Genomic DNA, 283,378 nt, shown 5'->3' on the forward strand with positions numbered 1-283,378 from the left:
AGAAAATTCGTGTAAAGCTCTTCTCTCTTCAGTAACTCTTAAACCATTGACAGGTGATTTGGGGACTGGAAGGTACTGAACCCAGATCTGAGATAGCAGAACTGCCTATGACCTGAAACTGATAGTGGTTTGAGCTAATGCTGATTGAAAAATTGATATATTACTGTATTGGCTGCAGGGCTGGTAACATCTGGCGGAAGAAGGGATAGGCAGCATGGCAATAATAATAATTGTTATAGCCCCTCCAACAACCTTCTTGGTTTCAATTCTTGGAGTCTGAACTAATTTTGATCCCGTCAGTTTGTCCCAATTCCTCAGTGAGTTTTTTCTATGACTGTTAAAGAGGGATATGTTTCACTTACTTAGCCTCAGACTGGCTTTTGGATCTGCCTAGAATTTAAGACTGAAGCTTCTCAAGATGGAGACCGTAGTAAGCTCCAAACAGCAAATTAATGAAATGGATAGTTAGGAGGTTCAATTTATGATACTGAGTCACAGCCTCTCAGTCCTGACAAATTCTGATTGTTGCAATCATCAGCTTTAGTGACATAAAGTTCCCTCACCCCCACCCCTTGCCTTACTGTTATAGAAACCAATAGTTTTTCACATGAGAGTCCTATTTTGCAGAGATTGACAGTTGTGATTGTTTTGAAGCACAGAACTAAAGACATAATCAAAAGATTTTTAATGCATATTTATTTATCTATTTTTAGGGAAAAGAGTCCCAATGCTACAGTTCAACCTGGACCATGTAGAAATGGCTATTAGGTTGGGAGAAGGAAGAGAGGAAACACTTAAGGTACTTTAATAAATTAACATTAGTCTTGTTAGTAACAATTGCTGTTCTCCCTAGATAAGGAGTCTGGACCAAGAAGAGGGTGGACTATATTAGCGTGCATCAGAATGAAGTAGCCAATATACCTGGAGCCCTAAGACAAAAATATGATGCAGTTTAATTCATTAAGAACTATACTTCCCTGACTGAGGGACTGTGAAAAAGAAATGACAGAGGAATTAATTAGGAAATGGCAGATGTTAGAAAACAAAATGTTTCCTTAAAGAGGAAGTGGAATTTGTTAATGAAGTGTTAACCTCAGCTGCCACTTCCATAAGACAAAGCATGTCAGGTGGGAAAGCAGCCAGCCGCAGCACGGGATGGAGAGCAGGCTGGGAGCAAGGCTCTCCTCCCTCCTGCTGCGGTGGCAAAGAGCGCCTTGAAGCCATGGTGTAAGCCAACGAACAGGCCCAAAAGGAAAAAAAAGCTCCTCAAAACTGGAGGATGGCCAGATAGTTATTTTAAATGGAAAATAGCTTCTCCACCTCAAAATATAATTCTAGTCCACCAAACCACTTTGTTCATTCAGAGGGTGTTTGGCTGCACAGCATCCTAACGTGGGTCCAATCCGCTTTGCCTGCTTCGGTCTGTTCGCCAAACAGGGCAGGTCCCTGACGTTTGTTACTGTATGTTCAGATTTGTTTGGATGCATGTTGGGAACAATATACGTGGGGCCTGGATGACATTTGTCCAGAGCATTAGAGACACACACATTTATATGTAAAAACACACATATCTGTAAGGAAATCTGTCAGATTTCTTGCCTTATATTACTCCTGCACTTTGCAGACCGAACTTCCAGTGCTCTTTCCTCAAAGTGCTCTATACCCAGGCATCCCGCCCTCACTCCATGGCCCTGTGTAGTTTCAGCACTGTATTGTAGTACAGTGAGTGAAAACACAGGTGCTGGGAGCAGAACGTGTGCTCTTTTTTGGGGGCAGACTATCATCTTGCTTTTGAGTTACTGTGCCCAGGTAACAATATTCCTAGTCACTGTGTCAGATCTCTTGGCAATGAATATATTTAAATAATAAATAATCATAAAAGACACTCTTATTCCCTTAATCCTATATCCTTAATTCCTAGATGGAATCTGAAGGATAAGGAAGAGCAATAAAGACTGTTGTCATCGTCATTTTTGGGAGGGGTAAAATAAATTTCATAATTTCCTGTTCTAACATCATCAGTAGAAAAAACAGAAATCTTGCAGTTAAGTTGAGAGGCAGCAGGGATAACACTGTTGAAGAAGTCCGGATGTATCAAAGTGCTTTCTGGATTATTTACAGATATTTCTGACTTAAACAAAATAAAAATGGATTAACATAGACTTTATCAGCACCATTTTCATGCAGCTAAATTGTCTCTAGACAGCACTGATGCAAGTGGGATTTGAAGGCTCTGCTGCCTTCAAGAAACAGGCTTCATTTGGAGCCTGTATATTTTTAAAGGTAAGTAAATTCAAATAAGTGTTAATTCCTGTATGTGCAATTACAGTCAGATTGTCAGAAAATCAAACTGTGACCTTCAATATCTCTCTTTTACCAACTAGCTCAGTGGGATTTTCTCAGGCTTAGGCAGATTGTTTATGTCTGGGATGGATAAGAAAGTGTCGATATCGTGTAGTAAAGTGGCAGTGATGCTCCTTTTAAGAGTCCCTGCCAAGCCCATGAAAGGAAGTTACACAAAGAAATTGGCACACCACTGCTCATACCATGCACTTCCCCATGGCACACATTTTATAGCTAAAAAAGGAGCCTGTAGTAGAAAGTTTCTTTCTAGTTTTGCGGTGATGTAATTAAAGGCTTGAAAGCCATCTTCGGAGAGAAGAACGCGTGTTTGCGTCACTCTCCGAACTACAGCTCCAGCTGGTGGCAGCAGAAACTCCTCATAGCATACGAGAATTTGACATGTGGCTCCAGCTGTTTGTTTTTGGCATATTGTAATCACTCTTAATCTGCATTGTTTGGGCTATGAGGGAACTGTTTTGCCTTTCTCCTTTTGCCCCAGAATCAAATAACACCAGAACAATCACCAAGGAAGGCAAAAAAAAAAACCCCAAAAACTTCTCTGAGGGCTGTGACAACCTGAAGCCAGAACTGAGTCAACAGAAAAAGACAATTCATCCACAATCCATAACTTCTTTCAGCATCAGAAAAAAATGATGCCAATAAGAACATCCTATTGGCAAAGAGCCAGAGAAGTGAGGTGACACTATTCATTCAAGAGGTCTTGGGAAATCCTGCCACTTTCAAACCACCTTTTGACAGAGTCAGTTGTGGCACTGAATTAAGAAGATAACGCCAGTTTTTTAAAAGATGGAGATGTACATGAAGCAATGAAAAATTATGCTTTAAGAAAATATATCCAAAGCTGGATTCTGGTATGATTTTTGTGTTTTGAGTTCCTTGCAAAAAATAGAACCTGAACATGTGTATTATACCACTGTACTCCATTATGGCTCCTCTTTAATCCCAGTTACTTCTTAGTACCAGTTGTAACATTGTATTCAGTTTATTGTAGTTTCCATTTTGGAAATCAGGGCTTAATATTTCAGCTGCTTCTAATTTGACCACACTGAAACTTGGCTTTACTATTTACTCAAACTCATTTCCCAAGGAATCCAATAAGCTATGTTTTTTGAAATGCAATAAAAGTTGCAAACCTCTGTTGATTTCAGATATATTTTCCAAAGTATTATATCCAACACAGCTTGGTTTTGAGAAAATAGAAATGTGCAGGCAAACTACCCTTGGTCCTTGTCTATTCTGAATTAATAACAGCTAATACACCAATGTTGGAGTTGAAGTCCAAAACCAAAGAAAGCTGATGAATATTCGCTAGGACTTTTACTGCTATGCTTTTTGCCAGTGAAGCACAAAACAGCACTTGGGATGAGAAGTAGAATGTGCTAATGTGTGAGAAAGGTAAAACGGTGGGGGCTCTCCAGCCGTAACTAGTAGGAATTTTTCATGATTTTCAAGGATTTCATGGTAGGGAACAGCTTAGGCTTCAAGAAGAACTGAAATAGCTGTTTGGGGGCAGAAGGCAAGAGCTGTAGTCACAGTAGGGAGAAGGATCTGATAGAAATCCATCCTGCTATGTCTGTGGTGGCTTATTTTAAGCTTAGACTTGCTTCTGTTCAGTCCCTTATTTCTGTATTGTTAAGGATGGGGGTCTTGCTTTTGAAATACTTACACTGAGATAATGCTGATAATCATTTTCATGCTGTGTCACATGACATTGTGAAAATGGAGGCATAAGAGCGCTGATATTTGACCCACCAGGGTCAGTGGGACTATTTTCTAAGCTAGACCTAGTCCTCAAATGAGAGAATTCATAGTACCAAAATGTCTGACTTTACTTATTTAACCTGTCCTTAAAAAAACCTCCAAAACTAGATGCTCTGAAGCCTCTGAGGCCATCGGTTCTCCAGAAGGGGAAAGACTTTCTAAAGAAATTAGAACTAAGCTTTCTTTGTCACTGTAGCATGTAAAAGACTTAATGCAAATTCTGCGTATCTCTGCCAAACAGTCTGAGTATAAACCATTTCTCACCTATTGGCATGGTATCCATTTGAGCAAAATTTTTTAGTAGTCTATGGTTTTACAAAATTCATTCACGCTTAAGAACCACTTATGAGAGTCACTAATGTCTCATGAATGGAAGAATGGCAGAAAGATACCTGAAAACAGTGGAGAAGTATACAAAAGCCTGGGTGGAGTAGAGTGGGTTTCAGTTTGGAAGCCTGGGTGGAGAAGAGTGGGTTTCAATCTGGAAATGGAGCAATTATCTTTGGCTGTTATTTGTAACCAGTATCCATACTCAGAATTATTCTATATGTCCAAGCAGAACTGCAAGGCACATTATGGAAACATATAGTTGGGGCAAATTCCATTTTGATGGGCAATATTCTGAATGCTTTACTACCAGGGAACACAATAAGTAGCCTTTCAAGAGCAGACTAAGTGTTTGGGGTTTAGAGGGGAGTTTCTCTGTTGAAAATGGGGTAGTGTTAACAAGTAATTATTTGCTACCATAATATTACCAAAGAGGATGGTTAGGTCCACCGCCAACAGTTCTGACTTTACTTATTTAACCTGTCCTTAAAAAAACCTCCAAAACTAGATGCTCTGAGGCCTCTGAGGCCATCGGTTCTCCAGAAGGGGAAAGACTTTCTAATTCAGTTAATTGCAATCTGTTAATGGGACCCTGTTATTCTTGTCGTTTTCCATAGGCCACGAAGAACAGTTATTCCCTCTTTCTTTGCAGACACTTTTTAGATGCAGAAGACTTCATTAAATAAGAGCGAGATGTATTTGATGTCAGAAAAGAGTTTACCTATCTCTGAGGTACTTTTGCCAGCTCAAGGAACCTGACTGAAGAAAAGGACACGGTGGCAACACTCCAGCCTCCAGTGAGCAGCTTAATAATTGACTGAGCAGAATAGCAAATACAATCACTTTCAACACTTGCCACTAAAAGGTTTTGTCTCTTGACTAAATGAAAATATTCTTAGAATAACTTTGACCATTCCTGTGTCACATGCATGTATAATTGCTTAATGTTATTTGTGTATAGCGATCACTGGTGTTGCTTCATGTAATGTGGAACGTTTCTTAGTAAGGCAGATCGTTCTGGGACATCGGTCTGGTTATTTTCCTAAGGTCTTCCTATGCTAGCTGATTTCTGTAGCTCAGGTGGGTCGTACAGTATGCACTTGATATGTTCGCTGTTTTTATTTACTTAGACCACAGATGTGACTAATTCAGGGAGCAGGGTTCAGATCTCTCAACTATGAAGCACCTAAAAATGTATGTGCAACTTAGCCAGGCCTTTGTTGGCACCAGCCCCATCCCAGACTATTAGCAGCCTTTCAGCAAAGTATTTGTTGGAGCGCTGATTAAAGTACAAGAGCTGGATCCCCTCCCTGTCTGGCATGGCTTGAAGTTAAGACATTTGAGTCCCAGTCAGATGACTGGGACTATAGGTGCAGCGTCTATTTACGTATCTTGTATTATATATCTATGTTTTAATATGTGTGTGTGTGTGTGTGTGTGTGTGCGCGCGAGCGCAGGTGCATAGTCTCTAAAACAGCATGCTAGAGTGTTCATTAAGATCAACAGGGCTCTCTCAGTAACTATTTTTGAACTTTTTTGCTTCTAATACTTCAGAATATTTTAAATATTTTGAAATATTCAATAGCTGGGGGGAGTGGTGGAAATCTGTAGTCACAAGGCTAACAAAGCTATTGGAAGAGGGAAGATTTTTTGGTACAAAATTCCTGTCAGAGAGTAGGAAGTCAGGTTAGTCAGTCTACATGTAACTTCTCTAGAATATTTGGTTTAGGGGAAGGAAGGCAGGAGGGAAGGAAAGGAGGAAGGAGGGAAGAAAGGAAGGAGGGAAGGGAGGAAGGAAGGAAGGGCTTTTTCCCACTGACTTTTCTGGAACCTTTGGCATATTCTGCAAATGCTGAGCCGACTGTCACAAGTATGGCATAATCACCTATCCAAGAGCATTTAAACAGCGTATTTTCTGAGTGTGATCAGGACTTATAGGCAGTTTTGGATGTATCTAGAATAAAATGATTTCACTGGTTGGAGCTGTCCTTCATGAAAATGGGCTTAGGGGAAAAGTCTAAATTCTGAGTGCAGGAACCTAAATCTTTTGATGGCAGTTTCAGTGGAATCAATGATGCTAGCGCTTCATTTGCAATATTTTTCTCAGGAGCACACAGTAAGTCTATGGCAGGGCCATGACCTGAACCTAGGTCTGTTGAGTCCATGGAGTCCAGTGTCTTAACCACAGGTTCTTGCTTAACTTTTCATAGATACTTCTACGACTTTTAATGCTGTTGTGCTACTAGGTCATAGTTGGGCGTCTGAGAGACTTTAGGAAAGATCTTGATGGGGTGAGTTAAAACTTGATTTGACTGTTTAAGAGCAACACTAACTGTTTGGTATTCAGTTGTACCTCACTATCTTAACCTTACTGGGGCCTTAAAAGAAGAAGACATCCCAAAGGTTTTAAAATGAATCAGACTTTTCTTTTATTGCAAAAATAGAAGCCTCTCACAAAGCCAGAGTGTCCCAAACACTCAGTTCTACCCCAAAGAAATGGCAGGTAAAACGCTTTCGGGTAACACTTAAAACAAGAAAGGGCTAAAGACCGACACAATTTCAATGCCGCCAGCTCAGCCTGGATCTTGCCAGGCACCTCCTGATCTGAGGGCTGGAGCCCCCTTCAGTGCTATGTCTTCCTCTACCTTCTGCAATAGAAAATTTTGTCAGAGCAAGGTTTAACTTTTGTGTTGTTCCCTCAAATATTGCCCTCAGTGCAATGTCCGCAGTTCTTGTGGATGCCATAAGATAATGACAGCAGCACCTGCTTGTTGACGGTGTCTGTGGCTGATGTGGGTGTTGTGCGGGACAGCACCAAGCATCTCCACTCCAATCTGTTGCTAGTCATTAATGCCTGTGAAATGGGAGCCGTCAAGAGCGAAATCTTGGTTTCCACAGAACTCCAGCAGCTGTTCCTTTTGATTTCAGTAAGGTCAAGATTTCATTCAGATCTTCAGTCAACGTTTCTTTGATAAAAAGATTTTCTACATACTCTATTGGTGAATTATTTACATCAAGTTTTAGCTTATATACAGCACACAATGCAAAAGGACAATTAGTTTGCATTCAGAAATACACATTTCCTAGTATAGAAAATCATCAGGGTTTTTTATGGCATAAAAATACATCAAGCAGTAAATGTTAAAGTAGATAGGAATTCCCTGGCTTATATGAAAACAAAGGGATAATTAATTAAAATTGTGTTTTCGTTTATATCAGTCGTAAATAATGAATTTGTGGCTTATTGACTGTCCCTCAGAATACCAACACAGAAGGTCTTTCTGCATTTTCAAGCATTTTCAATTTCGTGGACCATGTATTTTGAGCATAATCCAATACAACTTCCTTATATAAAACTTTCCTGTCATGAACACAGAGCAATATTTTATCTAGATATGAAACTCAAAAAAAAATTACAGAAAACCTCATATGCATAAGGAATTCATTTAAAATGTATGCAGGTTTTTTATGTGTTTGGATTCCTGAAGGTCTATTGCTAATTTACAAAGATTGTATGTGATAAGCACAAAATAAGTTTAATATTTTGTTTTCCTGATTGCATTCATTTATTTTGCGTAAGTGCATTGTTAGCAACTGATGTACCATTCTGTGCTTGAGATTTTTAATGCTCATGTAGTGTAATGTAAGTGAACTTTGTGTCTGAAGAGCAAGGACGTTTGTTTGCAGTACTCTTGTATAAAGAAGAACTGTTACACCGTTAATCCTACCTGGCCCATAGCTAGAAAGGGGAAACATTCTCCTCCTTTTCTGACTTTTTTCCTAAACCTGGCTAGTCACGACAGACACTTCATCACGTAGGTAACAATGGTGTAGATGATGGTGCATCTGTTCTGACCCGTTACCCTTCCACATCCCTAATTCTGACTTCCCAAAGAGTCTTTCAGCAGGGACAAATTTTGCATGAGAAGAACAAAATGCAAAATCCCTCCTTTCAGAAATGAAGGCTGAATTATGGACAGTATCTACTTTTTGTGTTGAAAATACTCATAATTCTTGTGAACGCTAAGAATTGTTGCCAGCTCAAAGCTACAGCATATGCCAGAATGGCACCTCCCTTCAGTTGCTGGCTAGCCAACTGTGAGAATGATGGCTACGTCCTTGGGAGTCAAATAGTTGCAAGAGCTCATAAAATAAAGAGCCTGTAGTATAATATAATTCAATAAGTAAAACTTTTATTCAGCTATGTCCTGTTCATTTGTCGTGGGCCTGAACTTGACAGACCTGTCACACAATAATTTGCAACAAACAAGATGTGCGCTCACACAGCTCATGGAGCTACACTCATCACATGCATTTACTCTCTGTTCTCCCCTGTGGAAGTCTATACAGGTGATAGTTTCTCTAAAACCAGAGATATGATAACCTTTTTCTTATTTTGCAGATTCTTTAAATTGTACAGAACTTTCACGGCCAGGCCCTTCTCAGAAGGAACGTTAATCATGATATTTACTCAGGTAGTGCTTATTAGCTAAAAATATACACATGTGCGCACACACACACCCCCACCCAGACACTGGGAGAAAGTCATCCTCTTGCAGTGGTTCATGAGAAGAGTGGCACATCTCCTTCCTCTCAGAAGCATGTGCTAGTGCATGTGCACTGAGATACGTTGACCTTGTATGTTCAAAACTGAAGTAATAACTGGGAGATAAAGGAGGATATTACAATCCAAAAAAAATACCACTTTGTAGGTTTTTCTATATAGACAGCATGACCTGGGGAGGATCTTTTTTTTTCTTTTTCTTTTGATATTCCAGCAGTTGTTACTTGCCAAGCGCTCAGTGTAAAACGACTGTTAGTCTCTATCTATAAATATAACATTAAAAATACATATATTAATAGTCATATAATTTGTGAAGTCTGTCAAATACATATAACACACATAGGCATGCTGCAAATGGGGATCACAGATATTTCACTACAAAAAAACAGAGAAATACGGAAAATAGCATCTTATTACCTTAAACAGTCTATATGTAGAATAATGCTGATGAATTTTGATCTTTTATGTTAAATGTTCAGCTGAAACTATATTTTACCAAGTGTTCTCAATGTTGCTAGGTATTTAGATTATCTCTAAATTAAGCAGAGAGAAATCCTGCCCTTAGGTACATCACTGAAGTCAGTGGGAGTTACTGCTGTATAACGCAGGGTTTTGTGAACTAAGAGGTTTTTGATACCAGGGAACTGTCTGATCTCAGGTCAGTGTTTTTCACAGTAATAGTTCTTATGCTGGTGACATAAATGAGGTTACCTGTAGGAGATCAGATCTAAAGCTGGAAAAAAAATTATTTCTGCTCCACTCTCTATTAGCCCCTTTCATCAGCTCCGTGCTGCTGTACCAGGCAGGGGAATGCAGTGTAACAAATTTCTCTCGGCCCCGTTATTCCCGCTGTGAATCTGTCTGGTGCAGGAGCGGGCAGACGGTGACCCTGATGACCTGCACTCAGCACAGGGGCCCCAGAAAATGCCCTGGGAAAATGCTATATGCTTTAGCATATAGCCAAGGCTATAAACTTCCTCTGCCCCGCAGTGTCTCCCGCTCATGATTTAAGCTGGGTGCATTTTGGCCGGACTATGGGTCACTCTCCATCTGAACAAGAGTTCTTTCATATATAATTTTTATAAGATCATAGTAAATGCATATGCATACTACCTAGAATTTTCAGAAGATCTTTGGCTTTTTGTGCCTTCTATCTAATGTTCAGCTTCTCAAGAGGTTCCAGATGTTGTTCTTTTAGGTGGCAAACACCTGTTACATTCAACAGAATGGGGAATGTTATTCTATTTCTAAAGATAACTGATCTGTGTACTCAAAATTTTATCCCTAATTTAGTTTTAACTATTTATGTCCCTTTTACATATTTTTTTAAACAACACGAGCCAAATGTCTCAATTTCATGAACTGGTTTGGACTAAAATACACACTTTCCAGTCTGAAACGTGGCAAGTACATTCTGAATCAAGAACAAGTCACTGGAAGGTGCAAACCGTAAAGGACAAATGTTCCTCAAGAAAATGCATAGGATGTACAGATTGGAGAGCAAATACTTCTTGTAGGGGCATTGCTGTGGTGGAGAGAAATGATGAGGGCAGAGGAGGGAAGAAGGAGCTGCATGCTCTTGAAAGTGTTTATGCAAACTAAGAGCACCAGAGATTAGTAATGGAGAGGTTACATCTAGTCACATTGCTAAATTTAACACGTCATGGCACTGCAACCGGCTGCACTTACTTAAAGTTATATTTACTTGCAGTGAGAGAAAGGGAACCAGATTCTTAAAATTCTTGTAGCTATCTGATACCCTTTAAAATGGACTTTTTTTTCTTTTAAAGATTGGCTTGAGAGAGCTTGCGATTGGATTACGAAGAAAATCTCAAATGTTGATTCTCTGCTCATAGGTGACATATAATGAGAATTAAAGACCTTCCCTGCCCCACAGTGCCCACCTCAGCTGTCATGAAATCATAGAAAAAAAGTCTTGACAGGAGCTTTGCAGGTCATCTGTATGGTCCCCCTGCAGATAGGCAGAAATCATCCCTAACACTAATCTTGAAGCTAGGGAGATTCATAGCTCTATCCTTACTGTTGACATGAGGGTTCATAACTGTTATTTCCATCTGTGAAGAGGGTTGCCATACATTTTGGGGGGATTTTCTTGGACTAAATCGTTCCAGTTCTTCCACTCCTTTTCATTACAAATCATGTATTCTAGACGTTGGACTGGTCTCACTGCTGTGCTTTGTCCCCCTCTTTTGAGAGGAAGAGCAGTCAACCTGAATTAAGTACCCCAGCCAAGGACTTAACCGTTGCCACAAGGAGCTGCAGGAGTCTCACGTACAACACTGTAGTTACACAGCTTACCCTGATGATTTTTTTTTTTCTGCAGCAATGTGACATTTTCAATAATGATAAACTTCTCATCACTTAATTTAAATAATTAAATCTATAAACAGCTGGTCTTTTTTAGGCTGAGGGGAACGTACTGATCTTTATTTTAAACTCTGAGAAATACTTTTTTTATTTTCTCAGTGACGGTCTGAGTACTCAACGGGAGGGGCACTTAAATGTGGATTTGGGATTCATCCGGAAGTACCTGCAAATTATGGTGCTGCACAGGAACATCTGGAATGCTTTTAAATTAATCCTTAAAGGTACCTTAATTACCACCTCTGCTAAAGAACTAGAGTTGTCAAAAAAGCATAACTCTGGGCCAATACTTAACCTCAGGGTTGTCCAGGAACTTAAATTTCTCTAGATAATTGACTAAGGAGCTGATCATGTGCCTCCTCGGGGGATGATTTTTTAGCCTGAGGTCTGACTTTCTCTTGCTGAGGGTCTCTGTCATTTGCTGTGTAGGACACATGCCTTCATTTTGCCAAGTCCCTCTCAAATGGGTATTGCGTTCCTGAGACAACAGCAGTGGCACACTGCAACAGCCCACCTGTCCCTGGAACTCAAAATTCCCAGTTTGCCATTAGCATTAGCTACAAAATTGATTTTAGTGTGGCTAGCAGTGGTTGCAGAGAGCACACACAGTTTGGCTGAGGGTCCCTGTGTAACGGTCTGCTGTGCAATCCTCCTTGCTGCCGAAGGGCAGACAGAGCACGGTCATACGCTGGGTAGAACCTCATTGGCTTGTGATCAATTACTATTTCCGTGCAAATAAGTTTAAGGTTACAAATGCTCCTATTATTGAGCAATAATCAAAAATATAATCAAAATAATCAAAAATAATGTATGCTTAGCTTCATGAAGACACATCTGACATTTAGAATTAAAGCACTAGAAATGCAGATACCTTCATATTGTTAGTATTTAGGCTTTGTATCTTTGAAAAAATCGTCTGGATTTTGTTTGTTAAGATTGGCAAGAGATGGAGGAGGCTTCGGGAAAAGGAGATAGAAATTCACCACATTTGCGTGGTTGGTTTTATCCCAAAACAAAGTTATGCTGCTATATTATAAACACAAGAGCATTTTGTAATGGAAACGCTGGCAGACTTTGAATTAAGATAGCATTATTGCTAAGAATTTTAATATGGAGAAAATTGTCTGTTCTACCTTTGTTGCTGTTTTATTTCAGCTAAAACATATTTATTAAGTAAATCAAATGAAAAAGTAAGGCTTAATTTCAGCACCCCATGCCACAACAAGTCTTTTCTTCTGTGCTGAATTTCTGTACTTCATAAAGATGAACAACCAGAGCCTTTCTGATAAATTTAGTTGTTCAAACAAAGCAACACAAACCCTTCTGCCAGAACTAGTGTTCACTAAACTGCGTTTTCATGTGTTGGGTTTGGTGTAGATACTACAGAGTTGATTGATTAAAGTAAGGTTTGTTTCCTTTGAAAATACTCCTTGAATCCATGGATCCAAGTGTCAGTTTCCTTCCTGCCTTTTGGTACAGTGATGCCTGAATTGTGCATTTGTAAGGAACAGAAACAAAGAAGCTGCTGTTCTTGTGATATGGGTTAGAGACAACGTTCTCTAATGCCAAGACATTGTAATTATTCAGGTCAGATCAGCATTCTCAGTAATGCTGTCATTAGTGTATGGTGCTATTTATAAAGCACAGAAGTTAAATTTACCTCATGTGTGCAATGACAACTTTTCAAACCATCTTGATATGAAGAAAAATAGCATTTTCCATTGGAAAAATATTTTGATTAGAAATTACCAACAAGCTGTAAAAATGCAGCCTTTTCTGCAAAGCCCCAGGACAATGCTAGCAGTGAATTCAGCATGTGAATTTTTTAGTGGCTGTGTATCATTATCACGTCACTGAAATCAAAGCTGCCACAAAGACTGCCATAACCATGCACTGTTTCTGTCACATGAAGCTAAAACCAAGATCCCCAAACCAAGCTCCTAAACTTAGCATTTCAGAACGTTCTCCTGAACAGATTAAAAAAAAAAATTAGCAAATGAAGAAAGCAACCACTATAATGGCAAAGCATATCAATTTTGTACATCCACATGAACATAATAGACTGTAAAACAACCTATACTTATATGTACATGATGATTATTAAACATTCTGTATTATGCACACTTCTTTTACAATCAGCTCATTTGTGTCTTTAGAAATTAAGCTCTTCTGGAGCTCTCCTGGGAAGCACAGCGTGCCTCAAAATTATTCAGAAATACAACATTCATAGTAAAGCTGCCTTGTTGTCTTTAGCTACTAAATCGTCCATTTCCCATTGTTCACTGGCAAAAATAGAAATAGCAGTATGCAAAATACTGTTGTCTGAAAAAATAACTGCCTTCGTATTCCTTGAAGTCTGAAAAATAGACATGTGGCTTGAATGAGTACACAGGACTGTGTTTTCTTGTAAATATTCCACTAGGTTGATCATGCTATGAATTGCACCGTCAGTGGGCAGTTAGTTCTTGTTCCCCTGCTCTGCTCTCTTGTTCGATTGTCGCAGCATTGGCAACTCACTCTCTAAAATGGGGAGAAAGCGTCAGTGATGTGCAGCAGCGAGGTATGTGCCTCTGCAGCACAAACGGAGCAAACGCCTTCATCGTGGGGCATTGCCTTGTGTACCTGCAGAGGGAATTCAGTCCCCTCTGCTAACGCTGGGTTACACCTTTCCCTCATGAGCTCATTCCTCAAAGAGACTTTTCTGGTTAGATGATGACTCATGTAGGTGGATATGTACAGCAGACCTCCATTTAAAATTTACTGATGACCAGTAAAGCTTAAGGTTTAACTGTGTCAGTGAAGGAAAAACTAAGCCTAGCTGAATACAGCATTTAAAGTTGGTTCCAAATCACTAAGGATGAAACTGTCTCCAGCTTTCAAGGTCTACACTGAACTGCATTGCAGAAGTTGTTCCTAAACACTGAACAGAGTTGTCCAACACAGGTTAACACCAATTTAAGTCAACATTTAAGTCAGTAGCCTGATAATTTTAATGGGATCTGAAGGTTTATGGTAGGATTTATTTTAGCACTTTATGCTGTGGAATATAAAATCTGCCCTTCAGCCCTTCTTCAGCAGAGCATAACCAGCAGGATCATGGCCTCTATTTTTAATCTTTAAAGTTTAAATTTAGCTCAAGCATTTTATTTCAGATTTTCTTTTCTTTTTTGCTATTTGACAAGATCTGAATTTAAGAATATTCTGACTACTTGGACTTTAAGTACGTTATGCAATGCTAAGAAGAAACATTATTGTGAATGGAATCTCAGTGGGTAAGTGAAGGAAAGAGAGAAAAGTTTACAGCTGTGAAAAAATTCCCACATTAGTTGAATTGCAGCTTAAGAGAAAAGTATCCTATTCCTTCCTTCTCCTCTTATTCCTCTTATATAGGCTGGCATTTTAACAACTCCAAGATGAGGGCTGCTACCTAGGCATTTGAGATGATCAAGTGCCAAAACTGGCCCTTGCAACTGCTTTCTCTCACTATATTTCCCTGTTTGGGCTGGGGTTGAAGCGTCAAATGTAAGTGGATTAGTAGGGAAAACAGAGGGGGATGGATAACTTTCCAGCTTCCTTCAAAGGTAAAGGCTGTGATGCATACCTTGACATTGTCAGCATTTGAAATAACCCATGCTTGTCTAAATCAAAGGCGAAAGAGTGGGAGATCAGTAGGAAAGGTCTTTCAAAGAGATGCAGGAAAGAATGACATTACACTCATTGAAAGTTTTAGGAACAAAACTCTAGCAGTGACAGGTATTCAAAACCTCCTGGAACTGGCCATTCTGCTTGCAGATTCTTACCATTTAGCTTTATGTGGGTCATTCATCTACTCCTTTAGTGATCTGCAGAACTTGTGCAGGGCCAGTACTATAACTTCTAACTGCAAATCAGCTTCTCCCTGGCCCTATTTCTGGCTCGGTAATCATACAGAGACTAATGATGCTTTGAATGTGTGATAAAAGGTGCTTATTACTGACAAGACTGTACATTCATCATGTTTTCCTGATGACAGACTCACACATGACGTTGTTACCTTCAGCTACCAGGGAGTCACAGCAGCAACCGGGTTCTAAAAATACATGTTTCTTGTGCTGTGACATTAGTTCCTTATTTCTTTCTTGGGATTATTTACTGCCATGGCTATAATTTTATCAGAGGCAAGCACTCATCTAGCATTCACCTCAGAATGCCTATGAGAGAAAATCATCATTTCCAAACAAATTTCACTGTTTATTTGGAGTGAAAGAATTGTGCATAAATGATGAAGTTTCTGGGCAGAGTAATACAGTGATAGCTTTTTCTCTTAAGGAATTATCAAATGTTAAATAAAAGCTATTTTGAGATGTCTTCAGGACTTTTGTGAGGCAGTTTAAAGAATTAGTATGTTTCTGTAATGATGACTGAGAATTTGTTATGCAACTACTAATTTACCTTCATTTGTTTTATGCAGCTGCTAAGGGGATGGTACTATTTTGGGTATCCTTTCCAAATCATCAAGATTTGGATACTTTAGAATGATCGCTTTTTGTCTTAAAAAGTGCAAAAATTTTTAAGAGGGCATCAGGTTTGTCAAAAAGGGAAAAGGAAAGGATTCCAAGCTGGTTATGGCTTGTTAGAGTTGACGGTTCAAAATCTAGGGTTGAAAAAAGGTACCTAAAGCAAAAAGTGCAAAAAGTTTGCAAATGTCATGTACTGGTTCTTTCTTTTCTATTTTCTATGGGCCACCTGACACTGTTATTACTGTCGTATAGTCACTTCATATAGCGGGTACCAGGAAGTGTGAAAATTACGTAGCCTGGTGAGCAGTTCCATGTTGAGCCCCTGCTGCAGCTGGTCAGATGGATTGCTGTTCCCACCTCTGCATCAGACTCTCTCTACGCCGTCCCTGGCAAAGGCTGATGTGATTTGAATATAATGTGTCTTGTCATCTGGTCATGCCCTCTCCCGCGATGGTCTGGATTTCCACACTCCACCCTTCTCCCCACTTCGTTCACAAGCAGAATGCGAAACAATGAGTTTGCGGTAATTGCTGCTGAGCTAGGCAGATGTCTCTCCAGATTTTAATGCAACAAGTTCAGAGTCATCTATGTATCTTCCATTTAACTGTTCGTTGTTGGAATCATGATGGTACAAGTAAACAGGGACCTCTGTGATTGATGTTGCGGTGTAGGAGGTAGATCGTGTGGAACAGTGCTCTCGGCGCCTTTGTCCCCACTGGGTTTTATACTGTGCCCATTGTCTTTTCAAAGCTCCTTGTACCTGTTAAAGAAATGCATAGTTAGGGTGAGGCATAACTGTAACTCCTAAAACTGCAGTTAAGCCAGTTCTGTTTGCTGCAGTGACACCTGGCCTATGCTTTGCTAAGCCATTGGTTGTAAGCTCCAGGACCAAACCTATCAGGTTCAATCTCTCTCTCCCTTCCCCTTTCCCCCAGCTCTTGAAGCAGGAGTAGCGCAGTTATTCAGCTCTCCACCCTAGGTCCCTTCCTGTCTAAACTATGGCAGCAATCAGATTTTTTGCAGTTGTTGATGCATGCAAAGAGAGGGTATATATAGGGAGATAGCTATTCCTATAAGAGGTAAATGTGGGATAGATTACTGTACAGGAATGCAGTAGGATGCTGCTGTGGAAGAGGGAGAAGGAGGGAGGGATGGGGATTAAAACTCAACTGATGCTGCAGTTGGAGTCTTGCCCCTGGAATGACACATTATGAACCTCTGCCTTCAAGAAACTTAACCTTGACTAAAACTAGCCATGAATGGCAGAATATAAGTACACTTTCTGAGCTTGCCAAGGCTACTTTTGTACAGAGAAAGGGTTGGAGGATTAGTACAGATGAACAGGGATTGTGTTCTGGTAATTTATGAACAGGTTTTGGTAGTTCTGTGCTGGCAAAAAGTTAGCCTTGGTCATAGCCTTCTGCATAGCAAAGAATTTCAACCTTTGGACATTCATCTTCTGGGAAAAAGTCTTTTATTTAACATTTACATTAAGCATGATGTTTTATATGAAGCTAGGATATGAATCAAGCTATTGAGAAGTGCCAGGGAATAACAGCCCCTTCTCAAGTTGCACATTCAGGTGTCCTGGAACCTGCTAGCTCCTTCCCAAAAGAAGTGCTGAGACATGAGCCGGGGGTGGGCAAACCCTGGCTCTACTCCTTCAGTTTAACTATGCTAATCAAGTAAATGTAAGAACATTTGCCAAATGAATAGCTTGCCAAAATAATCTGCTGTAAATTATTTCCTCCAGAGGAAGGGAGAAGCAGGTGAGGCACTGGGACTTGCAGGAGTGTCCTGGAGTTACAGGACTCCTGCTGAGGCGGATGTTGTGTTTTTGCTTAGAGAGTTTGCTCAGCAGCCACTCTCTTAAGTTTTGTGCAGAACGGTATCTTTGATTCGCGTAGAAGAATTTGAACGGCTTTAATATTTCTCATGTCTCCACAATTCTAATCACTCTATTAATATGTATATAATAAAATGCTATCCACTCACCACCCACAGCTGCCTGCAAGAAAGCTGTTTCATGTCACATAAGGACAAGGCTTCATAAGGTATTGCTATAAATCTGAGACGCTTACTGAGTGTGCAGTGGGGCTATGCAGCATGCCAAGAATGAATATTTTAGTTGCTTCAGCTTTATATTTTCAAGCCAAGGAGCAAGCCAAGGTATGAGGACTGATGCTATAAATCCTTACTCATGCAAGTAGTGGCACTGACTTCAGTATGACTGCTCTTTTGAGTAGACAGTCATTTGCCAGTCTAGTCATTTAAAACCCACTGAAAATTACATCCATGCTCAATTTCCAATTCTGGCTGTTTTTTGCTATCTTTTCTCATGACAATGTAGTTTGAATTCTTTTCATCTAGAGAAATGTATTGCTATTCACCTTTTCTTAACAGATAAAGAAAAGAAATCAAATGGCTGATTATAGGTTAATTAGATAGAAAGCACAGAAAAGGCATATAGTTACAATGGAGCTTTAATGAACAGGGCTATGTACAAAGCTTCCTATGATAATACTGAGATTCAAAGTGAAATTGCTGCATGTGGGGATGTTTCATATCACACCATTGCCAAAATTTATTAGTGAGAAAGAATTACTGAACGAAGGAATGACAGCTATAGTACATTATAGGGAAGCATTATGCATAAGGCAAATTCTATATGGATTTTAGTCACTTAAAAATTGGCTTTTGACATGGTAGTGTTCCACACGAATATTGTAGCTTCGTCATCCTAAAATCTATAGGGAGGGATTGGAATAAGCAATCTTCACGAGGATTAAGTCAGAGAATTTCCCCCAATACCATTCTGGGGCAGCAGTTCAGGAACCTATTGGACCTGACAGAACGAGGGTAACGCAGAAATCTGATGTCTGCATACTGGCTCTGCCTGCCAGGAGCCAGTGTTCACACGCTGCAACAGTGGTCTATGAGTGTCTCTAACCAGGAGCACCTTTGGCCATTGCTGTCCCTAAGGCTCGTATTGAGTGTGTTTGCATTTCACAGGAATTCATCCTTTCAGATTAATCTCAGAGTCTTTAGTAAAGATGGTAAGAAGATGTTCTTGTAGCCTTCCTGTTCCCCTCCCAGTCCACTCTTTCTCTACACCCTGCATAGACCCCCAGGTCTTAGCGAAGGCTTCGGTTGCTCTCAAGTGGGGAGAGCGGTCACTGTGGAGGCAATGAGCCCCAGAGGAGCTCTCTGCTCTCAGCCGAGCTGTGGTCTGACGGGCCATCGGGCAACCGTAGGTTTGGCGATAACATGGGCAACTGAAGAGGGGAGAATGGGCATATGGTGGAGCTGTGTAAAAGCTGCAGTGAGAAGCTCATGGCTCTGTTCTCAGATGGGAGTGACATACATTGTTTGAGAGAGAACAGGCATATCCCTTCCGGTTCAGCCCACGATTAGAAGTGCAGATAGTCAGGTTTAAAAGGCTCCATGGATTGTGAGAGCACGAGGTTAAAGCAACTGTTTTTCTTCTCCGCTGAGCTGCTGGTCTTTACAAGAATCTGACCACAAAAGGGTAATGGATAATACAAGCTGCTGACGCTGAGTAAAACAATGTGTTAATCTATATTTCTGTGCTAACTCCAAGGTCCTCAGATGATCATAATTCATAAAACTGTTAATGTGTGTGTTTTAAATGTGTAAGCAGCATTACTGGAAATCACATGCAAAACCAGAATGTATTAACAGCAAAAGATACCGGGAGGGGCCGGGCAGTGGCTGCCATGCTGTTCTCTGGGATGGCAGATGGAAGAAAATAAAGCTTAAAGAAAAGAAGAGCCTAAGTTTGTTTACTCTGCTCTTCAAGACTTTAAAGTGTTTTCTGTTCTCTGTTATACTCTCATGCCTCTTTGGCACACGAGACATACGGCTGTTTTTTTCCAAACAGACTTTCCATTTTGTTGGCCAGCTTTCTAGTCTAGAAGCAGTCTCAGGACTGGAAATATGGTCTGGTGAGCAGACTATTGCAGAGACCTTGTATCATCTGTGCAATGCTGTTTGTATTGGGCAGAGAAACTACAGTGCTACTTGACTCTGAGATTTTATATGAACATGCCTGGGAAGATCTATCATTTAAAGAGTCCTAAAAAGGCCATTGTTTATATGTCTTTCTACACTAATGCAGACATTGTTAGAGCTTCTTATTCAGTATTTTGACATTTCTTTCTGTAGATGGGTTTGTTGTTGCACTGAAGTGAGGTAGGTGAGGTAGTTTGCTGCGAACACCAATGTAAAACACTGTCAGGTGGTACTGAGTTTAGCATTGTTTGTTCTGGATAAACTTCATGTGTTTCAGCCTTGAAGCTAAATATTCCAGTAATAAAAAGTACATCACTGAACATGAAGCCTCCTGTGTTACGAAAACTAATCTTCTTGCCCCACACTGCATTTCCCCATGCTCAATGCCCCGGCAATGGATGGAAACAGCAGCTGGCACAATTTGCCACCATGACTGAAGACCGGACTGTGGCTTTGATCTATGTCCATTCATACTACATTCAGCAAAGCTCCTAGGGGAAATTAGCTTAATTCTCTTGGGCAGCCAAAGATCAGTACATAATGGGTGGATGGACACAGCCCCTTTCTCTCCCTTCAGGAGTTCCTACTGTCATCTTGGTGTTAGCATGTTTCTACTACCCTTTAGGTTTGGTGCCTTATATAGCTGCCACTTGTACATCTGCAAGAATAAATGACACTTTGAAGAAAGGGGTCATAATCCTTTCATTTACTTTTCTAGCACAGCCATCAAAGCTACTCTAGTACATAGAAAGTTATTATGCTTGTCATTTATTGGTAAAATGCTGATGCAAGTACCACCAGACTGTCGTGAGTCCATATGATAGAGGTGTCATCTTGGGTTTCTGTCCACCTTAATGGGAAGTTCTAAAAAAGCTTCCCTTATTGTCTGGTGAATATAATTTCCTATAATGAAATAATGAGAGGGTTTCTAAGCAGCTCTGTCACTGGCTGCTAGACAATCTGCATGTCTGCAGCAGATAAAAAATTTTGGAAGCTGGGGTTATGTTGAAAATCAGCCAAGCACCAACAAAAATTGCACTCAGCATGACTAGGAAATCTGAATCCCCGCAGCTGTTTGTTCCTAGTGCTTAACACCGATGAACATTTCTGATCAGTCATGCTATGAGGGACTCATTAATCATTCATGCAGTTTGTAGCTACCTGGTGGTATTCAAGGCATCCATGTGATTCCTTATGGGAATGCAGCAGAGAACTGGAAGACACATTTCAATATCAGATTCATTTTTTTACCTCATTTTGCGCCCTATCCTTTACAGATGTGTGTCTGTGATAGCCAGGACTGTAAACACAGTGGGCCTCTAAGGTGATGCCACATTGACAATTCAAGTATCAAAGGCAGATGTCCAGGTCAGTGTCTTTCACAGGGGAGGAACTCTCTCCTGTGGGCTGCCAGATGTGTTAGAGAGACTTTCAGAGGTGAGTAGGTGCTGACGACTATTGCTGTTATTCAGGGTATGCAGTTAGACCGTGCGTCTTCAGTCTGTATATGGAGCCACTAGCTGCTATTGCAACTTTCTATCAGCAGCTCCATCTGATGTAGAAGTCCACAAAGTGTAGAGTGCCTCTGAGACTGGACATCTGAGAATCATATATGAATATGATCTATTTCCTTAAGCCTTCTGAATTCTAAATTAAGTGTAATCCAATACTTAAGGAATAAAATAAAGTTGTGTATTATTTTAGACTCAGTTTCATTTCTGGAATGTGGCTTTTGTTTTTCTGCCTAGCACACTATAGGTTAGTTAAAAAATCAGGTTCATTCATACCCTGGCATCTGGTTTTCAGTTAGTTGTTACATGTGGTCAGCCATGATGTTGACACCATTACTGGGTACCTTGAAATTTATATTAGTGGAGTTGTAAGGATGGATTCGTTTTTCTGACACCGCAGCACTGACAACAGTGCTTCAGAATTTGGGCTATCTACAGAACCACATCTAAAAAACAAGCAGCCTTTAAGAAGTTTTATGTTTTCTGTGTATATTTTACTGCCTTTTTTCACTTTTAGCATTGCTCCAGCCTTTAATGTAGGCACAGATCCATATGTTCTCATCATAGCTGGAGAATTACAAAAGAATTGATCTTTTACCCTGAAGTTGTAAAATACTAAACAAATATGCTTTGCAAAAACTAAACTATAACATTTTTCACATGATGCTAAGGGAACAAAGAGGGAAGAAGGCAATGTTCAGGACTAGGATTTTGGGGCAACACATTATTTAGAGAGAAGTAGTGACATGCAGAAACACTGCTATGCAGTTATTTCTATGGAGAGAAAATGTTTCAAAAATTTCCTGGCTGGTTTCTTCTTTCCGCATGCCAATTCTTCCCTACCAGGAAGAATCAGAACCCTTTACTCTCCATATTTCATGGGTATGGAGGTTGGACTGTGCCAGTAAGTGATGAGTAAGGCAGAAGGAGAAGCGTGGCAGCCTGCAGATCCTGGGGACAGAAATGTGGTATGAATAGAGAGTTGTAGATCTCTGGAATCTTGCTTAATTGGAGCCGTCTCAGGAACCAGAGAGTGAACTACTGTAGTGTGATACTTAAGGATATCATTTCATTTCAGGTTTTGGGGTCACTAAGTGCTCATGGTTTGCTATTCTCTTTTAAGTCCCCTGAGAAGCCATGGTACAGAATTACCGTGGGAGGCATCTAATCTTTTGTAGTATTGCATTCCTCTGTACATTTACTCAGTGAGCAAGCCAGAAGCAAATGTGTAACGATGTGGTGCCAGAATTTAATGCACTGTGTCCTCCTGAAAGATGGCAGATCTGTAAGTAGAACCTTATGAACAAGATAACTCACTTCAAGCCACTACAAAAAAATCAGTGTGCTCACATCATTACTGGGAACTTGCTACTTGCTGATAATATGCAGGGATAAATACAAACATGAATATCTCTTTAGGGTGACACACTGAGTGTTAGCATCACAAACCTTGCTCTATTAAAGGAAGATATGTATCGAATTCATTGGCACTGGACTGAAAATTAACTTTTTAAAGTACTTTCTAGCTTTTCTAAGATATGCAGCGTTTCATTTTGCTGCAGTCAAATACTCCTGATGTACTGAAAAACAATTTTCCTGCTAACCATCTTCAGAAAACGGCTTGCTGTAAGAACGTAAATGGCTCTTGACATGCTTTAACCAGCTATTTTTATTAGATCACAAAAAAGTAGTGAAGTAGACCTAAAACAAGTTGTAGGCATATAAAATATTGATCCAGCTGTAAGAGAATGGGAGCCATCTTTCATTCAAGGGCTTTTATTTCTCAATTACTACTTGAGAAACCCTGACCTTAAAAAGGCCAATGCTAATCCTCGAAGGAGTGAAAGTAATTGCACTCCTTCAGGCTTCTATAATCTGACAGCACTACTAGCGACGTCCTCTCTTTCAGCTCTCCGGGGTTGAACCCAGCATACTGATTCTCCAGGCTGCCCCCCTCTCGAAGAGCCCTACTACTTCTTTCAGGATACTGCAGTCATTTCAGGTCATTCATCCAGCTATTCTGGGGCTAGAGGTGAAATTAAATAGTAGGAAAAGGAGATGAAGTAGAATGTTTTTCTCCTTTACCTTGACCTCTCTTTTGGATGAAATCACAGAGGGTAGGGGTGAGAACCTCTTGTTGGTATCTCACTTGGTGTGATATGCTTTGTAAGAGTAACACTCCTGATTTACCCCCTCAGAGAAGTTCAGGTCAGGCTCTGTATGGAGCTTTGAAAAATGCACGGTACTGCTTGCATATATAGCCTAAAAAAATGACTTTGTGCTGTTTTGACATTTGTAGCTGGACAGGCTTCTTTTCTGTATTAATGAACAGCAAAGTGACTATTTATCAAAAATCTGAATTTGCTGTATTTCACAGGCTTACCTCACCATTGAAGAAGCAGAATATAGTTGCAACAAGCAAGCCCTAAGAGGAAGAAAAATAAAAGAGTTTTAGAGTGCGTCATTGTTATTGTACTGTTTGGAAGTTTAGACTTGAGAGATATAAGAAAAAAAATTAGTCCACTTCCTCCCCATCTCAGTTATTTCTTCTAACCTCCCCCATGTTCACAGCTACATTATTGTACTGATTTCTATCTTTTCACTGTGTTTAACACTTTCTTTTGTATTACCAGCATTTCTTAATCATCTGTCTTGGCTGTAAAGCTGTTTCTATCCAAGAGAGCTACAGAAAGGAAATTAAGAGATATTTAAGGTAGATATCTTATAGTGGAATACCCCACTGCAACGGATTTTGCTGAAGAGAGGGAAGAGGAATAGAAGCACAGATGATGCCACTCATTTGTCAGGGTGCAGTTACCCAGTTAAAGGTAGCCAAGGATAATCAAATGCCTCAGAAAGGCTTTGAATTGAAGTGTACGTTAGCATAAGAGAACTTGCATGGAGTGCAGTGGGATGGATGAAGTGGATGTGAAAAGCGGTATTATTAATTGAAAAAGGAAAAAAGTAATAACCGAGAAAGGAGGGAGGAAAGAAAAAGAGAGACTGCAGATCATACCTTGGTCCTAAACTGCTTAAAATTAATTTAAATAGTGCAGCAGTGCTTGAGATAACATTTCACTACATTTGCAAGATTAAATAGGGCCAAGCCAGGAACATGAGGCGAGGAAGTAGGAAGTACAAAATTAATAAGACAGAAATTCTGCTACATAAAGCCTGCCATTCAGAGTCATGTAATTAAACTTGTCCGTGTTCTAAATAGTACTAGCTCTTATTAAAATAACATTACATAACAACACTAGGAGCCAAATGCACTCATTTAAAATTACTTAAAATATTTATAATAAGCCAAACTTATGGCAGTTTGTGAAACTGAGGGAAAAACTGCAATACAATAGCTTGCATTCCCAAGGGCTGCTCTGAAGACTGTTACAGCTGTGTCTTTTCTATAAATCCTCATTCAACCAATTACAAATTAAATTATAACTAACACTTTGTAAAACAGATCTTGGACTCTTAGTGTATATTTTGGGCCACAAACTTACGGTAAGTGATAATTATTTTTTACCAGATGCTTATATATTAGAGACACATAGAGGCTGCTTTGAAGACGTGCTAACCACCTGAATGTCAGTAATTACTTTACTCCCCAAAATTTTCTTTTATGCAAATAAGTAATTTGACATGATTTCAAATATGAACATGGAAAAGCATGTGTGAGGAGGAGGAACTATAGACAGGATGAGAAAAAGAAGGCTTCTTTTTGTATTTTGGAATAAAACGTGAATATTCTCAGAAAACTCAAATCTCATTTCACAATATGCAATAATTCATCCACAAGTCCTGTTCTGAGAAACATCACAAAGTTCCCCAAAACCTTATGCCTCTAAAGCAAGACTTTGACAGACCAGAGACACCTACATCCAAATTTATGCAAGGGAAGAAAATGTTGCACATGACTGTGGCCTATATTGCTTATGCTTTAGCACTGTGTGCTGCTGTGTACTGCATCAATTTGCACAGAGCTTTGCAAAACATCTGCTGTTGAACCGTATGGTACACAGTCACATTAGGGGTTTCACCTTTTTGCTAAAATATAAGTGTTTATAACGACAACGGTCAGCCACGATGGGAAATGAGATGGACCTTGGTCTCCTCTGGGATTAGAGCCTGCCAATGGGTGATCCACATGAGGCATGACAGACATAAAAGACACCAGACAGAGAGAAAGAAGTAGAGGAACTTTTTAAATAAATCTATTCTTTAATTGGAGAATTTAGCAGAATTTGAGAACTGGAGTTCACATTAAGGCAGAATTTGAACCTGAACAATTGAAGTTCCTGTATGTATTTACTGTCCTCTGTTACATCCTGCAGTTGCTCTACTTCTTTCTTTTGTTGCAGCGTGTTGTTCCCTTAGTGAGTGTTTTTTCCAGACAACTTCTGATAACAATGCTGAAGAGGAAGACATGGTGATGCCCCATCTCTCTTTTGTTACACTCCTGATTTGCAGTGAGTTGAGAACAGATCAGGTTCCTCACTCTTTTGAGGCTACGCATGTTGTATGTCTCTGCTGGCTGCAGAAATTATTTTCTCCAGTTTGCCCCACACACATATCCCTGCTCTTCTCCCAACAGTCATAGCCCCCTGGGATCTGCCATCCGAAATTTGTGATCATTCCTGAACTCATTTTACAGTGAGTCGGAAATTTCCATCTCCATGTGATGCTGGAGGTCTCTAGCAGACTCCTCACACAAGTGAAGACAGTCCTCCTATGTGAACTTGAGCAAACAGGGGACAATTTACATGCTATCCTTTTTATTTCTTGCCTATTACACTTCCAACATTAAATGCTACTCCACTATTTTCCTTCTTTTCTCTTTCCTAAATTAACATGAAATGTCCCAGTTTTACTCCTGACTCTATCTCAGAACATATCTATTATGTCAACAGAATAAAATTCTTTTTGTAGATGATGACAACGACTCCGTTCATCTACAAGTAGGGAAGAGTTTTCCTCTTTTAAAGTTAAACCTTATACATTTATGTACATTTGCACTTTTTATATATTAACCCTCTATGTAAGATGGACAAGCAGGAAACATAGTGAAGAAACTAGCTCAAAACCCAAGTATGTCCCCTGAAAGGCTGAAAAAATAAGAGGGGAAAACAAAGACATGGAAAAACTGTGGTATAAAGTGTTGTATATTGAATGTGTCCCCCTTGCAGCCATAAGGAGAGTAACAGGCTGACAGGCCGTGCCCACTGCTCCTCAACAAATGTGGGGGCTGGCACTGCATCCCTGGGACCCCTGCTCATGTTGCCGTGGGGCTCCCATTTCTGCGGCTCCACGGGGGCGGGTCAATGGCACAACCCTGAGCATAAATTCCTTGCACAAATGTTTTCTTCTCCTTTTGCCTCCTGGCAGGACTATAGTAATATATTAGAAAAGATAAATTGAGAAAAAAAGATGTGTGAGGGTGCTTTCTGCCTTCTTATGTGCCCAGGGATCATGCAGCCAGTTCACCTTGGTTGCAGAGACTTCTCCTTTGCAAAAGTCAAAGTAGGCTCATTTTTAATCTTCTTTCTGAGTGTCACTCAAGCACTTGCTCTTCCTTGGGTTGACCGAATCTGAGGACCTATGTTGAAATGACAAGTGACCAGAATAAAATTTATTCTGCTTTCCTGGGAAATTGTTTTCACTGTCATTCGCATGAATTTGGGCCAGTTACCTTTGAAATTAAAATGCTTTGTTTAGCAGTAAAATCAGTGAGAGGTCCTCTGGAATGAGGTTGGAGGTAAATTTTTTATCTCAGCCTCCGCGGTACGTCAGTATGTCTGTGCATTTAGGGTCCCTACCTCATGTTCTACAACAAAATCCTTTATCCAAAGAGCTCACAATCAAACACAAAACCCAAATGAGTGTGGAGGGAACACTAAGGACTGTAACCATGCGGAGAGTATGAGCTAACCTTTTTAAAATTGTGATGAGGACTCATGGCAGATAGATAGGAGTTTTCTGAGGATATGTTTGAAGAACCATGAGTACCTGATGTAGCAGTTACCAGTTTACAGGTAGCCAACCATGGGATCTGCCAGCCTTTTGTGGAAATACAGAAGTGATGTTCACACAAGTAGTGAACACTTAGGTTGAGATCAAGAGAACAAATGCAGCAAAGATTTGTCAGATTAAAATTGCATATAAACTGCTTGTTGTTTTTAATTAGAGTAAATGCTAAAGTGGTTCTACATCTTGCCTGAATTTTAGCTCACGTCTCAAGGCATCCGGATGGTTATCTTGATTGAGAGTTGCCATCTCACTGGGTTACGTAAAGTATATGTATCACTACACAGTGTGAAGCTCTGGCACTGCCAGATCCTTCACATCTGTTCATCTCTGTGATGTCTTTATCATAACATCCAACATGCTTTCAATCGCAGTCCGAAAATGCTGCTACATGAAGAACAGGGTTACAGTCCTTAGTGTTCCCTCCACATTGTGCTTTATATGTAAAATTCTGCCCGTAGTTCAGAGTAGTATGTGGGTACCCTCAGCTACAAAGCTTCAGAGCTACATCAGTAGCCGATATTAGCTTTGTCTTTTCTGAGCTAGAGGGCTCGAGAGGCAGCTGATTTTACAATGGATGTATTAAAACATGTGAGAAACCGAATCTGGAGTAATTATTTCATGGTGGCCTACAGGTTAATTCTTATACTTTTTTTACATAAGTCTTCCTTTTTTCCTTCAATTGCTGCTGTTTTTTTGCATAGGGTGCAATTGTTGTTGAGGATGGTATCTCGAGGTCAATTATGTCTCTCTGCCACTGTGTGGAGTTGTTAAACTAACCTGTGATATGTTGTCAGGCTGATAGTAGGATAACAATGGCTGTGGGACTGAAGGCAGAGATGATGAATACATTTATTTTGAGATTAAAGCCTTTAATGGCTGCTTCTGGAATTCTTTATTTTATTTCTGGAACTTTGTGAAGACCAGATAAACATGGCTCTCTACTGAATCATGCCTTAGGGACTGTCCAGAGGACTTCATGCATCTTATTGACCCGATAGTGTGTTTTTCCCTGCATTTAAATGCCAGTACTGGCCCACAGACATCCTTTGCTTGACAGGTATTTGAATTGGTTTTCACTTTCTTATCCGATGTCTGTCTTGAAAAGATGTTCCAATAATTTGCTCAGTTAAAAAAAATTATTTTTAAATCTAACAATTTAAGAACAATTAACATCAAAAAGGTTTCCCAAGGCAGATACTGCAAATTTAGGTGGGTTTCTGATACCTCATTTGGCTTTTTTCTATCTCATGACTCCATAAAAGCAGTAGGGATCCTATATATGCGTCTTTCTGTTATGACTGAGCACTTGTATGGCCTTAGTCTCTGCCCTAGTTATACACTCTGCTGCCCTTTAGGCTTCAGTGGGATGCTGCATTCATGACTGACGGTAGCAGCTGAGGGCAGAGATAATTGTACAGATGGCCATAATATAAAAATACAGTTTCTGATTGAGACTGCAGAAGGCTTTGGTCCATTAAAAATAACTAAAGATGGCCGAGGTGCTTCCATGTCCAGAAAAATGTAAGAAATTATTCAGGGAAGCACGTCCATTCTCCACAGGAACTTTTCAGCAAAGAAAGAGCTTTCAGAAAAACAATGCTGTGTTGCTGATCATCTTCATCCACAGCACTTTCATACAGCACCACTGAGGTAAATGATTGTGTGACAAAGCATTTGCTCGTGTTAGGTTAAAAAAAAAGCAAAGTGAAGAACATGTCTGTGTAGTTTCTACTGCTGCTGAAACAGGGAGATTGTCAAGAGAGGGCTGAAGATGGCAGCTCACCTGTTGCAAAATGATGGAGACATCTCATCACCAAAAGCTCATGCTTTTGCATCTTCTCCATCTCCCTGCTGGAGGTTTCATTACTGTCATTTTATACAGCAATTTTTCATACAAAAATGGCACTTTATAACATCCAGCTTTCAGAAAACTTTTTCCCCAATTTTCATTGGCTCATAATACTAGAAAGTTTTAAAATTAGTAATAATGCAAAGAAAAAGAGAACAGGAAATGAAAGAAAGACTTATGTTGTCAAAAGCAGTACTATGTCCTTAACTTTATGCAGCAGGAGAACAAGTTTTTGTCTAGGCTGGCATCAAGGAGCATATTTATTTCCCTTTAAATAAAGAAACAGATTGAATGTAAAATGGATTGAAGTATCTCGATATTGTAAGAGGTTGCCTTTAACTGGGCTAATTTTTTCTGCATAAAGCTGCACAAGGACTATTAGCTGACGTTAAAAGTACAACTTTGAGGCAGGGCAGGTATATAAATTTCTCAAACCCATGCCTAAAAAAGACAAAATAACTTTTATACGAATCAGGCTCTTGTGAGCTGGATCTTCCTGCTCAGCAGGGCACAGGTGCTGCAGTCCTGAGGGTATTTCTTGGAGGCTGCTAAGTGACACGGGATTAATCTTATTTGAGGAGAAAGAAACCTTTGATTGTGCTCCATTTTATATAAAAGATATTTTTATTTGCTAAGGGCAACAAGGCCCATATGCTGAAGAGCATTATTAGTTCTTCTTAGGGGCAGACTCGCACATTTAAGATCTTAGTCAGCAACGATTTGAGAACGTGAATAATTTCCAATGCATGCACGTTGCTGTTGATTCAGGGGCCATTTCTCCACCGCACCAAGCAGACCTCTGTGGCTATACCTTCTCTGGCTTGGGGTGCCATACCATGCTGGGTGGTGTGATGCTGTCTCCAAATGCACTGTGCTGGAGAGCAAAGTCAGCGAGAGGGGGAAGCTGGTGGAACGAGCTTGGGAGTGGGTGCGGGAGTTGGGGGCTCCTTGGAGAGCATCTGGTGGGGGAAGGCTGTATGTGGGACTAACATACATATCCTGGAGCTAATGCATTTCCTTAACATTTCTTTCTTATGAAGCCTCTGTTATCACTCAGCGTCAGAGATAGGGAAGGGGGACACCCAGGTGTGCTTGCCAGCGACAGCTCCTCAGACAGGAGCTCAGCCCCCTTTTCTTTCCACCTGCCTGGGATCCCTCAAACCGGATGTGGGTACCAGCCTGAGGGGACCTGCAGCATCCACCCCGCAGGCTCAGGACCTCGCAGGGGGGCTGCTGTGCTCTGCTCTGGAGGTATGAGGTGCAGGCAAGCCCCTTGGGGGTGTGAGGCACGAGCCACGTCCGTGCCGCCCTCTCTCACCACGGAGAGCCAGTAGGCTCCTCAATATTGTTATATTCTTGTTATACACAAGAAACAGGGCTGCTGCTGCTCCATTCCTTCACAGGAGGCAACCTATTTGTACCACTTTGTTTTTGCAGGGCAGCACAGTAGGATTTTTCAGGCTTTTAAGTGAATCTGATGGATATGTTGTTATGTGAGAGGTGTGCAAGGAGCCAGTGCGTCCCAAGCTGTAATGTTTTACACCCTGAGCAGAAGCACATCTTTCACAAGCTTTCAGTATCATCTAATGGGCTTTTGAAAGTCAGGTTCTCTAGAGAAAAATCTGCAAATCACTCGCTGTTTTGTAATGCAAATGTTTGCTTTATGGTGCCCACTTTAGGCCCGCTGCCTGTTTAATTAGCTAGCTGCATGTTCATCAATCCACTGAATGCATCTCACTTTGTGCATAAGTTATTCCATTTAAGGACGGAAATATCTTTCTTTTGCCTGATGTAATCTTCATTTCAGCACAGTCTGAGACTGAAGAACTCATCCTGGTTATGGTGAGGGGAGTTATAAATCTCTACTTCTACAGATTACACCAGGGGCTCCTGGGTAGGGTGGAAAAAATATATGCATTCATATTAGGAGCTCAAAAGTCAGTCTTCAATTTTTGTAACTTATTATAGATCCACTCTACAGATCTGTTAAGAGGAATCAGCTCTATGTAGCATAAACAACACAACCTGACAAAGCGAGGCAAGTGGGAATTCCTCGTATAGCCATATTTGAAAAAATCCTTCTGCTTGAAATGGTGAACACTGAGGGTAATATTGCAAACAGGGCAGAACAATTCAAAATCAGACTGGCTTCTGCTACGTGAAATCGCTTTTGGCAGAGGAAGCTTAGCAGGTAACATCTCATCGCATTTTTTTTTCAGCTGGGAACACCACAATAAAGGAAATACTATTGCAGTTTCATCGGGGAACAAATTGTCTCTCATTCATTGTCTTCAATCATCTGATTATTACAATAGACTGCAGTGCTAGTTTGTACCTTTCCTGTATACGTGGAAGAGGTAACTAATATATCAAATCATTGTGGTCACTTAAAGCAGGGATGCACTGTTGAAAAACTGCCTCTCTTTCTGTTCCAGAAAAAAAATCATTGTTTAATCAGTTTAGAGATGAATGGAGAATGTGCTACATCAACCACATGAAGAAATATCATAATTACATAGATAATGTCTCTTGTATATTCCTGCCACTGGATGCAGAGATTAACAGACTGCTGCTAGTTTATGGAGAGGCAGGCTGCACTATAGTTTATGAGGGTGAAATAGCTAGGGGAGGAATATAGCCATTACACAAGCTAATACAGTATCTGCTAATTACATAATCACTCCTAGAAGAAAATGAGCACCAGAGGAAGAATTATATAGCTGGCTATTTTAAATATGCATACAAGCAATGCTTGGGAAGGGAATAAGAAAGTTTATTTTAGAATACAGTTTAAAAATTCTGCTTTAAGTAGAAAAGGAGGAGTCACCATTAGTTACAGTCAGTGGGTTAACTGCATAGCTCTCATGAAAGATCAGTTTTTACATGCTGTCAGGTAGCACACTAAGATTACTTTCCTGAGGTTTTAAGAGCTCCTCTGTCGGGTCAGAAGCTTGGTCTGCACTAGAGCAACGCAGCTACAGCTCTGTGTCACCACTCTTGCTGGGACAGCTCTGGGTGGTGCCATCGTATCCACGCTGGTGTCCCCAGCACTGGTACTGCTGCCAAAATGGACTACGAAGAATGGGCCATTAGGCATTTGGTGTCACTAAGCCTGGGACAGACTCCCGTTTCGAGGACTGAGAGAAGAGTAGAAGGAGCCCACAGAAGACAAAACTTTGTCTTCTTAGATCCCTCCCTTCTCTAATCCCATCCCTTGTTGCAGCTGAGTTTCATGATACTTCCCTTCCATGGCTGGTTCCCTTTTGGCAACAGCTTAGCTACTTTCTCTTGCATAACTAGGATTGCTAATTAACGTTCTTTTTGTGGGTCTCTGACAACCTTGCAGGAACTGGAAGATGCTTTTAGAGTACAATGACTATCTTAACACTCTGTCTTATCCGAGCTTGCTAAAACTGTAAGCAACTTGACACCAGAGAAGTATGTTTGGAGACAATCCTCGAGAACAACCTTGAGACTCCTGAAGTGACAACACAGTGGTCCAGGTAGCAATAGAAGAAACAAACTGTCGTTACTTTAAGAACTGTAAAATAAAGATGGCATAAAGTGCAAAAATAGACAGGCCTCTTACTTCAATTATTCTATGCATGCAGCAGAATACACAGCCACATTTTTGGAGGGGTAAGGGGGATTTTTAATGCAGCAGAAAGTATAACCTAAGATGACAGGATGAATAGCTTTCGTTAGTATTATTTATCACTCAGCTTAAGGAAAGAAGCATCACTGATTTTTTATAGTTATTCACTTACTTACTATATTAAAACAGTTTCTGCATTTACCTTCTGCATAAAAGGAACCAAGAAGTGGGTCACTATGCCTGTGTATGTTGTCTGCTACTCGCAATTGCATTTGAAATCTGCCCTTCCTAGTAAATATGAGACTGGATATATTACAGCCAGTAAACCAGATAACCAAGCATTTAAAATCATTTAGTGTTAAAAAAAAAGAGGAAAACCAAAACAGATCTATTGAATAATGCTGCATTTTCAAAGTATTTATAAAATCAAAATATTAGCGCTATATTTTAATTTAAACGGCATAATGCTGGAATTTTAACTCTTAAATGAAGTTTCACTGTCTTCATTGGACTTTCCCTCCACACAACCGTTTTCATGCACAACTAATTTTTATATTAACCTCATGGCAACAGTTTCAGTCAATCTGAATGCACTGGCAAGCATAGTGCTTTGAACATTATTTAAAACCCTCACTGATCTCAAATTTCTCCATTTAATTTAGAAATAGTGCTATCTGATCATCTTTGCTGCCTTTTTCATGGTTTCCTCTATCTTGTGATTGTTCTTTATGCAACAATACTATTTTTGCAGGGGAAGAAAATCCAATAACGTAAAAGTGGTTAGGAAAGAAACACAAAATCACAATCAATCACACTCATTTTCATGGCAAAACAGTTGGCAACAACTTCTTTGGCTAAATTAACCTAACAGCAAATACCTCACCTAAGTCTAAGTAGTTATTATATAACATACCTGGTAATGCATTAATATATGCATGATGTAATCATATATTTCTCCGGCAAGACGGTTTTCTGGTCTCCAGGGAATAATAACAAACTGTATTCCTAGTAAAGGCACCAGGATTAAAGTGGCTCTGACAGCTTTCATATACATGTTAGACTCAGCACGGTGGGTATCTCTTAGCTTTGTCACCAAAACTCGGACAATGTTAAGCAAAAAGAAAAAATTGACCTGCAAAAGCAAAGAGCTTATTGGCAAAGCATTCAAATTAAGCAGGCATTCAAAGTATAAATACAGCGCATGCAAATGACAGTAAAATATAACTTTCTAGCTTCACTGGAACTCATAATGGGCAGCTCCTTGATAGTCTGGCCTTGGAAATTAATCTTGAACGTCTTAAGAGAGTAGGTGTTAAGCACCTCTACACGTGTCCCCTAGGACCTGCCTGAACAGATGTGTCAGACAGGTTGGGCTCCCTTCTAGAAAACACTGAGTATTTTGACACTGCTGTGGTCAAATTTAGGACTTCCAGGGCACAATTCACCTCATGTCTATGCAAAAGTCTAATACAATGCAGACGAATTGCTCCCAGGACTGACTGTCTCTCTCTCCGGACTCCAAAGGTGGCTTAGCTATCTCGCTTCGTTCTGCACTGAAGTCTACAGCTAGGTGAGAAAAATCCCCCACCATGTCCCTGGGCATATGGGACATATGAGGGCATCTGCATTCTCCAAAGAATGTGCTCTGGCCTACATAGGCCAATATTTCAGGTTTGTGACTGCACAAAGGGGCAAGTGTACTCTTAAGAAAAATCTAGGCTTACCCTTACCTACACCAGACCATATAAACCTCATGGTATATTATCCACTGGTTAAAGCTAAAATTGCTGGCTCAAGGCAGAAAGGCTGAACTTTTCATAAAGTTTTGACTCTTTTGGTCAGGTATTCTGACTAGCTCAGTATCTTATTTCCTGCCTTGCTTCTGGAAATCTGATTTCAGATGCAGGTGCCCAGCATATGAAAACCTGCTCTTGCTGTGGCTTCACAGATGGAGGTCCTTGCAGGATGTGCTGGGAGCCTGGGCCAGGAACAAGCTGGGTGGATGCATAATGAAAATGGGTCCAGTGGGTACCAGGTGTGTATTATAGATATCACAGACTCTCTCTTACTCCAGTGTACTCAGATCATTCTTTTCCACTCTGTTTCAATAATATATGCACATATGCTTGTGAACTTCAAAGGGCTCCTTTCATATAATGTCTTAAAATAAATATTCTCATATTGCATACGTTACATAGCTATTTTAGTAGGCTATATTCCATAAATACACGAGAAACTTCATCTGGGCCTTTCAGAACAATAAATCATGAATCAGTAAGCTTTAACAGACCATTTCATAAATTCTTTGCCACTGAGAAATCTTTCAAATGTTTTACATTTGTGCTCTAATTTAAAAAAAGGAATAATAAATAACTTCAGAGATCCCATTCAGCATTAAATCTAAAACTTGTTCTCCATCCTCCTCTGACTTCACTTGCTCAGGTTAACCTTCAGTTTTAGAATTTCTTGAAATATTTGTGAAAGGTGGAAAAAAGACTTCGCAAAGGTAAAAACCTTCAGCTCTTCTGAGTCTCTCTATCACTGTGAGATTCTTACGGCAAATCATGTAGGTGGTTCTGCAAAAATTGCCATTTTCACAAGAAAAATCTGACTGGAAATGGCACAAAAGCAAGCCAGAAATTCTAAAGCCTTATTTTAAAAAGTTAAAGATTATTCTTTTTTTCCATAAAGAACAGACTTTGGTTTCTTTGTGACTACGATGTACAAACTTGCCATGTGGTGATAAAAATAAAGGTTAAATGACCACCCCTAGAAGCTGGCATTGTGACAGCAGAAGCAATCCACATTGAACTAATAAACCCATAATAAATGTAATTCTCAAAGAATGGCAGACTCTGAACATGGGGAGAGGTGTCTGCTTCTTGGTACTGCTGACATGCAAGATTGCTTCTGAAGAAAGGATAGAAAGATTTTTTCAGACTTTTCAGATACACTTGCGTGGAGGGTTGTTTCTTTATTTAGAGACATCGCAAGTGTTCCTCGCCCCACCATTTGACCTCCCAGGTAATTACTACAGGTATATCTGTGCAAGCTAGTGGAAGCTAGAAAGCTGAAAGTACATCTTGGGTGACACATTGAGATGGGCTTGGGGCTTTGCCTGGTTAAAAACCTTCTGCACATTTCAGGAAGGTCAGCTCTACTGCACCAAACAGGGCACCACTTGCATGTAACATGCTGCATATACACGTTAGCAAGTTATGTCTTGTCCTGTGTTGCTCCTGCTCCTGCTCTGAGTCCAGTCTCATTCCTGGCCTAGTTTAATTCACTACCTTTGGACCACGTCAGTGTAGAGACCAGTAAAACTAGTGCTGACCAGCTGGCTTGCATTTGCTCACAATCTGTCATTTAATGCTGTATGTTTGTCACAAATAAGTTACCATGGAGTAGAGCGACAGCTGTGATTTTCAAAAGCAGTTGGAGATTCTGTTTGCCTCAAGATCTCACTCTTTATTGGGAGGTCCCTTTACAGGGCTGATTTTTGAAAAGTATTGAGAATCTGTTCTCTTAACATGTATGTCCTTCGCAATGGGGAAAATCACCAGCTACTTTTCAGTTTCTGCCACGATACTTAAAATACAGAAACTTTTATTCTATGCAGGTTACCAGCATTTCTAAAACAATTATTAAACCGTTGATAGAAAATAATATTCTTACCAATAAAGCGGCCATTACAGGTCCATGAACAATATAGAGCAAGTGAGTGTCAACGCTCATCCAGCAGCTAGAAGGGAAATACACCATTAAAAATATACCACTAATTCAAATGAATTGTGTTACATAGTTAAATAAAGCTTAATTCCTTAAAAAAATGACATACTACTCACTTGTCATTGAAGTATTTGGCTCTTGCAAAGGCATGAATAGATGCTGGCACTAAAGGGAACCCTGAAACAATTAAAGACATAATTAGGTCTCAGTATCCTTTTGGCACGAATTTCGTGTGGCACACACACAAACAACCCCCTTTCTCTTTAGAACATATATCACAGCTTTCATGAAAAAGTGATAATCCCATTTCACTCAGGGTCATAGCATTACCTCGACTGTGAGATACAAGAGGGAACAACGCCTAAGCCAGGTTGATGGGAGAAGTGAAACACACATGCAATGCTCCCACATGGCACAATGCACAAGCAGCTGCTGGACGTCCCTGGTCCGATGCGGATCATGCAGAGAAGGGATGTGAGCAGGTGTGTGGGAAGGAGGCAGAGAGCCTTCAGTTCTGCATGGAGCAGTCTCTCAGGAAACCAGGGATACTTGTTAAAAACATGTAAATCACCACTGAGCATGACAGAGGCAAATTAACTTGTACACCATATCATGGAGCATAACAACAGAGCAAAGAGTTGCTCTTTCTCAGCCTATGGCAAGAGAAAATGTGTGGAGTCAGTCATTGCATGGGAATGGGATTTAGGATGTCTGCTCCCTGTGAATCCTACCAGTCCCTAGCGCCTGTGCAGGCAGGTGGCCTGCCCATGTGCGTTGGTCCCAGTGTCGGGGAGCTGCGGGTGCTCTGCCACGACGTCTCCTGCCGTGGCTATGAGTCCCACCCGGCACGCAGTGGGAGGTCCATGTCCTGACGCAGGGCTGTAGGCAGCCCTGGGCCAAAGACTTGGGCACATGCCATCCTGTACCCCTTCCAGCATGGGAGGCAATAACAGCGTCTGGAGGAACAGCCTGAAGTCCTTGATTAAATCGACCCTAGGAGCCTGGCCCCTCCAAACCTTGAGTTGCTTCTGCCATGCTGTTCTTCCACCCTGACATTAAGAATGGCAGTCAGGCCCACTTCTGCCCCTCTTCTTTCTGCTTGCTTGTGCATTGTCTCCCTTTTCAATAGGCTAGAAATCTGGAATAAAGGTGTCTGTCCTAAAATACACCAATCTGTACAACCCTGTATGTACTAAGAGCTGGCCAGCGGGTAGATGCTATACTGCCTAGTCTGCCCTTTGCAGAGTACTCTGTGGATGCATTTGGTGTAGCTGCTGTCTGTTCCCTATAAACCATGCATGTTTGATCTGAACTGTGGATATTTTAGAGCTATAAATAAAAATGTGTGAAACTGTCCTGATGATCCTGTGATTAGTCATAGAGGGAGGAATGTGGCTCCCTATTTTCTTGGGTGGTGGCGATTTCATAAATACTTTTAGAAGAGACAGAGAATTCTTAGCCAAATTCTCAGGAATTCTTACCTCAGAGCACAGGCCAGCTAATGCTAGAGTGAGAATAAGGTCATGAAAGTATGTAAATAGAGCACTTCTGTCGCCAGGTATCGTTATGCAATAGCTTCTTACTCCGATGCCAAAAGAAGTTCTTTCTATAATTTACCTTGGAATGACAATGCAGCTGTGGGAGAGTACACAGATTGCTTTATCCCTTATATATTGTTGGTAAAATGAGTTCTTGGCTTCTGGCTGCAGAATGCCTTTTTAGGGTGATGATGCATGGCAGAAAAACAAAAAGCTTACAGCAGAAAGGAAGGAGCTTCCAGTCTCGGGGGGAGCTTATGGGACTGACAGCTTGAGAAAATCCTTTTGATTTGGAAATGGGGCAAGTCTGAGCCAGTTTTGTTGACAGATAACATAGATGGAAATGTTATTTTTAAGGAGCCATTCTGTAAAAGCAAAATGTTTTCATCTGAAAGCCCTGGCCTGTAGCATTGAAGTAGAATGCTCCACATGATGAAGGGATTTTTTTTTCTTCTGTTAAATGCATTAGCCTAGACTGTTTGGCTCAACAGATTCACATGCATATCCTAAAAACGCGACGGAAAGTTTTCATTAGTCAGTTACAGGGCAAGAAGCTCATGACTGTCTAGAGCTCAGATTTCCAGCAGTGTGCCAGTCTGTGTGGCTGGATGTTGATCTTCCCTTGCGAAGGACCAAAAGGTGGCAGCAATGAGAAGTAGAGCACCAAAAAGGCCTCCTGGGTCTCAGTTGCCTCCTGGGGCAAAACTCCCAGAAAAGGGTTGTGAAGAAGGGAGTTCATGGCTCAGCTCCACCTTTTCCAGAGCAGGGTGATTTAGATACTGCCTGGAGGAGAGGGACAGCTGTACCATCCTTGGAAACAAAGCAGATGTTGCAGCCGCACTGCTCACTAAAGAGGCAGCACACACCTTCAGGCATAACATATAACACACCAGTCGTCCCACCTGCACAGTGGGGGCACAAGCCATGCAGAAAAGGTTTCACCCTAGCCATCAAAGGAACAGGTAAGACATAGCCCTTTAGGTCATGTCAGATCCTCTAGGGCACAAACTGGCAATTATGCTTAACTGCATTTCCTCTGGAGGACACTCTTCTTTCAGCACTGTCCCAATAAATGATTCCCTTTTGAATTATATGTGGATGCAACTGCTTGAAGCAGCTGGACTGCATGGACCGTAACTGGATGCAAACATTTGATACTATTTTATTGCCCCACATGAGGGGGATTGTTTAAGCCATGGAAACAATAACTATTGGAAAAGGACATCCCTAGCAGCAGTTGCCAGAGAAGGTGTCACCTGAAGATATCAGGCTTGAAGTACATCTGTTCATCCATGTCAGTTTATATTCAACCATCTGAATCTTCTGGGGAAGTGTTTGATATTTTGCTTACATTGTTATTTTTATTATAAAGCTATTTTTAAAATGCTATTAGTGATTTTTCCAAATAAAATAATCCAGGTATTCTTGCAGCGGGATTAGCCATAAAAATGAATAATGATTATATTCGTGTTGTGTTGTACATTTACCTTGACCCTTTCAATAGTAATTCAGAGCACAGCCTGCTCCGGGTACTCTGAGTTGCCCTTTGGAGAAATACATCTCTCTCCACTGATTAATACAGCCAGTTGTCTAAAGTTAGACCATGTGACTTCCACTTCTGGAATCAGTGGAATTACACTAATTTATCCTAACTGAAGAGATAGCCAGACAGTCCTAGTTAGATCATATTGCTAATAATGATTTCTACCTCAGAAGGTGTTAATGACTACTTTTTTTGTTGAAGGTATCCGTTAATCAGGCTGCAGATGTCTTAGTCAAAGATTTGTGTCCATTTTTATTAACCTTTTCCCTGCCAAGATATCGTCAGCTTCTTCCCACAGCCACTACCCTATTTACTTTTTAGGTAGTGCTGCAGATACTGATCAGGATCTCATCAGACATCTTCACTGAATTATCTACCATAATGCTAGTGCTCTTCTCAGCAATAATACGGCTACCTCATAAGTTTTCACTGCAGGCTAGCTGTACCAGTTGCATTCGACTGCACGGCCTAAATTGAATGTTGTCTGAAAGATCCATGTTTATGACCATTTTTCCCAAGATAATTGCATAGGGGATGCCACAAATTCAGAATGGCTTATGCTAGGAGACATGAAAATGGCAAAAGTTTTACCCAGAAAGAAATATTCAAAATGACCCTTAAGGTAGAGCTTCCATTTCAAAAGGAGGGCCTGATCGCACTCTGCGTATTCAACTATGGAAACTGGGATTCCACAGTTTCTTGCCCCAGAGAGGACTCAGCTATTTGGATTGACAGAGGAACCCCAGAGCTCAATTTAGGATTCCTTAGCAAGGTTTTCTTCATCTAAGAGCTTATGAAACACTTTTAATTCTAGGAGCATGGCAGGTCCCTCTCTTTTCAGGAAAGATGCTATTCTCATACAAAAAATCAAGATGGTATTCTCATAATAAAGGAGCTAAGTTTCAGATAAATGCAAGTGAACGCCCCTAAGTGCAATGGACAAGAGATAAAGAGCCACCACTTGCTGCTTCGCTGCATCAGTAGGTTTTAAGATGTTGGGATGGGCTCACCAGGAACTGGAATGAGGCCGGAAACTCATGTCATGATGTCTAACTGGAAAAAAGCTACGGTTAGTAATGACTTTCTGTTAACACTGATGCGGATTGGATTTCCAATGGTGACTTAAATGTGAAAGGGTCTGCACCTCACTATAGTATATTGGTTGTATTTATTTGGTTGGCTTTCTATCGGGCCAGACAATTCAAAGGTTAAATATCTGTTGTTGCTACTACTACTTAAAAGGCAAAGTCTCCCTTAGTGGAAAGAGTAGAGACCTGCATATTTGGAAATAAAGGCCCAGACTGAGTCAAGGGTAGTATGCATTGGGAGTATATAGCGTTTGTATTCATAGTGCATGTGTTTGTAACTTCTCTCAAGGAATATTATTGAGATTTGCATCACTGACACCTATATGTTTCACTGCAATGCTTTAGAGATCACTGTTGTTAGACAAGCTCAGCCCTTAGAGCCACAGCAGAGCAGAGTTACTCCTGTGTAGGTAGAATGGTATCTTCTTCTTTAAAATAATATCTGCTAAAGTATATTTGATAGAGTTCCAGAAGGGCTCTGGTTCCTCTTTTTGTGTGTTGTGTTTTTTCACTTTGGGAGGCATAGATACTGATTTTCCTCCTCTTCATTCCAGAATAAATACACTTTTATAGGTACTGTGATGGATCAGTATTTTTGCAAATAACATGACAAAAATAGAAAAGTTTTGTTCAGATGAAAGATGTTTTTGGATAGAAATCTATTTCTCTCCTGAAGTTTTGCTTCAGCAAACTTAAATATTTCTTTCAGCAAATCCCAAGATCTAGCAAATAATGGATACTAACTCCTGCTGATTTTTATGAGTTTCTGGTCCTATCCAAATGAATGCAGTCAAATCTAGGACTCAAATAACTCAACCTTAGGCTATGAACTAGTAGTATAAATACAACAATTTAGGAGTGTAAATGCTAGAAGAATTCAGATGCTGGAAAGAAATGACCAAATTGCTACAAATTATAACATACGTACCCCAGCCCAAAAGGTAATACCAGTGCAAACGCTGCTCTTCAGCAAATACGGCCACCACAATTAAAGTGTGAAGATAAATGCCTTCGCAGAGCATCCAGAAGTAGTTGCAACCCAACATGTACTGGTGAAAGAATTGCAGCACTTTGCAGCTTACCTGTTAGACACACGAGACAGTGTTATGCACTTGACATGAATTTTTCATCTAAGCAGGCAGACACATGCTAATGCTAGGCTGTAAAAAAATAAAGTGAAATAAAAGTTCCCAGCTCTTGCTGGGTTTGTTCAGCACATATCAGTGACGGAGATTTTAAACTTTAATAAATGAGATTAATGGAACAAACAAACCTCACAAATTACTTAAAAAATATATAACAGCGCTCTAAAAAGTACTATGTAAAAAAAATCCACTTTAAAAATTGACAATTTGATAGATTTTAGAAATGAAGCAAGGAATTTGTTCTTCAAGTGCAAGAAAGGCTGCAAAAAAGAGAGTAACTCAGAACTCCAGTCTAGATGTTTTCATTTACTTTTAATTATAGTTTTCTAAGGTTTGCTCTGCTCTCCCATCTGAGTCAGAGTCATTCACTCTTTAAACTGCAGCCAGCTCAGAGCTTGCTCCTTAGAGAAGGAGAAGTGCTGCTGGCAGCAGAGATTTTTTTGGTAAGGGATCAGGGATACTGGCTTGGCCTCTTTGCAAGAATACAGCTTTACTTTATTTTGTTCACATAGCAATAAGACACATGAAAATAAATGGAGTCAGTGAGGTAAAAATAGCCAAGTTGGGTCCAGCTTTGGTGACATATTTTGAAAAGGTTCTTCTTGGCTTTGCAATCACTGTGCAGGAGCTGAACCTCATTTGCCATCTCTGAACACAGTGCTCTCCAGGAATGGCCTTGCCTTGCCGGTCTGCTAAACATACACCCTGGAGACACTCCTGGGATGTGCCGTTACTCCATTTGGGCTCATTCTTGGGTTTCTTTCCCATGGAAACCAGAGGGCATGGGATGGGGATCAGAATCGTTTAGGTTGGAAGGGACCTCTGGAGATCATCTAGTCCAACCTCCCTGTTCAAGCAGGGTCACCTAGAGCATATTGCCCAGGATCACATCCAGACGGCTTTTGAATATCTCCAGCGAAGGAGACTCCACCACCTCTCTGGGCAACCTGTTCCAATGCTCTGTCACCCTCACTGTGAAGAAGTTTTTTCTCAGGTTCAGATGGAACTTCCTGTGGTTCAGTTTCTGCCCATTGCCTCTTGTCCTGTTGCTGGGCACCACGGAGAAGAGGCTGGCCTCATCCTCTTGACACTCTCCCTTCAGATACTTGTACACGTTGATGAGATCCCCTCTCAATCTTCTCTTCTCCAGGCTGAACAGGCCCAGCTCTTGCAATCTTTCTTCATAGGAGAGATGCTCCAGCCCTCTAATCATCTTGGTAGCCCTCCGCTGGACTCTCTCCAGCAGTGCCATGTCTCTCTTGTACTGGGATGCCTGCTCTGACACAAAGTCGTGATGAAGTTCACACGTGACTAAGTTCCTATGTGAACCCAAGAGCTGGGAAATGGTTCTTGCCTGCATTGCAGGTGAGGTTGCAGACATACACCGTGATGAGCGATTGTGGCTTTGACTTACTGAGAAGTGGGCAGATTGTGGAGGAAAATGTGTTGTGCCCGTTACCTGCTTTTCTCCAAGAGAGCCAGCTGGTGTGGGACAACATCATTTCTCCTCAGATGATGTCCACCTGCCTCCTCGGAGCAGGCAAGGCAGGCCCAGTGGCTCACTGATGATACACTTTGCAGCCAGGACTATGGATACGTGGGTGTCCTTCTCCCAGCACCCCAGAGGCTCAGCACAGCAGGGAGGCACTGCTGGTCTTGCCAAGGGTTTCCTTGGGGGAAACCATGTGCTTATCAGAAATCTGGTCACAGCAGTGACGGTGGAGTAAGAGCTGTCATCTGTGGCCACAGGAACATACTCCTTCCCTTTCAATTCCAAATTGACTACTTGGACTGAAGGGACAATTTTAGGATTTACTTGTCTCTTTAAAGGGACATTTCATCTGTTGAGCAAGTAGAGCGCTGCCCATCCTGCACCTGTGTGGAGGACTCAGGCTGTTGCTCTGGACCAGAAAAGCTTATTTCATAGCCATTCAATGAACCGTCTCTTTTTGCTAATAACCGTTCCAACCACAATGACCAGAAGACATACATTTACTTCTGTTTTGGTATTTAAAGTGCATTTTGGTGCTCATGAATATTTAGGACTGATAGGATTAACATGAAGGATTGATTTTTATCATTTGTTTTTTTCCACTCACCATACAGGGCAGAGTGGATGGTCACATTTTTTTCCACAGTGTGTCTGAAATGTATGCAGAAAAAAGGGTTGCCTATAAGTGGTCTGAAAAGATTAAAAAAAAAGGGAAGAAAAAGAATAAATATTTGCTCCTTTCTCTGTTGGCAAATGTGTTCATTAAGACTCTTAAATCATCCTAGGGCTGTTTTTCACAGGTCTGGGTCAATATGATTCTTGCCTTGTGTGCTCAGGGTAGGCTCCCAGCTGGTGGCCAGCCTTTCTCCATTCTCTCCTTATCGATCACCCATCCTCTCAAGAGCTGCCTTGACCAACAGATACACAGTGCTTCGCAAAGGCTGAACTTAATTTGGGTGGCACTCTCCCTGACAGAAGCCAGTTGATGTCAGTGTGTAAAAAATCAGTTAACTTTCTGGGTAAACACAGTAGTTTTCCAGACAGCTTTAATAAAATCAATCACATCTCAGGTTCGGCCTGGGCCAGTCGAACACTCTTCCGTGAGGATGTTAGAGCAGAAGTCGCAGGTCAGGAAGTCAGCCTGAGGGCTCCAGCTATCCTTTCCCCTGACAACTGTGGGGCATGACAGTGACGGTCTGAGAGAGTAGCTATTCCCATGGGAACAACTCAGGGTGTCCACGAGCTGCAGATGGGCCGATTCTGCTTTCTTCAAGCGTCTGAGTTGCCTCAGCTTTCCATGCAGCTACGTGGGCTTTGGAAACAGTGCACACTGCAGCCCCCGACAACCCGAGGTGGGGAGAACTGCACTGGTGGATTCTGCAATAAAATCTACATTATATTCTCAAATTTTATTTTGACTTAATGCTTTCACTATTTCATATTTCTCAGGGGAAAAGGAGATGAATATGGAATATTCTTGCCTTTCTTTGCTGGCTGTTTGTGGTGTTCATCAATGCTCTGAACAGAGACTTACCGAACATGTAATTTGAACAAAATGAGTCCTTGCTGAATTTTTATCTGTCGTTCAAACAAATACATACATAGGAAGTACATTTTCTGAACATGAACTATCTTTGTTTCTTGAAGAACTATATGTAAGACTTCATTCCTCAACATTTCTTTCTTTCCTGTGCCTTCCACTATGAACTATCATTTGTGGCTTTTAAAATAAAATGATATATCTATCTTTTAAAGTAATGGCCATGCAGAAGGTTCATGACTGCTCTGAGGAATGCAATCACCTGCTATGCAGTAAGTTAAAGAATACCATTGGCAAGGCATGAAGGATGGATGTGATTAGTACTTGAATCCACATCACATTAATTTGAGAATGAACGTGAAAAAGTTAGCATGAATAGTTTAAGCACCACAATGCATCAGGATGAATTATATATTAATCAAACTATAGTGAAAAGCAGTCCTTGCTTAGGATGAGCTAAAATGCAGCATGTTTTCATCTGTCGCTAAGTGGTGTAGTGGAAACATTTTCCTACAATCAAAATAGATTGTTTTCCTTAGGTAAGAGTATGCAAAAGAAAAGAACCTGCTACTGATGAAGAAAATTAGCTTGCAGAGGTCCTAACCGGAATTCATTCATAGTACAAGTGAAACATGACAAATGTTACAGCATGTCTCCATGTAAGTTAGTCTGAGCTGGGAAAACTGCAAAAAACTAGTAAGTTTTATGAAGTGTTTGTTTTTACCTAAAGAAGTAAAATGAAACTGCAAGATGATACAGAAGCAAATCTTCCATTATTCCCATGCTTGATAACGGACTGGTTGTAAACTTTGAGACATAAAAAATATGTCTAGGAGTTTTGTCTCCTGCTGAAGTCAAATATGTTTTGCTGCCAGGTATCTGAGGCAGTCTCTGGCCCTGCTGTGTGTTTGTAGAATATGCAGTACAGTCAAACCCAGGACTCACAGGATTATCCCAACACCGGTATTATTCCTTCTACTACAGCTACTACCACCACTACAACTCATATTATGAAAGATAGTAAAATGTCCTGAGTCCCTAGTCTGTGGCTGTGCAGCTGACTTAAGCTTTAACTCCTAATTCATAAGCAGGGAGCTCTAATATGAAATAGCTGGTCCTTTTTATTGCAGTTCAGTAGTGAGCTACTGAGTTCAGTTGCTTGGGCTGGTGTGTCCGTCTCCTAAATAGAGGAATAATGAAGTGCTCCTTTCTGCGCTAGTTGGTGGCTGCGTAGGAAAGGAAAGTGTGATACAGTCAATTATCAGGAAAATAACTAGAAAAGTCAAGTTCCTCCTCCAAGAAAGGAGCTTTTTTATGGCCCTAGGAGAAAGGCCAAGAATGAACCCTTTTTTGGCAATGCTGCCTGGAAAGAAGCTTGGATCTGTGATCAAGGAGACTGTCACTTGCTATTTGTTCCTACTACGCTGCTGCACATTCTTCTACCTTGCAAATCTTGCTAGAATTTGTGCAATTCTTGGGAACACCTCAGCTGTGATATGTAATGAAAGCACTTCAAAAGGATGCTGGATCTTTTTCACAAAGAAAAAGTAAAATTTCCTTTTATAAGAAGGAGCTAGAGCTGGTGTCTGTGATGTGCTGCACGATTTGTTGTCATATTATAAATACTATTCAATGTTCCATCCCTGTTAAAAAGTCTCAAAGGTTCATCTACCAGTGCAGGACCCAGCAATTGCGTTGTAATATAATTGGTATGCCACTCTCTTTGGTTAATTCAACAGCCCTTCATCACATATATTTGCCTCTTCTCTGTTAAGCCTTTCCTTAGTTATTGGTTAGTAGCTTATGGACGGAAAGCAGCAGCATTAATTACCTTTTCTAGCCATTATGGCACATCAAATCAAAACACTCAGACTATATAAAAATCAGAATACTGTCCTCAATGGTAATAATAAAATGTAATATTAAATAAATTGCTAATTGATATTGAGCAGCTTTTCTAGTAATTCAGTCAGAATAAAAAGAGCAGCTCAATTTTGGCATAGGAAAGGATTTACAGATTCCTATATGCCCTTGTTTTTCCTTGGTGTTTTCCCTGATGAAAGGGCTCAGGATGGCAAGTTAGGAGGGTCTGTGTTTTACACCAGCTTTAGCCAACTCTGAAGGTCTATGAAAAATGAAAGCAGTGTAGTGTGTCAGTGTGCATAAAAAAAAAAACTCTTTTCAAATGTTCTCTAGGAGCTGAAAAGCCCCAGACTGACATTTGAAAGAAGTAAGTTGGTTAGAATAAGCCGAAAAAGGTTATTAATTTTAAACCAAGCCAGTTACATGGGCCATCAGTCTAGCTGTTCATTTCTTTGTTTAAGGGGAAATAAATATATTTAACTTCACCTAGGATCAACTAGTGTGGCTTTTCTTCACTTCTGTGAAACTCCTTAGTGCATAGCAGCAGAGGGCTCTCCCTATGGAGAGTTTGTACTGCTCACCACAGAGGCCAGACATGATTTATTTGAATTCAGTTTGAAGGCAATAAAATATATGCTCAGGCATTCTTAACTTTACATGTTAAAGGAGTAACTTGAAGTTTGATTACTGACTTGCCTTATACTTTTTTCTGATTATTAGATCACTATTCTATGAAAATATTTTTAAATTCCAAGGATCCATATGTTACACAAATAAGCAGTAAAAGGACTTTCCAGCAAGACTGTGCTAGGTATTGTAGCTGTAAATCACTGACTATCAGGACGTCATCGCATTATACAATACATCTACTATGAGTCATCCATTAAAGTGTGTTCCAGTCAGAAACCTGGCACACAGTGGGTCTGAGTAAGATTAATGTTTTAATATACTTTTAAACCATTTACTGAACAAAACGTACACAGTTGCTCAGAGGGACCCTAGGTTTTGTGTTACAAGAAAGCAAAATATGAAATTAAATGACAAGGAATATTTTTAACATCATCTGTGCCCATGTCTATGCTATAGAGAAGCAGTCACTGAGTCATCTCAAAATTGAGTCCTGGCTACTGTAGCTATTGCTCTTCTGGGATTCATGCTCTTAGCTCTGCATGGTGCTGCACTGGGCTGAGCTCCTTTGGGGTTCAAGGGGCACCCCCAGCAGTGCTGCTTCCCATTGCTAACGTGCCGGGAAGCACTGGCTCCTTGCTGGCAAGGAGCATGTAAGGTGCTCGCAAGGTCTGTTACTGTCTTCTCGGATGAAGGGGAGGTAATCTCCAGTGAAGGGGGTAAATCATTCCAGCCACACACCCTAGGCACCTCTCCTCTGCAGTCACACCTATGCCACAGTCACTAGGCACAGGAGGATGGGGCAAGGCACAGGTTACTCAAATATGCAGTGTCTTGTGCTGATTTGGCAGCTCTGCCTGAGCTCTGCTCTACTCTGGATATGGTGTTATCACTTCCAAAGCCAGACTAGTTTAACTCTATGTGGAATGTATCTAATACCTGATGATACTCATGCTTAGGTTTGAGATATAAGATATAGAACTGCAAAGGCATTTTCTGGGGGCTAGGTACACAGATAACTTTGATGACATTGACATAACGAATCCATGATTCAGACAAACACTTCAGGGATTTTCTAATGATAGGACTGGAATTTGTCCGACGAAAAATATACACCTATGCTGCCTCCACTGTGGTCAAAATATACTGAGTCAATACAGATGATGGAGATTAGAGCATAAATTAGTTCGTCCTAAATGAGATATCTAAAATAAATCAGTTGCATTGTGCCCTAGATGTGCCTATGTGTATCGCTGGCTATAAAAGGAGCACGAGCATAGCTCAGCTGTACACATCTACAATGCAGGTGTCTAAGTGCAGGTGAGACAAATCTGACTTTCAATGCCTATGAGTGTTTTAACACTTACAAAACTTACTAGGTGCACTAAGACTAGTGCCTTTCCTGGGGTGACCTGCTGCCAGGTGGAGCCACCAGCCCTTTGAAGGACACAGAGGCACTTCCTAGTAGTCAGGGAGAGTGAGCACAAGGAAATTCAGAGACCAGCTAGTTGAGTGTAGGCTACTGTAACCAAATAAGAGGGTAAATATTGAGGAAAAGAGCTTAATCCTCCAAATAACTGACCTATTATTGGTTGATAAGTATTCTACTTACGGCCAGCCAACTAAGCTAAAGGTCATGCATTTAACTAGCCCAAGCCTCTAGCCTTTTAACTCTTGCTCAGTCATTACTACTATTTGTTCTCACCTGTTCTTACCCCGTTTGCCTAGCTGTCATCTGTAAGGCTGTAGGCATAAGGCGGCCTACACTGGGATTATTGCCGTTTAATCAGACAAATCCCAGTGAAGAAAGTAGCTGTGGCAGCTATTTTCTGTACAGAGGTCTGTATTAGAGAGGATATCTTGTTTTGGAAATCATCGTACAGTCCTTCTGAGAGGAATCCTTCTTGGAAACGTCCATCTCTTGAGGAATTTTGGAAAAAATTGTTTCCTACCCAATTCAGGTTGAAATTTCTTACATTTTAGATGGCTTCTTTTAAAGGGACATTTGGAGAGGAACCTTACGTTTATTTGAATTATCTTGAATTAGGAGCTGCTTCTACCTCAATAAGGTTTCTAAACATAATGGCTTTATATTCCCAGAATAATAGCAAAACCTAAGGTGCTTAAGTGCTCCACTCACGTAGAAGGCCTCTGTGGAAAGCTCAGGAGCAGGAGTTTATTAGAGGATGTCGAGTCCATACAGCACAGCGCAGAATTCACCAACAAAGTAACTGTTAGCATTTGAGCTTGTTGCGCTGACACTTAAGAATAAGAAGTTGCTAAATGACATTTGCATGGCTGAGTGTTTAGGGGCTAATGATATACCATCTATTTACCTACCTCCCAAATGCATAAGGAGCCAGTACAATCGATAGAAACCTATGGTCACCTAGGTCTCAGCCTATGTTTTCATCTTCACTATAAACATCTCCAATCTCTTGAGGAAAGCCAGGGGGAAAAATGATTAAAAAAAATCTCAGTAAAGCGTGGAGAATTGGCTTAGTGTTAGAATTCAGTCAAGCACAACTCCAAACCATGAAATCCTTTCAGGGACAGCTACTGTTCAATTCTTAGGCTAAAATAAGTACAGCTTCCTTGTGCAGCAGTTTGGAATTATGTCATGAATTTTAGCAAAGTTGTAGTGGATTCAGTAATATCACACCTACAGCCAGCATGTGCTTTGGTGCGACAACCTTGTATAAAAACACCAGTGGCTGCACATGGCCACTGTTGCCAGATATGAGAACTGCTGGTTCAGTTGATGATAAAACGGCTGGCTGGCATGAGTTATTGGAGAGCAGCCTTCTTATTCTGGCTTCTGGCATAGTCTCACAAGAGTTTAATGGATCTGCTAAATATGAAGCATGCTGGGAAGGATTTCCCAGGAAATAACAGCAGGAAATCAAAAGAAAGCTCTTAAATGGCAAGACTGCAATGCAGATTTTGAAAATGGCTGTCCTGGAAGTGCTTACTTCTCTCTGCCACAGTGGCAGCTTCTTCAGGATCAAACAGAGATGGTGGAGGTGTATAATAATTAGGCAGAATGACTGGTGACATCAGTCTATTCACAGAGGCAGTCAAATCTGCAGTTTGGATTGCCTGGCCTGCTCAGCTGTTCCTGGATATGATTGCCTGATATCCTCCATCCATGCAGTGGCTGAGTATAGTTCTTCCTCACCCAAGCAGAAAAGATGCAGCCTATGCTCCAAAAACCTGGAAACAATCCCCAGGGCTCTGGGAACCACAACAGATTTTGTAGTACAAGATTATTTTCTAGAGTCATAATTCTGGGGGAAGTGACACTCGGTCTACTAAACTATAGAGAACGTACTGCGGAAGCGCTGTCCACACAATCTGATGTAATTTGTATTATTTGACAAGAAATACTTTGGGATGGGGCTACCTGAAAGCTACCTCTCCCTTCATGATGCTATAACAGTTTTGAAATGCGTGAGCCAACCACACTGCTTCAAAAGAGAAAGCAACTTCAATGCAGACAGAATACTTCCTGAGGAAAGTAGGATGAGGAAATCTGGCCCAAAATAAATCCATACTTAGAGTCTTAAGTCTTTATTTTCCCTTCTTATGGCAGCTGTTAACTTGATGGTCCTTCCTTTTGAGAAAGCAACTGTAATAATTTAGTTGAGAAAGTCTGGATCTTTCTCCGAGGTGATAACTGACTTCTTTTCAATCTGAGTTCAGTAGTTCTGTATGAACCACAAATGCTCTTCATTGAAATGGCATTTATGAATGCCGTGAATGTCCTTTTAACATTCATGTTTTGCATCCTGGGCATGGCATGCCACCCCAAAAGTAAATCTGATACCACTGGGGTTACACAGAAGCTTGTGCTTCCCCCTTTTCCCTGAAAGTTTTGAGGATGTAAGCAACAGTATTAAAGACCTGCATCACAGTCGTTCACTCCCTCAAAGGAGGGTCACACTCACTTAGAGGGAAATCTGCCTTTGCCCTCAGGCCCAGAATAGTGATGGTGCACTGGCTGTGCCTACATGCAGAGGGGAGAGTGGGAGATCCTGTGGCATAGCAGGGCTGGACAGGGCTGGACATTACATAGCACATACTGTTAGGAAACAGAGTTATACCCTGAGAAGTGCAATTCTGCTGATACTAGAGAAATGCAACGGTAACAGGACAGACTGTTCCACTCCATGTGTCAGTCCTGTTTTGTGGATCAGGGTAGAAGAAAATAGAGCAAGAGTATCCTTCTCCCTATCACCTCCTGAAAGTCAGGTATGGTGAATGACCCCTCTGTAGCCATACGCATAGCAGGAACGTCACTGGGGATTGTGCTGGCCTGCACCTCTCACGGTCTCAGCCACCGTAACTAAGAACCTCATGGCTGCGATATGGGTGCTTTGTAGGCTATAATTTACAAAAGCTCTGTAGCTGGGCCAGTTTCTCTCTAAACCTGAGCATTAGAGACCAGTCTTCCTTTTCTCCTTCTCTTTCTATTGTTTTCCCCATAAGCAATGGGATCCTCTTCATGTAAAAGAAATAGTCAAATGGATCTTAGAAGGATGTTTTAATGCCAACACTGGTTCCTATTTCAAAACATAGTTTCTGACTTTCCTGTCTATGCAGCATTTGCAGCATTTGCTCTGTCCGGAAAGAACTTGTGCCTTGTGAGTGCCTGTTCCTCTTCTCTGTATTACTAGCAAAAACTAATTAAAACATAGATAGCTGTCACTGGGGAAAGGGGAGTGATGGAAGACTTGAGCTCTGAATGCATCAACTCACCTTCAAAGCCGGTGGAAGCAAGCTCATGAAAAGGAAAACTAATTGGATTTGGGTATTATTTTTAGATGTCAAAAATGATTATCCTGAGGCTTCTACAAAGTCTGAAGCACAGCCTCAGTGCTTTACTTGTAAATGATGGATTAAAGTGCACAATTCACTAGCCCACAACAAATGTCGGAGGTCGTCTGAGATGCTCTTGTGTATGTGAGCTGTCTACAAGGGGCTGGCCAGTGTGGCAGAGGAGCTGTGAGAGAACTCTGCCCCTCTGGAGCAGAAACTGGAGACCATCATCTCAAAAGGCATTACATGACTGTATTTAGATTCAGAAGACTAAAGCTCTTTTCTGCTTCATTAGGATAGAATAAAATCGAAACTGCAAAAGCAACACTTTGGTTATCAGTTGTTCAGAGTGTACAGTACACTTTCAGGCAAATATAGGGCTAGAAGTCATTCTGCAACAAGTATTCCCTCTATTAATAAAAGGAATGAGAGCTGATGAGCTCCACAGGGAGCCCCATTCGTTTATCTGATACTCATAGCTGGGAGTGAAGGTGAAACTGTGGAAATCAGACAGGTACCAACCACCTACACAAAGTGAAAGATCAAAGACAGCAGTATGTAGTGTGTGTACAGCGCATGAATCATGAATCAGTCAGGGGCATTGCCTGTGAGCTGCTCAGCCCAGACACAAATTCTCAGCTTGACCATTTGTAGCTCGCTGCATCAGGAGAGAATCCATGGGAATTCTTGGAAGCAGTGCGGGACTGACAAAGTGATGTCCGCTGTCTGACACACTCCTGTGCGAACGTCTTTGCTGAGAAGTAATACAGAGGTAGACAAGCATCCAGGGCTGGTATTTCCTTCCTCTCCTGAGCAGAGTGGAACAGAAATGGGAAGGTTCATTCTAAATTCAGTGTTTAGCAGGGAGCAGAGATGATGCTTCCTAGTATGTATATTTCTGTCTTTGAGGCTCTGTTTCTTGTTTATGCCTAGCTGTTTTTAAGCACATTCTGAGCTCCTCTTTATGTTGAATTTCATATGTTGTTAGAGGCTGCTCATTTGGTTTAGGATAGAAACCTGTAGCTATTGATTAAACCAAAAATAGAAACAAATCTATTTGCAGGCACTTTTGCTCTTTGGTTTACTTTAGAGCAGAACAAAAAATACTAGTTTTATCATAGAAGATAGTGGTCAGAAACACACAACTGGTGGAAAACCTCTGACTTCAGGAAGGCTTGAAATGAGTGTAAATGGAGAATGACTTTGGCCCTTTTTGACTTACACAAAAGCAACTAATGTATATTTTTTTTCTCCAGGTGAGGTGGACAGCCTTGCCAGTCCTAGTGCCTAGAGCCAGCTAGTCCTAGTGAAGTCAACGTACAATGTACAAATACAATTACAAGCACTGGGCCCAGTCTCACCAAGCTCCTTCATTCCTGTGCCTCAAGCAGCAGCAGGACAGTGGTTTAAACAGCCATTTGGAGCCTTCATTAGACGAATGGCCCCCTAACAGGCGAGATAACACAGCTCCACAAGAACACCCACCCTTTCCTAGTGTAGAAGATATGCTAGAAGATCAGGAGATATGACTACTAGGCACTGGTCAGTCTGTCTCTGCTAGCAGTTTTATCTTTGATTACTTCTGCATCTGGACTGTATGCTAGGATAGCTTTGACTCATCTCCGGGTCTAAAGGGGACTCTGCAGCCCCTTTAGAGGGACAGGATGGAGGAACAGATGTACTAAGATGAAAAGATTTGGAGATGCTTTGAGAGTGACAGAAAAGCTCTGGAAATAGTTACTTAGATAAAGAATCAGTTTAATTTAACAAGAATGGGGCCTCTTGAAATTTTTCCCCAAACATAATGCAGGAAACAACTCCTAGGATCAAAGTGCCCTTCTCCTTTGTGGAGCTCCCTCTTTGCTGTATCCAGTGGGGGTTGCACCAGGGGAAGGCTGAGCCTAGTGAGGCAACACCAGTCACATGTGGCAGCACTTTTGACACTTATCATCAGTGGTACCAGTCACGTGCCCCTCTTTTGAGAAAAATATATTTAAAAAAATCCTCAGGCTCTGCCAGACTACATCAGAAGGAACTAAAAATAACAAGGCACAACATTCTTTTGTAAGGAAGATAACGTTTATATGGTAAAAGACCAAAAATTAACACTGTTTCTGAAAGGCTGTGAATCTCAGTTTTCTTGGCTCTCATTCCCTGTCTATTCTTCTGAGAAAAGGGGAAGTCAACAGTATTGCAACCCCATAAATCACAGTAACTACCCTGATAGGGAGGAAAGCCTAATATCTTTGGAACAGTCATAGTTTTGTTTGAATTAGTCAAGTGTGAGATTATTTATAGTGCTCTAGTGTGCATAAGGATACTGAATTTTTAATACTACTTCTAGCACGGCTTTGCTTTTAAAGACTGTGATTCTAGAGGACACAGCTTTTTGTGCTTTCCTTTTCACTTTCTATTGGTCTTACTAACACTGCTGAGCTGGAAGCAGTTTACTGTTTTCTGCTAAACACTTGATTCTTGCCGGGAGGTGGGATTTGTGCAGTACAGATAACCTGAGTGCACTTTGTCATCCTATTTCACGCCCACAGTTATAGAAACTTCAGCAAAATGCATGGGAAACAAAGGGGCTACACAGTCCTGGTGCCAGTAGAGGCAGAAGGTACATGCTGCACCATCAGCTAGGGCTGTAAACTAGCCCAGGCTCTTTAAGGTATATCTGTACAAGGAGGTAAGAACAAGCTTCAGTACACCATATCCCACAACTGGGGCATTTTCCATCTGGTTTGCTCTTTGCCAGCCCCACTGGAGCTCAGTGTCAAACCGTTCACACTCTGCTTAGCCCAAGCTGAGCTACTGGCACTGCTGGTGGGAAGGACTGTACCATGCTCAGCCCAGCCCTTGCTCAGTCTGTCCTGGCTGAGAAAATGAGAGTATGGTGCTCATAATAAAACACAGACTGCTTTGGACTCCCTCTTACCACCTCTAGTGCTGTGCCCTTGCTTGTGGGGTACAGCATTATTTATGCATTTAGGCATACCTAATAGGTGTGGCAGAGAGCTGGGACTTGACGGTGAGACTGGAGCATGCCTGAATGGATGATGTGGACTTACTCTCTAACAAACCGTGGTCATGCACGAGAGCCCACACCAGGCTTTCAGGAGCTCCCAGTGGAGCACTAGCCCTTATTATGAACTCTGTAACACTGCAGTACGACTCTAAACTTTCATTCCACACAGTGCCAGGTGTAGTAAGTGACAAGGGGAAAACTACTGCACCAAAAGCGAAGAGGCTACAGAACAGCCTGGAGAAAGAAGAGAACAAGTATCCTCTCCGTTAGAAGGACAAAGTGATAAAAATACAATAAGATTTCTTAAAGCTTTTCTGGAAAAGTTTCAAATCAGCCAGCCATTACTAATTTGTGGCCAAACTTAGTCCCATCTACAAACATATTTATACGGGTGCTCATGAGCACTCTGGGCTAGCTGATCAATTATTCAGTTTCTCATTAGCAGAGATATCCCTCCAGTCATTAGCTGCATCTTCCTTTACCACCATCAGTATTCAATATTAAAATTACTAGGCTTCTGGAAAAAGCAAAAGGAAAAATACAGACCTGATGTGCAAGACTCTATCAAAAGATTACGCAGTAAGGGTTTTCTTTATATTTCCAGGCTTTTTAATGGAGAGCAGAATGTGTTGTTCACAGATCATCCTTCTTCTGCAAGTCAGTGTCATTTAAGAATGCGATAGAGGATACACCTTCCTGTAATATCTGGGTCAGTAATAGTATATTTAATGCAGCTTTTAGATTAGGTGTTACAACATGCACAAATTAACTTACATAACAGTTTCAATATACATTTTTATGTGTTCACTCTTATGCTCCTGTTTCTTTTTGCCAAGTATCTCCAGACCTTTTGCTTTGCTTCTTTGCTTCCTATATGGATACTTAGACTCCCACCTTCTTTCTCTTCCATCATTTCAGGTCCACATAAATCCAAGAGAGAGAGAGAAAGAAAAAAAATTATATAACCAGAAAGCAGGGACAAACAAGAAAAAAAGCAAATTAAGATATATGGAAAAAGTGGTTTGACTTACCATTTTGCATGAGTAGAATGATCATAAAAGCAAAATATATGTGAGTGAGGATAGGACTTCTCTTCATGTAACTGATGCTTCATATTGTCTCACATTTTTGTATCTTGATAAAGAGAGAATTTGGGTGTCGTGGTCTTAGGGATGAATTTCCTCTTGTGTTCCTCCTGTCTTTCCTCTTAAGTGTTCATTATATAACAGAAATTTCTTTCTTCTTTCAAAATAATATGGATTTGGTTAATAGCCTCACAAATATATACACATGGTAAGCATTTTCCCCTTAGTATAGCTTATTTAAATTGTTTTCTGAATCTTTGGGTAGGGAAAAAAGCAAGAGTTATTGGGGTGGAAACACATTTATTATTGTGCAGAATGAATATGACCAACTTCGTGTCTGTATATGGCCATTAAATAAAGGGTCTCTGTGACTGCTTAAAATTCCTTCTGCACACTCCAGTATTTCTGTGCATTTCTGAGGTGGGAGCCCTGCCTCCATGAGCCTGTTAAGTTCTGAAGATACACAGGTGGAAAGTGGATAAATGCAGCAAACTACAAAAACCCAGAAGTAGTTATCTTCAAATGGACTTAATAGAATGAAAAGGGTAACAGGGTTAAACAAAAGCAAAAGGTAAAGCCTTCCTTTGCTCTATTAAGCAGCCTTAATATGAAAATACTAAGGGAATCTATCTGGTGGAATAAATACCATTTAAACATAAATCCTTTACTTCTTCATACACTCATATAGAGATTATATGTGCTATCATAATGTGTTAAGGACTTACTCCTGTCAGGTCATTTTCTTTTCCCAACCATATATTTACACATTTATTATGTTACTGGAAGAGCAGAATGCACTTTCCAGTAACATTGAGAGACTTGGCACATATAAGCATATCACCTTTTCTTTTTTTAAGGAAGTGAAATAGAGAAAGTAGGGTAAGATCAAGCAATGCACATACTCTCACCCCATACTTCATTACAGAACAAAACCAGAAGACCCTAGGTCTTCTGGCCCCAAGTTTTATATTTCAGCTTCTTGACAGCAGTTCACTGTCAAACACATGCAAATTTTGTTTGGGAGAAGGAAGTGCAAAATAAGATCTTTGTTCTTCAAAGCAATTAAGTATGTTCTTCGATATTTTGCTGAGGCCAGGCTTGCTAATATAACCATATTCAATGTCACAGGAAATAATGAAATATACTGGTTTTGACGATTTCTGTGTATTTATTTCTTTTGGCTCCAGACTATTCAGTATTAAGGGTCCTCCTTATGTTACAGACTGAGACCTGAAAACTGCCTGCAAACAGAAACCTCTGCCCTCCTGTGGGGCTCTGCTGGCTCCAAAGGTAACCACTTATTTCATTTCTATAGTATCTTTTGCTGTAGCAACGGAGGCCGGGGGTTTCAGGCGGTGCTGTTCAGTGTCCTGCTCTTTGTCCTGTGGCTACGTGGATTTACAGCAAGAAAGCTCGGTCCACTGAAGACACGGGGAGCTTTGTCATTGACTTCACTGGGGTCAAGATTTCACTCCAAATAAAGATCTAGCCCAAAGGCACTACAACATACAGCTTTTTAATGAAGTCTTGGACTACAAGAGTCCTGGCTGTGGCCTCAACTTTTGTTTTAAACCACTTCACTTCAGATAATTTACTTCTGCTATCAGGAAGTCCCATTCTTAGCCTTGAGGTAAGATCTTAGTTGAATTCAGGTACCTGATATAATGTATCAGCTTTTTAGCTTTAAATACTAAGTGGATTTTCATCACACCTTTTGCATGAGATGGGTACATAGGATGGTATGCAGTAAGGAGGAACAAAATGTGTGATTTTTCAATTATTCATTTGCTGTTCTATTTTTTAATCTCCAGATGGTCCCTGGAACTGGTGATGTTTTCTTTAGTCTATACATGTTCTGCTTTAATTAGCTTACTTACCTGGTAGCGTATGTTTGAGAAACATGCATGTGACCTGATAATATCAGGTGCTAATGCTTAATTGCTTTCACAGAATTAGAAGTAGATAAATGATTAAACCATAAGCAAACGATCTCACTAGAAGACAAGCTGACCAGTGTTGTGATGGAACTTCAGAGATCCTCAGACTTACATTAATTTTATATCAGCCTGGCCTGCTGTAACGACGTCAAGCACAATGCAATTGCTCCATTAGTGAGCCAGATCAGATTTAGGTTACTGAGGTCTAGAGATGCCATATATATTTATCAGTTGAGAGGCTGGCACAATTTGCATCACAGGCTAACAGGAGTGAACCAAGTTACTGGTTTGATTTACCACCTCGGGAGAAAAAATGCAGTGAATAGATTTTTTTTGTTGGAATCTTGGAATCGGAAGCCAGATTCCTCTCCATCCCTACCCCTACAGGGAGTACTTGCTTGGGAGAAAGGACAGGGGGCCAGCAAGAGGGTGTCTCCCCTCAGGGACTTTGTTGGCAAATGTCAGGCAGCCACTGCTGAGGTCAATGGGGATCTGACACAAGTCCATATGGACAGGTAGGCAGGAGCAAGTCTGAGACTTTTTCCTCCTGTGCCATATTCAAAGATTTTTTTATCACTCAGTGAAGATTTGAGTAAGGTTGAGTGAAGTTCACAGAATCTGCACCCTCGCTGGGGGGCTCACCAGATGGCTATCACTTATTGATGAACGGGGACAGCTATTTCTGGAGTGGCAGCAGTAATATTACTTGGGTGTCAAGACAGAGAGGAGTCATGCAGTACTTACAGGATCCCTTTTTACAAGGCCTGGATTAGGCACAACAGCAATGAGGTGGGCAATTGTAAACATGGAGTTCAGCACATAAGAAAAAAACAAATTCTTATGCAGTGTTATCCTTTGACAGCTGAGGCTCCTGAAAAATATGTAGCACACTTCAATTAGTATTTTCACTCTGATGTCACTTTAAAAAGCACATTCTGGCAGCAGTTTCTCAAGAATGTCTTTTGGCAAGGCATAGTTGGAAAATACATGCCTTGCATTGCAGCCATAACCCCTGACAATTTCTTTGTTTTTGTTTTTACACCTGTTTAATACCGCATGCTTTTCAGACCACGTTGTAAAGAGCCATCCGGTTACATTCTCAGCCCTTGATGCCTTTCTTTATTTCATGGTAATCGAGATATTAAGTGGTGAAGCAGAACCCTGAGAATTATTGCAGATGTGCATGATGCAAGTAATGAACCTCAGGAATACTGCTTCATAAGTAACTGTCCCCTGGAGACTCAATATCTCAAATATACAGATGAAAATTATTTGCTACTTTAGGAATTAGTGGTGAGACAGGATGGGAACTTTGGGCTGCAATCTCCTTAAATTTCAGGGAGATTTGGGTCGGTATCCTGTATGTTTCTGAGTCCAGCTGGGATCCCAAATGAGAAGAGGTTGTTTTCCTCTTCAGAGGGAGCAGCAATCTTTTTTTCTGAATGGCTGATTTTTTTCCCCTGGATTTCTGCTATTGTAGGTAGCAGAATTTCATAAGAGAAGGTCAAAGAATTCTTGTCCAACTAAATCACGGCTGTAGTTTCAGGTTTGAACTGAACTCCCCTTTCTAATTCATACCCTAATCCTAATGCCATGCCCCCAGCTACCTCTGCCATGTGGAGAACACCTCTGCAGCGCTCTGTGCCCAGGAGCACAGCCTGGGGCTGGCAGGAGGTGATTGCAGAAAAGCAGTCATGGAGCTGAGAGATAACGCTGTGATGTCTGTATTCAGTGATCGCTGAGAGCAAGCAGGCAAAATGAGCAGGTAAAAGCACAGCTAAGAAGAGCAAATATCGCTGCCTCACCGAGGCAGACACCACCCTCTGCACTAGGAGTCTTTTACAGTTTGGAATTGGCTGCCGCTGTGACTTTCTGCTGCTGGGTGTGTGCAGGTTAATGCAGAATGCACTCTCTATAAAAAAGAGAAGGCTAATCTAACCAACTGCACTCTTTTCTATTTATCTTTTTTGTTCCTTTCTGGGTCAGGATTGCACCTTTTTTTCCTGAAAACTGACAAAACACGGTGACACCTTCCCAGATCGTTGACTTCTTTCCTCTCCCTATTTCCTTCTGCAAGCATCTCTCTGTTACAGATATGGAATATCCTACATCCGCTCTCCTTGTCTAAACTTCCCATTTACTTTTGCGAGCCCATCTCAGCCTATCCCCTTCAATGCCTCAGTCTTCTCTTTAACATCCCCCTCTCTTCTCAAGATCTCCCCTTATAACGGAAACTTACTTTACCTTTTCTAATTCTGCATACGTGTCCATGGCACAGCTTATCTCCAGTTTCCCTCCTTCCTTCCATGTCCTATTCATCTCTTAGTTCATTCAACAAATTGCCTGCAATTGCTGCCTGGTAATCCTCTTCCTCAGTTCCAGTCTTTCTGATCTCCCTTCTTCTTGCCCTGCACATGAAACTGCTCTCACCAGTCTGTGATACTTTCCTCCTGGCAAAACCCAAACCATTACTCTATGCAGCCCCTCCGCTGCTTTTGACAATCAATCAGCTGTGATCTTCATCTCTGACCTGTCTTGGCTCTCTTCTTGCCTATTCCTGCCTCCCTAACCACTCCTTCATGGCATCCTTGAAGGATCCTCCTCATCCTCTATCCATCTTTCTGTATGTTCCTCGCTGTGCTTTATTAATCAGTATGCACAGAGACATCACCAAGCCAGTTACCCAGGTCTAAAACATTCACTTCTGGCTTTCTCTGTCTCACTATGCCATTATGCATTGTGTCTTAGGGTCACAATACATGACACAATATGTCTCCTGTGTTTGATCTGAAAGATATAGCTCCTCCTATGTACTCTCAGAGTCATTCTAAATTTTAAGAAGTTCCTAACTCCACTTCTCTATTTCATCTATGATACCTTGACTTTCAAGGCACTTTTGGCATTATTTTCTTCATAAATCTGCTCTGTGAATCTGCCATCACTTCTTATTCATGAATATCCAGAATACTGATTTTTCACTCTCAATCAGTTATTTTCCATCTTCTAGCCTTTTGTTTAGTTTTCAAACAGTTGTTTTCATACTTTCTACCATGTTCCTCTTTACCTCCAGGGAAAACTTGCCCCAAACCTCCAAAAAACTATCTATCTTCATTGCCCTTCTTCAAATCCCTTTAAAAGCTTTGGCAACAGTTATACTGGAGGTGTATTGACAACTACTTCTATTATTCTGGCAAATCTAGTCAAATGGTGCTCCCCATCTGTCTGCATCCAAACTTCTCTGTTTCAATAATTCAATTGGAAATGATTTGGTGCTAGGAGTCCTTTCTTTCTTTTGTGTTTTATCATATAAAGGTCTCAGTTTGTAATTATAGAAATATTGCAATGATAATATGATGCATGTAACTGTTAGAGACTTCACTTTATGAATACTCTGTCTCCTGTTATGAGTTAGTATTGCTTTACCCAGCTAGCCACTACTGTATTCCCTTCTGAAAGTACTGCAACATTTGTGATACCAGATCATTATGAATCTTGATACCCAAAACTGAAAGGAAAATAAATCTCTGCCAGGAAAGACTTGTTATATGTGGGAAGAATTTTATCTCACATTCTGAAGCAGCAACCTCTGTAAATTGTTCATTGCTGCCTTTACAGTCAAAGGCTATGTTGTGCAGCTCTGAAATCTGTTCTTCCTGTTTGATTGACCATATCTGATTGACAGCCTACCTTCTAATGAAGGTCAAATAATCCATCACTGTCATATCCATAGGATAGAAAACAATTGAATGTAGCATCAAGCCTGCTCCCATACAGCTTGATTCTCATTTTCTGGTGATCTTAGTTTGGTTTCCTCTTCATCCTCCCATTTTGCAGTCATTTTATTTTAATTCCTTTCTCTACTTCTTCCTGTAATCTTTGTGTCAGGGATTAGTCATGACAGGGAAAGGAGAAGCGCAGCAGGAGAGAGGAGGAGGAGGTGTGTGACTGTCAGGAAGCTTGTTGCAGAGATGAGTCTTTTGATGCAGCCTGGGAATGGTCAGGCTTGTGAATTGCCCGTGACTCAGGCCTAGGAGTGAGTCAGACAGCTTGGTCTCTGCCTGTCTAGCTGCAAGGTCTCAATAGGATATAATCACCTGCTTGGATCATTCTGGATAGCCCTGTGTCTCCTGTTCTACATAGCTCTGAATTCGGGGTATAGGATTTCAAATCAGGTAAAACAGTGCTCTTCCCAGGTTTCTTGAAGCATTTTTCTGGGTGTGCTTCCATGCTCTTTACCTTGTACATAGATGGGAATGGGATTTAGCAGTTCATTGCCCCTGTGTAGGAGGTGCTTGCTCAGCAAGGCTCGATCCTGTTGACACTCATATAGATGCTTAGTACTACTGCAATAGTCTGACTGCAATAACCTGACCGCATTGGAGACAGTGAGAGGAGAAAAGACACAGCACCTTCTTACAGGATCAGGCTGTGCCTGAAAATTAACTCCTGTTATGCTGAGTATAGCTTTTCGTAGAAAACAAAAAATATTAAAAACATTCGTTCTGGTTTCTATACTATTCACTATCTCTGCATGAGAAAGAAATCCTGACCTGTAACAAAGTTTCTTCAAAAGTCTGTCATCCCTGAAGTACCAAGCATTTTTCCATCCTCAGAGCCCTTTACTTTTTTTTCTACCCTCTCAGCTTTCTTTATTTATATCTGCTCTTTAATTTTAACTACTTTAGAAATAAAAGTAAACTCCACACTAATTAATTGAATCCATCTAATGTTTTGGATTATTTAGTTTCATGACCTGAACAAATTTAGTCATGTTACGGTTGAATAAGAATGTGCAAAATCAGCCCTAATTTTGTTCACGTATCTGTGTAATTCCATTAATTTGCCCATTAAAGACACAAAGCCAAAATCTTAACTAGTGTAAATTAGCATAACGCCAAATAAGTTAAACAAGATGCCGATTTGCACGGAGTATCTGTCTAAAAATGAATCTGTAGCTCTCTTTAGCTATTATTCCTCTAAGCAAAAGTTTCTAATAATAGCCGCCAAGAGTGAGCTAGTCCCTGCCTAACTAGGCCTTTCCTCCCCTACTTGAAACTACCCTTGTCACTACCTACCTCTTCCAAAATCAAATGTTGCCCATTCTTTACCCTGGTTAACTGCTTTCTCTTCCTCAGCCCACTGTTCTTTGTCATAAGAGTTTCCTCATCTTTATGAATAAGTTTTTCAAAACAACTTCCATGGCTGCTTTACAATCATTTTCCTAGCACTTCACAGGACTAGGAGTACTAAAAATGACAGGATAGCTTGTCATCCACAAGCGGGCATATCTGTGTTCTGGCATAATCAACAGTCTTAACTTGAAATAATTTCTTACAGGCAAGCTAAATTACAATCTCCAGACCTCTGTTGATGGTGAGCATTTCCCTGTCTCTGGTCATGAAGTGAAGATCTGGCCCTCTGATTGCAGGTAACTGATGCACCTTTGCTGAAATCAGCAAGATCAAACCATCCCACCTGGGTCATTTTACCAGGTTTAAAAAAATCCTATCTTTGTCTCTTGCATCGGAATATCTGTAAACGGACATTACAACACCAGTTTCTGAAGTGTGCTATCAGTCCTGGTAGTTTACGATTTATAGTGGTGTAATGAAAACATTTCACTTTCATTACACCACAAAAAGATTACCTAAGAGCCAATGGAAATATATACTTTATCCAAGTATTCATAGCTCTGTATGTACAATGGCTCAGGGCTTTGCCAAGTGGTTATCCTTGAATATTCTCCCCATAGTAATCTTTCACTGTCACCTAACATTGTGACTGCCATTGAGAAATCCTCTGTGGCTAGAGTATGATTTAGATATAACAACTTTTCATGTGATTTAAAAAAAAGAAATAATTGGAGAGCTTAATTTGTTGCTTTCTAGTGCTTAGTGTTTCACTGAGCTGGAAACAGAAGGCTGTTCCCAGAAAAATCTGCCACTACTGATTGCAGCTGAATCTGTGACTACAATGTCTGAGGGCAAAACTAGGCTCCCTCTGCTCCTCCGCTGCAGACACATTCTGATAAATAGTGTGCAGCACGTTCTCTAATGGACATGATTTAAATGCTCTAGTTCCGTTTGCATAAAGTAGTTGCAAATATTTTGGGTGAATATTGGATAATTTAGCCCCCTTTAAAGTTCCTGTGCAGAACATCACCTATTTCCTCCTAATAATGACGACAGGCTACATACTAGGTGTCACGTTCACCCCCTACTGCTGAGTCTTGGATGTGCCTCCTCAGTTCTTCAGCAACGGATGGGAGTACTCCTGCCCTTCAGGGAGTAGCGGGCTCCAAGCTACCGCCCTCACCGTCTTTGACATTGCAGTGGCTGGCCATACCCTCCCAGGATCTACAGGCAACTGGAAAATAAAGAATGCTTACTGAATCCCCAGTCACACCACTTCTCACTTTTATGTTATTCTTGATAAGTGTAACAGTATGCTCTTGACTACACCACTGAGAGATGTCCCTTTGGTAAGGTGACCCTGTGCTGAGGCTTTTTTACCAAGACTATATAAGGAGGTACTGGGAAGAGCTGCTTCTCACTGCCACATTCCCTTCCAAGCTTTACTTTGCTTACCACTTAAGATCCCTCAGGGAAAGAAGAGTGTCTGTAAAAAACACTTACTTGAAATAGAAGAAAATCGCCAAGGAAATCAACAGGGATGTTATAGACAAAGCATGGCCAACGATCGCCATATAATAAAGTATGAATGCCATCTGCAATTTAACAAAAACAAAAAGCAAACATGAACAATTTGTAGGCCCTCATTTATTTCTCATTGAGGAATAACCTACAAAATCAACTTCCTGTTTTGTATTTGTTTTCTTTCAGAGATTCTTTTGTAATATACTTTAAATGCCAGCAATATATTAAATAGCATCAGTCAAGGTCTACAGATGAGATAAGTGTTTCTTACATAAGCTGATATGCTTCTGCTGTCTTCTGCACTGAAGCCACTGGCAAGATTCCCATTAACTCTGTGCCTCACTAACTTTCCAGAGCCCTAAGAGAGCACAGTGGACGTAACTTATGTGGATTTTCAAAACATTCCATACCAAAAAATTATTAAAAGAAACAGGTTGTCAGGTCGTTTCATGGTCTGAAAACTGCTTAAACAACAGGGAGTAAAGACTTAATGGCTACTTTGGGGATAGAGATGAGTCAGCAGCAAGGTGCCTCTGGGATTGGTATTGAGGCTGTTTTTTTTTCAACATCTTCATGATGATCTTCATCAATGATCTGTGATGGGAGGATGCAGAGAAGTCTCTAAGTTTCTACATGATGCTTAGTTCTTCCAGATAATAGAGAGAGAATTCAGAAGGGCCTCAAAAAACTAAGTGAGCTTAGAGTGCCATCTGAGCTTCAAAATGAATGAATGTGGGGTAATACATCTAGGGAGAAATAATCTAAACCAATAATCTGCACAATGCTGAACTCAGACCTGACAACTAAAACTCAGGAAAGAGATCTTGGTATCATCCTGGATGGTTCAAAATCATTGGTTCAATACATAGTGACAGCCAAAAGGTCAACAAAATGTTGGACATAATCAGGAAAGGTACTGAGAATAGAATAACATTTTGCCACTGTTTAAAACTTGGCACTCCCATGTCTCAAATGCTTATGAATTTCTGATCTCCACACCTTAAGAAGGACACAGTGGAGCTGCACAAGGTGCAAAGAAGGCAACAAAAATAATTAAGAGGGTGGAGGAGCTGCATTATGACAAGTAGCTATCTGTGAATATTAGCTGGAAAAACTCTAAGTCTCCTAGTTTCCCTCTGTGGTGAATAACCATAACATCACGAATGAGTGCAAATGCTTGACAAGTTGTTCTGAGAGCACCAGAAGCTCCAAGGAGGGTCATCTAGACTGCAGGAAAGATGAGATAACTTTCCCAAAACGGAGTAGCAGGAGAGGTTTATACATGCATGCACGTGACATTTCTTCCAATGCATACTAAATGGTTGCTATGGTTTTTCACTATATCAGATTGAATAAAATTTCCAGGCCTGAATTTTATTTACAGAACAATTGTTTATAAACTTTTTGTTTTGTTGCCCGAAACAGCTGTAAAGTAGGAAAGGATTATGCCTAGTCACATGCAAGTGCATATGTGTGCGCATCACAGAAGACTCATAGTTATTCTAACTATCTATCTGTCATCATACAACTGCTAAATCATTCTAACTGGATACCTGGGGCTCAACAATAGCATTTTTGATTACTCCGTGTAAACTTAATATTGTAAGCTTCAAAAAAGCTTTCAAAAATAATAACAAAGGCAGATCAGAATGCACTGAATTGTCAGATAACAAAGAATATGGTATATCACCGCATTTGTAAAAACTGGCTGCAATATGGTTTTTAAATAATCTATCTCACAATTATAGCGTATTGATCTTCCCTGCTATCTTCAAAAAATAATAAACTGTTGTGTCAACTCCTGCACTCCTTAAAACATCAATCTGTCATACCCCTTCTGCCATACAGGATTTATAAAATGCTGACTTGTCAATTTTTTACAGTTTATGCATGTTTTTTCATCTTGGGTTTAGAAAACTTCTAAAAGAAACACTTAAATATTCCCTTTTCCCTCAAATTCTTCACTTGAGAAAAGAGAATTCACCAACAGAAATGCCTCCTACTCAGTTAATTAAATTATCTGTAGGTACATGGAAAGACTCTAGAAATAAAGCATACTCCTAGTTTTTGAAGGCTTGGATTAAAGGTCATAATCCAACTTGGCATTACTGTAAAGTTAAATTCTTTCTGCATTTTCCATTATTTTTTTGTTTCAGAAAAATCTCAACGTACGTATAATTTTCCTTTGTGTTCTATCTGCACTTTGCTTGAAAGATGTTCAAAATTCTTCTTCTGGAAGGCATGGATAATAGGTAACAGAACTACATTTTTTACTTCTCCACATGGGCCAACATCTGGAAAAATTATATTTTTATGGTATTTCCATTTAATACCTTTGTGAGCTCAGACTGTTACTATTATTCTCTCCTTGTTACACAGGTGAGCCCCATTTTACCACAATGGTTCCTCATGCCTCAAAAACTTTTAGAATTTACCTCCCATCTAGTCCAGTAGCCTTTTCCAAGGCACTTTAAGCTGGATCACTACTAAATATTACCACAGACTGCTTTTTGGCGGGGTAAAAAAAGATCCTCCAACACAAACCCCAAATCAAATCACTTTCTGACTCTTTTCCTTCCACAATTCCAGAGTCACAAATTATTCTGTCATGAATCTGTAATCAGATTTTCCTGGAGCTCCATTCACATTTGAGAAATATGTTTATTTTCATGAGCTTCCCTAACTTAGTTTTTCAAAGCTTTTCTCAGATTTCTCTCTCCTTGTTTCTTTTGGTGCCTTTATACTTAGTTCTCCTCTTTCAGCTGAGCAATTTGATTTTGGAAATATTGATGCAAATGCTTTGTTAGGAATCTCATTGACTTCAATTGAACTGTTAAATGTGTTCAGGCTTGTAGGATTTTCCACCATAATGGTATCTTCATAAATATTTCTTTTCAAAGGGAGTGACTATAGGGTGATACTCTTTGCTTATATAAAGTAATTTCAAATTATGTTAAAACTTGTAACCCTGCAAAGAAGGTGTCAACAACTTGGGAGATGCTTGTTACAGAAAATAAAAATGAAATTTTAAGGGATTACTTTATAGCTGTTGGTCAATTAGGGAAAAAGTAACTAAAAATGCATTTGAAAAACATTGCAAAACTGGTCGTATGAATTGCTACTAAATTATCCATTCTGTACAAACCCATACTTAGGTTTGAATATTCATCCAATAATTTTAATAAGTTAGCACCTCAAGGACAATCCTATTACATTCTTGTGCAGCAAATAAAGCTGAATGATGAGGACTATTCTGACTTCTTTCATATGTATCTTGCTGCCAGCCCAGGCCCCAACAATTCTCAGACAATCAGTGCCTTTTTAACTGTAGCATACCTTCAATTTTTCAGAAGTGAAAGAGTTGCACAAAGTATAGTTGGACCAAGTTCGGTTGCTCTCAGGATGGCGGAACCAGTTTCCAGTTTCATCACAATATTTTGAAGCCCTTTCTGAAGATAAATTTCAATAATAGTTATTTTAGCATGTGCATGTTATGCATTTAAACATCCATCAAAGAGAAGTAATATATTTGGAAATAAAATGCCTGGGTAACAAAATCCAAAGGGTTTTCAACTCGTCCAGATAATATATATTTTTCTATTTCTTTTTTTTCCTCAGAGAGATTTATCTGTCAACAACCTTATCTTTTATCTGTCTCCTTTGGTCTTGAATGAATGCAGTAGAGCATAGCTATCAGTCTTCATTTTGTGATAATAACTAATTTAAAGAGGCTGTTTATGGAAGAAAAAGTAGTGTTAAGCTTAGACACAGAACCTGTACAAGGTGTACACATGAAACGCAGTGGTGTCTGCATATCTTCAGTTTTCATGCCAGTCTACAGTATTAACATTGGAAAACGGATGCATCCACTTCCTAGCATGTAAATCAAAAGCTTTTGGTTCCAAACATGTTTTTTTTTCACTCACAAGAAGAAACGGCTATCACTACACAGACACAAATGGACTGAATCTTGTAGCAGGGTTTAATGTGTTATGGGGAATACCTGGCCTAAGGAGAAGCCATAAATGAAACTAGCTCTCACTGGTCAGTCATGACTCAGTGCTTTGCAGCTCTCTGCACAGAGCTGCCCTGGAAGACTGAGCTGGGGCAAACATCACCTATCGTTACAAAGTGCTGCAGTGGTCTGAAACTGTCTCTTGAACCAACAGTTAAAAGTATCGTGTGGTGGAAACATAGCAAGCAGCGGTACTAACTGGAGTCCAGGAATTAGAGAAATGGTGATACAGTTCCACTGTTAGCACTGCTTTTACGCAAATGGGCAAAGAGTCCTGCCCAACCTCCGTGCTAGCTAAAGCCTGCCAGAAGCCGGTGGGAGCACTTTTTATTTGCTCTGAGCCTGTAAAGCACGCAGGCATATAGAGAAGCATACTTGCAATGGATGGACACTTTGGCACGGGCCCCAAGTGTTTAGTTTAGTTTAAAATGGCTGCAGAGCGCTACATTTAAAAATTCTGATGTGCTTTTGGCCTCTCCACGTGGGCATCCAGGGCTGACTTCTGCACCACAGGTAGCTCTGACATCCTCTCCTAGAGCCGTGCAGTACAGACAGCTCATCAGGTTCATAATTCCTTGCACGTGTCCTTTTATCGTGGTAGAGGAACTCTAAGGATTTCAGAAATGTATAGCCCTGACTAGGCTGAGGGATGTCTGGAAGTGCAGATGTGTGCTGTGCATGTGTCCTCTCGGCCATGCATAAATTTCTGTCTGGGAAACCCTGGAAGCTGAAGTACAAGCAGTCACTTCTAATCACCTGTCAAGATTTGGACTCATTCCTTTGGCCTTTACTCAAGCCTTAGCCACATGGGAGTCAGTGGAAAGTTCGTCTGAGTAACAAAAGCAGGAAGTGTATAAGATCAGAAACGTTAATTAGTTGCTGTTTCCTTAGATAATGGTATAGCTTTTTTATTTTATGAAAAACAAAGTATTACAAGTTTGAATTTTTATATAAAAGTACAAAAAGTCTACCTTGACTTCTCTTCACCTATTTTATCTTTATTAATTGTATTGGTTCTATGCATACAGTATTAGCATTTCCAGTCATGATACTTTTACAAAGCCAGTTACCATTTGAACATAAGCCTTTTTTCCGGTTGAGGATATGCATTTATTTTTCCTAACCAAATCTGATGATTTATGAGCCTATTAATTTGGAAGATTCATATTCCCTCTTTACATCCTAATGAAGAAAAGCTATTGATCATACTGGCAAGTATGTATAGGCTGTGCTATCTTCCTCCGACTAGAAATTAACTTTATACAGTACCATTGCAAAAAAAGACAATTTAGTCATCCATAAAATAGCATATTGTTGAAATTAGTGTGAGTTTCAAATCATTTGGGGGGGGAGGGGACTTGTTGAAAATCAATACGTGCATCAACAACAAGAGGAACAGTACATTTTATCTCAGCCTTCCATCGCTTCAGCTTGGAGATAATCTTAGATTGCCTGTGCAGCAATGTTTCCCTTGTACTCTTTGCCAGATATTATCTAAAGCTGGAAAAAGTTTTCAGTCACAGATAAAGATTAATGGTTACTCTACCATGGAACATAGTGTACAAATACTGTACCTACTATCCTATGTACTGGGCAATGTACATGGCTTTTGTTAATATGCTATAGAGCATAATGCTGATATCATCTATCATCTCTGCACTTTAATGTCTAGGTGGGCTCTCTGCCTCAATTAATGTGGCCTCTGTAAATTAGAGGCAAATCTGTTGCCTTACACTTTTCCTTGAATCCAGACAGACATAGCTGAGCCTAGTTTGGAAGCTGCTTGTGTTGCCACAGCCCACTGATTTCTTACTGTGATGTTATCACAATATGGGATTGTGATAGACTTGCTAATCACGATATATAACTTTTAAAAATTTTTCTTCATAAGATCCTAGTTGATTTCATAAATGGCTAAACTTTATCAGACAAAGGACAATTTTTCATGTTACTGCTCTCTGCTGTTGAAAAATTATAAATAAAAAGAGTCACTCTGAGTACCTCGGTCTCCTCTACCCAGGGTAACCCTGTGATGTGGTGGGTTTAGTCAGTAGGACTGGCTTTTGAAGAAGTTGACAGGAAACTTCTTCAAAAGAAGTTTTGTATGATGAAACTGATGCTTGACCCTGGGACGCCGTTCTCCCCCTGCCCCCGTCTATTCCAGTGATTCAAATAGGTCTAGCATTTGTTCTAAATCTATACTTTTACATAGAAATAAAGTTGTGAGCTTGTAACCCAAACTTTTTCTACTGGAGGTTCTTCTATGGTGGCCCAGTAGCAAGCATGGGATTACAAAATCTGGACATACGCTGTTTCCTTTTTGTGCTAAAGAGAGGAATCTGTAGTAAGCTCTGAAGAAATACACAAATGTATAAGGATGGGTAAGAATATTATCAAGGCAAAATGGAAGTATGTGCTCTAAGATTATTAAAATATTATGCGAACACTAATTGTCTAGGTTACAACTATGTCCTACCAGTTTGGATCGCTTGGGTATCACATTATTCAGAAGATAGGAATTGTGATGTTGGGTGGGATTCATCTCACCTGACTTCAGGTACCTTAAATTATACATCTATTCAAAGGCAGTTGTGCAGGATCTCTGTAGTTCCCTGAGAATGACAGACACTTCAAGAGCTATCTGGGAACCAGATGAGAAAAATCTTACCCACAATTGCAGTTTCTTGGGAGTACTTAAAACAAGTAATAGTAGTTTTGTGTGGGGTTTGAGCTACCAACAGTACTTTTATGAATTGTATTTTCATACAAAACAAGTCAGTCATTTACATATAGCAAATATCTTACCCCCCAAAAAACAAAACAAACATGGCACTTCTATCAATCAGCTCTTTTACAATTAGAACAATTCTGTGGCTAACAGATGCTAAAAGAGTCATTTTTTTAAGTTGTTGAGTTATATGTTGGAAGTTAACAGAAGTTTTCCTCTGTTGCAGTGCATGCGCAGCACATACCATACATTGGATTGTTTGCCATTCTTTGGATGGATCTGAGTAGTAGTTAGTTTTGCAGAGGAGGAATTGCTGATATTTCTGTAGCACATCTGATTTACTTATATCAGCAGTAAAATATTCTAGAATAAATTATTTTGAAAACAACAAAAAAAGATCTGATATAACACAATGGAGCCCTAGAAAACTTCAGCTCTGCGGTCGTATAACTGAACAGAGATATTATCAAAATGCCTCTAGTTAGCAGAACTGGAATCTGTATAATAGAGTCATGTTATGCACTGTGGGGATAAGAAATGATGTTTAAAATGTGGCTGTTAAGCTTGCTAAGAAGCAGGATAGAAACATACAGAAGGGGAAGGGGAGAAAGAAGCAGCTGGACAAAGAATCCAGCTGAAGGAATAGACTTGCTTGATTTATCACTGTCTAAAAGATATCACTTCAAGATAGCAAAATGGGACCTGCAGAAATTCAGAGCTGAAGGCCTTTTAGCAGGGTAGATGCAATCTGATTTTGTGGGAGGAAGAGAAGGGCTCTCCATGACACAGTCCTCCTTGTGTGGCTCAGAGTGCTCTAGCAGGTCCCTGTGGCTCCAGGGCACCTGAGGCGGCTTCCTCTTGCCTCCAACTTGGCTGCAAGCACAGACCTGCAGCCGTGCTGAGGCGCAGCGCAGGGTGGGAAGGAGCATGGGATGGACTGGGCACACAAGAGTAGGCTCACTAGTTAGGGGAGTGCAGTCAGGGTGCTGCCTGAAGCAGGGGATGCCTGAGAAAGTGGCCTCCCTGCCTGCCCTGAGCCAGGGAGGTGGGATGGAGCTGGCACCCAGAAGGTCTCTGTCTTTCCAGTTTGTGGAAGGTCATGATTTCTTGTCTGCAATGACTGCGCCTGTCGGTTTGGTATCTTACTCAGCTTTATGCATTTTGCTAGCTGAGAAAAGGACCTGTTTGTGCCCATCATATCCAGTCCCTTGTAGCCACAAGCCACTGGTGTCATAGCTGCCACATTGAGAAGGATCCACAAGAACTATTCAGTGTTTTCCCCCTCTCCTGCATGGGACATTTATCCTCTGAAGATATGTTTTACAGAAGACAAAAGGTTTCAGAGACTGCAAAATGGCACAAGAAGAGAGCAGTAGTGAGCAAAACTACTGCCTGTGCCTTTGCCATCTCTGCTGCCGGGGTGTTCCTCAGATCCCAGTGATAGTAAGGTGTGAACCATGATCCATGCTCCAGTGAAGGGTTCTCATTCCCTCCAGTCAGTGTCAGAGTAATAAGAAAAGGCTCTACTTCCATAATTTTCAGTCATGAGAGATAACAAGATATTAATCCTCCTCTGACATAATTGCTTATGGATACATATACATATACATATATACATATACATACATACATACATACATACATATACACACACATATATGGATCTATTTCTGAATTGTCCTCATAAAAACTTTGCTCTTGGAGCCATGTGGAGAGTTATGAGCAATTAGTTTGTAAAATGAAATCAAAGACATAAATAAGTCCAACTAAGCAGAGAACTGAATGGAGCTTTGGTAAAAGCAGCCATGGATCACTGGGTCAGCCAGCTGCCTGTGAGCCAGCCAGGTTTGCTCCGCATTGGGTGGTTACTGCTCTTAACCATGTGCTTTGCCAAAAGAGGAAAGGAAGTGAAAATGAAGTGAAAAGGTGTTACTATCATAATGCAGTTTGTATATTAGGCTATATTGCTATATGCGATTGGGCCAAATTCACCCTGACCATGAGCAGAAAGCTGGGCTAGTGAGGTGGGTAGTAGAACGTCCCCTGCCATAAAGCAAACTGCCTGTGCATTGCACAGGGCAATAATCTGCTCCTCATAATGCCCCCAGTAAATCCATCTTGGTGGAAGGCCATTACATCCACAGTTCATTTTCATTCTATTTCATTTTAAGAATATTACCAGAATGAATTATGTACTATATTCCTATCAAATGCAATTCCTATCAATTTCAACATGACTGGGAATTATTCCAAGGAATTACACCAAAGATTAACCTTGATAAAATATGAATATAAAATATAAATCAAGGGAAACTATATATGATGTCTGAACATGAAAGTATAAAACCTAGCCCTGCTCAGAGATTCACAGACACGGATGGATAAAACGATGACGTTTGTGCTGTCACTGGAGTTAAACCAGTAGGGCTCAATATGTTCCCCCAACACATTGATTCGTTTTTATGCATTATCACATTGTGCATGATCATCACTGTGAGAAAGAGATTGCTACAATAGGCAACAGTTGTCCCAGCTTGTAGAGAGGGATTTCTGTATGTCGGTTTGCTTTAAGATACTAATTTCCTTTCAAGGGATAGATCAGCATCAGGTGGGAAAAGAAGTGTAGGAAGCCCTAGCTAATTAAACAGACTAGATTATTACAGTGATGCTTTCCTGTTTCAGAACTCAGATTTATATCCAGTATGAACTAATAAAAGTTTGGTGAAATAAGTGGAATTACATCAGATGATTGAGCTGGTTGTGAAGCTGTGAGACAGAAAATGGACTAAGCATTAAGTATGCTCTTTCTCTCTCATTTTGCTTCTGGGCTGTTTTTGCCAGAATATGATTTCACTTCATTTACTTTCTAACATACTGTAACAATTTCCTCTTGGCATCCATACTGAATGTTATTGGGGGTTTGGATATGGAGATCTGTTATATAACATTCACAGGTGCAGATGGCTAGGAGGATCAGACCTTATGTTGCCTGATATTGCTTCACTTTTCCAGTTATGAATGAAGTAAGTATCAAAGTGCAAAAAGAATGCTTGACAATGAATTTTATTCTAGGACATAAAGTTATATATGACCCCAAGAAAAAGTAACTTAGATGTCAGTGATCTGGTATATACTAGTTCTGCAGATAAGGCAGCCCAAGGCAGCACAATATGAAATACTTCTTACTGAAGTCAAAGGAGTTGGCTGTATGTCTGAAATATATGCTGAGGTGGTTTGAGATCATGGAGCCTTAATGAGAAGGAAATCTGACAGGCACTGCAGTTTTCGTCTTGAAAAACTGTTGTTCTTTGGGATTAAATTTCTGTTTCTCAGAAGAAAATCTAGCTGTATTTTGCTTAACAAACATAAGTTATCAAAGAAAATAATGACTTGTGATACAAAATCTGACAGACTTTTCGCAGGATGGTTGAACCTGTGCTTTTGGCCACCTCTAAGTGGCAGCCACTTCCATTAGCAGTTGAAAGATTTCTAGTCACCACATAATTTTGTCTCCCTCCTACTTTATTAGGTCCCCATGTGACGATCAGCCACCTGTAAAGCAAAGGCTGACTACCCTCTGGTTTTATGCAGTAGCTGTAATAGTGCCGAGGTACTTAACAGATACTCTAGGAAAGCGACTCTGGCTGAAGCAGGAGCTGCTGAGTTGCTATTGTGTCATGGAAACAGTGTCAAGTGACTAGGATGCAGGCAAAGAGGCAGATGGAGGTATTGACAAAGGGGCAGAGAAATGTGTTGGGAGCAAAATGCAGATACTGTAGATATTGCCCCTAAATAAGACAGCAGCAAAAATAGCAGGAAATTACCAGACGAGAATTTTTCCCCCTGCTGTGCGAAAAATATGTACGGATAACAGGAATTAAATACATACATACATACATACACACACACATATATATATATGTATAAAATGTAAGCTTTAAAGAGAGGGAGAAAGAATAACAATTGTGCTTACACAGTGAGGGCCAGATTCTGCGGCACATATTTATATGTGTAAGTATCTACAGGAACCACACGCAATCAGCTGAATGAGTCACAGACCTCAACATTAATGACCACTAATAGCAAGAGTGAGGTGCTTCTCTATGGATGGTTTAAAGTTTCATTTTGAAGAGCGTTGTTGTACGGAGAGGTTGGTTCAGAATGGGGCTTTGGAGACAAGAAGGCAGTAGAAGAGTTAGTAACAGGTATTCTGAGAACTAGGGGGAGAGTTGCTCTATAATCACCCCCAATCATTGTGGGATGATGATCTAGAAGTTGTGGGGACAATTTTGGGACTTTAGAGCTGTCCAATACCTGCTTGTACTACCACCTAAATGGCATATGGAATATGCCATTTAACATAAACCAGGACTGTTAGCATCACTTCTTTTTCCTTCTATGAAAACTGTGGAAGGAGGGAAAGCAGACTAGTTGTAGTAAATTGGCCTGTTCATCAAAGGGATTGTTGTATAGACTCCATCCAAGGCATCTGCCAGGAATGTGGCAAAAAACCTTTGTAACCTCACGCTCCAGAGCCTCAAACTCCCTCCTGAATTTCGGCACTTCTGTTAGAGAACTGAATGGAATTTGTCCAATTCTTTTAAAATACTCTTCCTAGCATCTTGTGTGCAAATAGCCTAATGGTTAAAGCATTTGTTTGTGGAGTGGGAGACACAGGTGAAAGGCCCCCCTTAGCTGGAGGGGTCTCAGCTCCCATCAGGGTGCACCAAGGATTCGTGTGTGAGGTTGACCCTGCGGCAAGGCTGTTCAATCCCCTTTTAAAACTATGATACTGTACAGAAAGCAGTTCAAGATTAAGTGTGTCAGAAAGTAAACAAGGACACAAATGACAAGAATTTGTAATTCAGTGCTCATAAAGTACACCACGAATGTTAGTTAATGTAAGAATTGTGCCATAGGTTTCAGGGTGATCCCATACGAGGTAGACAAGCATGCAGCCTTGCTCCCTCCCTTTCTGCAACATTGAACCCTTTACTCTTTCCTGTCCAGTGCCCATTTCCAGTGAAAAGGGGGAGGTTCCTTCATCCAGGTGAAGATGGTGATTTGAATCCCTGCAAACTGGGACTGATGCTGAAGTTTTCCACCTGCTGGGTGAATTCTCTAGCCACGGCTAGCTTGATTTTTAAAGATCAGAAAAACTGACAAATCTGGCTGCCACTACAAATAGGATTCAATTAAATATCTGCTGGGTCTGATCCAACATGGAAAATCTTCTCTTTCTAAAGAGGTAAACAAACCACCAAAAAACGATAGTTTAACTATTTAACTGGATAATTAAGACATTAATTTACAGCTATGCAGTTGTCTATTTACTTTCCAATTAGACACATAAATTTTGTTTCAATCTTGTTGAAAATGTTTAGATTTTTATGTCCCCCGCCAAATATTTAGTTTCATAATTTTTATTTGCAATCGGCACACTGTATCTATGCTTGATCTAGCACATTGTGGCATAAAACATTGCCCATAAGCAATACATTTTGAGTTTGGAGCATACAATTGTATCTCTTTTCAGATAATACTCTTTGTGGAATTTTAGCTGTATCTAATATTTCCTCATACCTTTTTATCACCATTTCTGTCCTTGATTTTTTCTTTCATTTGCCCTTTTAAATGTTCTTGATTTAGCTATCTTAGTCTAAAAGGCTGCAAGTATCTGCACGAACAGCAAAAACTCTGTGACTGAAAGAACATTATTTCTGCTTGCTTTCTTCCATAAACTGTATTTTCCAATAAAAATAGAATAGAGAAAATGCTGATATATATTTCATACACAGAATAATGTTTTCAGCATTTTCTCTTCATTAGAAAAATTTAGAACTAAGTTTTAAAAAATGGTTTGGTATTGCTACCAAACAGTCAATATTTTCATAAAATAGATTCCAGAAATCCATGGGCAAAATTTATATTAATGCAAATACATTTAAAACGTTTTTAAAATTAAAATATATAAATTATGCAACCCAATGACTGGATACATTTTCATTTCAGACAACCTCTCAAGAGTTTTCACAACGCCACAAAAATGCCTTTAGAAACATGCTTCCATTTAATGGCATGAATGTTCTGAAGGCTTCCTTTGAAATATAAAATGATGAAAAGTAATACTCTACCGGTTGGATCAAAGTCTGGAAAGTAATCTGGACAATTCTGAGCAGTGATTCTTCCAGCAGGTGTGTCATCCCAGCATAACCATCCATCCCAGGTTCGGTTACAGAACAGACCTAAACATTCAAGGGAAATTCAGTAATTAATTTAACAAATAGTCACTTTGCACACATTCTGCTCTACTCTCCCAAGGAATAGTGGCATTTGCAGATAATAAAGCGTTTTCTTTTTACAAAAAAAAAAAATCTTATTATTACTACACTTTGACTGACCTTCATATGCTACAGGGTACTTGTGGTTGCTGACTTATCATCAGTGGCGTTAATTTTACTGGTAAATGATGTCTTAAAGCCAGTTGAATTGAACTTTGAATGTAAGTCTGATCCTACAGATTCCTGGTCCTGATTCCCCTTGCCTTTTTAGCCCTAAGTACATGGGCTAGAGGTAAAGGGACCCTCCGTTGCCTGGATCCTGACAGACATCCACACTTCATTTCACCTTCTGCTGTTCAGCAGGTCTGAAGACCAAGTCTTAGAAGTGCACAGTTAGGAAGAACTTGCAGGGATATCCCAGGTAAAGGCAACATTTGCACAGACTGGTCCCTGTGAGTTTGTTACATTGCTCAAGACGAAAGATTAGCGTGCATCTTTAAAGCTGTGGCTCGTGACACCAAGACCACAGGTAGGCTGTGATAACCTGTAGATCCAGTGAAGTAAGGTGTGAGATCAAAGGGCGTTTCCAGCTGTCTGCAACAGGCTAACTCTGCCCTCTGACGTTGCGTGGGGAAGGCACAGCAATCCCATCTTCTTCATGCCTCTTCTGGGAAGGTAGCACTGGCCAGGCTATATCCCCTACTAACAATGTTCCCGGCCCCCAAAAAGATGACGAAGAAGAGAGGAAAAAATCTTTGATTTTTGCTTTTCCTTGCCGTGCTAGAAGTACATTATACAGGCTCATTCTTGATTCCCATTACAGAGAGGTTACATACTGCTTAGCTGAAATTGTATGATAAGACCATTTGTTGTAACAGTTTCCTCACTGATTGCAGATTTAGTCAAGTAACACTAAAAAATTTGTACTTCTTCATTATATTCCATTAAAAATCAGTTTGTGCTGGAGAAAAGATATTTATCATCATGACTGCCAGGTCAAAGGGAAATACAAGGAGAAAATACATCTTGCATTTTATGCTGTGGTCCCAAGGGAGTTTTAGAATTGCTGTTATGATCATGTAAGTTGTTTTTGAAAGACTCATAAGGAAGTTAGGCTCTAAATAGCCATTGAAAGTTAATAAAATGTAGGCACCTAATTGCTCCTGGTGCCTTTGAAATTATCCTCAGATAAGCTTCTTCTTAAACCTTTTTTTAAGAAACACAATATTTACAACAGATTTAGAAAGCTGCAAAAGAAGTCTGTTATTTTAAGCCAAAAGAGCTTTGAATTAAAAATCAAAAGCATAAAACATTCTAAATTAATGTTATCCAGGTTACTTTATAGCAAAAAAGACATTTTTATGAGGACTTTTTCCTCATTAGCTAAGATTTTATGCACACATATTTTCCCACTGTCAAATTAAATGTGCTAATGCTACTTGCTTAGTTCATTAACAAACCATGATATCAGCGGTTTGTTATCTTTCTTTCAGGCATTCTCATGTTCTGCTTTGTCTTTGAGATATAGTTGAAAGACTTTTAAGGAATTATTTTGTAATATCAAAGGAAAAGACGAGTAGAAAATGGATGCAACTTGAGCATTGTTTCTGAGAGACACTGCAGAGTGAGCTTGTTAGGAATTTCTGGCTTTTGTTTTAAATCCTTTACTTTGCCTTGTAAGGAAAAAAAAATTCATTGGGTTGATCTATACATTATAGATTGTATCTTTCAAGATAGATAAAAGGATATAGAGATGTATTTTTTCAACTGGTGCAGGAAATAAGCTAGTGTAAGCAATAAAACTGAAAAGGAAGAGGAGTAGAATATTGGTGTGCAACTGGCTGAAAAGACTACGATTTTGGATGGATGGGTAGGGAAGGAACATAGCACTGTCCCAGAGGGACGGTCAGGTGTCAGTCAATTCTACCTTGGAATGGGCAAGACAAATGTGTACATGGCTGACACATGGCCACTTGTTATACTGCCGTAACTCATCTGTGTTACACTAACTCTTTGGCTTCTCTGAGAGTGAGAGGCTGTGCAGTTCTCTGCAGTTCATACTCATCAACCGTGAGCCCCAGGATTATGATGGATGTAAACTACCTTTGGGCCAGTAATAGAAATTGGCTACTTTAGGGGCTGCAGCGGTCCCAGAAAAAATTTATACACATCTGGGCAGGGCCTCTCAAAGCAGTATCAGTCTTCCTGAGCTTTCTTGCAAGCCTCAGTGTTAGACAGAAACCCCACAACTGTTTGTGCTGGAACCTCGTAAATGGCACAGCCCTTCAACCAGTATGTCAGGTTCTTCTCCTCAGGAGCTGCCCCACAGCTGCCCTTTGCATCAGGAGAATTTCCCATCTCACCCTATCCTCCCTTTCAAATTTGCAGCCAAGACATTTAGACCCTTATTCACAGCCAACGCTTTAGGAGGTATAAATGTTGGAGGGTGGGTAAGGATTCTATAATTTCCTGGTGACTTATAGAAACTATAGTGAAAAGATGACTTCAGTAGCACTGGCATCATTCCGTACTCACCCATCATCTTCATTTAGAGATATAAATTAATTAAGAGCACCTTGCTATGAAAATAACAGTTCTCACTTAAATCTAGCTGCTAATCAAAGGAATGCAGGAATTGCTGTGCTGTGTCAGGTTGCTGCTGATCTACCATAGCTGTTCTCCTGTGACAACATCTCCCATGAGAAAACTACCAGGAATTCATAGCTAATGAGAATTAGTTCATGGAGGGTAAACGCTTCAGCAACTGATCACATCATCAAGGGGCAAAAGAAAGGGGGATCCAGTGGAACTATCCATGGATGCAAAAATTATATATTTATAGAGCTGGAGACTGAAAGAGTAATCTGAACAGACAGTATCTTTTTTACTTGTCAAGCCCAGCAGCTAAAGACTTGTATATGTCTGAAACATGAAGGCTTCTATCCCGTAACACTGTTTAAATACCTGTGGGTTTTTCCCATTATTGGCCTGAATTAAAACCCATTTAAAGTAATGAGTATCTCTCTACGCATTCCAAAACATCAAACCCCGAGCATCTCAACATCTAATCGTTCTATGACTCTTACAGAAATTGGTAAAATATTTATGGTAATGAGTTATAGGAATGTCTTTGTTCTTGTATTATGAAAAAAACACATTTTCCCCACCCCATTCATTATGCTGGGTATCCTTATCATGTGTTTTTAATGTATCTTCTCTTTAAACTGTTACCTCAATCTTTCTGTTCTTTGCTTGCATAAATTCCCACAATACCACACCAATATTTTTTCTCTAGTTCCTCATAACTCCTTCCATATTTTCTGTGAAAACGACCCGAACACAACACTCAATCCCAGCTAGGAATGCTTCTTGATTCATACCATGCCATTGTAACATTGCTGTTATTTGCCATTTCCTTTCTTATTAATCTTAATACGTGTTTCATATTCAGCAGAGATATGTCCTCAGTGGTTTATAAACTTCTTTTTACTAGTGTTACCATTGGATGTGGAATACGTAGACCATCTGTGACAGTATAGGACACAGGTATCAGTCAATACACAAATGACAGCAAAATGAAATGGTGAGGGAAGCAAATAAAATGACACTTATGTTCAAGAGACCATTTATCACAATTAGGTCTTTGTGTGGGCTTAGCGAAAGATACTGAACTGACAGTTCTGGAGAATCATATTCCCTAAGCAAGAAAAATGGATATTCAAGCTGCAAAACAGTAAGCCAGAAATGTACTTCATCTATGCAGTGGAAGTATTGTCTGTATGGGAAGGAAGGAAAAGCTGTTCATTCCCTGTGCTCATTCTAGGCTTTTTCTCCCAGTGGCTAACAAAAGGATGCTAACTTAGTGCAAATTTGACTACCGCTACTGGAGGGAAGTGTCTTACCTAGGAAGACTATGTATTAATACACAGAAGAAAATGTTTCTTTATAGTAATATAAACAAACATAGCAATATACGAACAGATTTTATTTTTTCTTTTTACCTTTTTTCCTATATGGAGGAGCTCTGTTCATCCTCTCATAACATTTGAACTGCGAATCTATTATCTTCTGTCGTATGACTGAATTTTCAGTTACTACAGGCTCTAATGTAGGATCAGTGTAATTTACAGTAGAAGTAAGACTTGGAACCATTCTCTGTACAGAAAGGAAAAACTGTTAGTAGAAGTGAATAAACCAGGAGGATAAAAAAGTGAGGATCAGAAATCTCTATTACACATTATTAAGCACATCTGTTTAGCGTTATGATAGGCCTTTTACTGCTTGCAATGGAAATGCTGAATTTTTACTAGCTTACCTCACTATAAACTCAAGATTTTAAGCAAGCCCTTTTTAAATCTTTAAAATCTGTTCATCTGACATAATGGTCTGCAAAAAATTTTGCATGCATCTCACCAAAGTTACACCCATCTATTTCCTCTTACTGGTGCTGATTTCTCTCTAGACTACCCAGACAAAATTCCTCAGTGCCACAGCCTAGAAACTATCATCTGATTCGTATTTTACATCACCTGCTTTGAGCTCGTTCAGCTGTTAAGTTTACAGAAACATGAGGCAAAGAGTTTAAACCTCTCTGTCTGACCTTAGCTGTTAGATAAGTATCTAAGCAAAGTGTTCCTAAATTTGAGAGTCTGAATGAAAAAGTGTCCCTCAGTCAACTGGGATCTGACCTTTTCCACTCTGAGCTCCCTGCAGGGCATACAGAAGGATCATTGCCTCCAGCAGGCAAAATCTCAGGTAGATAGGTCAGTTAGAGGAGGGTGGACCTTTTTCTATCCCTAGATGCTTGCTTCATCCCTCTGTTGCACAGCCCAGGTCTGTGAGCCAGGGTAGGTTTAGTTCAATTCTATCCTGTCTTAATTCTGTATCAGGACACTTCTCCACATGAGGGTGATAGGAAAAGGATTAGTGCCTCTGCTTCCACAACCAAAAGCAAAGCTGCTCTGGCACCTTTCTGCCTGATCCTCTACTTTTTTTCCTGCAAAGCTGTACTAAAGCCATCACAAACACATACAGGGTCATCTATAAGCTGCTTCAGAACATGAGATTCACACAGGCACACAGGTTTGGTGTTCTTGGGAATCTTTCTTATTCAAAACCTCGATTTCCCTAGACAACAGTCACATAAAAAGACTTATTAACATTATTATTTTCTCAGTATGAAAGGGAGGGTTTAGGATTTCTAGGAGTATGCTCCAGATTATATTGGTCACCTTCAGAGCACATTCAAATTTATGAGATTTATATTGTCATCAAATATGAGTACACAGTTCTTCAAGCAAGCATTTGTTCAAACTGAAAACATGACAGATTTCAAACCACAAACGTCTTATTTCTCAAATTGGTGCTTTTCCTTTTCTTTATCCCATATCACAAGCAATTTCATTAATATATCACTTTCTACTAGCACAACTAATAAACCTTGGTAGAATACATAAAAAGACAATGTGTTTGACTTAGATAAAATAAAATAATTACCATATCATTATCCTTTTGTGCCAAATCACTCCTGTTCAATCTTTTTATACTTCTAAATTTAACTGATGTTTTCTGGAATCTAATCTAATCTAATCTCTTCTGATATTGATGCTCATTTTCACCTGTATGCTATTTGAAGACCATGGACGATAGCGAAGGCAGTTTATATCATTTCACTTAAGTAATTGCTCGATATAAAATGGGAGGAATAAGAGGGGAAAAAAATTTCTAGTAGAAAGTTTTATATATATATATATATATATAACTATATGTTACTGTATATCTCTCCCTATATATCTACATATCTATATATAACTATGTATAACCATGTATATGCATATATGTGTATATATATATATATATAACTATATAAAACTATATCCATAACTTGGACAGAGAAGATATTTGGATTATTTCATCTGGCTGCTCAAGTGAAAAATCAAGCATCTAGAAAGCCAGAAGAATTCAACAGAATTAAAACCAAGCAAATCTGGGATCCATGACTTATGAAAAGATGAAAGAGAATGGCTGAGTCCATAAATATCCTTTAAAGATCAAATCAGCAATGGCCCATATCCAACAAATGGTGCAGGAAAGCACAGATGAGTTTCATAAGGTGCCCTTTAGAGGATCTCAGACAAGTTATCCACCCTGAGTCTCTCTCATCCCTTCATGTCCATATACCTCCATGGGTTTTAGTGCTTCCCTGAAACGATCCACAGAAATTCCATGCTTACTTTATTCCATACTTATTTTGAACAATACCTGTTTCAAGTTGTTGGGATTCAAGTACGGAATAACAGTATAATCTGAGAAAGCTAGGGCTTCCATGGGATTGCATATGTCATTCTAGGTGAGTCTGGGAAGACATCCGCGTTTTGAAAACATAACCATCTGATTAGGCTGGGGAAACTTCACCAAGTTTCTTTCCTCTGAAACAATGTTTTCATTTGCTTTTTGTTTTCTTCCAGGAAGGAGTTTATTTGTTCTTCAGATATGTTTGACTAAAAAAGGTCAATTCACATTGACAAAGGGATCAGAAAGGTCAGGGTCCCTGCTCATAAATACTGTTGCTGTTTCATTTGCTTTATTTATACAGAATAAAGCACGATACATATATGAAATAACTGACAAATTATAGACATACAGATAGAAAGTGTAAGTACTTATTAAGTGCTTCAGAACATCCTTCCCCTTTTCTGATTTTTGGATCCTCTCTTATAAAGAATTTTTTAAAAATGACAGTGCATTCCCAGAAGATTGAACAGTACAGAAAAATATCATAAGCTGACATTAAACACAACAAATGCCAGCAGAAAAGAAATGGTTTAATTATGTCTTTTAACTGGTGAGGAAGTAACAGTTTATTACTGGGGATGATCATTTTTTGGGGTGTGATACAATTCAGAGAGTGAAAACACCTTACTCTTAAAAGTCAGTTCCATGACTTGCTCTGTGTAATACACTAATCCAATTCCTGAAGAAGTCATCTCTCACTGGGTACAGATTGAGGAGAATATTTTAATATTTGGCTGCACAAGGTTTCTGTGGTGATGGATGGTATAAGTATTTTGTACTGCGCACAAAATTATTTAAAGTACTCAGCCATGTAATGAAGGTGATTCTATGGTCTCTGAGGAAGGCAATGCTGGCCTTACTGAAACTGCTAGCAAAATTTCTATTGCCCACATTTCATTCACAAATTCAGTCAGAGAGATTAAAAAGACAGAGGAGACTGTATCACTACAGCTCTGTGGAAATTATTTCACCAGTAGAAATTACTTAACAGCCTACAGTAAATATAAAGCTTGATGCATAAAGACTAGAATATTTAATATTAATTACAGCTATCTCTTAAATTAACTATTTTTTTCTTATCACCAAACACAGATAATTGAATTTTTAAAGTTGATCGCACACAAATATTTCCATGCACTGTTGATGTAATCAAACATCTTGTGTGCAAAGTCAAATTAAGAGTTATACATGGGTGTGTTACTAGTATTGTTCATACAGACATGCCCTTGAATGTACTCCTCCATTTGGTATCTATTACTTTTTTCTGTTTGCCTACATTTGAAAAGCTGGCCCCTGGAAGTCTGAATAATATTTTCTTTTGTCTTAAAATCTGATGAGCATTTCAGCTAACTAATGTGCTGGCTTGCTGGAGTCTGAAGTGGCCATCGAAGCCTTCGTTTGCAATGTTAGTGACTTCTAAAGTATGCAGAAGAATAATGTCCACCACCACTTAGGTACTTGGAGCCTAAAGCCTAATCTTCCTGAAGTTAATATTAGTCTTCCCACTCAATTCTGTGGGCTTAAGATTCAACCTTGAATATCTGGGACTTAATCAGCCAAAAATGTTAATATGGTTTGTGATGTTAGATATTATTACTTATTATTTTATTTTTCTTCTACTCCTTACCTTAGGAGTCTGGAAATGGCAAATGAGGTGGAAAGAAATGTCTGTGTCATTATTCTCTTATCAGAACTAGAAGAAGCCTGGGCATGCCTGCAAGGGGGGAAAGGCTTAAGGCATAGCATGCTTGTGGGACACACTGGGAATGTCCCTGTACCCACACACACACACGAGTGGAAAAAATGATTAGGAATCACCTCTGCTATTACATTTTGATAATTATACCTAGATATTTTGGGAATAAAGTTTTAAAACATATGTTTTTACCATGAAAAAGTCAGGACTAAACCATTTTCATCTGGTTAGTACCTAGTATTGAACAAAATCTAAATTCTCATAGTCCATTACTGCAAGATAACCTTGCCCATTCCTCTATCTGCTATTTCAGATGGAAGTATAAACGCTATTGATACAATAAAGTAGAATGCCTCATTCATTTAAAAATATTCTTTATTAAACAGAAATAAATAAATTACAACTTAATAATCGGGTTGTATTGCGTTACCTAAAAATGATTAGTGTTTCTTCTGAAGAAAACTGGTTAAAGTGATGTCCCATGCAGCAGTTTAGCAGCCGTACATATGATGTCACTCCTAAAAGTCCAAGTAAATGACGTCATACATACGACCACCAAGCCACCACGTGACAAATACTGTTACAAGATGAATTATCATTACAAAGAGAAAGAACAGACTGCCTGGAATGCTGAAGATCACTTTATACCTAGAACTGATGAAGTAATCTGGAGAAAACAATCTGGATTTGTTATTAATCTATATTAGAATTTACCAATTAATACACCAGTTTCTGTAAGAGAGACACTTCTTTTTAACCCGTGAAAGATTTTTCCCATTTCTGAAAGACAGAATCCAGATAAAGCAAGTACAAAATTCAGTTATTTACAAAACGTTGGACATGATGAACAAGTATCCCCAAATGTTTTTCTTCCACCATGAAGAACTTCAAAGCGTACAGATTGTTAACAATATGTGAAATTTAGGACAGGAAGGTATTTATCTGTAGCTTGCTTTCCTTCTTTTTTTTCCTACTTCCATTAAATATTTTGTAACACTTATTGTTGAGCTCAGTCCAAATATATTGCAAATTTGGATGCTGCAACTATTTGTTATTGATTTTGAGAGCTCAAAAATACATTTTAAAACATTTGCTTTAAAACTGCCATAAGTAGTCACCACTTTGTGGTTCACTAAACTCCTGCCCCTCAAATTATCATATCTTTGAGTGGGAGCTCAACATGACTCAGCCCAGTTGCAGAGCCCTGTTGTACCTTGATTGTGTTTGAACTCCTTTTCACAGTTACTAGCATTAGGACAGTGAAACAAAAACCTACTGTGATGCTTTACAAAGGTCATTAGTACGTGGTAATCATAACAATAACAATAATTTCTTATCCATCACAAATGTACTTCAAAAAAGCAGACAATTTCTTTGGGGAAATACCCCAACACAGTACATTTTGTTTAACCACTGAATGTTAAAATCTTTCCATACTCAATTGCTGGTGAAGAAGGATGGAAAGTTGTCTCATATTGAGATTCCATCCAATGTATATTGCAGATTTTGGCAGCTGTTTAAACAAGCAAGATGCAGTCATGAGCAGATGAAGACAAAGCACATTTAATTAAAAACAGTTCATGAATATGTCTCACAGTTCTTTTCCAGTGCTGCAGTATTTGTACAAACAAGGAAGCTTTACTCTCAGGGTAACTTGATGGAAAATGTGGGCTTAAAGGAAGGCTGCAGGAGTTTCACAGATTTAGACTGCAGCTCTAATTATCATCTTCTTTTAAGAATCCTCTTTAGGGTAATCAGCTGCATAGCAACATTAACTCTTTTATTTTTTTTTGTAAGCAAAGTTGGAGACAAAAGTCCTAATATCCCTGAATATTGTGTGCTAACTTTTAGAATTTGTCATTTTTCTCCCTCATGAACATCCCTGCCTAGTGTAGTTCTGAAAGAAAATCTCTAAACCACCAGTAACATATTTACTTTCACAAATTTTCCTTGTGTGAGAAGAACTCTTGAATTTGTAAATCCACTTCCCTACAACTGGCAGCAATCCACAGTTACAAAGAGAAATATGCACTTCAAAATAACGCTCTCAAAGGTAGTATCACAGACAATGAGGCTCTATCCTTGCAGATACGCAGTGGGAGGGCAACGTGGCAGTGAGCAAAGGTATTACCCACAGGCCACAAGAAGTCAATGATCTGATCATGCTGGCAGACAGAGATGTGCCATCAGCAGTTTCTGCACAGCTGACCAACCAGATTGTCAGCTGGATAGTCCTGAGGGGCTGGAGAAGCCTCTGGGCTCCAAATAGGGTCCGAAAGGGAGCAGGGTGTTTTGTGAAGCCAAGGGAGGATGCGACAAATCTGCAATGCTCCTTCTGGCCCAGTAATGGGTGAGACCTGCTCTGGACCAGATGCTGGAAGAGCTGCTGTCTAGGCAGCGAAAGGCTTATGGCTTGACTAATAATTATCCACTGTGTGCCTCACTGTGTCTGTGCAGACGTGGCCTTTAGAGACTTGTGGTAGAGCTGTTGATCTGGGAAGGTGGCAAGAGCCCGATGGAGCATACGGGTGGGCTGCCACCTCCTGGGCACCTATCCTGTTCACAGCTGCAAGAGGCAGTGATCAGATGGATACACCATGAGCAGAGCCCTCATTCAAGGGCAAATGCTTTACTAATTGGCTTCTGGAGATTTGAACTTTTTGTAATAACGTTCCAAAATATGCCAGTTTGTGCAGTTGCATAAAATTACTAGCTGCTTTTTAGGCTTTCACTTAACTACTTTTCCTTGTTTGGTGAATGGAAATTATTTCAAGAGTTCATGAGCCTTTCAGGATCTGATTTAATGTAAAAGACTGCATAGTGAGTGAGGTTTGCTAATGATTAGACAGATTTGGACTTAATGAACCTGTGCATTTTGTTTCTTACTCAAAATGAATCTATTTTAAAATACAGTCTAGGTCTAACGGATCTAATTGAATAATGGTGTGGCCTTCATCTGGAGCATTCATTTTGTCTTTTTAAGCAGTTTGTGGTTGGCCCAGGATGACAAAATTGGACTATGTGAGAAAACCTGCATCATCAATCCTCTTTTACAGGGTAAGAACACATCCTCAGTCAGATTCTATGGTTCTGAATACTTACTGAAAAATTGACAATATCAGGAATAAAGTGAACTAAGAAATATTCCCTGAGAAGAATTGCTAAAATTTCTAATGGAATTCACTTTATCTGAGATGTAGAGGAATACCTGGTGATGGTGGCACACTGGCATTACTCTGTATCCAAAACAAGGGAAGTCATCAAAGAGGAAGAGAATAAGAAATTAGCTTTAAATCTAATAAATGAGTTTTGGAGCAACTGGTGCTCCAGAACTAATAGCTTCTGTTAACAGCTTTTAAACAGCCTTCGCTTGGCAAAGGAGAGTTACTATGGCTTTTACACAGAAAAGTGCTATCTATTCTATGCAAAAATGAAACATGTAAGAGAGATGGCTTCTATCAAAAAGTACCAAAAAGACTTAGTGATCAGTCTAAGGCTGGAGAGGGTGGGGAGGGGGTCTAAGGACATCCCATATCTAGGATAAAACGTTCAAGGAGAGACATGGGAGAGAGTCTTCTCCAAAGCACTGAGACTGCACAGAGCAGAGTGTTCAAGCACTGAGGGTGCGCCACTGAGTCCCACCTACCAGGGCATGAGAAGCTAACAAACAAAACTCAATTAAGAAGCACAGGTATTCCAAGTTTTCTTCAGGAATACAAAGGTAGATGGTTACTTGGGAAATAAGGAGATACCAGGCATCCAAGTAACTCAACTCTGAGGCAGAGAGGCACTTAGTCCCAGTAGCATCATCCAGATATATACTGACTGCTCTGTAACTGAGGCTGATAATTACTAAATGCTTGAAGTTTATCAAGCAGAGACTCAGAAAGCATTCAACTTACAGGAGAGGTATTCAGTCACATAGAAACCAATTTGCTACATATTTAGAACAGGCAGCTATTCAGCCATGTTGCACATACTGGAATAACAGAAGTATTGAGATTGACCGATTGAAAATAGGGTTTGAACTGAATAACTAATCTTTGAACCATTATTTTCCCTTTTGGTTGCTTTTCTCAGAGCAGAATAACTATAAACGGGGAAAACCCAGAATTAATTAGGTCAGTCTGTCTGGCTCAATAATGCTATGCAAGTTTTCAAAATTATAAATTTCCATGTTACTGATACTCTGTAGTCTGTAAAACATGGAAATGAAAAAGCACATGCATTACCTCTTCAGGCCTCCATTTCTGTATCACCAAGAAATACTGACTTCAATTTAAAATTTTTACGAGATACCTTATTTAGCAACTTTGCTAACTTTATTTCAAAATTTATCAGTTACCAGAACCCATTCCTTGACCTGTGATGCACAAGAAATATAACTCATACTCCTTATTTTTATAAACATCACCACAGGATTAAGTATGGCAGATGTCATGAGCAGTTCATTTTTATCATACTTACAATTAGAAGGATAATCAGTAAGAAGCAACTGTGGGTTGTTTTTTTCATTGTGGAGTCTTTCTGGAGAGACATGTTGTAGGTGACCCTTCTGGGAATTAAACAACAACAAAACAGTATTAGACTTATTTATTCTGATAATTTCTTTGTCTTCATGTGTGGGCATCTTTTTAAAAGACTTAAAGTGCACTGCCTGTGCCTGTGCCTCTGTGTGTGTGTGTGTGTGTGTTTGTGTGTGTTTGTGTTTGTGTATTTGTGTGTGTACCTCCACCCTTGTGTGTGCTTGGGTTTCATTTCACTGGAGATTGGTATGGTTTTATTTCTGCCTCCTCTGTGGATGTCTTGGTTGTGAGTTCAGCTGATTTAGGGTATGATTCCCTGTAACTACTCCCTCGGCAGATCTGGTTTAAGTTCTTTTTCCCTGTGCGGGTACTGGAGGCTACCTTAGTTGTCCTGATTCAGATGCTCCTAATCTACATATACAGCTGCAGATCTATGAAGAATTCGGTTATTTTTAAAATGACAATAAAAAAGAAATAAAGAAAGATCTAGTTCATGGTAAGGCCTGATAGCAGTAGAAAAGGCATATTTATGGGGCTAGATAAAGCCAGAGGTTGAGTAAACTCCAGCAAGGTGAACAACCAAGTTGGGCAGGAAAGGAGAGAGAAATAGGGACAAAGGAACCCTGTGGTGGGACCTCACCCTCCTCGATGCAGCCTGACTGCAGATAGACACACTACATACAACCCTCAAGCCATGGAGACTGACAAGTTCAGCTGCACAAAGTGACAGGACAACCAGCGCACGGCCATGGCTCTGCAGGCTTGGATGAGACTGAACTGGCAACTTTTTTCTTGGGTTTTTTTTTTCTTTTTCTCTTTCTGTTTTCTTTAATCAACACCCCTATGGCCTTTCAGGGAACAATGTCCATGGATCACATTATATCATCATGTTGTTTGGCAGTTATGGGAGTTTAAGCAAGTTAAGCACTAGCACATCCTTTCTAGCTTCATAAAAACCAAACTTCCATATTAGCGTCAGAAACACCACTTCTGTGAAGGCATGGCACCTTCTGATATCTTAGGAACCACCAATGGTGCATAGGCCACAAGTTAAGCAACATGACTATAGAGCACCTTCTGCTACAGTAAGAAAGTGAGCAGCCTGTCACACCTTTACTATTCAGACAACTTAAAAACCAAGAATGATATGTTTTATACCTGGGTAAATAATCCAGTGAGCACTCTAAGTAGCTGAAACACAGGAATTTAATGGAAAAATGGCACACAGACTTGGATGCTCAGTCTAGTTTACATGTAGTGAGGAACACAATCACTCATACAACATTTGTCTCAACAATAGCAATGTAACAGCATTTCTTATGTTAAAATGGTCTGGAAAGTCACCCGTTTACGGAGGGAAAGTAAAATATGAGATCAGCTGTAATGTTGCTCATCTAAAGAAGAAATATCTCAAGACATAATGAGGGTAAGGCACTTCTATTGCAATATAACTTAAGTGGATGTAATCTCCTACCAGATCAGAATGGGAGTGTTGCAGTCGTATGTCACTGAGATTACATGAAGAACAAACCGATGAAAGAGAGGGTTCAAAGGATTTGCCTTTGATAATAAGTAGCCTTATTACTGTCTGAGCCTTACCAGAACCATTCTGGTGTGCCAGAGGTAATGGGACAGGCGTGACAGAAATAATATGCAATTACACTGTCAGTCACACATTTGTACCTGATCAGCAATGACAGGCAACTGAATTGAAGATGAAATTGGACAGCTATATCAGAGAAAAATGCTTGAAATTGGTTGCATCTTCTTCAGAATATTCACTGCAGTGTGTATTGGTTCAAAATTGTAAAAAGATTCGTTAAAATAGGCCTTGGTCAGCTGCCCAGTCAGCAGATACACACGCATGGATGTGTGTGTCCATGTGGTTATGCTATGTAATCTAATGCTTCTGTAGCGTAGTGTAAAGATGCTAATCTTGTAGGTGACTCTCTATTCTTCTTCTTCCTTGTCTCATGTCCTTCTGCTGCATCTACAGGGAGGTGAGAAATGTGGGCAAAGGACTTTTCCTTACAAGCTGCTGATTCATAGAGAGTTTTAAAATATGCATAATTTGCTGCAAATAGCACAATAACACTATTAATTGACTACTAGAGATCAACAGTATGTTGTGATCTAGAAAGCATGTGCAAAAACAATAGCTATTGAAGTTATCAGTGATATATCTACTTTTCCTGTTCTCTGTGCTGGAAGTGCTTGCAGCGTTATGTCGGGTTATAGCTGTAGCTGCAGGCAAATCTTATCCTAGTGAGATAGTGATCCTAGTGAACATTTATTATATGCCAAAAGAGCTATTTAAAATGCTTCTTGTTCCTATCTCTCCTCCCAGTTAAGAAAAAGCCATCTGTAAAATATTTAATGCATTATTTTTCCCCTCTGTTAACCACAATGACTGTGCCATACGCTACTATATTTGAGTAAATGAGTAAGAATTATTTCCCACACTAAATCTTATATAGTCTTGATATTTCTAGTCTTTCGTGTTCTAGCCAACTTTAACCACAGGAATGGCTGACACGCTACATAAAATCCAGTACCTCTTGTTTCTTCCTCTTCCACAGGAGTCTTTTCCAGTGACAACAATTTAAATAGGATGGATTCTCACAATCCAGTTAAAAAAGCCCCAGACTGAGAAGTGACTTTTCATTAATTTATGGGCCATGAGAATGGCCCTAGTACTGCAACACACTTGGGTGAGCATCAGTATTGGATCAAGGATGATGATCACATTGAAACGAGAAGGTATGTAGAGATAAAAAGTATTGATCAAAGGACAGGGCAGAAACAACGGGCAGGCAGAAAGGTTCACAGAAAGGGGAGTCCTGGGAGACAGACTCTGTCAGCCTCCACTTGGAGGACCAGGAGATCAGCATCACCACATCTCTGCTTCCATCTCCTGTCACCCATGTTCAAGTCTGACATGACAGGTGGACTTGGATGTGCAAAGCAGCACACTCACATGCACTGGGGTTAGGGTCTCTTGTGCTAAACATATCACTTTCTTATAGCAGCTCACCCTACTACCTATGCACAGTCTGATGGAAATGTGAGGGAGACCGGGTAGCCTAGAGCAGCCTCAGGCAGAGCGTAGCTGCTCTGGGGCTATGCTACCCCGAACACAGAGGGACAAATCAAAAATGAGTCTAGTCCCTTGGCCATATTCGTAACAAGATTAGCCACATACTGCCTTTGGTGGCAGCAAACTCGAAAGGACAGCCTACCTCCACTGCTTATTGACACCTCTGCGGCAGAAGCTCTTGATGCGCTGCATCCTGACTTGTGCTACTCCCACAGCTGTTCAGGATAATGTTATGAAGTGGATCGGGAAATTAATTTTAAAATGTATATTTTTAAACATAATACATGTTTCTCACCAACACAAAACATGGAACAATAAATTCTAATCTTTCAAGTTGTTTTATGTTTTGGTGTTTTAGAGGGCTCCACATTGCAGATATTTCTAGGTGTGCATGAGGTTTTCTTCAGAGGATGCTTATCGCAGGAAAACAACAGGAATTATAAACACAGTACCTTTGTTCACTTCATTGATCGCAAGAATGAAGCGAACATAAGAATGATTATTATGGGGATTATTATTTTTCTTTAATATGGTTCACAGTGACACAAAAATTTGTTTCTTTTGCTGAAGCTCACAAGCAGCTTTCTGTGTTGTCCTGATTCCTGTTTCTATACTATTCATTCTATTTTCCATAAGCCTAGCAGCGTCCTTGCTTGATGCTAATGTAATGTGCTTCACATATTTAACTTGCATAACATCCATATTTAGTGAATAATCAAAAGCACATTGTTAAAGCCCAGTACTTTTCCACGATTGTATTAACTTCATCCTCTGTTGGTTATAATTGTTGTGTATGAAATCCCAGTCTAGGATTAAACTAGAATATTGTTCTTTATTTCTTTGTTAATGTTGCAAAGCTGATTATGTGCTGAGACATTCCTCCTGCTTCAGTTATTATAATAATATCATTGACACCTTGGGATTGGCCCTGAAGCTCATGTGAGGACCAGCACAGCATCCTATTCAGTAGTGAGATCTCTTTTGGCCCTACCTTGATTTCTAAAGCTGTAATACCAAACTGATCGTGGCTTTAAATATGGTGATCATAGGATTACCCAAATGGTGGGACCACCATCCCGCCTTAGCCATGTGCATAAGTGTTCTGAGCTGGCCAATAAGGAGGGTCAAATTCAGTCAAAGAAAAAGAGGCGTAAGGGAAAAGATTCAAGGAAGGACAGTAAAGCAATATTTCTTTTTCTGAAAGAAAGGCTTTTTGGAGGAAGAACTAGAAAAATTTCTCATTCAATTATTCTGCCATGCCATATTTCACAATATTGTTGATATACCTATGGAGGAAGAAGTTTTTAACTGCATGGTACAGGATTGGGGGTCTTGTGACTAAGTGCAGAAGCGTGACACAAAAATATCCCTTCCTCTGTAGTTGCCTTACCCCCAGAAGCTTTTACAATTCACTTGCTACGTCCTCATTTGGCCCGCAAGTTCCTCACATGCCTTCATTTCCAGCTCAGGGCAGTTTTCTCATTGTGAATAGCTGTGTACCCTCCTCCAACACCAAGGTCTTTAGGATTTCTAAGCTCATAAGAAGGCTTGGAAATCCTCTTAGGGAGTGTCTTGCCACTCAGCATAGACAGACACTAACTTGCTCTGCCTGTGTTAAACCTGGAGTGAGAACACAAGGCAGAGGCTCCTGGGTAAGACATAGGGAAGCCAGTAGACCCCGCTGCTAAGCATCTATGAAATTTGGGTCCAAGGAGGGGACTGCAGATCTGTTTGCATCCGTTTTGTCAAATGCAAAAACAATTTGGGAGAAAGGATTAAAATCATCCCCTCATTCTCAGCTGTGCATCTTACTATCGGTTTCCTAAATTAGGCTTCTGCTTAATGGTTCACCTTCTGGGCCAGGAAACAGCTGTGTAGTCACACTCCTAGAAACCTAAGAGAAGGAAAGAGCACCAGCCCCTACTATTTCCTAAGCACATGCTCTAGCCATTAGCCTGTAACGGTCTGCAAAAGGTTTAACTGGCACCATGATCTTCTGCCAGCCATGTTTCCAATGGAAATGGTGAGCTCCGCTCAGTTCATTCAAATATGTGGGAAGGCTGGCAACTGTCAATCCCAGGAGATATCCTAAGGCATACAGGCTCCAGATTCTGAATTTCAGGTGTCAGGCACATAAAGGCACTGCTATGTGCAATTTATAGACATCTAGGTCACTTGCTGGATCTTATCTTCTTCCTTTTGGTAGTCTTGGACATGATTTCACTGTCAGGGAGAGAAACGCTCGGTTTCTTGATGATTAACTGGTTGTTACTCAAGCAGATTACCATTAATTTCCATTAGTTTGCCTGGCTCAGATGGTGAACTGTGTCTGTAATGCTGAGTGGGTGCAAATGGAAACTATTAGCCGTGGCAAACAGGCAATATCAGAGCTACACAGATCAAGAGACGAAATAAAACTATGTTATTGATTCATTTGGATTACATAGAAGCTGCAATGTTTGATGCTTTGTTTTCCTAATGAAAAATATTTAACAAAAAGGGGCTATTTTACCTTAGGCTTCTCTTTTTTGAAATCCTTGCCAAGAAACCAGACGAAAATAGAAAGAAGCAGAAAAGCAGCTACAAACTTGGCTGTATTTAGTTTTAAGGTAATCATAGAGTTTTGAAAAGCCCCTACAGTACATATCTGAGCAGCCAACGTGACCATAAACACTCCAGAGGAAACTGAAGGTGATTATTGTTAGACCGGGTAACATGACAGCGATGAGTATACTTTGAAAGAGCAAAAAATACAGATGCCATATTGCAAGAATGTGCTCCGAATGAGAATTATTTACCTGGAACTAACAATATGCAAGGCAAATTACCCAGGAGGTTTTCAGAAAAGATTGAACCTTTTTATGAGGCAAAAGGCAGTAAAGCATTAAATGAAGCTGATTCTACCATCTACCTGTCACAGGCACCTGCTAAAGGCTGGGTCAGGGGCCCCCAGGAGCTTTCCATTAACTAAGAGAGGAGGCGATGTAACTAGCTCAGTACAGGCACCTAATTTTTAGGTCCCTGAAATTAAATGAATCCCATTTGTACTATACATTGATCTGGATACAGTATTTTTTTATCCTCTAATAGCTAGTGCTAAGGGGCATGATTCCATATTATTAGCCAGAAAATTACTAGTTTTTCAGTACTTAGGAAGGCATCCCTAATCCCCCGGCTGTTGGCCAAGAGGTTTTGAGTATCCTAAAAGAAAGTGAAAGGAAAGAAAATTCCAGGAAGGGACTGACAAGTATTTTAATGAATTTGTTAGAAGCAAAAGTTTGCAGTATTTAGAAAGAGTAGACTGTGTGGTTTCTTACAAAAGGATTTATTTTTTGACTTTTGCAAATGCACTCTGGGAAGGTATAAAGCATAAAATATTTTAGCCCAAAGTGTTAACAGGAGTACCTGAAGATAGCAGTTCCTGGCATTTCTAGGTTTTAGGCTCCTCAGGGCTCCCTGAACCTTGTTGCACTTTCAGTTCTCTGAAACCATTCTGTTTTACCGAGGAATAAGTGTCTGAACGATGGCTAAGACTCTATTTTGTAATAATACTTATGGGTCTTCATATTAAGCTGGTCATCAATCTACCCAAAGTAAGGAATACTTTTATTTAAGAGAGAAGAATATTGTAGAATTGATCTTTAAATTTAATGATAGGCACTTAGTACTGCTATAAATGACACATCTTGTGCTTTTGGGGGTACTCTGCCCTTGCCTACACGTTTCTAGCCCTCCCTTGTGCCGACGTTGTGAAGACCTGGCCCAAACGGCTAAAGCAGCAGAAACTGAACACTGCCATATACAAGTGACTGGTTTTCTGCCACTGCAACTCTCTGAACTTACTGCAGGCTCAGGTGGTACAAGCACTGGTTAAGGGAAGGGGGCACAAATACTTAGCTGGGAGGAGAGGGAGAGTAACCAAACGTAATAGCTTTGGCATATATCAGTTTAAGCTGTTGTGCAATTTGAACTAAAAAAAAAATCATCGGTGCTTTCACGGTGAAAGACGCAACCATGTTTGCAGTGTGTGATTGAACACCATGTGCGATTACACTTTGTACTTAAGCCACAACAGGCTGCAGATAACAGATCACGCTCTCTCTCTTGAAAATGAGTTCACCCTTCTCAGTCAGTATTCAAGGATATGCTCTTAATACGATCTCATTGTAACAAAACAATGATAGTTCATATGAGAATTAAGTCAAGCTCTCAGCACCCTCATTCGTATCAGGTGCAGAGGGCTTTTTTTTTTTTACATTCAGATTTGCCTTGATAATGTTAAATAAAAAATTGCAAAGTTCTGAAGTATCACTTAAGATTTTAGTGGCTCTATTTTCAGTAATGGATACCAAAATAAAAACATCAATGTTTAAAAAACCTCAGCTATTTAATGCCAGTAAACATGTTATGATGTTAAAGTCAAATACTGTTAAGCAATAGAACAAACTAGCAGAAAGCTATGCAACAAAGGATAGGAGTAAATTCTGTAGCAGAGCATTTCTGCTACTCTAAGAGTGCTTGAATAAAGGGATTAAATGAAGAAGTTTTGGCTAGTGGTCTACCACATGATGGATGAAAGCAACCGCGCTGCATGAATGCCAAGTTCATCACCAAACATTCCTCAAAGCAGAGCATTTCCATGCCACTTAGTTACACTGCGAAGCTGTGGTTTAGGATCTCACATAGTAAGACAATATAATTTTAGTCTTTTAGGCATAGCTGTGAAAGGTCTTTTGGAAAGTGCTTACAATTTTTCAAGGTCTCTGCAGCAGTGCTTGTAAAACAAGCAGGTATGCAATTACCTAACTGTGGACACAGTGCAGCTTGCACACATCCACAAGCTTGGGATGAGTACTACCCTACTGTAGAGCAGTGACTTCAGCAGTCACACGTGCTTACGTCAGATCATAATCTTTTGCATAGCCTGCACAATTAAAGCAGATTTTTGGATTATATCATCTGTATCTATAATTCTCTTAGAGATTTTAGAGTATTTATCGCCTTCAAAATAATCTTTGTGGCTAATATTCATAACGTTAGTATAATTTGCAGCATGAATTGTGGGAGGGAGAGTTAAATAAACTGAAAGTGATTGCAAGAGGTTAAGTAAAAACTCTTCAAGTGAGTTAAGGAAAAAGACACTTCCATGGTTGCCTTATGACTTTATTCTGACTTGCATCATGACTGTACTGTACATTAGACCTCAGCTGTATGTACAGTACAATCCATGCCAGTGAATTCATTTAGAAATGTTTTAACAAGTAACTGAGTGCAGTGGAACAAGAATACAGTGATAATGCCATTGTAGATGCACTTTGGAAGCACGGGTGAAGAGTTTAAGGGAGGTAAGAAAAACTGCAGGATGAGAGTTGAACTTAAGGGTATTCCTTTTCCCAGCTCTCCCATTCTTTCTGTAACACACTGGAAAAAATCATAATTTAATTGGAGATGAATGTAACTTCATATGTGACAGTCTCCCCTCTTGGGTCAATACTTTTTTTTAACAAAAATCCCAATATATGGAATCAAAATTTCCTTTCAGCTGCAGCATATATGTGCAAGATCAAATACTAGAAAGAAAAATAGTTATTTAATATTTACTTTTGGCCAATTCCTTCTCAGCTTTCCATTCTATCCTTCTTCAGGCAAACTCCCACTGGTCCTTTTTTTGTAACTATATATTCCTGTAGATTATTTGAAGCAAGTGAATATTTTATGGGGTGGGCAAAAGAACAAGAAAAATATTATACTTTCTTATTATGTCACTGTTTTATATAAATCATATGAAGTGTGAAAAATCATGTGAGTGGATTGTTATAAATCAAATACACATGACACTTAAAAGCATTTTGTTCCCATTTGGCAACAGAATAGCCTATGCTATAGCTGGATGCAGGTTTGATCGGTATCCTGACAAAAAGGAGCCTGTGTTGAAACACTAACACTTTTTTCTTGAGTCTGTTTCTAATTTTATAGAGGGTCTGCTAATAAGGAATAGAAATCCTGATTATGATTTGAAGTCAGGGTAAAGATGCATTACCACTGATCTGGAAAGGCTTTATCTAACATATTAAATGGCCCAGTAGAGATAGACAAACTTTGGAGCATGCAAGCCATTTTGGGAGAGTCTGAAGACACCTTTGTGTGTCTGAGAACTTGGAAAGTATTACAGATACACCAGTTGGTCCACTGAAAGAGGTATTATCTCTGCTGGCAAATATTGCCTTGCCTATATTCTTAAACTATACAGCTAATGCAATACTGATATTTCTATTACCATAGCTACACTAAAAAGTAAGACAAATAGCAAGTCATCTGAAGCTGCCTTAGCATTTTATACACATTTTTGCAACTGGGCTAATGATGTCCCTAAAGAATGCAGAAATAAGGAAACACACGTAAGTCAGTAACAACAAAATTATCTCCATGAGTTATTACAGATTAATTAAATATCAAATTTGTAGTGCTTGTTTATTGTGTTGTCTCTGTCAGGAATTACAGTACCATTACTGCAAAGAGTTAGACTGAGTGCAACAGTCTAAATTCCCAGTTTCAATTAGGGCAAAATCAGCACATTACTCACTATGGCATTAAACATTCATTACAGAAGTTTAACAGGGTGATTTACATATGATAAATTATTACAAACTGATATTTTAATTCTGAAAGCACCAAGAGGTAGCTATTAGCCACTTAAATTAAAATTCTATGGAAGTCTTCCAGACAAACTTTAATTGAAAGACTGACTTTCACTGATAACTAGGCAGGCAATGTTTGTAATGAACACTCATGTGCTTAGGTTAGAGTAAATGGGGGGGAAATGGTTCTTTTCATAGGCTTACAGAGAGAAGGGTAGTATTTTCTTCAAGGTACCTCTTTTCTTCTGCAAATTAGAGGGGACTAGCCAGGAATACAGATGAGGGAGTGGGAATCACTGGAACAGCCAGACAAGTCATTACTTGTGTAACTCACACATTCCTAGGAAAATCATAGGAAAACCTCGGTCCTTCATTCCAAACATCCTTTCAGGCTTGCAGTCTGGAGTCCAGAGCTTCATGCAGGTGTCCCAGTGAGACAGCTGGTTCAGGTGACACAAAAAGTGTTCACAAGTAAACAAGGCCAGGAGAGTGCTGAAACAGATGGTGGCTGAACCACGTGCACATGCCTTGTGAATTGAAGGGTTTGTCATGACTTACTGCCAACTTTGACTTTCCAGGGAAATCAGCTGCCTGTCCATGTGTCATGCAAACAACAGTTCTGTCCTGTCACTCTTAAATGTTGAATTAACGGAGCAATTAGCCTATCCACTTGTGGAGTTTAGAGTCTCACCAGACACCTTTCGCAGATCCTGAATACACTTAAATATCAACAGCCAGATATCCCTCACGGAAGTTATACTGACACATGAGTATTTAGGTCCATGGAAGAAGGCGCGATTTTCTGGTGGGTCAAAGGCAGATGTAGCACTCCCCCCACAAAAATCACAAAGTAGGCATGAGGAACATGTGATACAACAGGGAAACAAGCCCTTGTGCCAGAATCATGCCAGATGGGCAAGATGCTGGACCCTGCAATTGGCAGAGTACAAGTTTTGGACTTGTGGGTCTTTGCATCTTTCTGCTAGGTGGACATAATCAGGGAAAGAATGGTGGTACTCCCCAGGATGAGTTACTGTGAATAAGTTCCTGAGGAGTTAGTGAAGCTTTGCTTGTACTAAGCTATAGTTATTGAAGAACTCTTCCTATCCTGCGTTTTGAAGGCAGCAGGAGCTCAGGATTACTATGGGAATTTAGGCAGTCTCTCAGACTGCAGACTGATGCTTTGTTCTTCCTCCTCGCTCTGCTGGGGGCAATCTCAGTGACGGATCCTACGAAGTGCAAAGTTTTTCAGTGCCTTCAACAGAAGCTGAAACACAGACACAAAACAGCAAGATGCTTTTCTGTGAGCCCTGGGTTTTTCTTCCTCCTTTATACATGTTAAGTAGAGCTGTGGGATAGCGCTAGGAAGCTAATCTAAAAATCTTAAATAGGAAAATGGCACATCTTGGGAATATTTACTATCATTGACATTGGCAAAAGTGGCTCCTCAGAACCTGCCAATTTTATACCAAAAAGTTATTAGCCTCTTGGCTTTGCCACTGTCCTGTTGCTACTACTGTGATTATTTCAATTCATTCTCTGATTTTACTCTCTTTTCATGCATAAGTTCTTTACATGAGATTCTAGTCAGACAAATAAATACATAGCCTAATTTTGTCCTGGTCAGGGCACCAGAGCGGAGCAGAGAGCTGGCCTGAAGCATCTTATTAGCCAGGGATGACGAGACATGCTGTGGTAAAGCAGCATCTTGTCTGGCTAGTACGTGCTCCACTGTTAGGTCTCTGAAAGCCTCTGGGGCCGCTGCAATTCTCAAGCAATTCAGTGAGTCAAAACTCATTTATGGTCACTTCCAACATAATGTTTTTCTTATAGATGCCAAAACTAACTCTGAATGCTTCCTTATGCTAAGGTTTGCTTTTGGTAAAATCTTGATGTAGGCTGGCTACAGTCTGTCCTTAGTGGGGATTTATTTTGCTGGGGCTGCAAAACTGAATTTTTGGCTCCATTACACAAGAAATTCAGAACTAACCCCAAAATGTCTGCTGAAGTCACTAATGAGGACTAACCTCCAAGTTTTGAGTCAGCTGAAAATATTGAACCAATTTTGCTTTTCTGACCACAGCCCAGACCTGTGCAGGTGCCACGGGGCTGTTCTTCAGTCTAGCCTATAGCGCATTCAGACGTTTTTGTAACAGCTATGTTTAGAGTTGCCCCAGTATCTTCCCAAATCCAGCTGTAGAGACAAAGGATAATCTGGACCACAAATGATAAAGTTAAATAGAAAAAGAAATCCCTCCAATATAGCAGCCTATTTGTAAAGCTCTTCAAAATAAAAACCTGGAAGTAGTCTGTAATTCTCCACAAGATCTTTCCTGTTACACCATACATTGCCAAAGTTAGTATTTATTTCACTGGCAATGAGTAAAAAGACCTGAAATTTTAGCCTCTTGGTGCTGTTAATGACTTCAAATATCCATCCATGATCAAAAGTTTCATGTGGAAAAATAATAGACGGTCTCTTCCATAAAATATGTTGCCAGATAAAGTGTCTTCATATGGAAAGTACTTTATATAGCACATAAAGGACAAAAGGAAAGCCCATTCAGATGAGCACTGAGATTCATAAAAATCTTCTATAGGCTTTGGAAAGAAGTCAGCATAGTCTATGCAATAGCAGCTGGTACTGACCTTGCTTGACACCCAGACTGCTTCACTGAATCCAAGTGTGTGTGGGTGTGGGGGGTGTTTGTAAGCTTCTGCAGGGCTGTGCAAAATCTCAAGATGCAGGGAATTTAACACAACCTAGTTCATGTCTCTGGAGACTGCATCTGGGAGCTTTTTGCCCTTCCTCTGGAGGTGATTTGGCTTTTTGGTGATCCAGAAAGTTCAGGGTTTTTTTACTTATAAGCAATTTATAACTTTGAGTAATTTTACTAATTAGCTTCCTTATTTGACAGTTGGGTTAAAACAATGGTATGAAACCAAATAATCAACTCATTTTGCTTTCCTACTAATATAATATGGTTCCACACCTTTTCCTTCTTGTGTGATCTGATATATGTGCAGTAAAACTATCTTTGTTTTGGTATAGAACTGCCAATATAACAACTTTAGCTAATGAACAGATCTGGAAACCTGCTCTTTCTCTGTGTTACTTTGCCTGCCAGAAACAAGACGTTGACTCAAAAGCTGTGATACTGGATCATGCATGAACTTGGTCTTTGACAATCAGCAGCACAGATCTGACATTATTTTCATGAAAGATTTTATGACCTGAATTTTGTCAGGAAAGGCAAAAGATACATGAAACAAACCTGTACATGAAATGAACTACAAACATCACCTTTGACTTCAAAGCCAGCATAAAACATGTTAAGACTATACACTTCCGCCATTAGCACAGTTCATTGTAATAGTACAGATTTTAGTGAGTTGGTATTTGGTAAAAATGCCAGAGAAAAGCAGAGCTTGCCCACTGTAACTTATTTCCAAACCCAGACAATGACAATTCTAATAATCATGTGTAATACAACATATTTAAGTTAGATCAGAGCTTCCATTTAGCAAAACTAGCACAATACCATTGCATGAGAGAAGGCCACTGTACTGCATGTTCTGGTGTTGAGCTTACCAGGATCAACTTCGAGCTCTTGTTCAAGGACAGGATGTGCAGAGACAACAGCTAGCCTTTCCCCTCTCTGCTGTGTAGGGAAATGATCTATGAGGACTGTATCCCCGTTATATCTATTTCTGGCTTGAGCAAGCTCCAAGTGTGTAGTGAGCACACCTGTGGAAGATCAGGTGAGGGGTCAGTGACTGGCAGAGATTGTGATAGCGGGCCCAGCACGTGAAACTACACACTGACCAAATTACCATCAGGGCCAGGCATGCATCTTCCATTTTGTCAATGATGTCTAGCTGCTGCCCGGACAGTGGCTACTCAAGGTTAGCACAGCTGAGATAAGGAAATAGTTCTAGTAGATTTAAAGGGCCCTTAGACTACAACGAGTTGAGTCCCACCTGGGCATCCGACCTAGGTGCCTGACCCTTGCCTCTTGCAGCCTCCCATTGGTGACCCCCCTGCACGGCTCCCAGGGCTCCCTCTGCAGCTTGGAGTGTAAGTCCTTTGTTAAATCTATCCTACTTAATCCCTCACGAACTTCGAGTGTCTCTCTTCTCTGGCATCCAACCCTCTCTTGCCCACCTTGCGGTTACAGGGTACCTCACTAGTAAGTGAGGAGGCAGAAAGAGGGAGTCAGGAAACACTCAGGGCCTGATAATTTCACCACACAGGAAAGAGAACCAATACCAGCAATACAATATAGATAGAGTGGAGGTTTCATTTGGCTATGGTGGAGGTATAAAATCACAGAAATGCTGAGGTTGGAAGGGACGCTGGGAGAGGTGCATTCAGGCTGACAACTGCAAAAATCAAGAGATGTTTTTACGCTGAAATGAGAATCCTTGGCAGGAGCTGCTTTAGCATCATCAGAAAAGATTGGGTTGAAGCCAAATAGCAACAAATTTTCACAAGAAAATTCAGGTGCCTAAGTCCTGGAAGAAAAAGATAGGAAAACAGATGCTTGGAGCTCTTGTCACTAGACAAGGTCCATAATGGCTTCTGGTAAGGGATACTGACCTAACTCCTTAAGTTAATGGCTCAACCAAGCAGATGCAACATAGGCTGGTATCCTGATATTGCCAATCTTTCTGTCTTTGAGAGGAACATAAGGATTTAACCTGGTTTATAATAGTCATATTTCCGGAGATGTAGGCGTTGTATACATGGTTGTTGCATCCTATACTAGCTTCCTGAAGTAACCCCTAGCCCACCAGGCCTGACGTTATGAGTGCCATCTCCTTCTATTTATGCAGCGGTAGACCTTCCACAGGGCAGCAGCAGCAGCAGATCGGTAGCTGAATGCTATCTATACTACTGAATAATTAGGCAGGCTCCATCACATGCAGATGCTATTGCTTTTGATGACATCTCATGTCACTTGCATAGAGGATATTGTCTGACCGTGGGTGCACTGCACGTTCACTGCTATTACTGGATGGAAGAGTTCCCTGCTTTAAATTATTCGCCCACTAAGGAGTAGAACGTAGGATTGACCCACACGTCAGAGGACCATGGTTGCTTGTCCAGGGATCAGGATGGTAGTGCTTTGATACTGTCCAGCAGGATGTTTAAGTGAAGGTACTCTGTTGCATATGAAATATAGCTGCTGTTTTTGTCTTGGTGTAAAAGGCGGTAGTCCCGCCTTTTCAAAAGAGTTCTTAGTATACCTTACAATAATGCAGATGTGTCAAAGCTTTGAATATTAATCCTATGCAATCATATATTCAGTCCCTCAGTTGTGAGATTATTAGTCCTCAACCAAATTTCATAAAAAATTAACTGCTTTTACCTTTCCTTTTTTATTTAATATAATTTAAGCTGTAAGTACCACACATGCCAAATAAATTATGACTAACAGTTCCTAACTGTAAGCAGAGAATGTTTGGTTTTATGGGACCAAGCACTGTTGATTAAAACAAAAGATATGAAGCAAAGCTCACATGAAGATAAAGACTCAGCTTGGAAGATTAGAAACTTTTCAGATTTCTTTTGAAACAGAGTAAAGATACTATTTTTTTCTCTTCTGTAAAATACAGAACAAGACAAATACACTCAACTTAGCTCAGCTGAACTTATTACACTCTGAACTTCTAGACCTTGGAACACAATTTGGCTGTAGGATTTGACGACAAATGATCGGATCGGGGAAAATCTTTTAGCCATGCGTCCATCTTGAATATGTCCAATTCTCACAAAGTAAACAAATGCAAAACACAAAAAGGTGAAACAAAGGTTAGAGACAATTGCAAGTTTCCATTAAAGACTAGCTTTTAAATTTTTGTTTTGGTCCTATACTGTCTCTTAAGCAACATTCAATAGTTTTAAAGTAATACAGCACTGAACTTACTTCTTTTCAAATAGAAGCAGATGAGTTTAATCCCTTTGAAATGGAAGGAGTAAATTTCCCTCAGATTTCAGTAAAAACAGGTGTGAGATCTTATGAAATACTATTCCTCTATGACTAAGGTTTATTTTTTTGTTCAAGTAGGTATGATTGATAATATTAATCTGGACATGATCAAACAATCCTGCATAATGCCCTTGACCAGAGATGATATGAGCAAGGTACTTCCTGAATAGATTGGTTTAAATGTTTGTGCTGATAACCTCCAACAAAAGCACTTACTGAGTGCTTCAGTTAAATGTTACTGGTTTGATTTGGACTTAGATATCCCTTTCTCCATTTAGGGTAATTCCTCCGAAATTAAGCTAGTGTGAAAGTGATACTCAGACTACATATGAACTGGTATTAGCTTGTGGAGCATTTGTTAGCTTTCTATATTTCTGTTCTGGTTAGCTGAGAGCTCTAAACCCAGTCCTGCAACAGCACCTATAACTATGAGACCTGAAGTCTGTAGTACTGCCAGATTAAAAATTATGTCTAAATGTGTTATTTCTTTATCAGCAATCTCACTGCATTTTGATATATTAATAACATAAAAGACTATTAAATACGGTGAATTAGGAACAGGTTACTAGAAGATGCTAATCTCTATTGATTTTATCTTTTGAAAGATGTGTATCTGACCTGTTTTTTTCACTTCTGTCATGGACAGAGTTACCTAAAGAGTCTGGTTATTGCACCTTTCTACCGGATGAGTTTTATTTTAACTTTGTTTCTATAGCTATTGATCAAAAAGCCATCAAATTTCTCTCCTGTTGTGAAATACTTCAGGAGCTACTGACAAATGGACAGAAGTGGCAAAATAATCCTTTTGTCTACCAAGGGACCTTGAATTTTTTCTAGGAAACTTCCTTTCGGATGTGTAAACAACTTATGATGCAAACTTAGTGTTGTTAATTTAAAGTAACATTAAGTTGCACTTGCATTTCAGTTTTATTTTCAAAGGAAAGGCAATGAATACTTATCCCTCACAAGGAATAATGCTATTTTGGAGCAATGATGCATGTTGGATGCTGCATGCTAAGGAATATAGAGCTCCTTTTTAGCAGAACTCCCCAGTGTTGCATCTTTATTAAACATCGATTCCATTTTCAAATGTTTGATGTGATAGATATTTGGAAAAGCTATGTATTTAGTAGGGCTCATTTTTGGAAGCGCAGGACTGTTCTTCTGGAGAACAAGTCTATATCTATCTGGATGGGGGTTCTTAACCATTGCAAGATAAGTAATACTGACAGGACAATATACACTAGAGTCTTACTGTGATTTCTTGCGCCAGGACAGAGGTCAGTGTTTCAAACAGATGTTTGTAGCTCTATAAATATCTCATACGACATTTTAATTATAGAAATAATGATCTTAGGCAAGACTGTTTGGCAATTTCAATTTTAATGTCAAGTTCTTCAAGCCAATCTCAGTTTGGGATTTTACACACTGCATGGCAGCATTATTTTTCTATTTATTTCCAAATGAATGAACGTATGCACTTAATTAAACTGATTTTTAACTGATAAATATTTTAAAACAGATTAATTTCTAAGTGACTTAAATTGCATTGCTGTTTCAGGATTTAATCCCAGCTGTCAGTCATTAATCATATCATATATAAAAATAATGATATCACATATATTGCTATTGCATAAAATAGCAACAGGCATCTGACCCGTAAAACGTAAATGAAATATAACAACTTTTTAATTGCTATCACTTTGGAAGTTATAAGAAACATTGGTCTTGCTTTGGGCTGATGATGCTATTCAAAGTCAACATTTGGTATTGATTTCAATTGAAAGACGTTTGGATAAGACAGAGAAAAAGAAGAATGTTGCAAAAAGAAGGTTAGTCTCCAGCAGTGAGCAAAACTGACAAAAAGACAAACACTTCTACTCATCATGGATTTCTTGCTAAACTATTGTCCCTGGTAATTGCAGTTCAGAGCTGGCATACACACACTCTCTGCACAAATGACCATGCCTCACTTCAATCACATTTAATAATGAGGGCTTGGGAGAGAGCTAACTATCCTGTTTAATTAAATAGTCTTATAAACTTCAACAAAACTTCTGTACAGGTTCTCCACCACTCCAGTCAGCAACAGATTTGTTCTCCTGGTCCTTCTGCATGTTATGCTAACTGCAGCTCCAGGAAAGCCCAACACAGGCTCCAGAGCCAAAGTAGAGGTAAGTTTGCTAGAATCATGGGACAAACTATCAATGGTGATGCAAGTTTCTCAGAGGCAGATGAGTCTATGTGAATCCTTATAGTGGTCTTTTTCTTGAAATTCTATTAATTTCAGACGCCAAATTCATTTACCAGCAGCTTTCTAAAGTCTGATGTCAGACATGAAAATAATCTTTTTTATTCTGAGAAGACAGGATGAAAAGACTCTATGGATTGTGACAGTATAATATTAAAAAGAACAGTTATGATTTCTAACACCACCTTGCAACATGAGATAAGCCATTTCTTTTTGCTTCCCTGACTACAATTTAAGGATTTTTTTCAGTTTACTATCTATGACTTGAACAAGATGTTGCACCTTACTTCAAGATAAGTCAGTAAAAAAATATTGAAAAAACTTCCCAAGCAGCCTTGAGATTGAAAACAAAATCCAAAGTGGGAATGAAGTAGTATCACAAAAACTAATGTAATTCTCCACTGATATAGTTCCATCAGATAATAACATTAAACATACTTTATCAGTACTGGAAGTTAAACTCAATTCATCTGACCTTGTATAACCGCTTTCTAAATTCACATGAAGAGACTGTGATTTCTACCTTGATGCCTGCTTTTTACCAGTTGTGTAAAATTCTTGCTTTCCTTGGCAAATAAAACAGAATGGTTATTTTTGCATGTGAAGTATTCCTAATAACACTTCCACCTTCAAAAATGACCTGGCAAAGACAGTCAGACAGAGATATAATGTGCTCATGTACAGTACGCTACCTAGAGAACCTGGTCACTAAAATCTTTAAAAAGTTAGATCATGGGAATTAGCATCATTTTAATGCTATTTAAGGGCTTCCAGAGAGAAATTTTTCCTTTGGGATGCATGAAAATATGCCAGATAGCTTGTAGAATTATTATCAAAAAAGCATTCTTGCAGAAAACTTGTGTGGAGCTCAGGCATACTAGATGTTCTTTGAAGGTATGCACGCTGAGAGAACAACTTTTCCACCCATGATGACATAGTTATTTCACAATAAAGGATGCAAAGCATGTGTCACCTTCATACTCCAATACTGTCTTAAAGTTTTCACAGTTGTTCTCTCTATACAAGGAAAATGATAAGCTACTTCAGGATAGGCATAACAGTGGGGCAGGGGACTGGGTAAAGGTCTTGACTGAGGAGGGAATGATGCTGGGGAAAGTGGTATTTTTCTGACCTGTTTTTTGTACATTATAGAGACACCTGTTCAGAATAGGAAATACAGAGGACAGGATACAATGAGTTTTAACAGGAAACTGAAAACTAAAACCAAAATAATTTGAAATTATCATTAAATCATTTTCTTTTGTTTAACTAAAATTACATAACTCATAGCATTGCTATGCCATATAAGAGGTTCTTGTCAAATCTGGTTTCTATCCATCCTTGGAAAAAAAAAAAATCCAGCATACCTTTAGAAATCATGTTTTTCACTAACAAAGGAGGAGGAAGAGTTATACATGTGAGGGGCATCAAAAACAAAACAGTAATTCAGCTTTTTTGGGGACCAGCTGCCTAACTTCTCCTTTTCCTCATCTAGAAAATTTGCTTCCTGATCTGGTTTCTTCTTGCACCATGAGATGGAGAGAAGACCAGGACCAGAATGTAAGGACCATGCACCAAAGCATGGATAGGTCCATGCCTATATGGAGGCAGCTGATCAGTGCTGCATCCCACATCAAGTAGTCCCAATGAGAGCTGTATAAGGGGAGGGAAGGGGGCACTGTGCCTATGCCATGGAAGCAGATGCAGCCTAGCAGATGCTGGGCTTCCCAGCACATGGTGTAGCATCGCCGTGGCTGCAGACAACTCACCCACAGCGGACCCAAGGCAAGAAAGAGACTGTTTCCTTCTGGCAGCAGATCAGACATCTAAAGAGAGAGAGTCCCTCAAGGCATTCATTTTTTATTTGATTGTTAAGCAAATTTATTCTCTTTCTCTCTAATATTTCTTTCTAACTCATGTGTCAGAGCCCTCAACATCAGTTTGTTTCCAGCTATAGTCAATCCACATATTACAGAAAAATCAAGGGAGCTCTATTTGTTTTTTTTTCCTCTATATCCAGGCTAAAGTGAATCATCAGCACAGAAAGCTTGCTTCAGTAGGTTTGTGATGTATACTGACATGCTTTATTCAATTTCCTGCCAGTATATCCGTCCAACCAAACTGCATTGTTCAGAAACTACCACAGATCAATGCCAAAATCTTTTTTAAAAAAATCAATGCTACAGCCTTTCAAAAAGTACCAGTCTTGCAGTGCCACAAAGAATCTTTGCCTTGGAAAAAGAGAATATGAACAATTTGAAATATAAGCGGATAGATACTCATCCTTTATCTTAGGTAAGGTGGGAATTAATTCCATATGAGGTGGTATTCCCACTGCTTGTAGAGATCCACTTTTCAGCTGGGCTAAAGCACACAATCTAGAGAGCTTGATCCCTTAATTAAACCCTGGATATATCTAAGAATATGCATGTCCAGATTAATGAAGGCATGATGAGTAGTTCTCAGAAATCTTCCTTGGGGTTTAATTACAGTCTCTGATATGAAACTCTAAATAGAGACCACTGTTTCACACTCTAATTTTCTCCTTTCCCCCTGAAATGTTAAGCATGTTCTAATCCATTCATTATACACTGGAGAATTTTCCCAGCTAAGAAAACGAAATAGCTTAAATAAGTTTTTTTTTCCAGTATAAAAACATAAACTGTGCTGGTTCATCATCTTGGTTACTGTATCATAGCTACATTGTATATCTAATCCTAAATCCTGCTCATGAAAAATCTCTGGGAATTCACTTAGGCATATTTGTAAAATAATGGGGACTTTATGTTTACTATCTTTTATTACTCTTTTGCATAGGAGACAGAGATTTAAGTAATTAGGATAGGAAGTCAGTGCATTGTTTTCATAGCAAGCAAATCTTGGCACCCTATAAACGTATAATAGCAATGAAATGCAAATTAGTGTCAAAAGTTGGCTATCACAACAGGCACCATTATCTCAGCAGTGGGAAAAATTCTCTGACAGCATTGATTCTGGTAGAAATGTGAGGGCCTACTACTACTTAAATTTTATGTCCCTTACCCTTTTTAATTTATTTTCATTTGCTTTAACTTTTAATGTTATCTCTGAAATCCTATACCTCTGTCTTGCAATGTGGTTAATGTTGGTATATCCTGGCTTGGACACAAGCAGAGATGATACACCCAAAACCTTCTTCCTTTAAGGAGCTGAATTTGGAAAGTTGGAGACTTGGCTTTAACATTTCAGTGGACCAGCAGCAGTGTCCTCACCCAGCTGGGGGGGAAAAAAATACTCAGATGCAAGGGACTCCTTCTTAAGAATGAACAAAAGAGGCTGGTGGGTACGGTCAGTTCAAATCACTGCACAAAACTGCCCCTATTGTGAAATGCCTGTGACGTTGTCCTTATCCAGAGATAAGCATGCAAATTTAATCTAATGCTAAATGAAGATGATTAATCAACATACTAGAACTGATTGATCTGGTAGAATTCTGACCCTGTGACTCATGCTGAAGAGTACTTTACTTCCCAGGCAGACACAGGGATTTCAGTGTCACCATTCAAGGGATAAAGGTCAACTCCGCATGAGCTAAGGTAGTGAGATCTGGCCAGCATTTTTTTTTCCTGATATTTCAGATATAGCCAGAGCATTCAGACATCAAAAAGAGCACAATTTTTTTCAGCAAAACGTCTTCCCATAAAGGGCCTAACATCACTGGTAATGCAAATTACAGTAGTAAGTCAACAAGAAAGCTGCATTGTGTTGCTTTAAACTTCAGGGAAAGTGCAGGAGGAAAAAAGTCCATTTTTCTCTGAGGAAAAGTACAATATTAAAAGAAAAAGAAATAATGCTTCTTCTAGCGGTCATTTCTAGTGTGTAATACTTTGAGCAATTTAAAATTTGCAGAACAAACTGGGCATGTTCAAATGACTATGCTAATAAATTTGGGCCTGATCTCTCTGATCTTATGGACTGATTTCTTAAGTCTATAAGATCCTGTTCTGTCCCCCCTCTGCACCTTCCCTGCTCTTCTGTCCACAAAGGCACTCTTGAAGGATACCTGAAGGTAAGATATGGACCTAGAAGTATTAAATGCCCCTCTGAGGCTGGCAAAATGAGGTCCTTTCTTGTTACAGTTCTTTTAGAAAGGGGAATGTCAGAAATACTACAGCTTCCAGGTGAGATTCAGATTCTGTGGAAATGGCTGTATGCACCAAAACTCCTGACATACATACTCAGTCAAGGGAAAGAGTCATCAGTAGGACATGATTCACACTCTATTTTAAATGTTTACTTTAGAATGATATAAATTAGTCCCTTTGAGTGTCTATTTATTTCTACATCAAATACAAATTTCTACATTGGTCAGATGAACATCATCCCTTAGGTTTGATGAAACTTCAATAGAGCATTTACTTAGGGACATCTGTGCAAGCATTGCTACTGCTTGATACTATAGGGTGCTTTCATACAGTTCAAACTAATATTTGCAATCAAGGTTTTGAATACTATGATAGACCTAAAGACATCAAACTAGAGTTTACCCAAACAACGGACAGTTTTCCAACAGAAGCAACCAAAATAACTGTCAGCTATCTGGTTAAAGATGCAGTGATATGAGGCTCTATACAATTCCCCTAATAGGACACTAAAGACCAGTTTAGGACATTGTGCTTATGCTGTTTAATTCCTCCTACCTACCACCAAGGTTGCTAACTCCTGGACTGTGATACCATCAGCTGAACGAAAAAAGGGAAATCCCTAATTCAGGCAACTGGGGAAGGCAAGGCATCTGACTATTGAACTTTTCTTTCTCTTAATAGGGGGCAGGTATTTAAATCATTTATCGTTCTTGTGAACTTAATTGCCACAGCTGATAGCTAAGCCTAGTATCACCTCCAGACTGAGCAGCTCAGCTACAGCCCTTTGTCCTCCACTTCACATTAGCACAGCCCAAGCACTTTTCATGCTAGGTAAACCAAGGACTCAAACTTGTAGAGAATTGTCATGGAAATGTTAAGATCGATTGAATGAAAAATGATTGGGAATATCTGGATTTGGAAGCACCAGAAGGAACAACGGACGTGAGAAGGGCTATGGGAATGGCACGGCCTGGTGGCACTTATTTAGCAGGTTGGCAAAATGCTAGCATGTTTGTGTGCAGCTTCTTAGGACACCTAGCTCAGCACAACAAAGAACAGACTGAAAGAAGGGACTTCCTAAAACAAAGGCAGCCTACACATGGACTAAAGCAAAGACTCAGTGCATTTAGAGATGACAATGGGAAGACAGTGAACAGAGTAGCAGCCATAAGACACCCATAGAAGGATACAAAAAAAGAGTGAATAAACCCTAACGATTTACAGACTTGGCAGGATAGAGACAAAAAATCACAATCACTGTCAGCTCCTAAAGGGTACATACAATTAGACCGACCCAGTATGAGCAAGGGTTTCCAAGCTAAGTAGCACCCAGGAGACATGAGAAGGACTTGACAGCTGCCATTCTTCCAGGTAACTGCAAGAAATCCTGGAGAGAGCACCCAGGTACAATGTTGAGTCTGCATGCTGAACAGATTGCTTGGGCACACACATCTAGGGGCTTGTGTGTAAGTGGTATGAGAGCGCGACTGAATGAAATTTCACTACTCATATGGATGGTAAGAGTTTCAGCAAGGAGGACTAAGACTGGCTAAGAACTAAGTGGTTAGCACATGCTCCTAGGATGTAGGTGACTTATTTCCAGCTTCTCAATCTGTCTGACTGAGACTACACCCTTAAAATCTGCCACGTCACAGTGTCTTATCAAAGACATGTAGTCTTTCTACCCCCTTCTGTTTTTGAACAGATGGTCCATCCTGAACCTGAGGAACTTCTCCCTGTGAGAAAATTGTTGAAACTTGTATGTTCCTGCAGGTTTTTTATTTCACCAAATTGGCATTGTCTAACAAAATAATGAAGCAAAATGTTTTATCAAAATATTTTGATAAAAATACCCCAAAAGTTTTAGAAATAACAAGAAGTTATTTCCTCAAATGAGCTACCTCAAGACCACACATGAAAGAAATTGTTGCATCACCACACTCCACTGTTAAAAGGTCCAGCAGTAATTGGTTTGCTGGTTAAAGTAAAAATACCCATTTCATCGTTCAAAAAGACTGTATAGGAGAGAAGCCAGATTTCTATTAAAGATTTCCAGCACCCTTTTGAACTATTTTGAACAGAGTTTTCATTCATTCATTTCACCTAGTTGATTATGTTCCTAGTGAAAACAATTTCCATTAAAATTACATTTTTATGAATGTTGCAGGAAGGAAGTTCTAATAAACAAAAAACAGTCCAGATTTCTCAATGTTAATTCACAAGATCTATTATTTCAAGATTTTACAGGTAATTCCAATTAAATACCAAGAAATAGATGACTTGGCAACCTTCTTATTTATGCTATGCCGTCTAACAGAAATGAGAAAGTCATTGCACTCTCATTGCACTGCAATTATGCATTATACATCATTATTTACATTATGACATTGTTTACCCTTCTGCAATGGATATATTTGTCTTCAGCTGCAGTGCGTTAGTGGGCACAGTAGGATATGCAACACTGAAAACTAAGCCACAGTGCCAATGATAATATTAAATTTTATAGGGAGGCTGAAATGTGCAAAGGGATGAAAATGACAGGATCAGAAATAGCTTCAAAGGCATCTTTCCATTCCTCCTGGACAAATGCTGCTGGATACTGCGTTGCTACTTAGAGCGGTCTGCAGACCCCTGCTTAAAAGAATCTTCTGGGGCTATCCAGCAGGATTTGGGGTTTTTCCACCCATCCCTATGCTTGAAACTGCAGCTGAAGGAGCTCCAAGAGGGCTCTGGCACCAGAAGCTTTCCCAGAGCAGGTAGGAGCAGCTACACAGTCATGAGTATAAGCAGGGCAGCCTAAATATCAGTGAGAAAGTTTGGTCTTGCCTGTTGAGGCATAACTCATTATTTAGCTCATTACTCTCCTTGAACACTGTGGAAAACACAGCAAAACTTATTGCATCAATTTTTTGGGTGCGGAAGCTGAGGTCCAAGAAAAGTGCAACACTATATACTAAGCTGGTGTGAAATCCAAAACAAAATTGGTGGCAGATTCTAACTCCAGGATAGGTGCTTTGTTCCCATAAACTTAAGTCCTTTTTATGACACTGTTTAGTCAGGCAGCTATTGCCTCTAAACTTTTGCTAGCAACTTTTGAGGGCAGTTTACCAAAGTTCCACTTACCGAAACATGGGCTTTCGATGTGATTCTATTTCTGGAATGTGGCATTTATCCTAACATTAGAAATATGCTGGTGTCTGGATTTTCAAGGACTGAAAAGGAGAGTTTTACAGACAGGGTTCTCTGTCAAAAAACCTCATTTTTCTTATAAAATTTTTTTTGTTCCTTTCTTGAAGTAGCCCTGTGTCAGAACAGATCCTTTGAAAAGTGTAACAATAATGCTGAACTTAAACAGACTGGCTGAAAACACCTGAACAAACAAATTGGCATTGCCTCCAATTGATTTCCAACTTCACCTTACTCATCCGAGATTTCACCTGCTGAAACATAAAGATAAGCAAACTGTTTCTCTCTATTTATATTTCAGCTCATGAAATTTGGAAATCAAAACATCAAAGAACAAACTTCTAAGACAGAAATCATTTTTTAATACTGCCTCTTTTTTTTCTTTTTTTTTTCTGAAGATTCAGATGGTCTCTCTCCGTGATCCACAATAAGCTGCAGACAAGAAACTCATGCTCCAGCAGGCCTGCATGAGTAGGCAGCCTTTTCTGGATGCTCTGTTTTTACAGAAATAATGGTTTCAGGCTCTATTTGCTGCAGATGAGGAAGATAAAATAATCAGAACAACATGTCACAGTGGCTGGGCAAACAGCTGTACATAAAGATATTGGCAGCTTTCAGGTTTGGTTTCATCCCATGGTTGATGGGTGCACAGGGTTGAGTATAGCACATTCTTTCAAGTACACTTGTCAGACACATCCATGAATATCTGAATGGTTTGTGAACAGCTCTTTTCACTCTGTCAGATCAGATCAAGAGAGGAGGTAAAGACTGTGCTGCTAACTTGTGGTAAAATAAAACTTGAATGAAACTGTAGTATCTATGTGCTAAGTTTCCCATCCATTTATGTTAGTTTGTGGCATACTGCTTATCGCTATACTTAGCTGCCTATAACATCTGAGTCATAGATAGGGCTCTACAAATACGTAAATACACAGATAAACCATGTGCTGCAAACTACCACAGATACATGGGAAAACTGGTATTCTGGGCTTATATATTTGTAAGTGATGCTCATCTGCAGCGCCAAATATGCATGAATACCAACGGAAGTTTGGTTCCTCCACGTTCAGTAGAATTGTGAGGATACCGTCTTTAGCAAGATATTACTTGTTACTCCAGTGGAAGGATCGCCTGTTGTCTGAAGGCATCTATAAGTGAACATGCTGCAGCCAGTGCAAGGCTGGGATGAGCTGAACTTTGTGTGGAAGAGTTGGCATGAAGCCTGCTCACAGGGGGTTGTTCAGGACTTGACTCCAGATCAGTAGACAGTGTTAGGTCTCATGTTACCACAGAGCTAGGCTTCGATATTTGGCATTTCCCACTAAGTATCTCCTCCCAGCACCTTTCAGTGATACTTGGTTCTGAGTCCCAGTTCTCTCCTCGAGGTGCATGGGAGCTACACACAAGACAGGAAGATATTTATGTCCTTTAGGGGATTTAGCTGTAACCTTTCAAGAGATGTCTCAAGTGAGACTACCTAAACCCGGCTTCCAACTCACGACTTGCTTGCTAATTTGAATTTGTGTGATCTGGAGAATATTTTGAAAGACTTTTCATGTATACTGGTTATTGACTGGTTCATTTCTAGGCATTATCCAGTTCCTTCAATCAGAATCTGTCTTTCTGCTTCACTGAGAGTTGGACTATTGCTCACATTCTCTGGTTGTAACAAAGACCACGGTGAGGTTTATGACATGACTGATAAAACAATTATCTGATCATAGAGATAGGAAAGACTTTTTGAATATTCAGACAGCTTTATCAGAACTTCTTTCCAATTACTTCAAGCCTTGTCTTAAAGTCAGTGGTGCATGGTATACATGAATATTAGAAATATTCACCTACCCTTCTCTAGGGAACAGTGCTCTTCTTTTATCTTGCTGGAATTTAATTAGGTGAAACATTAGATTAGAATCCTATAGCATACGAACTCAGGAATATAGTCTCATCTGTAATTGGCTCCATCTCAGGAGATTTGAGGGAGACCGATGAGATAGATAAAGTAATTCTTTTCTTGCTTGCTAATAACTGTGCATCAAGCTGAACCACCAGACCAGGAATCGGTAGGCCACTTCTAACCTTCTTTCATCTTTTTAGTGTTCATTTTTCTCTCCAAGTCCAACCCCTGCCTATCAGAAATTTTCTTTATGTCAAGAAGTTGCAAAGAGTGAAAGGAAAACACTAGCAAGTGACAGCTGTACTCCAGAGAAAAGCAACATTCGTTCTGGAGTCAGCCGTTGCATTTCATGAAACAGTCAAGTGTTCTCCTAGGAGCCATTGGTTCAGTCAAGCTTTGGGTATATTTATTTTGAAGTAAACAAGAGAACATCTGTTGTGATATTAAACAGCAGCACTTGCTAGTTGAATAGACTGTAATATAAAGCTCTTGCACTTTGGGTACACTGCCATATGGGGCAGAGTTGTGGTGCAGAGCCTGTAGTTTCTGCTAGCGACAGGACAAGATGAGCCTGTCTTGAACTTAAATCAGTAATATGCCTGGCTTAGACCAAGAATAACTGGCATCAGGTCTTGATTCTATTCACAGGAAAAATGAAAAATCAGAAATGAAAGTGAGTTCATTTAAATTATGGTTTGTCTGAAAAATAATGAGTTCCAAGAAACATATTTATAAAAATACTGTATGATGAATTTCTTGTTGATAATGTTAGCATAAGTTTCATTCATTAACACTGTCTCTGGACTGAGCCCTTCAAAGTATATATTTAAGCTGTGCCTCAACTGTGAGCCTGGAAGGTATAAATGCCAGTCATATATCAGTTCCCTAGCAATATGGTCACCTCCTCCTTTTAAGAGAACAAAATGCTATAATGAAGTCCTATTCTAGCTTCTGATTATTTCAGGGTAGTTATTCTTAATACCACTTTGTATTCTGACAAAGATGGTTGCATGACAATGGCCAAATCCTAAAGTCTTTACTCAGTGCTGAAGCAAATCTCAGCATGAGTTTTTTGAAATCTGTAAAGCCTGAACAGAATTTAGCCAAGAGTATTTTTAGTCCTCAAATCTGTAAGCACTTCTGCATCTATTTTGGTATTTGAACATGAATAGTCATGGAGATGGCAAAAGTTAGTCAGGAGATTTTTTGGTTGTGGGTCTGGGCTTTTTTTTAATCCTTTCTTATAAATTTCACCTGCCTGTTTTAACTGGAAAAACCTTGAGCTGCTAAGGAAAGAGAAAAACAGAATGCTGCTAAGTATGATTATGAGAATTCAGAGCAAGCCAGAAGCAAGCACATAGGGTTTCTTTGATGATTTTTCTAACATGATATACAGATTATGTTCCCTTTTACAGAAAATATTCAGAAAGGTGACTTTTTCTTAGTTACAAAAGAACCAAAATGCTTTCAGAAGTCTAATGTTCTGCAAAGTAGAAGAAAATATTCTGCATATTATTCTTAAAGCACAGCTCAGATCCAACACTTATTTAAATAAGTCCATTAAAGCAGTTAAACATGTCTTATATTTATAAATTAATTTTATTCTTACTAGAGTTATTGTATTTGAACTTTGTTTTCTGACCCATGGAAACAATTCCACATACAGTTCCTAGACAAAAATCAGTTTAGCAAAATCAATTTATATTTCTCTGACAGAGACTATCCGTGTGATTGCAAGGATAATAAAATAAAAAACTCCTCCTGCAGCATGTATTTATCACAACTTAGATTTTCGTTTTTTTGCTTTATGAAATAACTGGTTGGCTCTAATTTGGCTAAAAGATATGGAAAATGATCTTTCCTTTTTTTTTTACTACATCTAATGAATTTTCTAATACAAAAATCAGCTACTTCTGAAATGTGATTAATAAGATTGTTTAGTTTAAATCTTTCTCACTATCATTTTGATCATTTTTAATTACTATTGATGAATTACTATTTTAAAAGGAACACGCTTTCATTTGTCTTTTCACAATATTTTGGATACAGGATTATCTTCATCCTTTACATGTCACTAGCAAGATTTTCTGTTAGTGCAAATTTCTGCAGTTTCTTACTAATTTATGCCAGCTGAGAACTTGAAGCCATAAATTAATTCAAATTATCATTTAACTGATTTACAGTTTTTGTAAGAACACATACACAAAAGAGATTGCTGCATGGCAGTACTGGTTACTGACTTCCTTGATTTTTGTAAGTATGTGTAGGTTTATTACTATAATTAAGTATTATAAGTTTACCTAACAGTAATACTAATGCTACTTTGCCAATTAGATATTGCATATGTAATATAATACTCTGATTAAATCATTAGTGATGAGCAACTGTCTCCAGTAGGCTGGAAGCACTAAAGAAAATCATTTCAAACATTAGTAAATGAAACTTCATTGAACAAAGCCATTCCAACATGCAGCTAATCTGCTGATAGCTTTTTGGAGATAATTTCAGTGGTCAAATATATAAGTAAAAAATAAAAATAAAAAGCACAAGAAATAAGGAGTCCCAAGGAAGTTAAAGATTTTGCACATTCATGTCTGGAGTATCTCTAATGAAGCATTTTTGTGTTCTTAATAATGGCAAATAATTAATCTGTTGTTGGACTAATCATGTGAGGCTGATGAGTATTAGCAATCCCATGAAATGTAGACAAGAAAGAAAAGGCCTAAACATTTCCAGAGAAGCTGATACTGTATTTTTGTGCGTAAACCACATATCACGCACAATTGTGTGTTTCACGCCCTGTTGGCTACTAATAATGTAATTAGGAGAAGTCTAGACCTGTGCATGACATCAAGTCCGTGGGCATACCCACCCTTGAAAAACAGAGGAATTGTTTGATTCCTAGAGGTACAGCCCAGAGCGATAAAATCGGCCAGTGAAATAACTGTATCCTCAGAGGTGAGAAGATCATTTTGTATGAACTCTGCCGCGACCAAACAGCTCTTCACCTCACCCTTTCTCTCCCAGCCCATGAACAGCTGCCCTGCCATGGCAGACCACCTGCTCTGCTCAGCCTCTTCCCATGGGCTTTCCCATGGGCTGCTGCGCACAGCTCCTCCCTGGGAAAGGGCTGGGTAAGGGGACTTGTCTATCGGGATAAGGTAGGTCAAGGGAAAGAGGAGTTTAAATATTTAGCTGTGGCTAAGGCTTATTTTGTATCCCCAAAGTTCTTATTTTACACTCAGAGGGACACAAAATAAGTGTGAATTACTAACCCTTAGAGAACCTCCTGAATATCTGAAAATAAAGCAAAGCAAAGCAAAACAGTTTGCCTTATCCCCAAAGATAGGTTCCTAAGCTCAGCATCATAGACCTGAAAAACAATCATAGAGAATAGATAAAATTAATTGTTTTATTTCGAGAAATGGCTCTTCATTCTATTAGTTTGCCAATTTGCTATCAGCTCAAATGATACAGACATGTAGCTCATGACTATTTCTGTTTCAGGGAAACAATGTGAGCAGGATTAGGACATGAGTACTACTGGGCTGTTAGTTTTTCATTATAGTAACGACATGGGCCTCAAATTTAGGACCACAGCCCCGCCATGGTAACTATGACACAAATTAGTGCAGAAGCCTATCTCAGAGAGTGCCAGGTAACTAACAGGATTCAGATTATATAAAATACAAGTGGACAAAATGAAGGAAAGAGAGTAATAAAACAACCACAGCTCACAAGCCACCGGACAGTTGAACTACACTACTTCTTTAGTAGTATTATTCAGTAGTATTCAGTTCTGGTTGTTTGCATTGTTTATGGTTATACACAGTAGATGCATTTCATAGCTGCTTGAAACAAACAGTGTAAACTACAAATGCCTTTGTATTTACTACGCTGCCTAACAAGACTTGAAAGATGTAGAGGCTCTACTGAATTAAGTGTTTGGTAAAGATTACTGCCTTGAGTAGTATTGAGTTGCATCAAGCTACAAAACTGCCAAAGTCACTTGGAATAGTTTGCTGAATTCCCTACTTGGCAATCAAAATACATATAGAAAAGGGAAGAGTGGCAGGTCTCTCTTTGAAAAAGAAATCTATGGCCTTCACAAAGAATTTCACATTTCGACACATTATCAAAAGAAAGTTGGTTAGCTGATACACCTCTACTACACCCAACACAGCGAGAGTATGTCTCTCCACAAGCTCAGAAAGGCAGAATGGTTTACAGACAGTACAAGCCCTCCCTGATGAGCTCTGGGGAGCACAAAGCATGTGTAAAGGAATATACTGATCCCTGAAAGACAAATACAAAAGTGTGCATGTGTGCGTGTGTGCGTGTGCGCGTGTGCGTGTGTGCGTGTGTGCGTGTGTGTGTGTGTATTACCCTGCCAGATAGAGCCTCCTCATGTTTGTGAATTCAGGTTACTTCCTCGAGAAATTAGAGTTCATGTCTGGCCCCAGAACTACAGTTAACACAACCTGCAACCCTTTTCTTTGAGGCTGGTTTCCAAAAAAGTCCAGCATAATATCACTTAGTCTACTCCCTGGAAGAGCTTTGGAGCAGAGAGGGCAATGAGGTGAAAGACCTAAAAATAGATTTGTTTAGCACATTTTCTTTTGACACTTTTGTGAACTTTGTGAAAATCTGTGGAGAGGGATAATATTAGCAAAATATGATCGTAAGTTGAGTTTTCAACAGCTATTGATTCATGCCTCAGAGTTCAACACTAAGGTTTCTATTTTGAGAAATCAAAATAGAATGCATGTTAAGGCCTTTTTCTCAGACCCTAAACACCCTTGCAAAAAGGAAGAGAAGGTGTCTCAGCAGCAGATTAAGACAGGGTTTCAAGGAAACAAAGACAGATGACAGCCCTCAGAGTAGGTACAAATAGGTGAGATAGGAGCAATCTATATGGTTGCTCATGTTTATAATGCCTAAATCCTTTTTCTGGGACTAGCCATTATGACTTAGCCTGCTGAAGTCAATGGCATTTTACAATGATTTGTCTCAGTTCGTACTTGTAATCTCTAGCACAGCAGGGAAATATATCTTTATCTTCAGAGGTTCAGTCTACCCCTGAGCTACAAGACTATCTTTTACCATACGCTGATATAATCTCCATCCTTTCCCAAAGCCTATCACTGCCTGAATTCAGTTCTAATGCAATAGGCAGATTTGAAGAACTGAATCATTTCATATTGCAGCACAGTGTATTTAGATTGGTATCTTTTAAGTCTGGCACTCTGTTATTTTTGAATGTTGTAAAAATACATTAGTCTACCATTTAATATGTAATTTTAGTACTAAATATAACAGCAATAATTCTAGGAATGAGAGTGGTATTTACTGTAAACAAATCCAAAGGAAAATGAGATACAGCACCCTCTGGAAACTATCAGCATTACTGACGTAGTATACTAAGAGGCTATGAAGTGTGTACCATTTAAAGTGTTAAAAGCGGCAGAAGTGACACCCCTGGTAAGTCAGAGTCCTAGAACGGGACAGAGCTCCTCAGAGCAGATGCACCCATCCAAATCTCAAAATACAGGGAGAGCCTCGTGGTCCTCCCTTGGCCTGAGGCCAGGGTGATGGCCTCAGCAGTGGGAGATGTGCTCTGGTAAAGTTGCTGAGCTGCCAGAGGCCTGAAAGAGCTGAAGGAGGTGAGCAAATTGCTTAGCATCAGCAAGGATGCACAGGAGATTGACAGGTTCTGCAGGGACAGGAGCCCAAGCCTGATGTTGCACAGGAAGAGGTATGGCCAGAGGCTGAGGATGAGGACTCTTCCATCATGAGTGAAGCTGAAAGCCTGTTCTGGCAGCAAGGATGCTCTTCCACCTGCAGACGCTCACTGGGAGAACAGGTACACGGCCCCAACACCACAAAAGAAGGAACGGGATCTGTCAGGTGAGGTGTCCAGGCTGGCCATGGCCAACCTGCTGATCAGAAAAAGTGATATGTGCTTGTGGCTGGAGACTCCAACCCACCTTCTGACCAGACTCGCTGACTCAGGTGTGACGCTTAATGCAGGCTTGAGATCAAAATATGGCAGAGAGACGGGTGAGGCTTGTCTGGTCCTTGGGCTTTTGCTTCGGTGGGCATGAGAACCGCTTTGAGAACAAGGCTTGCTGGGGAGGGATGGGATCCACCTGACAAAGTGACACAAGAGCATCTTTGCTAACAAGTTTACTACAGTAGTTAAGGAGAGCTTTAAACTAAGTTCATCAGGGAGTGGAGACCAAAGTCCATATATATATAGCTGGAAAAGGCAATGGGGGGGGCACTCATGAGACAGGAGGGTCTCGCACTCCCACATGAGAACAATGTCACTGGGAGCCCATTTCAAGTGCCTACACACACACACACACACACACACACACACACACACACACACTCACACACAGAGCATGTGAAATAGGAGGACTTAGTCGTCTGTGTGCACCTGCAGAGCTATGATTTTACTGGGATTAAAGTGATTAAGATGTGGTAGGATAGCTGGCATAACTGGAGCCCTGCAACTGATAGACTTAGAAGCTTTGGTAAAGACAGGCAGGGAAGACATGGCGCAGGTCATGCCCTACACATATTTTTCAAATGCAGAGAGCTCTGCGATGACACTGGTGACAAACCAGTCAAGAGTTTACATGTCGGGATCAGACAGGAGGCCAACAAGAAGTGGTAGGCATCTGCTGCAGACTACCTGATAAAGAAGAGAAAGTGGATGAGCCTTCTTTAAATAACTAGAAGAAGCCTCACAGTCACAGGCTTTGATCTTCAAGGAGGAATTTAACAATCCTGATACCTGCTGCAAGGGCAACACAATGAGGTGTGAGTTATTAATGAGATTGATGGAGACTGTGAGGACAATTTTTTTGGTGTAGGTGCTGGATGGGCCAAATAGGGGAGCTGCTCTCCTGGCTCTGCTACTCAGAAATAAGGAAGAAATAGTCAGGGAGGTAATAGCTGATGGCAGCCATGACCATGAGTTTAAGATCCGGAGGGAAATGAAGAAGGTGAGTAGCAGACTAGAGACCCTGGATGCAGGAGAGCAGACTTTGACTTGTTCAGTGAACTGGTAGATGACAACTCAAGGGAGGAGTTTTGCTCTTGGTATAACTCAGGAAAACTAGTGAGTTCTGAGGCAACGCAGGATCTCCTTTTCTTTCATCTCGTCCGAGGATGAATGATATACAAAGCATGGAAGGACCAGATCTCAGCTGACATCTCACAGAAAAAATCCTCTTCGAGGAACGAGAGTGGAGATCCCAGAGCTCTGTGTGAACACTGCATACAGACTTGTTGCTTTTAATAGCTATTAAGAGGGTCTACCCACCACAACCTCAGCTGCATTGTGGGACGTCTCTGTAAGATGTTGCCTACCTGCACATCAGAAATATCCATCCCGCAGAAATAGTGACCTATAACTTGCTCTTTTCCTGCTCTTTGCGGGAGAATCATCTCTTACTCAGCCAGACTCAGAGATGAAACTATAGCTGCTGCCTTACTAAAATAACAGACTATGGCAATAAGATAAAGGGGTAAAAAGATTTGCATATGTTTATAAGGTGGAATAACTGCAAACAATATTGAATTCACACTGTATTTGGGAAGAAACTAGGAAAGGAAGTCACAACTTTTAAAATGAAGAGCTTTATTTGAGTAACATGCTGTTATGTTTAGCAGTCTTCTGATCTGCATGCAGACTTTATCTCTGTACCTTTGTAGAAATGCTGAGGATAGTTCCTGGGAATACAAATTCTACATCTAAATAACTGAGGGGAATAATTCAGCCACCATATTCCCATATCCAAGCCTACAGAGTTCTACAGAGCTTGTATGGGATACACGTTCCCAACTGGTGCCAGTCTCACATAGCCATGATTACAACAACTACAGACAGGGACTACCACTTTGTTGTCAGGCTGGCCCTGGTGAACCACCTAGGCAGATTTATTGCAGCAGCCCTCATGCCCAGAAGGATTTAATACACCTATATCTTCTTCAACTCTAGCCCTAGACTTTCTCAGGAGAAATCACCTGTCTGTCCTTTGCCTAGACATTAAGCTGGAATAGTCCATTATATTTTAATAGTGACTTGTTGATGGGCCTCCTGGTATCCCATCAACACCACATGGCCCATGGTCCTTTTTTCAGAGAGTTCTTACAACTGGATCTCTTCAGTCCCAGAAACTACTTGCTCTCCTGCACTTAGAGGCCAACTTTCAATTATTATGAGGATGACTTATGCCTTTTCTGCCTCATATTAAGGCATCAATACTCCAAAGCAAAATGCTCCCTGCAGTAGTGCTCTTCACAAATAAGACATATGACAGGAAGGCACGCAGCTTTAGGCAAAAGCTGAGCAAAGACTAAGAATCTGAATAGGAAGAATCCCTTACCCAAACAGAAATGGGTCTGCAATGCTGTTCAAGCCAATAGGAAAAATTTTATATTAAAAGGGCAGAAGAGGGATGGAAGGGTAAGGCAACATGTCTGTAACTTATAAACGGGCAAATACAAGTGTTGGAGCTTTTGCAACCAAAAAAAAGGAGAAGAGAAATAAGGAAGGAGTCTAGAGGAGACGCTTGTACTGGCCAAACAGTACAAGCAGCAAAACAGCAACAAGCCACAGTGGGGACTAGTATTAACAGAATCTGACCACTATGACTTAACTAAAGGAGGAGGCACAACACCTGAAGTTCTGGAGAAAACAACAGAGGCCCAAAGCCACTGTCTAGGTAGGGGCTTGGTGTGGGCCCACACAGCCACTACCAAAGTCTGCTGAGTTTCCCCTCAGCTCTGGGCCAAGCTTCTTTCTCCTCTGATATCTCTTACTGCTCTCCCAACACCTGGGCCAAAGGGCCACCCATAGAAAGTTGCTATTTCTGCCACCTGCAGATCCTGCTGCTCCTGAGACTCTACTAGTCTGGATCGAGGTAGGCTAAGGATTGCTTCCAGCTGTGCTGAGGGTCTCAAGGAAGCCTTTCACCCACAGCTTCCATGTCCGCCCCCTCTCTTCTGTTTTCTTGGCAGTACATTTCCAGCTGTGAGGCTCCAGCCTTCAGGTGCAGGCACTGTTGGCTGCCTGCAGCAGCATGCAGATGAGGTACTGCTGTAAGGAAAGGGGCAAGTGAGGCTCCTTTCACCTTGCTCTTCATCAGAAGAACCTGCAGAGGTGAGAAAAGCAAACCTTTGGTCCTTGAGTGTCCCTCTGTTGTTTGCGGTGATTGTGGCACAGCCCCCAGGTTTTGAAGACTCGGTGTGGGCAGAGTGGGGTCAAACTGTTTCTGCTATGATCAGCTCCTGTGCGGGGCACATGAAGTTGGGCTCTGAATAGGATGACCCTCTCACCCTCAATCTCCATGTACTGGCAGGTTATCTCTGTGCCATGGCCAATGCTGTGCTCCAGGAGACTGTGTATCCTGTGAAACTGCTATCCTCTGTAGCAAGCGATGGGGCAACTAGAGGCTTCAGGCATTATGGTGTTGGGGAACAGCATGGTGGAAAGTAGATGTTAATCACTGAGAGCAGAAAGAGGCTTCTAGAGGGATACTGAAACCTCACTTTGATTTTTAGCTTGTACTAGATGGATAGGGAGTCAGGAGCCTCCTGCTACTCCAAGTGCCCCTGGGGTGGTGAATGAGGCCTGAACGAGCAGAGGTGTCCCTGAAAGTGTTTGCTGTGACCCTGCTCCCACCCCTAACTGCCAATCCAAACTGATGAAAAACCAACCTGCACTTTGGGGACTGTGTACAACACTGTGGGCTGGCCCTCCACAGCCCTCAAGCAACCAACTACCTGGTATTTCTGCCCACACAAGACTCAAGGCAGGTGACCCTGGGACTTTCTGATGGTATGTGTTTAGGGGGAGAGGAAAGAACAGTAATGCAACTGAGTGCTGTTTCTACCCCTCCATCTGGGTAGGGTTCCAGAACAAGAGAAAGCCCACTAAGCTGCTCATTCTTCTTGGCATCTGTGGGGCAGGACTGGGGTCTGCAATTTTACTACCTGTGATGTCATGTCATCAGTCCTTAACCTCTGTGTTAGAGAGGGAAGGAGCCATGAGACAGGATCTTTGGATAGATATCTAGGAGGATTACATTATCACAAGATACTGCAAAGGGTGAAGGTGGAGCTGGGCAGACATATGTGGCAGTTTCTAATATAGCTACACTAAGATTTGCTTCACAGCTCACAGCCCTCACTGAATGTTATGCTTCTAAATGCATTTTTTATGCTGTTAAATGCACAGCATTCCTGTTAGGCATACAGCTTATACAGAGCTTTGTTTGCCACAGCTCTGAGCCCAAAACCCAAATTCCACTAGAAGCCTCAGGCATTGCCCCATCCTTTCAATCCAAGGCCATGCATAAAACCGTAATTTGCTTACCTGGTCTGGACCCTGGAGTACTGCTTCATGAATTGTTGATGCTGGCTGTGGCAGGAGCTGGTCAAAGAGGGGTCCTTTGACATGCCTTGAAGCAGTCTTCAGAGAGAGCCAGGAAGAGAAGGGACCCTGGAATGCCACTGGAGGTCATGCTCTCCTCTGGGTTGTCCTGCATGGTGGTCCTGGGCCCAGGGCATGGGATTATAGATGAGCAGGAGTCATTGTGGTATGCTCCCACCCAAAGATATTTTCAAGCTCTCCATAATGGGCATGTCAGCTGTATTAGTCCCAAAGTGCAGTGCAAAGTTGCATTACCAAGAATGTAGCCTTCATTTCTTGATTGTAGTATGGCACTGCTCAGCAGTCCTCTTATATCTCATGGTGCTCATGAGGAGCAATTTCCTGCTATTGCCGCAGGGTTACGCTGCCACTAGAGAAACTTCTAGCCCTCTCACTGTACAGATCTATGAGCTGTACTATTTCCCTAAGGATGAAGGCTACATTTTATGAGTTTTCTGAGAGACTGGAGGGAGCCATAGATGTCACCATTGCAGGAAAGAGGAATAGAAAAAGAGCAATAATTTTTTTAAAGTGATGAAATAAGAGGTTTAGCATGTGAGGACAGATATAGAAGGTAAAGAAGATTTCATATCAGAAGGATGGATAGATGAGGCTGGAGCAGAAGAGTCTCAAAGCACTGGGGACTTGAGGTCAAGGGCATACATGACTTACATGAGGAGGGCATACACGGCGCTCTATCTTGTTACGGAGCATAAGAGGTTGTTTTTGGAGCTGCTGATGGTTAAAGAGCCTTTTGTGGACACGTGCACATTAGATATGCATTTGGGGACCTTGTAGGTACACAGGTTACTCATATGTTCAGACCTTAATGCTCCATCAAACACTGGAGCATGGCTCCCAGTTTCATTTTCTTGCATAGCATGCCTCGTTCATGCACACCAAAATTACATTTGAGAACCAAACCAGAGATACAATGGAGCAGATGGAGAAAGGCAGAAGGAGATGCTTCAAAGTCATCTCACTGTTCAAATGAAATCACTAGCAGAGGTATAGCATGACTGATCTCTTTTCTGAGTGGAGCAGAAGAAAAGAAATAGTACCTCATTAGCCCCGCTTCCCCTTTCTTTATTCAGGAAACTGTGAGTGCCATAAAAAGCCAGACTGCCTAAATAAAGCTTGGTCTTTTTGTATGTTTTTGGTCATTTTCCAGTATCTGTTGAAGTCAGTTGAAAGCTGCTCTGTAAGAATATTCCTTCTGAGGCTAGCATCTACCCACGCAGAACTGATTCAGCCAGCTGTGCTGCAGATAGAATGCTACTTTGGGGAAATACATTTGTCTCCACAGTGTGGTGGTGACCATGAGTAGAGACAGAACCCCATGTTGACTAAGGACTGATTGATGTAAAAGCAGATTTGGAAAGTTATTCTACCAGCCTATTCTACCAGCCAAAGCACCCTCTCAGACAAAGGAGGAGTTCAGTTCTTCTCCTTAGACCTGCAGATTTGCAGTTCACTGACTACAGAGAAAACCACATGCTGACATCCCTTGTCCTAGGATTAAGTCTTTTATAACTCCCTGTAACTAGTCATAAAGAATGGGATAGATTATAGATTTTAGTGTTACAAAGCCAGTTTCTGCATATTCTTACTAATAGTCCTGTTCAGGAAAAAAGGAAAAAAGAATACCTTATTCAGTAGATGTAAATGCATGTTTAAATCTAACCATGCATGGAAGTCTCATTGCAATCAGCAAGGACAGAGATAATTCGAGGGAGATAGATTTAGGCCTGCATGTTTGTGCTTTCCTAAATTGGAACCAATGGGAGCCGAATTTAATAGTACTATTGACCATGAATTGGGCCATTACTGTATATTTTTGAACTCAACATTGTTTCCTCTGTACTTCACGTTTTTATTTCATCACATTTTCCTTGGAGATCTTTCCTTGAGCATGCAGTATGAGGGCTTCTAAGTACCAATTAATAGATAAGTAGAGGAAATGACAGCTGACTTAATTTAGAAATAGGAACTATTTAATATACACACATAGTAGTACTCAGGTTCTGTTCAGCTGCCATTCTTCACCATCATTGTTTTCTGTGTGCATGGTAAATATCATAGTTAAATAACTTGCTTGTCTTAACTAGGAGACATGCATATATCGTTCACATTTGTTTAAACTAAGCCAGTTCTTGCAGTTGCAACTCATGGTGCTAATTCTGAATCAGTCAGATTTCCACACAATCTCTCTTAAGGCCCTGAATCCCTGTCAGTGCTTTGCAACTCAAAAAAGCATTTCTCTGTGTTAGGCAGTAGGTCAAGATAAACCAGTATTGAGAAGTGGCAGCAAGCACAGCTTCAAAATACTCTTTTTATATTGATCCATAACCTCTTCCTTAAAAGTATATTGTCAACTGTTTTGATTCCACAGTTTCAAGGAACCCTCATTTGCTGGACAGAAACATTTTGTGTGCCAAAATAATCATCAGCCTGTGAAGAAGATGCCGCCGGCGCTGCCTGCAGCTTTGGGAATGCAGGCATGCCTGGGACGAGTGCAGCTCTTCCCAGCATGCCTCTCTCTAGTTACATCAAACCGTTTACAATGTGACTGAAAGAATTTGTGGGAAATACCCAAATGACCCCAGATAAAAAGAATTATTTGCATAAAACTAGCACAGGAGTGTTAAAACGTCAGAATTTGATGTTCAAAGCATGGTTGGTTTCTGCTGGAGTTCACTGGCCAAAGAAGTTGCTACAACAAAATATCATAAACCTTTTATGTTTCTGAAACTGAGTACTGATTTGGAATTTCTTCCTTAATAAGGAGGAGAAAGCACACTGACTGACTTCTCTTGGGCTGGACACTGACATTTGTTAACCAAAGGACATAGATGGAGAACAAAAAGTCGATTTAACCCAAAAATAGGCTTATTAAAATTATTAAAATTGCATAAAATTTTCCAGACAAATCACTAATTCACCAGAAACAGGATTTTTAGTTCACTTACACTATTTGGAAAACTGTGTTGACCATGTCATGTAGTTTGGGCTGAAAAAAATGGGGAAAACAGAAGATTTCAACCTCTTGTTAAATGATATTTTTTTCTTCGAGTTTTACTTAAAGGTAATAATAATAAGACCCCTCCCAAATAAGAAAGAAAAGCTTTCATCAGTTTGCAACAATGTGTTGATGCTGTTAGCATGGTTTCTTTAATACAACCAATGCTTTTATTTTCAGGTCAACATCAAACATTTTTAAGCCTGGTTTTCTAAGGAGTGTGAATTACATAATCCTGATGTTCTTGGTGCAGACATTTGGAGTAGAATGGTGTATGTCTGGCCATAAAATTAGTTTTAGTATACTGATAAAAGGAAGGAATTTGAAAATGACTGGCCTGTACTTCAAGGGGTAGGGGAAAGATGTTTGTTAGGTATTACTGTCTACTGAAACGTCCTGCAACCTGAATCCCAGAACTTATCCCTCCATAGCAAGGAAAACAAAGGACCTGGATCAAGATCTACCTTTGCATCCTGTCTCTGGTGCCCTTTTACAATTGGCCTAGGGATGTAACTCTTCTTTCTTACCAGTGTTACCACTACTGGTAGTCTTTCTGAGAAGAAAGATTGAAACGAACGGTTCACAACGGGAAACACCGGCACAACTCAGCTTTCATTGCCTATGCTTGGCAGCGGCAAGCTGGTATATCACTACCTGGAAGAGAAGCCAAAGGAGATGTGTTCGCAGGGGTGTGCAGGGAGGAGGAGTAAGGGAGATAGGATGCAAACAGGTAGGAAGGCAGATTTTATTATTTTGATCCTCATGCAAAGAAGTGGTCTATACAGCCAATATTCTGCAAAAGAAACACTTTCCACATTTCCAGCCTTTACTTTTACCAAAACCCATATCTTTTGAAACTGTAGCTTGCATTTCAGCAGGTACTGTGGAATTTTCAGAAATCCCATATTTCAACATCCCTGTTGGAAAGTCAGTGAAGAATCAGACTAGATTAGCTTTTCCTCATTTCAGCAGGAAACCTGCAGTCAGGCAGAAGAGCTGAGAGACTGGATACGCCACAACAGAGATGCAAGAGCTGTTTCTCCAGCTATACCCAGAGCTATTAATTTTCACTACTGATGCTGGTAGTCACTCTCAGTGCCTTCCAGGGAGCACCGACTGGGAACTAGAAGTGCCATCTACTAGTAGGCCCCCACAGGGAAGCAGAAGTGTAAAAGACAGACTCTTCCCACACAAAGAACAAAAACTTAGATTAGTGTTTTCAAAAGTGACTTCTCAGTTAGAGTGACTCAGTCTTTGGACAAAAAACTTAGGCAGGTGACTAATATTAGTCATGGATGTAGAGCTCAGAAGCACATATTTGACGGAAAATGGAACTCTTGATTAAAACACTGTCCTAAAGTCAGTAATGAACTGCCTTAAACAATGTATTTTTAAAAATTCCCCCACTGTTGAGTCACAGACACCCTATTTTTCTTTTAATTTACTGGGAAGATTGAAAGAAGCCTTCTTAGTACTGCCACAACAGTGCATTCAAATTGGTTGTCAACAATGCCAGTTTCACTCTGAAACAAATTTGCATGCTATTTGTAGTTGCTCTACACAAAGTAATTTTAAAACTCTAATCTGTGCTCCTCTACTCCCAGAAAAAGAACAAATTTCTCAGATAAAATCAAAACAAAAACTTCTGGAATATATTTACTTTTCAAATGTAAATCTCTGCGAGTGGTAAATTCAAGCATTCAAGGATATTTTCAACTGACTATTTTTTAATTGCATAAATAATGTTCTTCACAACTGCCATACAGAGAGAGATCATATTTTGCAAAGGACGAGAAAGCTTGTTTTGGACTGGCCAATCCAAATTAGCAGTTATCCACACACCCACACAAATTTATAGAATGAGAATGATTGAAATCCTGGTCTTGTCTGGCAATTCCTAATTAACTCAATTAATCAAGAGAATACATTTCCATGAAATATTTAGATTTTGATAGAGTAACATTTTTTTAAAAGAAAAACCCTTCATCCGAATGTTTCAGACAGTCCTACAAAGATATTTCATACAACTGTTTCTTAGGAATAATTATCTTTTTAAAACCAAACCAAAACAATTTTATGAGAAGTTTTTTAATCTTTAGAGTTTATTAGTGAATAAAAAATTATGAGGAATAAATGAGCAGCTTTACTTTTGAATAAAAGATTAGATTTGAGAAATGGCATAAGGGATGCTGAAGAAAGCGAAAACACTGTTCCACAGCAGAACAGAAATTGCTTAAGTGACCATCATAGATTCGATTCTGTTTTCTATGCTTTTAACTCAAAATAAATGAATTTAGAGTAAGGTGCAATTGTAAATAATTTAACTGAAACTTTACTTGCTCAAAAGCTGACTGACTGCTAGAGAAGACCCAGCTGTGCTGGAAACATCTTATTATTATGACATTCTGATGTTTGCAGCTGTTTAAAATATACAGAAATATCACTTATTTTCTCTTTCTGAGGAGACAGATTTATGCTTTTTTAAAGAAATAAGCGAGAAAAACTGGTTCTTACAGCAGTGGAGCACAGCATTTTTTGCTATCTACAATATATGGCATAGGATGGAAAATTTTGTGTTTTTAACAGTAAGAACTGCTAAAAAAGTACAGAAAACATGTCTACAGTGATAGATTTAATTTAAGAGTGTTTATTTTAACTATTACTGCAATAATTCTTGAAAGCAAAGTACAGATAGGGAATGAGATTAAATAGAATGTCATGAGAAAGACAAATTAAAAGAAAATATTTTTCCCAGGAATATTAATATATACTAGATATACTAGTATTGCCAGGAACTAATTTTATTTTAAATGATATAGAAGCTTTGAAATAACATGTCATAATTGATTTAACTGATTTACAGAGGCAAAGGGTAATGTTAGGAGATGATCTGATTTATCAAAATCAACTAGATATTATTGGGATCCAGAAGACTTCTGAAAGAACTCAGACTAAATTTTCAGAGAAATAGAGATGTATTATGGATAACGGTGCATTTTCACCACACTGTGAAGTAATGAAATAACACCTTCTATTTTTAATTCACATTTTGTTTCTGTTTTGTTCTTTTTTTTTACCATGAATCTATGAGATTTAATATACTAAGCAAGTTACTATAATCATATCCTTTTTTGCACTTTGTAGACTGATTCCTCAGCTCCCCTATTACTAACCATTATTAAACACTATATGTCTTATTGCAATATGCAGGAGATCTAGTCATAGATCAGTAACCCTCTCTGTTTAGCAAAGTAAAAACATACAAAGGAAAATCTGCCCATGCACCAAGCAACTTAAGTGTGTGACAAGAGAAACAGTTCAGTATAGAGGGACTGTGCAGTACAAGGAAGAAGATTGTCAGTGTAATAGCCAGTGGTCTCAAGAGCCTAACTACTGCCAAGTTAAATAAAATCACAGCAGAGGAGGATTTGTATGAAAGCAGCAAAACAGGTATTCACCGCAGGCTCCTTCCAAGGAGGAGAGACAGTACGGGAAACAGAACGAAGGGTTTTTCCCAACATTTAACAAGTGGTTGGTGCAGTACTTTAATGCACTAGGATTATTTAAAAGTATAACCAATAATGGCTGAGAGATGAGACTCGCATGAGACTGCTACACAGTGCAAGCCTAGAAAAGAAAGCGAAGGAAAAGAAACTGTGAGCATGAGCAGGCCGAACTGCCATTGAGATACAGGGGCAGCGCTGATGTCGCAGAAGATGGTGGAAAAAGACCTCTTAATAAAAATAGGCAATAGGAAGACATTGGAGAGATTATACAAGTCAGCTTAACTTCAATATACAAAGAGATACTGGTACTAGACCAACAATTTGTAAGTATCTAGTGAATAATAGTGTTAAGAAACAATGAACATGAAAATGCCAAGAAGAAATACTGTCAAGCCAGTCTAATTTCATGATAGGTATCTATTGGTTAAGATAGCAGTTGGTGTGACATATCTTGACTTTAATCTATTTTTCTAACACAGTCCCACAAATCATTCTCATAGGCCAAGCTGGGAAACATGGTCTAGATGATAGTACTATAAGATGGATGCAGTTGAAAAATAAGTCTCAAGGAGTTGCTACAAATGGTTTCCTGTAAATAAAATGAGATTTAACAATGCTGCAGGGCTCTCCAGAACCTGGTATTATTGAATTTTTCCATTACAAACTCCTTCCTCCCCAGTGGGTGAGGTCTTGCATGGAACACCATGTCCCTTTTAAAGCACAGCTTATTAAGAAAAATGAGGACAAATGAACGTTTAGAGGAGAGCAATGTAAAAAAGTGAGTTTTAGAAAGCTGCCTCATGAGACTTGGTGAAAGAATTTAGGAAAGCAAAGACTCAGGAGCATTTAAAAATACCTAAAATACATAAAAAGAGGCTAATTTTCTGTTGTCCACCAGTGATAGGATGAGAGGCAATCAGCTAAGTATCCCACAGCGATTTGATTACAGAGCAGAAAAAGTATCGCAGTTGTACATTTAGAAAGTGCTGGAATAGGTACCTTAGTGCCTCTATGGAATATCATTTAGTATTCTGCATGAATAGGAAGAGCTGTTGCATGAGAGAAGAGACAAGGACATAGTATCCAAGAGGCCCACTGGTGACAGACTACAAGTGCTGCTTTGGAGCTGGATAGGGAAGGTCATCACCCACAGATGCCATGAACAAAGAATCTTCGAAACCCAGGCAAAAACCTAAAAGTGAGGTGACTCAAGAAGAAGACATTAAGAACATAAGAAATGGTCTACTTGGTCAGACCAATGGCCCATCTAGCTCAGCTCTGCTGTCTGTTCCCTTGTTTTTTTCTTCCTCCCACCTAGGATCACAGATGTTGGAGTAGAGATATTTAGCGCATATCTCCTTATCTCCTTATTGCCAATGACACAAGTATTTTGAGATATTTGGTCATTTTGTGCCAGTTTCTAACCTTTGAAAGACTTTGTATCCCATCCTAATGGTGAAACACCTACTGCTGTGAGGAAGGGTGAGCAAACAAAGGACTCCAGTGGACTGACAAGGATTAAACTGTCAAGTTGTCCACACCTCTAAAATAAATAAAAAACAATTTTCTATCTATCTTCAGAGATGGCAGGCAGTTATTATGCTCATCAATTCTGTGGATGTTTTGGAAGCTCAGAGGTTATACACAGATACCTTTGCTAAAATGAACCATGTGAATAATGCAAAGTTTGCAACAACCTGTCATACAAAGGTATATTTTATTTAATGTTTTAAAAAAATAAAATGATAATATATTAAGGAATGTCTGACACAGTAAGAGTATAGAGAGGGTCAATGAAATGTTTGCACATTCTGCTATTAAGTTAAAGAAAGAAAAATATTGTTTTCCCTGGCAGAAGATACTTGTGCATTTTTGGGGAGGAGGTGAGAGGAAGGCAGGTGGAGGGAAGCCTAATTATCATGCTATTCAGCAGCTGCAAAGTTTTAAACTATCACATCGCTCCAAGCTTAAAAATCATTTATTGCTGTAGCATTACATTGCCTGTTGTGTCCACAAAAGCAGAAGCTGTGACAGTGATTAGCAATGATTTGGTGTAACGACACTGAGGAAGGAAGAAATACAGAAACACAATCTGCCGGCCTGCTGGCCTAAGGTTTTGTATCTATTAATTATTTTTACTGACAATGTTTTGTGGAATTTAATTCTGATGAAATGCTTAGCTCTGCAAGCACACAGAAATACTACAAAACTATTTTTGTTTTTAGCTTAAGACTTAGCAGTTTACATCTTTCAGCAATCTTCTAATAATTATATTTTAGACACTATTCCTATCCTTTTGCCCCTTGAGTTCTCTGTATCTATAACCTATAACACTGGTGGAAAGGTATACAGCTGTAAAATCAAAGAAACAAACATGGTATATGATAGGTGAACACTTGTTAGATTTCATGTTTTCCAGAGTCCTTTCTGGCACAGGTTTTTATTCTGTGGAAGTTCATATGAATATATTCCTTATCTAATTATTTACACAGGAAGGGTTGTCATATACCAAGCATCTTGTCATCTTATGTATCATCAATGAAGAATGGCAATTTAGAAATACATCTGTCATTTGCTGACACCAATAAGTATGTATCCATTCCCATGTTCAGAAAGATGCACTAGAAGGAAAATATATTTAATCAGATAGGGAAAGTAAACCATGAGCAGATGTCTGGCATTAGGGTCCTGATCCAGAATTCATCCATGGAAATTTTTTGACTTTGAATTGTTCACAGGCACATACCCTCCACTGCTACTCATCATACTGGGCAAAAAGAAGAGGACACTAAGGCTGAAAAGGACTTAGGTGCACAAAGTATGATTCAGTGGAATTCAGGCATTTGTTTTTTGGGCACAACTGCAGTCAGAAAAAGCCTGCCCTTCCTAGAAGCATCTGAACTTCACAGACATTGTTCTTATGCGCTTTACGAGTCCCTATATACCTAGAAGTGTGGACCTGTGCCTCCTCGTGACTATCCAACTCTTGACATGCCTGAGCAACTTAGTTGGTGCCTGTCTCAGATCTAAGCCTAATCAACATTCAAAATTTATCAGTTCCTCTGCTAGAGTCCACTGTGGCTATATCTGTGCTTGTAATTAAAATAAGGCCAGAGAACGAATCCAAGCCTTGGCTTGCAATCACTCCTTCTCTTAACTGTTTGAATGTACCCTGGCATGATTTTGACTCGTGAAAACTAACCCGCTCTTTGAGATTGTCTTGGTGCAGATCTCTAGGGATAGTTCTACCCCATGGGATCAGGGCTCCACTCTACAGGCCCAGCACATGAAGTGAGCTGTTAACTTTTCAATCTCTGCATTGCTGACTCAACCCAGCTCTAAGTTAAAAATTACGAGAAGGGTGAATGTCTGTCTCGTAATGTTATTTTAAGCATAACTTTTCATTATCAAGGTTTTCTGTGCTGTCTCTGCTATCCAAGCTAGGATTTTATGGCCTGGATGAGAGGACAGCTAGAAAGATAAAAAAGTGTTTGGATGGTGAGACTCAGAGGTTAATAGTTCAGGGGTTGTACACTACCTGGATGCCTGTAACAAGTGGACTACCACATGAGTCCATCAGGCACCTGTCCTGTTCAACGTCTTCATCAATGACATGGAGGAAGTGATGGAGTGCACTCTTATCAAGATTGCAGATAATACCAAATTGGGGGGAACAGTCGATATGTTAAGGGCAGGTCTGTCATTCACAGGGACCTAATCAAGCTGGAGAAGTGAACTGACAGTAACGTTATAAAATTCAGCAAGGACAGATGCAAAGTCCCGCACCTGGGGGTCTTGGCAGACAGCAAGCTGAACACAAGCCAGCAGCGTGCTCTGGCAGCAAAGAAGGCCAATGGTATCCTGGGCTGTATTAACAGGTGCATAGACAGCAGATTGAGGGAAGCAATTATCTCCTTTTGATTGGACCTTATTAGATCGCATCTGGAACACTGCATCCAGTTTTGGTCTCTCAATAAAAAAAGGCATTGATGAATTTGAGTAAATTCAATAGAGGATCGCCAAGACGGTAGGGGGCTGGAGCACTTACCATATGAGGAGTGGCTGAGGGAACTGGACTTGTTAAGCCTGAAGAAAAGAATGCATCAGGGGAAACAAACAGCAGCCTTCCTATTTATTGAGAAGAAAGAACCAGGCTCTTTGTAGTGATACATGGTGGGAGGACAAGAGATAATGAGCATAAATTGAAAGAAATTCTCACGTGACATAAGAAAAACCTTTTCACTATGAGAACAGTCAAGCAGTGGAGCAGGATGCCCAGAGAGGTTGTACAGTCTCCATCCTTGCAGGTTTTCAAGATTCGACTGGATAAAGCCTGGACCAACCTGGCCTGATCTCCTAGCTGATGCTACTTTGAGTAAGATGCTGGATTAGAGACCTCCTCAGATCTCTAACCTGAATTATTCTGTGATTCTGTGGTTCTATGCTTCTTCATTGCTTTAAAGCTAAAGTTTTAGCATATAATTCTGTGGGGTTCACTGAAAGAATTCAGCATTCTTCTAGTTTCTTTTGGGTCATGTATTTTGAATTAGAATCATCTTATTGTTCCAAGACTCAGTGGAATTGTTCATTTTGACAAAGACGACTGGAAGTGCTAATTAAGCACACGCTTATGAGTTGTCAGTTTGCATATCTCAGCTGTCACAGTAACGCTGAAATAAATTATTTGCATTATTAAAGGGTGAATATCATCAAACTCATGTTATAACTAAGGAAGTCTCCAAAGAGAAGACTTAATTTTCTCATTTTACTTAAGAAAATGAGCTATATTCCCATAGCACAAAACATGAATTTTAAAACTGCAACCAAACTTATCAAACTTAAATACATAAAGGGTTGTTTGAAAGAACATAAGAATATGTTCTTAGGAATTCTAGCATATTTTTATGGTAGCAAAACCTGCTAATATGGCCAGATGTGATCCAATTTATGTTACCTGAAAATCAGCATCTGGGGGAAAAAAAGACAAGTGTTTTCCCGGTGAGAACCTTACAGACATCATGACATTTAGGCAATAAAAACAGTTTCTTAATTAGGTTCTTTCATACTATATTCAGGAGTAAAAAACATTATTGCCCACGTCTAAGAATTGTGTCCAAGGTTATCCCTTTCTTAACTGTCATGTTAATTATATTGTTCACCTATCAGACAAGAAGCAGGTCCAGCAGTACCAAATAGCTTCTCCACAGCTTTACAATAAAGCATCTTATTCAATCAATATCACAGCTTCACAAGAATTCAGTGTCCAATAAAAATATCACATGCAAAAGTGAAAACAGGACAGTCTGCATTGGACTTGTCTGTGGTGAGAAGAGCTGTCTTTGTGGTTTGCTCAGCTGCAGGTTGCAGAGTGCAGGCCTGGGTCGAGTCTGCACAGTGCTCTGAAGGTTGTGTGTTGCAAGAAGAATAAAGGCCCTACAGGTAAAAGGATGAAAACGTTCATGCTGTTTGAACACAGCAGGTAAGCAGTTCATTGCCAGGTCTAAATGAAGGAGCGAGGCTGTCCTACGCAACACGCTTAAAACAGCAAGCAGACATTGAACATGGGAACCCCTTAAACAGGATGCAGTAAACAGATGTCTTTGGCATTTGTTTTTTCCTTAAAAGACAGAGACAGGGAAGAAAAGATAATGTCAACTAAGGTAGCAGTGGATGAGACCAAATAATTGCAGATGACTGAATGCAGAAGCTGCAGGATGTACTTAACCATCAAGTGGGTACTTAATAGGAGCTATTTATGTATGAAGTGTTGCCTGAGAGAACCCATAGAAAAAAAGTGCCTGAGCACTAGATAGAGATGCAGCTGGAAATCATGATCAAATTCAGGCAAGATCTGAGACAGGATGGAGAGAAGAAGATGAATGGACAAAGAAGAGGACCAGAAGAGCATGGATGAACACTATTGTAAGAAGGAAGACAGAGACCGTGAGAAAGGAATAAAAAATAGTTAAAAAAAATGAAATATCACGAGCAGGAACAGAAAAAAGGCACTTCAATGTATCTCTGTGAGTCACAGTGGTGTCTGGATGATTTGTCTCCCAATGTTATTCATCTGCCCGTGGACAGCTTTGAAACATCTGTGGTGGATGAGTTTTGGTCAGGGAACGAGAATAACCTAAACTGAAGAAAAACCTCAAAACATACATAATGAAGAGGTGACAAATTTCAGCACCAACTACTTTGATCTACCAATTTACTCCTGTTGTACCAAATTACTTGCTAATGTAGATAGAGATATCAGCAGGGATACTGACAGCTCTCTCACTGCAGCAGATGCAGGAAATGGAGGGGTGAGTTTGTTGTGTGTCAGAAGCAAAGGTAAATAACGTGGGCTTTTCAGAGTGATGAATAATTCCTACAACTGCAATATGTAGCTGGTAAGAAAAACATGTCCAGCTGTAACTGCTGTTCTTCATAATGCATTAAAAAGAGAATATCCTTATCTGTTTGTTTAGACAGAAAGAAAACACAGATCTAGACCTGCACCCTTTGCAAACGTAATCCAGAATGAAAGTCAATGCCATTGTACGGACATACACCAGTCATCTAGCTTCAGCAGTGGTGTCAGGACCAGCTTTAAATTATGGAAGATCTTCTTTTGTATAAACATTTTGGGGAACGATCAAATCAATTTCTGTGCCAATACCAGGGAAGAGATAAAGGGGATGTGGATGAAGGAAAGTGACGCCTGGCAGAGAGCACTTAAATGCCAGTTGTAATTATAAAAAGAAAAACAATTTTCACATGCATTTCAGCATTTAGTCATAGAACTAAGTGCATCTTTATTTTATGAGCTTTCCTATTATCAGGCTCTGCAAAACTGTGCCATAAAATGAACAGTCAAATAAAGGCCTTAATCCTGACATAAATAACATTCCCACAGACAATAATAGGAGATTTATTAGAAAAGTGTGTCCAGAACTTGACCTCCAAAAAAGAATATGGTGTTGGTGTGTCCCTAATCATAATATCTTCTTTAGCTACCACAATAAGGGAACTGAAGCATTCAGAAGCAAAAGGAAGTCAGACGCTGCCAGATGCCTCAGTTCTTGCAACGATTACTCACAGAAATAATATTTGCTTATACAAGAAGCCCCATAGCATTCACTGGAGTGTCACACAAGTATTAGCTGAAATTAGATTTCATACTAAAATGCTCTAAAAACAAGTTGTGGCAGTGTATCAATCTATTTTTCCAAATATGAATTTTTTGGGAAACTTTACTATTTTTCACTGAAGGCATCAAGGACAAACTACTCATTTCAGCTACTTGAAAGAAGCTGTGATTGGTTTATGACTCAGGAAAACTCTGAAGTGTCCTGAAGAGCTAGCTTGCAAACTGTATTTGATGTAATATTTGAATATATCCTTTGAATTCATTAGCAATGAAGGCGCACTGGAATGTTGGTATACAGTCAGATTTTTAACCATTTTCAAACAACTTCTTATACTCTGTAAGCAGTTTCCAGTGACCAGTGAAAGCTGCTATTTGGCTTTATACTGGAAGTTCTCAAACCTGATTCCAAGCCCCCTGACATCATCAAGAATCTTTTCTCTGACTTCAGTAGCCTTTAGATTATTCCAGTGCGGTATTTGGACTGCTATTCCACAGGAATAATGGAACCAGCCAACGCCCAAACACAATGAGAAAGCTCTTGTTGACTTCACCAAGTGTGGGATGGATCCCATTGCTCTGGATGATGATCAGAATTCTGCTATCAACACCCGACATAGTTGCCAAAAAGAGACATCAGAAAGAGACTTTAGCTGACTGGCATTTTCTAGGTATCACTGGAAGTGATACTTTTGTGACTTGTTCACTGGCCAGTGACTTGTTCACCGGCACAAGTCTTACTTTAGACCTGACCGTGTCATTCAGTCAGTTACATACACAAAATGTGTAGAGATTTATTATTTCAAAGTTATTTTTTCCAAAATAGCATTTACTAAGAAGAAAGAAGGAAAGTTACAATAAAAATGACAATCTCATAAATATACATTTAAAAACGAAAAAGGGAAGCACAAAGGAATTCAAGTTCCTGTTCTCCCCAGCAGTGGGAGAAGACAGATCCTGATCCTTTCTCTTCTCACGCTCCAAGAAAGAAAGAGTAGATGATACATTTCATTCTAGGTAGTCTATCTCCTGCATAAGATATATACATATATATAGGAATTTCTGAATTGGGAGAAGTCTTATAAATGACCCGAGATTCCTGGGAAGTCTACCTGTGAATATCTTAAATGTACTACCTGTTTTCCAGGAACAGAAATGTGGGATGAAAAGCCCTCCTCAAAGTATTTGTCTCATGTCCCTGCTATTGGAGTGTACAGATAGCAACTATTTATGACATTTTTTACCAGGTTTGCTTCAGGTTCATGAGAGGTAAGCTACTTAACAAAGCTAATTAGCTTTGTACAAAGCTAATTAACAAAGCAGTTCATTACTACGAAGATCTGAATTTAGACCTCCTATGTAAAATGTAAAGTACAACTAATAATTTAGATTTTGTGTAGAGTATGTATACTTTCATACGTCTTTGAGTATACTTTCAAAACATCTTTGTGAGAGCCTCACTTATCTTTAAGCACAGACAGAAATACTCACTGAAAAACAGGATTCTTCTTGGCACATTTTTTCCTTACTGCTTGCTAATGTCCTACATTTTATTTTCGAAACAAAAATATCAGAGGCTTCTGATATTTCCCATGGGACCTCACTACTATTGGACATACAGAAATCCATCTCAAGCGCAAGGAGACTTTCTCAAGTTCTGTTGCTACTGATGCTAAAGAAACTAAAGTCAACTAGTCAGTACCAACTATAATTAATTAAGAAAGCATGCACTCATATGAAGGCTTTATTATCTCCAATGTCCTAGGAAATCAGTTATGTGTATTCAATGGAACCGCAACCATGGTACTGTCCTTCCATGAGCAGTAACAGAAAACACAGCAAGCAACGACTGCAACATTTTTAGTAACTACAAATTCTAGGTACACCTCTTGCTTACTGTGCTTGAATATACAAACTACTGTGTGGTAAACTTAGGTTTTAACATGATGTCACTTTCTTGCTTCTCTTTTATGGATGGACTCTGATCCAGCAGCAGCACAAAAGGAAAGAACAAATCTCCTTCTCTTCAGTGAGATGTGGACATTAAAATGCAATTGAAATATTACCTGCTGAATTCATTCAATAGAAATGCAATTCATTAGACACTAAAATCTCTCCCAGTGCAGTAGGATGTTCAGCCACACTAAATATGAAGTATTTTATTTTCATATTACAGTCAAACTTATAGTGCAGCATTACAGTTAGGCTGCAAATGTATTCCACAGCAAAAAGAAACCCTACAATAGTACAAAATCAGAATTCGGCAGCACTGCATTTTCCATATAACTCCTGGAGGAATATATTTTATTTATGCAGCCCTGCTGTGTTTTATAAACAGAGGTTGATTCTGACTTTCTGAAATTTTGTGGAGAATTATTTTAAAGAAAAAGTAAAAGCAGATTCAAGTTCCCATTTGTTTGACTTCTTGTCCTATTTACAGGTAGGATCATAAACTGCTGCTTTTATCTACATGCTCTAAAAAGAAGACAAAGGTCTTTTTCGGACAAGCAGACCAGCAGGTTCCTATCTGAGCATGGCTGCATTAACCACTGCTTTGTAGTCCTAAAGCCATGATGTGACCAGTTTGCATAATGTATCTGCTATGCTAAACATCACACAGTACTTTTGCTAAAAAACAAGCAAAGATCATCACTGTAAAGCAGAGGCAGCTTCTCCATCACTCTTATGATGGCATTGGTATGACAGACACTGCTGTCATCACTTTTGTTGTCAACATAGCTCCCAAGTGAAAAGGCAGGATTTCAATCTTAAGTAGCATTTGTTTTCCTCAGATAACCACATCCTTTATCAGAGATGCTTTCTCCTCATCGTGCCTTATCAAGAATGATACTTTTGACTTACCTCACAACAGCTTATGCAGAGAGGATGATCTGATCTAACAAAATCCCCAATCATATTTATGTTTAGCATATTGCATCAATGGAAAGTTTTAACTCGATCTGTTAGCTGAAGGTCTTTTGGACTGCTGAGTCACACATGATTAATTCTAACAATATTTTAATTTCCTTCATGATTAGGTAACTAATGGTTTGAAATCAAATTGGGTATTATAAACTGCATCAGAATTAGTAATTTTTTTCTTTGATGTATTAATTATAATTGATTTATGAAGTGTCACTCTCTAGGGGCCTGACTTTGCAGTGCTTACTGATGAGGCTAAATTCCCATTGAAGCCAATGAGCAATTTTCTTCAATAGGCATCGAAGGACCTGCCCTTAAGACTTAGAAGGTATAACTAGTGCTAGCTTTTGAGCTACTCTGAAGACTACAATTATAAACACTCAGAGCTATAATCCTAAAATATATTTTGCCAAGAACTACAGCAAAATTTCTGAGTATTGTGTACCTACAGTTACCCCAAGAGTCTTATGTCTTTCTGTTAAAATAATACGTTACCAGCTAAATAAATGTAGGAATCTGAGTTGGAAGTAAGTAGGCAGTATACTCCTAAAGTCTTCTCCACCAAAGCAACCGTGGACCATAACCTATGCTGATGTAATTCAGATATCTCCACGCAAATAAAAGATGCTGTAGCTGAATACCACTTCCTCTTAGTCTTTTTCTTGTAACTTCTAAAACAGCTCTCAAAATCAAGATTAGGAAGCTGACTGATAGGATGAGAAGGGATGCAAAGTCAGATCAATGAAGTGTTTTTAGTGTTTTTTTTTTAACTGAGTGATTCCCATTATTAAATAGAGCTATTTATATTTTCTCTAGCAAATGGTAAATCTCATTTTATCCAATAATGCATTTTAAAAAATCTTGATTTTGTTTTTACAATTAAATATATTGTGATTTTTTTTCCTCTTTTCTTAATCGGAATGTTGTCTTTTCAATATCCTCTTCTTTATAGACTTATTTATCAAGAAGTAAGTCCCTGAAAAATGAAAATGCTTCAGAACCATTTTGCTGAGATAATTCTATACTGCTTTCTTAAGCAATTTGCCAAGTATTTTTGGTGGGAAAAAACCACACAAAAGTGGCTGTACTTTTAACACTCCAATATAAGAACAAATTTAAAAGGCAATTTATCAGATACTAGTGTATTTCCATTTTTGAACCAGCTGTTGTATTAAATCTGCACATGAGTTATAGCACCTGTCATCTTCTGATGTCATTAAGTTGCTATGTAAGGATCTGGATGGACTTTTCTCCACTGACATCCGGGCGGTGTTGAATCAGCCATGCAGCCTCAGTCAGGTGGGAGCTGCAGTTTAGTAGACTGAGAATGACCCCTAAAGTCTTAACGCAACCTCGGTTTGCATCTCTAAGCTTTAAGAGATTTAGGCTCTCCTAGAATTGGTAGTGGTGGTGGGGAGGGTGGGGCAAAGAAAGGGGGTTTGCACTGACATTTTATAAAGATATCTCAAGGAGTTTTAGAAGAAGATGGACTATCTGCTTGTGCCATAATTTCCCTGCAAAAAGCAATCACTGCAATAATGATTTTGAAATTAAAAACAGAAAATAGAGGTATGTCTCTACTGAACTGAAGTGGGAAGGCATCTGAAACTCTAAAAGCTAATTTGCTGAAGTGTTTAATTTTGTGTAAAATGAAATGTCTTCCAAGAGTAACCACGAAGAAAGAGTGATATTCTTGGTGCTCACTGTATGGCCAAATAACGCTCCATAATTTTCAGAAAAATATAATTATTACTATTCATTTGGGCAGAAACATGTCACATAGTAATACACGGCTGTATAATCACTGCTAACATAAAGACAAACAGTAACCTTACAGAGTCAAACCAAGTAACACACATAAGAGATCTAGTCTTGCCTTCTGTGGTAAAAATAATCTGATATTATCACATCCAAAAATAAAATCTGGAAAACTTCTGGAATATATCAACAAACTGCAAAGATGAGTCCACATAGGACTCTGCTTTGTTATGTTACTGTCCTGTTTGGGGGCATAACTTCAACCCACTCTCTGAGGGTGAGTAAGAACTCTTTATTGTACACTCTGGATGTTGCTGATTACAACCCTGTAGCAACTAACGCATACACAGAAAAGTCTCTTCTCCGTCTCCATTTACCTCTGGAAGAAAAGCATTTATTTTCATGCTCTTTCCTGAGCAGAATAGAACAGATATAAAACAGAATATCAAGGTGCCAAGGCTGGCAAAAATACCTGAAAAAATACCTGAATACCTAAAATACTTGAAGCCAGATTTTGCCCATTTTCCACGTCAAATTAGCAGTATCACATTCTGCCTGACACCAGTGGCACTTGCATAAGAAGGTGCTGCTCCGCACGTAGTCAGGGGTTGAGGACAACCACATGCTTTTCAAGTGAGACCTGGGTTGCTTGCGCTAGCAGCAGTTCCCCAGTTTCAGGATGGTGTCACCAGAAAACAGGCACAGCGCCCATCGTGGCCCCCAGGACACCAGAATTCACCTTCTCCATGTCTTCCAAGAACTCCTGACGCTTATTCTGAATATATTAGGAATTTCAGTCGTGAGTTTCATATCTTGTGGTAGTTGACAATTCACTGAACTGAACTTTCTTTTTAAACCAATCCCTGACAGAGAAAAATTTTACTGGCTCATTTCTCTGTGCTAGTGTAATTAGTACATTCCAAATATAATTGGTAAATGCTATTTGTCTAGACATGCTTGCCTTGCAAATGTGACAATACTCTCCTGGCTTGGATACAGGACTGAGCTGAGACCTCAGGAACTAAACGCATAATCTGCTTCAGCAGGGGAGTGTAACAATTCACACCTTCTGTAAATTAGACCACAAATTCTCCAGATAGTGACACATTTCTTTTGTTCAAAAAAGCTTGTCCTAACATGCATCCCAGATGCATCCCAGACAAGCCCCTACTAATGTTAATGTTTTCTTGGCCAGCATAACAGGCATTGCACCGGGGATGACCAGGGCCAAGAATATAAATACTGCAGTTTAAGCTAAAAAAAAAATCAGTCCTGTGTACTAAGTGGTGTAAAAAATCTCCTCTACTAGCTGGCACAGAGTGAGCTCTGCAAACACGCTTGAAGAAAGGCAAATAAGAAACACTGAACATGGTGCTACTTCAGTGCTATTTATAGGTTGAGGAAGTTTGTTCCACACCTGTGGTTTCTCCCTAAAAAAATGTGATTGTCCTTTCTGTCACAAGATGAAAGCAGGCCTCTGTCAGCTGGATGTCTCCTTTGCTTGGGATTCAAGTAATTTAGATATTATTCTTAGTACTGACATTTAAAATCAGAACTGTGAGGTGAGTTCTAATATTCTAAACATTCAGGCAATTGGCACCAAGCTCTCTAATCCAAATGTTAATTTGGTTTTCTGAAAAGCATCGGGATGAATTCTGATCACCATTTCTGTATTACTTTCTGAGCTGACTTTTAACACTATATCTGAAGAGGGTAGAACTGATCTACTGTACGAATTACCAGCTGATTTAGAAGGTCAGTATTACAATGGATAAGTTGCTTAAGACCAGTTTTACATCTTCAACCCTGCATTGGCTTGCAGAATTGGCTCTCAGTTGAAGAACGAATAACAGGTATTCTCCCAGAAGATTGTGATCTGTTTGTTGAGAGCAGCTGGCTGAATAGCAGGATTTCTGGTTGGTGGAAAAGTTTTACGGGAAAGCAGAGTGGGTTATTTGGTTTTGCTCTGAATCAGACCAATTTTTTTTTTTTTTTTTAACTCCCCATGAACTGGAAACTCAGAGAGCGTTTCTTTTTGACAACACTAACACATGAGATTTTCCTAAAGGAAATAATCTCAGTGTAGCCAGCAGCTGCTCGGTGAAATTGACATTCTTGTTCGTTTCACGGTTGCTAATAACCAATGTCAGTTTCCAGGAGCAGCTGCTGGGGCTCCTCAGGCCTGCTGCTGCACAGCCAGCCCCACTGACTGTCCCAGAAATGCACTCGGGCTCCTGCCCTGGGAGCTACAGTTTCCATATCCTGATCTCACAGTAGTCCAAGATCCCAACATGTATTCCCAGGTCTTTCAGGCTCCAGATTACGGAGACTGAATGCACAGAACTTTTAGGTTCTCAACTCCAGGAGAGAAAGACCAGGAGCCCTTGTGCAGGTGGCTGTCTTAGCGCCTCAGCTCATGGGTTTTATGACCCAGCAGTCCTGGGTTAGTCTACCTGGTGCACCTGAATGAAAGCATTTAAAATAAATGCTTGCAGAGAAAGATTTTTGATTCAGTGAAAAAGAATTAGTCCTCAGGTCTCTGGTATCCACAAATCATTCTTACTGAGAATACAAGATAAGGCAAATTGTAGTGGCAGGCAGACCTTCTGTACAATCTCTAAATCCTACCCTCTCAGTCTCATGATGGTTTCATTTCCCCAAAGGCAGATATCCATAAGGAGAGAAAGTAGAGAAATGGATGCTCCTTATTATAGTTGACTTACCGGTAAAGCACATTTGCACTGAACTTGACAGAATTTCTATGCAGGATTCCAGGATAAGATTTATTTGAGCATGACAAATTTAGTCTATTCATTTTGCCTTTCAGAAGTTATGATAAAATCCTATCAGTGTAGTCCTTGATTTAGAATTGTAAAATGCTATATTCCATGGAGTATTTGTAAGGCTTTGAATTTGGATCAATATTAGCAAGAATCACTTAAAAAGATGGATATATATGTTCACAGTGTAAAGCAACATTAAAATTGTTCTTTTCAAAACTACAGTTTATAGAAACAGAAAATTGTTAATGAAATGCTGGAATGAGCAAGAAGCAAATGTAGCACAGTTCAGGACACCACAATTACCTTTATGTTAGTAATTTAAACATGCCCAAGACAGTTCCCTTGGAGTGAGGCACGCAATAACCTCCATTCTTGCTTTAAACTCTCTTATCTTTGAAAAGAGGATGGCCACACCCCAACTGCCTATTGTGAATGTCCCTGGCCCATGCTAATTCCCAAACTGCACCCAACAACTCTTCGGAGAGGTCTAAGTTGGCTGAAGACAAAATTGAGCCGGGGCTGTTCTAATAGTTTTAAGTATGATGATGTTCCAGTGCCCAGGAACACAGGCTGAAATGTCTATGCATGCAAAAAGCCTTGAAAGCTCTAAGTTAGTTAAGTGTCAGAACTGTATAAATAGGAATCAAGCATGCAGGAAGCCACTGGAGGGTGGTATAATCCAGGTGACTTGGGAAGTCTAGTCTAAATAAGACATTGTAACTCTTAATTTCAACCCTTCAAGATTTTTCTACCCTCTAAGGGCAATTACCCACACAATGCTATACTCACTCTAGAATTAGGAATTTGTCACGAATTTGTCTTCAATTTTTCCACGGCAAAATTGTTATTTCACCAAAGAATTTTGATTTGCCTTTGGGAAACATAATGACTCCCTTAGGAAAATCTAAAAAATTTTTTGTGGGGGCACATGAGGGAAGAGAAGTATCAAATTACTTTCGCTGTTAAATTAAAATGAAACATTTCTTGTCTGATTACTTTGACATTTATCTGTAGCTGGCTGAGCTGCTGTGGTCTCATGTGAGCTGTAGATTAGATTCCCCATGTTCTTATTTTCCTCTATGAGCTAATTCCGCTCAGTAAACCATTGAAACCTTTTATTTGGGGACATCAAAAGCTTTTGCTTCTGCCAACTGTTGACATTTCTGGTTTATGGTTATTTAGAACTTTTCACTCCCTATAAATCTCTATGAATGTTCTGAATTAACAAAATTTTCCACCATAGAAATTCTGACTGACCAACAGCTTTCTGACCCTATTTTTCCTATCTATCTGGTAAAACCATGAAAGCAAATCAATAAAATTCTCCACATTATTGATTCTATTGTTGCAACACTGTACATTGTTCAAAATTCTGATCTCAGTTACACTTACGACACTTCACAAAAGTCAGAGATACAGTTCAGCTGTTCAGTGGAAACGATTTTTTGCTTTTGAGTGCATTAATACCAATATCAAATTGTCTTGTCTATAATTAATACAGAAACTTGCAAAATTTTTCCTTTAATGCACAGTTCATTAGTAGGACAGACAAGAAAGAAGCAGAATGGACAAACATGATCACATTTTACTCACAGAGCTATGACTAGTCTATTGATTATATGATAACAAGTCTCCTTTGAGCAGAAGAAATAACAGATAGGCTTGATGAAATAAAATTATTTGTGTAAAGTGATAAAGCAGGTCAAAAAGACAACCAAATTTACATTACTGTTAATCGCATTCTGATATGCTGGCATCCAATATATTCACTTATGTCCATGCAAGCACACAGATATTACTGACAAATTTTCCAACTCTGCACATTAAGCTAGTCATTAATGACAATTTTTAGGCTTTTATAGGACTCTATGACATATGCAAGTCATCGAAGCCATTTTTCTTCTATATAGTTCTATAGTTCATTTTTCTTCTATACAGTTTTATCAGGACAGCACAAACACAAACAGAAGCTTTTTTCTCTATGCTGATCACGACCCACATAGAAAATGGTAGGAAGAAAATCTCTCACCACGGCAAATTCAGCAAGTGGTATATTTTATAATTAAGATATACTCGTTTCATTGATACCACTATTACATTACAAATCGTTTGTCATGCCTGCAGACTCTTAGTATTCTTGTCAGAGCAATATATATAATTATAGAATAAAAACCATGACTATGATGATGGACAGAAGCTTTATGCTAGAAACACTCATTAGAGAAATATGAGCTACAAGGGCTTTTTTAACCCTATAACATTACACTCAGTATAAAATGCCAAAGATTTTGTAAGCTATTTCCTAGAGAAACTTCTTAAAATTAGGTTACCTGAGTTACTTCCCATGTCTTTTATTTTAGCTTCAGACACAATCTATATTAAATCATCCAAGTCCAACCTAAATGTAAATGATACTACAGAGAAATCTCTGTCATAATCAAAATAAATTTAATCTGCACTGTTTGAAGAGAGGGGAAAATATTTATTGTTACCAAACTGAAAACGAAGAGTTCAGTCAAGCTAAAACCAAGTTTAAATATAATTTAAATTACCACAGACTATTTAGCTGTGAGGAAGTTAATAAGTTGTTGTAAGACTGAGTGTTGATGCACAGTGAAAAATATATTTTGGATAATATAAGACACTTTAATTCTAATTTTAATAATCCTCAGCTGTAAAATGGTCAAGTTTCCATTTTCAACTTGCATTAATAACAAAATCATGTTCATTAATGCTGATGATATCACCCATCAATGACACAGATGGATGACTTAGAAAGTTACTTTGTAATAACATTTCCAGATACCATTTCTCCCAAAATCCAAGATTTTTTTTTTCATGGTAAGAATTATTATCAAATTTATGTTTGTGGAAGTATAAGGGCACAGCTTACAACCAGTACCCTTGAACAGCTCATAAAAAAAAAATCAAAAGTTCCAAGGATATTTTTGTTATTTTGATTCAAACTGATCCTAAGAGTCCAATGTGAATCTGATGTTTGCTTAGATTTCAATAATCCACCAATACTGTGGCTTTAGGCATGATTTATACCAGACGAGTATGATGGCCACTACAGAGGTAACATAATGCTTTCCAGTGAGCTTAACAAATAAGAGAATAAAGGGAAAAGGATCTAGGCGAGAGATTGGAGTCAAAAAGATGTAATCCAGATGAGAAGACTAGAAAGAGCCTTGGGAATGAAGAGGAATGACAGCACATAAGTAGCCCTAAGAGACTGAAAACAGGTACTGTGCTACATGGACAGATAATCCAATTAGGGACAATTCGGTTGTATTTTCAAGGAAGGCAACCTGTTCACACACATCCATTCAATTCTCAACAGTAAAAGAAATCCAGTTGTGTTAATGTTCCACCAGCATCCCTAGTTGGTCAAAACGATTTGGTGCAAGATATAAATGGTGAATGATTTGTTTTGGCAGAGAAGATGATCTAACTCCTTGTATATAAGCAAGGAGCTCTAACAAGCTTTTACTGACAGAAGATTTAAGAAAGGCTGTTTATACATTCGAGAGGCTAGCTATAGTTTCTACACATTTTACTAAAATGAATTTCAAAAAGTACTTTTTGTACATGTGAGTATCATTAGAACACAATTGCAGCAATCTAATAATGGCCAGTTGTTTCTAATTTGAGTTTTGATGTAAACAGATTGTTACTAATTAAAAATCAATTACAACCAAACAACTAAAACAGATGCCACAAACACGCTACAGCTTTCCTTCTGATCATGAACTAGCTCTTACTGCTGCACTTACTGAATGATCAGGAATTACCTGTAGTAATGCGGTGGTAAAGGAGTAGATATGCCTTGACACAACTCAAAACTGAAGCAGAGGAGGGGAACCACTTCCCTTCCCTCAGTCCTGGCTCAACAATAACTGTTTGGGTTGAGCAAAACCTTCCTTTCAGCACATAAATTAAACATGCACTTTGGATTTCCAGCTACCAAGCCCCAGTAGTTTTTTTCCCAGAAAAAATTCTGAACATAAAAAGAATCTGAACAGAACTTCCATTCCTATATGTGACCTGAAAGATCAACTTCCTATTCAAGATTTCACAGACCCCATCTTCCTTCCCATTTCTGAAATCTGACAGCCAAATTCCAACACTGGTTGCAATCTCAAAAATCATTTCTATTCCTCCTCACAATCTGAGTTACCCTATGACAGCCACAACAATTGCTCACATGGAAAAAACTAATACTGGGCAACTAATGTATTTTTAGCTGACTGTAATGTGACTTAGCAGCTGGAAACAAGGACAGCTTGTTCCATGAGAACACCACCCTGTACTCCATATGGACACCACTTAGGAAAGTATTGGTACAACTTTAAATAACCTTCTCCAGCCAGACGTGCTTTCCAGGAACTTTTGCCATCTCCACAGATCCAATCAGGCTTCACATGCCGTGTAATTTCAGTTGTAACAGCTTCCTCTCACACAGCTGTCAGCAAGAAAGAGCTCTCACACCAGTCGATGAGCCTTTCTGCACTGAAGCAGGGCAAGGTACCGCCATCCCTTCTGTGGTGGATCACACAATATGCAAGGAGATGCAGGAAATAAGAAAATGTAATAGGACTCATGCACTTTAATTGTTTCTAAAAAAAATGAAAAGAATCTGTTCCCAATTTTAAAGTTAAAAAGAACAGAATTGGAGACTTGTATCTCTCTTCAAAACATGTGTAGGATACCTTCCACTTTTTTGTAATTGCCATTAGGCAGCAGTAATGTATTCACTAAGCTCTCAGGAGGCAAGAAAGAGGAAAAGAGAAAAGAAAACCTGAAAAACATATAAACAAGCTGCATGTTTTACATTTGCTCTGAAAGCACTTCTTAAAAAATTCTCTGTCCAAAGTTCACCACTTGATTTTGCTGACTATTTGCTCTGATTCACAGACCCTCAACTCCAACATTTCATAGAGAATATTAAAAAAAATTCATGTTATCTTATTGAAAACTAAAAAGATTTGCTAAAATCCCTAATATTAGGCATCTGACAGCCTTATCAACAGCAATAACACTCATGTCATATCTCTCCATGAAGTAGGGCTTCTGTTGTCATCCTATTTTTAGAAGTTAGTGATTTATATGAGAAATCTGTCATAGAACAGGGAAGAGAACTCTGCTTGCTCGATGATGGGCTTTCCAATAGGCAGTGAGGAAATAAAGACAATGATATGAATAACCGTTCTGTACACCCCATGCTGGTACATTCTCCATGGCTTTTTTTTCAAGCTATCCTTTCCTCAAGACTAATGAGGGACCATGTCAACTTTTCTGGTGTAACAGCACTAGAAAGCATCTCTTGCTGCTTTTTTACTCCTTGCAGTGATTTGATCCTGATCTTAAACAAGAACATGAGTATGCACTCAAGCCTGCCAAGAATGGAAGACATATTTTTTGATGGGCTTGTAATTACACAGCTTATTTTGGTTATATTCACTCCGCTGAATACTGACATGAGCATCATCTCCATCTCTAAATTAGTCCACTTAGTTACCATCATCTTTCTTCTCCTTACTTTTCATATTGTCCATCAGGGTAATTGTGTTTTCCAGCAAGTTAGATATGTCAATTAGATTTTATTTAATTAGCTATTAACTAATTTGATACGGTGGTAATAATTTCAAATGCTGTGTTTTCCTTAGCATGAACAACGAAAAATATAGCTTTTTCCATGTCAACCAAAATGTACAAATTGAAAAAATAGCATTAAAGTCCTATTTGCTGTATTTCTACTTAAAACAAATTCACTATATTAGTCAAGTAGCCACAGAAATGCGTTTTACAGTATCTAAAATTATATACGTACAATCACATTTGGAAAATGACGTCAATGTGGGATAGCAAAACTACTCCAAGCCTGACAGTGCAATTTGTCAGCAAGTAATGTGAACTTCAGCTTGCCAAGTCCTGCAGTTATACGTCATTAGAAATTATGTCATTTTTTCATAATTTTATAATACGTTCAGACAAATTATGACGTTAATACATATGTATATGTACGTATATGCATACTCATACATATTTATATAACTTTAACAATTCCTGACATGTCAGGTGAATAAAGACACTATTTTCTAGCACTATGTAATATTTGATTGTAAGCTTTCATGTAAATTGCAAATATGTGGACGTATAGATATTCACTTAGGACACACTTTTCTTCAGTCTTTCCTTCTGGTACCCCTAATCCATATTTGTAACGCTGTAGACCTCTGGCTGTCATTTGCATAAAGCTACCTCTTACCTTTGTATTAACTAACAATGAGAAGTACATCTCTAAAGTTTTCAGTTTGCAGTTGTCTTAAAAATAACTTTTTAAGTCTCTAAACTCTAAGCTCCTTTCCACCTAACATCATGAGAAAAGTTGAATATTCATTTACTTCTTGCTGGTGTTGTGGATTTTATTGCTGTGTTTCTCAACCTATGTGAAATAAAGGATCGCCTAAGCCTTTTGAAGAAATACCTGGAGGTCACCTTGGAAAAAACGTTCTTCATTTTTCAAGGGAAAATTAGGTTCAATTTTGCATGTTCATGCATTTTCCCCAGTTGCCCCAGTTGGCTTCCTTTGCACGTGTTGGACTCTGGAGGCAAAAACAGTCACTATTTCACACACTTCATTATCTCATCTTCTGTAGACTCATAGACAGCTAGTAGCCCACAGTTATCAAAACTGTGGGTTGTATGCCTCCATTAATTTGGTAAGCAGAAAAATAGTTATAAGCCAATGTAACAACCTTTACAATGTACTACAGCAACTTACAACACCTAAATGATTCACAATTGGTTAAATTAGCTAGACTGTTCAGATGTGTTTTTAGACGATTCCTGATGCAAAGTTGAGATGTACAAAGTACCAAAGCCTCATAAAAAAATTCAGTAGGAAGGACTGTTCCTCTTTCTTCAGTGTTTTGATTATTCTATTTATTTCAAACATTTAGAACACTTTTCATATTAATAATGGTTTTAACTCTTCAGTTCTGTTCCCTAAAAATATTGACATTCACTGTCCATGTTTTTCTGCACTTCATTTTCAATACGGTATAAGTTTAAAACTACTTGCTGATTGCTACAAATGAGCACAATAGAAAACTCATTCTGGTTGATTAGTATTTTGAAATGATTCATTTTCCTTCTAACACAGGTCATTCAAGTGCCAGCCAACACTCCCTTTCCATTTTCTGAAGAAAAATCTACATTAGACTCAACTCTTCAGCAAGATCTGTGTTTCTATCATATAAGCAGACTCAGATCCCTGCAGTTGGCTGCGATACCTCTAATATCAGCAGAGCGCAAAGCAGGCCACATAGATGAGCTGGAGCTAGTAATGGACAAGGCAGAAAAGCACTGAATTTTAAAGATCTCTGAACAGTAGATGAGGTTAATATAAATATGCTGCCTATTTATACTTGTTTGTGCTTATGCTAGGCATACAGTCAAGTCCATGGGTGAACATATTACTTAGCTGCCGTGCAACTAAATGAACCTTTAGTCTCTGCAACTAAACGAGAACCTTCAATCCAGCTGTTTTGGATTCAAGGCAAGACCAGAAAGAGATTAGGGCAGGGTTGGCATTATGATGTGTTTCTGCTCCCTGGTAGACATGGATGGGCCAAATCTGGTGGCAATATAACATGAAAATGTTTCAGGAATCAGCCTATGTGAAGTTAACTGTGCCAAGCTGACAATCTAACCCAATTTTAGCAGAATATGCGCTCATATTTCAAACTCATAACAGAATATTATTGCATAGCAAAGCTAAAGAGCATGTTAACTTCTCTCTAGTGATCCTAATTTTGTTTTCAACTGCTTTTCCCATCTGAAATTTGCAATTCAATGCAATCAATTTCACTTTGGTTAAACACTTTCATGTGCTCTGATAAAAATAGGCAATTGATATTATAATTCTGTTGTATTGAAACTAGCTGCTTTATTATGAACACACATGATAAAATATTGCAAGCACTATGGCAGTTTATGTAGAGGAAGTTTCCTCCTCACCTTTTTGTATAAGACAGAGAAAATATCAGTTTGTATGGCATTTTTAATTTCCACGGGTTCTAATGTGCTTTCCAAATTACACCTTTAAATAACCTCACTTTCCATCTGCTATTAGTGAGATGCATCAGTGTTGCCTGTTAATGCTTCACAACAGTACCACGTCATGATTTAAGGACTAATCTTGCAAATATTTTTTGCATACACTTAACTGGGAGTATTCAAATACAGGAAACATTTCACTGGGCCAGGATCTAGGATGGCAGAGAGAGAAGACTGCAATTCACATTTGAAATTGCATGGAGAAAAGAAACATAGAGGTCCTATGTAATTACAAGAGATGGATCCTATATTTTTTCATGAATCTTGAATCACGACAAAGTCATAAGTCTTGAATCATAAAAATCTTTTTGATAAAGTTTCAAAAATTTCCTGCCTACTGCTAATGGGATGAGAGGGTGGCAGTGCAGGAATCAAACATTTTGCAAGTTTTTGCTGTATGCTCCCTTGTTGGGAGTTATTTTTAGATGGCATAGTTACCACCAATAATCTCATAAACAAACAAACAAACAAACAATCAAACAAACAAACAAGGTAGTGTATTTAATTACCATTGATAAATGATCAGAATCTCATCCTAGACTGTTCTCTGTGTTTACCCACCAACAGTCCCTGCAGCACTAGTTTGGTTTTGATTCTGAATAAAGATACCGTCTAACGAACCACCCACTACACTCTTGTATTCTTTGTTGATTTTCCATGGTGTTTTCCACAAGCTTGTACCCAATAAAACCCTGAAATCTGATGAAATCACAGTCTGAGACACCAGAGGTCAAATTAGCTCAGCGCTCCACCTTCTGAGATTTAACCTGAGACTTACCTTTCATTAATGGCAGAAGCAATTCTGCTTGTAAAAAGATGAGTGGTTGAAGAAATACTGGACACTACAGTCCATATTAACTTAAAACAGGAACAGTGCATAAGCACAACTTAATTCATTTGGAGGAGCCTCTTAATCTCTGTGCTTTATGCCTTCACTTCTGGGCATCTATAGCTCGACACTCACCCTGATTTTCCAAACAGATAATATGATGCATACCTTCACCTTCAGAAAGAATGAAATGTCACACTAACTTCAAATATAGTTAGAGTTGGTTTTGCTGTAGGGTTGTTTTTTTTTCCAGGGAGATCATAATACCTTGAGGTAAAGGGATTCTGTATTGTATTATCAGTTGTGTATTCTGCCAAAAATGAACGAGAACAACTTGAAAAAGATTAATGGATTTACAGTGATGAAAAACTAGAATACAGAAGACACATAAGTGTTGCTCTTATGGTTGACAGTTCTCTCTCTTACATGTTCTACCCAACTGGAGTTCATTTCACTAATTTTTCTTCCTAATTAAGGTCACATCAATTATCTTTCAAAAAGCCAAGCTTTAGATTCATATTTTTGAGTCAATTACCTTCTATCTATTTTTTCTGTTATTATTTTTTCAATCTTTCAAGATAAGTGAAAAGCTACTAAATTTAGACAAATATGTTTATAAATCAGTTGGTACACAGACAACAATAACAATATTGGAAAGATTTTCATAGAAATAAGCTCATTATCTCTGTCTGTTTGTGGTAAAAAAGTTTTCACTAGCTTTTGTTTATGCATTGTCAATCTGGTAGCCAGAGATAGTTGTAGAAAATGCAATTAATAAACAAACGTGACAAAGTAGGGAAGTTGCACTCTGTACTGTCCAGTTCTATGATTAATTTATACCTTGCATACTTCCTGATCCAGAACTAAAATCATTAATAAGGTCAATCACTAATGTCCACAATTATCTACTGTGGGAACGGTAAGGAGAACCCGCCTGATCTACTGCAACTGCGTTGGTCTTAGTGCTGATTTCAGCTGGAAGACAATCAGACTCTTAAAGTCTGATCGAATATCAAATCCAATATGCAAGCAGGAACCAGATGAAGTATGTCTAAAATGAAGATCTTGACATATCTAATTTAATCTAGCCAATGTTAATTATTAAATGCTCAGTGCTTTATATTATGAAAACAAACATGCCAGCTGAAGTAAATATTTGCATCTCTAAACCATGTGCCAACTTGCAACTGTACCATCAATAGCCGCCCTTTGTGAGTCAAGACCACAGCGTGTTCTGCAACAAGACAAAGTAATTGAAAATTACTTAGATTTATTAATTTAAGTTACTAGGTTCAATGGCAAAATATAGGATCAAATATTGATTATAAAGCAGATGCTACTACACTCATGAAGTATGCTTTTATTTTACAAAGTTTTATTCTAAGGGATATAAAACATAAGAGAAATTTGGGGGACATTTTCAAAACAGAAAAATAGAAAAAACCCTAGTAACCTACTGTGTACAGAATCACAACCAACAATCGCAGACCTACATAGAGGTCAACAAATGCAGACATGTTTTGAAAGAAATATTATAGTCAAGCAAAAAGGATAAGAAGGAAAAACGTGAGAGAGAAAGTAAATACTGGATTACAGCCATAGAAACCACTATTGCCTACAAAATTCTCTTTTTCTGTCAGTTTATCCAGTGCAGCCATTTGCTCCTGTCAAGAGTCACTCTCCAAAATTTAGCTTCCTAGAGATTTTTTTTTTTTTGCTATGACACATTTAAAGAGCCATACCCATTCCCTCTATCCTCCTATAACTTCACTGCCTCCTAATTCATTTCTGGATCCATTTCAAACTTATTTTTCTTGCTTCAAAACCTTCCATGCACTTGCTTCAAATTATCTTCTGGATGACTTCTGCATTTTCTCTTTTAACTTCAGGATTTCTTTAGCATTCACATTTGCTAGTATCTAGTGCTGTCATGTTTTCTCTACTCAAACTGGTCTACGTTGTATCAAGAGGCCACTTAGCTTATCCTGCTGCGGATAGCAGACTGACAATGACTCAGTCTCCTTTACTCCTCTCTTGTCCCTTGGCTTTACTCACACTTCTGTTTTCAAAGCTGATCTACAAAAACCTTTTTCTTCCTGATTGCAGTTCCTAATTTCACTCAGTGCTTGCTCTAATTTCTTAATTAACTCTGTAACTATGTAATTAACCTTTGTCACATTTTATGTAACATCCGGCAGGAAAGAAGCACTCCAAATAAAGTCATAATATTACCAAAAAGGTTCCTGTTATCTACTGCCTATCATCCTAGCTAGCACTGTTTTGATCAACGTAACTATATCTGTCTCTTGGCTTAGCCTCTATATTTTCTGGTATAGGAAGAGTTTTTTGGTTTGGTGTTTGTAAAGCCCTGAACATTTGTCTCCAAACCCACGACAACACTGCAATTTAAATATGTAATAATAATACATAGGAGTAACAGTTTCCTATAGAATTTGACACAATTAATAATGCACTCAGGTATATTAAAAAATGTTCCTTTCTTCAAACTGGGCCTTGGCTTACCTGAAAATGTGGGGTATCAGTCCTGCACACCACTCACTAACACAGCAAATAAATACCTTTTATTTATTTACACAGCATAGGAAAGAAACTTCCTTACGTGGCCCTCCTCAAGCCCTCCCTTGGCAGCTGTTCGGTTCTGCACATCTCTCAGCTAAATCTAGGAGCAAATTTCAGTACACAAAGACTTGAAATATTCCTGGGCAACTATGGAGGTTCCCGTCTCAGCGCAGCTCTCTCTGTGCTTGCGTATTAACCTGTGACAGACGCGCTGACTACAATATTGATTTGTCAAGCAATCGCAACAGAGATTGAGTTATGGTTACACACTGTCCTCGTTGCCAGACATCTACCAGTTCAACGTCAGCACAGAAAATGAGTCATTAAAGGATCAGTCAGCAAGCGCTGAGACAAACGTATCGGTCTGTTGTGACTGTGTATGCTGCAACTTCGAAGACAGTACTGCCCTGGATGTTTTTTGCATTATTATCTCTCTCTCCCTAACATGCATCTAAGATATCGAAACTCCACCCCTATTGCAAGCCACAAGGGAGAAAGAATTTTGCCCTTTCTCTTTCCTCCAGTCGCCTGGTTATTTTAGAAGGGCAGTGTCCTTATTAGGCTATCCAAGTCTTAAACTTTGTTCTTTGGGTTCTTTCCTCTCACCCTAGAAATGAATACAACTCCTGTGAGCTTTTTCCAAACAGTAGCAGAAGTTTTCTAAATCAGCATGATTCTTGCCACTCGCATGCTGAAGGGTTGGTATGAAGCTATCGTTATATGAATTTCAGTGTGCTACCACCTGGGAGAGTTATGGTTGGCAGCAGATAAACTGAGATGGTGCCTGCAGACTCTGGAAGATGACTTTGCAGTTTGTACCTGGTTAAAAGATTACCCTTGTAAACCTCTGAGACATTCATTTAATGTGGTATTGCTTTTTGACACTTTCACCAGGAAAATTTTTCCCATACTCTTGCCGTAAAAGGCATTTTCCTAACCCTGGAAATATTCTTTCACTTTAAACATTTGTCAGCAACAACTCAATAGCCTTTTTTTTTTTTTTAAGTTTTGTCTTTCTGGGGAGTTTTGCCTCTGTCAAGATAGAAAATAGGATTGTCTCAGGCTGAGTAGACCAGGATGGAAGAAGTTACAGAGATGGACTCTCTGATAGGTCTGTAGGTGTGAAGCACAACACTCAACAAGTATGTACAGAGAACATTAAGGGGCTGTATGCCCCTTAAAACAATATCCTCATTATAATCTGCGATGAAAAACACATTCAGAATAAATTTTTACCCAAATAAAAGATGAAATGAAAATACTTCAGTAACTCAACCTCATTTTCTTTAACTTTACTTCCCAGAGAGACCTGGCAATCTATCTCATGTAAATTAACTAGATAGTTGACTTGTTACAGGACTAGGACGAGGAGACACCACTTGAGTTGTTGCAGATGGATACAGTACAGCATGTCATCTTTATCCCCAGGGTAATTCACAAACTTCACAACACTCAGTTGGAGAAAAATGCTTCAAAAATTACAGTCTATGAGTCTTTTGATGGAGATCCATCAATTTTATTCTGTGTAAAGAGGGCTTTAGAACTAGCGAGACTTAAACTTAACTATCAACTGTGTTTAACTCAGGTCCTGTGCTATTAGATAGTGACTGTGATTTTTTCTGGTTGTTTCCAGGCACTGTGAAGTGAATCACTTCTCCAAGGAAGGTGGACCTGCAGGCAGAGCAGTAGGAGGCTGTTCAATTTGAAGAACAGATGTCCCGAAATGCTATCTCATGCTGAGCACAGACATCCCTGACTATTCAATATTCCGATTCACTACAGATTCCCAAACACTTTAAACACAAACACATTTGTTTTCTACCTGCCATCAGTTTGTGAATTATCTAGTGTGGTGTCAGGTGGCATACTGGCTAATTGAATGGACAGCTGGTACCTGGTACTGATGTCCTATGCCAAACTAGCAGCGTGAAGCACGTGCCTGTCCAAATTATTTCCAGTGACCTGGCATACGTGTTTTGTAATGATGACAAACATTCATATGCAGAAGTATATGTAGATATATAAGCAGAGGTAGTTTTAACAACAGCTGTTTCCCCAGCTGTCATTGTCAAGACTATGTCTTAGGAAGTAAAAATGAACACATTTCGAAAAATGATCAAAATGTAACAGAGGTAGATTAAATGCGGAGAACAGGATGTCACAATCTCTATCATCAATTGCTTAAATGTAAACATGAAGTCCTAATTGCCACATTCCAAAAACAGGCCCTTAGGTTAGACCAGTCGGGGTAAAACTCAGATATCTAAACAGGGCTGGTTTCCACAGGTGCTGTGAAGCTGCCGCTTGTGGCGAACTCCTTCAAAGCTGGGACTGAACCCATGTGGGGAAACGCATTCTCTTTCACTCCCTTTCTCATTTAGATATCCAAATATGGACCTTCTGCAGCTTGGAGAATCCAGATTTGAGGGTTTGACTTAAAGTCCTCACCCAAATATAACTTCTGCATGTGCTGACCCTGTGATAATCAATTTAAATTCTGCAGGAAAATGTTTTTAAGAAAAAAGGTGAAGAGACATTAGCACTGTGTTAATAGGATGCCACCTACTGGGCATCTTATCAACCTCCAACGTAAGACTGGAGGTAAATAAGTAGGACTGAGAAAACTGAAAAAATCTGCTTTGCAAAAAGCCTCCCTAAAGGTGAAAAAAAAAAAAGCTAATCTAGCTCTCTGTGATATGTTTCCCAAAAGCCTATGGTTTGCTTTCTTTTCTGCCAGGTTTCTCAAGCATCCTTTTTTTTTTTTCTTGCGATAGCGTCAGCAACAATAGCAATATTTCATAAGCATTTATTCATCATATTCTCTTCTTAACTCTTCCCCTCCTGGTGCCTGTATTCCTACTGAGAAGGCTGCACCTTAACAATTTGTTCAGCAATTTTTTCCTGACTCCTCCCTGCTTTAGGCTAACAGGCACTGTCTAGGCGTCCCACTGAAAACAGCTGAAAGATGTAATATATGCACACACATGTGGAGATGCACGCAGGCAAACATGATGGAATTAGTTTCACACTTCAGGCGAAAATCAGACTCCACTCTAGGCTCTCCTTGGCATGTGGTCAAAAAGAAAAGTTAAATTGGGGTTTCGGCTTTGAGTTTATATTTCCGTTTTTGGCTTTTTTTTAGGGGGAGGGAGGGGGTGAAATTATGTCTCAGCTGTGTTATTTAATTGTTATGCTGCTACATTCTGTTTCAAAGTTATTGATTTTGTTCTATGTTTAAAATATTGTTCTTTAGTAGGAAACTATCAGGCACATAGGGAACTACTGCCTTGCAGCCACAGAGCGCAAAATATCAGAAAAAATTGCAGAATTGGCATGAGTTTATAAAGTCTCTAAGATTAAATGTAAACCTTCAGAAAAGTGCACAGCATTTTGTGTGGCTTGTTAGGAGGACTAACAAAACAGAGGACCGCATTCTCATTTACCCTGGGGACCAATTACACCATTCTAGCAGAGTTAAAAGGCTTTGAAGCAAACACAGATTATATTTATACCTACCATCTCTAGACTCCTTTTCACTAACGGATTAATGCAAAGAGACCTTAATTAAATAAGCAGACTATATTTCTCTACATTAAGCCCCATTCTTACTTTCACTGTGGTCACTCTTCACCACATTCATGGTGCAAAGAGGACTTAATATGAATCAACTCATTTTACATAAGAATTAAGGCCTTAACATGAGCATTTTTGCTGCAACAGGCTCATGCCTGTCTCACGTGTCCACCTGAATGAAATCTAAAATGGGTTGCTGGTATCTTGCTCACCTTGACTGAAGTTTCTGAGGTCGGCACACACAGCCCCAATACTGCAAGCACCTCAGATCAGCCCAGACACTTCATTAGACCCTGAGGGGATTAATTTTGTGATATGCATTTTTATTGTATATTACTACTCTACTTCCGTGCATAAAAGACAGATAGTCTGACTCTAGTCTACGTAACCATTGATTTAAAAGTATTAATATAGGCCAGTGATTTAAGTTATTATGACTTCTTTATGGAAGTGCCCATCATGCATTCATTGTTTCCTAGTCACTGAAAAAGAGGGTTTTACATGAAGATGACAGAAATTATAGGAAGAGAAATGCAAAATATGTATTTTTTTTTAATTACTAGCCAACTAGATATTATAATTACTTGAATAATAGATCACTTCTTATATTTTTTCCTGTCACAGAGCAACTAGCTACTGACACACTTCAGTCACACTGACATGATGGCAGTGCTGCCAGTCATGGAAGCTAACTCATGCCCTAGCACTACTTTATTTCATTTGCAGTGTGAGTAATTGATTCTTAAAAAAAAAAAAAAATCCAAGGAAGCAGGTGATGAACAGCAGAGGTGTACCTCTTGGATCAGTGTAATGATAATATTCCACAGAGAAAATGAGAGTTCATGGTCTAGCATTAGACATGAAAAATAATAGGTAGGCTGTCATATTGCCACCAGTCTTTAAGACTGATGAGTTTTAACTATTCAGCAGCATTAAGACCACTTTAATATTCGCTCTCAATATGTCCTACATATATCAGCTTTTGCTCTCTGAAACTTTTATGTGCTTAAATGTAACCTAAATCTTTTAAATACCTGCATCGTTTTTACTTTCCGCCTTTAGTTCCGTGGATATATCAAAGTTTTAGCAAAAATTCTATATTCAATGATGTTATGAGATCTTTTAAACAAAAACAAACTGTACTTGCCTGTGTCTGCAAACTGCTGTTGCCCTTATCTCATACAGAGTCTCTTGGAACTACATTACTAAAACTAAATGCATGTAATAAAGTCACCTGACTAAAGATCCTCACGGTTATAAAGGTAACTCAAAAGTTAGAAACTGCTTATGTAACCTTAGCTTAGCCTTCTCAGAGATACGCATTACAATTTTTAATTCCTGTCATCACACTTCTTTTCCCATATGAACCCTTTCCTTATCGGGTTGGTAAGGATGAACAGTGCCCACTGACTAAGTGATTCAATAATTTTATTTTTTTACAGGTATTCAGTGAGATTTCATTTATTGTACACTCATCAAACCTTGCGTGGCAGACAGATTTATGAATTTCCTTATATGTTTTTTTCTACGATGTTCATTACTGCAGTATCAATGCTTCACTGACTATTAACTCACCTTCAAACTACTGCTGTTTGGGGAGAGATAGTATTATCAGGATTTCACAGACGAGGAGCCAATGCATTTCCGTTTGAGAGCGTGACATTTTTTCCTTAAAAAAAAGGACTCCCTGCTCTCTATAGCTCAGCACAGCATGTGTATGAAGGATGAGGAAGCAGTATCTTAAGACATGGGAGGCAAAATGCTTAAGAAGACATTTGACAGTGTATCGTTGCTGTTGTACAGGTTCTTGGTGTGAATACCACCAGCACAATGTCCCATACCTCACGAAGCACTTCTTGCAGATGTATTTCCCCATTTCCCTCTGGAACATTTAGTTTGATTTCCATGTGTTTTCAGGTTCTCGTGACATTCTTGAGCCATGCAATAGATTCTCCTCCTCCTCCCAGTTCTTACAGCAATGCTAGTATTTCTCCTATTTAGTAGATAAGTTGCTACCCCTAATCCGAGCTCCAGTTCTTTTGAGGTGATCAGCTCTTTCAATCCTTTCTTCTTTCTCTTTTTTTTTGGATCTGCTTGTATGCCTCCTTTCCAGACCAAAGTAATTCCCTGAGTCATAGAAAAAATTAGGCTGGAATGAACCTCTGGAGATAATCTAGCAACCCCCCTGCTCAAAGCAGGGCTAGCTTCAAAGTCAGATATAGTTGTTCAGGGTCATATCCAGGCTAGTTTTGAAAATCTCCAAGGATGGAAATTTCACAGCCTCTCTGAGCAATCTGTTCCTGTGCTTAAGTTCTCTCGTTCATCTGCTCTCTAACAATTCAGATCTGACTGTGATTTAGAAATGTCCCCTGTATTGTGTGATTAACACGACTGATTTTTAGTGGCATTCACTCCGGTAGGATTTTCTACTATTTCAGGGCTTCTTTTCTTCCACATATCTTGTGCAGATGATATGTCAGCAGGCATTCTGGAAATGCTGGCTTCCAGAGAGAGTGTTGGAAGGCATTAATTAGCTGCCCTCCTTGTCCTAGCTCATCTTCCAATACCAAACTGTGCATCTAGCATAATGAATATGCTTGTTAGAGAGGGTTTGGAAGTGATGTCATCCAGCATGAGTGGGTTGTTTTGTTCCTGTATCATTGTTTGATTGTTCTAGTGCTTATTTGTTCCTGATTCATTGCCTTAAAGTTCTTTAATATCTGTGCATATGTGGAATACTCTCATTTTTCTTCTCTATTGTCATCACTCAGTATATACTTTCCCATGGCTTCTTCACTTTTCTAATTAAGGTCTTCATTGCCAAGGGGCTCAAAGTAGAGATAATAGTTATCACAGTGCAGTATGCACTTCTGGTACTGCCTTACAGATAGATTTTGCAGCAAGCAGTTGACATCCTCTGTCTTCAAACACACATGAAAAACTCATACTACACAGGTCTGTCAGGCTATGTCCTTTTCCAGTTTTCATTGCCCTTAGGGTATGTAACAAATTTAATGCATAGTTAAGATTGAAATCCAAAAATTAATTATGCTGGATTATCTATTATGCAGACACCTGGATATGTACTTTTTCCTTGGACTTACATCTACATAGAATAGATGTTCTTGTACCCTACTAGTCTTGTTATGTTTTGTGCTATAGGTTCAGTTTTCCCATAGTCAGTTCCCAAAACTGTATCCCAAAGCTGATCATGATTTTTATAGCTACTTCTTCAAGATTTTTTAGAAAAATTGCTTGTCTCATCACTATTATTCTCCTTTTTCTATATGGAACACAAAAAAGAACTCTGTAACATTTCTGCTTGCTGCTTTCTCCAGAGACATTCTTCAGCTGCATGCACCAAAGGCTTTGTTCTCCTCAGCTTGCTTTGCAGCGTGTAACATAACTCCTCTCAAGCACCTGGCTTTCACTTTTCATTGTGTGATACTATCTACATTCACTGGCAATTTGCTGGCTTTGTGCCTTTACAGTAGGCTTCTCTTCTAACGTGAACTGTGGTTGATGCCTCTGTCTGGCACTGTGCATGTGAGCAACTGCTGACCCCCTGCACTTTATCGTCTGCATGTCATCCTCATTACTGAGGTGTCCTCTCATCTGCTCTGGATGGCTTATGCTGTAGCCATTCTAGTGGTATCTTACGACGTACAAGTGCCCTCCACTAACATGCACCCCTCCATTTCTTTTTTGCCTCATCCTATTAAGGGTTTCCTGCACTCCACTCTGCTCTACAGGAACAGTCTTTTTCTAATCTGTTACAGCTGGTTGATTCGCTCACATCAGAGGACTCAGTAGGTCTTCAAATTTCCTAAGATTTCTTCTCTGAATGGAGAACTCTGCTCTCTGAAACAGTGCACTTCAAATAGCTCCAACAGTCCATCTAGATTTCTTCTGTTTGCTTCAGTAAGTTTTCCCTCACAGGCCTCTGTAAATGTTCTTATCTGTCTGTACAAAAGAACATGACAAAAAGAGAAGCTTTCTCCCTCTGTGCTGTAGGTCCTGCAAAAAAAAATTGATTTCATCAACTCAACCTGTGCATTAAATGCACCCTTTTTAGAAGTTCAGAAGTGGTACACTTCTTTCCTTTCATACATACAACATACAACTTTTCTCCAGATTTTTCCCAGTGCGACCGTGGGACTCACAGTCTTGCTCTAATGCTAAATAAATGAACTAAACAGAGTTGCTCAAATTAGTAGGGTTTTCAGAGTTTCAGATTTTCTGTATCTACACCTTGCCCTCTGAAGCTCTGCATAATAAACACATGCGTAAATAGCAGTGTTTTAATAATCAGTGCATCAGCATTTAACTACACATGACAATAAAACAGTTCATGAAAGGGACCGGAACCTGTAGGTGCATTGAACAGGTCTCTGTGAATGGCACTGAGCTGCTTGCAGCAGTGGTAGGCTGACATCCTATAATAAGTCCTGAAGGAAAACGAAAAACTACCAGAGAGCTTCTCAAATATTTGCTGGTATCAGAAGACTGGTAGGACTCAGAAAGAGCAGGTACAGCTAGGGGCATTGTCATGGGCATTGGCTCCCTCACCTTGATTTTCTCAATTATGAACTTTCTTCTGTTCCACTCCCGTCTCCTCCCAGATGTTGGCTGCTTCCCTTCCTCTCTCCATTCATCCATGCCATTCAACATTTCCAGCCATACCCTAGGCCCTTCAAAGATTTCTACCATCCAAGTATTAGTCTCTCTGCTTGGCCCTCAGGTCCTCCTCATCTCCTTCACTTTCCTCTTCTCTCTGCTTCTCCTCTGTGCTTTGGCTCTTGATCTATCTGCCCTCAACTAGGCAGCATAGATTGGCTTACAGGACTTCAAAACTGTGATTGCAGACCAAAGTTCTACAAAGATCTGGACCGTACAAGTGTGTGTGTGTTCTTACACAAAAAGTAAAAGGTTCAGTCCTGACTCAGAAACCACTTACTGCCAAGTCCATTTTCCACAGCATGGTAGTACAAGAATTTCTCAGAGAAAAGACTGTCCAGAACTTGTGGACATATGCAAAACCATATATCATGCACTAGACAAGATTTTCAGAGACAATGAAAATTATTTGCCTACATTTTTCAAAAAAATTAATTCAAAGGCAGATTGCAGGAGTTCTTAGCCCAAAAGCTGAAAGCTTAGTGAAGTGGCAAGTTGATGAAACCAGGAACTTCTGAGAAGTATGAATCTGCACTAAATCAGTTGTATACAGCATATGGATAACCATATATGTATATGTGGGCATGTGCATATATATACACACATATACATATATATATATACATACACATATGAACTATTATGTGCATATGGACTGCCTGTGCTTGTACAGGAAAACTATTGCTACCCAGATTCAGTTTTACTATAGTCGCATAGTAATCGGCATATCTAACTATCTTTAATTGTTACACTCAGTGTGATTTCTCCACGTGGAGTTATACACGCACTGAAAACCACAATTCATCACTTTAACAAATCTTTTATCAATCATATTCTGAATACATGTCACATGGCTATAATGCATCTCATGAGCTGTATTAAAATCAGTAAGATATTGATCACGTGGCTTAAGTTTATTTACGAGAAATGGTAGACTTTGATACTGATGAAACATTGTCCCAGTATTTTGTTAGAGTATGAAGATACCTTCTGGTAATGGTAAAGGTTCTACAAGACTCTTTCTGTATATAGTGTCTATACACCTTCTTCCTGCTTAATTGCACCCATTTCTCAGACTCCATAGGCCACTAAGCCCCACTTCTTTCCCTCTTAATAAAAGAGAGGCTTCTTCCATTTTGTCTCTCTACAATCTATTTCACCACAGACTGGTTTAAAGTATAAAGATCTGTTTCCTTTCTGTAACTGGGCGGATAATTCAAACAGCTTTGAGTTGCAATGATGCTGCAATACAGCAATGACAAAATGCTGTAGGGGGCAGGAGTTGTTTTTTTTATTTTGGATGTGGATCTTGGAGATGTGAACTATTTTGAAGAGTAGGTGAAAGAGAAGAAATGATATAGTTATGTAGTAACTACCTATAGGTTTTTCCAGTCATGAATTCTAATTACATTAGGCGTTTCATGGGATGAACATATTCCATGCAAAACACTGCCTATTTGACTGCACTGCCAATAAAGTTAGCAGGCGTATAAACACTTATAAATCCAAATGGATACGTGCTTTCTTTTCAGTGCTGAGATGACTCCAGATTTAGGCCTTTAAGAAGCACATACTATCAAATGCCATGAGACCTACCATAAAAAAAGCAGAGCAGACAATACTGAGGCCGCTGTATCTGTGAGAACATATGGTAACAATGATTATTATTTATTACTTGATGCTACTTCGACCTAAAATGTACTTGGCAGCATTCAAACACAGGGAAAAACATTATATTGTAACGCACATAGCTCAAGGACTTAAATGAGTCAAGTAGCTTGTAGTAGGGGAAGTGGCCCTCAGAAAATTAAAGGAAAGTCTACTTGCACACAATTTGTTCCTCATCACTGAGTCTTTCTCAAGACCAGGACTTAAAGGATTTTCTAAACTCTAAGCCTCACAGCTGAGCACAGTCAGGAGAAACGGGATCAGCAGACTACGTGTTACTCTTTCAGTTTCTCAAAGAACGTTCTTAAATAGCCCGGAGCGAAGCCATAAGACTTACTGGAAATATTTTAAACCGGTCAGACTAAACTGTCCTTTGGACAAGCCTCATGCTAGTCCTGTTTGTCGTTTTCATTTGTGAGAAATAAAATTTCTGAAAGAGCTGCAATATAAAATGTTAAGATTCAATAATTCCCTCAAACACTTGTGTAAGTGACTAAACCAGTATGAATGATATGTCATATCAATATGTTGTAAATGCACAATGTAATATTGGAGGAAAAACGAAATCTCCTCTGCTACAATATACACTAGAAGACAATGCTTTCTATTAATTAATTAGGCATTTTGTAACGCAACTTTCCAGAAGGTGATCACTACCATCAAATGCAGAAGCGCACATATCTTTTAAGGCATATCCTCCATCTGACAACGTTCTCTCTGTTGTGCAAAACATTTCCTTCTCTTTATTTTTTCTTGTTTGATGCACTCTCTTTTCTAGTGTTTTACTTTTCCTTTTTTTCTGTCTAGTTTACTCTACTTGCTTCTTTCTGCATCCCATACCCCTCAGTCTTCATAGCATTCGCATGCCAGCAGCATAGTAAAGAACAGCAGCAGTGAATCTTCCCTCTCACTTATACTTTCATATTGTCTGGGGAGTAGGGATTTGGATAGAAAAAAAATGAGGGCCCCAGTAGGAGCTGGACGGGTCGGTGAGAGCAGGAGTTCTTACCAGAAGAGATCTATCTAGTTCCATGAGGAAGGTCAGCAGTCTTAGATACCTTTCTCAGTACTAAAGCCAAGAACAATGATGAAAATTTTCTCTAGATAATCAGGCAAAGTATCAAAGGTGTAAGTATCCTCTTTCCCCTGTCCTGGAGTACTTATGGTTGGAGGAGATTGCACTTAGCTCATTTAAGAGATGGAAATGTTCACAGTCACAGGGTGTTTCAGGCTGTGCATAGTAGTTTAGAGAAGGACTATCACGACGACCTAAAGAGCATCAAATATCTTTTGCTGTTCCTTATGCTCCAATGAACGGAAGATGACATTCCTTAATAGCTAAAGAACTGTAACTTTATGGACACCGTTTGTTCCTCTCCTGTGAGGAATCACACTCATCCTTCAAAAGATGCCGACTATCTGTTTGCTGGCTGATATACAGCAAAAGGGAGAGCAACGTTAAGAGATGATCCAAGTGATGAAGTAGCTACACAGCCACAAGTAACTAAGACTATAGATACATAAATGGAGAGACAAAGACAAGGAAGAGCTGGAGCTCTGCACAGGAGAACATTGCAACACAAAGGGAGACACAGATGGGTTCTGCGCTGAAGACGGCATAAAGTATGAACAATTTAGTACTGATTCCCAGGAGAGGTAAATTTAAAAGGACGAATCACTTTGAGGGGTCATATTACTTATTCCCAACTCACTGCAATGACGATAGCTTGATTTGCTACAGAGGAACTGCTCTAGCACACATATCCTACAGGGGAGATGTTAGTTAACATCTGCATACATCACAGTTACAATGTTACAGCCACATGAGCCTTCCCATATTAGAGCATGCCTTAACATTGCCTGAGAGAAATGAAAGTGACAAATTCACTCCATGAATTTATTTAGTCTTTGATTGCCTTTCTCATTCTTCCATCAAGCTGTAAATAGTGCCATGGATTACAGCAATTTCTGTTGTGAGAGCACAAAAGCAAGTATTTCACCATAAAAAAGCCACACACATAAAATTCAGTCAATGTTTGAAGAGATACTATGCCAAATGTGGAGTTTCATTCCAGTTACTAATAAAATAGTAAAACAGAAGTTTTATCTCTTTTTCTTTTGCAAGTGTGTCTCAGCACAACCTTAACTATAGAGTTTTGACATCTTTGTAACAACAACACCGTGTTTTAAGAAGCATTTCACATCATTTAAAGAGAGTCTTTTTATTATCTCCTTAGTTGTGAGGAGACACAATTCATCTTGACTCGAGTAACCTCAGAATATGTCTATGAACTCACTTGGCATTGCCCACAGAAGTGTCCAATTTCTAGGACAAAACAACAGAATAAAAATCTGCTTTTCTAATTGTGGAGATGCAGTTCAGCACTTAGTAGCACATCCCAGAAGAGAAAGGCATTTCTAACACCTGCTTCTGAACAATAGCAATTTTCTAACCTGTGCTTTGCCCCAGGTTAATGAAGACATTGCAAACTACAGTGAGCATGTCAAAGCCAACAACAAGCATACATTGCTATCTTTGTATTCTTCTAAAGTATATACTGCCAGAGCTACTATAAATAAAATACCAGTGAAACCACAGATTCAAAGATATTGCAAAATTTATCAAATGTATTATTCATCTAACTCTTGATAACAGCAAATAATGTTCATCAAAAGCCACAGATAAAGGGTGATATGGTTCTTATATACACTACTGTATATATGGTTCTTATATACACTACTGTGTATAACCACAGCAGAAAACATTTGCTGGACAGTGTCACATGAAACAAAATGCTTATTTCCTAAAACGCTATTAAAAGTGTGGTGTAAATGGCCATTTCTGTCAAATCTGTGCCAGGTCTTCTATTATGTATAACTGAAATAAATGATCAAGAAGCCACTCTTCAGAAGCTTATTTTAAAATAGATGCCACTCCATGTCACCTTTACTGAACAAGACAGGATCACAGTGAATAAACAGGTGCAATGAAATTGTATTTAGGTGCATTGGATGAGATGCATTTGCATAAATTGTATTTTTCAATTTTTTTTTTTTTTAACTGTTTCTGTAAGTAGGAACACCAATATCGCACTGTCAGTCCCCTCCTCCTGGACCCAGGAGAGCTCCTCCCTGCAGGTTGCCCTGCGTCTGCGGTGCACAGACTAAGCTGATCCTTGCAGTAATCCACCTCTGAGGACTACAGAACTTTGGGAAGCAACTTTATAAAAGCCACTGCTGACTTGCCTGTCTGCAATATGATCCCGTTTCAGAAGGCATTTTGGGAACCATGGAAAAATCCATGGCAGCAAAGCTCTGATGTACTTTACATCTACTCTCACTCCCAGTGCTATTTGCTACTAAATATGTTAAATGGCTCCACTTTCACCTTGTGACTGAGTACCACAATTTCTTGTTCTTCCTTGGTTTAATGGTAAGTCTTTGTGTATGCCCATACAAGCCAGTCACATGCAGTTAAATCAAGCCCTTCATGAAAAGGTAACTTTAGACCCCGTCCTCCTTACCCTGTGAACCCATACCCTTATCTAAGCTTCACCTCAAAATTATGGAGCCAATTAAATGGCTTATCTGCTCACAGGCAAGGCAGAAAACGTCACTGGTTTGTTCAGCAGACCAACCAAAGTAAGACTCCTTTGACATCTATGGGTATCATCTTAATTAAAAAGGTATCCAGCAAAAACATGTCCACAAATACAAACTTTAGCATCAGGCACGGGTTTCCCAGTTGTTACTGTTGGGTGAATACCACATCAAGCATTGCTACTAGTGCTGCTGATTAACTGAGCTATGCCGACATCCCTGCGCTGTCTGTGTATTGTATTAGCCAGCTCTACACGCAAGCAAGCCAGGGTCTCTCCCATTCATTGGCAAATCTAGTTCAAAATTCATCCGATATGAAGAACAGACTTTTAAAAACAGCCCTGTACACAGATTCTCTGTTCTTTCCACTTGCTTATCCCGCCATCAAAAGCCACGAAAGGAGCATTACTATAACAATGAAAAAGTGTCAGCCCAAAATATCTACGGTATACGCACTACTGACCTTCAAGTAGAATTCTTTATTTAAATTAGCAGCACTATTCAGCAGTCTAATCTTGCACAGCTGCTTCAGAAGAATGCAAATTACATTTTAAGGAAATTTGTAGCTAGGCTGTTGTTACAACATCTGTATTGCAGCATGTACTCCTCAGACAAAACACCACCTCTACAACAAGGTACCATGCAGACCTCCCAGGGTTAGCTTCGGAGCAGTCATTTCAGACACTTGAAGCAGTGCCGTCACATACGCACAGCAGCCACCCTGACATCAGTGCTGTGCTTCTCAGGCCTGGGCCACAGGGGCATGTCTTGCACTCCCGGCACTTGTCTCAAGCTGGTGTAAAAGAGGCCTCTAGAAGGCAGATCCACCCCTTCCCGTGCAGGGAAGTGAATAAAAGCAATGCCAAAAGGGAAAGGGGGTGTAAAGACCAAAAAGCAGCACAGAACAAACAATGTGTAATTATATGCTGTTACTTGCCAGGCTATTACAAGTAAACATTGAGGTTCATACTGAAGTAAACAAGATCAGAGGGAAATAACATACAACCTTAAGGGCTAGTCATTCACTCCTCAGTACCTTTATCAAAGGATCAATTAATGCCCAATCCTGTTAAAATGCACGCAGTGTACCCCCCCGCTAAGTACAGAGTACTCGTGTTTCAGACCTAGGTCATCTGTTGCCCTACTGCATAGCCTTTGGCAGGGTGTTTTGGTGCCTCTTGGCTATTCTGATTGTGAATTTTTCAAAGGAGTGAAACCTACTGGGTGGGTGCCTGTCCTCCCAGGCGCGGACCTGACTGCATGCTGCTGTAAGACAAACAGCAGTGGATGAAAGTGCTCAGCACATAACCACATCACCCCGGAAAGGCCCAGGCACAAGCTGTCCTAGCATTAATAAGAGCTTCAATATTGACTTCAATGCCAACAGTGCTAAGACCTCAAACCTGAATAACCAGAAGCAGAATAAAAAGAATGAGCTCTCCAGCTTACTAACATGTAGGACTGATGGGCACTTTCAGAACTGAATTTCCTGTTATTTGTTATCATGGTTTCAGGCAAGTGTAGTTCATTTGACAAGATTCAGTCATACATTTTCTCAAAATCTAAATTTGCACACATCATTTTAAAAATAAATATAGAAAAGTCTTTCTGCTGTCTAATGATTTGCAGGAACTCTTAAATATGGTAAGCTTTTTCTTCATCCATTTTTGCTTATACAAAATTAATGGAATTAATAGCAGCTATTTTGTTCATGCCAGTATTGTTATATAACAGGACTTGCATATAAGCAAATGCCCATTTAGCTTCCTACAGGACCATAGATATAGATTTTAAATAAACATATAATACTATATGGCTAGCTTTTAAGCATTGTTCCATTCTACTTTGATCTGGAAGGAGAGTTGGAAGAAAAACAATTCTGCAAAACATCCTGTAGATCATCGTTTGCATCTTAAATGAAAATTTTAAACTTTTTCAGATGCTTTCAAAACCATTCTGTTGTAGACATGGGAGAAAAAGTTTGTTATACTGTATTCACTCAGTTCAATAAGCTTACTCTTGCAAATATATTACGTAGTACTATTTGAACAAGTTTTTTAGAAAAGATGCTGCTGTTCCTTCATCTCCCATACAAGCTTATTAGCTGTAGAGAACTAAACTGTAAGAAAGTTCTGTTGTTTGCAGACATTTTTATAAGTCAAAAATTTAACAGTGAACTTCTTTACCATAAACTATATATTTTGATGATATTTCCCAACACAGTCTGAATACCTCTGTTAAAGAACAGTACATACCCAAACTGCAATCTGATTTAATTATATTATTTATTTATAATCCATTCTGATGAAAGTATCCACAAAAATCTAAGTACAAGGCATATCTGAACAGCTTATTCTTCTCAGAAGCCCAATATAATGTATCATATGACGTGTTTTTTTAATATATTCACGCCTGGGTGGCTATTCTCCCAATTTATAAAGCACTCTTATGGAGAGTTGTTGTATGCAACATTACTATCCACATTTTAAACTTTGCCACTTGAATTTCTAACCAAAGTTGGCTGGCACTGAGCCATAAAATGAGAGCAAAGATGTGTGGCGAAACTCAGTCTTTGGAGGTGTTAATTGGGGTTTTGCCATTGATCTTAACAGGGCCAAGTTTTACTGAAGATTTACAAAGTTAGCATATTTTACTGCATATAGCTGAGTACTGAAACATTTTAGTTCATTTAGAATAATTTAATGTTAGCCAGTATATGACAGCTATAGTAAGCATCGCAAAGGTAACTTAGCAAAGGTTACTTACTGCTAAAGGTTGTCAGATGTCTGAAAAAATTAAAAGGAAATATTAGCTCTCCTATATTTATCTACTTCACACTTATGCTTAGGATTCTGAGTGATAAATTAAATTCCCTCTTCAGCTACATATCACCTGCAGCTTGAGCTGCTGGTAACAGAGAAACCTCGCCCTGGTCAGCACTGATACTCTTTCAGCCCTCAAGAAATGCAGGGTCCCTTCCAGTGACCAAAGACACAGGTTCTCCACCCGAATACTGTCCTATGAACACAGGGGTCCTGAATACTGTCCTATGAACACTTTTCCACCAAAGAGGAAGCTTTATTTGCTTCAGTGCCTACAAAAAGACAAATGCATTTTGATGCGCTGACTTGATTAATTTACTCTAAACTCCTTTTACTCAGATTATTTAACTCTCCTGTAAGAGAAAAAGAGCACAGTCCTGGGAAGAATATCATGTACTGTACTACCCTTAAGAAGAGGAAATGATAGTTGGTGAACTTAAAAGCATGGCAGGAAGGCATTTGTTAGATATTGAAGATATCAGCTTCAAGGTCTCAGGATACACACCTTTCTATTTACTCCTTTTTTATCAATGACTTTTTCGTCCATTATTTCAGCTACAATCGACATCCTGTAACTGAAATAAAACAGAAGTTTTTCTCTTTTCTTTACAAATTGTCAACTACCTTAACCTTGTCAAGAAGCCCACAAGAATGAAATCAATACAGCAATTTAAAGACAAAATTGGCAGGCCTTTCTATTGTACTTGGACACATAAAGTAAATAGTCTCATATATCAATGAATTGTCATCAATGGCAATATTCTGAGACCTAATAATGTTGTTTTTACATTTGCAGTGTCAGATGAGAAAGGAAATACAGATATCAGTTCGACAGATGGAAAAGAACATGGAAATAATATCTGACACGAACGAGAAACATTGCCTAGTGACTCAGGTGTCATTTAAATGCCCTGTACTTCCAGGATGGAGAACTGCTACTATCTATAATTTATACCGCATTGGAAGCGACCTGCTCCTCAGCGCAAAAGCTAAAATAAAACTCAAGAATTCATAAATTCCCGTCGCCCTTACGCAATTTAACCCCTTGGCAGGCGGCCACTGCCAGCACCGCTCGGCAGGGCCGCCGGGGCACGCCAGCCGGCCCGGCGGGGCGCCGCGCACCCGCGCAATCCCCGCGCAGCGCCGCCGCCGCCCGGCCCGGCCCGCGGCCGAGGCTCGGGCGGCTCCTGCCCACCCGCCGGGAGGGCAGCGCCGCGCACCGCAGCCGGCAGCCCCCGGCTCTTCCGAGGGGGCAACACCGCGCACGCTGCACCTGGGGCTCCTGCTCACACCTCCTACGCCCCCCCTCCCCCCCTTTTTTTTCCTTTTCTTTGCTCTGCTGGCAACCAGGCTTTGCCCCCCGAAGCAGAGCCCCCCTCTCTCCCTACCGCGGGTCCCGCGGCGGCATCCCACCCTCGGCCGCAGCCCGCCCCGGAGCCGGCGGGTTGAGGGCAGGCGGGCGAAGTTGCCGGGACTTACAGTCGCATCGCTGCCGGGCGCTGGCGGGGCGCCTCTCCCGGCCTCCCGTCACCTCGGGCCACCGCGGCAGCGCTTGGGCTCCGCGACGAGCGCAGCCCGCGCTCCCGTCAGTCAGTCAGCATGGCACGGCGGCTCCCGAAACGCCGGGCCGGGGCCGGGGCCGGGGCCGGGGCTGCTCCTGAGCGCGGCGGGTCCCCGCGTCCCGGCGGGCGCGCCCCGGCGGCGGGCGGGCGGGCTGAGCCCCTCAGCCGGAGCACGGGCGGGCCGAGCCCCTCCGGAGGGGATGTGCCTCGGGAAGCATCTGCCTCCTCTCGCCCGCCTCGGCTGCAACGCGCCCACCCCCCGCTCCGCTCCGCTCCCCGCCGGGGCTTCGCGCCGACGCCGACGCCGGTGCGGGGCGGCGGAGAGCGCCCGGCGGCGGCGGCGGCGGCAGCGCCTCCCCCGCGCCCGCCTCCCGCGGCCCCGCCGGGTGGCAGCCGGCGCCCTCCGGGGGGGCGGCCGGGCGGGCCGAGCCGAGCCGGGCCGGGCCGGGCTTTGACGCACGGCTCTGGCGTGGGGGCGGCCGCCTTCTCGTGGGCAGCGGGACCGTCCCCGCTCCGCGCCGGGTCGCCGCGGCTGAGCGCGCTTTCTGCTGGCGTGAGACGGGGGCTGCTGACCCGTCCTGCGTGCGGGGGGCAGCCCCGGCCCCGCCGCCCGGGCCTGCGGGGCGCCCGGCTCCCTTCCGCGGCGGCTCCGCGAGGGAGCGCGGAGGGGCCGGCCCGGCGCAGCCACCCGCGCTCCTCCCTGCGCGGCAGACAGAGAAGTTCCTCTGACCTGAGCCCAGCGTGCCGGCTCCACCGCGGGCATCCTTCGGAGGAGCAAAGCCAGGGAGGCGGAGGGCGAGGAGGGTGCGGCGCCGCCATCGGCGGAGCCGGGCGCGGGGAGCCCCCGCCGGCCTCCGGGGCGCCGTCCCGCGTCCACCGCGCTCGGGGGCGGACGGTCTGCTCGCTCCCCTCTCTGTCTGCTGCAGTTTGCGCGAACTACTTCCCTCTCCGTTCCCTGAGCCAGAGAGGAAGAGCAAGCGGTGGCTACAACGTTCACCGGCCAGCAAAGACATCTAAATTCCAGTTTCTGCTCCAAAAGTTATGTAAGCATTTTAAACAAAGGGAGAGGCTGAGGACAGCCTCTAGCCTCCTAAGAAGAACATTCCCCTGCTATACAGAAAGCCAGAGGAAGGAACTGACCCAGTAATGCCCGCTTTGCAAGAGAGCATGTAGGGATTGCGCGTGGAGTATTCCGGGAGGACTTCTTCTCTGTTTTAACTATTCCAAGCTGCTTAATATTTAAATCTCCACCGAGCCACAGTGAGAGAGACCGAGAGAAAGCATAGTGATTCACCTCTGCACTTCTTCCAAATGTAGCAGTGCAGACAGCAGGTAGTAGGGTGTCTTCCCAGCAGATGGAGTCAGGAAGCAAACCAGCTTGCTAAACAGGTAACGCCACCAGGCTAAGAATAGCTTTTCTCTTTTGTCTCCCTGCAAGAAGGACATTTCTGCCCTCTAATAAAAGGAGCTTTGACATCTGCTTTTAAATCTTCTGACTTACTTCTGAAGGGAAAGTTAGCTCTTACTGCAGTGGTTCTCAGATGCTTTTCTTCCACCCAGCAAGGTATTCCATGCTTCCCAATTTTTAAAACTGCTAAACTCATTACTCACTTTCTCATACAGCCTATGGCAAAATTCAGCCTGTCCTTAAAGAAATCTGCATGCAAACATAGCAGACTGCCTTTCTATCCACTTCCACATGAAGGAGGAACCCATTGCCATGTTTTCCAGCAGCTGTGTAAAAAGTTAGCTCTAGACAGTACTATCAGATAAATCTGTCCTTTGGATATATTCACTGGGTGGGGGAGAGGCTTATAAAGATGAGATGCTCAGGGAATACTGATCTAAACCATCATCCCTTGATTTAAACTTTCACTGTAGGTTTCACACTTTTTCTTGTGGAGGCAAGGAGAATCAGTGGGAACTGCCTTTATGAGAGCTCATAATGCCATGGTTGCTTCTCTGTTCGGAGCTTTCTCAGGGAGAAACAGTGAAGTTAGGGGAGGTTTCTGTTAATTCTAGAACTGCTGCAGAGCACCCCTGTCGTCTGCCGGGAGTCATGTCCAGCTGCTCTTAGGCCAGCTCAGGTAAGTCACAGTTTTAGGTGCTGAAGATGTCTGCGTAGGAAGAGCTGTTGAAGCACTGAAGCAAAACCATGAGCTGAAGCCTAGAGAGAGCAGGAGAATTCCCCTCCCTTTCACTGTAACGATAAGCTGAAAGAGGAAAAATAGGGAGCTTTCCTCATACCTGGTAGCCTGGAATATTTTCTCTTTTCCAGTGGTTTTAGAGGTAGGTATGTGGGTGGGTAACGAACTAAGTACAGATTGCTTTAAAAGATACAGAAAGCAGCTGGACTACCTGCTTTTCTCAATGGTTGAAGGCAAGCAACTAATTTCTTACTAAAGGTTTTTTGGACAGTGGATCCATCTCTTTTCTTGACGTGTCTGTTGTCTGGCTAATAGTTTTCATTCTATGATTGGAAAATGCCACATTCTTAATGACTGTTTTTATACTTACTTCAAAACAGATTTTATGTTTCTCTGTTTTCTCACTGAGTACTGTACATCTGCTGAAGTATAAATCTGTCATCCCATAATCTGCAAATAGTTTTTGTACTTCTTTTTTTTTCTTTAATTTACATAAACTCCCTTTTGTTAACCATTACTTTGCACACAGAAGCAGCAATTTCTGATTTAGTCTGTTCTGCTTTAGGCAATTCCATTGTGCCCCATGGGACTGCAAGCATGAGTAGTTACTATTTGGCATGCATGTGCAATGCTGACCAGGCCCATAAATAATCATTGCAAATCTATTATTAACTGCACCTTGATAGTTTTATTTCTTTCTATTTGTGCTCAGGAGTCATAACAGCAGTCTTGGACTTCTGTACAGCAGAGGCAGCTAAGCTGTTATTTTATGTTGTGAGGGGATGGTATTGCTTCATCCACGAGAAGTTTAAAATGTCAAACTTGGTTCCAAAATTTCAGTGATTTCTCTCTGTTATCAAGCTAAACATACAAAGGAAACTTGTATCTTTTTGCAGTTTGGCTCATGGAAAATACATTTTTTCTCTTTTTACAACATCACCAATTTTTAAAATATATTTTGTCTACTTTTAATTGTATTATAAGTAAGCCACTTGTGAAACAAACACTGCCCTGATTTTGTTTTGAAATTTTGGTGCAGAATTTGAAATGAAAATCAAAGCAGTTCCCAGCCGGACTCACAAACTTTTCACGGGAGGCTATGGATAGACGCATTTCCACAGTCTTCTGTGAAGAGGTCTGCACTGCAAGCTCTTTGGAGGTGAACAATTTCTACTCATGGTCTGCATATCTTCCTTAAGTGGCATGGTGCACCACACAGGGATTATCTGGAGTTTAGTCCTTTCAGATAAGGATTTGTTCACATCTAGTTGGTTTGGAGCATAGGAAGAGTTGAGCTTTGAGCTGTGTCCAGAAGACCACGTAAGCATGCTGTACCTTTTGGTAAGCAGATTATACATAATTAATTTTAGTAAGGACTACATTCTCTATTTGGAAGACAAAACGGAAGGTGTAGGAGACAACATTTAAGCAAAGATGATAATAGTAAATTTGGCCTAAAGCAGTTCAGGGTGAAGAGAATGGGGAATTTGCCATTACCTTGAGTACAAGTTAGATCAGGCCCATTAAGTCTTCCATGAGAATATTTAAGTTGTTTACATGTGACTTTGTAATCGTGACTTTGCGCTCCTAGAACTCACTGGCTTGAAAACTCTGAGAGTAATTATAGCGCTATTAGCAGCAACACAGACTTCCTAATTGTGCCTGCCTGCAAATATGCCCTGTGAGAGGGAAACGTGTATGGTCAGTATAGCTACTGTTCACGCTATGCATCTGGCATGGCCAGGGTAACTGCTGGGTAACTGGGTAACTTCTTTTAATTTTGAAAAAAACAGGTCACTCTGGGATTAAGGATTTGCAGAACGACAAGTTTTCAGCTTCATGAAGCTGCTGTCAGTTGAAGAAGTCCACACCAAGCGTATAGGGCGGTATCAGGGCAAGTGCGGAAATGCTCAGGTGGCTGGAAGGCACAGGGACTGCTTAGTCTAGTGCTGCTAGGGGAACACAACGGTGTTGTAGACGTAATTAGTAAAGTTCCTACAGACAGGTATGTGAGTACATTTGGTGAACGGGGAGGAGTAAAACCAGAAAAGCAGAAGAGAGATAATCAAAATGAGGCACAGTGGGTGAGTTACTCAGAAGTCTGGGGCTCTGATATGTTGCACAACTTAGACTGTCAGTTCTCACAGGTTAGCACAGGGTAAGATGAGCTGCTGCATAACATAGCACAGAATGTCTTTAAACATACATTTACCCCATATCTTTCTTCTCTCAGCAAGTAGAGAGACAATAACAATTGTCAGCCTAATATGTATTTGAAACTCTATATTATGTTAAACAACTTCCTGTACAGCAAAATATTGTTATTTTTTCATATGGATTGCACTGTACATTGAGCCAAGTGTGTGCTTTTGAATTATCAGAACCGCTGTGCTTGGGTAATGCTTAATTCTGGTTATGCTATAACTCACGTATTATTTCTGCTGCCAGTGTAGCCTCTGTGAAACCTCATCCATCTTGAACCTCTAGTTCTCTACAGTAAGGTAACAAGAATGGAGAAAGGAGGTTTTGAGAACAGCATTTTCAGTGATGTGGTAGAGTTAATCGGTGTTAGAGAAATCAAAAGAGAAAGTTAGAAAAAAGGATGTGAGAAATGGAGAAGAATACTTGTCTGGACAATTTCTCTAACTATTTAGACATGCAAAGCATTAGTTTTTAGAAATATTCTGAGGAATATATTTTAGAAATATAGTTGGAAAATAGCCTTGCAGAAGGAGGAAACCTTATCTGGGTCACAAACAACAGCCTAGTGATGGGAATTTTATGTGTATTTTATTACTAATCCCAGAAACCATCAAATCTTCCAATTAACTGTTTTTTTAAGGTAATCTTTTTCAAAATTAATGGATTAATTTTGTTAGCCTTGTTTTTAGAAATCTGAAATTCAAGGTTTATGTGTTTATCCAACGTCAAACATCTGATTAAAATGATATACAAATTGCCTTATGTCATGATAGATTTAATTCAGTCAGTTTCTTAACGTACAGTAAAATATTAGTAATTAAATTCTTCTCCTTGCTTAAATGTCTGGTTTTAATTTATCTGAATTACTTTATCAACGTACTGATTCTTCAATTCATATCTCAGGACACTTGTAGAGGATCTCCAAAAGAGTTTTGTAGTGAAAGCAAAAGAGACAAGTGCCTCTGAAAGAGAAGAATCTTATTTGAAGGCAAATCAGTAATTAGGAAACACAGAAGTAAAAAAGAAAAAGGGAAATGAAAAACACAAGAACATCAATTGCTTGCATGTTTTCACAGGACAAGGAAAAACGAATAGATTCCCTAATGTAGAAATTTCATTTATTAGTATTTATAGTCTGTTCAGTTTTCAATATATGAGACTACTTTAATTTAGTAGATAGTAATATATGCTACCCTTAGTAAAGCACTCCATAATTATAAATATTGGTGGCAGAAACGGAGCATGGTTTGCTTGCTCTGTACAGAGGAAGAAAACAAGAAAGCAAACAGGATAATGAAAACCTAGGCAATGGGATAGTTTCCAAAGAGTGAGCATCTGATTCGCTCAGAATCAGCAGGTATTTCCAGGCACGCTGCAGAAGCTCATATTCTGGGCCACTCCAGCCAGTGAGTGGGTGTGCGTGGATTCTGGAGACAATCTGAGCCAAGCATCACAAGAAGAGCTTTTCAGGGGAACTAAACACACCAACAGCAGCTAGAAATGTCTTCGCTACTGCATGTACGGTATATAAATCATTAAATATTATAGGTTACACAAATCTGCTTTGGAAATTATTCCAGGAGCAGTATGAAATTTCCTCAAAGCACTGGCAGGCATATTTCATAAATCAAACATACTTGCAAAGTCCTATTAGCATAACTTTTACACTTATTGCTTCACTCATGTCTTTTTTATAGGAGAAACTTCATGTTATTTGGAGTTATAGACAATGCAAGAATCTATCTATTAATGCCTAAACATATCTATGTACATTTACAGAGGTAAAGTTTCATACCTTTGTAAGAATGGCCCAGGGCCTATGCATCATTCGGGCCTTACTTATGCCCTTGAAATAAGTTTTAAGTAAAACTAAAGTAGTGCATAGGCTCATGTTGGTTCTGTGAACACTGGCGAAATTTACCTCAAATCTTTATTCTGCTGTGTGCTCCTGTGAACAGTGAGAATTTTTTATTACATTTGTAAGTCTGACCAGCATGTTATTCATGTCACCGTGAAAATAGAACTGTAATGGGTGCATAACTGACTAAAACCAAGCTCTTGTCAGAAAGCGTAATCATTCTCATTATCAGCAGCAGCTTGTCACTCGGTTTGACATACTTAAAATGAAGTGCTGCCCCTCCAAACAACTGTATATAAGAATCTCTTTATAGGAAAGCACAGGAAGGGAGACATTTCAGCTGCCTTTATTCCACAGCCATGGTTCATTATCATTATAGCAAATACTTATTAGAAAAGGAAACCTCTATGGTTTTTTTTTTTGCCTCCAAACAACCGTTTTTAATGATTTGAGAGGTGGGTCACCTACAAATGCTAGTGATCATATCTTTCAAGCACTCACAGCATGTTTTTGAACTTTTAAGTAAAAATTGGCAGAATTCATTTCAGATTGGTAACTTGTCTTTCTGACTAGACCTTCTGACATAGGCAGTAGAAATGAATCAGCATCACTTACGTGAACTTCACATGCTGTGAACTTCAGGGCTATTTGAGCATAAGTATAAATGACATGGGAGCCTGCCAACTGTATCATTCATAGTTGGAGATCTTACATCTTATGGGCTAGTCAGTTTGTGGACCTACCTCTAATCAACTGAGATAGGTAGCTGCTGAGATGCAGCTATTTCTAAAGAATTAATTTTGAGTTTCATTTGCTTTTCTTTTTACAACAGGAATTCAAATCATTTCCATATTCTACTGTTTATATATATTGCAAAAACATCTTTATACAATATTGAGAGACGAACTGAGTAGAAAGGGCAAAGGTTCGAACGCTTTTAAACAGATACCTGTGTCTTCCCTTATAGTCTTTTCTTCTTCCGTTTGTAATACCTGTGGAATAGGAACTAATTTGCAGCATCTCATCCAACTTTGTAATTATAATTCATGCGAGTTTGCTTAGCATGAGAAGATCATTTGCTACTCTTATATTTAACCTTTCTGTGAGGGATGTGAAGCATGATGTCACTTCTGAGTAGGTCTGTAAATATACAGCGTGTTAAAAAGTAGAATGAGAATACATGCATTTCAAAGGACTTAAGTATCGGATCTGATGACAGGACAAATAAGGGATTTCATGTGATATGGACAAACACTAGCCTGGAGAAGGGAAGTAATAGGATAGCACTACAGAGACAAGATGTGTCTGCAGATAGTATTGATTCATACAACTTAAACTGCAAACTTCTTGTTTGCAGTGTTATTCTCTCGTTTCTTTTAACACCACTTGGCATACATACATGCACACGTACACATTTATTCCAGCATGCTATTGTTTCACTGTCTTTGATACTTGTTTTCCATTCACAGCCGCCCATTTAAATCTCATCAACCAAACTGTTAACAGAAGGTAAACGTAGTCACTAAGGGTCAGATGCTCAGAGATGGCTGCAAATCACAGACTAAAAGTCTTGAGGGAAATGTCTGAGCATAAAATTCTTACTCACCTTCATCTGATTCACTTGGTATGCAGTCCTCGCTGTGCCTCTGAGGTCTACCTTAACTTCATCTCCTTTCCTCATGATTCACAAGTGAAATCCCATACCAAGCTTCTACATCAGTCCTGTATTTCTGAGAAAGCACTGTGAGGCTGGTCCTTCTTCAGCCAGTTAAAGGAAACACAGAGACACAGTGGACAGAGATATCTGGTTCTAAAGCTCCCAGATGTTAAAATGTGACAAGACGAACCTCGTTTCCTCTGTCATTTTCTAGTTCCATTCTAGATGTGTTTTATGGCTTTGTGCCACAACCCTCTGCTTAGTTCTTCTTATCATCATGAGCTCTTTGCCATTAGTCATGTCTTAGATAATCCTTGGTGTTACATATTTTGACATATTTTTATTCAAAAGGAAAAAAAAGGAGATGCAAGAGCTCTCACCCTGGTAAGTCCAAAACAATCATTTTAGCTCTTGCCATGTATTGAGAAGCAAGAATGCTGGAAGTTTTCAATCAGAGGTTTGCCAATGCATTTTAGTCTTGGCCCACAACGTCTTTTCTATTTGAGTTCTGGACCTTGGCTCTTAAAGAAATTGGCAGAAATATTCAGGGCTTTTTTTTCAGATACCAGTAAATTTGAAAAATACATTTATTTTTTTTAACTTAAATAACAAATCTCTCTTTTGTTCAGCCAATAAATTGCAATTGTAAAATAAATCTTCTGCCATAACTTACTGTGAGATGTGTTTTTAATGGATTTTTAAACCAAAATCTCTTCTCAACTGTTGCTGTTTGTAGCCAGGTACTAAAAATAAAAATATGGCCTGTTTTTCAGCACTGTTATGTTATGAGTTATGCTTCATCTAATACTCATTTAACAAGGTCAATCTTTTCAAGTTGGTCATAGCCTGATTCCTATCACTTAACTTGCAATTTTACGAAGCAGTGTGAAAATCATTCATGTTCAGACAGCAGGTATATCAGTGGCTCTCACCTCTCTTCAGACTACTCAAGCATACACACATACACAACTACTTCTTTACTCCAGCAACATTATTGGTCTATTATTTGGATTTTTTTTTTCCAGGAATGGTTGTCTGTTAAATCTCACCAGCTGAGCTGCGAACACTAACTAAATGTAATCAGTGATGGCTGGGTACTCAAAGAGAGCTGCAAATCACAGAAAATTTGATATACATGCTTAAAATTTCTGCTCCCAGGTTGAGAACACAGTAGGAATTCAAAAGTTATAGTCTTCATACTCTGTTTCTGTACAGGATGAATTCCAAGGACCACATTTAGGATAAGACATGACTAGTCTGCATGTATATAAATCCGATGAAAATCCTGAACCTTTGTGTACGTGGGCATCATCTATCTGAACGGAACTTCACTGAATTTCCTTTGTTTGTATCTGCTTGCAAACTAGTGATTTACTTAGCCAGATTTCAGCATTAATGAATCTTGTTGAGATATGGAAATTGGCTAACCATGTCTCTGCAAGAGCTGAGCCTTAGAAGCTGAGCTGGAAACTGGTAGATAACTTTTAATATCCGAATAAAGTATTTAATACTACTTTTATTTCCATAATTATTAAACCAGAAAGAAAAGCTGAGGCATTTATGATTTTGGTTCTTTCTAATAGTATTTTTATTTACAATGCAAAGAGTATAAGATGGTATATGATATATGTTTTGAATTACCCTGTTCTTTCTAAAGGCCTGAAAATGGATGTAAAAGTTCCTTCCAATCCCTTCCAAGGAAAGTCAGACAGCATATAGTTCTCCTGTTCCCAGAATAACATCATCAGTATCACATATCTCATTTAGTAACAATATGCCCGTGATTTTCAGTGGCCTGATCTTGTTGCTGTAAATTCATTTTACTTTCTAGCACAGCCTATAAGTTGTTGATGAGATGTTCTTTCAGCTGTTCACTTACAGATTAAAGAAAGCTTTTCCTGTAAAGTGAAGGGCTCTGCTCTTTTTGCTGCTGTTGCTTTACATTTTGATTTCTTTGCAGGATAAGATTCAGATTGCAGAAATGTTTAGGAGGGCAGACTACAGAACGTACTTTATTTGACTATCTTTTGCTTTTTAGTAGTTATTATCAAACTGCAAGAGATCTTTGTGTCCAGAGGAATGTCATTATATCAGGATGAGTTGTTTACTGTAAAAATACGCTCAGTTCAGATGATACAGAAATCCAGATATTGGAGGTCTGTATGGGGAGACCATTTCTATGGACTGTGGGAAGGGAACTTGTTCTCTGAATTCACAAACCTCAGGGCAAGAGATTATCTTTTAATCCACCAACTGCCACAAGAAGAGTGTTCTGCAGGAAGAAAGTGCCCCAAAACGTTATAGCCATCAGTCTAGCAGAACAAAACAAAAAATGTCTGATTAGGATATGTTAGTAAAAGATGACAATGAAACCTCCATTGACATCAGTGCTAGATAACCTCTGAAAAACAGAGCACTTTATTTAGTTACCTAAAAATAGATTTGGGTGCCCTACTGAGAATGGTAGGTCAAGAACATAACTTCTGCTCTTGCTTTTAATCCATTATGTCTGTATAGAGGGATGAACTGAGGCATATGGAAATGCTGAGCAGGAAATACGCTGTTTTATAGTACTGATATTGCTGTACTCTAGGAAATGGGTGACAAAGCAGGTTGAAGATTTTTATATGAAACTGGGCATATCTTACCAACCCGTTGGTGAGCTTCTAGACTAACTGCATGCATGTTCTACTAGCTAACATGCAACAAAAAGAAGAGATGTAGGAAACAAACACTAATAACTCATTGAAAAGGAAGAGCGGGGAGAAAAGAAATCTTGTTCTTGCCTCCCCTCCCAAGTTCTAGGCTGGTGGAATTTAGCCATTTTGCAGGTATTCCTGCCTAGTACAAAGTCCACCAGGACTTACTTTGTTTTCAAAGTTTTGGAATGTATTAATTATTCCAGGTGTCTGTATTTGTGAATGAATCAAGAAAAAACAGTTCACAGTGCCTCAGCTAGCCAGCTTTAACAACATGCAAAGATTTCCATGACATTTTACAGTATAGAAGTATATATTACAAAATGAATGAACATTTTGGAAAATTCATATGGAGCTAGTCATGGATGAAAATTCATTTCATTTGATTAAGTGATGTTTTTATTCCTTAAAATAGTAGAACTTTGGGGTTGTATCAGTGATGACTTTTTAACTATTAGATCTTAAACTAAGCTGCGTAACCCATCTCCAGTCCTGTTTCACCTGAAGCTCGTGCTCAAACTAGCACTGACTTCACTGGGAGCAGAATCAACTCATCAGTCATCATTTTGCTGCTTCATAACTTTGGGATAAAATCAAAACACTTTCTTTTCTTTATTTCGAAGAGATATGGTGATGTGTGATGATGCCTGGAATTTAACTGTATGGGCCTGTCTTGCAGGGAAGTTTATTTGCAGTAGCTATTGGGCTGAATATTCACTTCTTATTTTAGACACAGCAATTTCCCCTGAGACTCATTTAGATCATGCAAAAGGCAAGATAGTTCTCTCCGTTTTCAAAGCACAGCAAGTCACCTGGCACAAAGGCACTCACTGCCCTGAAGCTGTCACTAAGACTCTAGTTTAGAGCTGTGAGCGCATGGTGAATTTCTGCCGTAGTTTCCTGTCTACTAGCTTCTCTTTGTAGGCATCCTGTTGGCTTCAGTGACAGGGCACTCCATTTCTGTGCTGGGTTCGTGTGCAAATTACTACCACCTATGCTTGTATTAAAGCAGTATAAGTTAGACAAGCTTCAGAATAAAAAATCCATTTATTTATTTTTCTTGCTTTTCATAGCGCGAGTAGTTTATTTTCTAGCTACAGATTGTAATTCTTTGCTTATTTATAGTATGTTTTCCCTTCTGTTCTGTCTTACTCTCTTCCTCCTTTTCTCCATTTTGATGACAGATGTTATGCTTATAAACTCCCTCTTTAACAGTACAGTCAAATCCTGAACAATACTCCCGACACTCTGTTAACGTGTTTCTCTTACAAGCCATGCTACCTGATAGATTTTTAAAAGCCAGTTTATCCAATTTCATATTGTATTACTAATCTCATGACTAAGTCCTCAGTTTTGCTTTTCACGTTAATGCATCTAAAAAGTTTTTATAGACAGAGCTAACAGCACACACTGTATTCACAGTATGCTTTCAGATCCCAAGTCCTTTGCCGTTCCTTAATTATTTGTGTTGACGCTTTCCTTGCTAGCTGGAATTCAGCTTTGCCTTAAGCTGAGTTTACTGGGCAGCTGGGAAAGAGTGTCAGTTAAAATTATGCTCCTGGGAAAAGTACATTGTTAGTAGCGTTCAGCTATTGTGACTGTTTCACTGATCAGAATTCCTGTCCTGGGGAAACAGGCTTTACAAACCGAAGATGGATGTTCTTCCAAATTTGGCAACAGAGGGGGTAAGAATCCTTTCAGAAAAAAAAAAAAAACCCACGAAAGAAACAAAAAGGAGATAAATCATTTTGAAAAGCACATCTGGTGGCCTAAAGTTAAAGTTGCCCAGAGAACAGGATAGGAGTTTCTCCTGCTTTTGAAGGAAGGAATTGAAACTTACGGTCTGCACAGATGTCAGACTTTTACTGAAACTTGTGAAAAAAAGAATCCTTCTGAAAAAAAGAATCGGAATCAATCTCACATAAACTATAAACATCCATGGAAGAATGGAAAGAATCTCCATTCTTGCATGCTACAGAGAGGATTTTAATAAGTTAGCAGCAAATTCACTGAAGCTATCATCTGAAGCAAGCACATTCTATCCTTTCTCACTGCCTGTATGCTAGCCAAGCTGGGCATGCTTGCAGTGCCTGAGTGTGCTCCATCCTGCATGTACATAAGCTTTCTCTGCTCTCCTTTTTCCACGCTGTTTCCTCACTCTTTGTTGTTCAATGCTCATGGCCTTGGTGGTGCTGCAGTGGAGAACAGAGTTTGCCTTCCTTGTTGTCCTAGTCATTTTCTTACCCAGGGTTCTGTAAAGTTCCCAATAATGTTGTGTCTGTTTTACTCTCCTGATTTTTTGACAGCAGCGGATGACTCTCAGCTATATCTGAGACTCATGTGTTTCAAAGTGTGGGAGGACCTGACTCTACCAGCACCTGGGGGAAAAACTGTCTTCTGCCTTCTTGAGTTACAGATGCCCAAGTGACACCAGTCACTATAGCTGTGTTTTGCTAGGTCAAAAAGGCCTGAGGTAAAATAAGCTTCCCCTTCAAGTGAGGTAAATATTGATCCTCTGGGTGAGACATTAAACAGAATGCTCCTCTGGGCCAGTTGTGTCCCTGAAGGCTGGATCCTTTCCTCCAGTCCCTCTTTGCAGTCTAGCAGCATTCGCCGCCTCCTGGCGCTAAACAAAGTGCAGCAGTCCCCTCAGAGCCTTGGAGAGGAAATCTTTATTTGTGTCACTTTGCCATCTTGGCTCCAGACCAACCCCATGCTCAGGCCAGGGTCTGAGCATGCAGCCCTTCGGGGGTTCCTGCTTGTGGTCCATCTCCCTCCCTGTCTGCCTCAGTGCAGAAGGCTGCCCAGGCTCAGCATGCTTAGTCACTTCTTGGGACTCCCCTGCTCTCCAGCCCTGGGCTCAAAAACACCAGAAGTCGTCCCCTGTGCTGCTCATCATCATTGCTTCACTAGCAGGACACAGGAAATAAATAGAGTATTTTTATATCAAACTAGAGTTAAATATTATAACGTTCTTGGATATGGTCAGGTGCCTCAAAGTTTAGAAATATGTATAGTTCTCTGGGCAACTTTAACTTTAGACCACTGGATATGCTTTTTACAACTATTTATCTCCTTTTTCATTTTTTCATTTTTTTTCTGAAAGGATCCTCACCTCCTCTGTTGCCAAATTTGGGAGAACATCTATCTTCTCTTTCTAAAACAAGTCTCTTTACTCCACACTGCCAAATTTCTGCAGCATGTAAATTCCTATTGAAGATATTGAAAAATGGCAAACTCTCCTTGTGGCTGTCAGTGAGTTACTAGATAATGCTTAGCAAACTACTTAAACAGCATTTTGCGTATTGGCCTTTAATGGTCTGTTTCACATTTTCATAAAACATCTGGGATCTGATTAGCTGAAAGTCTGAGCATTAATTGCAATACTGTCTGCAATTATAGCAGACTGTATTGTAGCTGGACAATGAATGTATCAAGTGCTCTAGAAAGCAAATCGCTTAAAAAATCATGTTCTTTCTAGGTTCCACTCCCTGTAGTTATTATTGCCTGGAAATGAATTATTGCTTCTGTAAATGACTGATACATTTTAAAATGCCTTTTATTCCCTAGAACATGGACCAGAAAGCAAGTTTTCCCATCACTGCCTGTTGTTCTAGGAAGTAGGTTGCTTCCTGATTTAATGATTCTTGGGTAGATAACAAAAGAGATGGGAAATAGGAGTTTGAAAGTTCCCAGGAAGAGGTAAGAACCTAACCCATGAATCTCACACCTTGGATCTGCTTCTTCCTCCAAAAGGCGTGGAAGAAAAGGCAGTAATACCCCTTTCAGCAGAAAGCTCAGGATAGCGGAAACAGTATCTGTGTGTGTTTCCCTATAACACTTAATAAGATCCACAACGAGCAGTGGTTTAGAAATCATCCCATTCTTTTTTATTTACCCATTAGCTGGTTAAAGGCTGTTTCACACTGAAGAGGCTGAATGCAGTGGCTTGCTCTTCATTTTCTCATCAGCTTTGGCTCGCCATTCTGAAGTTCCTAATCCAGACCTGCAGTAAGAGATCATTGACAGGATTTAGTAAACTTTTTAAAATAAAAGTTTATTTTTTCCAGTTTGGCATTCATGGGCTGAAAGACCCATCGCCTTTCATTTTCATCACCATTCGTATAAGATGTCTCTAACATGTCTTTGTCATTGCGTTTGAATACTTTTGTTTCTGTTTGTCCTTATGCACTCCTCTCCTCCTCCTAATGTCCTTTGGAGCTGCTTGAGTTCAGAAAGAAATAAAGTGTGTGCTAGCAATGTAGGAGAAGCTCTTGGGAAAGTTAGGAATTAAAAGAGAGAAGTTTACTTGTTTATGGGCCAAAGGCTTTTTCTCTTCATGAAGATGATTTCTGGGTCCTGAACTACAGGTACTCTGTGGCCTGCTGTGAACAAGTCAGGGTGAAAACCATCAGGGAGCACACCCTAAATCATGGAGGGACAACCCAACAGACTCTTAAATCAGCCTAGTGTGAATTTGCCTCTAGAGGTCTCCCAACTCTTCTTTCATTTCAAGCCCCAAATATACGCGCTCTGTACCTTTTTCAACTTCAGAACGTGCTCTCTCCCTTCCCTTTTCCCCCCTTACGCCCTCGCCCTTCAAACTAGCTCTATAGAATTTGTGTTTTATTGTTCATAAATACAGATTTATCTTGTCTTGCTTTAACATCATCAAAATCTAGTAGCCGATGCAGCTTTTACAGGAAGTTTTGCCATAGGAGAAAGTTCTGGGGAAAATGCTGGGTAGTTCAGACAGTTTTTGTCATAACGGGTAAATTTGGTGCTTGGAAATAAAAATTAGCTGATGCACTCTCTATGCGTGCTTTCAGGCAAAGCGTATGCAAAACTGAATGAATTTGAAACATCTTTGCAGCCCATGGCTGCAGAAAAATAGAAATCCCCACAAACTTCTGTGTAACGATCTTGCTCTGCTCTTTGTAGCATCTCAGAGTGCATAAGCTGAGAAAGCCTCTCGGCTGGGTCTCTTTACTCATCAGTGCTGATGGGTATCACTCTGTCCTGGGTTTTGCTGATGGAATTCAGGAGTTATTTCACTCGGGTCAGTCAGCCTGCTTCATATTGCAGGTTTGTATAGGTGTTGTGCTATTAACTTCAAAGGAGTTGTGTCTGATTTGCACCAGTATAAATTAAAGGGTAGACTCACTCACTGAATCCGTACATCTAACACTTTCTTGTCAGCATGATCCACGTGCACAGTATTCTACACCCTCTCTGTTTGAATTTACACCTACTTTCCCACACTTAGGGGAGAAAGTGGCTGCATTCAGTATGCCTGCAGGAGCTCAGCGGGAGTTGCTGCCTCTCAGGCACAAGATCCAGGCAATCAGCTGCTTCCTGCCTGCACTGTGAAGCTGCTCCCTTGGCATTGCTTTCTCAACACCGGCAGGATGCTGTGGCTCGAGCCCTTCGGAGAGGCAGCGGTTCCTGGCCCTCAGCCAGCAATACCTCCCAAGCATCTTGCGACAGGAAAGAAGGGTTTCTACTCGCTTTGGAATCTTTTCAGTGCTGACTATAACAGGTAAAAATGGCCACTAGTATTTAGACCAAGCAGGCCCAGAAGGATCCAGGCAGTACAAAGAATGGAGAAGAGTAAATTTTAAGGACAGTTAACTAAGAGAATAACCTTCACAGAAGAAGCTTTTTATGAAAATCAGATGAAAACAGGAACATACAGTGTCTCAGATGTGCAGTCATGCACATCTGCCAGTTGATGTGCCAGTTGGTGTCTGATGTCCAGCGTTCAGGCCTGAGGAGACATTTGGTTAAGTAATGATTACATAGGGAAGTGGGAAGGTGCTTTGACTGAAGAGCTATTCTGATTCAATGGAAAATGACCAGAGATTTGGGACAATAAGGGTTTTTCACGGGGTATGATGTACTATGAGGACTATGAATACCCAAATCATTGGCAAAGACATATAACTCATATAATATATCTTTGAAAGAATGTAATTTCCTTGAAGAAATTATATTAGAAATGTTAAAGAGTGAAATTTGTTTGAAAGCCAATTAAACTGCTAAGAATGTTATTGTTTTTTAAAATTTTCCATTAAAATATTCAGAGACATGTGGCCATTTTTCATTGCAGTGAAAATAAATCAAAGGATTTTCTCGTTTACAATACTGGATTTCAGGTATGTTGTTGTCAAATGGACTTGGGTGAGGGAGTTGACCTTTTGAATAAAACCCCTAATATGTATAATATTTTCTGTTTTAACTCAAAGCAAGTTTCATTAAGAAAAAAATGATTCAAACCTTTCTGCAAACAATAAGAAGAGACTGCTTAACCCTCTTTAGGTAGCTAAGTATAATGAGGAATTATCTTGTTTCCATGGTCATTTAGCTTTCAAATGTCATAACCAGACAGAAAGGAAGATGAACCATGACTATAGCTTTTAATGAGGCAGCTGCTTCCTCTTGAAGACCACGTAACCATCAAACAGCGGTCGGATGCAAAGGGACCAGCAAAGAGCTATAAGAGTGATCAGCAGCCGAACAAATATGCACTAAGAAGAAAGACTTAAGGAAATTTCTTTAGTCTAAAGAAGATTGAGAAAAAAACTAAGGACCTTCAAATATAAGGTAGCTGCAAAAAGGAAAGTAAATTATGACCACTTACTTGCTCCCAGTGAGATGTAAGATGTCAAAGTCTTAAATTTAAGCAATAGATATTTAGAGCTAGACATCAAGAAATATTTTTTGATAGTAAGCAGGGTAAAGCAGAGGAATAGATTGCCTATGGAGGTGTCACATCTCTCTGACTGGACAATCTGAAGAGTTGGTTGTACAATCTTGTGTACGCTGCGGGACAGAGGAGTGTTTCGCAGCTGCTAGGTCTGAACGTGAGCCCTTCCTGTGCCCTGACTCCATCTCAGGAAAAAATAATCATTCTCTTTTTCCTTTTCCCTCCCCTGTTTTCCATGCAAAGTAAAGCAAACCATGCAGGCCACAAAGGAGGCACAGATATTTTTAGCAGATTCTCGATCTGCGTGAGCCATGAATGTTCGTTGCGGATTGCAGCTCTTGAACAGCCACAGCCATGGATCCTCTGCTAGGCAGAGCGATGAGCTGGGGGACTTCTCCCAGATTCCTTTCAGTCTTTGTTTTCTGTGATCTGCTGTGAAAAATAATTGGAGATAGGTTGAGGTGGCAGCCCAATTAGCTGATCATCTAGTCACTCTCTTCTGTACAAAGATTGGAAAATGCCATGCATTAACACAACATTCATAGCCCACAGGGTAACTGTGCTGATGTGGTAGTTATTATCAGCTGTAGGGTGATACCTAGGTCCCTGTGCCACGGAGATGCACATTAGTCCTGACCCCCCTTCCAAAAGGCAGAATAGTGCGTGAGGCCATGATAGCCCTGAGGGTGCTGTGGCAAGAGCAGAAAGCAGGTAACACTTGTGAACTGTCACAGGTGCATGTCTAAACAAAGAGGCACTTGGTGCAAATCATTTCAGATTCTCCCATTACAATTCTCTCTTTGGAGTGTGAAATTAATTCATCTGGACAATTGTTGTGGTGATGGGAAGATGTTGCATTAAGTTGCTTAACCCTTTCCCTCTCTGCTTCTTTTCTTCCCCTTGGCAAACTCATGCCTCTCCACCAGCTTTGAAAGGGATCATATAAGGTAATCGGTAATCCAACAACTTTCTCCTTTGTCCTGCTTCCTGCAAGAGTTCTCTCCAAATCTAGCAAATTCTTGGGAGACTAAATTGAAAACCTGTACTGCACCAGTAAAATGCTATTTTCAGAACTAATAGCAGATATTGATACTGCAGGTATTCCACTCCAAAACCACTCCATCAGTTAAAAAAGAGGCATTGAAGAAACACTCAGAAAACTGAGAATCATTTTCTCATTCCCTAGCTGTCCTTTTAAAAGCACTCTTACTACACCATCAACTCCCAGAATATTGTGCACTGTATGTTAGACAAAAGAAAAAAAATCTGCAAGTGCAATTTAAAAAAACTACTGACTTTATAGACCTTCAGCACAGGGAGAACTGCCACTGATAAAAACTTGCTGTGACTCATCTATGCTTTGCCCGAGAGCAAATCTTCTTGCTACTTACTGTTGGGTATTGAATTTAAAACCCTCTGTGGTCTTTGCAAGGTCTAAGACCTGTTAGGGAGTGAATGCTAAGAAGAGGAGCTATTACAGGAAGAAGTGTTTTTAAAGGAAAGTTTATATTTTAAAGTTTAAAATATAGTTAAAGAGGCTTAGGTCCATGTACATAATAAATGGTCCATTTCTGATCTTATTCTACTGTAAAGCACAACAGTACTGAAGTCGTGAATAAAGACCAGAGTTTCATCTGAATTTTTTTCAGAGCGGAAGCGGTTAAACATTGGAGCAGGTTGTCCAGAGAGGTTTTCACTTCCCTGACCCTGGAGATAGTTGCCACTGGGCTAATCAAGAACCTCATCAATCTGATCTAAAGTTGAAGTTAGACCTCCTGGGAACAGGGAGTTGAGCTAGATGACTTTCAGAGGGCCTTACAAATTAAATCTTCTGTGAGTCTAAGGTATGTGCCTCATCTGCTCTTAAAGATTTCTCATGATAGAGACTATCACAGAATCACAGAATCGTTTAGGTTGGAAGGGACCTCTGGAGATCATCTCGTCCAACCTCCCTGCTCAAGCAGGGTCACCTAGAGCATATTGCCCAGGATCACATCCAGACGGGTTTTGAATATCTCCAGCGAAGGAGACTCCACCACCCCTCTGGGCAACCTGTTCCAATGCTCTGTCACCCTCACAGTGAAGAAGTTTTTTCTCAGGTTCAGATGGAACTTCCTGTGGTTCAGTTTCTGCCCATTGCCTCTTGTCCTGTTGCTGGGCACCACGGAGAAGAGGCTGGCCTCATCCTCTTGACACTCCCCCTTCAGATACTTGTACACGTTGATGAGATCCCCTCTCAATCTTCTCTTCTCCAGGCTGAACAGGCCCAGCTCTTGCAGTCTTTCTTCATAGGAGAGATGCTCCAGCCCTCTAATCATCTTGGTAGCCCTCCGCTGGACTCTCTCCAGGAGTGCCATGTCCCTCTTGTACTGGGGAGCTCAGGACTGGACACAGTACTCCAGGTGAGGCCTCACCAGGGCTGAATAGAGGGGCAGGATCACCTCCCTCGACCTGCTGGCAACACTCTGCCTAATGCACCCCAGGATCCCATTGGCCTTCTTGGCCACAAGGGCACACTGCTGGCTCATGTTTAACTTGTTGTCCACCAGCACTCCCAGGTCCTTCTCGGCAGAGCTACTTTCCAACAGGTCAGTCCCCAGCCTGTACTGGTGCATGGGATTATTCCTGCCTAGGTGCAGGACCTTGCACTTGCCTTTGTTGAACTTCATGAGGTTCCTCTCCGCCCACCTCTCCAGCCTGTCCAGGTCCCTCTGAATGGCAGCACAGTCTTCTGGTGTGTCAGCCACTCCCCCCAGTTTAGTATCATCAGCAAACTTGCTGAGGGTGCACTCTGTCCCTTCCTCCAGGTCATTGATGAATATATTGAACAAGACTGGGCCCAGGACTGACCCCTGGGGGACACCACTAGCCACAGGCCTCCAACTTGACTCTGCGCCATTCACCACAACCCTCTGAGCTCGGCCATCCAGCCAGTTCTCAAGCCACCTCACCGTCCACTCATCTAGCCCACACTTCCTGAGCTTACCTAGGAGGATGTGATGGGAGACAGTGTCAAAAGCCTTGCTGAAGTCCAGAAAGACAACATCCACTGCTCTGCCCTCATCTACCCAGCCAGTCATTCTGTCATAGAAGGCTATCAGATTGGTCAAGCATGATTTCCCTTAATCATGCTATCTCCACAAATAATCTATTGCAGTGCTTCCCAAAGAGAAGAAAAAAATTACAAAGTAGCCATATGTTTTGGCTGTATTAAATCAACTTCTTGAAGTGCTTGTAACCCTTACATTGCAATGCTCTGATAATGCCAGAAAGAGAGTGAACCTGCAGAGACTAAATTTCTTACCGCTGGGCTGAAAGAAATTCAAATAGTTAAAGACTTAGAATCACAGAAATTCATAATGCAATTCAATGCATAATCTAAAGCAGAGGTTAGCAACCTATTCATCACTAGAGAATGTATATGTCTTTCAAACACCTTTGGCTGCCCATATATTAAATTTACCCAATACGAACACGGAAAAAAATGATAGGGCTGCAAAACATATGAAATGATGTCGTGAGCCATAGTTCTCTATCTCTATCTTTGTAAAAGAAGTAAGAATAGATATTAAAATCAGGATAGTTGATTTATTGATATGCTAGGAACTTAGTTACCACAAACCCATTGTTATGGTGCATGAGGATTTTGAGGCATGGACATTTAGGATAAACTGAGAACATACGCTTTTGAAAAAAAAAAAACATGGATAGAATTTGAATCTAATATACTACAACTTTGTCCTCATTCTTCTTCATTGTTTTTGCCTTTGCATTGAATAATATCGTAGCATCTAATTTTGTTAGGAGTACTAACCAACCTCTCAAAAACTCTCTCTGACTCTCAGCTAATTTTTAATATATTGCTCACCTTGTTGTTCACTTAATTTTCTAATTTGTTTGAAAACTTATTTTAATCAACCTCTTTCCCAATAAGAATTAGTCTTTTATTTACAACATTTTTTGAAACTCATAATTTGTTCCTTTACCATCAGTAGCAGGCATATACTTGATGTCAGCTCGGTGTTCTCCAGCAGCTAATATGTTGCATGTATGCTGAAATGCCTTTTGAAACAGAAATAGTGTTGAACAGAAAATAACATTGTGCGGAAAGTAAGAGTCCACATCATTAATGAGCAAAGTGTGCTTCTTGTTTGAACATCAGGGTCTATGTTCATCACTTACCTTTATGCCTCCTCCTCTTTTCTTCCAAGACTCATTTCCACTGTTAGTGTCTGTGCCTGAAAGATTTTTGTTTGTCTGAAGTCACTGGAGCTACACTATATTTGCAGAGGTTCTGGCCTCATATTTTCTGGGACCCCAATTACATCCTTGAATTCAGGAGTATTTTTCTACCAAATAAAATATTATTTTGTATTAAGAATGGCAGAATCAGGTTGTCAATTTCTGACAGAAGTCGGGTGGCTGATTGTTTTTGTTCCAACAAACACAACTCTGATACTTGTAGCATTTCAGATATTATTTTGGTTTGTGGCTTGATCCTGTGTAATATTCTGTGTGCCAGGCCAAAATTTTCTCTACAGTTAAACTCACCCCCTCAAAGCTACATTTTTCACAGTTCATATGGGGCACATCTGCGGTTTGCTGGCAGGGCGCTGGTAGTATGGGGAATCGGTAGGTGCAAATTCACATCTTACCTTTGCTTGCAGTATAAACTCCTAATGTTTTTTTGTAAGGCTAATACATATCTAGATTTTACATTTCTTGGAATTGTTTTCATGAACATGCACAAAAATAACCTACCTTTTAAAAATCTGCAAACACTAAATGCAAACAAAACTTATGCTTGTGAAGTGTGGAAAATACAGATGTATCCTATAGACAGTGAAAAATATCTTTTTTTAAGGGTCTCATTTCTATCCTTCAGACAGAAACTAAATGAATAGATTTTGGCTTATGGACACAATACTCTCCCCTTAGTTTATAGCCAGGACACAAAGTGACTAGCAAACCAGCCTGTGTTTGCCTCAAGAACATTCAGGCAATCAGGTCATAACCTGCAGCACTCCACAAAATGTAAATAAGATTCTAAATGAGAACACAGCTGTTACGCATCTTCCCTTATCACCCCTAAGTACTCTTCAGGCTATTTATACTAAATGCTGCCCTGTATTGTGAAGGGCTGCAGAGCCTCCTTGGTGGCTTTTTGGAGGGATGTTCTTGGAGGGCTCCTTTGCAGCGGAGTTGTACTATAGATGGTGCTTGTACTGAGGGGCAGACAACAGTGTGCAGAAGGTGATATGCAGAAGTAATGTTTCTGCTGGTTTTTTTTTTAATATTTGAATGCTCAGCACAACTAAGCTGAGGATAAAATAGGGGATTACACTGTTTATTTTGGATATTATTCAAGTTAGTTTGAAATGACTGGGTCTCGTTTCTTGTGAGGCCTACACGAGTCTGACCTGTTAGATTAAAGTGGAGTATGTAAGGCACTTTTCCAGACAAATGGATTTGATAGCGGTCGTCCAAGTCAAAGCATCAAGGATAAGATACCTCTGACCTACTTTTAAATGTTTGCCCCTAAGCAAATCAGTATAAGGACTCAAAACTTGTGGGGGGAATCTGACCTACTTCAGACCTACTTTCCAATAGGGTATGTTGAACACTACAGCCCTCTGATAAGCTCTTGATTAACAATAAATGGGGCCCCCCTCTGATCAGATAGTCAGTAGATGGTCAGTGTTCTTTGCATAAATTTTGCTGAACTGAGCCCCTTTGACAAAGGTGCATGTTCTCTTTTCCGGGCTGATTTAAGAGTTTCAGCCATTGCTCAGTGTTCCTTGCTTTATTGTATGGGCTCTGTTCCTTCTCTTCTTTGTGTGCTGGTTCACCTCTTAGTATGTCCAGCCTGAACTGCAGACTAAAAGCTTTGACTGAAAGAGAATCATGTTGATTGATTTCAGTCCTCTGTACCTTCAGTAGAGGAGCAAAACTATTTGAGTTGTTGCAGACTCCACAGAACCGAGCAACATGGCCCATACAGTTGCACTTTTATTTCATCTGCCTTTTCACTAAAATGTTGAGATGTATTCATAGGGATAAAAGAGATGCAACAGCTCTGGCAGCAAAAGTCTCCTTTCCTAACAAAAAGATTTCTTTCCAGTTCATGATAGGAACTTGTATCTGCCGTTAAGCAGTGAAGTAACCAGCTGGCGGTGGTGTGCTGAAGAGAAGATCTATTGCTTCTTACCGTTGCCAGTAGTACAAGGAGGGCTGCCTGACTCCTGTGATAGTCAGACAGAAACGGTCAGACAACATGTCTGTGTATTCAGAGCTCTGGGAAGCCTTGCCTCCATCTAGGTACTCTCAGTCATCTTTTGTTTATTCTGTGTCATTTCATTTCATGCCCTTTTACTTCCTTTTCCCACAAGTACTTTTGAGCTTTTCTCCACGCTGCTGTCCTCTATCGAGTCCTCTGCCATTATAGTTTCCTTTCCCTCCTTCAAAATGCTATTACCAAATCTCATCTATCACTTAGTTGTTATGTTCAGGCCATGCTGGTATCTCAGGTTCAGAGAAAAAAAAACATAATCAGAAAATACTAAAAAAACTCCTATAAAAGTCTGCAAATGTCACTGTGCTTCCATTTGCTTTGGAAATTTTACCTGCAGCTGGTGCTCTCACTTCATTTTCTTTATTAGAGTGCCCTGAGAGGCCAGAACCCATTTTTGCTTTGTCAGTAAAACGTCTTGTGTATCTGAACCTTGATCCCGGGTGTTTGAGCCTTTGGCCCTCAATGGGTTTTGGTTTTTATCATGTGTCTTAGCTGTTCAGTTGGTAATGGAGTGCTTTGCTAGATGAGCAATGTATGAATAACAGCTAATGCTATCCAGCTTCTAGTCTCTGCCCTTACCTTAGCAATAGAAAATTATTTTGAAGGGTAAGTATTGTGCTTGGGATAGAGATGTGGAAAGTGTTGATGTATGGTAGATCCATCAGGTAGATAGCAAAAGATGTCTCAAGTTTTTTTAGAGGTCTCTTGCTCTGCTGGTGAGCTGCAGGTAGGCTCATAGGTGATGAAGTATAACAGGAAAGAATGTGAGATGCCCTAGAATGTTTTTGTGATAACTTCTCAGCCAGGTCCCCTAACAAAACAAGAGAGAGATATTGACTCTTTTGTTAGCTCATTTATCACAGAATCACAGAATGGTTGGGGTTGGAAGGGATCTCTGGAGATCATCTAGTCCAACCTCCTTGCTCAAGCAGGGTCCTCTAGAGCACATTGCCCAGGATCACATCCAGACGGGTTTGGAATATCTCCAGGAAAGGAGACTCCACTACCTCTCTGGGCAACCTGTTCCAATGCTCAGTCACCCTCACAGTGAAGAAGTTTTTTCTCAGGTTCAGATGGAACTTCCTGTGGTTCAGTTTCTGCCTGTTGCTTCTTGTCCTGTCATTGGGCACCACGGAGAAGAGGCTGGCCTCATCCTCTTGACACTCCCCCTTCAGATACTTATACCCGTTGATCAGATCACCTCTCAGTCTTCTCTTCTCCAGGCTGAACAGGCCCAGCTCTCTTAGCCTTTCTTCATAGGAGAGATGCTCCAGTTCCCTAATCACTGTAGCCCTCCGCTGGACTCTCTCCAGGAGTGCCATGTCTCTCTTGTCCTGGGGAGCCCAGAACTGGACACAGTACTCCAGGGGAGGCCTCCCCAGGGCTGAGTAGAAGGGCGGGATCACCTCCCTCGACCTGCTGGCAACCCTCTGCCTAATGCACCCCAGGGTCCCATTGGCCTTCTTGGCCACAAGGGCACATTGCTGGCTCATGCTTAACTTGCTGTCCACCAGGACACCCAGGTCCTTTTCTGCAGAGCTACTTTCCAGCAGGTCAACCCCCAGCATGTACTGGTGCATGGGGTTATTCCTTTCTTATATAACATTTAAAAAAATAGGTTGATTTCAGCTAAAATTGACAGTGGGTAGTGTATTCAAAAATTTTAGCTTCTAGCAATTATGATGAAAATTAGTCGTTGGATAGAGAAGCAAGTTCCAAATTACTGATACCACTGAAGAAAAGGATATTTTATTTCTGTCCAGTATACCTTCTAAGAAAGAGCAGCACACCAATTAGCATGTGTAACTTTGAACGTGTACCAACTATGCTGCCACTTACTTAGCTAAATAGGTGCATATGAAGCAGTGGGAGCACCCTGAGAGACAGGACATGAGACTTAGTGTTATTGGGTATGGATGGAGATGTGCAGAATACATAGGATATGTAATCAGTAGGAACCAGGATCTGTTGCTACCACTGCTCATAGAACAACAGGTTTTGTATTTTTGACTGTTCAGCCCTGAAACATTTAAGGGGAAAATGGCTTAAAGATATAATGCTCTGTTTAATTTTATGGTTATTATTGATATTTTTAGAGTGGTAGCACTAAGCATATTTCTCTGAGGTTTTTGCAAATACCTTTGAGAATGAGATCTGAAAGTCAGTCAACTAGTGGCTTTACATTTTGTTCATATGGCTCTTAATGTGGAATCAAATCCTGTTCAGCTATATGAGTTGAGAAAATGTGTGTTACGTATTCAAAGTTTTATGATAAATGTGATGTGTCATGAGATGATCTGTTCTGGGCCATATGAAATGAGTGTAATAGGATATGCTTTCAAAGGACTAAGAACTCTTCGCATCCATCTTCATTTTTAAATACATAGAGCAGATCCAAAAAGTATTTGGTAATTTGCAACATAGTTTTGCAATGTGAATTTATCTAATCTGTCATAGGTTTATTAAGTGGATGCTTCTGTACAGCAAAACTGCTACATGCAGCAATTCTGTTCTGTACTTGTTTACAGAATCCGTTAAAGCAAAAAAAATGTGGAGAAAAAAAGTGCACTTTTTTTCTCAAGCTGAATTTAGGATTGTGGTTGAGGGGTGGGGTTTTTTTTTCATGCATTTCAGTGAAACTAGCATTTATACTTTCTTTTCAACAAGTAGTTTATGAATTGTGCCCAAAAGTTTTTTACATCAGGCTAACTTCACTAACTTCAGTTCAGTAAGCTCATATAATCTTGCTCAATGGATTTATTGTCTTGGGATATGATAACTATTCATCAGTCATCATGTACTTTTATGGAAAATACCATAATAGAGTTATGCAGAAGTGACTTCGCCTGCAAGATCTACAGGTTTGGAGTTCAGTTCTGGATAAATATTTTGTAAACATTATTACATTCTGTGGTCCCGCTTGGTTTACTATGTTTAAATTACAAATTAGGTCTGCCATTTTACTTTTTTCTGTAAACCATGTCTACTCCTTTTCCATAAGTGATAGTTATCCTTGTCTCTCAAGCTGTTTAATTTGGTTAACATCATTCCTTCAACTCTGAACAATCTTTACTTTGCTTGAAATGTGTTGATTCTGTTCCAGACTTGAAGGCAGGTCCCTCTCTCTGAAAGTAGGAAAATATTCCTCTTTTTCCCAACTTTGTCAACTAAAATGCAGTCTTATAAATATTGCCTTACAAGCGTTGCCTGTTCAAACATTTTAATATGAATTATCAATTTTTGGTTCACAATTACATTTGTTTAAAGTCATTTTCACTACATGTTTACAATGACTACATGTTTAAAATGACTGGGTAATTAGTAACATCTTATTTGGCCCTTATCGTTTTATAAGTGATGCATTTTGTAAAGAAAAATAAGATGAGAAATAGGCCCTTAAAGGCTGCTCCCCTCATTCCCGTTTGTCTCTCTATTCATAAAAGCTGACGATCTAGCGTATACTTCACACCGGTAATGCAAACTTTCTACCACACAATCACAATTTGCCTTTTCAACTAGGTAAAATAGTCTGCAACTACTTGGACTGATTTTCACTCTCAGTACAGACCTGGAAGTAATAAATTGCTTTGAGAAGGCGCATAAGAAGTAATGACCATTCTCCTTTCATAACAGCTCCGTATGGCTCCCTTTTGCAGTTTAGCTAACTCTGACTTATTATCAGAAAAACTATCTCTGCAACTGTAAAATATCAGATTTCAATCCTCCTTAAATACCAATGTTATCCTTCATTTTTCAGTTTCAATTTGCTAAATTCACTTAATGTGTGTCACTTCTCTCCTGTGTTGCCTTTGTAGGCATCCCTCTGCCAGCTGATCCTATTAAGTGGCAGCAGATTGGATGGCATTGACTGAAGGACCACATACAGATTGTGTCTACAGATCTGGTCACATTTTATCAATAGGATGAAATGGCTGAAACTGTGCTGCAAGGCACCACAAAATTTATTTACATTCTCCTGCTTCTCTGTATTCAACTGTTTCCTTTTCACTTTCAGGACCAGATCATCAAATAGCTATAAAACTGAACAGCCTCATCAACTGCAATGGAGAAAGATTGATTTCTCAAGCTTCTGTTTAAATCATAAAGAACAGCATGACTTTTTAGAGCTACTGCCCTCTGCTTCTTCGCTTGAAAAACTTTACTCTATGAAGGGACAAATCTTGCTCCCTAATGCAAAGAGTAACACTGATCATAAAAGAACTAATCTCAAATTATAAAAATTGAAAAGGATGTCAACCTTGAATGGGTGCAAACAATGATTTGCTTTGTTTTACTTAACAGGTTTTGTTCCTATCATGTCTCCATATAGCAGTTACTATTTTGAGTAGCAACACTACCTGAAAATGTGCTAACTGATAGTTCTGTGCTGAGATACCGTTATATGTAGACTGTGTTTTTCTTCCTACCTGTTCTTTGTCCAGTTTTCTAAACTACTTGTGTAATGACATGCAAATTTCTGAGCATTTATTGCAGAAGAGGAAGTATTTTATTTCGGGGTCAGGGTGGGTTATTATTTTATTTTATTGATTCATTAATTTATATGCACATTAACTAAGAACTGATACTTTATTACCTGGTTGTTCCTTACATGTTGGTTTATTCATTTGCAATTGATTTTTATATCTCAGGGAAATTTGCTTTGTTGTAACAGAAAAGATAAAGTGGAACAATTTCCACGTTATATCAAATTGTTCTGATCTCTCTTTGGAAAAATCTATAAAATGAGGTGGAAATAAAGGCTGTAACTCAGTAACTGATATACATGGAAGAATGGCACTCTATAATGCATCCTTTTTAAAAAGACTGCTTAAAAAATCCATGTGCTTTGTTTCAGATTTGCTCTTCCCACAGCTCAAAAATCCTGCTGTGTGACCACTGACACTGTCACAGGGAAATTCCATGCAAATCAGTCACTTAAAGACCACACAGTATTAATAGATCATAAATGCCACAATATTTTTTGCTCAGCTTTTTGCTGCATTTCCAGGGAAGGAATCTTCACATGCTGAAACTTGTCACTACTGTCTAAGGGGGAAGCAGGAAGGCCTGGGGGGCTGGAGCGTGGGCGGCTAGTGCCTGCTTACTGAGCAGGTGACGGTGACGGAGCAATGCTTGCTGACTTAGTTATGATAATTACCCCATTACATTGTACACATGCCATACTTGTTTTAAAAGTTCCATTTGGGGTGGGTTTAATATGGAGAAATTTGCTACTTGACTTTCCACGGGGAGGATGAGTGTTTTCACCTCTTCTTTCTTTTCCTTTGGTTGTTAAAATGAGATGCCTTGACTGTAAGGCTGTGAAATGTTTTCAGAACTGGTATTTCTCTTCATAGCTCATCTGGATGCACATTCTTCCCAATAAAAGATTGACTACCTGCCACAGTGTTGTCTGTCTTCAAAAAGACAGATTCATTGTCTCTTGGCCTCTCTTTAGCGTAACACTGCCTGCCTATGTATTGATTTTCTGTATATCATTATTATTATTTAATTAACATAACTACTACTGCTCAGATGTGAGAGTGACCAGATCATAGATGAGCTATGCTAAGACCCATACATCATATACTAATATAAGGTCTTTGCTCCAAAAATACTGCAGTTATTAGACCTTTTAACCAGTTTTTATTTGACCTTTCAAAAGACTTTAGGCTCCAAACTCATTTGTGAACCATAGATATTTTAACTCCTGCTCCGATGTCTTAGAAATTTTCTCCTTTCTAATTTCTTGTTCCTGTTTCTTGCCTCACCACAATTACTTTGCTCCTCACTGCTTTCTTCTGAGGTTGAATTACTTCTTGGTAAGCCTTACTTGTCCCACAGGCTCTTCCATTCATCAGGTACTCACAGTGTTTTTGTATCTCTCCTCCTAGATCCAGCAACTAGGCTTCCTGTAATTTCTTAAATTTTGCTTTAATGAAGTTGATTACCAATCAAGAATGCAAGGTGTATAGGCTATGATTAGACACATGGAGATTAGAGTCACAGAAATATAAGTGTGCTTAATCTATACTTGCATAATCAAGATACTCTGCAAAACATCAAGTAGATCTTAGAGTAGCAGTGGCAACTTTTGTGAGAAACATTATGTACACAATTAAAAAGGCTACAGAAAAGGGTCTGATATAACATAGCAGCTGCTCCATTCATACTGCAATTTTAAAAGAGATTGTTACCACTGAGAAAACAGAGCAAGAAACAAGACACCAGTTAAGTCTCTTTATGCTGAATTAGATTCAATATCATTGACTCTGCATGCATTTGTACCTGCTTTTAACAGGTTCCAGCATAAATCTTTAGCATCCATAAGAGAAGTGTTTTACTCATAATCCAGGTGGGGTGGATTTTGTTCACATTTTCCAATAGGCTTGCAAAAACATTCCAAATCATTACCTGAATATCCACAGCAAAAGAGTGTGCTGATATATTTGACTTCTTGAGCATTTTATTCTCAGACTACAGACCACCTTGCAAAAGGGACAAGCATGCAATTCCGTATGCACAATTATATAGATTTAATATGTGCATGTACATCATGCAATAACAGAGCAATTGGGTTTTATGGGTACATAACTGATATTTAGATGTCTCAGGGTATATGTAAAAACTGCAGTATTACTGCTGTACTATTCTGCTATTTCATATAATGTGTGTTAAGTGGAGAAATAGAAGATAGTCTCTGAAGTTGTGAATCCAGCATCTTCCACAAACAACTATTAACTTTTACAAAATTGTGCTTAGAATAATTATAATGGCAAGCTACATGGTGTCAGGAAATGGGCTACCACAATTAGTGAAGTTAAAACAAATTGGACAATATGGAATAACAAATGGAAAGTCACTGAAACTATTGGGAAAGGGCACCTTTAGGAAAAATGTGTAGCTCCTCCAAACTGCAAGCCTATGGCTCTGTTGGACTCGGAGCTGCCTCACTTGACAATGCAAACTTGCAAACAATGCCTTGAGGAGGAAAAGGGTATCACAGAAATGCAGCCTCTAGTTCTGACTAATTGGGGAACAGATTAACTCAATTTACCACAGGGAAAGAAGCTGTTAAGATTAGGGGGCCTGAAATTCTTACCTGGTATGGTAGCAAGAAAGCATCTTTTACACCCACAGTTGCCTCAACAATATCAAGAGGATGACGACCTAAGCACGAAGGAAAGGCGTAGACAGTAAGAAAACAGAAGGGAGCGGAGGGTTATGTTTTCCCATACTGACTGACTATGTTATGGCAGACAGCCATCTATCTGTGTTCAAAGAAATGATTTAGATGTGAGGGATCAGGACAAAAAAGTAATGAAAATATTGAAAAATTTTGTCTTTGAACCATAGTATTTCTGGATGGTGCCTTTATTTTCCACATCTCTGTTTCTATTGTACAGTAAGTCTGTGTGCCTATTAAGAAAATGAGCACTGTTTTTGTGTCTTTGCCTCAAGTAGGATGTACGTGCTACACAGAATAGAATATTGTGATTTATACTGGTGTTCTCTTCTGCAGTTCTAATTTTAGTATGATGCAGCCTTCATTCCTGGTTACGTGCTTTGAGGCAGACTGGGCTGGAAAGAGCTGTTCAGTGTCTTTTCTCTTCAATATAATAAGGGAGTATGCCACGGTCTTTTGTTACATGTTTGAGTATTTTGATATCACAGCAAGTGTTCTCGTCTCATACTTCTTTAGCAGAGAAAAAGATCCATGTGAGCTGCAGGTTCCTCTTGTAATTGGGGTGTATTTGAAGAAGTTACAGTTTCTCCCCCAAGAAATCCTAAAGTAATATCTTTTTGTTTGTGAGAAGAAGCACCTCAAACACTGACTGTCGTTTGCTGCGTTCCAGTTTGTCATGCTGTTGCGTGCTCCGTGGTGTCGCCTGCTGACCACACTGTCGTTCGTGTAAGTTGTGAGCTCTGAGGTTTGTTTCAGTAAGTTATGGGAATGTATACACACATTAAAGGGAATGTGGAAATTCAATAAAAGAGAAATTACTGCTAAACACGTCTGATCCACTTCTGCTTGGAAACTGTAAATAGCTGATCAGAGAATTACTTCTCTGGGTAACCATTTAGTCAGTCTGATGCTTTTCTTAAAGTTAATGAGTCTGTACAACTGCTTTTGTTGGATTAACCTTACTCCTCAAATGGAGGAGAATTATTCCATTTTGATAAAGCCTCCTACCTCTGCGTATCGTTTAGGTTACAGGCATGCTATAGAGAACGCTATTGCAAGGCCTTTTAACTACTTTAGCAGTTTAGCAGATCCTGCTTTGTGCTCTGTATTCCATTTTAGCTCCATCTAAATTTAAAAAAATCCTGAGAAAGGCCACCACCTGTGCACGGGACCACCAGAAAGGGTGAACTTTTAAGACTTCTGGTGCTAGTTTCAGCATCTGAAAACTACATGCCTTCCTCCTGAGCTAGAAATTCATCACCAAGTGGCCCCTGTTGTCTTCTACTCGCAGCAAGTTCTGTGGGCAGGGAATTCCATTTGAATTTTCCAATCTGTGTATTTTGATGCATGATGCTATATAACCATATCTGTAGATTACTGTAATGCATAAAGGCATTAGAGTAGTCACCTAGGAACATATAAATGTGTTTTTATTTAAGATGATTTAATAACTCACTTCATATTGTTACTAACAGAATTTACCATCAGTTTCATTGTTTTTAGAGATCTTTAACCTTCAAATATTGCATTTTTTGTTGGTCATATTCTTCCTGCTCGTTGCTTGCTTCATTTATAGTCAGAAACTTCATATCTAGTATCTAGAATGTGACTGAAAATATGGAAGGTAAATCTGGAAAACATTTATATTCTTTATGACTTTAGATTAAGAAGTGAAGCTCAGACTAGTATTGGCTGACCTTTTGCTTTACCCACTTATAAGGCAGGAAGTTATACTTCTGAGTAAAGATTTGAGTAGCAATGATCAGGTGTGACTGAACTCACTGTAAGCTGAGAAGTACATAACACATTTTTAATCCGGACACGTTTTGTCTTCACCTCAAAGGTTTATGTCTGGTTGCCTACAGCTAGAAGAAATATTTTTTCTTTTGAGCTTTTATTAGGTTTGGCAACAAAAAAACTTTGCAGATTTACCATAAAAATTACTCCCATTTATCAAAAAAGCCAGCAATCATCTCTTATTGTTTCCAATAAGGGAGTTAAGAGTTACCGACCTAGTAATAGCCGGGTTTTAGGAGAATAGCAGGAAAGGTAAAAGCATGACATTTTTTCCTCCATAGAAGTAGTTGTGGACTAAAGCACAGAAAGACCTTGCTCCATTTAAAAGTCATGCAAAGAAAATAGATGCCTTGTCTTTTATTATCAGGTCATTTCACAAGTTGCTAGCTGTAAAACTGGCAGAAAATTAAACAATACTTTGACAAGTACTGTAGTTTAGAGGCTGTAGTAAATTTCTTGTGTCTTCCTCTGCAGGAACTGGCCCAAATCACTACAGGCTTTGGACATTCAGTTTGGGACTTATAAACCACTGAAGACTGCTGGCAACAGCTTATTGTATCTGGCCTTTAATCCTGTTACCAACAGAAAGATTCTTTCCTTAGCTGCAACAAATAGTGCCTTTTCAGCTGCCCATATAGATATGTAAAATACGTTTCCTGGCATGGAGATGTATGATATAGGGTAAGTTTTCAAACATTCCTGCCTAAATTCTGCACAAATAGGCTAATGTGCAAACAAACTATGCTTTTGTGCATTTAAAATAGATAATTCCAGGTGAAAAATACATAACTACAAATACAAAACTGGCTGGTGCTTCTGCAGTAATTTGTTAACATTAGCTCAGATGTAGCTTGTGGGTCTCCCTTCTGTAAAGCTATAGCTGGGCTGGTCCACCACAGCATAAAGGGATAGTGTCATTAATCAACATGTGAAGTTCATTCAGATCAAGTCTATGGTGTTTTCTTAATGTAACTGTTATCTGGCTTTCTGAGGGCTAATCTGCTTTTTTTTTTTTTTTTAATAAGACAGACATCACACTTCTTGATCAGCTTCAGCTAATAGTTTTTGATCAAGTCGTATTTTCCATGATATGCAGCTATTTGCATCTTCGTGATTGCTACCAGGTCGGAAGCACACTGAATACCTTCTGCAGAGTGAAGATTAAATTTGAAAAACAGCTAAAGCTCTTTAGTCCCCGGTGAGGTCACTTACCCAAATCATCAGCATTGCCAAAGAGTCTCCCTTGCATCTCCAGATGACGGGAGACAAATGCCATTCTCTTGCCCCAGCCTTCCCCTCCTCTTTCCAATTTTAAGAATGAATTGTGGATAAATCGTTTACTCAACTTTGGTAAGGCAGCTGGCAGAGCCCTCTTCCCTCCTCTCTCACTATTGAGCTATTTAGAGCTTCTGCTTCCCGTTCTGGAGATTTATAGCCTATTGTCAGTCGTTTTAACCGTATCTGCATGTGTTCATCCTGTCTGTACATAGTCATTCATTTTAACGAAGCAAAAGTAGATATAATTAATCCCACAACAGTTTTGGTAATTTGACTTGAAGATAAATTTTAGATAGCCAGTCACTTTCTATTTAAGAAAGACTGTTGAATAAAAAAAGGGACAGAAAAAAAAATAGACCTGATCAGAAAGAAAATAAGATCACAAGGTTGAGAGTGGACATGATAAAGCAGAAATAGAACCGGAAAGATAGAGAAATCAGGCTTTGGGAGAGGGTGACAAAATCAAAAAATGCAACTGTACACTGGTGGCCTAGATTGATTATCTGTGCATATACCTGTATCCAAACTCTGATGAGCTGTAGATATATTACACAAGTAATCTATACAGATGAGTAATCTGACTCTGTCAGATAGAGGGAACTTTATTTTTACCAGACAAGGCAATGTAATGTAATGTACTGTTCTCCCTTCCCCTCTGCTTTCCTCTCCTCTCCTCTCCTCGCCTCCCCTCATCCCTTCCCTCCTTCCTTCCCTCTTTGCAGGTTTTGATGAATGAAAACAAAAACGTTTTTGGTTTTCAGAATTTTTGATAAAAAAATTCAGAGAAAAAAGCCTATTTTCTGACCAGTTTTAATCATTAATTTTTGAATATATGTAACAGTTTTTAGAAACATATAAAAGTTCTGCAGGTGCTACCAGAATTGTATTTTGTATGTCATTCACTTGGAACTACCTTTATACTCTAAGGCCAACACTATAGCTTTGTGACGAAAAAAAAGCAATGTAATCAGTAGGTAGCTGCTCTACATTACTGCAAATAGCTTTTCTGTATACATAACCCTTATTCACCTTCAAAACTTGTCAGTCCTCCAGACAAGAGTTTTACTACAAGAAATCTCCTAGAAAGTAGGCTCCAAATAGCAGAAATATGTAGGAGTCCAAATATCTCACGGGAAGGAAGGAATGCTTATTCCCCTATGGGTACCCTTAGTCTTTGCCAAGCTGCCACAATCATTAACACCCTGAAAGAGCTGTTCCAAAAGTAGCTTATTTCTTTAGTTACTTGAAATGTCTGTAGGCTAATAGAATACAATAGGCTAATATAACACAGAATACAAAGACCTTCTCTAGAGCTCTGAGTAGTGGAAGATGTGTATGGTCCATCAGCCAGAAGTTGTGGGACGAGAATAAAGAGAATTTCTGTGAAAATGGTCTGTTGAACAAGCTGATGCATTAGCTTCCCTGAAAATCATAGCAAATCTAAAATATGTCCTCAATAAAAGGAAAGGTAAATCTGGACTCCTCAGAGAGCAATGTATGATATGCATTTCTCTTGTTCCTTTCATGTTGGGAACTGGGAAAGAATATTGAATTTTGAAATAATAATCTCCATAAAGTAATAGCAAAAGGCGGGGGGGGGGGAAGGATTTCCCCGTAATGAAAGAAAATCGAAACTCAGATCCACACATGGTTATAAATGGAAAAAAGTTCATAATAGACACTGCTCAGAATTCTTTCCAAAATTTCATTAATTTATAAATTCAGCCTAAAATACAGTGAAGCTAAGGACCTTTAGGAACTATTTTGATTGCTCCTTTTTAAATTAGGAGAAGACAAGAAAATTTGTGTCATATATATGTATATATCTTCTACTGTATAGCAAAGCTTTTTCATAGGAGCTTATTCTGCAAAAAGGTCTGTGAAAAAACTCTCTGAGTGCAGATTTGAAAATTTCCTTTATAAAGGAAAAAGATGAAAAAAAGATTTGCTCTTTCTAACATTAATTTTTCTAGTTAACTGTAGGGACACTTTGAAGTGGAAAGAAATCTTAGCGTCTTTCCTTTTTGTTAAACCATTCTCAAAACTTTTCTTTTAATTAGCTCTGGTTGAAAAAAATTCAAAGAACATTACATTCATCCGTTCATTAATACACACTGATGAACATTAACATTCACTGACATTTGTCCCGCAACATCCTATAAGTAAAATATTAATATGAGAAAGTTTGCTCGTCTCTAATCCTCACACACCCCATCATGACTTCAGCAAGACTCAGTATAGGTGTAAGCATCAGTTCACACAGAACTTGTGGCTGGGCAGGGTTCAGACGGGAAAAAAGAATCATGATGTAAGTGCACATAATTAAGCTCCACAGCAAAAGCAGTGGTAATAGCACAATCGCTAGTTCAGGTGTTAGCACTGGCGCTTGGAAAGGAAATGTCTGATTCAAGGTCTATTTAACAGGTGAATTTCTTCCCTAAAAGCCGATATCAAGTAGTTAGAACAAATAGTGAGTTACCGATGTTTTAAAGACATCCTATAACTATCAGGTAAACTCAAACGTACTAGAACCATTCACTAGAACAAGGAAGTAAGAGCAACTTACTGGAGAGCTTGTCTTTGGTTTCTTTACAGTGTCACCTCATTGCATGGAGCAGGTTTCCCAAATCCAAGAGAGATCATAATCAATATAACAGTTATCAGGGACTCCCATGTGAGGTAGTTACTGACTTTATTTCTGATAAAGTGGTTGAAAAAGTAAAGCTTGAATCTTGAAAAGATGTATGTATTTTAACACTGATATTGGCACTGAGGAAAAATTCTGTTCCTGAACTAACATGGGAGGCCACCATACTCAATATTGACGTCATGCAGATTTGCAAGCAAACTTCAGCAACTGTTTTCAAAAAGCCCAGTTGACTTGTATTTCTCATGACTGAAAACTAATTGAACATCACCTTGTCTTCAGGCATCTTTTGTTCATGTTGTGCAATTTTATTAACAGGATGATCTTTTAAAAAGATGATATTTATCCACCTTTTTGCTCAATGTATTTCAGGGCTGTGATTGTTCTTTGCAGACAAATTAAAAAAACCATAGGCCAGATTCACTGTAGGATTTAGGCGAAATACGGAGTCCTGTAAGAAGCACTGTGCTTCCCAATAAAATGCATGGGGAAAGACTGGTGCCTTAGGCTGGGAGCACAATCCTTCAGCCACTGCTGATGAGCTGATCATGAATACTGAGGGTAGGTCTTATACCACAACCGCCTCTGCTTTGCCATAGCCACCACTATGTGGATGATGAGGTGCAGTCATACTTCAGCCTGAGGCAGTTTAAAGCTACCTTTCACCCTGCAGGACAACATATGGGTGGGCAGGCTATCCTGTGTGGGACACTCTTACCCTTTCCAGTAGATTTGATTTGCAGTGCAGAAAAGGTAAGGTTCATTGGGCTAAAGTGAGAACACTCAACCAGGAGCATGACACTGGAGATTAATGATTAGGAAGTTAAAAAAAAAAAAAAAAAAAAAGAGCCCTACATTAATAGGAAAATGATTGTTCATGGATAAGACAAACTGTTCTGAGAGGAAGAATCTCCATTTTCCCGGCTCTGGACTGAGTTACCTGATGAGTCAGCCACACTATGTTGCTGCAAATATGTCACTACAGGTTCAGAGGAGCCTGATATGATGCCTGTATGTGAGGTGGAATCCAACAATGTCTTCTAGATCTAGTCCCACAGAGGACTCAGATGGTGGGGTGTTAAGCTAGGCTTAAGAATGGGATAGGCTGCAAAGATGATCTAACTGGGGCAATTCTGGGTACATAAATCACTCTAGGCACCTGGAGAGCTCTGTCAGGGAGGTATCCAGGAGTTCTGTTCTTAACTAAGTGGTGTCTTTTTTGTATGACAGTTTAGTATGGAAGAATCCCATGGGATACATCTCTGACGAGAAAAAGCATCTAGGGAAGCTGCTTAATATTCAAGGATCGTCTCCTCCAAGCTCAAGAATGGTTCATCCCAATGAGCAGGAAGTCAAGCAAAAGCAGCAGGAGGCCTGCATGGATGAACAAGAAGCTCCTGGCTAAACTGAAATGTAAAAGTGAAGCGTACAAAAGGTGGAAGCAAAGTCAGGTGACCCAGGAGGAATATAGAGACACTGCCTGAGTGCAGGGATGGGATTAGGAAAGCCAAAGACCATTTGTAGTTGAATCTGGTGAGGGACATGAAGGGCAAAAAGAAGGGCTTCTGCAAGTACATAAGCAGCAAAAGGAAAACGAGAGAAAACGTGGGTCTACTGCTGAATGAGGCAGGGCCTGTGATGACTAAAGTCAGGAAAGGACAGGGAAAGGCCAAGGTACTCAATGCCTTCTTCACCTTGGTCTTTACTGGGAAGACTGGCCTTCAGGAATCCCAGGTCCCTAAGATCAGAGGGAAAATGTAGAGCAAGGAAGACTTACACTTGTTGGAGGAGGGTCAGGTTAGGGAATATTTAAACAAACTGGACACAGACAAGTCCATGTGACCTGATGGGATGCACCCATGAGTGCTGAAGGAGCTGGCCAGTGTCATTTCAACACCACTCTTGATTATCTTTGAAAGGTCATGGCGATCAGGAGAAGTTACCGAGGACCTGAAAAGAGCAAATAGCATTCCTATCTTCAGGAAGGGCAAGGAGAATCTGGGGAACTGCAGGTGGGTCAGCCTCACCTCAATCCCTGAGGAGCAACTAGTCCAGGAAACCATTTCCAAAAGCATGAAGAATAAGATGGTGATTAGGAGAAGTCAGCATGGATTTATGAAGGGGAAATCATGCTTAATGAGCCTAGTAGCATTCTACAATGAAATGACTGGCTTGGTGGATGAGGGGAGAGCAGTACATGTTTGTCTCAGCTTTAGACATTGTCCTATAACATTCTCATTGACAAACTGAGGAAGAAAGAGTTAGATAAAGGACAGTGAGATGAACTGAAAACTGGCTGAACTGGTGGGTGTGGAGGGTTGTGAGCAGCAGCATGAAGTCCAGCTGGAGACAATCACTAATGGTATACCCCAGAGGTCAGTATTGTGTCCAGTATTGTTTAACCTCTTCATTAATGACCTGGGCGATGGGGCAGAGCGTGCCCTAGGCAAGTTTTCAGATGATACTAAACTGGGAGGAGTGGCTGATACCCCAGAAGACTGTGCTGCCATTCAGAGGGACCTTGACAGGCTGGAGAGCTGGGCAGAGAGGAACCTCATGAAGTTCAACAAAGGGAAATGCAAAGTCCTACGTATAGGGAGCAATAACCCCATGCACCAATATAGGCTGGGGGCTAACCTACTGGAAAGCAGCTCTGTGGAGGAATACCTGGACAGCAAGTTGACCATGAGCCAGCAATGTGCCCTTGTGGCCAAGAAGGTCAATGGTATCCTGGGCTGCATTAGGAAGAGTGTTGCCAGCAGGTGGAGGGAAGTGATCCTTCCCCTCTACTCAGCCCTGGTGAGGCTAGGAGTCCTGACACCTGGAGTCCTGTGTCCAGTTCTGGGCTTTCCAGTACACAAGAGATGCATGGAGCTCCTGGAGCGAGTCCAGCAAAGGACTACTAAGATGATTAAGGGACTGGAGCGTCCTCTCGTGTGAGGAAAGGCTGAAGGAGCTGGGACTCTTCAGCCTGGAGAAGAGAAGACTGAGGGAGGATCTTACTAACGTTTATATAAATATATAAATGGGAGAGAATAGCGAAGAAAGAGCCAGACTGTTCTGGGTGGTATCCTCTGACAAAACAACAGGCAATGGGCACAAACTGAAACACAGGAAATTCTATCTGAACCCAGGAAAAAATTTTTTTACTATAAAGGTAATTGAACAGTAGAACATGTTGCCCAGAGAGGTTGTGGAGTCTCCATGCTTGAAGATACACAAAACTCAACTGGACATGGTCCTGGGCAACCTGCTGTAGCTGATCCTGCTCTGAGCAGTGGGGTTGGACTAGACGATCTCCAGAGGTCCCTTACAACCTCAACCATTCTGTGATTCTGTGATTTAGGTGCCTTAAATTCCCCTTGTACTGTGTTCCAGGCCATAGTATGGAATCTCAACCCGAGACTTCTATATTTTAAGATTTCATCATCAAGTCATGCGAATCAAAACTGACAAATGCATGACACTATCATTCAAAACTTGATTGCCCTGTTGCGGAGTCATGAGAAATAGCAGGGAAATCAGATGTGCTTTTCAGCCGCCAGAGACACACTTGAGTGGATTATTAATCTCCCCAGACACCTGGAATGCAGATAATGACTTTTGTATGCGCAGCCTAATCACTCGCCGAGGAGGGCAAGTCAGACTGCTCCTCCCTCTTCTGTGGCAGGGAGACTCCAAAGCTACTGTTCTGAAACTCTCCTCCAAATTATTGGCATGGCTAGGTCTTCCAGAGTGCTTACAGCTGTGCTGCCTTTTAACAGCTATTCCTTCCAAAAAGGAAGGAATGATGAGTTCAGCAACACTAGGTTAAGCTGATAAAATGCTCAAGAACAAATGGCAGTCCAAAACAATTCTTCAAAGCAGCAGCTGGTTTATGATTTGCAATTTAAAGCCTGGTGGCTTGGCTGCATGAGATTTCCAATTGTTGCGGTTTTGGCATTCTCTTCCAGCTAGAGGCCAGCATTAGTGCTAAACTGGAACACTGAGCTGTAAGGAAAAGGAGCAGTTAGTAACATCAGCATATAAATCAGATATGGGCTCTCTTGTTTTAGGGTCAGCAACATCCTGCCCTCTTGTCTGCCCAAGTGACTGCCATTATCTTTTCTGGGAGCTCCCTCTGCCTCCAGCAGCAGCCCAGTGGGCTTTGTTCCCAGCTGTGCAAGAGCTCACCCACAACACACCACACTAGTGAAAATCTAGCTTATCACCCCATACCTGTCCTTAGACAATACCACTGAGTCCTGGAGATACTGTGCTGTTGTATTAATAGAGAAGCAAACTGAAGGGGTTTGAGGAATAGCAGCTTATGTCAAGTTAATCACATGGGAGAAGTGCATGGCTACAGCCATCTCCAGCAAGCGCATACTACTAGAAAGGGATGTCCTAAAGGTCCATTTTTCTGTGAACGGTTCTGTGCACGTCTGTAAGTCTGGATGAGGGAAGAGCTACAAGAAAACAGCAGGCCAAAGAGAGGAAAAGTGCATGCTGAGGAAGTGGTGTGTGAAAGTCTATGCAAACTGATAAGCCTCAGAGGCCATTGAATCTGCAGGAACTGAAAATTGCAACATCAAGAATCTGCTGAATCTCAAGGCCACTGACACACATTGGTATCAACAGTGGCTTGTATAACTCAGCCCACACTTGAGAAGGTGATGGCTGCTATATGCAGACAAGGTCTGCAGGGTGATATATACACCTGATAAAACAGAGAATCCTCTGAATGACTTTCCAAGGACTGACTAGAAGCCATCGGTGTGTCCATCTGATCCTCCACTTCTGAATACACTATACAGCTGGGATTGGTCTCCCAGCACCAACTGCGTAACTATGATGAATGCAGAAGTGAATAAGATCCCATCTATCCCCATGGGTGAAAGGGAATTTTCAACAGGGAGAACGAGTTGTCCAAGCTTCCACATGCCTGCTTAGACAACATAACGATGAGGGTTGATCACAATCCTTCTACAGACCTACGAAATATTGTAAAATACCATACTTAAACCCAGAATTTCCTCTTTACCTTTCATACAAATTCGGCATCCTGTAACTTTGTTGCTGCAGATCTGCATCGGAAATGAAGGATCATGGAACCAAGGTTGTGGAAAGAGTCATCTGCTTTGAAAAGATGAATTTCCACCATAGCTCAGTCCAGACCCTGGAGTGAAAATGACTGAGACATGATTAATAAGTAACCTTAAAAGCATTTTACATTTACCTTTGAGGTAGCTGTTAAAACAGTTCATACAGAAATATCCATTAGGCTTACCTCAGAACATCCAGTTTGCCTCTACTCTACACCTCTACTGTCCCTGTTGTTTGAGAGGATTTTTGCAGACCTGCACAAGGAGTAAGCATCATCCATTCTAGTGCTATCTTTATTTTTTTTAAGGGTCCTTCTATTTGTCAGATACAGACAAACTGTTGATAAAGGTGCAAACACCATCAGATCAGTCCTCCACTCTGTATAAATCGTTTGAAACTCAGGAGCATTTTCTTTGGATTAAGGCTTTTTTTTTTTTTTTTTTAAAAGATCTTATGCTAGGTTTTCTTTTCAAGTGCCTTCTGAAGATGAGGTCAGCTTCAGGGAATTCTGTATGAGCTCATTTTGTGTTTGTTTATCAGACATTTTCTGCAAGATACTGCTAATTAATTGCTAATTGATAAAAGTGAAATAGGCTGCCAGAATCCCCTGCAGTGGCAAGTAGCAGCTGAAGCCAATGCTTTAGGGGAGAAGCTAATCCAGGGACAGCTGGTCTAATGAATACATTGACACAATAGGTCAATTGCCTCTTTTCATTTGTGATTTTGTACCTTCTTCCTCTAACATAGCTTAGGCTGCGTTAAGGATATGGGTGCCTTTCTACATATTATTAGCTGCCAATATTGCTGTTCTAAACAAAGAGGAAAATAAAATACTTCTGTACTAAGGACTTTGTAATTTTGGCTGAAAGATAAGTTTATTTTGGTGGTATCATTTTGGTCCCATTGCCCAAATGGGATCTGTGGCAGCCAGTCAGATACCTGAATGGCTGACACGTACCCCATGGCAACAGATAAAACATAGAAGACCTTTGAAAGCTACAAAGCGCACCTATTGATAAAAGTGCATTTTTATTCTTTTGTTCAGACTTGTTACCTCTTCAGCTTAATAAAATGACATGAAGCCACTCCTATAGGCCAGGCTCCAGAGAGACAGAAGCCTTTTTGAGAACACCTATTCCTTCAGTGCAGAGACAGCTGTCAAATAACACAGTGGACTCTGCCTTGGTCTTTTTGGTATAATGGAAATGAAATCACTGCAATAGCAAATTGCAAATTGGTTCACCACCAATTCTGGAAATAAATCCTGCCTTTGACTAAGTCTTCATACTTCATCTTATGAAGTGTTTTGAATTTTAGCATGGCAATAGGAGGCTGCTGCTTTGGGACAATGTTTTGTTGCATTTAATCTATCTTATCAAGATTTAGATCCAAAGCCCAATAGAACTTAAGCATGTGGTAAACCCGTGTAGATATTTTGTGAATAAACATGTATTTAAGCATACATTTAGATATTATTCCTAAAGCTTCCCAGATAGATTTTCTTGAAGGGAGGGGGAAAAAAAAAGAAAAAAAGGCTAAGCAAGACTTTCCCTGGCAAAGCACACCACCACCTGTGCTTCTTTTGCATGCAGAATTAGGAACAGGAACCTTTCTATCCTCACTGACCTGTCAAGCTCAGCATCCAAAGCTCAGCTAATGCAGAAGAGCTGCCTAATAAGGAGGGATCAAGAGTACAAGCTGTGAGGCAATGGATAGAGGGAAGATATATGTTTCTATAGTACCAGTAAGATTGCACTTCCTTGGGAGAAAACCTGGGAGTTTCTTAGGCTCATCATTTCTTCCTGCTGGCAAGCATCTGTGTAACTTGCTTGCAAAATGTCTCTTTCCTTCTCTAGGGCAGGTCCTCAGAGAGGACAATAATACGTTGCCGAGGATTCATTAGCTCAAGCTGCAGTGAATCAGAAAGTTGCTGCTGGGACCGGTACGTCAATACGATGACATTAGGGGATTTTCTTCAGTTTGCTCCAGCAAACAAGCAAAAGATGATATGCTCACACTCTACATCACCTTTATAATAAGCAGCTACTGAGGTTTTTTTATAGTGAGAAAGCATTCAAGAAAAACACGGAGAAATGCAGATAAATGACCATTTTGGAAATTGCATTATGCAAGATCATTGTGTTTTTTAACCTCAGGACTCCTGCCTCACGCGATGCCTGGTGTGGAGCTGGTTTGAGAATCAACTAAGATTTGTTTGGCTGAGTCCTGCTTAATTTGCTATAGAAAATGGATGTTAGGCAGAGGATTGGGCAAGGAACTAAAGGAAAAAATAAAGTGGTGTCACCATAAGGCAGTTAAAGTAGCCTTAGGCAATTGGATCCTATTCCCAGTTTTTCCATGGAGCGCTTGTGTGGCCCTGGACAAAGCAGTTAAACCAAAGTTTTCACAGGCAGTTTCTTTCTGCCTGTGATACCCGTTTTCCAGCTATCTGGGAGCTCTGATTTATAAAAGCATTGGTGAATCACAGCTGCAGCTGGAGTCTCTGCAATTGTACTTTGAACACATATGCTTCTAAAGAACACAAAGTTTTCTGTCAATTCAGATTCTAGTACTTCAAATAGGATATTCAAATTAGTAAATATTTTTCTTTAATCTCTTTGTATCACAATTTTCCTTTCTTATATTGTGAACAAAAACGTTTGTCCCTTGTCCCTGTCCACCAACACACCCATGGACAAACACACACATGCAGAGCCTTTCTTAGAGCAATGAGGAAACTGTTTATCCTGTTGGGAGAATAGAGTTCAAACTACATCTGTAAAGAAGCCCCTGGCCCTCCCTGCCTCAAAGAAAAGATAGCAACTGTTATCCAGGACAGGAATCTGGAGAAGTTAATAAAGAAAAGTTCAGTTCTTCAGACTTTAGAGGTGATTTTCCTGGCAGTTTCTGGATGCAGCCACTGCAGTCTGTTGAAATTAATGTAAATCTTGTTTTTAATTTCAGCAGACTTGGATTCAGGAAAGGGAAGTTTCTTTCTAAGACTTCAGGTACTGAACTTTGTTTTCTAACATGGTTCAATAGATTCATATGCGATACCTCCTTTTAATCAAACATTTGAGTCTGGATGACCTCACTGGGATTGGCTGCAGCGGTGCAGGGAGTAGGCTCTTTAAGTTGCCTCTTGAGACCACTCGAACTAAGGCCTGGTTTTATGAAGTTCTTCTACGAACCCATGTGCTGCTCCAAAAGTCACATATTAAACCAGAAAAGGAGTCATTCTGCTATCTTTACCAAAGCTGTGTGGTGCTTCATTCTGGGGATCTATTTATTTTCAGAATAAAAAAGGATACCAAATAAGGCTTTAGAAAGATACTTTATCTGTTTTAAATGGAGAATGATTGCATGTCTGTTTTCTTTAATGAGTATACATTATAAAGATAGATTTGAAATAGTGTATTGGCTACACTGCAGTTCAAAATCACTGGTTAATTATCCGAGCAGCCATTTGGGCAACAGCCAAATGATGAGCAACATGTGTCTCCAGAAAGCTGAAGCTAGTAAAGAAGATTAAAGTTTTACAGAAGTTGCCTGTCTCATTTTGTGATAGCTCTTTGCTCTGGAATACTTGCAGGTCAGAGAGTATATGATTCATTTTCGTTCTTCCCATACTTTTACTTCATAAAATAGCCACTGATTCACTCTGTGAAGTTCACTTAATACCTAGTGGCTCGTCTTACTCTCTGCTAATATACAGTAATGTTCAAGCAGTGTTGAGGACAGGGAGGGAAAGGACCATGCCATTTCAATCAGCATGGCGGGGGAAGAGATTCTTTTATTACCAACCACCACAAGAAGAGAAGAAAGAATTATAGCTGAAAGCAAAATGGAGAAAAGATGTGGCCTGTTTCATTACAGGCTCCAGCATCAGGGATATGAGAAAAGCAACATTTCTCTTCCTGTGAAGTGGACGAGTTGACTCAGGATATTAGGTTTATCTTCACAAAGATTTTGCAAAGCCTTGTAGGCTTTTTGCAAAACCCAAATAATAATGGTGCAGACCTAGGATCATTTCAGCTGTACTACTAAAGCCTGAATAATTTTGTCTGGCCAAAAAGTTACATTTTTATCTTAGCTCTGTAATAAACAAAGGCTCTGTTTTGTAAGACCAGATTTACTTCATAACTGAACTCTATTTTTAAGTGAACTACATAATCCAGAAAGGATTCAAACTTACCTTCAGCTTGCCACTCCTCTAATATGTATCTGTTTATGAGAAGCGTAACATTTGCACAATGCTTTTGTGCAACGAGTGAAGTTTGACAAATTACACACGTGTAGGTGTATCTGGATGCCATATGGACATGCCTCTGATTTTGCACTTGAGTCGTAATTCTCAGCTGTCTGCATTGCCTATATGATTGTGCTCGTTCTGTATCTATTTTGACATAAAGTAAGACCTTTCTTTGGTAAGGGCCACTGAGTATAGTGAAGAAACAAATATACACTGAAGTCCTGCTTTTGCATGCGAGGTGCATGATGTTGTTTCAGTTGTTTGCTCCTTGTTCTCCAGGGTGCCTTGTGGGGTCATGCTGCCCTACCCCCTGCCAGCCTTCATATCATGTTGTAGTGCCACAACCCCCAACTCTGAGCAAGAATCAGAGCAGGCTCTAGACGCTCAGAGAGCAGTGTCATTGCAGGCCAGGCTCCAGCACTCCAGTAATAACTAAAGAACAATAAATAACTCATAGTTTTAAATGGAGAAGAATACATGGCGGGGCCCACCTTCTCTTAAAAAACAACTGCAGGTAACCACGAGACTTGGAGCCCGTGAATCTCAAGGAGCCTCCATACATAAATAATAAGGAGCAGAGAGAAGAGTGGAGATGATTTGGGTGAGATCCTGATTTTCCTCAAAATAGGTGATTTTTTTCTGATTAGTTTTCATCCATCTCCAGAATAGCCATAGCTGTTACCTGAGATTTTAAACCACAATTAGTAATTAGCAGCCATTTAGACACGGAGGAGAGAGGCCCAAGCTTGCTTTCTATACTAGGAAGAGCTGAGCTCTGATGTCCTAACTTGAAGCTAATAACCTAACTGCTGAGCTATTGGCCATTCAGAAGCGCCAGAAAATTTTTTCTCGCTCTCGCTCTCCCCCTCCCTGTCTGTGTCTATATATGAGTGTGAAGGTTTCACTAATTAGGTGGTTGGGTGGATAGATTTAAAAGGCCACACAGTTACAGAATGGGTAGGTTTGCAAAATCTGCAGTGCTCTCACGCGATGCAGAAACTTCCTTCAGCTTTGCTTGTATTATCCACTGTAAATAATTAAAGTTTTGATATTAACAGTTGGACCAAATATCATGCTTAGTTCCTCTATTCCAGACTGAGACCATCTGTGGTTTCTGCTAGTAGAACACCTGTTTTATGCTGCATTTATTTTAAAAGTATAGTTTTCAACGCTGTGACGTGGGTCTTTTGTTTCACAGATCTACTTGGAACAAATTGTATTTAGGATATTTAATAGGTGATATATTTTATTCTAAAGTTCAATGTTTTGTTTACAGTTGATCTGTGACAACCAAAGCATTTAATAAAATGCATTCAAATTTTCTGCTTTCATAATTTCTGACACTATTTTCCGTATGCTTGAGGCATACTAAATCTGTTCTATTTCTTATGTGATTGGCAGTTTTACAGTGCACAGAACTTCTAATAAAAGGTTATTGTTGACAGTTCAGTGACAATATTAAGTTCTTACAGCTTTTAAACATGCAAAGGTGTTTAATTTGTTTTTAGTTAGCATTTTTGTGCTTAACTCATAACAGAATTTTTAAAAATTTATTATCTTGCAAAGTAAACTGGAATAATGAACCTAAATTTTGGATGCTACCCTACAAGATTCATCAGTCCTACTGCGCAGTTGCTGAGTTATTCTTTTAGGAATACTATTAAGGAAGTTATATAGGAAAAAAAAAAAGATAAAATAAACTATTAGCAATAAAGTATCTGATAAAAAAGTCCTCCAAAAGTATTGGCAGCAATGGACAAAGTTACGTCTAAAACATACATTGACAGGACAGTGCGGGCTAGAGTCTACCCTTAACTACACCTAGCCAATCAAAGCTGACATCAGGATTTTATCCTGTTGTTAATACATCTAAAGAGTAAAGAAAAACAAATAGACCAAAGATCTTGATTTGGACTTTTGCAGTTCTCCAGCTAATTTCCGTGCTTTTAAACTGTTCAGGACTGACATCCCCATTCTGCATCTGTTACTCTTTATCCTCAGAGCACGCATAGCACATATAAGAGCAGCATAAGCCTTAAAAACCTGCCCTGCCCCAGACACAAAACGGAGCCTCTGGGGTTATTGCTGAGGGTAGCTGAGGCTCTTCGGCAGACACACCAGCTGGAGCTCATTGCTGCCTGGTGTTTGTCCTATCTCTGTTACTTTATTGTTCAGGTCACCAGGTCGCATTTTCCGAGTATCTAAATGTCTTAGTGCTTCAACTTGTACATCTATTTCGTGCAAGCCTTCTGAAAAGCTGTTCTTGGTTACTCGTTCTGTGCCTGTATGGTCATGAACTGAGAGATGCGGTAGAATTCTTCATTTCCCCATGCCCATCATTTTTCTGGCAAAAGATTTTTCTTTGTCATAAATCATTGCACTGGCATTCCCTATTCTATTTTAAGAGACTTAAATAAGCATCATAAGTGGCATATTAGATATATACATCTTTGAAAAGAGACTAATGTTCTGAGAAGTAGATGAGAGACATGCTTAAAGCTGTTCGGTAATTACAAGAGAAGATCTCACAGAGTTAAATAACAAGATGTAAAGGGGCAAACTAGATGGAAGCCAGTTAGTGGTTGTTCCATCACAGAGCGGGAATTTCTTCCAAAGGTACATTATTTGTTGCCTAATCTTGATAGGATGTACTAGGTCTCTGTGAAACCTGACATCTTTGTATAGTCTAGCAATGTGAACTACCTTGTTAGATATGGAAATGAGAACCTTTGGTCTAAAAAGTTTCTAAACAAAACATTTCAAGTTTTGGAACTCTTTTTTTTTAACCAAAAATATTTGCCATATTTTCATGGGATTTCTGAATAGTTTTAATTGAAGCTAGAACAATGATTGTTATTTTATTATTTTATAAATAAGGACTTTATCTGTAGATCTAAGTACATAAGGGCCCACACCTCCATTATAAAACATCTTGTAATGCCACAAAATTAGAAAATATTGAAAAGTACTGATAGAAGAGAAAGGTAATCCAATCTTAGATCAACAGTGAGCTTGACAGTAGAAGCAGCAGTATCACATGGACTGCAGAACTAGCACAGCAGTGAAGAGTGGGTGCAGGGTGGGGGAAGAATTAGTCTTTGATGCCCATTTCTTCCTTTTTTCAATCCTTATAACAACATTTCCTTGCACTACCTCTCCTATAAAATAGACATGAATTTTTGAAAGGGTCGGTCACATGAAGATCAGTCTTTTAACAGTTCTTCATTCCCTATCATACACTAGAACGTTCAGTCCACAATTAACTAAATTCCATACTGGTCCTATCAGGTAAAAGAAGTTCCAGAATTCTTAACTAAGTGAGTTTTCTGATTTCTAAGCAATGTCCATGCTTTTTATTTTAAATATTATTGTCCCCTGCTTTCACTGAAATTATTCATGATATATGTTCACATTGTGTTACCTCACAGCTAGGAGCAGTGATGAAGGCCTAAAATGTAAAAGTGAAATATATTGCTGCCAGTGGTTTTTAAAAGACACTTATTTTTATTCACCATCTGTCATATTGGTTTGCAGCCAATATACAGCAGTGAGTTTTATAACTGTTATGGGATTAACTGAGTATCAAAGAAACAATGAACATTTTCACAGCTGTTTAACTTGCTGCTTTATTTCTCTTTTAGCTTTAGTATTATCATCTAGCAGCATCTGTTATTAATAAATATAATAATCATAAGTGTGCTGGATTATTTGTAATGATAATAACATAGAACATCAGAGACTTCTGAAAAATGAAACAAAGCCACTCTAGGTAAAATTTCACAAGATTTCAGAGCTTTTCAGGCTCTCTCAGAGCAGTATGTGGCTCCTCTGGAACCAAGGACAGCCAGAACTACCTATCATGCAAACATATCAGCTTCAGGTCCATTCCCTGACCTCTTTCTCTAGCCACAGACAGCAGGAACCCAGCTATTATTAGTAGCAGTAGTTGACAGACTGTCCCAAAAACTGAGCGTCTTTATTAAATGAGGCTCTTCCAGCACTCCTTGAAGGAAATCTCCTGCTTTTTTATGTTATAGTATGTCTGCTGATTAATTAAAAGGAAATGTGAAATCATGGTAGATGATACATAAAATTGGTAAAACAGCAAATAATAACACAGCACTTCCCAATTTCCATCCCTGAAAAGTATTAAAGACTGAATTCTAAGTAGTGATTATGAGCATTACAAAGTAAAAAATATTTCCAGGTTGTCCTGCCTGTTTTTTTCATAATGCCCTAACTCAGTTCTGTAATATATTGTAAATGGATGACAGCTGGATGAAACTTTTCTGTGTCAAGTCTTCCCACCTGCTTTACGCAGCAGGTGTAGCAGATAGATACCTCCAGTACTACTCACAGAAACTTCAGAAATACCAGCACACCTTTGGAGTTGCTGTTACCTTTTGGGATTTGGAGAAAATATTTTCAAAGTGTATTCAGTCTTTGTGAGTTTCATAAGAGCAAACCAAAGGCTTAATAACCATCTGAGATAGAAAGGTATTTTGCTGAAATATGGCCTGTCCTCTATGAGAACATATATCACTTTCTCCAGCTAAAAGTAGAGTTAACCTGTTCTTATCTTTTTGTCTTAGAAAGCCTCTCTATCCTGTTTTCTGTTAGACTACATGTCTGGCCTTCAAAGCACTCTCACAAATTCCAAGTTTTCTGTCTCTTTCTAGTGTAATGCACTCTTGATAAACTCCTGAAGAGCCATGGAATTACACCTAAAGTCAAATGAAGAGCTTTTTTTGTCTACAGTTAGCAGAAATTTTTCACAGCCCTCCATCATGCTTAGGAGTGATGTGAACACTATGAACCTGATCAGCTTTTGGACATCCCTCTTTTAAATGAGGAAATCAGATAATAGGTTGCTTTTTTTCTTCTTGCTTTTCTGCACTTCATATGAGGCAAAATCAGTTCTAAAAGACTGACACTGCTATTTCCTCATATGCTACATGCAAGGCTGTGTGCAAAGTCCGGCCACTAAAGCATACACTGTTGACAAGGTTCACATTATTGCTAATTAAAATCTTGTTTTTAAATGAATGAGAAATGGAATTTCTGCCCCACAGAAATTTCTGTGGAATAGAAATTCCAATGTTCCAAAAATCATGCAGCACATAAAGTCATGAGCGGCCCAGGGAGAAAGTGAGTAACGGACTGACATTTGTTGTGTCTTACAGTAAAAGAACTAGGGGCACTAAAGGAAACTGAAAGGAGACAGATTTTAAAACAAACTTCCTAAGAGCGTGAGATATAGATGGTTTCGCTACAGAGTATTGTGACTCTAAAAGTTTAGATGGGCTCAAAGGGACACTGGACAAGATGAGGGAAAAGCAATCCGTTAAGGGTTACTGGATGCATAGAAACTGCACGGGGCTCATAAGGCCCCAGACCCACAGCTGTACTCAGCGTACAGCATTACTCACAGTAAGTATCATATACGTGTGCCAATGTCTATATTCTCCCTCAGCCATTTGCTCTGGGACAGGGTCTGAGACAGGATATTGAGCTGTATGGACTTTCGTTCTTATGTTTTTTTTCATTAATTCCTAATTATGAGGAAAAGGCCAACATTTCAAAACTTCCAAAGAGCTAAGTCATGATAATTCTCTATTATATAGGGAAATATTATTTATTCATATAAATAATATAGAATATTATTATATAGATAAATAATAATAATTTCTAAAATGCTTTAGGAGCACAGAAACATGTTATTTTGTCAGTTTCAAAGAGCTTCAATTAATTTTATTTAGACTAACACTCAAATATGAAACGCAATGGATTATACGCCAAGAAGACTAGGCAAACCTTTAAATGATTTTTAAAATAGCATTAAAGTCAAAAGAGAATGGATCAAGACAACAAAGTAGAAATGAAATCTTTTAATTTTTTTAAAGCCCTTCCATTGCTACTAATTTACTTGCACCACACATTCCAGTGTTGGTAAAACTGCACTCTTCATCAGACTGATTTTGTGTTGATGTTTTTTGGATCAGGCTTATTATTAGCGTCCACCTTCTGAGAAACTGTGCTTCTGGAGGTGTTAAAACTGCCAAAATTTGACACCTGACATTTGTGTCCAACTTGGAAGTACTCATTTAGAGGAGACACAAGACCAGAGCTTTTTCAGGTTGTGATTCAGTACAGAAGCCTAATTTAAGTGCTTGAAATTGCCTTGTGGATACTATCCTCCATCCAGTAACCATAAAGTGAGATTAATGTCCTAAACCTTAGCACATAAATTGCACGTTTCATGTGAATATCCCTTTGTGCCATTTCCTTAAGGTCCCCACACCACGCTTATATGTTCCACAGCCTAAATTGCCACAGGCTCTGCTAGTACGAGTCTGTAAATGATTATAATCTGGATTACTGCTGCAAGGGTCCATGCATCCACCAGGGCCCTGTTTATTCAACTCCTATTACAGTCAGGCCTGAATCTTGACTCTAATTTTCAGGCACTGTAACAGTATAGGAAATAACAGCAATAGTCTTTGGCCAATGCCTGCAGATGCTAAACCCAGAAGAAAAGCATCTACCAGCAGGAGGTTCTAAAATACCTGATTCTACCAGGACAGCAGTGACAGGCTGCTAAGCTTGTGTTTCCCAGTTCAGAAAGGTGTAAAGAAACCCAGTACAAACATGGGAATAATGACCATATGACTATGTATCTGAACAACTTCAACCAGTTTCTGTTGTCCACTGCGTTACAGAAATGACCACGGTGAGCATTATTCTCTACTAACGCTAGTGGGATTTCAGAAACAGTAATGATCTTAAGTGAAAAATATTCACACATTTTTACCATACTATTTGGAAAAGTCTTTAGTGCTGAGTAGGACTGCTTTTTGCTAAGGCTATGGCAACATCTGCTTGCAACTCTGTAGATCCAAAACCTCTAGGAAACAGAATGATCATTCATCTGCATCTGGCTTTCTTTGCAAGTTCTGAGAAAAATATTAACAGTAATTACAATGACTCTTCTGGCTGGCATGGCAGAACAACCAGCCTCTATTTCAAACCAACAGATCAGCAGTCTCCCCGTCACTCTTTCTAGATTATGAGAAAGCTCACCAACAAGGCTGGGAATGTCAGCTACACAACAGAACCAAAAAAAAAAAAGACCACCAATAATTTTGGCCAAAAAATAGGACAGGAAAGGTCTCATTTTTTTCTCCAGTCTGCAGCCCACCAGTACCTCTTTAAGAGCTTAAAATGCCTTTGCATAATTCTTGCAGGAAGTAAGGATTTCTCTTAATTTCTTATGGCTCTGAGGGAGTGAGTGCCCTTTAGCAGCTGCAGGCAAAGGTTAACTTTACAAGAGTCCACAGATAAGCAGAAAACTTATAAAATCAGTCAGCTCTAGAGTACAGTGTACATCTTTATGAATAAACCAAAAATTCCAAATCTTAATCACAGGAATGACAGAGGCAGGTGAGTCACAAATAATTTTCTGGCATATTGGATTAACTGTCACATTTGTGAAAGAAAAGTATTCATTTCTGCGTCATGACGGTTTTAGAAAACAAAATAAGTAACTTGCTAGTGGCTTATGTAAACTTTTTTTTTTAACTTTCCATGTGAATTTGCATCATCTGAAACTGATCCAAAATCCCCAACTGAGAACAAGTTAAAACTTCTCTATAAACCTCAGACAAAATGATCGAGTTCTCTTAGTTTTACAGGGGAACCAGGAGGTCCTCTTTCCGGTGTTATTTGCTCAGCATGGAGGATGATGCCAACAGTGTTCACAAGAAAATGAAATGTGTGGATCATTTCAATTTAGAGAAAGCTCTTGCAGGACTAAATATAATTGCATGCCTTATTAGTGGGAGTAATGGATTTGGTGCACAGCTGGGCTCCGCAGATCACCTCCATGGCTGTTGACAAGGAGATCAGCACTCCCTTGCTATGAAGATATTCCTTTTAAACATTTATCTGTTGACAAGTTTTCCCAGTGTTCTAACTTTCCTTTTCAGCTCTCTAAGTCTATTACATAGCAGTTTTGCTTTGTGCCTCTGAAAATGGTGTCTACTGGTTATGTCAGCAAAAAGGCCCAGCTCTACATTGCCTTGTTATGTCCTGAATATCATGACTTTTGTAAGCGCAGTTCAGATTTTCCTTTTTATCCTAGGCTGTGCGCTTCACTTAGTAAGAAGAGACAGGAACATCATGTCCAGGGAGCACAAACTCATGAGAATCCTCTCCCTGAGAGCATCCAGCCAGCCATACAGAGGGGGAAGCAGCACTGGCTACTTCGTGGAATTGGGAGGACATTGGCCATGCTCCATGAAGAAAATTCCTAATAACAGAATTGGTTCCAGGTCACTCAAGGATGCTACACACACCTCTGATGACATCGATGATACCTTAATGCAGCTTTATGCTACTCCAGCTGCCAGAGAAGCTGGGCATCTCTGGGCAGCCTCTTTCTAATGAAACCTGCGTTAAGCTTCATTTTTTTCTGTCAAGGGAAACTGTGTAATTTCAAACTTGATTTCATCCCATAGGAAGAAATTTTGGGGAAAAAAACAACAACAAAAAAAAGAGCTTGAATCAATCAACATACTACCAAATAGCCTTCATAAAAGTGCAGAGGTACCTCAATTTAATGCATATGCAATTTCGCTAAGTGCTATATTTCAGTCAGTGGGTCGAGTAAGCAAAGTGACAAATTTGATTCATGGGATAACCTGATGCTGATTTCGTTGCCGTGAATAGTGGGTTACAGTTACAGTAAAGATAAGTTGACAGGGCTTTACCACTGTACTGCTCCCCCGCCCCATCTCCTGCCACTGATAAGATTGTCTTATTTGAAGAAAGTCCATTATTAAACACCTCATTGCATACACCATATAACACTTAGCTGTTGATTTAAAATCTGGTCTGTCTTGAGGTTTGTCAAACAACTTTCCTTCAAATGCATTGCAGTGATCTATCAGTCAAAATAGAATCTGCTTTTTGCTCCTTTTTTCCAAATAAACTGTAGTGGCAGTGGCCTTGATTTTTCAAGACTTCAGCAGGTATGTGACTGCAAGGAGTGCTTCAGCTGTAGAAACAAGCTAAAATCATAACAGCTTCATTTTGAAAGATGTATTTTAATAACAATAAATTCTCTGGGGATGTCTACTGTCTGTAGATGTCAATACCCTTGTCAAGTGTCAATACTGGCTGAAACTCCAACCACACATTTTTCTGCTGTGCAGACTTAGGGATGTGAATTCATTTACACAATAGGTCAAGAGTAGTATATCAGTAGTAGATGATATAACTGCAGATTCTGATTTAAACTTTCATGTTAAACTATTGTTGGTTTCTCTTCCTGTAAAGACAGAAGTGTGCTCACTGACTGGAGACCCCCGTGGAATGGTAAAAAATTATATTTGATTTTAAGAAGGTACACAAGATTCACACAGAACTATCTTTGTAAGCAAATAATGTTGGAATAGAAGCGTTTTATTCCTTACAAACATATTATTGCAGAAGCTGTTTCACACACTAGTAAATATAATCAAATATATCTTCAAACCCTATACTTTTTTTATAAGTGCAAATTCTCCTATTTTCTTTCTTTTTAAGTGGTGCTCATCTCTTATACAGAAAAAGAGCTGGAAAGCTTCTGCTTTGAAGCTATATCCACTTTGCTTCCGTGAGTCCAAGAACATTTGGAGCTCATCAAGGCTACATCAAAGAATTTTATCATGTTCATGCCTCAAACAGGTAGTGACAGAGCAGCGCTTTTAAGAGCAAAGCCTGAAGCTTCATCTCTGCCTTTATATTTGAGCAGGGTTTTCAAAGGGAAGAAAAATAACAAGCAAATGCAATATCTTCTGCAAAAGGAGAAGACATTGCTTCAAAATAGTTTTTCAATTCAAATGAAAATTATACACATCTATTTAAAATAAAGCAATGCAATTAGAAGTAGTAAAAACTATTTAGTGTTCTAAGATTAATTTAAACTTTGAGGAATGGTAAAAGAGTAGAAGAATAACTCTTCATCTTTCCAATAAATGAAAAGTTGTTAATGATCTCCTAATGCCTGTCCATAGGCTAAATGGGCCATGTGAGTACAGTCTCATGGTGCCGTATGGTATCTAGCAAAGTTGCCTCTACATGGCAACATATTTCCTTGTGACAAGTAAACTCTTTCTCTTGAATTTTTGTGCTTCAGAGTGTTACAGTCACTAAGCTCCAAAGCCACTTCTTTCCCTAGAAAGATATACTTGGGATAAAAATGAGAGAAACATCTCAAAATATTCCTTTTTTTCATTTCCCTTTCCTACATTGCTGTATTTTAAAATCATGTCAGTCTTGTTGACATGAAGTTGTGTGGGTTAGTGGGTGTTGGCTGGTTCAGGCAATATCATTTTCAATTTTAATTGCTATTGGCATTCATGCACAAGCACTACACAACTGCTGTCAATTGCCATCTGGGTGCTGAGTGGGCAGGGATGCTATTTGGCATTTATGCCTAACCCTTAATGTTGGTCCAGATCTCATGGCCTTGAGACCAAGGTAACAGTTCCTCAAATTCTGATAGTTCCTCAAAGTCAGGTGAAGAGGAGACAGCCTTGGACAGCTTGTATAGATGCTGGTTTTGCTTTCTCTGTCCTGCCAGTATTCATAAGCTCTGTTTGCAATTAAAAATATTACTATTAAAAAAGCTGTAATTATTTGTTGTTTTGGGTTATTGAGTTTCTTGCCCCAGTTGACGTCCTTTTCTATAGTGTTTTAACTAGAGATAAATGCAGAAGCTTTCTGAAGTATTCACTTTCTCTCTCTTCTTTTCTTTTAGTTTCACAATAAAGGATTAAATAAGTTACGATTCTTAGGCCTGGCAAAGAGAAGACTGTGAAAGTTACAGTACAGGGCTGTAAGATCATGAATAGCAAAGTGAAGGTCCTTAAGCAATATCTATTTATTATTTCTTGCACTATGAGAATTATGAGCACTCAGTGAAATTAACAGATAGCAGATTTAAAAGCAACAGAAGGAACTGCTTTCCTGCAAAAAGCACAATTTAATAATGGGTCTCATTTTTGCAGGATTTTACGGTGGCCAAAAGTATTAATATGTAGGTCTCCTGGCACTTGTTAGACGCGATGGCTCACATTCAATTTCTAGCCTAGAAGCTTCTAGTTCGCTCACTGGATAGTCTAAGGGAACAGTATGCATATTTTCCATAAGCATCCACTACTGCTTACTGGTGGAGACATGGCTGAGTAAAATGACATTTGGTGTGATGCTGGCAGAGGAGTTCTTACGATTATGCTTGCTTATGGTCATGGTGTCAATTTAAGTCATATCTTCCTTCTCCTTCTGTGTAAGGAGATGTAATAATGCTAGGGGAACTCTCAGATCTACTCTAATCTCTTTTTGCAAGGGATTCATTTATAAAGATTACTTTAATACATGTTTAACAATATTTTAATTAAATTACTATGTAAAATTCTAAAATCTATTGCATATCTGAGTTTGAACTCTCCAAACTGACACCACCACATTATGATTAATACCATAATTTGTCTCATTTTCCATGTGGTTGGGCACAGAAATTATCACTAATTGTCACAGATGTATATCCTGGTGTTAAGTGGAGTCAATGCACAATTTTCAGCTTGATTCACACTTTCTGTTTTTAATCAATTTTGTTTGACTCATCTGGAAAATCTAGATTCAAAAGTCTAATACATAAAATCATGTAACTACTAAGAAACCAAGAATGAACCTTACAAAAACCTATGCACATCGTATACATAACTTTTACTAGTGGACAAGTAAAATACCACTGATGACTTTCATTTTACCTGTTGTCCTCGTTTCTCACTGGTTCTCAAGACTGCTAGCTCATGACAGTTTTCCAGGCTACCATAGAAAGCTATGTACAGTCTCCCTGACAGCCTAGAAGCAATCCTAATTTCTTAAACATTCTCTTGTTAACTAAGGATATCCTGAGCTTCCCTGGACACTTTGAATGAGGATCCCCATGGAGATGGCTCAGCTTATACATTATTTTGGTGCTAGCATTTGAGAAAGTGGCACTTAACTTCTGAAACTTTTCTAATGCAGCCCCCCAGGGCAGTGACAGTACAGCGACAGCTGTCACTTTGCGACATAGCAAACCTTTAAAAGAGAAGAGGTGAACGTGAATGCTCATGGTTGTAAGTTGGTGCATAATTACAATTTTATCAAAGATTTGGATGCAACTGTCATGTAGACGTGTGTGACACATAGCTTAGTTGTGATGCAAGGTGCTGGAGCTGCCTTCAGGTGGGCACCACAGGAGCCCCAGTGGCCCCAGTACGTTCTCTCCAGAGGGAAGGGAACGGCCACTTAGCTTGGGATCCCAGAGCAGGGCTCACCTGGGATGAAGGTGGAGTCATCAAGTGACCTTTCTCTCTCCCCATTTTATTCTGGCGTGGTAAAATTCCTCTCTGCATACTGCCTGTGGCTCCTGAGGGCAAAACCTCAGCGTATTTTTTATGTAAAATAAAGGTAATGCAGTTAAATAGATACAATTTCACCGGAACTATTGTTAGCAGGAGAATGTGGTACTTAAAGGGGAGCTGGTTCTTGGATCTTGTCTACCATCATTTAATAAAAGAGAGTACTTAAGCTGGCAATCAATCTCTGTTAGTTTCTGTTAGAAGAGGAGTTTCTGTTAGATCCTCCTGATCTTTATGTTTGAGGTCAACAAAAGTGATAGTTTGACATAAGAAACTCCTTTTGAGTATGCATTTAATTTTCAACAGGAATTATTGCTTATAATGAAAGGTTAATGACCCTTTGAACAGGGAGCTGGATTGTCTAATAATACTTCCTCCTCTAGTGTTTCAGACTGCCAAATTTCTGCCACACAGGTATGTGCTTCCCTCAAATGAAATACGAGTTTTCTTTAAAAAAATCATTAATGGGATAAGAACATTTATAAATATAAAACAGAAAAACGTGAAGATATATTGTGTATATTCCAAGCTAGTAAACTAAATTGTTGCCAATTAGGCTTAAGTGTACCCCAGATAATACAGAAGAATCTACTTACATCTGTATCTGTCTCATTTGTCTTAAGATTCCACAAAATCTAATTTGGAACAGATATCTGGGACTGACAGGAGAATGCATCCATTGCCAGTAACTGCTTGATGTATGTACCTACATCCTCCGCCCTAATATATAACTTATATCATGCTATGCCTGTAGCAAGACACATTACAGGCATACCCTAGCAGTAGTCTGGCAAGAATTGCACAAGCTTCAGAAGCAGTAATAAAAAATATACTGTAGTATATTTGGTGTGAAAGGGCTGTGCAACAGGCTTGCTGATGAATTCAGCTATATCCAATAAAAATCTCATATATTTGAAATATAAATATGAACTTTTTGTATGGAGTGGACACAGTTTTGATTTTCTCACTGCTCATTCAGCATAGTCTTACACTCCACCAAAAATTAGGTGCAGTAGAAGAGTATTGGCCAGATTTGGCTACTCTTACTCAGGCTGAACACTGTTGTTCCTTGGGTTTCCTTACTGGTGTTGACTGCACTGCTCAAGAAATAAGTGAATGAGCATACAAGGCTGTTATTCAAGAGCCGAGAACTCAAAGTCAGGGATAAGTTTACATGCATAATTTGTAGCATAACATATTATTTCCTGTTAAAGTGAGATTTTTTTTAATGAGTGGAATTACAATGTCTTGGTATTTTTAAATATAGAATGTTCCTCTCCTCAAACAAACAGATTATTACAAACCAGTTGAAAAATATAAAAGCTGTTATTTTTTATGCTGAGATAGATCCCATGGTTCCTATTAAGCTATATTCATGCAGTGAAGATTAATAATACAATCAATAGCCAAAATACCTTCATCCATCTAAAGGGTGAAGGTGTATATTTGAATTCTTGATGGAGAGCACTGTGGGAAATGTATCCCTTTTACCTCCTCTGTACTTCTCTCTAAAAATGTGGATTAATTCTGAGCAAAGATAAATAGCAAAGTTATTTGAAAAATACCAGAAAATTAATACACTGCAGTATTCAGTGACCTTATCTCCTTGGTTTAGCTCACAACTTCATTGTATGTGTGTATGTGCCGAATATTATCTCAAGGAGGAGTTTTCAGACTCCATTCCCCTAACTTTTCCCATCTATTTTGGAAACATACAAAAATCTCCTCTTGGCGCCCTTAAACTTAAAACACCGCCTTCAAGCTAGGGGCAGGAGCTGCGCAGCCACTTTAAGGCCTCTTTGCCTTCAAACTGCACACATAGCATCGCTCACCTCACTGTCCCTGCCTGTATTTCATACTGCAGTCGAGCTTTACAAGGAAAATCCTCCCAGACAGTCAAGAGGACATGTCAAGGTTATGCTTTCTGTGGAAGAAAACAGGGGTGGGAGAAAAAGGACTAGTAAAAGACAGAACTGGCTTTTAAGTGTCATCTTGCAGTTGTACGTGTGCGCGTATCATGCCTCCTGCCACATGGGAGTTAGAGACACGTACCGTGTGATGAACATATGCTACCAGACCATCCTGGGTTCAAAGATGTCTTTGCTCACTGTAGAGGGCTCAGCCCATCTGTTTTTAGCATTCATTTCAAGATTTGCTGGCTTCATGATAAGTAGGTTACAAAGACCAGCCATGGAAACTTGCTTTAGATTATACATACAGATTTATGAATAAAAAAATTGCACAGTCACATCACTGGTAATGAATCTTATTTGTTCCTTATTTAGGTTAAGCTTAAAAATTCAAACTGTCCAGGAGTAGGGGCTTGCTCCATATTTCTGTATATACACCATCAAAAACATCAATATCTGGAATCCTTCACAAGCTTGTATAAATGCATGGAAACCAAGAATCCTATTATTAAATTTAGCTCTTATTCAGAAACAGGTATGCAAGCCAGTAAATCAATCTTTTAGTATGCTACAGGTTTATGGGTTTTTTTATTTTGAGGATTGCTTTTTCATCCATTACTACAGATGGATTAACAGGGATAGCAAAGTAGCACATGTTATTCTCTAAAGGTAGTCATTCTAATTCAAGTCCTTTTCTCTGGCACTCAGCATGAAAATTCACTCACCAGTGCCAGCAGGCAGATGAATCTATTTTAAAATTACTGTAATGTTATGCAGATCTTGAATAACTGTAATGAATAACTATGGTAGGAGAAGCTAGTTCAGCGCTTTTTATGAAATAAAAAGATATATTTAGCTTAGCATGAGCGTATTTTTTGAGCTCAATAGTACTGCTACAGCGCCCAAATATAAGTCTTTTAGACCTCGATCCTGCAGCAGGAGGTAAGTGGGCGGACACCTTAGCCTGAATAGGGCATGGGGGTTGTCAAAGAGGAAATCAAGAGGGAATGACATGAATGCATAGTCCACTGGGTGAAATCTTGTACTTTCCAGCAGTCTTGGACTCTGCCTTTCAGTCAGCAACATTTTAAAATTTTTGACCTGCAAATGGTATAATTTTTTTGAGACTCTCAGACCAGAATGTCAAAATTCAGTGTGTTTGTTCTTCAGCACTGCTAATGTCTGCTACCAGCAGAACTGCCAATTTTGTTCATCACATTTTTTTTTCTTTAATTTCCAACTTTACAATAAGTAGGCAAGACCATCTGGCACACACAACCTGTGATCTAATAAGGCGTCAGTTTGCTCTGAGAATCAAAATCACAGAATTACTGAGTCTGGAAGTGACCCTCAAAGCTCATGTGGCCCGACATCCCCCCAGAGTGGGCCAGCTAAAGCAGGTTGCTCTGGCCTGTGTCCCATTGAATTTTGGACATCTCCAGGGGCGTATGTGTTCCAGTGCTGACCCCATCCTCACTCAAACTGCAGTGGTTCCAACTGGCTTGCAGTTTCTGGGTCTAAGTATGGAGGGGAAAGAGAAAAAGAAAATTGTAAGAACTGCTCAACCATCTTTTTTCAATATATGTACATGGTATGGAAGTAAATGGACAAAACAGGAGGAGTTTTAGAGATCAGTGTTTCCTCTAAATAGTTAATACTGTCTGCCAACTTTAATGATTAATTTGTTTCTATTTTTTTTCTGCAGTGAGCTGGCAACTGACTTTCCAACACATTCTCAAGAATATAGAGTCTCAAAGTGCTGGTGCAGTGCACAGCAGGTGCACTTGACTCTGGTTTTGCATGTGCATTTTACTTGCTACATTTCAGCCCTTTACTATAACTCAGCCCAAAAAGGGTTTTTTTGATGCCGCAAAAGAAGTCGGAAGTTTTACATAAACTGGTGACCCATGGCATTCAATCATCAGTAGGAGAAGGCTTTTCGGAGTTGATCCTCTTCAATAACTCTGTGAAAGATGCATAACTGGATGATGCATTAGTGTAAGAAATGTCAAGTGAAAAGGAAATCACAGAAGATTGTCTGTATTCTATTAACCATATGATAATAAAGAATTGTTTTCTTAAGGTTTGCTTTACTTTCAATGTACTTCAGTCTGTATTCTGTACTTTTGATGTACATAGTTGTTTGGAATCTGAAAAAGAACTTGAAAACAGTATTTTTTTTGTTGATTCTTGATAAAGAAAGTCTCAGAGGTCAGTTTTTGAAAACTACTGGGTCTGAACCAAAAATCTTACCGTTCTGCCAAGGAACAGTCCCACATTTATGAGACACTGCTGCAACATGCCTGTCTAACCATAAACCATCACCGAAGAGAAGAATGAAATCTTCTGCATTTTTGAAGGAGAGCCTGAGGAATAGACTGCAGTGATCTGATTTGGGTTAGGGGCTGTTTGTCCATAACTCAGTGCATCGTGACCAAATCTATCAGTTGCAAGACTATACAGAAGCTGTCCAATGCTGAGAACAAGAAAGAAAGCAGAAGCTACAGAGAATGGTTCAAATAAACAAGCTTTCTTAGAAACTCTGAACTTCCTGAGGTGATAGTGAAGGATACACACAGATCTTTCAGTCAGAGATAACGTCTGACAAACTGTGACATAACATTTTCCAGGGAGAGTACTAGAAATCTACAAAGGATATTTCAAGTTGATGTATAGATGTAAATCTTGGAGGTGTTTTTCTTAACTGAAAATGACTACAGATACATATTTTCTGAAAGAAAAATGGAGTTGGGCTTTTATTTATGCTTTTTTTGTTTTTGTTTTGTTTTGGTTTCTTTTTCATTCTTTTTCTTACATCAAGGCGACTAATTCCTGCAGTGATCCTGCAGGGAAATTTCTGTGCAAACAAGGAGATAAGAAAGATGAAGCCAGAAGTGGACAGAAGAACAGATCTGTCTTTACACAACTATCTCATCTAGTTTGTTTATCTGTCACACAGTAATCTGAACTACCCTGCCTGACAACAAACCTCCTGCCACCATTAGGATTTTACAGCAAGACTATTTCATCTTAAACTCCTTCATTTTTCTAGTGAAAACAAAGTCTAAAAAATATTGCTTTATCATCCGACCCATTTCTAAAGCAGGTCTTGAACCATTGCATTGACGTTTGTCTGCAGGATTCAGATTGACATAAAGATTACGCCAAAAGACCTAAACAGAGTGATATGCCTAAAGGATGGAGAAGACAAGCTCCTGGATGGGTTCCTTACAATGCCCAGTGACAAGCGGAAGGCCGTACAACTGCGACTCTCTCCAGCTTCATTGACACCTGAGCAGTAACGTTCAACTGAACAAACAGTAGATTACTACTGAGGAACATTCAGTGTTCAACCATCCACATTGCTGATGCAGGAGAGGGCTGAGGGTATTCGCTATCTGAGCTGCCTTCAGGAGGCTCTGCCTCTGCGAACATCCTTCCCCAAATCTCATCTCCTATTAGAAAATAGTCATAAGGCCGAGTTGTGCTCTGGAGCCCGGATGTTGATCCGCAGCTCTGCGGCATTTTTTTTAAGATTCAGAGGGAGATGTGGCATCCTGAAATTCGTCTCAAATAGGAGAAGAGTACCGGGGGCACTGGAGAACCGAGGTGTCAAACAGCTTATTAGGTACCTGAGCTGATCAAAAGCTTTCTCTCAAAACTGATTTTGATGTGAAATTAGGTTTTCAGAAAACCTGTAAGTATTGCCTGTGTTTGGAAGGTAACTTTGATTTCTTTATTCCTAAATAGAAAAACTTTGCGGTTTCAGTTTTCAGCCAAATATCATGCCTTTTAACTAGAAACTAACTTTCTGTTTTTTACTGAAGAATAATTTTTCCACTGGGAAAAAAGACATACTTGTTGGTTTTTCCTGCTATTTACTAGTATTCTAGTATACACAAGGAAAAAAAACACTTATTTTTGCTTTTCAAGATGTTTGTAAGTGGAAGTAAAATTAAAGCAGTATAGGAACAATAGAGTTTACTTACAAATAAGACAATAATTCTGAAAGAAAAAGCTCTCCCTTCGATTTTATTAAATGTAGTGGTATCTCTAGCCACCATATTATCCACTACAGATTTGGATCACTTTTCTCAGTTAGTACACTTCACATTTTCCCTTAAGATAACTGGATTATACTGTGTCTTTTCTTTTCAGATGAAGCTGTTTAGTTACTGGCTAGAATTACTGTAATTTTCTGTCCTAAACTTGTCCATATATAGAAAATGAATCCATCAGACTCTGATTTGCCTTCACTCACTGTCTAAATACACATTATTTTTTCAGTTGTCACTTTTTGGCTATCAGGATATCTAAGAGGCCTGAAGTCCTTTATCCACAAAGCAGCAGTGGATTTACTTGGACAGCTAGGTAAAAAGATGCTGCTGCCCAGGCTCCTTGCCTACGTGTTATCAAAGACTTAGAGCACCCTGGGAGTGTGACGGTGGCTTTGGTCTTAAGTAATAAAGCTATGTGGAGATCACCTGGGACGAGGTCTGCCGTACCCTTAGGAACATTTCATGCACTTTTTTCCTACTTACTGCTGTTTTTCTTACCTTTTCCCTCTCCCACTTCATCATTCCCCTGCAGTATGTTCTTCGGTAGCTCTGCTTTCTCACCTGCATCCCCCAATGCCTTCATAAACCTTCCTCTTCTCTCCCTCTCCCACTGGGAGTTCCTGAGCCCTCCAGGGAGCATAATTGCACAGCCAGGTGAGAAACATGGCAAGAGCTCCCATATTGCCCTGTAGGAAACCTGACAGAAATATTACATTGAAGCATGAACATTCAAACAGGGCAGAACTATTGCTCCTATACAGCCAGACTGTGAAAATGCGTGTGTAAACCTAATTCAGTGAAAAGGATGGACTAGGTGATTCCTCCCAGTCTTAAATGCGATTCTGGGATCCTCCACTGGCCAACCCCAACTAAGTGCTCCACAGTCCCCTCTGCCCGACTAGTCTAAAATCCTGCAGTATGGACTAGCAGCCTGAGTTTATACAAGAAGCCTCTCTGATTTCAACATGGAATTGCCTTTGTGAATAAAGCCTTCAGGAAAAGGCCTTTCTGACTGAAGAGAGTTATCTTCTCTAGCTTCGTTATCTGTGGACTGCAAAGCAATGTGATACATTTTTGCTATGTTCTCCATATATTTAATAATAATACGATCTGAGAAAATAGGAATGTGATCATGAAAGCAGGAGTCAGCACACTCCTCACTACCTCTGATGTAGCCTTCTGGGTAGGATTAAAAAAAAAAATCCATCTCATTAATGAAAAATGCCACAAATGTGTAACAAGCAAAATACAGTGACAAACAGGTCTTTGGTGGAGAGAAAGGTGCTGCAGGAAGTGCTTGGCATAAACATAAAGTGACGCTAGGAATTGTCTTTTCCTCTATGGCACAGCAAGAGCAGGCGATGTACTTTGTCCAGAATTTGTTTCCAGTGCAATTGGTACCTGTGCCAGCCTTGGGAGCGCTCCTTTAGCAGGTTTGGTCCCTCCATGGGAAGACTTTCCAAGCTGATAATGTAAACTCCCTCTGGCACAGAGGCCTTCCGTGCCCCCTAAACTGTGCTTCACAGCCTGTGCATGGTGTCTTTCACTGGCATTTGTTTTCCCTTCCAATGTTCATTTCCTCCCTTGTCAAACTACACTGGGAGTTTGTAAGCTCAGGAAAGACAGCCTTTCTTTTCTATCTGTACCCCTCCCTGTGCTGATTGATCATTGTAATTATCCCATAATAGAGGAATATTCACATTATCTTGTTTTACACACTACTTAGACACCTGTAGGCTGGTCTCCCCATAACCATTGGAAAAGAAAGGCCCTAACAGAGGCAAATCATAGCCTCGGCGCTGGCCTTGGCTTCAGTCATGCTCTGCAAGACCCAGTCTCGCCTTCCTTTGGCTAGTGCGGGAGGTTAGCGCAGCCAGTTACGTTGTCTCCCAGCAGCTGGCAAGGCAGGACGGTATGGAAATATTATATATGACTTCAGGGGCTGTTCCATAGACCACTACTGCCAAATTCAGCAGGGCCAGCTTTGGATCAAACCCCCTCTGAGCTCAGAGCAGGTCTGATATGAGATGTTGCAGCGACCTGCAAGGAGGATGACGAAACAGGGCAGGTACCTCCAGGACTGGGACTGCCTTCTGCACCCACGTGCCTTCTGCCCTGCTTGCTCACTTCCCCACACACCTCCTGTGGCCTCTTCCACCTACAAGGTTTCCCACACCAGATATCAGTGTCATTTTGTCCTTTTCTCGAGGTATTTTACAGGAGATAGAAAACGGTAGCTCCCTGCGCAGCTGTTGTTTGAGCCAGCAGCAGGAGAGTATAAGAGACAAATCAGTAGGAAAACCTTCTCAGCAGCCCCTTTATGCTGCTTGAGAGTGGGAAACGGCATGACTGGAGCTAGTAGTTGCTTTTTCTTCTTTGCCACATGCAACCACATCGCAAGTAGGTAGAGGAGGGTCCTGCAGAGGCTGCAGGAGTTACCTCAAAAATCAAAAAGCCTCTCTTTGGGTTTGCTTGCTTGGAGGCTTGTTGTGGAAATAAAGCATGTCCTTTCTTGGGAAGGAGGAGGACATATAACATCCAATTTCACAGCTTTTTTGAGAAATTAGGTTGCATTTTAGAAAAACAGATGTTGATAATATCCCATCATTGTTCTGCTGTTCTTGTTGTTGACGTTATTTTTCCCAAGCAGGTGCTCATCAGAGTCTTCTCTGTGTCTCTTGTTGTCTTGCCTTGTTTCTTCTAATGGAAAGCTGCTCCAAACTCTCAGCCAAGCTGGGAATAGCAAAATAAATGATTATCCTTTTCATATGATCAGATGGAATCTCAATGCTCCAGCACACATTTGCTAATAGTTTCACGCTGCATAAACTGTAATCACATAAAAAAAAGGCAGGATAACAGGCTTCAGTGTAGTCTGTGGGATCGATCCTCTAGCTTGGAAAAATAAATGCATCTGCAATCCTCATAATACTGACTTGACTGGATTATTCTGTTTGGTGAGAGCTGCCCTCCTCATATTGTGCCATTAAACTTGGACCCTGGATTACCATCAGGAATATGAGTAGAGAAGGAAAACTTCACATCCTTAAAGTTGAGTATATGCCCGGTTATAAGGTGAGTTTTAAATAACAGACACTTTGTAATGCTACTTTAACATCACTCAAGGAGATCTCTGCACTTACCCAAAATGAATTGCAAGACCAAGGAGCAATGATTCAAAAAGTTGTTTGTTCATCACCTAACACATGGCTAGAAATCCATGCAAATAAATGGTCTGTAGCATTTTAATATAGTTAAATTAAATTAGCTCCGAAGAAATATTTCAGTATGTACACATGATCTATGATTCTGCCCAGTGAACAACCTGATTTAAAGGCATATCTTGATTTAAATTTTAAAAGCTTCAACAACGATGTCATAATATTAGAGGCTGTAGGGATTTTTGGTACCTCCCACAACTTTTCTACTTTCTTTCCTCTCAAGGGCATATTTTTACCAGTCCTACTTATATGGACCAAATGCAACAGTGCATTTCATTTTATCTTCATTGTACTTCAGCCACAATTTTCTCATCACGTCCTGCAAGTTCTCACTTCCCACTCACAGAACTACTAAAACAGCATCTATATATGCAAAAGCTGTATATTCTGGGTGTTCTGCTGTAGCAGCACAATTGAAATGATATTAAACAGCAGCAGAATTTTTGTATTGTCCCATGTGAATTTCCAAAATGAGACAGAGATGCAATTCTATAGTTCTAGACTACATTTTGCCCTCCAGGCACACAGTTATACCATTCTATTAATTATAGTAGCGTTTCCACATGCTTTCATTTGGGCCCACGCACCATCTTAAAAAATAAGAAAAATATATAGGCATTCTAATCATTTTCACATTTTTTTCTTCTTCAGTAGATGACAAAATGAAAGCAACTGATTGACCGACCTGTTTTTCCAGAACATATATTGATACTCCTCTGTAGAAGGAATATGATGATGAAAAAAGATCAGCAAACAGGAAGGTATAGGCCACAATGAGTGTGAAAACAAGAGTGTTGTTCTTACTTTCTGATTTGTTTCCTTTTTTCAGAATAGCAATCTGAGTGTCCTTTCATTCTTTCAGAATTCTTTTTCAAAGCTCTAAATCATGAAAATGAATTCGCTTATCCTTTCCTGTTTCAAATAATTCAGTGGCAATACTATCAGCACCTGGTGTTTTGTTGTTCCTGCGCTCCTGATTGCCTCTTGAATCACTTCAAAATTTAATTCTTCCACAAATAGCTCATGTGTCTGGAAAACATCTGTTTATTGTTCACTTTTAGCCATCTCCCCATAGTGGACAGATAAAAGGACCCCTTCTTGCTTGTCTGTAATTGAGATTTCTTATAATGAAAAGATTTTCTTATTTGTCTTTTATCAAATGTGGTTGTAGTTAATATCCTCTCCTCCATGCATTGATACCCTTATAAAATGTGCTTATTTTACTAGTCCTGCTGTCCTGTTTCATATTTTCTCAAAACCATGACAGTATTGCCTTTTTCCTTATATTACTTGCCTCACGACTTTCCCTCTGGCCTTAGAATATTTCTCATCCAGCTTTCAGTTCTGATTCTGAAGACTACAGCCTTGCTGTACGTCAATCTCAATTGCTTTCCTGCAGGATTTGTGAAAACATTCTTTCTCCTTTGTTTTCACGTTTATTCCTACAGTCTATTCCCAAGCTTTCTGTATCATATCCCTGCAGGTTGCCTGCTTGGTATCAATTGTCTCACAAACATCACACAATCCTTTGGAAAGTCCAGCCACTTCAGCTACTACCCAGTATTCCGATCCACATTGCATTCCCTAAAGATTCTGAGCTGTGTCTGTATCTTATCTGCTTTATTTCATTTTGCTTAGTTCTTTGCTGTAGCAAATCATACTTCTATGAAACAGTGAGTTCACTTACAGCCAGCTCCCCTTCGCTTTCCAACATTCTGAGTGTCGCTTCTATGTCTCGAATAAACAAGTATATTGTGCAATCTGATTATCACCAACCCTTTTCTGCCTAGAAAAGATACTCCTATATGCTTTTGAATATTCTCACAAGGAAGTAGTGTGACCTTCACAACCACATCTTTGTATTTGGCAAACGGTATTCCCGTACCATTCATTCTGTCCTGAATGTTCTCATTTTGTGCATCTGGATCCCATATATCTTCCTTCCTTCCTTAAGATATCAGTCATCCAGGAAAATATCGAGATCATATTTCTGAAATTATCTTATATTTAATTCCTCACAGAATCCTTCTTTTATGCCATCATCATTGACCTTCATCAGAATGAGAAAAGTATTTTTCTGGTATCTCCCTCTAGAACATAGAGACGAACTTAGTGGTGACTACAAACCACTGTTGCTGATAGCATAGTTTCTCACCAGTACGCCAGGTCCCATTTCATGCTTCACAATAATTGATCCATTCCAAAATAGGGCTGAACTGCTAGCTTCAGAAGATTTGTTTCCTACTCCTTTTGATTATTTCGTGACTGTGACAATACAGTAGCTGCCCTGCCATGTTTTAGAGGGGTTCTGGTTTATAAACTCAAAGAGCTAGATGTTCCCATTCCACAGTATCATTTCTACAGCTTAGGTTATTCAGAGAGTCTCTTAGTAATTTCACTTTTTATTGGGCAAGGAATCAACAATATGCACAACAACCAATTTACAGGAATGAGTTCCTTAGAGTAATCATTATTCTTCTACATGTCTGACCTGGCTGACTTTGGGTATATCTGATGGAACATCATGAATAGGGAATATATACCGGTAACCAAAAGTCTAGGGATTATTTCAAACATAGATTAGCAAATGCTTTTGCACAGTTCTTTGGGCTATCTATTAATTGAAGAATTCATTCACTCCATAAAATGATGAATGTTAAAATTAGGAATATGCACAACCCAGTAAAATGTAAATAGGAAAATCACTAAGACAGCTGAAAACGGAAAAGAGCAAATTTAACCCAAATAAGAAAAAAAAAGGACACACATTAAATATATGAAAACAAATTTAATTGAAAATTTACCACTTGGGGCCATATTTAAAGGCAGACTTCTCACAGCATGTGAGCTACCTACATGCCTAACTCCCATTGACTGAAAGAGCTATATACTCCTAGGAACCTGAACCTAGAGCTTAGTTCTCTCAAAGGTAATGGACGTTTCTTTACTGAGTTTATTAAAAGTAATGCTTAACGCTAACAGAGTAATGATTTGGGCAAGTATCCTGCACCATATGGGGCTTCAGTAGAAGCTTCGCAAGCAAAACATGTTGAGGGGGTGGTGGCAGAGGAATATTTGTGGTTTTGGTTCCTGCAAGTATGTGGTCTGTAGCATTTGAGCATTTGAGGCATCCTGTTGATTGCCCTGTAGCTCCAACCAGCTTGGAAAATACAGGCAAGTTCCACCACCTGCCTCACGTTGCGTCCAGGGGGATGCCATGGGGAGAGAGGTTGCATGGTGTCTTGAGAGCTCTTCTGAGCAGTTCTATAAATGTGTAAGGTATGAAGGTAAATAAAACAAATAAATACAGGCCCTCTTTTAAAACATAATTATCACATAGTGAGCAAAAGCCAGAAAATTTCTGACAAGAGGACAGCATAGGACCCGTTACTCACTTGCAAAAGCAACAGCCAACCATCAATGAAATGCCTCTACTCTTGCATTAAAAAAATCTTACAGCAAATGCTACAAACTGCACAACTTTTCAGGACTGCCTTTTGGAGCCCTTCAGCAGCCTGGCTCCAGGATTTTTGAAATAGCCAAACTCCTGACTGAAACCTGCCTTCGGCTCACAACGGCACAAAGAAACCAGATCGCTGAGGTCTTTGAGAAGATTTTGCAGCTGCCAGGCTTGTTGTGAGAAGTGGTGCCCTTAAAGTTTCTTCTGTACTGACACCTGGTGGTGAGCACTTGGCTGTTCCAACTTGCCAGAGTTTCTTCTGCACGTCTGGAATGATTAGCCATCAAATGAATATTGCGTGGAAAAAAAGAACCTAAAAACAACACTTATTACCTACTAGAAGGTCCTACTAATTTTGCTAACTAGAACCTGTTCTTAGGACTCGGAAGAAATACAACTCAGAAGCAACAAGAATAGAAAGATTTATAATTTCTAAAAACTAGTCATGGACCACTTAAGCCAATTCATTGCAGAGGACTTTCCTTAGTGATATGAGTGTTGTATTTAGCAGATGTAAATCTGTGCATATAATTTGGTTTGGAAATTGTTACATGTGGTCAAACTATACAGATGTCTTATACTGACACACTTTGAGGGTGGCCTTCCAAGTCAAGGGTTGGAAAGTTTATGTTTAAGAGATAAAAAGTTACCAAATCTTATTCTTCTTTTTGTGACCTCGTTAAATCATCTAAATGTGGAAACCAAATTTGGAGCATTGGAATCAGTTTACTTTTTTTAAGGGACTTTACCATAGAATTTGAACCCTGGAGTCCCCATTTCCCAGAGCAGAGAATGTCCATCACCCTCCCGGTTCAGAAAAAAGTCTAAGTGTCTCTCCAGTTTTACAGTAACTTGGGGGAAAATAAGAACCATTACCAAAACCAACACAGCAAAACCTGTGTACTCATTTATTTTTACTGAGGCTTATACTATGGTGGGTATTGCTCCCATCCATGCACAGCCTCTAAGGAGCAAACAGAGTGCCTCCCTTATAACATTACTTACAAACAGAAAAAGCAAAAATAAAGAGTCACTTTTAAATATTTTCTCGAGAAACGCTGATTCCTTAAAACATTGTCTGCAAGGTACAGGGAATAATCAGTTCCTGTTAAGTCTAGGAACATCTTGGCTGTGTAATTTTATAATATACTCATCAATATAGAAAGTTCCTACCTAATGTAGGAACTGGCAAATATTTTTTCTAATTAAACTTGACAAACACTATGCCAAATACTCCTTCTCTCTTTTCTATAAATATATACAAAAAAAGTATTGCTAGTGGAAGGGGATACAGCTCAATTTCAACAAAACGAAGTATAAGATTAGGACTGAAAAAATGCCAGTATTTCTGTGTCTGTAATTAGGTTTCAGATTTTGTATTCAGTTTTTTAGACAAGAGAACTTAGAATCCTGACACTGGAAATACATTTAACAAAACACAGTCTCTATCGTGAATCAAAACACCTCAGCATCAGAAGATAAGCATTGCTTGGGTCTTCCACCCATTTTCTGAATTAAGCAAAAATGAAATATATTGATGAATATTTGTTCACTTCAGGCAACAAGCAGAAAAAAATGATTTTTCCTTTTGATACCTTTGATAAAATCCAGAATGGCAAGTTTCAGGCTCACTGTAACAACTCTCAAAAAGTCCAACCAATTTTGATGGATGAATAGTTGCATTTTAATATTCATTTTCCATAAATCCTCATGAGTGGCCCTTTCAATGACCAAATTATCTCATTGAATGAGAAACTTGCAGTTTTGGTGAATTTAGTGAAAGAGTCATAGGTAAGTTAGTTTTTTTTCTTCTACTAACAATAGTTCTGAATAGGAGCAAATTCTAATGATGTCTTCATTGATAAGGTAAGCTCAGCTATAATCCTATATATGAAACCTTGGGGTAAAATGTTGTGATTCAACACAGTGAGCTCACCAGGAGGCCACGAGCCCTCTTGTATTTAGGCAGCAATGACTTAGTGTGGCCCAGGCCACCTCCCGGCTGGTGCAGCTCCCCTGTTTTGCTCTTTGCCTCCTTCTTTGTCCAGGCTTTGTCGGTCTTTTCCATTTACTGTGTAACCTCTTCGCTGCTGGGACCCTCATTCATCCTGTCTTTGCCTATTGCCAGGATAGAGGTTTCCCAGTCCCAAAATGGATCTCTAGGTGCTGCTGCAGCACCAATAACAATAAATGCTGCTACAACTGTTTTTCCAGATATTAAAGCAGTACTAGGACTCCCTGTTCTTGTGGCTCCTCAAAAAGAAATGGACAGAAATGTCAGTGTTTCAGCCTACTGTTGTTCTTTCTGACCTGCCCATGGCTCTGGCACTGCGGGTCCTCATTTAAACCTCTCTGTAGACCACCCGTGTACCCACGTGCACTGAGGCAAGAGGAGAGGCTCTGTCCACCACCCAGACTTACAGCCCAGGCTTCAACTGATTGATGCTTGACCCCACAGAAGTATGGCAGGTATATATCCTTTTCAGACCAATGTGTCGGGAATTTTGGCCAAAATGTGGCCTCTTTATGCACCTATTCCCATTTTTCAGAGACTAGCAGTTTTCCCTGAATTTATTATTTCCGGGAAAAATTATTGTTTCCATTAGCCTGTCATGAAATCTGCCTGCTCAGCAGTGTCAGCATGAACAGCTGAGTGGTGACCTTGGAAGGCAAGAGTGTGATGCACAAACGGGCAATTAAATGCTAATGAGATGAGGTGGGCCAAAAGTCTCTGATACTGATTTTGCCTTTCATTATAATGTGCACACCTAGCATTTCTTAGCTCTAGGACTGGCTCAACATTATAATAGGAAAATTTTTAAACACACTTCAGGTCTGCTGCAGGATATATCTATCCATAACCAAGCGGTTTAAGTAGCTGCAAATATTACATAGCATCCCTACAATCTATTTATTTTTTTAATGCTGCACATATTGTGGGACTGGAGCAAGCCTAAAAGTAAGTCAAACACATTAAGAGCACAAACTTTCAGAGCCTTACAAACTTTCAGAGAATCTTACACCTTCTGTCATGCGTGAATGCTCTCTTGTTCTCGTGTTGAAAAAGCTGGAGGAGAAGCAGCCCTTTTGTCTTCCCCGATCTGCTGCTGGACGTGGAGGTGTCTGCATCGCACCTCAGGCAAGGACAGGGAGCAAGCTAGGCTCCCCACACGCTCTCACTGAGTTGCAGACATCCACAAAACTGGAAGATGGTACACCTGAAGCTCTGTCTGTGCAATCCAAATGCTGGCTGCCCCAAAGGCTTGGTTGCCTGTCGGTAGATGAAATTTGCAGGCAACTTCTCCACTTGACATTAGACATGCACCGTCACCTGAAACGCAGGTGCGGTACAGAGTGATGACACCGTGCCCACATCAAAGGTAGTAAAGAGGAGGCTCACGCCTCCTCTCCCAACATACTGCAAATTGCAGCAAATCTCAGGCTTCCACCCATGGAGAACAACCCCAGCTTCAAGCTCACCATATCCACGTGCCCTGCGTGAACCTTTCACATCTGCTGGCCTGTCTGCCCCTGGTACCTGGAGGTTTTGGTCACCTGTGCCTTCAGACATTTACCACGTTTACATCCCCTGACTCAGAAGCTGCTTTGCTTCTCCAAGACTTCTTTCATGAAAACATGATCTTTTCTGCTTAGGGGTTTGTCTGTTCTTGCTATTTCCTTGACTTTCAATGAGGTTATAATCCTGCAAGCGTGAAATCCTCGTTAGTTGAAAGGAAGTCTTCAAGGAAACCTGCAAAGTGCTTTAGAAAGAAGGCAAGAGATAAATGCAAGCTGGTATCACTGTGACAAATAGTATTTCTGGTTTTAATAACTACTGATTTATTTTTTATTTCCTGTGACTGAAGATGACTCACTGCTGTTTCTCCTTTTTAATAGAAGAACATATAATCATAATATTTATTCTCTCCATGAGTAGTGTAGATTATAAGCAGCTATAGAAGAAAAGGCAACAAATCAGATCTGTGCATCACTGTCCCTGAGTCTGAAACTCATGTTTTTCTAGATTCTATTAGGGCCTTTTCCTCCCACCTAAGCTACACATAAAACGTTGCTTACTCAGCTCACAGACACTGGAGAAGCTAACTGAAAGCTGAGGGGAAGTGTCTTTCATCACAGACTCGAAAAGCTTCACTTAGCCCCAAAGTTGGCCATTAGTTACAGTGTTCAACAAGGGACAAGTTCAAAACAGCTGTGCACTGAAGGCAAGCAGTACAGTACCAGTAAGAAACCACTTCATAACCAGTAAGTGAGCTCAGGACCACTGCAAGAAGTTTCCTTCTGTTGCTCGGTGACCCAGCGGACCTGTCATACTCCCAAAGATGTCTTTGCATTCATATCTCATTTTCTGAAAGCTGCAGCAATCAGCTCCAAGATCAACTAATATTTTGCAACAGGAGACTGGTAAGAGGCAGCGTCCTGAGGTCTGTGCCATGCTCAGAGCTGTGTGTGTTCATGCAACAACTGGACTGCCTTTTAGCTCTCTCCCTTTCGCTCTGAAATTCATTTGGAAAACATGCGTATAGGGTAACTAGCAACTCAAACTTGGCACAAGCACAAAAATGGGTCAGTATGTACAGCAAAGCCATTCATTTGGTGAGCCAGATAACCTCACCCCGTCACTTATTCATGGTGGTGGAGTCCATTTATTTGAATTTGTTGCGTAATGATTGTTCTGGCATGCTAAATTACTCACCAGTGAAGTGATACAAGAATTTTGTACTGTTGTGTGTACACAGCAGCACTAGGAAGCTGAATTGGCCATTCATGGGCTTTTAATCCTTGATTTGCCTCATTGATTTAATTTTTCATAAATGAAATTGCTTAACAATCTACTGAGAATCAGCTGTGGCAGGGGAAGGAAAAAGGAAGAGAGCAGAGCTTTTGTTCCAGAAGTGTTGAGGAAGCACCAGCCAGAGCAAGAGATAATACCTTAGATTTGCTAAGGCTGTAGTAACTTTGAATCAGTTAAAAGTGGAGACTATGTATCTCTTCGAGGAGAGAAAAGCACAAATAGAAATCTTTTCTGAAAAGGGAACTGGCCTATTTGGGTCATGCTGATGAATCCTACTGTCTTTTGTTTCCTGGGCCTTTTAGCAGATTACTTGAGGCTATGAGTAAAAGGATCCTGTTCCCTACGCTAAACTGGCAGGCTTTGACACTCTGCCCTTTCTCCCTTTAGCATCCTCTCCCTTTAGCATCCTCTCTCCTGATCATTAGGAATGACCAAGCTCAGTATAATTTCAGTTGCGTTTGTGCTTCCCAGCTGGTTTCCAGCTAATTCGCTTAGACCTGCCTATTCAAGCCAGTTCATTTTCGTCGTTGGTGATTTTTGCAGGTGTAACAGGTAATACAGCTCAGGGGAGGCAGATGTGCAGCGGGAGCAATAACTTGCTTTGCAGCCTTCCTAAGCGGAAGTGCTAGTGAGGTGAAAAGGGTTCGCTTTACTGGCTGTCAGCCTTTACAGAGGCACTGAGGGTAACGAGGGATTTTATTATGTCCCAATAAGGAAAAGTGCTTTTTATGAGAGGTAATGAATGCAAAACACTCATAATAACCACAGTGCTGTTTCATGGTGCTGCTTTTCAGGGCAAAAACAACCTGCCCATCTGCAGTCAAACTACATCCTTGCTACATGAAGTACCTTGTAACTTGTATAACATCTCTGTACCCATGAGTACGCGTTTTGGTCTCTCTTAACCATAAAGCAATATAGCTAATATAGGGTAGTAGCACACCTGTAACTATGGACACTAAGGTCTTACGCATATTAAGAAAGCCTTAATCCTAACAGAGCATAAAAAGGAGGATGTGAAAAAATGCAGAAACTATCAAAGTTCAGCCCCTGTCTCTTCACTTGAAGGAATAGGCAGTGCACAATGTATAAGGCAAAGAGGAGCTGGAAAGTGAGAAGAAAGGAGGCAGCCAGGAAAGTACATATTTGTGTGAATCCCACTCTTCTCCCACACATTTTATGTAAAAAAGTTATCAGAACCAGAGCTGGGAACCCTGGGACCTATGCTACAGAAAAAGTTTAATTTTTTTGATTTTTGAGACATTTTCTTGAAAGGACCATTTCTGATAGAGAACCATCCGAGCTTCTCAAAATGTTGAGTTTGGCTTGATGATTTGCCTTACTTAGAGAAGTACGCTGTAGCCTACTTTATACAGGCAAGCTCCAGCATCACTATTCAATTGGTGGTGGAGAAAACTGGAGAGGCTCTCCCACCCTCTATGCCTTCTCCTACTGTGCAGTTTTACACAAGAGGAGATGACCGAGGCCTTGCGGCTTTTCCTGTTGTGGCATGAACATCCTCCAGGAAAGGAAGCGGTTGGTTTGTCTAGACAAATCTCATGGGGGCAGAACATCTAAAAAGGCTAGACTTTTAACCCTTTGCGGGTTTTGTGTCAAGTACCAAGTTAAAAAAGTTTTATTAGATCAAAGACTTCAGACTTTTGACTCTCTATTTTTAATTCGTTTAACTTGACAAACGATTTTGTCTGTTTTGCACTAATTCTTTACTAGATCACATCTGCTCCTTCAGCAAAGATTATTATTATAAAATATTCTGTGATCATCCTCTTTTTCCACGATTATTATAACTACAGGCTTAAAACTTAGTCTCTATGATGCACATTTAACTGTTTCTCTTTCCTGTGTTCCGCATCTTTGAGTGCTATGAATCTTTGAGGAGATGCCTTCTCAGCGCTGCACCACCTAGTATACTGTGCCATGCATAAAACTGGTGGAAAATAAGTGTTAATCTTTTCTCCTCTTTAAATCTGTGTTTAGTATGAGTAGCAGCAAAACTTGCAACCATAGAGTTCAAAGCATTCTCTACTATAAAACATGTGGGTATGTATATACATTTATATATTCTTCATGCGTCTGTAAGTACACTAAATTCAATCTGTTTTACTGTGGTGCTAACAGGAGGGTTGCAATATCAACTTTTCTATTAACACCTAGTTACTGATAATGACTGAGAAATCTTCTGCTTTTACAGGAAAAGGTCTTTTTTAGTTCTAGCATTAACAAAATGTAACAAAAGCTGAGAGGAAAGATTTACAAAGGTATTTAAAGACATAAACATCTAGAAATTATTCAGAAAACTAGAATATATGTTTTCCTTAAAAAGAGAATCTCCTTATCTTCTGTACTCTGACTTAGTATTTTAATGCTTTTTATAACAATACTGGGCTGATATCACAATAGTTATTTTGATAAGTTATTAAAACTGAGAATGAAGTGCGCTCTCTGTTTAGGCAGACTTCCTTGGCATGAACTGAACCTTTTTTGTCTGATCTGTGACTGCAAAGCACTGCTAGTTAGCCCTTTCTTGGGGGGGCTGTACTTCACATCATTGTATCTGCATTTTGTGAGCTGAGAGAAAAAGGCACTTTTCAATTGCTGCCCATTTCCCTGACATCGGCAGCGAAATGATGAGTCCAGCTGAGAACTGTGCCTGTGTCCTAGAGGATAAGTCTAGTGTTCCCAGACACTTAGGAGATTCTCAATGTCAAGAATATATTTGAAATGTGCCTTCAGGGCTGTTCTCTAAAAGGGCATAACTGCTGATGGAAAATTCCTATTGAATCAGTTTCAAATATCTCTCCTACCTTGAAGAATCTGTATTTTGACATACCACAGCTGTGGATGAGTCAGCAATCCTAGACTAGAAAAAAAATCTTTCTAATTGCCATCAGAGCCACCCAGATCACTGAAAGAGATGAAGCGGGGTTTGTCAGATATTGAATGCCGTGCAGGTATGGAATCTTCTGCTGAGTAAATCCTATATGCGAGAAGAAAATCCTGAGTGCGAGAAGAATATTTGGCCCCTGACATGAGCAATATCTTGAATAGTGGCAAACGGACTCATTGGCACAAAAGTGGATGCGCTTCTCTCATTTGGCCCAGCAGCACTTCTGCTGAAACCCTGGGGTTGCTCCCGCATTTATGTAGGTCACTAAAGCCAAATGCTCTAGGCGCGAATTCACTCACTTTGGTCAGAGCAGAGTGTTAAACAGAACCTCTACCACCGTGGTGAAAGCCATAACCATTAGGCTGGGATTTCAGGCAGCTGGAGGCCCTTCCTTGAGGTTTAGCAAGAAACCGTTGTCTGTTGAGCGCTGGGTTACCCAAGACAGCTTTGTGCCCAGAGCAGGCTCTTGTGAGCCCACCTGGGAGGGCTGAACCTCCCCTCACTCCAGGGACCACCATCACAATGTCTGACTTTCAGACATCTGCACCCTCTTGTACCTCTCAATGTTTCTTGCAGTCATCTCTTCCTCAACGGATTGCTGCAAGTATTTCTTTAACTGATCTCCCTTTTAGAGCCACAGAATAGGATAACTGCTCTCTCCCTCTCTCTCTGCTCCTTATGAAGATGTTAACCATAAAAGGTGCTTTTTTCTGGAGCCTTGAGCAGCGGATCACTTACAGACTTATTCACTTCGGCAGGAGTGTGACTTGGCACACCCTACAGAAGTGAAGTGGAATAGGAGCTGTTGTAGGATTTGAATGAAATGTGATCTTCAAACAGAGCTCAGCCTATTCCTGCAGGGGAAACTCCTTCCCAACATACAGAAGGTTATTAGCCTTTGACTCCTGCCTATCAGATGACTTTCTAACCCCCTCTAATTTTACTACTACCATCTGTAGCTCCTAGAGCTTCATCTTCAGTGTAAAAATTTATTGACTGCAGTTTGAAAAACCGATAGATTTTCTTTATTTATCCACACAGTGATCTCTTCTATTTAAGCCTACCTTTTGCTTGAATCTGTGCTGGGTACTGCTATTTCTTCTAGGGCATAATCCTGGGGATAAAACTTGAAAATAATCTATTTTGCTGCAAAGGTTCAGTAAGGGGTTACTCATTTGCAAGCTGGAGAATTACAGCTAATACACGTACACTAGTGTAACTCCATTGGGTCCTGATGTGAGCTGATGTAAGCGAGAAGAGAATAAGAAGCCAATTATTCTCTTTTTGAGTGAAACTATATCTAATCACAAGTAGGACATACTGAAGGCACAGAAAAGCCTTGGCGATGTGCTGATCAGTCACCTGATAAAATATAATGACTCGCATAAAGCCAAAGTTAGAATATTTCTCCCTTCTAGTCCATTGTATGCACTGAGCTTTTATTGAAATACATATAAGGTCTAATTTACCTGCCTCCCTTCATAGTCTTTTTCGCCTCCCTCAAGTGACTCAGCTTATTTAGCAAATGCTTTTTACTGTACCTCCGGAATCAAATTTGGGACATCTCCTGATGCATCTCCGGAACAGATACAGCTGAGCAGATAGGTGAGTAAAGTTAATTTACATAGTGAAACTTGTTATACAGAGGGTGATGATCCTTTCACTCAGGGGACGGGAGGAAGACTTTTCCCGGTTGCCTGAACACTGAACATTGCAAGTAAGTTTGAAATCATTGACTGGAAGGATCACAGTGGAAATTCAGCCATAACTTCCAGCTCTGACATGCAAATGACATCACAGTATTATTTTAGGAATGTCGTACTTTGCCACGTTTCGGTTTCATGACTATATTCTTTTAACAAATGGTTCCTATTAAAAACGAAGTCCATTAAAAATGAAGCATAGCAAAAACAATCATAGCACTTTACAAATCTGGTTCATTGAGTACTACTCTGGAAGGCTACTTGTAAAAATATTACCATCTTTTTTCCTCACTCCCTGATGCAGCATTATGTCTGCTGCTAGGGAACATCCATCCCACAGGCACTCAGCTGTGTGGTAACTCTGAAGGTTTTATTCCACATTGGCCCCTCATTCCTGCCTTCCTCTTGCAGGGTATCGCCCCTGTTATGCTGCTTTTTGCCAAGGGCCCTGGTGGGAACCCGGTCAGCAGTCTGATCTAGGTTAAAATATCTAAGGAATGTTAACATTTAACAACTAGCTTGAGAGCCTGATTTGGTTCCCAGCTTCCCCTACTCCTGCCCCTCCAGCAGTTAAACGAGGGCAGGTGAAGAGCGATGTGGTGTTGCATCAGGAGTGAGGCATCCAGGAGAGAAACGGGAGCAGGGGAAGGGGCAAGACCTTAGACCTTAAATCAGCTTTGCCATCAGATGCAAAAGTCAAAGACGAATATCTGGGTTTTGTGTACAGAATAACAGAGCAGAATTAGTTTTTGATTTCAGGAATGCAAGAACCTAGAGCTGTCTATGTAACTAATGAGTTGCTAAATTCTGGAGGATATGTGTAATCCAGAGTGAAATACTTCTGATATGGAGGAAAAATTAGAAAAGAAACTCAGTTTTAGTTTTAAGCAAATTTTGCTCAGTATAAGAAGGTGGCTTTTTTTCTGGGAAGATTTCCAGAGCTGCTAATGAAAAGTAGTTTCTTTTTGTCCAAGAAAAACAGTGTTTTGTTTAGATTTTCTTGGAACATCTTTGTTTTAATGGTGATAATTGTCTGTGAGGTTAGACTACAGGCTAATAAAAAGTTTAATATTTCATCCAGCAACACGGATTGAATATAACATTTCAGCTTTCTAGGAAATGGGGATGAACCACATGTGAATGTGTATGTCTATATATATCTCTATATATCTATATCTATACTTATGCGCATAGATATGTGACTTCAAACTGTGGTGCAGCTCTTTGTCTGTCCAAGAGCTCTGCAGAGCTCCTTTGTGTCATTTCTGTGCAATAAATCCTGTTTAGATTGAGACAATCTACACCAGGTTCCCACAAAAATCATGCTATTTTCACCTGCGAAATGCAGTATTCAGAATGCATTATTTTTCTTGCTTCTGCAAAAAAAAAGGACGTGTAAATGTATACTTAAGTTCAGAAAATATCTGCTTTTAAAAGAAATTTAATTTGTTTATGAAAGAGGATCAGCTCCAGAATTACGTATGCATTTTGACTGAAATGGATGAATTCTATCTTCTTCTGTTTGAAAGAGAGAGGATCTTCTTTTTAACATCCTTTTCTTAAAATGCTATATACTGCTGTATTGCTTATAATAACATTGATGGCAATTGACAGCTGGCTTCACGTAGGAGAATGAATTTTTTGTAAGCCTGTCTATTGTGGTGTTACTGGGACAAGAAAATAAATACCAGCATGCATGTGTGTCTTTATCACTTTTGCAGATTACTTTCATTAGCTCTCTGTTTCCCTTATAGTGGGGTCCTCTTTCTTTTAAAGAGGCAATTTGTTCACGTTATCAGATGATAATTTAGTGTCTGTGTGGCCTACTTGAAAACAAGGCTTAATGAGAAAAGAGAAAGAAATCGAATGAATACAAAAATAAGAGAGAGACACTGAAAAACTTACAGTGAATGCAAATTAATATAGCTAGAAAGGAAAATATGAATTAAGTACAGGAAAAAAAAGAAGTCCGATGTTTCTAGAGAAGGCATCTTCCTTGGCTCAAAAAGCACAAGGCAATGACAGATGCAGGAATGGATATTTAAGTACACTTACAGGCCACGACTCAGTTAACTTAATGGTGCCTAGAGCAGATTGATACCTACCCCTGTTGCATGCTGGACACTGAAGTGTCTGTAGAGTGGAGTTTCAGCCAGTAACCTGGGACCCAGAGCACTTGAATAGGAGGAAGGGAAAGGAGAAAGGATACAGGGTGCTACAGCAGACCTCAGCCTGGCACCACGTCACGTCTCTCTTCCGCTACGCACGCAGCCTGGCCCTAAAATGAGAGGGTTGCGTTGTGCCCTTTTATGTATAACCAGTATTGGACGCAGTCGACAGGTTGCAACAAGCCAGGAATTTCTGAGTGACCCACAGAAGTCTGTGTTAGACTTTTGCATTTCAGTCTCCTTTACCTCAGACAGACTTCAAATGAGGTGGAAAATTCGCAGGACCTCAGTTCTTTTGGTTAATGGGAACTTGGCCTAGTGCCTGCCTGGTCCGCTCCTCCCCTTCCTTCCTTTGCTTCTTCCAGCTTGCCTCAGGGTGATATTTAAAAGCCCCATCAAAATGCAGAGGTTGGGTCAGGCTCTAGCTATTATAACAAAAAATATAGGAAAGGAGAAGAGGATAACTGAAGGGTGTGAGGGACTATCCTGGCAGAAGAAAAGGGTATGCAGAAGACTATAGGGGTGACCAAACAGTCAGAGGCATCTCCAGTAACCAAACTGTAGCAGTACTCTCTAAAACAGACCAACCAGAACCTCATGCATTACTTGCTTGTGAAGTAAAAGGACAATGTGAGATGTGTTTGCATTCAAGGTGTAGCTTATTGGATATATAATACAGCTGGGGAGGAGGTGAACTTCTTAGGGTGGTGTGAGTTTATTTAAAAGTTCTGCAGACTGGGTAAAATTTGCAGTACGGGCAAACAGGCAAATTTAACCAAAAGGTCAGATTTGGTATAAAACCTTAGATGGATGAGTTCTCAGTATTTGTTTTTCTATTAAAGAAAAAAAGACATATATGTGTGTGATGTTGAGAGGAAAAATGGCATTTGCTGTAAGTCCAGTCCAAGTGCATAGCAAGTGGATAATCAGTGAAAAAATAGGTAATGTCTTAAATAAATCTTGCTTACCAGAGTCATTTATCTGGTAAGTCACACAAGTAACTTCAATCATCCACTGCACATGAGAAGATCAAAATAAATCCTGAATATGGAATCCATACTCTGCTGCATATGAAGTGAAAATGCTTTTTGACGCTTGATCTAAAGGCTGCTGCTTCTGTGGGCTGAATTTATGCTTCTGATATCGGCTTTCTCCTATTGCAACTTACACAAACGAATGAGCGGCCTGTGTCAAAAACTCAGGTGTCTCACCTCACAGCCTGCACTGCGCACAGCAATGCTTCAGGCTTTTCATTCTTTGATATGCAATAATAACAGTTGCTCTCTGAGTTTTGTGTTTGTTTGTTTGTTTTGTTTCGTTTTGTTTTGTTTTTGCTACATGACTGAGTCAGTCTCCTGGGACAAAAAGTCAGCCATAACCTGCAGGAGTGAGGCAGCTTGGGTAAACTCTTTAGACTTTGCAGGGCTGGGCTTGTTGCACAGTTCTGGGGAGGAAATGGCAGACATGTTATCGGCACTTTTCACTGTCCATAAAATGAAGGAAGTAGGATGTTTTGCCATCTCTCCCATTCTTCATAAATAGGAATCTTTTGTCCTGCCAAAGGTATCTATAAATAACCTCGTTATCTGTGTCCTGCACAAAATCACGTAGAAAGTTAAAGATAAAAAATTATTTGCTTATTTTTCCTCAACACTCAGGGTAGATACGTTATATATTTAAAGGAAAATATACAGTCAGATGTAAACTAGTATCATTGCCAAGAATTTTCATTTGCAGAACAGAACAGAATAAAAATTCTAATAGTATTTTAGTAGAGGATGTGAAAAGTAAAAAAAATGTGTACGTGTGAAAGGCGTCACTGAAAGGGAAAAGCAGAAGCGTAGATAAAATGCAAAAGAACCTGTACAAATATTGCTAGTGGAAACATCAATCCTCTTTTGATGGGAATGTGAATCACTGGAAGAAAATAGACTTACCAAGCGCTATACGGCCCATGAGCCAGTGGGAGAATTCCAGGCTTCACACTGTAATGGGGCTGGAGCACCATTAGCATTTAAAGGGGATCTGGGGAATAAAAAGGAATTGTTGTTGGATTTCTGTTCTGTAACGCTGCAACTGGAGGCCTGCAGAAAGGGCAGCGGTGTGAGCGCTCCCTGCGCTACACGTAGGACAGGCGGTTAACAAATGTCACAAATGTCTTTTTCATTCCAGATGCGGAGCAAACCTCCGTGCTCCCTGCTCTTTAGTGACAGAAGACTCCCTAAGACACTGGGGATTGGTTTTGCTCAGAGGAAACTGCTGTAAATTTAAGATTTTTCCCCAAAATCCAGTGCTTACAGGGATAAAGCATTTATGAGCTCTAAAGTACCAAGTCAGAGACTGAGCAGTTCTAGGCTTTCTTTCAGGGTGTGTGCAGAAATAATTTGAAACAGTTTTACCAGAGCTCTGCGGGATAGTAGGTTTGTGCTGCTGTTTCTGATTTCATTTGTTAGAAGGAAGAAGACATTAACAGTAAGATGTACCTGAAGAACTTCACAGACACAAAAATAATCGTTTCAAGTTGTGAAACCATTCTGTATATAACTATTACAAGCAAGCTCAAGACCAAATCAGCGTCTAATCACCGAGTTTTAAAATTTGCAGTCTTGTGCATCTCTGTCTGCACAAGTTAACACTATGATCCAGATTGTTTAAAAGTGTAAAGACAACACGGAAATAACGTCAGAAACTGTCATGTAAAAACCATAAAGAAGAACTAATTCCTACCTTTCCAGGGGAAAGCAGTTATTCACCTTCCTTTTAAATATTTTTAATGTCCTCTGAGGTCCATGAAAATATCATATGCATGGACATGCTTATTCTTCTAAATGCCAGAACCTCTCTTCTAATAAATTTGCACCTGAAGATTGGAACAGGCATAAAATGCTGTTTGGCAAAGCTTACACAATATTTAGCTGAACAAACATCTGTCACAAGCAGCCGCTTCCGTTAATACAACATACACATACACAATCCCTGGGTTGTATTCACTGACCTCACGATTCTCTGAATGAAATATTTAGGGTTCAATGCACTGGCAATTTTATTAAACTTTCGGATCAGCTGTAGCTGCTGCTGCTGCCAGTGTTAGACAATCGACATTTGAAAGCCCTGTGAACAGCCATAGTTCAGTCAGGGGAGACCTACTGGCATCTTGTTTCCGACAACTGGTGATAAAGGCCTGCTCAGACATTCCCACATTGGGATTCTGTGAGAACAGTTTTATCTGAGACAGTTTCTGCAGTTGAAAACAGAAAAGAAATTGTCTAATATCTACTTGTTTACTGGGGTATTAGCATTGCTTTTCAATTTTGTTCACGATAATCAGGTTTCCCAATTAGAGTGATGCAAGAACCTTAACAGGAGAGAATTCCTATTTTCATAATTCATGTTGATAATTCGTATTATCAATGAACTACTTTGCTGACTGGGGTGATGAAACAAATTACCAAGAGGTAAGATACTGTGGTGGAAGAGAAGGAGGAATAACTGAAAGAATAGAATATCTGGGGAAGAAGAAAGATGTAAAACATTTAGTACTGTTTACTCCAAATTCATCTTTTTGTATTTCACCATACTTTCTAAATGTAGGTTTTCCTTATGTCTTTGCAATTGCTAACAGGTGGTGACTCATTTATGTCAAACAAAGGACAGTTCTTTCAATAATGGAGGAGTGAATAGCAGAGCAAAAAAATTGCCTCTGATGAAATTTTCCTCTCCTGCAGTCCCACCAGGAGTAAGTTGGGCTCAGAGCATGCTGCACATCTAAAGATAGCAGGGAAATAAGCAACCCCTCCCTTTGAGAGTGTCAAGGGATGGAAAAAGGGATTCAAGGGAGAAGAGGAAGGGTAACTGGAGATTTCTCCTCAGGAACACCATTCACTTAGATGTGTCTCTCACGGGAAAATTTCCTGGCTCTGTCTCAGAAACCACTGTGAGGGCTTTGTCCGGGGCAGACGGGTGCTTCACATATGACAGTCCTCAGGAGTTCACTTCCGCAAATGACAGATGCCACTCCCAGTTGAGCTGCTGCTGCTGAGCTCTTTGTGCCATTTCTTCACCAGCACGGCTGTCCTGCATTTCTCAGCCCCTCCAAGAGCTGGACTCCTGTTATGTAACTTCCCTCCCTACGGTCAGCGTATTTTCTATGTTTTCCCTTTATTATACTCACAGCTGTAAAAAGCAAGCATCTGTTCTTGCTTTCTTGGCACATTTCCCTTATATTCAATGAAAAAGCAGTATGGCACAACACAGTCCAATAAGATCTTGGATAGCTTGGGGGACAACTTTATCTGTTTTAGAGCTTGTAGGCTCCAAAACAGTGCATGACTGGCTTGGGTTTTATTTTCTTTAATCAGGAATTTTTTGAAAATTAACGAAAAGAACAATCTGAGTGAAAATGATCCTGCCCTGATCGAGGAGTGCATGATTCTAAGGAGGAGGAATGTGTCTAAACAGAAGAATGAATGTTAGCCATGTACTTCAAAGGGGCACGTATAAGCCTCAAGGAAGCAGGGGAAAGGTGCCCATGGAAAAGAATCCTAAGACGGGAAAGCAGTTCAGGAGACATGGCAATGCCTAGATAAAGTAACAGCACCCCTCTATCCTACTGTGCAAGAAAAAGACACAAATACCATAGAGGCTAATTGGGCTGTATGAAGCATACATGGATAGCCAGAAAAGCAAAGAGAAAAAAAAAGTGAAAGCAAGACTAATAACCATGGATATCTATAATGGATTGGCACAAGTAGAGAGGGGTAAAATTAATTTCAAAGAGAAAAGGGCAAAAATTGCCACTAAAAATATCACTGGCTAAGTGCCTAAGAGGTAAATAACGAAGCTATGCTTTTACCCATGTATCTCTTACTAAGAAGGGAGAGAAAATAATAATCAGCAAAATGATTAAACTATTTGGGACCTCTTTGCTTTAGTTTTCACAGAAATATTAATAATGATCATTGTTTAGACAGCTAATGAACATTGAACATCAGGAGAGCGAAAGAGTAGATTAAAGCCTATTTATGTCAATTGGATATGTGCAGACTAACACAGCAAGACAAACATATACCCTTGATTCCTTATGGAATTGGTCAAGACTGTGTCTGATTGATTGAATAATTTTTATTTTTAACAAAAAAATGCAGTTACAAAAATTGGTGAAATCCCAGAAGACTGGAGGAGGACAGATGTTATAAATAGAAAGAAATCTTTAAACACAGGAAGAAATTACTATCTGGAGAACTGCAGGTTAGACAGCTTAGTTTTGATACCCAGAAAGACTCCAGAAGAAATTGCATTCAGAAAAGAACAGTAGCAATGATTAGAACTTTAGAAAATATGATTTTATAAACCAGAAAAAAAAGGTGAGAATTAGATCAGTTTTGTACAGAAATGAGACATCTAAGTAAGGCTATATCTAACTGTACGAAAAGGGTTTGGGTTTGTTTTCTAGGCTGCAGTGGGTGTGGAGAAAGACAAAAAATCCATTTAAATAGAAGCAAAAAAGCCACATTTTAGATATTAGGACAACTTGCTAATGACAAATATAGCTCAGTACTATCACTTTGAAAAAGGCTGTTAAATCTACAGTTGTCTGGGCCCTGAGGAAGACAACCAGCTGCCTTCCCCTGCATACAGTTTATTTAATTGCACACCTCACAGCAGTGAACTTTGTCATACGACAGAGGCCCCTGCTGACTGACCATCCAAGAACAGCTTCAACTGTTATTGTCTCTGTTATTACTCAACTCTGAAAAAGAGGTGAATATTTCTTGGAAAAATCTCTTTGATTTCAATTTGCAAGACTGAGCATTATGCAAGTGCCCATTGGGAATGGTCTGGACAGAAGTGCACCTGTTTCAGCATCTGATCACAGAAATAGCAACGGCCCATCTTATGTCAGAAGGGTAATACAGCCCAGCACCTGTATAGCACAGCTGTTCAAGTCTTGAACTTAGGGAAAGCCCCAAGAATAAGCTTTTGCACAACAGAACTTCCCTTTTTGATGGCTTCAGACACTGCTATCAAAATATACAAGAAGTGTTCTGCGTTCATCCAAGCTGCTAGAAATGAGACTGACTCCAAGGTTAGGCAAATCAACACATCGTTTAAAAAGCATTAGAGAGTTGCAGCTTCTGTTAAATAAATATTCCTACCATATATGGACATACAGAGTAATTTTTTTTTTGAGTCAGTCACAGGAGGCAACTGAGATACAGGCACAAAATAAAAAAATTAAGCCTTGCCTGCAGATCTGCTAAAGTAATTAAATAGTAGAGCTTCTACAAGGGATGCTGAAGTTGTGTAAGAGATGAGAAGCATGACACATACATCTGGTCATCAGGCCTGTTTTGCTGGAGAATGTGTCATTTGTGAATGCGAATACGGGGTTTGGAACACCAGGCAAACCTGCATCTGGAGGAAGGCCACATAAATGTGGGGTTTGGGAGGGAAGGAGATGTCACAACACAGCACATATGACTGGAAGGCACTGAGTCTTTGACCACTCAGGAAACCACATCTTCAAATCGCTAGTATAAAAAGCTAAAGTCCATGGTAAAACTAATGAGTATTTTTTTGCCTCCTGTGCTACCGGACAGCTGTTCTAAAACTGCACTGCTCTGATAATCGGAATTACTTTCTAATTTCCACCCTAACCTGGCCACTATTTATTTGTTCCATTTGTTTTTGTGCCAGCACTGTTCTTTGGTTATCATGGCCAGGGAATAGTCACATCCCATCTAAGGCTTTGTGTTGCTAGCAAAGAAGCCAGGCTCTCCGTCTGAAGAAGGCACCATCCATCAGGCCTACAGATCCCTGCGCTGGATGACACTCCCCAAGCTAACACTCGAATGAGCTCACTTGACAGCCAGGACTAATGCAGCCATATGAGCAAGGCACTGAGTTAAGGAGCCCTGCTGAGCAGTACTGGTAATAGTACTTTTGGGGGCATTCCATTCTTCCTGGAAGATATTGTGAGACAGACAACAAATTAAGAATGAATTTGAGCTGAGGTTATTTGGGGATTCCCCGGGACGTGGGAACGGGGGAGCTAGCAGCAGTCACTGTGCAGCAGCGGGAAGCCAGAAGAGGAATCCCAGTTAGCTGGAACTGAATCCAGCATGCACATCCAGGGCAGTAGCTCTATAATTCTTGGAAAAACACAGTTGCTGCATCTTCAGTGACTGTCTGGCAAACCCAGATTGGGAGAAAGTACAGTTGTACCTTGCCTCTAACTCTGCTTCATGTTCTCTGACAGGTAACGCTCGGGGAAATCATCAGGAAAAAAATGCTGCGTTCTCCAGAGGGCCCTGGTCTTGTCCTATGGATAGTACTTTTCTGTCTCACACTATAAGCAGCTCTACAAGATCTGCATTGAATCTGTCCATTACTAAACCATTGTCAATGAAATAATAAGGTCAGTCTGTCATTTATATCTTGCTGAAAACTGATGAAACTCAGATTTTCTCCTCATCTCTGGCTTTTGTTAGCTGCATTCTTTACATTTCCAAACTATTCACACTTGACTGCTAAAATTAATTCCCTAAATCTAGATATAGACACCTAAATAAATACAGGCTCAGACATAGAATTCTCACTTCTTCAGTGGGAGCTGCGATGTGTTGAAGCTTGAGAAAAACAAGCCACTTTTACTTAGCCAGAGGATCTTGAATAGAGTAGCATGATTTCAGGAGTCTGCCTTTGAAAGCACTGCCCTATAGAAATAAGAACACTGTTAATACAGTGAAAGTATTACTCAGAAGTCTCAAGATAAATGTTACAGTTCCCGGATTTTTAAACCCCTTCTCTAAATTGAAACTTCACCTTTGCCTTTGCCTTAAGAAAATGACTATGTATTTGGACTGATACTACATACAGTTTTTTCTTAGAGGCTCTGTAAAAGGAGATTACCTCTCTGTTTTTGTTCTTTCTCTTTAAAGCTCAGAGAAAGAAGAATGTAACATATATATGTAGAGAGGAAAAACACAGCAAGCCTTGCAAAACCATCACAGTTTTTCTGTTCTACAGATTGGGTTATTTGTTTCTGGTGATGTCTTAGCTGGGTGAGAGAAGACACAAATGAGAAACTGCAGCAAACAGTGCAGAGACTAGCGGCTGACTATAGGAAGTATTATGAGATTTGTGTGACAAACTTTTGCTCAGTCCTCAAATCATTATTCAAGAATTGTCACACACTGAAATTGCATGACTTCCAGGAGAGGCAGGGGGCATTCAGGTCATCTCCAGCAGTGGAAGAGCAGGACTGCTAATCACTTGGGTTCAGGATGGCAAGTCAGGAAACTTGTATTCTATTTCCTTACTGTTTCTTCTTAGCCTTTCTGTATGCTTCCAGCTCCTCATGAATGTAAAGGGAATATCTATAATTCTTAATTTATGGATTAAACACAGTCATATTTGCAAAGTCATACTCCTACCTGCTGTGAACAAGTACAAAATATAGCATTTTTTTTCTTTACTTGCTACTTCTCATGAAATAACACATGTTCATTACTACTGGACTTATTCCACTACTAAATATATCCTCATATGGAGGTTTGGAGGAATTTGGGTTTAATATAATCATTTGGGAATTTGAAAAGGCAGAGGAGAGCACTGGGCTGACCTACCATAATTATGGCAGCTAATAATGCCTCCAAGATAAAGCATCAGTAAATCAACTCCTGTGAGATATAGGTTTGCAGACTGGTGGCTGGAGAACAAGTTACCACAGTGAAGTAACAGTATTCCAAGTAAGTGCTTAGATATTCAGATAACTACTTGATCACTCAGTGTAAGAAAGGCACATCTATACTTTAGGCACAGGCCTACCTTGTTTGGATGCAAATATAATCTAAACTGGACCCTACCCCACCATGCTGGACATTGGCCAAGCACTGAATCCTGATGGGAATTGAAACTTAAAATCATTCCACTCCTTAAAAAATAAAGATACTCAGCAGAAAACTTTGGAAGATAACTGAGCCAAGCTTCCTCCTCAAAGTGCCCAGCATCACGTCCTGTGACAAACTATGTGTTTCCTAGGCAATGAGCTCCTAACGTGCATATTTTTCTGCACAACATGCTTTAGCCATTCTCAGACTCACAAAGCACTATCGACATAGCCAGTGGTGGCTTAAATGCTGCACTCAGCCTGAGTTTCCATGTTCAATGTAGAACGCTTTCTTATACAAAGAAGATTATTTCCAGAGGTTTTTACAAAGGTGCCAGGAGAATCTGAGTCTATAACAGTTTGAGCGGCTATAATATTTTCAGATTCTACACGTTTAAGCCAGTTGTAATGAGAAATGCAAATGCATGCTGGGTTAAACTGTTTATCCCTATTTACATATTTGGCAGTAGTGGTCAAGGATTTGGTCCAAAAACAGTGTTGTTCTCACGTTTTGTCCCAGAGCTGTTCTGCATCGCCGTGTAGATGATTTGTAACACCCAATTAGCGTTAGCAGTGAAAAGGGAGTCCCACATGAATGCATCCTAAAAGCAAACAATAATGACTTGTTTCTAATAACTAGGATGAGAAAAAAGAGCACAAAAGAGAGATCTTTTCCTGTCTGAAAGGCAGATCAGGTTCATCACAAATCATTTGCCAGCATGATCTGCCTCTTCCTCATTCACAAGACATTCTCGGCAATAGGATTTAACTCAAAACGTAGAGGTTCAGTCCCCAGAGAGGATCAGAACTGATTGCTCTAGACTTTGTTTGGGGTATGATGAGTGGATGGCATTCCCCTTGTTTTTGTGCATCTAATAACACGGAAGTACATCCCAAGTATGAAACTCCAGTGAGGACGGGAACTCTCTTCTGCAATGGACTTTCTTGGCTCTGAGACTTCCCTAAAGGACGAAGAAAGTGAGGCCAGGCCTCACACTATCTTTGCAGCAAGATGAAAAAAATGATCTCTTTGGAAAGTTGTAGTAGCCCTAGCACTACATTCAGCACCAGACACTAAGATTCTGTGTTTTTTTTACCATTCCCAACATTGGTCAGGACATGACTAATACTATTTATATTGCATACAAACTGTGAGATCTCAGACAACTTCTCATCTCCTGGCTCACTGCATCTTGACCTTCACCCTCTTTTCTTTCTCCAGCCCCAGTTTTAGTGAAATGGAAACTTTACTGCAAAGGTGGGAGCCACAGTGCACCCCAGCCAGGCTCTAGCCAGGACTGTCAGGGAACAGGATGCTCAGATACACAGGTGCCACATTGGCTGTGCAGACACAGTTCAAGTGCGTTCCTGTGGCTGGAGGAAGCAGATCTTCTCAGAGTCCTTGACCCTGAACCTTTTTTAAATAATGCAGTATAGGCCTGGCAAGCAAAAATACTTTCCTTTGGTAGAAAACTCTAAATTCATTTCAAAATCTTCCACATAATAAAACCTTGCCCACGTGAATACCACTTGCCCTGTGGAACAGCTCTGAAATTCTCATTTCCTTTCTGTTCCTGCTACAATTAGAATAAAATGTTTGATCTCCTTTTGGACAACATTTGAGGCTGTTTTTCTGCCATGGTGTGCCTGGATTCTTGAAAACATTTTATCCTGTTGCTGTACAGATGAAAAATTATCTAGGACAATCTTTCAAATTAACAGTATAATCCTCTATGTTTTCAGCAGAAAGTGGCTTTTCTATGGCTGAAATAACATGAAAAATATATATGTAGAGATAAAAAATTGTGCTGTCAATCATCTGCTAAGCAGAGAAAACCCTGCGGACCTGCCAGGCACGGATAATACTGTGCACAGAATGAAAAACTAAGTTTTGAGGTGGGGATGAAGAACAGGTTATATTTTATTTATGCATTCTCAGGTGCTGACTGGTAAATGCTAAGCTTAAGTGTATAAACATCATGGGCACAACGAAGAGAGTTTAAAACATCCCTGCATAATTACTGGCTCTGTTTCCTCCCAGCTGTCACACTCGTGATCGTGCCCCTGCCTCACAAGTCAACTCATCCTTCCAAATCTCCCCAGGCAGCTCCAGCGCAGCGTGTGGAGCTGACTGGTCATGATGTGCTGAAGCACAGTGATCCTGCCAAAGCGAGGTTCACCCAGCCAGGAGCAGCTCCCGCTGGTAGACTTAGTAAATACCAGGGTATTTACTACAGGTAATACCAGGGTATTTGGCAGGTTGGTCCAAATACATTTTTTTTCTGAATGAAGGATTTTGTTGTAAACTCCCTTTACTGTAATGTAAAACAATTACATTCTCTTATTCTGTTTCCACTGTGTGTCAATCAGGCTTGTCTTTAAACATATCTATTACACTGTTAGTGGGTTAAACTGCATCTAAGGAGGTGAATTAATCTTCCCTTGTGTCCCTTGAGTCCTAACCTTAATGATGGCTTTTATATTAGATGACAGAACCATTGCTGCTTTAAATTTTCTTTAAGGTCAAAAGGCCATTTATCTTTTCAGAGTGCTTTTTCTAGGGAGCCTGTCACTCTCTACTCATGAATCTTTCGTTCTATACCTATGAGAGAATTTCAACAGCCAAAACATATTCAGACTGCTTAGCTCCTAAGAAGAACCTTCCCTAACTAATTAGTAGGGCTGATGATACAGTTCATACCGCTGATGGTCTCTTACTCCTCGCTTCACATACACAGGTAGCTCCTGATGGATCCCGGCTAACAAACAGAAAAGAGTCAGTCCAGCTGCCTGACATAAAAGCTATGTTAATATCAGTACTGTAAATCACACGATGCAGTATTTCAGAGGGTTTGGGATGAAAAGAATTTTGGGAGGGAAAAGAGTCACAAGGGGATGGACTGAGGAAGGTCAGAGCCAGAAAAATAATGAATCATCATAGCTTTACAAATTTGTTTCTTTCATTGTCTGCTTTCCCATGCAGAATGAGAAAGTTCAGCATGCCGAACTCCCAGGAGAATTATCTTTTATAATAGCAGCTTTTTCCTGTCAGTGGAATTTTCATTCTTGAATGCGATATCCTACTTATGGCTTCACAGCTGATTTAAAAAAAAAAGTCTCTCCGAACTGGTCTTTCCTCTGAAAATCTAAAAAATTATCAGGAAAGGAGCAGTGTCAACATCATTACATTTAACAGTCAAAACTCAAGTTAAAGATATAATACATGTTCTGGAGTGCAGACCTTTGCTATTCCAAGCAACTGAATCATTTCATTCTCTTCATGAACCTGTTTTTATTTTATTTTGAAAGTACTAAGGCTTCTTGACCTATCATCGACCTACCATTTCCCATCAGGAGGCTTTTAAAAGTCTCATTTGTGCAATGGGAAGGAATCTTTTAATCTCTAGCCTGTGATTTTAAGTACAAACTGAAGTAATCACTGATAAGCCCCATATTAGCTTGATTAGAGGTTTGCAGAGCTGGACAAATATGTATTTTCCCCATAACCACAGAGAAAAAGTGAAGTTGCTTAATGAATTCTGCTTTTGCTCAGTTCTACTGCAGCATCCAAATAAGCTGAGGTTAAATAACCATTTGGTCTGAATTCGAAAACGTACATCACAATAAAAAGGCTCAATTTCCAAGAGGTGGAATTCAGAACTTTCTAAAAGTCAGGTACTTTAAAAATATCCTATTTTTTCTTACTCAAAAACCTGCCTTTCAAAACATAAACCTTTCCTTCACCAGGATTAAATGTAGGCTGTTATTTTAAGTTTGCTTGCTTTTACTGAATACTAACTTTCTATTCTTATTTTTTAACCATGTCTGAAAGTGCTGCAACTAAAATTCATGAAAATGTTGCATTCTGGGTGACAAGAAGCATGAGAAAACGAGAATGCAAAGGTCACAGAAGAGAGAAATCTGTTTTTAAAACATTGTGAGACAATTTGTTTGATTCCCTTTAAAGAAGCAGTTTCCGCTCTTCATGATGACCATGTTTATTCTGTGAAAGAGAGAACATACCTCACTTGAAGTGCAGTCCTTCCTAGATTTTCCTTGCATCTGCTATAATTTCACTTGTGGTATTTTTCTCAGGTTTCCTGTAACTCTGCAAAGTCTGTATTCTGGGATATAATCCCTTTACTATAACGGTCTCACTATCTACAGTTTCCTAGTTTGCAGTTCTTGCACTGTAGGGCATGCTTGTCTACATCATTGATGCTTGCTCACAGCATGCCGCTTGTAAATCTAAGGAAATGGCATTAAAATGCAATGCTCGGATCCCGCTTTCAGGTAAACCATAGTGAATGAGCAGCTCATTTGAGTTCAGTGGAGGTACCACAGATTCAGCTCCACACAAATGGGAGCTTGCTTTCTTCCAAGACCTGTAACGCAGCCATCCTCTGCCCCAGAAGCTGTGAGAGGTACAGTACTCACCCCAACATGCAATCTAGTCGGCTGTTTGCTGGTAATACATACAGTAGAGCAACATCACTTTCTCTGCACCTGGAGAGGATATTTTCCCTGCCTACAGTACTGCGTGGACAATGTAAAAGGGTGAAAAAGGGTGAAACGGCAATCAGGGCTAATGGTGGTATCCTGAAAGTTTACAGGTTTTGAGTTTTTTGTTTGTTTTTTTCTTTCTTTTAAAGAGAAAACTGATCACGAGCTTCCTTCAGTTGTGTCATGGTGCACATTGGTGAAATTCTCCATTTTTTGAGGTTAAACCAGAGGTCACTTTTCTCTGCTCTTGGATTGCAGAAACGGAATCCAGGTCTGGAAGGCCAGGACTGTGCAGATGAGAAATAGCTGCCAAGGCTTTGCTGGTAGGTGCAGGTATACTCACCAACTCCCTTTTGAACTCTGCAGCTCTCCTTTTCCTCTCTCCTATTTTCAGAGGTTGCCTGAAGGTTTATTTCTGCCTTATTTAATCTCCTTTAATGCAGAAAATCATTGCTCTCTATTTAACGTAATTCACAGTCTCTGTAACCTGACCATGTAATAGTGATTCAACTGTCTAATCTCTCTGTACAATTCCCAGTTTAGGTTTTATATTGCTTGCATCAGTTTGAATTTTTTTAAGAAACTTGAAAGGAATGCCAACTGAAATTCAGTGAAAATCTTCTTGTATCCTTATTCAATTTTTTTCACATTTTTGAAAGATAAACCTGCTTTTTTAAGCTGTCAAACATCACTCATAATTCAGTATTAACTATTTAGACATACGACGTTAATGTGATAGTGAAATGGGCATATAATAAAAGTTGAAATGAAACTATACAATGAAGTTAAAAATATTTCAACGTAGTGGAAAATATTTCGGCATTTCCAGATTGAAATGAAAAAATAAAAATAAACTGTTCTGAAATTTTCTCTGAGAAAATGGATCAAATTATGGTCATCTTCATTCTTAAACTTTTTGTGAAAAATGTCAGCTTCCTCTGTGTCAAACTTGCAGTGGTGCAGTCTACTGCATCTCTTGTTCTGCCTTTCCCGATTGTTTCCCTCCCCCTCCTTGTATTTCTGAACAGAACTGTTATTTCTCTTATCTTTGCTAGCCATTCCCCACCTCTAAATACATAATTCTACCTCTTAACTCCCCTGATTACCGGCTCTTGGTAGTGTGCTATGCTCTTCAAAAACTAATTCTTGCTGACACTAGCAAGACATATTCCTCTTCTAGTTCTGTCTAGATGATCTGACAAATAAATATTGATCTGCAGAACAACTAGGTTTGTACCATAGTGCCTCTCAACACATTCCCTGCTATGCTATAATAGCCATCCAGCCTGTAAAATGTTCTTAAATCCTTCCCTATTATTTCAACAATGGCTGTGAAGTTTATTCATTTTTTTAAATAGAACAAAAATTCTATCTACTCTGTTGATATTAACGTGTTCTTCCTTTTTATTTTGCAAAGTGCTTTGATCTTATATTGCTATTTCCCTTGTACTCACTTCTCATGCTATTAGGACACCATCAAACAATTCATTGAACATGCTCCCCATTTAATTTAATTTACTGGAAGCATTGTTTCAAGAGACTTATAAAACTGAAGGAGAAAAGTAATCGCAGATCTAGTAAATATAAAGAAGAACAGTCTAAGGATACATCACCACTTGCTACCAAATGGGAATTAATTCATTATTCAATGTTGCTGTGACCATTTTTGTTTGCTGAGACTCTGGAGTGCCTGAGAGCTCTAGCTAGAGCAGGACGCTGCTGTGGGAGACACCACACAAGAAAGGGGCAGAAAGAAAAAAAAACAAGCAAACCGAAAGCCAAGTCACACAATAGGCCACATACGAGCTGCATAGAAATAACTGCTGTTTTGTCTGGTTCTGGGTGGTGCCTGCATATCGTGCACACAAAATAAAATGCAAGATAATACAGAGGTCCCATGCCAGGGAGGCATAGTTGCTTAAAGCACGGGACATGAACTCATTAGACAAAATACCTGGCGTCTCATACTCCTCTCTGAACTGTGAAACCCAAGCATTTCTGTTTGTTTTTCTACAACTGCAATCAAGAAGATACCAGGAAAGAAACCTGCAAGAATATAGCAGGATAGAGGAGCAGCACAGCTACAGAAACAAACATAGGAGTGATATTAAGAAATAACTCTGCTTAGATGTGGACATTGCCATTGCTAGCCCAGACTCTTTTTACCAGATGAATGCAATACCCTGGCCAGCAGCTACAACTATTGGAGGCTATGGTTTCCTGTCTATGCAACAGTTTTAGCAGTGGGAAATGAATTCCACTTATATTCGGCAGACTGTTATTTTCTTAGAGTTTCCAAGGTGAAGTCCAACGACAACTATTCGAACAATTCGTTCTGGTTTAATGTGGATTGCCACCTATTTCCTTGTGATCCTGAGGTAGGAATGGGTGCTAAGTTCCTTCTAGTCCAGCATAGGGGACTGATTCCTCTCCAGTTGTCTTCTTAGAGGAAGAATTCGGTGGGAGCAGGATCTGTCTTAGCCTTTGTTTTTTTCCTAATTTATCTCCTTGTTTGTATAAATGAGGAGGCTCTACTCAGCTTTTCCCTATGGAAAAGAAAGATTGAAAAAAAGTTTTCTATATGGGCAAGCCTATTAGCGGCTGAGTGCAATTTTTCTTGGAGGAGCAAACTTCTCAAAAGCCTTGCATCCAAATGTTAACTCTCATCACATGCTTAAGCCTGCCCTGTTGGCAGACACAAGTCTAGTGTTTGCATGCCCCTTCCTCTTCCATTTCTATTTCTTCAACCTTTGGTAAGTGTCCCAGCTACACTAAAAGCAGAATAGTTTGAATGTATATACAATGAGAAGGAAAGTTGCTTGGTGGTAATAGTGTACTCCTCTTACAAAGCAGCAGCAGGTTATCAATGAGGGTTCTACATACTCTCTGTTTCAAGCACCTTGAGGTGCTTAAACTAAGCAGTAAAATACAGCAAGATTTGGAGGTGCAAAAAAAATCACTATGCCTTTGTTTAAAAGTAACAAGATTAACAAGATAGTTCAGCTTCTAACCTTATTCAGCTTCTGAGATAAGCACTGAACAGCCTTTTGTCCATCCCTTCGCAGCCATTTTAGATACATTCATGATGTGTCTCTCTGCTTTTGAGAATGAATTTAGAAATCAATCAGTACTTTGCCAAATCGATCATCACTAGGAATTTTATTCATCTTATGTTCAGTTAATCTTTTCAATAGAAAAATTAATTTAGTCTAGAGGGAGATATCTGGAGCCTACTTAGGTGGCCAGCTTTCAAAGAAGCACAACGAAATAAGGTGAAACACCCAAGCTGGGTATATTATATCCCTCTGCTGATTTCAGCAGGAACAAGATTTCACCCATGGCCTCATTTCTGTAGCAATAAATGTATTTATGGCTTTAGTAAACTTTATTTTTAAAAAGTCATATGAGGAAAAACTGTAACCAGCAATACTACTTGCACTACTTTTTTGAAGGTACTCAGGAATAAACTCAGTGTGTAGTATTTTATTCTCCAGAATTCTTATGTGTTTTGTAATACCTCTGCCTCGCTCAAAGACAATTTGTCTAGTAATGTCACCTGTGAATTAGTTATAATCTGATAAATCAAAGCAGCATTTCACATGCAATTCAGTCATGTTCCTTCCCCTCGCCCCCCAACAAGAATCCTTTTTACAAAGCTATTGTGTTCTACAGTTAAAATGAGTATCTCCATATATGGATCTAACCTATGGAACCCTTATGGATCTCATATATGGATCTAACTTAACTGTCTTCTAAATAGGTTTGTTTAAATCTTTACCACTTCCCTACGAAGACAGAGTAACAGCCTAAGGGGAAGTCTGGTGTGACAGCCTAGGGGAACTGAAACCACAACACAAGATGACACCCTACTTTCCATCAGATATGGAACCGATCTAGCAATTGATCAGGACATATTGCTGTAAAAGCAGATCTTTAAAAGGTTATGGGACATCCTTAATTTAGCAGATGTATTCCTACCACTGAGAACTGGTTAGCTGAAGAGCTTCCTTGGCTGTTTCTCTGCATTGCGCAATGTTTTCCCTGTTTTGTGAAGGATTACTTAGAAACTGATATTATTTAACCTAGAGGGTTTATTGCATTTGAAAACTGAAGTCAACCAGATGCTCCCTGGAGGGAACATGCACTTACTTAGAAATACATGTGAAATATTTAGGGTGAAGCAATTCATCTGGCATGGGGAACATCTAATCTCTGTAATTTAATCCTTAGGCTGTAACTGCACTTTGTTTCACAGGCACTTTTAGAGCCTATTTTACTTGATTAACGGTGTAGAATAAAATCTGAAAATACAAAAAGATGCTAGCACTGAAGGCATTCACTGCAGAAGGACTAATGTCTGAAACGTGCAAGAAAAGTGAAAGATCCTACCAGCAGAGTATACTGGTATAGCAACATTGATTTCATAGGAGTAATACAGTGGAGAACCAGGCCCAGGAATTTGTTACTAAAGGTAAAATTAAAGTACACCCATGTGGATCTTTGTGTCTTTATCAGTGGCTGCTCTTCAGGTGTCTGTATTCAAAATTTAGATCCTCAGATTTCCAGCTATCTTTGGAGATTCTACAGTCTGCAGCCATCTATGTTTTTTTCTCCAAAGATCTTAAGTGAATAAAGATCTTCTTTCAGCCATGGTCAGAAATAAGTGAAGAGCTCACATTTAACCACCCTGATGAGATTCACCAAGTATTTATTCTTTCATGTCTCATAATGATGTAGACATTCTTTGAACATGTGTCAGATGAAGCCTTGAACAAACAAGGTCCGTGGGAGATGGAAGATGAATCTGATTTTAGAATTTGACTGTAAAGCCATTCACCTGGAAAGGCAGAGGTTCAACTGTCTGATACTGAATAAATATAGATACAAAATGTTCCCTGAAACAAGGTTCTGTAATATAGGTCTCTCTTTTTGGTATATTGCATTGGATTGATACTGTTTAATGACATCTTTCTCTTCTAGTGAATACTTAATTATGGAATAGTTTCTATTAGGAGAGATTGGGAGAAGCCCAATTGAAAGTAGTCTGTACTGTGAAGGCTAGAGTATTCATGTAGGATGTGTGGATTCATAATCTCTTTAAAGAGGAAGCACTTGCCTTTGGGTCTTCACATCCAGGTGAGGCCTGTAACCATTAAGCTAGTGGATAAAATAGTATGGATAATATTATTCAGTACAGACTTTCTTCCATGAAAGGTTCAGGGTTGGTAGAGGGTTGGTATCATTCCTCTAACTGGAATGATAAGTCAGTATTCTGGTGAGACTGAATCGAGTCCCACTGGCAGGCCATTTTCACTAACTTCCTCAAATACCAGCTTTGGTAGATGCCATTTGTTGTCAGTTAAGCTTCTCTGTGTACAATTTAGGGACCTTAAGAATGGAATTTAAGTTTACGGTTTCTACCAGGCAACTAAATGCTACAACTGGGGTGTCAGAAGGTTGAGTGATCCTTCAGTGATCCTGAATATATCTTTTGTTTTGTTTGGTGAATCATCCTTTAACTAATGACAACAATTCTAAACATAGCTAAGTTCTTCTGTACATTTCAAAGCTTCTGCTGTCAGCCGGACTAACTCATATCATGGTATCTGCCACTGAACCAGGAGGTCAAGGCATACAAAATCTCCCAGCTGAAACATGCATAGTGCTCAATTAATTGCTTGGTGGGTGTCGATAATGCATTTGGTGTCGTCTCTATAGAGACTACCTAAGTCAGCTTCTAAATGTTCTGAAATTATTTTGCCTGGGGAGCAGAAATCTGACAATAACTATGAAAAGCAAGCTTCCCGCAAGATACAGCGTGTGAGGGCCTTTCAACCAAAATGTATTTCTTGCTTGTTTATTTTAAGGCTTTATGTGTGCTTTTTGCAGCTTAAAATTATATTTTCTACCAGTTCAAATCTTTTTGAAGTGTTTATTTTTCTGCTCAGTACAATAGTGAGATCTGAGGCTAGACGCTACAGATAAAAAGGAGATTGAACTAACTTGCACAGAAATGCAGCAAAAAGCTCGCAGTAAGTGCCATGTTCGTGTGACTTTCTCTGGGTAAAATGGCACTAACCAACAGAACGTCATTTCTCTTGTGTCCTTCCAATCTTTCACTGTTCTTTTCTAACTTGATAGTGTCCCTACTCTCTCATTCTTACTACGAGTGATGCTGTAGTCAGGCAGAGACTTTCTATTGTATGGGAGTATCCTTGGTAGATTTACTTCAGGTGGGCTATTTAGGGATAAAATTAGGTAAGAGAACAATTTTAACCTAGCTTAAACATTTCCTCCCCCCACCACACATGTAATTCTTCTAAAAAAAAAAGTGAGAGACTGAAGAGGAAGGGGCAAGAAAAAGTCCTGTTACTCGGCCATCCTTGTGGTATTTCCTGAGATACTAGATGCCATTATTCAGAAAATCAATAGTTCACAAAACAAAAACAAAATGATTTCAGACATTTCCTTGCCTTAATATGTTTTTAAGCCACTGAGTCACTAATTTCCTCATCAGCATGAAAACAGTTCTTATATAAATGACAACTATGAACTCAGAAGTTTTGCTAAGAGAGAGATCTGACACCAAAGATATTGTACGGTCTTCAGCTGACTCATCCAGCTGGCCAATGCCAATTTGTAGTAGGTAAGGGTCTTTTCACGGCAATAACCACTTAACAGTCGATGTAAGATGTCATGAATCCTTAGCTGTGATTGTTAAGCAACTTAGCCTTGTTAGGTGCATTCATTGCAGTCCAATAGCGGTCTGTCTTGGCAGTTGTTAGTTATGGACAATGAGCTTCCCACTGTAAGTCAATAATAGGACACAATCAAGGCTTATCTTAAAGTTTCATGTGTATAAAATGTTAATTTCTCCAGAGTACTTGCATATGAGCCATATATCCCTCACATGAAAAAAGTGTTTCATTTGCTGTGCAAAAATAACCCCTAAGGCTTTGGTAGCTCTGAGGATAAATGCTCTGGTATTCCTAACAGGCCGGAAGGAGAGGAGGAAAAAATGTCTGCCTTGGAGCACTTTGCATCTTGTCTTCTTGAATCCCCTTTTCAAGCTGCTTTATCTCAGTGGCCCTATCAAACGTGGGCCTGAGTGGCACGGCACACAAGGAAACACACACACACACACAGAGTGGTGTTTCTGGCGCTGGTGATAAACAGCGCAGTTTTATTAACCTCAGTGTTGAGGATGAACGTAAATGAGACTCCTTCCCACAGGAGACATGAAAGCAGGGCTCAGCACCTGCAGAGCATGTCAGAAAGGTGCCACTTAGTCCCGTTTTGGAGAATGTAAAGCAGCACTGGGACAGGGAGGGACATAGCAGCAATGAGGCTGGGGCTGCCCACGCTTGTTTGAGAGGCAGCATGTTCCCCTGAGTTCCTAATCTGGAAAAGAAGAATACAGCACAGCACAGCACTTTTGGAAGGTTTCCAGTCTCTGCACAGAGATAGGGAGGCACACAGGGAGCTATGTGTATATCACCGGGAACTGGAGGGGTAAATACTGGTTCTTGGCATATTACAGAGTACAGGTTGGGTCTCACAGAAAATTGGCATTACGGGAAGCTGAGAGAATTTATACTTTGCAGGAATGGCTCAACATTTGTGGCAATCATCTCTGACAGTAATGAGCAGTGAGATAAATCTGCTTTTTTAATGATTCTCAAATTGGATCCAAATGTATATTTTTAAGAGGTTTTCAGTCAAGCTTCTCGAGCATAATTTACTATTCTATTTTCTAGCAATTAGTGAAATTATATCTCATTTCATTGTGGAATGTATCTGCTCTACGTGGTATTAGAACTGGAATGAGATAATAGGAGGAATTCTGTTCGTGATGGGATAAGGTTTGCTCCACAGTGGAAATTCAAACTGTGTGGTTGTCCCACAGTGTTGTATGCTGGCCTATCCAAATCCAGTTCAGCATTATTCAAACCTTGTTTCTAATAATACATAAGGTGATCACTTCCTTAGTGCAGTCTGCTGCCAGACCCCAGTGGAATGAAAACTGTACCAAGCAAGCTGAGCTTCATAGCATTGTGACAGCAGGACCTGGGAAATCAGAGGGAAATCTACTTCTGAAAATGTGTTTGTCCCTCCTTTGAGCCAGAAAAATTGTTATTCAGAAAAGATTAATGAAAGAGAATGATTTACACATGAAAAAGTTCTGTTTCAGAGACCATACACTACATCTTTTTGAGTCACAAAAATCAAAAGAAGACAAGAAAATGGACAGTCCTCAAGACAGTTCAGATAAGTTTTTGAACTATAAAGAAAATTTAGTTACAATAGCAGAAGACTTATTTTAGCATTCTTCCTGGTTGTTACGTTTAAAGAACATTTCCCAGTTTAACTGATGTTGAAAACTGTTTTTCCATTTTTTATGGAAAATGTGTGGGAGGATTTGTTAAGTAATGTCTGTCAAGAATAAAAGGCAATAAAATATGAGCTATTACATAAGTTACAACAGTGCAAACCAAGAATTTAGGGGAACCAAACTAATGAAGCTAAACTAGTATTTTTTTCTGAAAAATGTTGTTATCATATATGGTTGCAGTAGGGAATGTCTGAAATTTAAACTGCTGAAGCAAATGGAAATATCAGATTAGCTAAGAAGGTTTTTAAATCAAATCCTATAGTATGAAGTTAGCCTACACTCAACCAAAATTCCCAAGAATTTCACTAGAAATGTTGCCTGTAAAAAAGGCTGGACAGCTAGACTTTGGATAGTAAGAAGAACATA

General features: G+C 39.7%; 1 protein-coding gene across 4 annotated transcripts; it reads right to left on the bottom strand.

Annotated features, from left to right (window-relative positions):
- Positions 1–6,904: 6,904 nt before the first annotated feature.
- CALCR (calcitonin receptor) lies at positions 6,905–180,061 on the bottom strand. 4 transcript variants are annotated; one of them, XM_068934848.1, is made up of 13 exons: positions 179,459–180,061; positions 90,482–90,569; positions 82,026–82,179; positions 77,878–77,988; positions 68,337–68,449; positions 64,980–65,071; positions 59,089–59,215; positions 41,741–41,894; positions 36,760–36,820; positions 36,590–36,656; positions 33,828–34,046; positions 23,827–23,868; positions 6,905–16,660 (listed from the first exon to the last, which is right to left on the bottom strand). In XM_068934848.1, exons 1-13 carry the CDS (start codon positions 179,545–179,547, stop codon positions 16,439–16,441), a joined length of 1,539 nt encoding a protein of 512 aa, XP_068790949.1. In that variant the 5' UTR covers positions 179,548–180,061; the 3' UTR covers positions 6,905–16,438. The 4 variants fall into 4 exon arrangements, with proteins under 4 accessions (XP_068790949.1, XP_068790950.1, XP_068790951.1 ...); XM_068934849.1 differs by having other exon boundaries at positions 179,869–180,057; XM_068934850.1 differs by lacking the exon at positions 179,459–180,061 and adding an exon at positions 178,646–178,863.
- Positions 180,062–283,378: the final 103,317 nt, after the last annotated feature.

This window comes from Struthio camelus, chromosome 2, assembly GCF_040807025.1.
Source record: "Struthio camelus isolate bStrCam1 chromosome 2, bStrCam1.hap1, whole genome shotgun sequence".
Taxonomy (NCBI): Eukaryota; Metazoa; Chordata; class Aves; order Struthioniformes; family Struthionidae; genus Struthio; species Struthio camelus.

What these genes read in the sequence shown, in the direction of transcription:
- CALCR (XM_068934848.1), bottom strand. Translation starts at nt 179,547, where the DNA reads ATGGCGGCGCCGCACCCTCCTCGCCCTCCGCCTCCCTGGCTTTGCTCC. An exon ending in TCCTCCATATAGGAAAAAAG is followed by an intron (nt 77,989 to 82,025) that starts GTAAAAAGAAAA and finishes TTGAATGTTTAG; the next exon opens with GTCTGTTCTGTAACCGAACC. An exon ending in TCACTTCTGAAAAATTGAAG is followed by an intron (nt 65,072 to 68,336) that starts GTATGCTACAGT and finishes GTTAAATTGCAG; the next exon opens with ATGGCATTCATACTTTATTA.